The sequence below is a fragment of the Microcaecilia unicolor genome, chromosome 6, assembly GCF_901765095.1.
Source record: "Microcaecilia unicolor chromosome 6, aMicUni1.1, whole genome shotgun sequence".
Classification (NCBI taxonomy): domain Eukaryota; kingdom Metazoa; phylum Chordata; class Amphibia; order Gymnophiona; family Siphonopidae; genus Microcaecilia; species Microcaecilia unicolor.
The window spans coordinates 112,261,162-112,549,519 of record NC_044036.1 but is presented as its reverse complement, the minus strand read 5'-3'; the positions used below and the strand labels follow the sequence as shown (position 1 = coordinate 112,549,519).

At 42.7% G+C, this 288,358-nt stretch overlaps 2 protein-coding genes across 7 annotated transcripts; both read left to right on the top strand.

Annotated features, from left to right (window-relative positions):
• The first annotated feature begins 1,135 nt into the window (after positions 1-1,135).
• On the top strand, positions 1,136-102,265 carry UAP1 (UDP-N-acetylglucosamine pyrophosphorylase 1). 5 transcript variants are annotated; one of them, XR_003942531.1, is made up of 12 exons: positions 1,136-1,344; positions 1,617-1,662; positions 12,836-13,165; positions 24,571-24,775; positions 33,513-33,688; positions 40,564-40,736; positions 50,080-50,273; positions 56,153-56,293; positions 62,008-62,196; positions 67,162-67,212; positions 71,629-71,745; positions 84,387-84,453. XR_003942531.1 is itself a non-coding variant. In XM_030206988.1 (12 exons), the coding sequence occupies exons 3-12, from the start codon at positions 12,886-12,888 to the stop codon at positions 101,803-101,805; spliced, it is 1,569 nt and encodes a 522-aa protein (XP_030062848.1). In that variant the 5' UTR covers positions 1,137-1,344; positions 1,617-1,662; positions 12,836-12,885; the 3' UTR covers positions 101,806-102,265. The 5 variants fall into 5 exon arrangements, 4 of the variants coding, with proteins under 4 accessions (XP_030062848.1, XP_030062849.1, XP_030062850.1 ...); XM_030206988.1 differs by lacking the exon at positions 71,629-71,745 and adding an exon at positions 101,713-102,265 and having other exon boundaries at positions 1,137-1,344; XM_030206989.1 differs by lacking the exon at positions 71,629-71,745 and adding an exon at positions 101,713-102,265 and having other exon boundaries at positions 1,137-1,522.
• A 15,463-nt stretch (positions 102,266-117,728) lies between these two features.
• On the top strand, positions 117,729-286,842 carry DDR2 (discoidin domain receptor tyrosine kinase 2). Of its 2 annotated transcripts, none has more exons than XM_030206964.1 (17): positions 117,729-117,888; positions 203,159-203,295; positions 211,790-211,892; positions 213,005-213,236; positions 221,193-221,340; positions 224,803-224,908; positions 225,245-225,428; positions 226,311-226,554; positions 231,640-231,702; positions 234,533-234,663; positions 239,478-239,691; positions 244,675-244,898; positions 252,140-252,267; positions 263,315-263,509; positions 268,455-268,689; positions 274,540-274,689; positions 283,038-286,842. In XM_030206964.1, the coding sequence occupies exons 2-17, from the start codon at positions 203,214-203,216 to the stop codon at positions 283,173-283,175; spliced, it is 2,577 nt and encodes an 858-aa protein (XP_030062824.1). In that variant the 5' UTR covers positions 117,729-117,888; positions 203,159-203,213; the 3' UTR covers positions 283,176-286,842. The 2 variants fall into 2 exon arrangements, with proteins under 2 accessions (XP_030062824.1, XP_030062825.1); XM_030206965.1 differs by lacking the exon at positions 117,729-117,888 and adding an exon at positions 136,558-136,577.
• The last annotated feature ends 1,516 nt before the right edge of the window (positions 286,843-288,358 follow it).

The window sequence follows — 288,358 nt, the reverse complement described above, 5'->3', positions numbered from 1 at the left end:
AGCAGCGATGCGCCCTGGGTGGCAGCCGACCTAGGATCGCCACTGCCTCCAGGTGGCCACAGGGTTGACCCCAGGCAGGTGATGGGCATTTCGTGCAAGACCTAGTCTTTCTTTTTTGGTGGCAGCACGGTGGGATTGTCAGGCTCTGTGCATGGGCGACAGTCATAAATACATACGTATTGCCATACTGAGACAGACCAAAGGTCCATCAAGCCCAGAATCCTGTTTCGAACAGTGGCCAATCCAGGTCACAAATACTGAAAACCCCTTGTTGGCAGGCACAATCTTCTCCTTGCTTTTGATTTGCTAGGCCCAATTAACTGTACATATCAGTTCCATAAGATTTCTCTTGAGCATAGCTTAGCTATTTTTCTGGGTTGTTGTACTTCTGGATGGGCTGACATTGCAGACTTTGAGGCATATTTTCAAAGCACTTTGGGAGGCTAAGTTCCATAGGTTTCTATGGAACTTTGGGAGGCTAAGTGCTTTGAAAATGAGCCTCTTTAGCACCCAGCTTTAAGCATCGGCCTCCTAGTGCGGCAAGAGCCAAACCAGAAGAAGCGGACACTCAACAACTGGCACGCCACACTGTGTCCCTATTTGGTATCTCTCCCAGTCCCTCTCTATCTGAAATCCAATCCCCAGCCCCAAATACTCATCTCTCCCTGATTCTCAAACTTCCTACATCCCACTTTCATGCATATAAGGTAGACCTTTTATTTAGTTGGCTTGTTATATTCAAAGCAGCTTAATGTCATGCTCTATAACCTATGCTGGCCCCAAGTCTGCCCTTAACGACCCAACCAGCGCAAATTAAAAAAAAAAAAAGGAATAAAATAACTCCCGGTGCATTAACACTTACGGCTTTGGCGTCAAACAGCACCCTGCATCAAGTCCTCGCTTCAATAATTCTGCCTAGCCGCATTGCATTGCACTGCACTGCACTGCACTCTGTCTCAGTCTCTGCCAAGCTGATGCAAACACGAACCACCGGCGCGTGGGTGTGACAACCTCAACGAGTAGCGTAGCGATCTGGCGGCACGTGGAGTGGTAAACTGTCACACGCATGCGCCTGTAGATCAGGTGACCTCTGATGCTGCTGGTGTAGATGTGTCAGTGTACGCTGAGTCTTCTTAAATCTCATCGGTAGAAGCCTCGCTCGCTGTATCAGTCTGGTCAGAAAGCAAGTGCGGCTGCGCTGACTATATCACAGGGAAAACCCCAGCTCTGTTTCCGGCAAGGCGGGGTGTAGAGGACGAGAGAAGTTGTGTGATGTGTGTAGTGTATCCTAGGGGACGGGGCACCGGAGAAGGAAAGCTGTGGGATTGTTAGTGGCGACTTCAGGTATGAGTTTGATCTGGGGGAGGGGGTGTTTGAGGGAGAGGTGCCGTGTCGCGGGTAAGGAGGAGAGTGGAAGATGGACAGATGGTAGATCATGCGGAGGGGAGACCGGTCCCCGAATACGTGTGAGGCGATCGGTGCCCCGATCCCCCGAATGTGTGTGAGGAGGGGTGCTCGGCGTGTGAGAGTGCGAGTACAGTCAAGTGCGTGTGTCAGTCGCCGAATGCGTGTGAATTGGTATCTTTGTATGTAACACTTTTCTCTCTTTTCCTTAGGTACAAACATACAGTGAGCCCTCTGGGGATAGAGAAATGCATTCAGGTAACTTGCCTTAGCTACCAATGAAAAGTATGAACTGAAGTTATATAAACTAGATAGATCGTACTTATGGAACCAAGTGGATTCAGCTGGCAAAGGACAGTGACAGGCATTTTAAGGTGGTGCTTACCTACCTTAGTAACTGGGGATGGCAGGTTGCGTGCGGTCAGTAGCTTGTTCCGCAAGAAAAGCAGTTACTACTATAAGGCATACTTTATCAGCTACAAGCTGGGTACAATTTTTCTTTATTATAGTTTATTTAGAGTTGTCAGGTTTCTGCAAATAATGTAATCCTCTGATCTACTTCTCCTGGCTTAGGGGTACATCTGGGAGTTCAGCACATCAGAAACTTTGTGGGGGCTTTGGGTCCTTTCCAAATGGGAAGGAAATATATTTTAAAGGCCTTTAACTTATAATGCAACTTCAGTATCTTATCAAATCATACATCAATATCAGTGTTGCAAAAGTATTTTTGAAGGGTAAACCATCTGACACTGAACACATCACTCAGTGATATTCATATAGGCAACACAAATCCACAAACTAGAGTCTATAAATTAGTCACTGATTCTTCATCACTGAATGCAGAGAACTTTTCTCTTCTACAGAGCCTCTTTAGAAATCCAGCTAGCTGTTCTGTATCAGTCAGGGTGACCAAATTTTCTTATCAGGAGCTTGATACTTTTGTTTAAAGGTGCAATCTCAAACTCTACATCCTCCTTAGAGAAGTCTCTAGGACACAGACCCTGAGAACCTTTACTGTTATTCCTTTTTGTAGAACCTCCTGTCAACAGTTTCTGTTTAGGTGATTAGTAAGGGGATGGGAGGACTTTTAGGACCCCCATTCCAGCACAAATAGCTCTCATTTCTATAATACAAGAAAATAGTAAATGAAAAGAAAAAAAATGGATAAGAAATATATTTGTTCCACTTGGAAGATTCATGTTTTTTTTCTCTGTAATGTTAGAATTTCTGAAAGGTGCGTATGGAGGGGGAGGGGAGACACACAGTTGGTTAGGGACATAGAGCCTAATTATTTCCTCATCTTATGATTCTGAGGAAAACAGTAGTATGTAAGGTCCTAAATTTATACACAACTGCTTTTGGTGCCTTAATGATCAACAGTGTAATTTGAGTGATCTTTTGCACTATGGAGTAGGAAAATGTCTCTGATTTGGATTTCTCTCCCCTTTGCCTCCAAGCCTGTGTTGGATGTTGTTTTTATGGCAGTTTGTGCCTTGGTTAAATGGTGTTCACATCATTGTTCTCTTTATTGTAAGGTAGTTGAAACACATTTATAGTTAGTGGCCAGTTATAAAGTGTGGGAGGCTAATATGAGCTTTGCACAGTCTTCTATGCTATTAATAGCTGCCCAGGGGGTTTAGCACAAAAAACCTTGCACAAAGACTCGTACAGACATCAGCACACTACTTATATAAAACCAGTGGTAATGAAGGTGTTAGCTGTTTAAACTAGTACAGAGAAGTGTGCAGAAGACCACGCCATGGTTTTCTAACTTTGGGGTTTTAGGGAGTGGTCTAAGGAACTCATCTTTCTGGGGCTAATGTTAATGAGGTTTTATGCTTGTTTCTAGCTTTTCTGTGAGCATAAAGGACCTGTCTTGGCTTTTATTGAAAGGGATGGGTCAATGTGAGAAAAATATCAGGGGGTTGAAGAGCTGAAATAATTGTCATCAAATGCAGGATTAAGGGAACATTGCTATGGCTATGAAATGAGTAAAATGCTTGACTACAGAAATTTAGATGATACCATATAATAGAGTTCCAGACATGCAAATACTTAATGTGCTTGCATGTGCAACACTTCCAGGTATCAATACATTTGTCCAAAACACATAGGGTTGTCTACTAAAGGGCATTAAACTCTAATGCATGTTTAGTGCGCCCAAAATGAACTAACGCAAGATGCATTAAAGCATTCTGTGTTGGTTTTGCCATTGGTGCTCGCAAAGCACGCAGTATTTCAGTATTTTTTGGGAGTGGGCTTGTCATGAGCATGGATGCACTATCGAGTTTGTGCATCCACATTAGTTTTGTGCATCCTAAATAGGAGATGAGGGTTCCCATGTACATTTTTTTTCAGGTATTGCACACTATGCTAACATTGGCGCACGACCTGAAAAGAAAATAGTTGAAAATAGCCTATTTCCTGGTTGCTCTAGAAATGGGCTTAGCATGTGGTAAAGTACCGTGTTAGCACAAATTAAACTCATTTACTAACGCTTTTTAATAGACGTATCCATGTGTGCATATTTTTCCATGGTAACTAGGATACAGTTCTATGCATACTTTTTTTGCATAAACATTTGCATACAGTTTGGTATTAGCATTAGGTGCAAAATATTTTTTATGCATGTGGTAGGAAAGCATGCATTGCATTTCAGTGCATGGCACTAATGACCAGTTTATTGCATTGGTTTCTCAGAATGCAAATTTCCAAGATTTATACTCTGTGGGGTCCTTTTATTGAAGTGTACTAAAGGATTTAGAGCATGCTAAATGCCATGCTAGGAATATAGTGGGCTACATGGCATTTAGTAAAAGGATGCCTGTGTTCAAAAATAAAGAACTGGCTATACAATAATAAAACTTGTCTCACAGATAGGCCTGTGACAGAGCTATAAAATCATGCAACAAATATATATCATGATAAATATTCTTTGTAAGCTTCACATCATAAAGGCACTTTGAAACATCATGTGAACAAACAAAAATGATAAATGTGAACCCTAAGAAAGTTATGCTCAAATGAATTTTTATGCAAAACTATGCCAAATTTAAGTTATTTGTATAGATAGTGCATGTTCAAAATGTCTTTGCATGGAGTGGGTCTTTAGAATGTCCTCTTGACTTTAATACTAGATCTTCAACTTGGTCAATGACATTGGCAGTGTGTGTACGCTTCAGGATTGACTGCTACTGGAAAGTGTTTTGGAATCACTGGTAATATTGATTTTGTGAATAAGTTTCTTCAGTCAAACATGAAACCATTTTTCTTGAGGAAATATAAGATTCATTTTTTCCCATTCCATAACATATACCGTCCGTAACCAAAACAGTTTATAACCAAAATAAAAAAGAAACACAACCAGACAGCATATGTTCAAAATAATAAAAATTATCCTATATACTTTTGAAATTGTGACACTTTCAGCTGTTTATGGAGCTTTAAATAGTTCCTCTATGCTTTAAGTAAGAAAGTGGAGCATTCTACAGACTGGGTATAATATTAGCAGACAAGAAGAAATTGAACATGATTTTGAAATCAGCTGAAGCATGGAAGACAAATAAGAAGGGCCTAAACCGTACAAGATGTTAAAAGTTAAGACATAATAGTTGGCATTCAGATTGAGCGTTTACAAGCAGAGGGAGACTATGAGATTTTGACAGAATTACTTCCTTAATATAAGAAAATAGTACATGTAAAGAAAAAAATGGATAAAGAATATATTGTAAAGTTTATTGTATATTCTACCTTGGAAAATTCATCTTTTATTTTGTTTTTTTTTCCTTTGTAATGTAAGAATTTCTGAAAGTTGTGTTCATGTAGCAAAAAGCTCATGTTGACCAACTGTAAATAATTAGCAAACAGGAAACACCAACACAAAAGTTGTAGAGTAAGAAGTGTGATCGGCCACAGCTGGAACCACATAGTGGAGCCAAATTGCTTCCTTGACAATTTGCCTGTGCTTTGTGGATAAGTTATGATTTGCAAAGAATTTTTACCAATCATATATTTGTTGTATGACCATTTTTTATAGCTCTCGGAGGCCTATTTGTCAGCCAAGTTTTATTATTATTCACCTAGCCGTGTATTTGTTATAGAGGCAAAAGTGTGTGGAAGGGGGAGGGGGCAGTGGCGGAGGGGGGGGGACTCCATCAAAGTATGGTAAAAGATCTACTGCACCTTGATTTCCTGTGAGATTCAGCAACCTTTGTGCCTGGGAGCATTGGAGCGCAAAGCTGCTTGTAACAGCCCCCCCCCCCCCCCCTAGCAGCATCCTCCCTTCCCAATCCCAGCCTCCCACCACCTGAAGCTTCTCGCTATTCCCAAGGCCTCCATCCCCTTGCCAGGGAGTGTCTCGGGGCCCTTACCTGGTGTCCCAGTAGTTGCTGAGGAAGAGCAATCCCCCTTTGCTTCTGTTCAGCTGGTGCTGCATCTAAAATGACACCTCTAGCGATACTCGTTCTACTCTCAGCCCTGTGCACATCATGTCTGGAAGCATTGGGCTGTGGCTTTGTGGCCTGATGCTTCTGGGAAGTAAAATATTTTACCGTGATTTCTGGGCCATAATGCAACTTGTGTATTGTGTAACTCACAGCAGCTTAAAATATTGCTGTGTTAGGGCTCTTTAAGTTGCGTTAAGGGGCAAATAATGCAACTTTTAATGTAGTTTGATGAATTTCCTCTATAGTGTATACTGGATTTTGTCCAGTTGTGGAGAAATTTACCAGTGCTGTTGCTTTTGGTCTGTGGCATTATCTGCTGCATACTTTCTGTAGTATGCTCTTAGTTTCATTATTTAGTATGAGTTGTTTCCCTTAAACCGAAAGTATCTTACCACACCTCAACTCAACCCTATAAAATTTTCCCCATAACAGAATTAAATCACAAATCTTAACAGCTTCATTCCTAACTGACACAAAAACCGTACACATACTATATCACTCTTTCTGTGGAAATATCTAAAAATCTTATCAACTATGCAATTCTAATGAGTTATTGCTTGCTTAAATAACCAAGTCTTAGCCCTCAGAACTGTAAATAGAGGAAGAAGTCAAATTTCACTGGGTAAAGCATGCCACCAACTAGGCCTTAAAACTGAGAAAGCTGCCCCCTCTTACTTTCTAAGTGGGCCTTGATTTGTGGGGTTGCCTCAGGTGACATCCTGGGATATATTTTTCCAGTTTACTAAATTTCCTATGCCTGAAATTTATTTATTTTTGAACATTTATACCCCACTTTTTTCCACATTAAGCAGACTCAAAGTGGCTTACAATGTACAGGAATCAAATACAATCACATGAAATATGGTAAGAGGAGCAGGGTAGGAAAAAAGGGAAAGGAATGTGAGATACTAAAATGGGTTGTGGAAGACCAGATGCTGAGATGGAGCAGAGTGGCTTAAACAGCTCTCTGTAAAATAATCCAACACCCAGGAAGGATCAGACTGTAGGAATCTCGCTGTGATGAAACGCTGGAGCTTGTAATAAGCAACAGTGATAACAGTTGTATTTCCCGCAAATGCCTGATGCAGAGTCTTGAAGCTGAGATGGTGAGGAATGGTGAGAGCAGCCTCCAGCAGGGGGGGATGCACTAAGTTGTCGTTAGAGCCGTTCCGTACCGAATTCCATATCAAATTGGTAGGGAACGGCTATGCATGAAGGAAAGGGAATGCATATGAGCTGCTCATTGCAGTTCACTTGCATTCTCTAATCCTTCGTAAAACCGTCGGATAATCGGCCGGTAGAGCATGCGCAGAGCAGCCAAGCGTTATGCTGGCTGCTCTGCGCATGCCAAGGACGTTAAAAAAAAAAAAAAAAAAAAAACCCAAAACGTCCTTTATGGACGGCCTTGCCCCTTCCCCCCCCCCCCCCCCACTCGAGGTCGCCGCCGCTCCCCCTTCCCCCCTGCATTGAAATCAGAACTTTACGCAGTCCCGGCCTCCCTCCCTTCCTTCCTTCCTTGAAATGACAGCTTCCCCGCCATCCTCCGCCCCTCTGAGGTCGCCGCCACCGCCGCCCCCTCCTTCTGCCACCGGGCCCTCACAGCGCCTCTCACCTCCGTGTGAAGGCGCTGCACCGGCAACAACAGCTGACCACCTCTCCGGACTTCCCTCCTTTCCTCCCTGGCCCGCCCTCGTCTGACGTAAGTAACTTAAGAGAGTGTTTCAACCAACGAATCTTGATAGTAGACACTGAGCAGATGAAATTTGTAAAATTACCTTGTGCTAATCATCGGATTGAAGCAATGGCAGTGATATGATTGTGATAATGAAGAGTGTGACGTATGTTATTTTGGGCTGAATGAGTTATGAAGAGTGAATGACTCTAAGGCATGTATTGTATTTATATTGTAGTTAAGTTAAATGTTTGATATAGTGATTAAGGAATTGCATCTTTTTAAAGTGGCTTCTCTCCTGATCACAGAGAAAAAAATACATGTTTGTGTGTGCTGTATATATATTCACACACCCACTAAACCCCTCCCCCCCAATACACATACCCACAAACTCATGCATTTACATGCAGAGGGGTTGGCAAGAATTCATGAGATTTGCTCTGTCTGCTTTTTCTGCTTGCTTAAATCTGGCTCACTGTAAAACTTGCATTGTGCCAAAGAGAATTTCCCTCTGGCGTTCCTAAGATGTAACATGTTTGGGGCAACTTATCCAGGAATTCGGAAATTCTTTTTGTTCAGGCCTGTGGCACCCAAAACAATGGGCAATATTTCAGTATCTTTCTGCCACATTTTCTCAGTCACTTCTGGTACAGCTTTAAAAAAAATAAATAAATAAATTGCCATCTGCTGGCCAACCAGGAGAAACACATCAGCAAAACAACCAGGAGAAATACATGTTATCAGCAAAACAATACAGTTTGTAGACTCAGAAACCCACTGTTTAGTCACAGTATGTGTCATGACTCTTGGAGCTTAGTAATTAGAAGCCCCAATATCATGGAGCATAACCCTGGCACAGCAATCACCTGAAGTCTCTATTATTTTATGAAGTCTCTTTTATTGAATAAATCACAGATAATTTACTCACAGATAGATGTTCAGGATGCAGAGACTTCTTAATCTGGAGGCTGTGGGAGGTGGAGATCTGAAGAGAGGTAGTTGTATTGCAGGGGGAGGGGAAGGTAGTTGAACAGGTAGAAATAGTCCAAAGCTGGGTGACTGCAATGTGCGATATCTCATTTGGAAGAAGATATTTACAGGGTAAAAAAATCCAGGTTCGTTACAGGGATTTTCAGCAGGACAGAGCTGTCTGGAGCGAGATGGTGTTGGCTCCATGTCCCTGGCTATAATGGAGGAAGAAGCCCCACGTGGCTGAAAGGACAAAGAAGTGGTGGGGCTTCACACAGGGAGGAGCAGATAGAGCCTGCCATGGATAGCAAGGGGTAGTCCTAGAGATAAGAGGGAAAGGTCATACCTGGCTGACCTCTGAGGACAGATAGTAAGACTGAACAGGAAGACAAAAGAGCCAAGCTTGGCAGAGAGAGAGAGAGAGAAGGTCTGAGCAGCCTCACAACCAGTGATAGCAGTTCTTACACAGCCAAACAAGTGTGGTTGCACTGCCTGTGAACTACATTACCCCAGTGCATTGCTCATGTATTTTCCAGTGGGAAACTGCAGCAATGATAGTCCTTGGGGCTGAGAATAACAGTAAAGGCATTACACACATTTTAGGATCACGTTATAAACTAGTGCGAGGCTGTCGGAGGACAGAACAGTATGTATTACACTGCTTTGAGCAGATTGAGCTGATAAGCAACTCAAAACACGTATAAAGGAACATTGCATTTTTTTTCAAGGTTTTATATTTACAATCATGCATAGAGATGATTTTATACCTAGTTCATGGCTGCAGAACCAATATATTTATACTTATTTTCCTCTTACCTCTATCTTCACATGCTGTGCATCTATCTTTAGACTATTTTCTCCCATTGTAAATTCTAGATGTGTTATTAGCACAACTATAATAATACATTGCCCTTCAGCCTTATTCATCCCCCTCCCTATTAATGCCCACACTTCAGTATTATTTAATTTACCGCTCTGTCCCAAATAATGATCTTCTTCCATATACTCCACGAGAAGGCAACCACACATTGAATTTCTCATTTAGCTTTCTTTTTATGAGCTGTGATTTAATTACCTATTTCTAATTTCCCATAGTTAGAATAGCCACCTAGCTGGAGCAGGAGGGAGAGGAGGTAAATTTTATTTTCTCATAGCATGCAGTTTAGTGATATTCAAAAAAGATGTTTTACCAGTTGCTTTTGTTCCCTTTTTCAGTCCTTTTTATTGAAAAGGTAAATGCTTCCTAGAGAGGATCTACCCTCATTCAATTTTGTATTGTGACATTGCCCTCAGATGTGTACCTCTTTACTCTCACCCCCTTCTCTAGCATCTTCCGGTGGTACTTGGAAAGATATGACTTTAATCTAGTTGGCATGAAATACCACCTGTACCTCATGTTGTAACTTTTCTGTGTGTAGTCCACTGGGAAGTTTTATGGAAGCATCTCCTCCCTGTGCTGCTGTTGCTTGTCGCCTTGGCAATATTTAGCTCTCTCCTATTTGTGTTGAACCCACCATGCATTTAGGCCTAAATTCAGTAAATATTTTGAGCTCAAAGAAATAATGCTGTTCTATAAATGGTGCTCAAACTTGGGTACCATTTATAGAATAGCACTTGGCGCTGGGATCCGCACCAGTTTTGGGAATTAGGATTTACACCCACTGAAACCTTATGGATAGGATAGAAAAGTTTAATAAACTTGATTTTTCACTCTTTCAAAAAGTAAAAAAGGGACACTAAATGAAATGATATGGAAATACGTTTAAAACAAATTAGAGGAAATATTTTTTCACTGAAAGAATAGTAAAGCTCTGGAACTCGTTGCTGGAGGATGTGGTAATGGTAGTTAACGTATCTGGGTTTAAAAAAGGTTTGGATACGTTCCTGGAGGTAAAGTCCATAATCTATCTCTTATTGAGATGGACATGGGGGAAGCCACTGCTTGCCCTGGGATTGGTAGCATGGAATGTCTTGGCCACTGTTGGAAACAGGATACTGGGCTAGATGGACCATTGGTCTAACCCAGTATGGTTATTCTTATGTTCTTATGCCTAGCAATTACATGTGACTGTTATAGAATACTGTCAATTATGAACATAATTATCTGCATTTAGGCATGGGAATTTACACCAACCATTGACATGGTTAAATGGTCATTCCTAAAGTTGTGCATATAAATGCAGACTTATGCTAGTATTCTATAATGGCAGTTACCTGCATAGTTGCCATTGTAAAAAATGCTTTTAGTATGTAGGGGCCCTTTTACTAAGCTGCAGTAGGGCTAATACATGGGTAGCGTGTGCCAAATTGACACTACTGCCCAGTAGTACGCTGTTTCCTGTGGTAAAAAAAAAATATTTTTTATTTACTGCGGTTGCATTGCTGGTAGTAATCGCAGCATGGCCAGATTAACATGCGCAGATTACCGCATAAGTAGTGTGTGAACTCGTACCATTAGGTCAGTGGGTGGTGGTAAGTGCTCAGGCAGTCTCGCACGCTACTTTTAATTTTAGCATACGGCCATTTACCGTCGCAGTAAAAAAAGCTCCTTTTCCCAGCTGCAGTTAAAAAAAATGGCCTAGCACACGTCACATTGATGCCTCGAGACTACCACAGGCCACTTTTTACTGCATCTTAGTAAAAAGGCCCCTTAGCCATCTTTGGTGACCTTTATAGAATTACCTCCTTCTTGCACAGGGCTTTCCTATTCTTAACACTGTATTGACAGAAAACAGTCAAGGGAGGGAAGGGTTAGAGGGTGATTGTTCCTGATGTATTAAAGCTAAGCAGTTTGGTCTTGATACAGCAACATTATTTATTTATTTTCATGATTTGATATACGGCCTTAACTGACAAACAGAGCAAAGCTGTTAACAATACAATTAATTAAAAGAGAAAGAGAAGAACTACAATGTGTAATAGAAAAGTAACACAAACAACCAAGAGAGAAGTGTGCTCAAGCACTCTCACTCTCTCAGTGTAATGTAACCCCAGCAGGGAGTGAGTGGCTGACCAGCAATATAAGTTGAACCTACAAGCTTACCAGGCCACTGTCCAACTGAGAACAATGAACATTAATGTCCAGTAGTTTGAGTCATTGTGGGGAAAGATGATTTATCTTAAATGCCATTTTTCTTTTGTGATGTTAATGTCAAATTCAGGATGTCTGCTTACCCGACCCTAGAATCTGCAGTCCTCATTCCTTACTGGGAGGAAATAGACAGTAGCAAGAAGGTAACTGAGAAACTAGTGTGGAACATTCCCCCCTCCCCCCAGATAGAGTGATCTGAGGAAACAAGATAATTAGAAATTGATTTACTACTCTGCTAAAAGTAAGGGAACTATATAAAAGTGTCTCACTGATGGGAGTCTGCCTTGAAAGGGAATATCCACTCATATTTTTTTCTCTGGGAAAGCAATGAGATTTTATTTGGATTTTGCTCACACCTGATTTGACAAGATAAACTAGAGTAGGGGGAAGTTTTATTATAGAAATAGCTCTGGTTACCACTTTAATATTCTCTTTAGAAGCTGAGCACTGATTAGAATATGAATATCTTTGATCAGGAGCGCATGATCTTCATTTGAGATGTTTTGTTTTCTTGTTGCATGTTCAAAAGAAGTGCTTTCTGTTCTTCCTCAATTCTAAAAGCTATTATGTTGATTTGTACAAATAAACAGCAAATTTTAAAAGCCCAGGTGGATTCAAATGCAGCTGCTCAGACCACTTAAGCACTCATAAGTACATAAGTATTGCCACACTCATAAGTACATAAGTATTGCCACACTCATAAGTACATAAGTATTGCCACACTGGGACAGACCAAAGGTCCATCAAGCCCGGCATCCTGTTTCCAACAGTGGCCAATCCAGGTCACAAATACCTGGCAAGATCCCAGAAAACTCAATACATTTTATGCTGCTTATCCCAGAAATAAGCAGTGGATTTTCTCAAGTCAATTTAATAATGGTCTATGGACTTTTCCTTTAGGAAGCTGTCCAGACCCTTTTTAAACCCCGCTAAGCTAACTTCCTTTACCACATTCTCTGGCAACGAATTCCAGAGTTTAATTGCACATTAGAATATGAATCTCTTTGATCAGGAGAGAATGATGTTCTGTTTTTCTTGTTGCATGTTCAAAAGACGTGCTTTCTGTTCTTCCTCAATTCTAAAAACTATTATGTTGATTTGTACAAGTAGCAAATTTTAAAAGCCCAGGTGGATTCATATGCAGCTGCTCAGACCACTTATATTGTCCATGATCAATCTTGGAGCTCTCCTGAAGATCTTGTAATCGGTCAAAGTCCTGTTCGTACTAATGTCTAAATTCTTGCCTTCCTGCAGCTCTTCTGATCTGTGTGTAACTTGTAATCTCTGCCTGACCAGAGCATACCATGAATGTGAGCCAGCTTCATCTGAGGCTCTCTGAGGCTGGACAGAGCCACCTTCTGCAGTACTGGAATGAACTCCAGGAAGAAGAGCAGTTGGCACTGTTCCAGGAGCTCCGGGCCATGGAATTCGAGGAGCTCAACAAGTTCTTCCGGAGAGCCATGGTGGGCTTCAACCACTCTTCCAGTCAGGAAAAGCTGGATGCTCGAATGGAGGCAGTGCCCAGGGAGGTGCTGGGCAGCGTCACCAGGAACAGAGATCAGCTCCAGAGCTGGGAGAATGAAGGTAAGTGTCAAATGTTCTCCACAATCATTGTTTGGGGCAAGTCAACAAAAGGTTACTACAGTCATTAATATTCTCATGAATTTAGTAGTGTGCACATGAAGTGTCAGGCATGTCTTTTATCTTCCACATATAAGTGAACTCTGCCAGGCAGTTTCAACAGCCTTTAATCAGAAGCTTCCTGGATTGCTTCCTGCTTGGACTGCTGGCCTCCACATACACTTTCACTTGCTTGATCTTCCCATGTACACTTTTGAAAAAGGAAATGATAGAGGCTTACAAAGCCATGAGCAGAATGGACAAATAAACTATTTTACCCTTTCCAAAATAGTTACAAGACTGTGGGAGACTCCATGAAACTAACTGGTAGCAGATTTAAAATAAAGTACTTTCTCACCCACTGCACAATTAAGCTGTGCAATATGTTACCAGATAGTTCATGTTTATCTGATATACCACAAATCAGTAATACATCTAAGCAGTTTACAATAGTCAATTAAAAAAATATGTTAGAGTTGGAACTAATAGAAGGGGAGGGAAAGGAAAGAGGTAAGGTGGGTGGTCAGAAGAAAAGAAGTTAGGGTGTACATCTGTATAGATTAGAAACAGAATCTGACACAATTAGGAAAGAGGGTGCAGGGGAGAATTGAGGAAGGCCATGCTGCATCCACAAACAAGCGAACCAAGAAAAAAAGGACACTAAATGGTGTCACTGTTAGATGATAAGAATAGCCATACTGTGTCAGACCAATGGTCCATCTAGCCCAGTATCCTGCTTCCAGCAGTCACCAATCTAGGTCACAAGTACGTGACAAAATCCCAAATAGTAGATACATTCATGCTTCTGATCTCAGGGACAAACAGCGGCTTTCCCATGTCTCTCAATAAGAGACTATGTACTTTCCCTCCAAGAACTTGTCCAAACCTTTTTTTGAACCCAGGTACACTAACCACTGTAACAACATCCTCTGGCAGCGAGTTCCAGAGCTTAACTATTTGTTGAGTGAAAAAAAATATTTCCTCCTGTTCGTTTTAAAAGTAGTACCATGTAACTTTCTTGAGTGTCCTCTAGTCTTTGTACTTTTTTTGAAAGTGTAAAAAATCGATTAATTTTTACCCATTCTACACCACTAAGTTTTTTTTTTTTTTTTTTTTTTGCAGACCTCTATCATATCCCCCCCATCAGCTGTCTCTTTTCTAAGCTGAAGAGTCCTAACCTCTTAAGCTTTTCCTCATATGAGAGTTTCATCCCTTCTTTGAACCATTTCTAATTCCACTATATCTTCTTTTTTAAATATGGCAACCAGAATTGCATGCAGTACTCAAGGTGAGGTCACATCATGGAGCGATAGAGGCATTATAATATTCTTTGTCTTATTTTCTATCCCTTTCCTAATGATTCCTAGTATCCTGTTTGCTTTTTCGGTCGCTGCCACACACTGGGCCGAAGATTTCAGCATATTGTCTATGATGATGCCTAGATCTTTTTCTTGGGTGCTGACTCCTAAGGTGGATCTTAGAAGCAAGTAACTATGATTTGGATTATTCTTCCCAGTGTGCATCACTTTGCACTTGTCCACCTTAAATTTCATCTGCCATTTGGATGCCCAGCCTTCTAACTTCTAAGGCAGTGGTCCCTAAACCTGGTCTCAATACCCTAGTAATTTATTTATTTATTTATTGTAAAAAATGTATAGACCACCTATAAACTACGTGGTTTCTACCTTTCAAAAAGGGTACTATGATAAATGAGAAGAATGATTAAAAAAAAAAGGCGGAAACAGGAAATGAGGGCGGGTCCAGAGGCAGAGCTGAGAGAGAAGGGAAGGCAGGCTGAAGCGCCGTGCCTGCTCGCCTTTCACTGTTGCCGCTGGACCCTGAGGTAAGAACTTTTAAATTCTGGGCGGCACACAGGAAGGCGAGGGGCAGGCGGAGAACTGGGAGAAGAGGGCGGGCAACGCAGGTCGGGCTGCCACTCGGAGGGGAGGGAGGCGTGGGGGTCTGGAACTCCGAGGAGAGGGGGGCATGGAACTCGGAGGGGAGGAGAAGGAGGGAGGGAGGGAGGGGGGCCTGGAACTCGGAGGAGAGGGAGGGAGGGAGGGAGGGGGGCCTGGAACTCAGAGGAGAGAGAGGGGGGCCTGGAACTCGGATGAGAGAGAGAAGAGGGGGCCATGAACTAGGAGTGATGGGGCATGGAAATCGGAGGGGGCCTGGAACTCTGAGGAGAGGGAGGCCTGGAACTTGAAGGGGAGGGAGGGGGGGCCTGGAACTCGGAGGAGGCGGAGGGGGACCTGGAACTTGGAGGAGACAGAGGGGGGCCTGGAACTCGGAGGAGAGATAGGGAGGGAGGGAGACCTGGAACTCAGAGGAGAGGGGAGCCTGGAACTCAGAGGAGAGGGAGAGGGGCCAAGCTGGAACTTGGAGGATAACCTTGCTAGCGCCCTTCATTTGTGTGAGAAACGGGCCTGTTTTACTAGTGCTATATAAGATACGTCTTTGCTACATATTGTTCCGTTAATGTTATTTTGTACTATTTAATGTATTAATACAAAACATAATTAAAAATAATTATTTAAAAGAAAAAAAAGGGAAAGGCAGGAGAGATGTGGGGGTATGGCAGGGCTGATGCTAGGCTACAGAGCGGAGTTGGGGGGGTAGGGAAGGGTAGTGCTGATGGGCTACAGGGAGGGATGAGGGATTAGGGCATATTCTGGGCCATGTTGGGTGGTTAGAGGAAAGTTGTATGCTGATTTTATGTATCTGTGTTCAAAAAAATTTTGTTTTTATTTTACCACTTTGGTCTGCCTTTTTTTTTCCTTATGATTTGTATGCTACAAATTCCACAATAGGTGGAAAAAAATCTTGATGTTGACAGTATGGTTTTGCTTATTTTTATCGGTGGGAATTATTTATTTATAACATTTGTATCCCACATTTCCCCACCTATTTGCAGGCTCAATGTGGCTTACATAGTTCCGTAAGTGGTGATTACCAGTTCCGGATAGGAGAAATACATAGTTGAGGTAGAGGGACAGATTAAGTTAGGTAACAAGAGGAAAGTTCATCCTATGATAAGAACTAAAGGTAATAGGTTAAACTTCATTCATGACAAAAAATGACTTGAACAATTAGGATCATTAGACTGGAAATCAAGATAATTAGCATAAACAATTGAGATATAGAAAATACATGTATAGTTGCGCTTTGTTAATCTGCATTTAGGATAAATTGTTATTGTATGCTTTCTTAAATAAGTTTTCAAAAGTTTATGGAAGGTCACTGTGTCGTGTGTTATTTTTATGGATTTTGGTAATGTATTCCAAATTTGTGTGCATATGTAGGAGAGACTGGATGCATATGTTAATTTATATTTCAGTCCCTTACAGCTTGGGTAGTGGAGATTCAGGAACGTTCTTGATGAGCTGGTAGAGTTCCTGGTTGGCAGGTCGATGAGGTCTGACATATATCTTGGAGCCTCACCGTGTATAATCTTATGAACCAGGGTGCAAACCTTAAAAGAAATATGTTCTTTTAAAGGGAGCCAGTGAAGTTTTTCTCATAAGGGACTGGCACTTTCATATTTCATTTTGTCAAATATGAGTCTGGCTGCCATGTTCTGTGCAGTTTGAAGTTTTCTGATAACTTGTTCTTTGCACCCAGCATAGATGGCATTGCAGTAGTCTAGCTGTCATGATACTAATGATTGCACTAGTCTGCAGAATGCTTCTCTTGGGCAGAAAGGCTTAATTCTTTTGAGTTTCCACATGGAATGAAACATTTTCTTTGTTGTGATTTTCACATGGTTCTCTAATGTAAGGTTGCGATCAATTGTAACTCCTACAATTTTTAAAGTTTCTGAGACGGGGAGAGTACAGCTAGGGATGTTTAACTTAATGGGTTTGTACTTATTGTGTTGTGATGAAAGAATGAGACATTGTGTTTTCTCAGCATTGAGTTTTAATTTAAAAGCATGCGCCCATGAGTTCATTATATGGAAACTGTCGTTTATTGCTTTAGTAATTTCTGTTAGGTGATGTTTAAATGGGATATAAATTGTTACATCATCTGCATAAATGAAAGGATTAAGGCCTTGGTTAGCTAATGTTTTGGCTAATGGCGTCATCATTAAATTGAAAAGGGACGGTGAAAGTGGAGATCCTTGAGGGATTCCACATTCTGATTTCCAAGGTGATGATATTATCGATTTTTATATCACTTGGTATGTTCTAGTTGTTAAGAAACCTTTGATCCAGTTAAGTACGTTTCCTGTTATTCCAAAGTATTTTGATGTGTTTAACATTTGTGAAAAATGTAAATTTATTAACTTGTGTAAATGAATTGTTATTGAAATGAAAGTTTTATATTCTCCATGCATCCTTATTTATTTTTAAATAAAATAAATGACATTTAGGTTCTTTTTTGGTTCTGCCACAGACTGCAATGTTCCATGTGTCACCTACATGAACATAGTCTGTTTGAGTGTGTCCCAACAGAAGAAAAATTGAGAGAGACCAATCTAGATTATGGGGATGGTGGGGGCAAATCTTTAGTAAGAGAGTTGCTTTATAATGCTTCTGCTACCTGCTTTGGTGGAAGTATGTGGTTTATGTTGATGCAGGATAGCTGTTTTGGCACGCTTAGTAAAAGGGCCCCCAAATACATCCTAAGGTATACAACCTGTATTTGTTATCAACCGACTGGGCAATCGCCTTTGACCGGTACTATGTAAGCCACATTGAGCCTGCAAATAGGTGGGAAAATGTGGGGTACAAATGCAACAAATAAAAATAAAATTATTTAGTAGTATCCCAAGAAACACTACTTGCATCTGTATACATAGTGCTCATCCATATTGGCTCTGGGCCCACCCAAAATGTCAAGTCTGGCTATGCCCCTGAGTTATGTGGTAACCTTTGAAATTTTGTAAGTGCTTTGCAAATGAGCCCCATAGTATGCTACATTACAATGTCAACACAATATGCAATAAAACATTTTTAATAGATAGTATAGATAAGTAAGATAGAGTAACAGGACTAAGAAAATAAAGTACTAATTTAAAGAAAGTTGCACATGAATTCAGAAAGGTGCTTGAATATTATTTAGCTAGGATGGGAGTGAATAGACATGTCCTGCTATAGGAGTTGGCTTCCCCCTCATGCAGCTGTGTCCTGGAAAGCATTACATGCCTAAACAAACTTAAGAGGCAGCACCCAACAGGCAAATATAACAGGCTGCCAATTTCTTGTCTACACGTCAGACACGAGTTAGTCCAAGGTTAAATTATAACCCTTGGCCGCAATCTAGATATTCAAGATGGAGAGATGGAGTAGCCAAAATTGTTTTGTTTTTCTCTAGAGTATGAATTGGGAATAAACTAGTATATAAAAACTGAAATACTTTTTCAAAGCAATAATGAGCACTAATTTGCAATAATTTAGAATATATGCGCACAACTCGCTAAGCATATTCTGTAACACAGAATGCCTAAATTCTAATGTGCACAGCCAAAAAGGGGTGTGGTTATGGGCAGGGAAGTAGGCGTTTCGCAGGCGTTCCAAAATTTATGCACACTGTTATAGAATATGTCCCTCTGCATCCAAATCTACGTGCCAGCATTTCCGCCACATTTCCCTTGGTGTAAATGGATGCGCATAGTATTAAACGCTATGATATCAACTAAACATATTCTATATACTACACCTAAATATAGGCGCCACTTACAAAATACGCTTAGGCAGAAATTTATTCCGTGTGGAGTTTTCAGGCGCCATATATAAAATCTGTTCCTAAGAGAGCAATTCTACAAAGAGGGTGCCAACATTTAGTTGCTGAGAATGCTCGTTAAATGTCAGGATTCCGACTGCGCTAAGATAGCACCTTATGCAATGGCTTGTTGTCGGGAGGGGGTGTGGTGTGCATAAATTGTAGAGCACTATAACTTATGTGTGTGTGTATGTTTATCAGTGTAGATCAGCGGTTCCAAAACTGTGCGCCACGGTTCCCTGGTGCGCCGCAGCAAACTCTCAGGGGTGCCGCGGCGCATCACTCCCTACTTTCTCCTGCCGCAGGTCCGGCATCTGCTGCTTCCTGCTTCTTTCCCTGCCTCCACCGCAGTGCTTGCACCTCACATTTTCGGGCATCCGCGATTCACACAGGCACTGCGGGGACTTCCCTCTGCCACTCCTGGCCCTCCCAACAGGAAGTTGCATCAGAGATGGCCGAACGCAGCAGACTGGGAAGACACCGGAGTGCCTGTGTGTATTGCAGATGGCCCGAAAATGTAAGCTGCAAGCACTGCAGTGGCGGGGGAAGGAGAAGGAAGCGGCACCGACCCTAGACCTTCAGGAAGGAAGGTAGGAGCGATGCTAGATTTGGGGAAGGTGTGCTAGTGTGAGAGGAGGTGGCTAAAGGAAAAGGGAGACCTATGTGGTGAGGGGCAGGGATCCTGGACCTGCAGGAAGGAAGGTAAGAGCGATGCTGGATTTGGGGAAGGTGTGCTGGTGTGAGAGGAGGGGGCTGCAGGGAAAGGGAGAGGGAGACCTATGTGGTGGGGGAGGGTATGTGTGGAAACCTATTGGGGGGGGGGGGGTGCTGCAAACTGAAAAGGTTTGGGGACCCCTAATCTAAATGCAGGCATTTACACCATAACTTGGGTAAGTGGTTGCACCCAAATTATGTGTGTACTTTCCTTTATAGGAAAGGCTCCAAATACTACTACTACTACTAATCATTTCTATAGAGCTACTAGACGTTCGTAGCGCTGTACACATTATATGCAGGTACTTTCTCTATCTCTAATGAGCTCACCGTCTAAGTGACTTGCCCAGGGTCACAAGGAGCTGCAGTGGGAAGCAAACCCAGTTCCCTTACCATTAGGCTACTCCTCCACACCCCTTTAGACTTCTAAAGAGGTCATTGTCTAACTGGTCACCTGAGAGGTCAGAAAAGCACCTCTTTATATTATATAGGCACCTATGTATCTTTATAAAATGGTGGCACAAATTGTGCAGAAATCAGGGGCAGCTGCATACGTGTAAGCTTTATACTTGCTGGAGAGCAGGTGTCAGTGTATGCGTGTACTATGTAAAATATAAACACAAATCGTGACTCTACCCCAGAACATGCTTACACTGACCCCCCCCCCCCCCCCCCTGGATTCTATATATGGTGCCTAGGGTGCGCTCCCAAGATGCCTGTGCAAATTAATTGGCTAATAAGCCAATTAATGTCAATCGAGTGCTAACAACCAATTAATTGGCACCCATTAAGATTTGCGCATGCATCTGACTGCACACTATTCTATAAGGCATGGAGCCCAACTCTACTAGCGTGTAATTCAGAACGGAAATTGGGTATGTCAAGGGTTAATGGCAATTATTTATTTATTTAATTATTTATTTTATTGTATTTGTATCCCACATTTTCCCACCTCTTTGCAGGCTCAGTGTGGCTTACAATAAATCATGAGTAGTGGAATACATAGTAAAATAGACATTTAGTATTACATAAGGATCTTGGGTAACATGATAATGATAATGGTTTAACAAGCAAGTATCGTAAGGCAATACTGGATATCCGTGTAGGAGTTCACATTTGTTGATCTTTGTGGTATGCCTTGTTAAAGAGAAAGGTCTTCAATAGTTTGTGGAAGTTAGTTAGTTCATAGATCGTTTTTAAGTTGCGCGGCAGCGCGTTCCAGAATTGTGTGCTCAAGTAGGAGAAGATTGACACGTGTTAGTTTGTATTTTAGACCTTTACAGTTGGGGACGTGAAGATTGAGGAATGTGCAGGATGATTTTTTAGCGTTCCTGGATGGTAAGTCTATCAGGTCTGACATGTAGCCTGGGGCTTCTCCGTGAATGATTTTGTGAACTAGGGTACATATTGTGAACGTGATGCGTTCTTTAAGTGGGAGCCAATGTAGCTTTTCTCAGAGGCTTAGCACTTTCATATTTTGTTTTGCCGAATATGAGTCTAGCTGCAGTGTTACAGAATACTACCTCAGTTCACCTAACCTGGATGCCAATATTTACACTAGCTTTCAGCAGACATAAGTCTGGCGCATGTTCTTCATAGAATTGCACTTAGTGCTGATTTTTTTTTTCTGGCTCTGAATTTTTGAGTGCCATTTATAGAATTCCTCTTATAATATGTGTACTTTTATGCATAGAGTAATTTTATAAAGTAGCATTTATGTGCAAATATATTGGTATATATTTGCAAAAGTTACTTTTTTATTCCCTAAAGAAATAAGGAACTCTGACTAGGGTCAATTTGAATTTTCTAGGCTATAGGTGAGGTGTAATGAGTGCTAAATATTAGCTTTAAGTTTTAGTTCTTGTTCTTTTCTTTCATAAATTGTAATAACAGGAGGTTAGTAGATGGCAGACCGGGACTAATTGGCCGATCCAGTCTGCACCACTAACAGTATATTCTAGCCATAGAAGCTTTAATGCTTGTGGAATATTGTGCCTCCTTTTCGGTTTTTGTCTACCATCATGACCTGATGAGCATGCATGCCTCCTATACCTGCTATACATAGAGCACTTCCTAGCTGTGTTCCTTACTCCTGAGTTATGTAATAATCTAACAGTTAGGAATTTGCAATTTAAACTGGCTGGTTTCCTTTGTATGTACCTTTTTTACCTCCCCCCCCCCCCCCCCCCAGTTTACTAAATCACACCAGTGGTTGCTGTGTACTAATGCTGACACAGCCCATTCACTTTGGGGGAGGGGGTTAGTTTGATATGATGACTGACTGCTCGCAATGCTCAAAGTACAGCTCCATCAAGGAAGTAATACAAAGATATTATGATAGGAATTATTTCTCAATTCCTAGTCAAATAATTCCTAACATTCTATTTGCTCCCCCCACCTTTGAGTGGTGATTCCTAATATGGAACAATCCGAATTCATTGGAAATACTCATAAGACCATATACAGTACAGTATAACAATAAGACTACTGTATTTTTACGCATATAAGGCGCCCATACGTTTAGGTCCAGATTCTGTATATGGCGCAGTAAAAATTGGCACAAAAAGATATACACCTAGGCATATTCTATAAACTACACCTAAAGTTAGGCGCGTCCACGCGATTAAATGCAGTCGTAGGTATTTACACCAAGTAAAACTTGGTGTAAATGTCGGCGACTGTTAGGCGCGGAGTGGGTATATTCTGGATCAGTGCATATAGATTTTAGAAACGATCATTCCACGCCCCCTTTTCAGTTCTGCGTCTTAGAATTTACGTGCAGAACTTTAAAGAATATGCTTAGCAAGTTCTGCAGGTAAATTCTAATTGATGTTAATTAGTGTCCATTGCCTGTGAAGTGGCAGTTATCGGTGCTGATTGGCTTGTTAAGATTAAACTGCATGCAGAAATCTGAATATGACCTGATGTACGTGTACAACTTCGGTTGCACTATATAGAATCTGGGGAATAACGTGCACATGCATATAACGCTCACAAATTGTGAGTCTGTGGTGCGTTATACCAGCTTATTTTTCTAAGACATGATAATTGCGAACTAACACATTTGTTTTTAAGGGCTTTTCTTTTAGCTTCTTACAGGCATTATTACTGCACAAAACCTAAAAAGGAAAAAAAACTTTAAAAAGAAATGTGCTAATTTTGCTATTAGTGCATCTTATTAAAAAATATACTGGTATAGCTTGTCCACACATATAGCATGCAGGGGTGTGCACGTTAATATGCATGAACATCAGCATTAAGCACAGAAAATATCAGAAGATAAAACTACTTGTAAAGATGATTGAAGAGAGGTATATAAAATAATGAGTGGAGTGGAAAAGATAGATATGGAGCGTCTGTTTACGCTTTCCAAAAATACTAGGGGGCATGCGATGAAGTTGGAGTGCAGTAAGTTTAAAACAAATAAGAGAGAATTTTTCTTTACTCAGCGCGTAATTCGACTGTGGAATTCTTTTCCGGAGAATGTGGTTAAGGTGGTTAGCTTAGCAGAGTTTAAGAAAGGTTTGGATGGCTTCCTGAAGGAAAAGGCCATAGAATGTTATTAAAGGGACATAGGGAAAAATTCACTATTCCTGGGACAAGCAGTACAAAATGTTTTGCTCCGTGGATCTTGTCAGGTGATTGTGACCTGGATTGGCCACTGTCAGAGACAGGGTGCTGGGCTAGATGGACCTTTGGTCTGTCCCAGTGTGGCGATGCTTATGTCTTAAATAATACAAAATCCAACAACAGAAGATATTGTTTACCAAAATGTTAAGTATGCTTACATATTCACTTATGGGTCTTTTTACTAAGGTGTGCTAAAAGATGAAGCGTTCGCAGAATGCCGTGTAGCCCGTTGTATAGCTATCGGTAAGGCTGCCAGCTGGATCCAGATTCGCTGGACAGGAGTGGATCCAGTCATGAGTTTACCTCATTGCATGCAGGGATTTGTAGTTCTGATTTTCTCATGGCAGTCCCTAAGGAAAAGAAGTCTACAAATCCCAGTATGCAGTGGGGTAAACCCAGGTCTAGATCAATCCTGTCCTGCAAATCTGGATCCAGTTGGTAGCCTTACCGAAGGGTTGCATGGCAGTTTAAGCACACTAATTTGTTAATGTGTGCTAAATCTGTTAGTGCACCTTAGTAAAAGGACCCCTTAGATAAAAACAAGCTCTTGTGCTGACAGAAATGGAGATTAAGACAGAGTCAGTAATTTACTCTGAATAGATTGGGGGGGGGGGGGGGGGGACGACGACAAAAGACAATAGAACCAGTCCTCTACTATACATTACTCATTCAATTCTTGCTTATAAAAGAAGATACAACCTACAGTTTACAATTCAGGCTAAATTACTGGCATGAACAAACATGAACCACTCCCCTCTTCTGTTCCTGGTCCATTTTATCTTATCCCATGACTTTTTTTTTTTTTTTTTTAATTTCTCCACAGTGGCTTAAGAGACTTTGTCAAATGCTGTCTCAAAACCAAATACATTGTGGTGCTCTTTTCAAAGCACTTAGACTTACAAAGTTCCACAGGTTTCTATGTAACTTTGTAAGTGTAAGTGCTTTGCTATGTATCCTTTGTAACTTTGTAAATTTATGTGCTTTTAAAATGAACCTCTATATCAACTGGCTCACCTTTATCCGCATTCAACACTTTGAAAAAAAGAATAAGGGTAGCAGATTGGTAAAGGCAGGACATCCTCAGCTAAAAACATTTTGACTTTGTCCTGTTAAAACATATTTATTTTATTTAAAAGATATTTCTAACCTTCACTTTCACAGCTTATCTGTGTACATTAATTTTGATTTTCAGACTGGCTTCTTCCATTTTGCCTGGCAGAGAGGCTTTGTAAACAGAGGGGTTAGAATGCTTACCAAAAATTGTTCGTAAAACTCAAGTAACCTACCTGTTTGTCTTTCAGGTTTTTTGCAGATTTCGCAGAATAAGGTAGCTGTTATCCTCCTTGCAGGAGGGCAGGGTACAAGACTGGGTGTTTCCTATCCCAAAGGAATGTACGATGTCGGTCTTCCATCTCACAAAACCCTTTTCCAAATCCAAGCAGAACGTATCTTGAAACTGGAACGCTTAGCTGAAGCCCAGCATGGCAGAAAATGCACCATACCTTGGTAAGACTCATTCCTGTTGAGAGCTTTTTAGGATGAAGGGAGTAAAACCCTGATGCTTTGCTTGAAGCTTGAGAACTATATGGTTTGGGAGAGCCACAGAAGTTGTATTATTTTTTTTTGCCCTGACAATTTGTTCCTGGCCTTTGCTGGGGTCAGTGTGCCTTAGGCTGTCTTTTATAGTGTCTGGGGTTTTCATACATTTTTAAACTGTTTTTCCCACTGTCATGTTTAAACCCCCCCCCCCCCCCCCCATTCATCCTAGTCATCATATAAACAATCTTCACCCTGGGACCACTGACCACAGTTCTCTGACACTTCATGCATTTGCATCCTAGTTTAGTCTTGCTGTTCACATTATGGAGACTTCTCCCTATAGGGATGTGAGCAGTCCTATCTTCGCATCCCCATCATTGACCAGCTCAAAGAGTAGAAACTGAGATCAAGCATCAAACTCTAATCTTGCACATGGCAGAATGCAGCGCTGCTGCCTGGCCAGGCCACTGTAGGACTTAATTTGTGTGTTCACCTAATCCAGAAATAAAGGTGAAATCGATTTATAGGTGATACTTTTGGGGTTTTTTTGGACTAATCTAACATTTTAGGTTTGATTCACCTTCAGAGGTTTGGGCTTCCAGTAGATGAGAACAATGGTTGACATCTGGATTTTTATTTATTTAGATTTTGCTCACACCTTTTTCAGTAGTAGCTCAAGGTGAGTTACATTCAGGTGCACTGGATATTTCTCTGTCCCAGGAGGGACAAAAGTGAATATTATAGTATGTTGCCATTTCAAAATGCATAAAAATGCATTTGATGTGGCCTGAAGAGAGATTTAGAGAGCATAGGTGGTGGTGGTACCTTAGTTAAGTGTTCCATTATTGGGTTCTGTGCTACCTCTAGTGCTTCCCACAAAGGGTTAGTCACCCACCCTAGATAGATGGTTTATTTTCCTCTTTGCAAATCTATTCTAGTTCTGAACACAAGAAAATTGGAAGTCTCTTTACATATGTAACTTCTATTCTTTTTTATGGGAACACATATTTTTTTATTTTCTTGGAAATTGTGAGCTGACTCCTATCCCCTCTTAACATTTGCTGATTTCGTGGCTTTGACACTATCTACTAATCTGGCAGACATCACAATCCAAACATAGTACATATCCAGTTTGTTTGAGTTATTTAGGCCCAGATGCATCAAACAAACGTAACAAAATCTAAATCGTTAAAGTCCTTAACGATTTTGAAAAAACGAAGCATGCACCAAAAAAACAGGTCAAACATGTTCGTTGCGATATCCAGAAGTACAATGTATCACTGAATCGTAATCCCCATCGTAATCGGCCCCTGAATCATGCACAGAGCAGCCAAGCGTTATGCTGGCTGCTCTGCGCATGCCACAAACGTCCAAAAAAAACCACAACACAAACATGTGGCTCCCCACTTCCCCCTGCACTAACCAAAACATTAAAAAAAATCCAAATAGATCGGGAGGGGGCAAAGGCGCTCGTCAGGAGCGTCCTGTATGGGCGCCCTTGCCCCCCCCCCCCCCCCCCCTGAGATTGCCACTGTTCCCCGCTTCAGCCGGTTTTAATAAAAACAAATCTCCAAATTTTCTCATCCCCGGTCCCCCTCCCTTCCTGTGTTTCCTGTCCCTTGCTCCAGGGCTCCACCTCCCGCCATCCTCCGCCTCCGCCCCGTGCCCCGCCCCCTGGGATCGTCGCCGCCGCTCCCACCCTCCACCGGACCCCCCCCCTCCACATTACCGTCCCGTACAGTGCCTCTCACCTGTATGCGAAGGTGCTGCACGGGATAAAACATCTGATCGCCAATTGCTTCTCCGTTCTCCGACGTTGTTCCTGGGCCCGCCCTCCATTGACGTAAGTTACCTACGTAGGTAACTTACGTCAATGGAGGGCGGGCCCAGGAACAACGTCGGAGAACGGAGAAGCAATTGGCAATCAGATGTTTTATCCCGTGCAGCACCTTCGCATACAGGTGAGAGGCACTGTACGGGACGGTAATGTGGAGGGGGGGTCCGGTGGAGGGTGGGAGCGGCGGCGACGATCCCAGGGGGCGGGGCACGGGGGCGGAGGTGGAGGTGGAGCAAGGGACAGGAAACCCAGGAAGGGAGGGGGACCGGGGATGAGAAAATTTGGAGATTTGTTTTTATTAAAACCGGCTGAAGCGGGGAACAGTGGCAATCTCGGGGGGGGGGGGGGGCAAGGGCGCCCATACAGGACGCTCCTGACGAGCGCCTTTGCCCCCTCCCGATCTATTTGGATTTTTTTAATGTTTTGGTTAGTGCAGGGGGAAGTGGGGAACTACCGGTTTGCGTTTTTATATAACTTTTTTTTTTTTTTTTTTACATGCCAGCTTGCATTTTTAAGGTGCAGGAGGGAGCGGGGAGATGACAGCTCAGGCCTGAACGACAGGTCTGAGAGCTCGCTAAATTTGTCACGTTAAATGATTCGTTAGAATCGTCGGTATGGTTAGTGCATAGCGAATTGTCCACATTTCAATGGTAGTTTCTGGTTTGCATTCCGTTTTCGTTATCTGCTAGTGGCTTCAGAAAAACGCCTATAATGCATGCAACGACCGCAAATTTTGTCGTTAGAGGGTCATTAATGGGTCGTTAGAGTTTTGTGCATCTAGGCCTTAGTCAGTGGGGTTATCTGTCTCTTATCAGACTTAGATTAGGATCTAATCATGTTTGAGTATAAATTATGCTAAAGTACAGACCATCCTAGGGGTTCACTAACTTTTTTTTGTTTTCTCTCAGGGCAGCAGAGTCTTCAAATGGGTTAATTTTTACACATACCTCATGCTATTGAGTCTTGTTCCTAAGCCAAGGGATGTTACATGTGATCTCAAGCTCCCAAATTTAGAACCAATTCTCACCTTAATACTTTGGTCCAAAGAGCTTCTTTCTCGAGTTCATAGGATGGGGACAAAATATATCTATACCTATAGGCACAGTAGCATAGCCAGAAAACAGATTTAGGGCGGGCCTAAAGGAAAAATGATGGGCATGAAATGTCCTCTCTGCCCTCTTCCCACCACCACTCCCAAGCTTAAAAAAAATATATACCGTATTTTTTGGACCATAAGACGCACCGGACCATAAGACACACCTAGGTTTTAGAGGAGGGAAATAGGAAAAGAAAATTTTCCTTTTTCCCTCCTCTAAAACCTAGGTGCTCCGGTGCGTCTTGTCCGAGTTCGGGATCGCCCTCCCCTACTCACGTCACGCGATGTTCCCTGGTGGTCTAGTGACGTCGGGGCAGGAAAGAGGGGGCTCTTTCCTGCCCCGACGTCACTAGACCACCAGGGAACATCGCGTGACGTGAGTAGGGGAGGGCGATCCCGAACTCGGGGGGAGGGCAATCCCGAACTCGGACCTCGCTACCTTCGGACTATAAGACGCACCCCCCATTTTCCTCCCAAATTTGGGGGGAAAAAGTGCGTCTTATAGTCCGAAAAATACGGAATTACCTGAGCTGGTGGGGTCCCCAAGCTCCGCTAGCTGAGGACCTCCCCTGATGGTGTCCAGAAATCTCTGTTGCTTGGTTGGGCATTACCTGTGCTCACCTGTGGTTATATGCCATTATTTATTCAGCTTATATCTTAGCAGAGTGTTCTTGGGAGTTCTTTTGTGATCAGACTATTGGCACCCAAAACAATTGTGAATGTTTTTAAAAAAATCTTTCTGCTATGTTTTTGCAGTCTCTGGTTGTGTTTTCTTAGTCCTTGAGGATCTTTTGTCTCTCCCTACACTGTACAAAATAGTTGCTCAGCACTTACACTTCTATTAGTAAAGCCATTCTTGTCTTTCCTGTTTACGGGATGCCCAGTTTTCTTGCATCAGGCTATGTTCAGTTGAAATGGGGATGTCCTAGGTGACCAGAACCCTTTCATTCTCCACAGTTCATAGGGTAGTGATCCCAATGTTTTTTCTGATAGAGCAATCTGTATTTGCACAGTCTTCGGTGGATAAACTGTGCATAATTTTATCCTTATAGACAAGTTGCTGTCTGAGTGGATTATCCCTGGAACTTTGAAAAAGGCTTCTGTTTGTCCTTTGCTGAAGGGTGGTGCACTTGATCCTAAACAAGTTGTGAACTATCATCCTATCTCAACACTGAATTTCTTAACCAAAATTTTGGAAAGGCTTGTTTTGGATCAATTGCACAATTTCCTTGAACTGAATGATTTGCTGGTGGCTGGATTTGATCGAGGTGAAGAACATCTAATGATTTTCTTTAGTATTTCGTGGCCTTTGATACAATTCACCATGAAATTTTACTAAGTAGGTTATATTCATTGGGAATTCAGGGTACAGGTTTAGATCAGTTCAATTCCATTCATTTCTCTCAGAGCATTATTTTCATGTTTGTTTAAGTGAGCAAAACTCAGCTTGGATTCCAGTTACTATGGGTGCGCTGCAAGGGTCCACTCTCTCGGCTATACTAAATATCTATTTGGTCCCAATCTGTCGTGTTCTCTCTAGTCTGAATGTCCAATATCGACTTTTCTCCGAGGACAAGCAGGCCAGTTTATTCTCACTTGTGGGTGATTTATCCATGGCGCCCGATGTGGAACACTTTTCCAGCACACTGTTTTTAAGAGCTCGCAGCAGCGCTCCCACCACGCATACCTTGCCCCCTAGTCCTAGTATTTTTGGAAAGAGTAAACAAGCGATTCACGTCTACCCACTCCACTCCATTCATTATTATATAGACCTCTATCATACCTCCCCATAGCCATCTTTTCTCCAAGCTGAATAACCCTAGCCGCTTTAGCCTTTCCTCACAGGGGAGTCGTTCCATCCCCTTTACCATTTTCATTGCCCTTCTCTGTACCTTTTCTAATTCCACTATATGTTTTTTGAGATGCGGTGACCAGAATTGAACACAATATTTGAGATGTGGTCGCAGCATGGAGCTATACAAGTGCATTATAACGTCCTCATTTTTATTTTCCATTCCTTTCCTAATAATACCTTAAATTGTATTTGCTTTCTTAGCCGCCGCCGCACACTGAGCAGAGGTTTTCAACGTATCATCAACGATGACACCTAGATCCCTTTCCTTGTCGGTGACTCCTAATGTGGAACCTTGAATTGCATAACTATAATTTGGGATCCTCTTTTCCACATGCATCACTTTGCACTTACTTACATTAATCATCACCTGCCATTTAGATTCCCAGTCTCGTAAGGTCCTCTTGTAATTTTTCATAATCCTCTTTTGATTTAACAACTTTGTGTCATCAGCAAATTTAATTACCTCACTAGTTACTCCCATCGCTAAATTATTTATAAATATGCTAAAAAGCAGCAGTCCCAGCACAGACCTTGGGGAACCCCACCATCTTTCTCCATTGAGAATGCTAACTAACAGTATTCTCTGTTTTCTATCTTTTAACCAGTTTTTAATCCACAATAGAACACTACCTCCTATCCCAATGACTCTCTAATTTCCTCTGGAGTCTTTCATGAGGTACTCTGTCAAACGCCTTTTGAAAATCCAGCTACACAATATTGACCGACTCACCTTTATCCACATGTTTGTTCACCCCTTCAAAGAAATGTAATAGATTGGTGAGGCAAGATTTCCCTTCACTAAATCCATGTTGGCTTTGTCTCATTAATCCATGTTTTTGAATATGCTCAGTAATTTTGTTCTTTATAATAGTCTCTACCATTTTGCCTGGCACCGACATCAGGTGGATGCACTTTATACTAAGTTTCATCACAACAGAGTAGTCCTCTGCACACACCCTAAGTTCCTGCCAAAAGTGGTATCGGAGTTCCTTCTGAACCAGTTAATTGTCTTGCCAATATCCTTTCCCCCTACCTCATGCCCATCCTGGCAAGAGTGCCTTGCACACCTTGGACTGCAAGCGAGCATTGGCCTATTACATGGAACGGACTAAGCCCCACAGACAGTCCGCCCAACTGTTTTTTGTTTCTTTTAATCCCAACAGGGTCGCCATCGAGAAACGCACAATCTCTAATTGGCTGGCAGATTTCATTTCTTTCACATATGCCCAAGCTGTGCTGATCCTGGAGGGTCATGCCATGGCTACATCAGTAGCCAACTTGCGGTCAGTCTCTATTGAAGACATTTGCAAGGCTGCAACATGGTCTTTAGTCCATGGATTCAAATCACACTACTGCCTTGAGCAGGATACCTGATGTGACGGTTGGTTTGGGTAGACAGTATTGCAGAATCTGTTTGGGGTCTAGAACTCAATTCCACCCCCTTCCTCTCAAAGCTCATTTTCTTCTGTTCCAGGCTGCACTCTCACATAGTTTGTATATAGTTTCAGATTAATCTTATGTACTTAAATCTATTTTTTTTTATTAAAGTATTAATCAACAGAACAGAATAACAAGCAATGGGAACAACTATACATGAATCAAGCAAAATCAGAGGGGCTTTGTTTCTTATAGCCGCCCTGAAAGACAAAGAGCATCTGTCCCAAAACGAATACTAAAACATATAAAGATTTGGGCTTAACTTTTTTTTAACATGGGACTTTCTTGTGCATTAAGTCCAGATTTTCTGTGGCAATATTTAGGGCTTTTAAAATTTTTTTTTGCAGGTCCTGTGCTAATTTTTCCATTAGCATGTGGGACTTGCAAAAAATTAATGAGGGAGCACTGCCTCTTACATAGGAGGTGCTAAATGCTCCCACGTTAAATCCGCGTTATACAGTTAGTGTGCTAATAAGAACGTGCTTCTACAACTGTTCCCCACCCATGGCATACCCCCTCTTGAATAATCTACAAATTAGCATGTGCTAACAGGCAAATTACCACAAAATGCTTTAATGCATTTTTGTGGTAAGTCTTTTATTGGTGCTCTAAGAGCTCATTCGGGCTTAACCCCCTTTAGTAAAAGGGCCCCTTATCTTCCTTACTGTCTTTAGAAATTACATTGATTGTAACTAATTGGAAAGATAACATTAAATTAGATATCAACATGTGGTAGAATATTTTAGGTCAGGGTCATCGATATGAAACAGCAGAGAAAAGAAATTGTTTCTGTAAATGTTCTCAAAGACGGGGCTCCCCTTGATGCTGATTATAGTACCCTGAACATCTTATTTTTGCAGAGGATTATTTGTGCTTGCATGTCTTTATACAACCTTGGTTTTTTTTCCTTTGCATTTGTTTCTATAAAAAAATATAGAAATAAAAAAAAGTTACTTTTACTATAAAGATAGTTTTATGCATTATACACTGTCTCAACAAAAGGAAGCTCCAGACTTTTTTTGACAAATATTTAGGGCCCTGTTTACTAAGCTGTGCTATAGGTGCGCTAGCATTTTTAGCTTGTGCTAAAAGCACACGCCAACGCTAGCGATACCCATAGGAATATAAGGGTGTCTCTAGCATTTAGCACGCGCTACAAATGCTAGCTCAGCTTAATAAACAGGGCCCTTATGGTCATAAATATAACTGGTGACACCATCATTGTGAAAATTTAACTGTCTAGGATTAATATTATAGCATCATCTTATGGATGGGACCTGATTAGCCAGCTGAGCAGAGTGCTAATTTAAGTATTCATTCTCAGCTGCTAAGATCTGGAACATGAGAATAGCTCCATTTTATTTATTTATTTGTAACATTTGTATCTCACATTTTCCCACCTATTTGCAGGCTTACATAGAACCGTAAGGCGTTCGCCAAGTCCGATAAAGGAACAAATACAATGTAATGTTGAGGTTGAATAAGGTAGACAAATACAGTGTGATGTTAAGGTCAGATAGGTAGGTATGTTTTTCAGGCACATTAGGGGTCGGAGATAGGGGAGGTTATATAATGTCCAGAACGATCTTTGTTTTTGCTGTGTTGATGAGTTGAGGCATTTAAGTTGTTCTGCTTTATAACACTTAATAAAAAAAAATAACTGCAATAAATTTTGTTTTTCTGTGCACTGTTTTTGCGACATGCATAGGGTTCACAATCTGTATGCGCACATGCACAATTTGGAGGGAACACTGGTGGTAATCCCTGTACCATGGCCTCTTGCATGAGCAACAACTTCATGTAGCAAACTCCAGTTACTATTCAGCCTGTTTCCAAAAAGATGGATTTGAAGTGTAAAGTAAACTCCAAATTTCAAATTATCTTTCTTTATATTTCATGATGTACCAGGAAACCAAGTTATCTGCAAGAACTGTGGTTCATCAGTTGTACAAATTTCAAATCATGTACATTTAGGGCAAAGCAGACAAGCTCAGCAGAATTCATTGTCCTCAAATCTACTGTCCTCTGTTTCAAAACTTGTTTTTTTTTTCTATAGCTGTCTTGTTTTGGAGAGGAGTGTTTATCTGGTTTGAAAGAAGTTATGCAGCAAGTTTTGTAAACTGTTTCAGATGTAGTGTTGCAGTTGAGGCTTAGGTCACGGATAATTCAGAGACCCTAACCAAGCTTGAAAATCTGTACAGCTTAGTTACCATTTAGGACTACTGTGTATTTTTCCCCTTCATTAATACATGCAGATAACAAATGTTACTTTGCATCTCTTGGCTAAACATGATAAATAGAACTCAAATCAAGGACAGCAATAAATAAGTTAAGCCAGTGTACCTTAATAGTGGGAGCAAATTCTAGAAAGATAAGTGTGTGCATTTGTGTGCTCAAGTGGTTCATTTTGTGGGCTGACTTCAGCTTTTGAAGAAACTTAAAATGCAATTTCTTGGAGCTTATATTTGTTGTCCTGCAGGTACATCATGACCAGTGGCAGAACTATGGAATCCACAAAAGAGTTTTTCTTGAAGCACAAATACTTCGGTTTGAAGAAGGAGAATGTGTTCTTTTTCCAGCAGGGAATGCTACCAGCAATGAGCTTTGATGGCAAAATCATTCTGGAAGAGAAGGGAAAAATATCCATGGCACCAGGTTTGTGTGTAGACTGGATCGTTGCTTTTCAGTAGTCATATAATCTGTGTCCTGACTCTTGCATCTTGATGTTCCGTCTGCGCACTTCAGCAGCACCTTCTGGTGATGGTCTCTGAGTTAAAGATTGCTCTTTGTAACTTCTAGATCATTCTATAATCATGCGTTTTATTTACAAAGTTCTATTCTGCCTATCCTAAGCAAATTGTAAGAAGACCTAGGCAGGACATGCATGATACATGAAGGGACATTTTCGATATGACATCTAAATCCAACTTTGGACGTTTTGCTGAAAACATCCAGAAATCAAATGGTGAACATGGCCATTTTCAACCTGAAAAACGACTGTCTTATTGTTTTGAAAATGGTCATTTCCTAGACATTTTGTGCTCAGTGCGTTTTTTTTTCTTTTATGAACAATTTTTTTGGGGAAAAAAAAACATCCAAGGGAAAAATGCACAAAAACAAGCCATTGGGATGTATTGGGGGGGGGGGGGGGGCAGCATTTTTAGTAGACTGGCCACACATACATCCCAGCAGAGTGGGGGGTAGGGTACTGCTGTGGACTTTACATAACAGTGAGATGTATATCTGGGACCTTTTATCCCCTTATATTGTATGGGGAGCCCTCCAAAAACCTACTGTACACCACTAAAATAACCCTTATTCCTGCAGGTGTCACCTATATTTTATGCATTCTTGTATCCCACTATTATCCAAAAACAAGTTTCGGTTCAAAGTGGTTTACAGTTTACATTTTGGTAGAGTTACAATAGTGTTGTGAAATGTGGAGAGGGCATCTATAGTTTGTGTGGTTATTCATAGAGTTTTTGAAGAGATATTTGGGTGTAGTATGTTTTTGATGGATTTTGGAGGGCTCACACTTTCCACCACAAGTGTAATAGTTAGAATGGGGTATGGGCCTGGGTCCCTTCTGTACAGTGCACTGCACAGACCACTAGGATACTAAAGAAACCTGCTTGCTGCTTTAATAGGACTGGCCTTAACATCTGACGCTGTCATACAGGCTGGTATGTAATCTTTCACATCGGTGGGAGGGGTCAGCGACTACTGGGAGAGTAAGAGAGGTCATGCCTTAATCCCTCCAGTGGTCATCTGGTCATTTTAGGGCACCGTTTTATAACTTAGTTGTGATTAAAACGGCTCAGACCAAAATGTCCAACTTTTAGCCCTGGATGTTTTTGCTTTGTTCCATTATGGCAGAAAAATGTCCAAGTTGTGGGAACGTCAAATCCCGCCCCCAACATGTCCCCTTGTGATTTGGATGCACTGCAGATGAACTACATAGAAAGTCTTAAAATGTATTTCAAAATTAGCAGTTTGGATATTTTTGCATGAAAAACGTCCATCTGCTGCTTTGTGCTGCTTTTTAAACGTTTTTCTGTTTCAAAAATGAGCCCCAAAATAATTATTTATTTATTTTTGGTACATTTATACCTCACATTTTCCCACTAGAGCGAGCACAATGTGGCTTACAATGTTACAAAGATTACAATATAAGGAGGGTAAGGACACAAAAATCTGAAGGACGGGAAAGAACATAAGGGCAATACACGTTGGCTAAATGGGTATTGGTAATATGAGGAAGGTGAAAACTGAGCGTTAATTGGGGGGATATGCTTTCTCGAACAAAAATGTTTTTAAGGATTTCTTGAATAGCTGGTGGTCGTCAATCACTTTTAGATGCCTTGGTAGGACGTTCCAAGACTTTGGGCTGACGTAGGAGAAAGAAGATGAAAAGAGCAATTTGTATTGAACAGACTTACAGCTTGGGTAATGTAGATTAAGGTAGGATCGAGCAGTCACCAACACATTTCTTGATAGTAGATCTATCAAATCTAGCATGTAGGCAGGGGCTTCCCCATAAAGAAAAATAAGTGGATAAACAAACCAGTCATGGTCGTGTTTCAAACCCTGCTGAAACAGGAGTGCTGTAACCTTCCTCCTGAACAGTAAATCCATTTCCTTACTTTAAAATCTCAAGCCAACCATTAATGGCCACTCTGTCACTATACACAACTTTTATGCTAAAATAATTTCTGCGTAATATACTAATTTTTGCATAATATACTAAAGTATGTTAGCTCTAATGGATATTTGAACCTACACGTTGAGTAATGATTAATAAAGTTATGGTTTGGTATCAGTAACAACAAAAGAATCTGTATTTTGAAAAATAATGCATTTGAGTGAATTTAATGAGACGACTTGTTTAAACACCTTGGTAATGATTCCATTATTCGTTACTACAATATTTACCAATATTTCTCTTGCTGAAGTAAATTTTAACTATAGCTACTGAGGAGCCATTATCCCTGAGGTTCTATATAGGGTGCCCAAAATTGGGTACCTATCCAAGATGTGCGCCCAATTAAATTGGCCAATGAGTCAATTAGAGCCAATAATTGAGTGGTAATTGGCACTATTCTGCACCAATTTGGAATTGGGTGCACATTTTGCTACATTCTATTCTATAATGATGTGGGCTCAAATCCCATAGAGCGTAGCCCGAAAGAGGGCATGGCCATGAGAGGTGCATGGGTAGGTCAGGGGTGATCTTCAAATTTGCATGCAGTGTTATAGAATATCAGGGATGTGTGCCTAGTTTCTGCAGGTGGTAAGTCCTGGAGCCCAAATTTGCACACCGAAATTGCCATACACTGAATCAAGCCCTATTATCTAATTTCACACCAGCTGGCTATAGTGTGAATTACATGCATGTGCAGGTCAGTGTGTATGTTGGGGCAAAAAGTAAACCAACCTTGAACTGGCAGACAGATGGATTGAGAAGCAAACTCATTGAGCCATTTGATGGCTGTATAGAAGAGAAAAAAAGCAAGCAGAATGGTTTTGCTATCTCAAGCTGAGACCTTGAAGATCTACCCTGGCAGCTTGAGGGTTGTGAGCCATTCCGAGGATCCCAGATGTGAAGCTCTGTAACACTGTTTGTAAACATCTGTGTAAACATAACCTGGAATAATATGACTCAGACAGGATGGACTATGAGGACTGCAGATGTGATCTGCCTGAGGTTTCTGAATTGATTACAAAGGACTGAGCTAGCTGCACTCTTATAAATAATGATGGCAGATGAAGACCATATGACCAGTTTGGAGTGGAAGAGTAGCCTAGTGGTTAGTGCAGCTGACTTTGATCCTGGGGAACTGGGTTCAATTCCCACTGCAGCTCCTTGTGACTCTGGGCAAGTCACTTAACTCCCATTGCCCCAGGTACAAATAAGTACCTGTATATACTATCCAGCTTATTTTCGAAAGTGAAAGGCGTCCAAAAAGCGACCAAAATCGGGAGATGGGCATCCTTTTCCCGTGGGTGCCCAAATCGGTATAATCGAAACCCGATTTTTGGCGTCCTCAACTGCAGTCCGTCGCGGAGACGAACAAAGATCACGGGGGCGTGTTGGAGGCGTGATGAAGGCGGAACTGGGACGTGGTTATCAGCAGAGGAGAGATGGGCGTCTTTAGCTGATAATCGAAAAAGCGTTTTTACCGCAATTTTGGGTCACTTTTTTGGACCCTTTTTTTTCCCGAACAAGTCCCAAAAAAGTGCCCCAACTGACCAGATGACCACCGGAGGGAATCAGGGATCACCTGCCCTGACTCCCCCAGTGGTCACTAACCCCTCCCACCAAAAAAACCCACTTTAAAAACTTTTTTTTCCCAGCCTGTATGCCAGCCTCAAATGCCTTACCCACCTCCATGACAGCAGAATGTGTTCTGTCCTCTGACAGCCTTTCCCTGGTTCTGATGTGGGTCTCGGGTGAGTGTGACACCTTTTCTGTTAAGGGCGCTGCAGAGTCACATCAGCAATGCATTGTGGTGGGTGTAGGGTATTGGGCTCCGTGATTCCACTAGCTTGTGTTAAATGCTCACGGTAGTTGGTAGGCTCTAGTCCCATGGTGCTTTTCCCTCTGCTTACTGGGTCAGAGTGTGCCCTGTTTTGTTTCCGGTAGTCCATGAGGTAGTGGCCATTTTTGTAAGCCAGTTTTAGATCCCGTTCATGTGTTAGCCACGTTACAGCACTTAGTTCTTACTTTGAATGTTGCTGAAAGGGCATTGTACACCATTCTGCCAGCTGGGACCTACTGCTAATCTCAGTGCCAGTGAGACTCGTTGCCAGTGGGGCACAACCTCTGATCTGCAGTTAACTGTGAGTAAACGTGCTTATTCAAATAAAGGACGTTTTAAAGAGATTAGTCTTCAGGTGTCAACTGGTGTGCCAAGGTTATACAGCAGCAACAAGTCATGTCTTTGGAGCATTTTTATGAGTGGAGGAGTGACCTAGTGGTTAAGGTGGTGGACTTTGGTCCTGAGGAACTGAGTTCGATTCCTGGCACAGGCAGCTCCTTGTGACTCTGGGCAAGTCACTTAACCCTCCATTGCCTGCCATGAGTGGGAAAGCGCGGGGTACAAATGTAACAAAAAATAAAATAAATTTTTAGTGGGTACTGCAGTGCACTTCAGACAGGCAGACCCAGGCCCATCCACCCCTACCTGTAACACTTGTGGTGGTAAATGGGAGGCCTCTAAAACCCACTGTACCCACATGTAGTTGCCCCCTTCACCCCTAAGAGCTATGGCAGTGTTGTACATTTGTCCCTCCCACGACCAAATGAGCTGGGCGTTTTTATTTTCCATTATCGCAAAAAAAAGAAAAAAAAGCCCATCTCAGAGGGGACCAAATCCATGGCATTTGGTCCGTCCAAACTGTATTTTCGAAACAAAAGATGGACGCCCATTTTTTTCGAAAATACGGTCTGTCCCACCTCTTCACGTACCCGTTTTCGGACATAGACGCCCATGAAGATGGGCGTTCGCGTTCGATTATGCCCCTCCACGTAAACCGCTTTGAATGTAGTTGCAAATACCACAGAAAGGCAGTATATCAAGTCCCATTTCCCTTTCTATCTACAGTAACTATAAGATCTACAATCTCTTCTTCTTCTTCACGGGTCCTATGTGCTTGTCCCATGTTTTCTTGAAATCTGATAACTGTTGTCTCTACCCCCTTTAACTAGGAGACTGTTCTACTTGTCTGTCACCTGTAAAGAAATATTTGCTTAGATTATTCCTGATTCTATCCCCTTTCACCTTCATTCAATGCCCTCTTGTTGTTGAACTTGATTTTGATTGAAAGAGGCTCATCTCTTGTGAATTTATATCTTGGAGGTATTTAGATATTTCTTATCTCATTACTCCGTCTTTTCTTCCAAAGTATACATATTAAGATTAAGTCTTTGCACATATGCTTTATGATAAAGACACTTGACCATTTTTGTAGCTGCCCTCTGAAATGACTCCATCCAGTTTATATCCCACTGAAGATACATTCTCCAGCCTTGAACACAATACTCCAGGTGAGGTCACCAGAGACTTGTATAGAGCCACTATCACCCCCTTTTTTTCTACTGGCCATTCCTCTCACTGTGCATCCAAGTATCCTGACTTTTATTATTGCCTTGTCCACCTGTTTGTACCTGACTATCTTAGGTGACCAATCACCCCCAGGTCCCATTCTTGTGCACAGAAGTATTTCACTCTAAATCAGGAGTTCTCAACCCAGTCCTCAGGACACATCTAGCCAGTGAGATCTTCAGGCTACCCACAATAAATATGCATGAGATAAATTTGCATACGCTACCTTCATTCTGTGCAGCCTTTTAGTCTTATGGGGCAGCCATTCTCATCCTCTTTCACCTATGGGCCTGTTACATTTCCAGCCTCCACCTTTCTTGCCACCACCACTGTTCAGATCTGACTTTTCCCGTTATCCAACTTACCCCATGGTCGAATAGTTTAGATAGTGTATCTAAATGTGGTGTTTTGAAATGTGGGTAAGTATGTTTTTAACTTCTTTGCCCTCATTTCAGCTAACTTCTTGGGTACTAGTATGAAGTTTCCTCTGCTGAGTTCCAGGTAATGAGCTCAGTGACACAATAGCTAAGAATAGATAAGTCACACGTATTGTAACCTAGGGGCTAGTAACTAAGCTGCAGTAAAATATTGTATTTTACAACACCTCAGTTTGCCACAAAAGTCACTAACCTTTAGAAACTTGGTACCGCAGTTTAGTAACTCTGTGTTATATAAACAATTCAACTTGAAATCAACCTTACAAGCTGTTCTGTTCCTGTGGCCCTTTGTTCCCAGGGACCCTATTGGTAGGGGTCAGGCCATAGGGGCTTTGACTGAGGGTCTTAAAGTATCATCGGGAGGGTACAAGGTCTGTTGGGGGGAAGTCTTTTGTTAGGGGGAGAGCAGCACAGAATGGAGGAGCTCTGCTCCCTTTAAAATGGCATCTGGGATCCTCAGACTACATGTTAGCGGCTGAATGCTCTCAGACGGGAGGGGGGAAACACCAGTTCGTTTTTCCCACAAAAAATGCAGCATACGAGTTATGCAAGCTGTGTTGTTTGATTTGCACAATAATGAAGTGCTTTGCATCTCATCACATTATGTAGCTTGTAGTGATTTTAACCAGCATTATGGAAGATGCATAGCTGGGGCTGATCTAACAGCCTTGCTAAAGGTTATGTATTTGCTCTTCCTGAGATATTCTGAACTGTTTTTGCTTAAACTTTGAAATGGATTGTTATTCACGAGGTCAATAAATATTTTTCTGTTGGAAATATTTCTAGGTCTTGAATGCATGCATTGAGCTGTTAATAAAGTGGTCATATTATCACATGATGCAAAAATAACCCTCATTTTACAACTATTAAGATCCGATCTTTTGTTCTATCATCAGAGTGATGTGTGAAAGAGTTTGCAGACCATTCATATGATTCGAATGATCACCTGCACTTTCAGCACAATCTTCTTCCTCACCTCTCCCTACAGATGGCAATGGTGGTCTTTATCGAGCTCTTGGATCCCAACGAGTGGTGAAGGATATGGAGCACAGAGGCATAAAATACATTCACGTATACTGCGTTGATAATGTTTTAGTTAAAGTGGCCGACCCAATGTTTATTGGCTTTTGTGTACAGCAAGGAGCAGATTGCGGAGCCAAGGTAATGTACTTTCTTTATGAATGTGATTTGCAAAAGGAATATATGTTTATGTTGTGCAAAGAATATTTTATTCTTTAAGAAGAAAAATGGATTTAAGTTACAGGCAAAAAGTTCAAAAAAATGCACTTGAGTTGAGGAGGCCTGTGAGTTCTTAAAAGCTCGTATGCTACAAATTTATGGTTAGTCCCTTTAAAGTGCCTCATCCTACAGAGACTCATTTTCTCCAAGACCAATGTGGTTACTGGAATGCTACATTCCTGCATTGTCAACACATGAAATTCCTGCTACAGTGAAGGAAATATCTTTATAAATATCTTTAACTTTTTATTCATATGCATTCAGGAAATTAAAGAATAGAGAAAAAGTGAGAGATTCAAAGAAAAATCTAGACATTCATGAATTTCTTCATTACTTAAGCTGAAGAATATCATCTGCCAGAAATCAGAGTGGTGTCGGACATTTTAGTCAAGGACATTCCATCTGTCTGTGACAATCTAAAGAAATCAAATAAAACAATTTAGGAAGAGTCAGAAGAGAAGCCTATACATTAACAGGAGCATGTTGAATAGACAACATCCAGAAGTCAAATTGTACAGCAGGAGATAACAAAAATCTTTGAGTATTTCCTTGTACTCAGATTGTTGAAGCTGCTTGGACTCAAAAAGCAAATATGACTTACCCCCTAATATTAACCTTTTACAAGGGCATTTTGAGAGAAAACTGGCCTCCCAGGGCAATAGTCCTGGTCCAAAAAATCCCTACACCTCTGCTGGATAGATCTAGATCGACTAGGGGAAAAAAAACCTTATATGTAAGAACCCTTCAAACAGCTCATTAGTAGATCTGAAGTATTATCACAGTATTGCACCTCCAACTCAAAAATGGTGAATATTGTAGCTTCAGTTGCCATCACCTCTTGCAAGGATTTCAGTAATTAAGTCCAAATTTTCTCCTCAACTCCTTCTTCCACTTGTATGTCTCCATCAGCTGGTACATAATAAATCCAGAACATAGACTGAATAGCATCCAAAGATGATATTAAAAAATACTTTCAAGAAATGTTGAAAATATCATCAGGGGGAGATTTGGGAAAGTTCAGAAACATAATGTCGTGATTTTCCAAGAATTTATATAATCCTTATGATGTATCAAGGCAGCATTAACCTCTTTAAACTCCTCCAGCTGCTTACCAGGCTCCCTGAGTTAGGACACATGCTGACCCAGGACCATCTCTTTCTCATTAGTTTTAGCCAAAATTCTGCTAAGCTCCTTTTTAGTAAGGGACGATTCCTAACTTGCTACCCTCTCTACTGTCATTGTAATTGTTTCATTAGTTCATTGTAAGCCGCTTTGAGGCTGCTAAACTGTGGTAAAAAGCGGGGTATAAATGATCTAAATAAATAAATAAGGTTCCGGAGAGACAATGTAAAAACTATTGGAAGTGCCAGTCAGCCATGGCTCTTCAAGAAAGATACAGCCTTCTCTTTTTCCTCAATAGATGAATGGGGTTCCAGCTGACCTTCAGCATTAGCCTTCCCAAAGGTAAACAGATGTACAGGGCCCTGTCCTACGGTCTCTTGAATCAACAGCATCCACCTTGGAGCCTTAATATGACAGTAATTCTGCATTGGGGGGTGGGGGGGCCGGGGCGGACCATACTCGGGGCTTAATGAGGGTGCATCGATGCTTAGATCTTTGGTTACATTTGAAGGGACAGGTGGAGCACATAATGCTGCTTCTTACGGTACTGAAGCACCAAAACCATCCAAGATCATCTGCAGAAGCTTTGGGAAAACCAGGCTACTGCCAAAATTCCCAGCGCGTAAAGAGCTTCAAATGCACTCATCTGACTTGGTCACTATCTTGCTCCTCCGCCTCCAGTTTTTCTGGTCTGACTGGGGCAGCTCACGTTATATAATAAATTGTGTAAGCATTAAAGTTATAGTGCTTTACAAAAGTCTTGACACTTGTATTTTTCCACATTCTGCTATTTAAAAAAATATAATTCATACCACATTAAAGTAGGAGTTTGTTTCGCTGATTTACAACATCCTCTACACTTTCAACATGAGAGAAATATATTAAAAAGCTAATTAAGAATAAGGAACCAAGAAGTCTTGACTTTTATTGGGCCCTCAGCTTTTTTTCTCACTCAGTCACAGATCTCTGTGGTTCCTTTAAAGTAATCTTAGGACTCCCAGTGACCTTCCACATAGTGTTTTTACCCCACAGCTACTGACTTTGGAGGGATGGCCTGACCAAGACAGTGTCTTGGTGCTTCCAAACTGTTTTCACTTTACAGGGATAGACTTGACAATGCTCCAAGGAATATTCTTTAGGAAAGGGAAGCCCCAAAAAATTGTTGGGTTTTTTTTCTTTGTTTATTCATTCAAGAACAAATGTCATTAAGATTATACACTCTTTTTGCAAAGGAGTGCTTTCTTTTTCCGTTGGTGCACAAATGTGCGAACCATTGAAGTGCACACTCTTTAAGAATAGTGCGCCCTGTTTACAGATAGTGCACACTCTTTACGAAGAGTGCACACTCGTATTAGCGGTGACATGTCATTGCAAATGACAGCCCTTCACTATTCATATGCTTTAGGGGAAAGGCTATAAAAACATTTGTCTATTTTGAATAACTTTATCCTAGAGCTCGTTCAGCATACTTAGACTTTGTTCAGATTCATGTCATATCACAAACAGCTTGATTCTTCATCCAGGAGCATTTGAATTGGCTCACCTAGTGTGAATGCACACTGGAGGCCTCTGTTTGACACATGGGTCTTGTTAAGGCAATTTTTGGAAATGGAGCTAATTTTGGGTTTGTTATGAGAGAGAGTGTGTGAAGATTTAATGCAATTAATACATTTTGAATTTTTACTCTTTAACAATGAAAGTTATAGAGGTTGTTGTGTACAGCAGTGAAAGAGACTTCTGTTTTAATGCATTTTGAACATGTACTTTTTAGACAGGAGAATGTGAAATGTAGAAGGATGTGAAAACCTTTGCATGGCACTGTGGGGTCAGTTACTAAGAGGACCACAGGGTCCATTTTTATGCAGTTGGTCCTGCAGCAAATAGCATGTATTAATGGCATTAGTGTGCATTACCATGGGTAAATGACCCCATATGGAAAAAAGTCAGATTACAGGTCAGGATAGGTAGAATGAAATGGATTTTACATTTAACCTGTGGCGTAGCCATGGTTGGGCCCAGGCGAGCAGGCGTCCAACCACTTTGGGTTCAGGTCCATCCAACAGCAGTGCACATCCTCAATGTATCTAGCTGAAGATGTCCTCCAGTGGAACCCCTTAGGCTCTCTGAACACTGCATTTGGTGGTGTTCTCCCAGCTGTCATTGCTGGCACCCTCACACATGATCAGTTCACCAGAATTCAGATGGCCTGGGGATTTTAATAGTGGACATCTCCAGCTGATGGATCTTGGGGATCCCCACAAGCCAAAGTATTGGATTTTTAATGTTGGGGGGGGGGGGGGGATGCAGGAAGAAATGCATGGGCTTGCCCAGTTCATCCCTGGACCCACCGAGAAATTCACTTCTGGCTATTTTGTTGCATTTATGAAGGAAGAGAGGTAGCTTTCAGTCATTCCACAGATTGGGATGTAATTGAGAAAACTCTAATGTGGACCATGGCCTGCTCATTTGCTTAGTGCAGGGAGCTAAGAAGAGGTTACGTGTTTGGGAAAGGTATTAGAGACCTTTGCCTCAGATATAAATGTATTTGAGGTTTCAAAAGGTCAGGTATGACAACATCTCTTTTGTTTACCTTTTCAAAGTTATCACATTCTATAAAGAAACCAAATCTATGTACAGAGTTGCTCATGTTGAAAACAGTCAGAGGTTTGGTTCTGATTGCCTAACAGCTCTCAGCTTATGCAAAAAGGTGAAAAAAACCAAGGACACGTAGCTAGTTTTGACAGTGGAAATGCCTTCCAGTCCCCAAACGTGTAAGCCGATGTAATAAGACTGTTATATTTGCATTCAGTTGTTCATATTTAGGCCAGTATTCAGTGAGGGTTACCCAGAGAGTTCCATGAATATCTGTGGAGGCGGCTGCGGCACTATCCGATTAGTGCTGGGGTAGATTTAGAAGCTGTCCATGCACTGCTGATATTCAATGCTGGTGCCAGATAATGAATAAAATTTCTACAATAACTAATTGGACAAGTGGGACCTAACCACTGTTGCCCCTAATTTGAGCAGGAGTCATCTGCCTACTGTTCTGCCAGTTGGGGGTGCTGTTTCACTATCATATTTCAATAGTGAGGGACAGGCAAGCTCTGCAGGATTCTAGAGAATCTGCCTGTCCCTAACAATTGAAATCACAATATTGAAGCCCCTCCCCCCCCCCCCCCCCCCCACACACACACACATACACACACACTGGCAGCAATGCAGTCGGAGGACTCCTGCTCAGCTTAGAGGGAGCAGTGGTTCTAACTATACCTGGTTAGTTATCGTGGTACCCAAGTGACTTCCAGGGCCCTCTGAAGACTCAGATATTCAGTGCCAGCACTCTGATAAGGACTGGCACTAAATATTGGTCTAAACCCACAGTAGACATAGAAGCGTATTTTCAAAGCACTTAGACTTCCAAAGTTCCATAGGTTTCTATGGAACTTTGGAAGGCTAAGTGCTTTGAAAATGAGCCCCTATCCCCGGATTCTATATAGCATGACTTAAGTTGCATGCGCAAATCCAGTCATATTCTAGATTTGTGCATGCAACTTAATTAAGCCAATCAGCGCCAAAAATTGCCCCTTAACAAGCAATTGTTGACACTGGCATTAATTAGAATTTATGTGCAGAGCTGTCTAAGCGTATTCTATAACATGGTGTGCGTAAATTCTAAGTTGCATTTCTAAAATCTGTGCACGTTATGATGGAATATACCTGGTCCGCGCCTAATTTAGGTGTTGGCATTTACTCCAAGTTTTACTTGGCATAACTGCCCATGACTAAATTTAGTTGTGTGGAAATGGGCGGGTTGTGGGCTTTTCTATAATGTATGCACGTTATGATAGAATATATCCATCCTGCGCTCAATTTAGGTATTGGCATTTATACCAGGCTTTACTTGGCATAACTGCCTGTGACTAAATTCAGTTGCATGGACGGGTGCTTGCTGTATTCTATAAACCGTGGAAATGTAGACATATTCTATAAAGTGCACCTAAAGTTAGGCGCACTTTATAGAACACATCTAGGTGTATTTCATTTCAGTACCAGTTTTTTTTAGTCATGATATGTAGAATCTAGTCCCATGTGTCTTATAAACTCTAACCACTGTGGGCTGAATATTGATCCCATAGATTTTATTTCAGTATTTTTTACTCTAGTGATGTTTGTATATTTAATTACATTGAAAGTAGAGTGTGTTTAAAAAAAAAAAAGTGCATGAAGGGAAGTAAAATGGAAGAAAAGTTAATTTTTTTATTTAACTTCAGTATGTGTTAAGGTGTAAGTGAAGATTGCCTAATGCTGTTCCTTGCATTGGAGGCTCTTTGTCACGTAGGTGAAGGTTTCCTTGTTTGTGCTCACCTCGCCCTCTGGTGGCTAGAACTGGTGGCTGCTATGGACTGTCATATGTTCTAGATTTCAGCCCAATCCGGTCCAGATCTTCCAGGCTGCCAGACTTGCTTTTCTTGTTTGTACCTGAACAGCACCCATAGTTGCCTTGTCATTCCTGCAGCTGACCTTCAATTGCTGATGGGCTTTATTAACCATCTGGAAGCTTCTGGGTTTGCCTTTGCATTGTCTAAGGTCCCTGGTATGTTTGGGTGCTGTTGCACTTCTGCCTAGTCTGGTTTCTTGTATTAGTTTCTTGTTTGTTTCTACTTAGTTTGTGTGTAGTTTAGCTTAGGTTCATTGCTTGTTTCCTGGCCTTGTTTCTTGTTTGTATTTCTGTATTTAGTTTCTGTTTGTCTGTGTTCCTTGTTCAGTGGCTGCTTGCAGCTTTCAGTTCTGTCTCTTGCCTGTCAGTGTTGGTTCCCTGTTTCAGTGGCTGCTTGCAGCTTCCAGTTCCTGCCCTGTCCAGTAAGTCCTGCCAGCCGCCTGCAGCCAGGGGCTCAACTCCTGGGGAAGGGCAGCTAAGTGCAGGTGAAGTCTGGCTGTTCCTGTCAGAGTTCTGCCTTGTCTCTGGTGTGGGGTGGTTTTGCCTGCCACTGCTGCTCCACGGCAGTGGCCCAAAGGATCAAAAACCTAGTTTCTGCCTTGAAAACCTGACACTCTTTGGTTTAGCCCCAAATGACCTGGGACCCTTGAGCCACAGGGACTCTGCTCTGGGATTAGAGAGCCCATGAATTACCCACCCAATTATTTCTTCGTCCCTCTTCTCCCTCCTGCTAATTGGAATCGTTATTCTCATGTTAGATAAGAACAGGGTTTGCTCATATTTTTGATTCATCAGAATCACAGAAAATACTTGAGGTTCACCCTAAATTTAGAGCACTGTCAATGCCAGGTTCTCCCATTCGGCCTTTCTGTAGGTCCAATGGTTTGCGCCAAATATTTCCAAAAAGGTAATACTGGCATTCCATATCTGGACAACTGACTGAGAAAAGCAAGGCCCCTTCAAGAACTTCAGGCTGCATGTTGTCCTGTGCTGCCTACTTGAAAGTGTAGGCCGAGGGATCTAGCATCCAAAGCACTGTTTGCCGAAGGTGCAAGCTTATTCCCAAAGCACTGCTTGCTGAAGGTGCAAGCCGATTCCCAAAGCACTGAAGCACCGCTTGCCGAAAGTGCAAGCCAACTCCAACCCCAGAAGAGGTTGTTCTCCCTCTTGGCTCCCCCCCCCCACCCCCCACCAGAGTGTCCTGTCTCACCACCCTTTTTCTCTCAGGTTGAGGGTGATACAAGCCAAAGGTTCCTTGGGTTACTGGCCAGGAGAAAACCCCCAAGGATCCCAACAGTTTTCCTACTCCCAACCTCTTTCTTTGAAACTCTGTGTCTTTTGTCAGCCCTCAAAGTTTCTCATATAATTCATCCATGCAAATGAGTCCATTCTCTTCCAACTCTCAGCTGTTCAGCTTCAAACCACTTCCCCCTCCCAGGAGTCGTTCTGCTATTCTCCAGAGGGTTAGCCCTGCCCTTGCCATCTCCCCATATAGTCTCCTCTACCTGACTACAACCACCCCATGCAAGGTCCAGGACTCACCCTAAATGTAACAGTGGAGACTAGACCCAAGTGATCTTATGGTAGGAGCTTGAAGATACTGGGGTTTTTTTCTCTGGGAGACCTCATTCCCAGTGACGGGACACACACCCAATCACACTGGACTATGCTAACCTGTCTGAATATTGCAGTCTCTTGAGTTTGTCAACATGCCTTATGAAAAACTAGTCCTGTCCTTCATGAGAAAACTCCTAAGAAAATTAAAAAGTTATAGGCTAGGATGCAGTGTCCTAGTGTGAATTGGTAAATGGCTAAAGTCAAGAGTCCACTCTTTTGCCTGTTCTATTTAATATCTACTTGATTCCAATTTGTTGTGTTCTATCTGAGCATGAGTGTGCAATACCAATCTTGTACTGATGATATTCAGTTTTCCCTCCCCAGTAAAGCGTTCTGTGTGGTTGTGGTCAAGTAAAGCAAATAGAAGGTTAAGAATTATAAGGAAAATAGAGGATATCACAATGCCTCTTTACAAATCATGGTGTGACTATACTTTGAGCATTGTGTGCAGGTCTGATCACTCATATCAAGACAGTGGAACTAGTAAACTATCAATATTCAGACCCAGGTAGAAACATAGAAACATGACGGCAGATAAGAGCCACATGGCTTTGCAGAATACTCTTAGCGAGTAGTGCGCCAAAATTCTAATTAATGCCATTTAGTGCCGATAACTGCTTGTTAACATCCAATTATCAGTGCTGATTAGCTTGCTAACTAATTTATGTGCATTGTTATGGAATACGCTTTGATTTCCACGTGGACATCTGTTTGATTATATAGAATCCAGGGGTTTATGTGTAACTTTTAAAGTAGTTTGTCAATTTGTTCTTATGTATGTTGTGTCTTTGATTATGCCCCTAGGCAGCTATTATCTTCTCAACAGGGTTACTTGACTTTGCTCCTTTTATCAGTTACTTATTTAACGTACACAACTTTCAGACTTTATGTATCTGCCCCTTATTTCTGGACTGGACTATTGTCCACTCTTAGATTTGAAGCTAACTGTAGAAGCTCTAGGAAAGGGCTAAAGAAATACATGGTTCTTTGAGCATGATTTATAATTAAGGTTTTTGGGGACTGTTTTGTACTGTAAATATCTATACTATATTGTGTTTGTTTTATGTTATGACATTACTTCTAATGACTATTTTAAATATGTTTTTTTCCTTGGAGGCTTTATTATGAATAAGAAGTGAATTACACAAAGCTGAAATTGGTCAGGAAAGGAAGCATGGATTGATACAAATATAGGGGCCCTTTTACCAAACAATGGTGAAAGGTGGCCTATGGTGGGCTCGCCATGCGCCGAGGCCACCTTTTTACTGCAATGGATAAAAGTGTTTTTTAGAAAAAGGGGCAGTAAATGGCCATGTGGTAATTAAAAAAAAAATTGCTGTATGGCCACTCACTGCTGGTGCCCTTACCACTTTCTATTTAAGAGCTCTGCTGGTAATTGGGCAGTGTATAGCACTGCCCAGTTATCTTGGGCATGTCCACTCCCCGCCCACTGGTGCTGGGAAATAGAAACTATGGCACGTACCAGGCCCAGAACCACTTCCAGGTTCCTGGGCGAACCCAGCAGTAAGGCCAATTTGTCAGACACAAATCTGGCAGAAGTCCTACTGCTGCGTGATAAAAAGGCCCCATAATATAGTAAACCTAAGCACAAAATATGTGGAATAGGAAAAATCCAAGTAATTTCAAATTTCAGTGTTCTTGCTGTGTTAGGACTATGGTCCAAGATCTGTGATTTGCCTGTGTAGTCAAATAGGAGCAGTTACAACATTACACTCCCTTTTTTCAACAGTGTCACTGGAAGGCATTAAACCAAATGCACTTCATCGGATTGGTTATAATGACTATAGCTTTATTAGCTAGCATACAAAGGAAACTGATTAAGCAGAGCTGCACTTAGATGAACCAGCCTCTGTTGAAAAACCATCTGCATTCCTTTTATGTAATATCTAATTTTGTGCTTTTACTAGGTTTCACTCTTTCTGCCACCGTTCGTCTTTTAATTTGTGTTTTGTTTTCAGATTTGAATATATGTGTGGCCTTTTTTTTTTTTTTTTCTTTAACTTTTGATCAAGTGTACCCTCTTACATAATGGAGTTCTTACCAATCTTTTTGCCTTGGTTCAAACAGGTGGTTGAGAAGACCAACCCCACAGAGCCCGTAGGGGTAGTCTGCAGAGTGGATGGTCTTTACCAGGTGGTTGAATATAGCGAAATCACACTTACAACAGCACAGAGACGAAGTGCAGATGGAAGACTGCTGTTCAACGCAGGCAACATTGCCAATCATTTCTTCACACTGGCATTTCTCAAAGAAGTTGTCATGTACGTAAAGTTTGGGGAGTGTAAGATGAACATGCTGAGTATTGAGACTAGTACTAGATAGGCTAATTTGTGAGGAGAGTACAGCAAGGAAGTAACTTCTGCTTTCCTGTTATGAATGCATGTTGGCCTTGGAAATTTGTAGTGCCATTAACATCATTATTAATAAAATCAGATGGACTGTTGTCTGCCACAGAACTATGCCATCCAGTCCTTGCTGGCCTTTTCTGCACTATTTACCCCTGCTTTGTCCTTTCCCCTTGTAGCTGACATTTCGTTTTCTTTCTAACCCCTCACCAAGTTATGAGTCAGACCTGTCATTTCAGAAGAAATAATGTAGGAAACGGGATGGGAGGGGGGTGCAGGGAGGAGGAGCTCTTTACATTGTATTAAGAACACAATAGCAGCCATTAAAATAAAGGGAGAGCAGGGAGATGCTGAACTACTGTGTGTTGCCCAGGGAAGCAGTATTCTACAGACCTACCTCCTGTGGAGAGGTGGTGGATTCAGTCTTGCAAAGATTCATCACCAGAATGACACCCATAGAAGTCCTGCTTTTTGGTGACTTTAAATTTATTGAATTTGGACTGGAACCCACCTATAGTGACATTCCTGGATATACAGCAAGGGATATTCTTCAGGTAACTAGTGGAAGAGCTCACCTTATTGTAATTTGGCCTCAGCTGCTAATGAAAATGTGTGAGCTTAGAAGAAAAGCACATTAAAGGAGAAAGTATAGTGGACTTGGTACTAGACCACTGATGTAAAGGAAAATTTTAGGATCTATTGATTCAGTATGGAACTGACCTTGACTAAATTATTTTATTTCTTGCATTTATCTGAAGCTAAAATGTATACTACCCTTCTCAAACGTAAAATCAAAATACAATATACAGTACAACAGCCCAAATCCCTTTACCCAAAATAAAATACAAATTCAGAACCCACAGAAGCTCTCAGAAATAGCCACATCTTCTATTCTATTTGCATCTTTTCTATTCCACTAATTATTCCACTAATTTCCCTTAAGGAATCATAGCAGGTAGCAAAAGATCAATACACAATCAGATTTCAGTCATCAAAATATTTCTCAAATAGTAAGGCTTTCAAAAATGTTCTAAACAAGGTTTAGTCTGTAACATCACAAAGTTGGAAAGCAATGGAATTCCATAATTTGACTGCTAGATAACTAAAAGAACTATCAAAAAAGCATTTATAGCGAATCTTAATAACTGCAGGAAGAGCTAAGTTTGAATAATATTTTTGAGTGGACCGACTTAGCAATGGATATGAAATTTAAAAAATATGGTCCATAGGACAACAGCCATAAAAGAAATTTGTGAACCAAACAGGCCACCTTAACAGGGGCGTAGCTATGGGTGCCCAGGCCCACCTAGTTTTGCCTCAGGCCCACCCAGAAGCACAGTCCCTCTTACAGTTCCAACACCTCTGTGTCTTCCAATCGTAACCCTCTCCTATCCCCGCCACAGTGCTTGCACTTTTGTATTGGTGCTGCCTGGCAGCAACTTACAAACGCGGTGCCAATGTCCTGCTCTGGGGTCCTTTCCTCTGCCATGCCGATGCAACTTCCTGTTTACACAGGGCGGGACGCAGCAGAGGGGAGGCCCCAGAGTATGACATTGGCGCTGTGTCTGTGAGTTGCTGCCAGGCAGCGCTGATAGCAAAGTGGCTGCGCTGCCGTGGGAGTGGGAGACTGTGAGGTGCAGGAGCAGGATTTTGCATTTGTGAGTTGCTGCCACTGGCATCACCGATAACATTAAATGCAAGTGCTGTGGGAGATGGGAGAGGGTGAGGAAGACAGTGGGGGTGCTGGCCATGCAAATGGAAGGGGCTGAAGGGAAGGGAGAGGTGCTGGACTTGTGGGGGGGAAAAGAAGACATGCAGGTGCTGGACTTGTTGGGGAGGGGAAGATGAGGAGTTGTTGGCCCTGGGAGGGAAGGGAAGGTGCTGGACTTTCGAGGGGCAGGGGGTTGGAGGGAAGGAAAGGAAGAGAAGTACTGGACTTGCAAGGGAGGAAGTTGGAAGGAAGGGAGAGAGGTTCTGGATTTGCAGGGGGGTTGGAGGGAAGGAGAGAGGTGCTGGATATGCAGGGGGAGTTGGAGGGAAAGGGGATAAGTGCTGGATATGCAGAGAGTTGAAGTGAAGGGGAGAGGTGTTGGACATATAGGGGGCTGGATGAAAGGGAGAGAGGTGCTGTAGGGGGGCTAGAGGGAAGAGAACGGTGCTGGATTGCTGGATATGCAGGGGATGACTGAAGGGAAAGGAGAGAGATGTAGACCTGCAAGGAGGCTGGAGCGAAGGGAGAAAGGTTCTGAACCTATGGGAGTGGGAGGGGTTAGATGGAAGGGAGAGAGATGCTGAACAAGGAGATAAAGGAAGAGGGGGTTAAATGCTGAACCCAGAGTGGGAGAAAGAGCCAGATGCAAGAGGAAGAGAAGCTGGTTAGGGTGGGGTCAGAGTGGAGAGGGAACACATTGGTGTAGAGGAGGGAGAAAGGGGACATACAGAGCTGACGAGTCAGAGAAACTGAATAAAATCTCTATAAACCTGGAAGATGTAATGGTGCAATTTGACAAATTGAAGAGTAGCAAATCGCCAGGATCAGATGGTATTCATTCCATAGTACTGGTAGAATTGAAAAATGAAAGTGCAGAACTATTGTTAGTAATAAGTAATTTATCTTTAAAATCAAGCATGGTACCGGAAGATTGAAGAGTGGCCAATGCAACGCCGACTTTTTTTTTTTTTTTTTTAAAGGTTCCAGAGGTGATTTGGGAAATTATAGACCGGTGAGTCTGATGTCGGTGCTGGGCAAAATGGTAGGGACTATTATAAAGAACAAATACAGAGTATATTCAAAAGCATAGATTAATGAGAAGGGAAATCTTGCCTCACCATTCTAACACATTTCTTTGAAGGGGGGAACAAACTTGGATAAAGGTGAGCCAGTTGATATTGTGTATCTGGATTTTCAAAAGGCATTTGACAAAGTACCTCATGAAAGACTCCAGAGGAAATTGGCGAGTTGTGGGATAGCAGGTAGTGTTCTAGCCAGAAAACAGAGTAGGAGTGAATGATCAGTATTCTCAATGGAGAAGGGTAGATAGTGGGTCTGTGCTGGGACCGCTACTTTTTATCATATTTATAAATGATCTAGAGATGGGAATAACTAGTGAGGTAATAAAATTTGCTGATGACACAAAATTAAGTTGTTAAATCGCAAGAAGATAATGACAAATTTGGAGGACCTTACGCGACTGGGAAACTGAGCATCCAGATGGCAGATGACGTTTAATGTGAGCAAGTGCAAAGTGATACATGTGGGAAAGAGGAATCCAAACTATAGTTATGTGATGCAAGATTCAACATTAGGAGTCACTGACAAGGAAAGGGATCTAAGTTTCATCATTGATGCGTTGAAACCCTCTGCTCAGTGTGCGGCGGCGGCTAAGAATGCAAATAGGTATTAGGAAAGGTATGGAAAACAAAAATGAGGACATTATCATGCCTTTGTATCACTCCATGGTGCGACCACACCTCGAATACTGTGTGCAATTCTGGTCACCATATCTCAAAAAAGATATAGTGGAATTAGAAAAGGTACAGAGAAGGGCGATGAAAATGATAAAAGGGATAAGGACGACTTCTCTATGAAGAAAGGCTAAAGTGGCTAGGGCTCTTCAGCTTTGAGAAAAGAAGGCTGAGGGGAGATATGATAAAAGTCTATAAAATAATGAGTGGAGTGGAATGGGTAGATGTGAATTGATTGTGTACTCTGTTTCCAAAAATACTAGGACTAGGGGGCATGCAATGAAATTACAAAGTAATAAATTTAAAGCAAATCGGAGAAAATATTTCTTCACTCAACGTGTAACTCTGGAATTTGTTGCTAGAGAATGTAGTAAAAGCAGTTAGCAAGGTTTTAAAAAAGTTTGGATAGCTTCCTAAAAGAGAAGTCCATAAGCCATTAATAATATGGACTTGGGGAAAATCCATTCTTTATTTCTAGGATAAGCAGCATAAAATGTAATGTATTGTTTTGGGATCTTAGAAAACAGCAAGGCAACTGATCTACGAAATCCAACGTGGAAAATGAGCAAGCAGATCAGTATATTAGGATAATATACTGATCTGCTTGCTCATTTTCCACCTTGTTTTGGGATCTTGCCAGGTACTTGTAACCTGGATTGGCCACTGTTGGAAACAGGATGCTGGGCTTGATGGTCTTTCCCAGTATGGCAACACTTATGTACTTATATATGTACTTATGCACTTATCTTGGATTATCTGCAGTGAAGGAGTGCAGTTTGTGTGACCAGATAGAAAATTTCAAGTTGCTATCCTGTAGTCTGCAATTTAGTGCCGTCTGAGATCAGGAATGCTTTTATTTTAATGATAGATGATTAGGTTTTTAGATGTGTAACTATCGCGACGATATAATTTTGTTCACTTTTGAGAGTATTATTAAGAGGGCAGTATGACTTCAATTACTTGGAGACTGTTGTAAAATGTTTGTTTTGTGATCCATCTTAAACTGAAAGGCAAAGTGGAATATAAATGCCAAGATTAAACAATAGTTTATGTGAGATTCCTTAGGAAACTAAAGAGTAATGGGATAGGAGACCATACCCTTTTGTGGATTGCAAGCTGGATAGAAGACAGGAATCAAACAAGTACTAAATTGACAGCTATTTACAAGAAAAAAGGTCAGTAATGGAGCACCCCAAGGGTCTGTACTAGCTTATTCATAAGCATTCTGAGATAGGGGTGACAAGTGAGGTGATCAAATTAGCAGATAAACAAGTTTACATACATATTCAAAACCATTAAAATGGCAGAGGATTGCAAGTATTTGCAGAAGAATCAAGTGAGTAAAACTGGGCATCTGTGGCAGACGAAATTTAATATGGACAAATGCCAAGTGATGTATTTAGGGAAAAATAATTCTAACTAAAAATACAAAATGCAGGGTTTTGACGAAGAAATCACCACCCAAGAAAAAGATCTTGGAGTCACTGTGGATAATACATGTGTGCTTTGTCTACTCAAAGAGCAAATAGAATGTTAGGGATTATTCAAAAAGGAATGGAGAATATTATGCTTCTGTGTAGGTCCCTGGTACGATCACCCATTGAGCATTGTGTGCAGTTCTGGTTTCCCATCTCAAAACAATATAATGGATCTGGAAACTATTCAGAGAAGGGCAAAAAACCCAAAAAAGATGAAAAGAACAAGGAGCTGGCCACAATCACTCCGATAGCCAGGCCTCAAAAAGGATCTTGAGGGGTATGAGCTTAGTTTAATTTGGAGTTGTCAGTTTGATTTTATTGGGCTTTCTTCTGGAATGATAAAAATATGATTGTATAGTTTTCTTTCTTTGTTCTTTTCTTCCTCTTCTCTTTATGTGGGAGGTAGAGTGGCCTTAATTTCTTTTGTGCCTCCAGTGATATTGAACATATATTTTGGAATTTTTTTTCTTGAATTTCTTTATTTCTGGTTTATTTAAACTTGAATATGAAAATCAAATTAAAAAAAAAATCTCAAACCTTTTTCTGTGCTTCATTAAAAGAATTGACTATGTAGGTCCTTTCTTGAAATATGACCAAGAAGAGATCTGTGTGCTCTTGCAATATCATTTTCAGCATGTTTAGATTTTTCATTCATGTGTTGTAAATTGTAATAAGTTGTTTTGGATCAATCTTGTAAATTATGTAGGTACTCCATGTTAGTTGTATCTAGAATCTTCCCAGAGATTGCGCAAAGGAGGGAGATACACTGTCTGCCATTCTGAATTTGGAATCCTTTTTTTTTTTTTTTTAACTTTTTCACCTTTCATATCTGTCTTTCTTTTTATTCTTTAGTATTTATGAACCTCAACTGCAGCACCATGTGGCGCAAAAGAAAATTCCATTTGTGGATACCCAGGGGAAACTCATTAAGCCAGACAAACCAAATGGGATTAAAATGGAAAAATTTGTGTTTGACATATTCCAGTTTGCCAAGTATGTTCTCTACTTTTGTTTTCTGTAAACACACATATAGCCTGTAATCTTGTCTTACTAGCGGTGCAGTATGTTAGAGCCATGCTTTTGACATGTGAGGGGCAATTCTACAAACTGTGCGCTCACATTTGTGTTCTTTGTGTGTACAAATGTATAGAATACTAGGATTTATGTGCCTAAGTGTACAGTTACCTGTGAAAGTGCCAGCAGGGTGCCTGTGTACTATTCTGTCGTGGCGCAAGGGTGCGCTTACATGGGCAAGGCTCCCATTCACACATGTACAGAATACTGCAATTTACATTTGCCCCTGTTGCATTTATGCTCCCATAGTTACTGCAGTGTCTATGGCTGGTGTAACTGGGGACACATAAATGTAAAATGCATTGATACTGGGTTACACTAGTATTCTATAACGGAATTTGTTGCTATAGAATAAGCTCTCACAGCGCATCCTTGGGGCTCCAAAATGGATGCGCCCAGTTGTCGAATTGCCCCTTCAGTGCATGGCTTTCTTGTACATGTCTAACAGAGAATTTTAGTTCAATGCAATTAGCAAATAGCATGCAAATTACTGTTCTGTCAGAATAAAACGGTGCATACTGCTGTAGTAATATGAAGCTGTTTGCTTGAGATTGCTGCATTGAAGAGTAAAAATATTGTGTCTCTTCCTATTGGTCACTGTCAAGAATGGAGATATATAAATAAATCCCTCTGCCTTCCTCTAGTTCCTCTCCATTCCTCAACAACGCTCCCCCTCCCCACCAAAAAATTCTTGGTGTTCTAGTGCACACCAGTTTCCCATGCCCCTGTGAAGTGCATTCTGGGATGCACCATGTAGAGTCAGGTGGCCAAATAAGGGCAAGTGACTTGGTGGTTGCAGTAGTGGAGCTGCCTGGAGGTTTCTTGGTGGGATTGAGTGCTTTGGTGGCAGTGCTGTCCAGGGCTGTCATGGAGAGAGTCAGTACCAGTGTCACCTAGGACCAGGTTTTCTGCTCTGTTGAGTATAATCCTAAATTTGTCCCTCCATTTTGCCAAAACTGAATTTTTTTTTTACTTCATATAGTTTGATAATATTTACTGTAGTTTAAAAACAATGCAGCCATGGGTCTCATAAAACAGATATATTTCCACGCCTCTTACTAGAGATGGGCTCTGGTTTGTGACAAAATGTCGTTTGCCGATAATAGTGCATAATCTTTGTAAAGACTGTGTAATATGTGCAAAGACTATCCACTCTTTCACGATTAGTGCACATGTGCATGAACCATAAGGAAAGAGTGTGCACTCTTTAAGAAGAATGCACCCTCTTGTCAACACTAAAAGGGTGCGCACTATGGGCCAGATTCAGTAAATGGCACCAAAATTAGGTGCCGGGATGATTTGTATTAAGCTAGTATTTTGTAAAGGACGCTCTGCTTAGTGCACTTCTAGCACCTAACTTTGGGCATCAGCACTTAAGCCTGCCCAAAGTTGGTGTAAATGCACACGCCCAACTGTGGTAGTTAGGCGCACAAATACCGGTATTCTATAATATTGGGCCTAATTTCTGGGAACGACCCTGACCCATCCATGCCCCTCCCATGGCCACGCACCCTTTGATTGCACATGTTGTAGAATAGCGCGTAGGACAGATCTTCGAGACTCCTGATTCTCAGAGGACAAGCAAGCTCCGTTATTACCACATGTGTGTGACGTCATCCAACAGAGCCCCAGTGCAGACACTGATTCACTAGCATTAGAGAAAATACTAGCAAGAGGTGCCCAGGGCAGAGATGTTGTCTTCTTGGGCTATAAGTCTCCTCCTAATGAAGGGTCCACTGTGCCATTGCACCCTATCCTTAAGACTGCACTGATGAGGAACTGGGAATCTCCCCTCTCAGTATAGGTAGCACCCAAGAAGGTGGATATGCAGTATCATATCCAGAAGGCTTCCGGATTCGAGAGGACCCAGTTGCTTCACCTCTTTGGTAGTAGAATCCGCTCTCAAACAAGCTCTCGGTCTCATGCCTTTGCGCCTCCCTTATCTGGGAGGAAAGCTTTTCAGGCTCGTTGCCCGCATCCATTCTTACCAGCCCTACACAAGCCTTTACTTGGAGTCTCTAGTTAATAGTACACTTAATCTGGTGGATTCTCTCCCTATGGAGCAGGCTGCCGAGATTTGCCAGTTGGCCAATGAGCAGATGGAGTGTTGGCATTATTTGGCCAAGGATGTTTACGAAACTTTTTGATATTGCATCTAGACTCTCTAGAATGGGTGTGGGGATGTGCAGAATATCATGGCTGCATATCTCTGACCTGGAACAGGCAGTTTAGGAGAAATTAGCGGATGTGCCTTCCAAGGGGACAACTTATTTGGAGAAAAAGTAGGTTGCTGACCTCATTAAAAAGCACACTGATATTTTCCACACTCACTCTCTCGGTAACCTCCATCTGCATCTTCTTCAACAAGATGATTTTTGACTTGGTAGAGAAGCAGGTCCTGCTATTCTCAAAGGTGTAGGTACTAGCCTTCCACTCGGACTACTCAGGTGACTCAGGGACTCCATCCCAGGCCTCACCAGCCCCATCCCCAGAAATCCCAGCTGGCTTCCCAGTTGGAGCAGGGCACGGGCTTTTGACTGGCTCCAGCAGAGCATAGGCACGCAAAGTGTATCTGTTCCGGACGACCTACTGGTCAGAGGGAGACTCACTTTTTACGACCACCAATGGCCCCTTATAACCTCTGACCAGTGGGTGCTTCAAATAGTCCATCGCGGGTGCGCTTTAAATTGGCATCAGCGACCTCCAAACTGTCCACCGAGAGCGTCTTACATCAGCTCTCAGCACAAGCAAGTACTTGTACATGAAATCTCCACCCTTCTGCAAACTCGAGCAGTCAAATCCATACCACCAGGGGAGGAGGGGCAGGGATTCTATTCCAGGTACTTTCTTGTGATCAAGAAAATGGGGGGGGGGGAGGGGGATTCCGGCCCACCCTAGACCTAAGGGCCCTGAACAAATTTCTGGTGAAAGAAGAGTTCAGGATGATTTCCCTGGGCACTCTACTTTCTCTCATTCAGGAAAACAATTGGCTATGCTCTCTGGACTTAAGGGATGCCTATACCCACATTTCGATACTTCCCAGTCACAGGAGGTATCTCAGATTTTGAGTGGGGAAATGCCACTTCCAGTATCGTGTTCTGCCATTTGGCCTAGCGTCTGCCTCCAGAGTCACAGCATATCTACGCAGACTGGGGGGGGGGGGGGGGGGGGTGTTGTCTTACGTGAACGATTGGCTGGTCAAGGACACATCTCAGGAGGGGGCAATCGAATCAATGCAATTGACTATTCAGGTGCTAGTGCTACTGGGGTTTGTTTTAAATTATCCCAAGTCCCATCTCCATCCAGTACAATAATTGGAGTACTTAGGAGCCCTGCTAGACACAACGCAGGCTTGGACCTTCCTTCCTCTAGCGAGAGCATATACCTAGATAGCACTTACCTCACAGGTCCGCAGCAGCCAGCAGGTTTCTGCTCGGCAGATGTTGAGACTGATGAGCCACATGGCGTCCACAGTGTGTGTCACTCCCATGGCATGGCTCCATTTGAGAGAGGCCCAGGGGACCTTAGCCTCCCAGTGATCTCAAGCCACGGGGAACCTAACGGATGTCATTCGCATCCCGCCGGAGTTAGCTCACGTCCTTCTCTGGTGGACAATCCAGTCCAATTTAACTCTGGGACTTCAATTCCAAATTCCACTGTATCAAAAAGTGTTGACAACGGATGCATCCAACCTAGGATGGGGCGCTCATTTGGATGGGCTTCATACTCAAGGTCAGTGGTCCGCTCAAGAGGCTCAGCTTCAAAGAAATCTCTTTGAGCTATGGACCATTTGGAGCGTTATAAAGGCTTTCAGAGATTGACTACAAAACCACATTATCCAAATTCAGACAGACACCCAGGTTGAGATGTTTTATGTCAACAAGCATGGGGAGAGGTACGGGATCCTAGCCCTTGTGTCAGGTAGATATGTGACAATGGGCTGTCCTTCATGGGATTAGCCTCCGTGCCATATACCTTCTTGGCAAGAACAACTGCCTGGTGGACAGGCTCAGCAGGGTACTGTAACCGCACAAGTGGTCTGTCAACATGGGTTAGCCTGAAAAATCTTCCAAGAGCGGGGCACCCCCTGAGTGGATCTTTTCACCACTCATCTCAACAACAAGGTCGCTCAGTTCTGCTTCAGGCTCGGATCACATGACAGACTAGTCAGATGCCTTTCTCCTACATTGGGGAAGAGGTCTTCTGTATGAGTTTCCTCCTATACCTTTGAGAGATAAGGCCTTGCTAAAACTCAGGCAAGACTGAGGCACTATGATTGGCTGCGACAGATATGGTTACCTCTTCTTCTGGAGTTGTCTTCAGAAGATCAGTGGAGATTGGACTGTTTTCCAAACCTCATCATGCAAAAAGAGGGTCCCTTCTGCATCCCAACCTCAAATCTCTGGCCCTCGCAGCTTGGATGTTGAGAGCATAGAACTCAAATCCCTTGGATTGCCTGAGGATGTCTCCCATATCTTGCAGGCTTCGAGGAAAAACTCCACTAAGAGGTGTTACCCTTTCAACTCCACCCTCCTAGATCCTGTTTTATTCTGTTCCAGGCTGCACCTACATCTAAAATATATATAGTTTCAGTCTCAGTGTTTCAAGACTCCATTATCCTAGCTTTCTTGTTTTCAGTGAGCATGGTATCTAGGGATTCCCACCTGTGGGAATAACGTGACCTGCTTGTCTTCGGAGAAAGCAAAGGTACTTAACTTTAGCTGGTGTTCTCCAAGGATATCTGACCACTTATTCTCACATACCCTCCCATCTCCCCTAGGAGTTGTTTTTGGTTGTACTCTTTATGCTTTTCACTTGATTGGAGGACCTGAGCTCTAGTGTCAGGTGGGAAGGCTCCAATGCATGCATGGTAGGATGCTGCTAGAACTTTCTCTAGTGCTAGTAAATGAGTGTCCGCACCAGGGCTCCGTCGGATAACATCACCCACATTTCAGAATAAGTGGCCTGCTGTCCTTGGAGAACAGCAGCTACAGTTGTGTCTTTGCTTTACTGCCAATTAATTGTTTGTTAATTCTATTAATTATTAGCACTTAATTGATTAATGCATGGATCTGGGACCAATACCCAAATGTGGGCAACCTATACAGAATGTGGGGGGGGGGGGGTGTATTCACTTTGGAATGAACAAAAATGTGGAAAAAAAACCCCACAAACCTTTTCTGGTTGCTTTCTCTACCTCTTACTACTTTGATAATTAAAAAGAACTCATTGGGACTGTGCGGTATTTATAATGGAAGAAATGTTTGCTGTGTGAGCAGTTCAACACATCTATGTATTTGTTTTAATAGAAGTATAGTTAATACTGAGCAACAGCAAACATGCAATAGCTGACACTAACAATGGGGGGAAAAATAATTAAAGAACTGGCAGAGGTTACTGAGAGTATTACAATTGCATACAGGTAGACCAGAATTTGAACATAAAAATGGCTTAAAGCTAAATGACCCAAAGCATTCATGATCCTTGTTTTCCCCTACTCTGTGCTTCACGTGAACAATATTTCAAGAGAACTGATCCTGCTAATATGAATTTGAATGCCACCTGTGGAAAAATATTTGGCATGTTTGTCTTCAGTGAGATGTTAAATTTTCTGTTTTATCACTTAACACCAGAAAATTTGTAGTATATGAAGTGTTGCGGGAAGAGGAATTTTCACCTCTAAAGAACGCAGACAGCCAGAATGGAAAGGACAACCCTACCACAGCGCGGCATGCACTGATGTCATTGCACCATTGCTGGGTCCTCAATGCTGGTGGCCATTTTATTGATGAGAACGGTACCCACATTCCTGCCATTCCACTGTAAGTTAAGATATGGATTATCTGTGCCACACCTCACCCTTTTTGTCGCATTTCATTTTCATGTTATACTAGGTTCTTGGTTTGTAACAATTATAAAACTAGAGGAAAATACTATTCTTTGGCTTTGTCATACAGCTGGCAGAATATTTGCATTCGGTCCATGGAAAAAAATCAACTGGTAACTGATTTATTATCCCCTCTTTTTTTTTTCTTTTTTTTTTTAACAATTTCTCTTGATTTATCCTTAAATACTAGGCTTTTGGGTTGCTTCTGTATGAACAAGTAGATAAGCTGAGAACTGAATCACTGAGCCATCTACTGGTATTAATTTCAGGAAAAGCAAAATACACAAAGTTCAGGATGTATTCTTTTTGTGATTTGTCATCATCAGAAAAAAAGTAACCGTTGAATTAAACAATAATGAGGAAACTGAAGATGCAGCCAACTAGGTAAAAGGCACATAGGCAGAATGAAATCTATTTAAAAATCTCAGATTAGGAGGGCAATTTTCAAAACTTTTGGGTAAATGAATGTTGACCCATTTAGTCTGTCTCAAAAAGGAGAAGGGAATTTAAGCATGAAGTATACCCATTCTCCTGCTGGCCAAATTCTCAAGAAAAGTTAATTTGCAGGAGCATGGACCTGTAAGCTCATTTGTATCTTGATAATTGCCCCCCCCCCCCCCCCCCCAATATATCCTGTTAATTAAAAGCAATTCCCAAACTGTCTGCATCGGGCCAAAGTCTGTGAATATTTGAAACCCACAGTTTCTTAAGGTAATGCATATACCTGAGACTCACCTGTGGATTTTTTTTAACTTTGTGGGTAGTGATATCGAAGATAACATATGCAGGAGGCCCTATTTACAAAAGGCTCGCTAGTGTTTTTAGCACATGCTAAAAATTAGCGCGCACTATGTAGACGCCCATAGGACTATTATGGGCATCTGCACGGTTAGCGGGCACTAATTTTTATTGTAGGCTAAAAATGCTAGCATGCCTTTGTAAACAGGGCCAGTAGAGCTGAAAATGCTCACAACACATTCCTGAGAACACTTTCCCAAATGTGCCTCAAAATGTGTGCAGTGTTTTGCAGTATGTATACTTTCAGCCACATTGGAGGAAATCTATTTTTAGGCAGCCATTCTCCTTGAGTAAATTACTGTTTACTCAAGTAAACAATTTTGAAAATTGATCACTAAGGTGTTGACTTAGATGGGTCTCTGTACCAGGTGTCCCCAATCTCTCGTTAAAACATTATTTTTTAATGTATGTCTATCCCTTCAAGATCATGTGATGTCCCCTTCTTGAACTTCTCATCCAGTGGGAAACACTACCTTCTGATATTATTTGAAGTCTTAGATGTCTGGATATTTGTATATAGTTGGACGTTTGTCTCTGCTTAGTGCATTTTTAGCTCCCTCAAACTCCTTAGGAATGGATTATAGAGCGAAGCCATGCATTCTCTTGGTTGCTCTTTGAATGTTCTCCATTTTACCAGTGGCCTTTTGTAGATGTAGTGCATATAGCATTCAAGGCATTCTTACTAGGGATCTGTATAGAATGAATATTCCCCTCTTCCTATCTGTCATGCTCGTTTTCATATACCCAATTAGGCTATTAGCTTTATCAGCTGCTGTATGACACAGACTGCCTTGAGAGCAATCCTCGGGTTAGTTTCCTTTTTGATGATTGCTAGTTCTTTCCCCATAAACCCTTGGAGTTCAGAAGCATGTTTTCTGTTTTGTTTTTGGATTGAATTGTAGTTGCCAAACCCTTGACCATTTTTTCTTTATTTTTAAAAGATAGTTTTTATCATGTTGATCTGGATATTGCTACTATGTCCAGGAGATTTAGCAGTACATTTTCCACCTACCTGTGGTGTGTCTAGACAGAAATATTTGGGCTGGTGACAGGGAGGCAAGTTAAGTACTGGGGAAAAGCCAAAGTGACCTCCAGGGATTTCTGTGCATAAAGAACCCCTCTTCCCCCAACTAGTTTCAGCCACCTACTAAAATTATCATCATAATTGATAGTCATTTAGAATCTTAGGTCGTATTGACCAATAGGCAAGTATATTTTCTGTGTGTGTGACCTGTTATGTCATCTTATTGATGGTTATTGTTACCTATTTAGGAGCGTAGTGATAGGATATAAATGACACAAATGAAATTTACCATATTCTTCTTTCTGGGAGTGAAGTATGAATTCTATACAGAATTGGAGAGAATCTCAATATAGAACCTGCACACACTCCACATTTCTTAGCCTTACACCTCACCATACTAACACACACAAAAAAATTTCAAATTATGGGGGGGTCACCTTGGGAGCAACAACACACTCTCCTTCCACTGCCAGACACTTTGAAACGCCAAACTCTCTGGAAAGAGTTATTCAAAACCTACACAGCAAATTAGTATAAAGGAAAAGGGAGTCCTGGGAGCAGAGCTGTAGCAACCCATATAAAAACATAGCATTATAAATATTACACCAGCTCTAAGAGCACCAGTACACCTACTGTTGGAAAAGCTAGGATGAACTACAGATCCCTGCACAAACTATGCGTTATAGCAGAATCTATCATCTCACACATACAGAACAAGGTGGACCGTCACTTAATACATAACGCCAAGCCAAACTACAAAAGTAGAAGAAATGCTCATTTTCTCCAAGCTGATGCATTTCAGCCCCTTTCACACCCCCCCCCCCCCCCCCCCCCCATTTAAAATAATTTTTATTTCCTATTTTTGTTGTCTGGACATTTTTTCTTGTAACCAGGTTGGTTCCAGTCTCTTTTTACTTCTTCTTGTGTCACTTTTCTCCTAAGTTCTTTTGTTTTCTCTTCTCAGGGTCTCTCTCTGTCTCTCATTTCCAGTGTTCTTTCCTTCTTTCTCTATATCTGCCTGGCATTGATCTTATTTTTCATCTTTTTCTTCCATTTTTTTTTAATCTTCTCTGCTTCAACACTCAGGTTTTATCCCTTATTGTCTCCCTCTTTCACCCTTCAGTCCTCAGTCTGTGAGATTACAGCTTTTATCATGAGACTGGTCCTGCAACAGGAGATGTCTCATTAAAGTGCTGCTTCTCCTGCCAGTGGGAGGGGGAAAGACTGAGTCATGGGTAGAGGGATGGGCAAAACTATCCAGGGCAGCAACGCATGATGACGATCAGCCACAAATTTACCACGGGCTCAATCTGATGGCTTAAACTGGGTAGCATAGGGATGGCATTCCATTTTTTTAAAGGTAACTCCTATTGTTAGACAGGCAGCAGACAATATAAATATAAAGGAGGAGGCAAAAACAGTCACGATAATAATAAGCCGAGCTCCAAAAAGTACTTTATATATAAATTTGTTATTGGATGTGTCAGATACACATGTTTCCATCCATCAGGCTAATTCACTTAAGCCTAGCAAAGTAAAGGATGAGCATGTAATCGTCACCAATCCATGGTAAAATTTCCATTTCCCATTTTCTTAATTTTTTAACTTTTTAAAGTTAGAAATTTATTGAAGGGTGGAAGAAGGAGGCAAATGCCACCTTTAAAAAAATATACCCAGCTTTGAAGCTGCAGTACATGAGAACCCATATGGAGAGTACCTTGAAACGGCTACTTGCGAAACATGAATTCATGTCTGTATGATATGTCTCCTGCTATGACGTTACATAAATCTTTCGATGGAAGAATAAGAAGAAATTGAGCTAAGTACTCATTATAAATTATTTTAAAAAGTTTAAAAAATTAAGAAAATGGGAAATGGAAAAATATATGGATTGATGACGCTTACATTCTCATCCTTTACTATGCTAGGCTCAGGTGAATTAGCCTGATGGATGGAAGCATGTGTATCTGACAGATTCAATAACAAATTTATATATAAAGTGTTTTTTGGAGCTGGGTATATTTTTAAAGGTGGCATTTGCCTCCTCCTTCCACCCTTCAATAATTTCTAATTTGTAATCTACTATTATGATGTGACTTAGGCCACCTTTTTTGTATTTCCTGTTTCTCTGGCCCCCTTTTTTTTCTTTGCTTATTCTGTAAACCACTTAGATAATTATATTGGTGGGCGGTATATAAAACAAAAGTGACCAATGACCAGTACCTGTGCCCCTCAATCCCCTTTCAGTCCAGCATTCCTACTCTTTCCTCTTCCCCCCTCCGCCGGTTTAGCAGCACTTTCTCCCTCACTTCCCTTTTCCCAATACTACATTGCCCCTAACTTCTTCCCTCCCTCCGTCTCACCAATTTTCTCCATCCCCCAGTCTGACATCACCCCCTCCTTCTCCTCCCCATCAGTCTAGCATTTCCCTGCAAACCTAATTCCATCCCTTCTGCTGCTACTGCAACCTGCCTCTGCTGTGCCTCCAGGTCGGCAGCAATAAACAAACCACCATCGAGAAGCATCATGGAGCTTTTGAGCTCATGTGCTCACTCTGATGCACACCTGACAGATTAGGAACACATTAGAGGGGGCAGGACCAGCAGGGCCTTCACAAGTGCATAGGCTCAGAGGCTTCCTAGAGCTCTGCAGGAATGTTCATCACTGCTGTGGGCCTTGAGGCATGATAGTAACGGACTGTAATGGTGGCAGACAAGGGGGAGGAGGGGATTTGCCCATGCCCTTTCATCTAATGGACCTCCTACCACTCCTTCATTTTACCACTGGGCAGCTGCACCCCCTTTATGCAAGGGACCATGGCAGCTACCCCTTTTAATCATTGGTAAACGTGGCCCTACTACTCATGGCATCAGGAACATCAAAATGTTTCATAGCACGAGGGCCTGAAATGGTCAACATGATCATTCAGCCTAGTCCTTTGATTTAATGAACCCAATTCATCGCTTCTTACAATATAATAGAGTTTGTTAAAAATGAATGTTATAATCTCATGGGGTTTCTTAAGATATCTGAAGGATGCCTTTTATCTCAATTAATGCGTTCTTTATTCCTACATAGCAAATCTACAAATGGAGATTCAGATGCAGTCACAGATGATGTCAATGACAAGTAAATATCATACGGTTTCATTCCATGCATGGTGACGGGGCTTCTGCTTCCTTAATACTAACAGGGCTTGTAGGACATATGTGGGCAGCTCACGGTGGCGGGTAGTAGTAGTAGTAGTAGTAGTTGCTGGCCCAACTCATAGCTGCAGTTCTGTTGCCACCATGTTTTTATGATTGTGCTCGGTTTGGAAACCTAACCAACTGCTAAATACTAAAATCGGGTGCATGCTGAGAAGTAAAGGCATGCTGTTTTATTAAGTACTGTTCTGTGTATGTATGAGGTGGAAGGGGCAAGGAGACGTAGAGGGAGAAATGAGCTGTGAGCTTTCTAGTTTACAGTACCTTCATGTCATCCTTGTTTGACATACAGTTGAACATATTTTGAGGGCAGTCTCATACGTGGCAGATATGCATTTTCTCCTATTCCCTTTGCCCATTGTCTTGCAGTGTAAAATGATTTTTGACATAAAGAATTTTAGCACTGAGAAAAGTATGCAAAGACCTGATGCCAGCAACTGTGTAAAATGCTACACTTCCTTGCAAATCATCTATTAACTTTTAATGTAAAAAAGTGAGTGTAAAAAGTGAGCTAAAGTTTTAAGTGGTGAATAACTTAGTTTTCCTGTGCTGAATGTTTCCTACTTCACGGTAGGAGATGAAGTAAACCTTAGCATTGAAGTTTTACTTTAGGGTCAAAGGTGAAGAGAAGCTTGAGGGCTGCATGTGATTGTCAGATGTGTACACTCTGCTGCTATCACTGTTGTGTTTTGCATTTGGAGATAAACAGAAAATGGTGATATATTCTATTCCTTATGGAGGTTTTGTGTCTGCAGTTATAGGTAAAAAAAAAAAAGAAGTGCCACAAAGGAGGATTCAGTAGGTTCAGGCACCTCAATTAGACCTCCAAGGAGGACACATGTGTTGTGTGGATGGAATACATATGCCCCTACCTTCCAGAAGCCAATGTTGTGCAGTGAAACGAGCTGAGCTAAAGGACCTCTTAACATAGTATAATATAACAATGATACTTGTATACTTCTACTACCATATAGTTCTAAGCAGTTCACAAATCCAAGAACTACCAAGACATACTCATGGGAATTACAGGAAAAATACAATATAACAAAAATACAATACAGAATAATATCTATAGGTGTTGTTTGAGGTGTTATTTTCTTAAATAACAAAGTCTTGGTTTTCTTCTGAAAATCTGATAGAAATAAAATTGATCGAAGCATACCGAGATCTCTTGCCAGATTTCAGGAACCTGATAGGTAAGCAACATTTCATGCATCTTAAATCTCTTCTGACCTCTAACAGAAGTAAAGGCAAAAGGAGAATTATTAATAGTTCACTTATTTCTGATAAGAGTAACAAATTGAAAATGAGAAGTTAAATATTCTGGACAAGCCCCATCTAAAACCTTAAATAAAAAAACATGAAAACTAGATTAAAACCTTAGCTTCTATAGGGAGCCAGTGTAACCTAATATAATACCCTCAGATACTATCATGTTTGTTTAAAGCAAAGATCAGGCAGACCACAGTGTTCTGTATTGTCTGAAGTCTTTTTAACATTTGGTGCCACCTAAATAAATAAGATTACAATAGTTGAGCTTAGGCAATAATAAACTCTAAACCAACAATCTAAATTGAACTGTTTTGAAACATTTTCTAACAATGTCTCTGTTTTCTTAGTAAAAAGAATGAGCTTTTAACAAGGTAATTTATATGTGGAACCAAAGACGGTGTTTGATCCACATAAACCACTAAGATCTTAATTATTGGAGAAAAAATATTTCTTCTGACCAATAAGAAAAAGATCAGGTTTATTATTCACAAATAAGAACTTTGTCTTTTCAGTATTTAGTTTATGCTTATGTTTCACCATCCAGAAACCAATAAGAGCCAAACACTTTTCTACTATTACAGTCGCCTGATTTAGGATCTGGTAAACAGGGATCATTACAGTAATATCATCCACCTAGATGTAACTAGCAAACCCTTGAGATTCTAGTTCTAAACCTAAACTATACAAAAAGACATTAATTTTGGGGATAACGGAGATAGCTGTGGTACTCTACAGGGATTATGCCAAGATTCTGAAAGAACGTTCTTTTGTTTCACTCTGTTAAGATTTAGAGGAGAGGAAGCCTTTAAACAAACATAAAACTCTACCTCCAGTACCAATATTTTTGACTTTGAACATCAAAATGTCATGGACCTCTAAATCAAATGAACTCGAAAGATTAAATTGTAGTATGAGGGCCACATGATTAGTACTCGGTAGGGATATGACTTTATATGATAATGATCCCATAACTGTCATTGTACTGTGCCTAGCTCGAAACCCTGTCTGGGATTAGTGTAAAATATTATGTTCAGACAAATATTCATTTACTTGACCACAAACAGTGCCTTCTGAGAGTTTAGTAAACATAGATATTGATGCGACCAGCCTGTAGTTAGAAACAAGAGGACTTGGTTCCCTAGAGTTTTTCAATAATGGTGTAATAATTTCTCCTAAATTTTCTGAAAATTGACCTAATAAGATTAAAGATTGAATGCACTCCAACAGTAAAGTTCTGAACATAAGTGGAGATGAAGACATCACATAGGCTGAACAACTATCTAGTTGGCAATATGTTTTAGAATATTTTAAAAATAATTAATTAAAGTCCAGTCTGTAGGTAGAAAATCAACCCAAATCCTATCCTCTAGAATTCTCTCATACTCTACGTTACCAACAATCATGTCAGATAATTCAATCTCATTAGAGAATGTAGTTCTTACACTATGAATTTTAGATTGAAAAAAAATCAATACTGACGTCACATGGTTTGAGCAGATTAACTACGAAATGTTTAATGTCAATTCAAGAAGACCTACCTCATTAAGTTAGTTTGTAATACATATTTTGAGCAACTGATCAGTGATCACCAACTGCATTAACATCAGGCTCTAAAATTAAACACTTCATTATAGGCCCAACATTTCGCATTTTACTATTGAGCATATCTTGTAGTTGCAATGTCATGCTGGCCTAACGCTGTGCCTCTTGATTGTACCCATCATCTAACATAGGAGTGTGGCGATTTTCATACTGAAACTGCTTCTTATATCGTCCCAACACATGTGTGGTGTGCAGGGTATACACAAACTTACATACATCATTGCCAGTTTCTTGTGGGGTATATACTTGGGTGTGGGATATATACACAAAAATACTGTATATGGCGAAAGTAGAGAGTTCCAAAGAACACAAAAATCATCTTTGGCTGATAGCCATCTCCTAGGTAGACAGTAAAATAACAAACATGTAAAAGAAACAGACTGAGAGTGGTCACTTAAATAGCAAGCAAGAATTTCCAAATCAGAATTAATAAAAATCTAAAACATTTACCACAAATGACTAAAAATTAAGGCAACTCTCCTACCTTTTTTTTCTTCTCCCGAGACAGGGAGACTATTTTATAACCTGGTGGACACAAATCATTAATTATAGTATCTTCTGAGGTATTAAACCAAGTTTCTGTTAAAAAGAAACAACCAGGTTGATAATCAACCAATCCCTAATAATATGAGTCTTATTCCAAGCTGAATGAGCATTAATATAATAGCAGGAAATAGAATCACTAATTCATTCAGTTTTGGAGCAACATGGAATGCACTTCAGATTACTCCTATTCTCATTATTTAAGCTCCTCCATTTATAAAACCTGTGTTGATGTTTCTGTTTTATAGGTGTTACCACTTCAGTTTGCCATGGTAAGGCAGTGGTACAGTAAACAAGGGTTCTAGAATGAGGTAAATAATTGAGGTGCTTAGAGCTGACACAAGACATTCACAGTTTGTGGGTGTGCTGTACTTGGTCTAGTCAAGTTCTGAGTACACAGCATTTCATAGTCTCCATATCCTTTCATAAAACTGTGGATGTCCTGGGAAGAATGGAGCAGTCTACTTTATTCCATTAATTTACTAAGATGTTGCCTTCTAGTTTGCCTTCTGCTTCAGGAGTGGTTAAAGATTTATGAATAGATAAATATAACTTCCTCATCCGAGGATAGCATAGGAACAACAGATGGAGTGGGCTTTTATTGCCGACATGTCTAATGTGATGGGAACAGACTGCGTGCATGTGGTTCTTATACCTCCTGAACAACCTGAGGTAGTACACCGAAACAAGCATTTTCTCTACCTGAATGTTCAAGTTGTATGTGATGCCAAATTTAAGATCCTGACTGCAGTCACCAAATTCCCTCATGAAGCCATAATTTCTACAACCTTTCATAGCTGGTGACACAGTAATTTTGCAGAGGACAAATATAGCATTGGATGACAGTTGGGTAAGTAATGTTTTGTTTTGTTTTTTGACTCTATGCCCTGTACCTAGGATCTTATTATATCTTTTCACTCAGAGAATAATCTAACCAGCATCTTAGGCCTAAGAGCATTGAAATCAGAATTCAGGACTGGCATAGAAAACAGCAGCCACTGGCATAATAGAACTGGCTACAGGATCCTCGGTACTGCAGGTACAGAACTCTTGTGTCTGAGAACATTGTTTGTCAACTGGCCCATTAGAAAATATGTATAGAATAGGCACCAGTTCTTTTTTTTCTTTAGGAGATGCAGGCTGCAGCTGTAAGCCGATGGCTTCTCAGCTCAGTTCTAATGCTACCTAGAACAGCAAAGAGGATATTTGACAATACATGCATTTCAACCAGATAAATTATAAATGAAGATTTGGGGCACCAAAAGCCATTTCTGGTGTTTGGACAAGACTGGAGGTGGTCTAATATATACATCAGAGGAGGTGATGGACATTATAGCTGCCTACTGCATGCTTTACAACACAATGCATATTCAGCATCACTCATTCCTTCTTCATGTTACCACAACTAAATGATTCATTGTTTTTTAGGGGACCTCAGTAGCGTTTACTGCCAAAAACATGTTAATATGGCAGTATCAATAACGCAAACTTCGTCATCGGTACACCCGATTACTATAATTTGCATAAACTTTTCTTTCTTATATCTAATAATAAACTTATCTTCAACTTTCAGATCCAGCGGCTCTGCTGCCCGACATGCATGTTTCGTTCAGATAAGAGCTGTCTCAAGGACCTCCCCTGCAAACAAAAGCAAGAAAGCAGGCATTAAATTCTCTCCTTGCTCCCAAAAATCACCCTTAACATCTGCTGAAGCAAAGTTTATGCAAATTATAGTAATCGGGTGTACCGATGACGAAGTTTGCGTTATTGATACTGCCATATTAACATGTTTTTGGTAGTAAATGCTACTGAGGTCCCCTAAAAAACTGAATGAATCATTTAGTTGTGGTAACATGAAGAAGAAGGAATGAGTGATGCTGAATATGTCATTTGAAAGAACATATGAGTAAGAAGCTGGGTCCCAAAAACCAAAAAATTGTTCTTTATCTGTAAGATAGTGGGACTGCTGAAGATTTGTTTTTTGACATAGCCACTGAATAGGTGTTTTACAACACAGTGCAGCATTAAGGTGCCTAAAGAAGAGATGCCTGTTGAGGTACCTACAAGCCACCCCCTGCTTGCTGAGGCTGCTGACACCACAGTTCATAGGATGGCAGTTTGTGAAAGAGCGATGGGGGGGGGGGGGGCGGGGGATGGTTGGCCTGTATGAAGTTGACTTGACTACAGATCTGAAAGGCCTGAATGGGATAATGGTCATTAAAAGCCTCAATGCTTGAGAAGGTTGAGGGATTAAGAAGGAATTAGATCTCAGAGATCAGTACAGGTGGCGGCCTGGAGGGAGGGGGACAACGGGACCTAGGTTTGAGGGGATGATATTAATCATCAGCGGTTTTTGTGGGCTGTGGGGCAGGGAGAGACAGGGGTGCTGTAGTTTAAGGCCTCACAGGCCTGTGTAGGGTAGGATAGAAGGGTTGGAACAAAGGCTAAGAACCAATGTGATAACAGCACTAAGGGTCCCTAGTACTGAAGCTTTGTGTTCTAAATGCCGAGATTCCTAAATTACACCTATGGGCTGGGCTGCATGACACTTAGTACACTCTAATGTCCATTAGAATGCATTAAATGGTGGAAAAAGTTGCACAAAGGACCAGGGTCTTCGTATGCCCAAAGGATCCTCTGAGGGTGAGAAAATAGAAGGGTCAAAAGATGAAGTGGGGGTGTCAGAGGGGGGCGACAGATCCCAGAAGTTGAAAGGGAGTCTGAGATGTATTGGCTGAATCAAGGATATGACAAGAGAAGTAGTCCCTTTTGGTTTGCAGAGAGCCCGATATTGTTGATAGCAAGAGCGGAAGAGGAGAAAGGCGGCAGGAGAGCAATGCTTGTGCCAGGGGCACTCAGCGCTGTGGTGCTGAATTTTGAGAAGTCTGAAGATTGGGAAAATCAGGGGGCCTGATTGGTGCATTTATGGACAAAGGGACAAAGTGGGGTGACACTAGGGCAGATAAAAGAATCTGAATTTGAGGGGACAAGGGATCTGTGCAAGAAAACTGCGAAGGGGAAGGAAGGAGATTGGGAAGTAAGGAAAGATTTTCATCAGTCAGCAGACGCCAGGATAGTGGGGTCAGGGAGTTATGTAAGCCGCATTGAACCTGAACTTTCTTGGGAAAATGCGGGTAGAAATGTTATAATAAACCACTGGAAGCTGAAAGGTAAGACAGGCATGATCAGACCAAGGAAGCCACTGTGAAGAGATAGCGGAAAGACAAAGAGAGGAGAGGGAATGAGAGAAAATCAAGTCCAGAGTGTTGCCTCCATTATGTGTTGGGAAGGTGACATGTCGGATAAGGCCAAGTTGCTTTGCGAGGGAGTGAAAGGACATATAAGTACCTACAGGGAGTAGGTTGAAATTGCCCATGATAAGAAGAGGATCAAAAAGGATGCTGGTTGATTGAGGAAGATGGGGACACATGCAGGAGCACACAAGACACAGTGAAGATGACACAAATAATATGTCTCTTGACAATACTTGATTTACTCCAAATTTATTGTGTGACTTAAAAGACTCAACATGGCCGTGTTTTGGTCAGTCGGCCTGCCTCAGAAATCCTTGCAGTCTCTCAAAGGCATCTCGATAAAAAGGACAGTGTATCTATCAATATAAAACCAGTATAAAAACTGTTGCGAATGAAACCGCTGTGCGAGAACAGTCTCCTTTGACGGGAACTAGAAGAAACTGCCAAAATGTATCTCACGACATTAAAAGAAATGTACTGTACAATCGACCGCCAAGCATCTCCTTGTCTAGAGTGGAGAGAGAGCCAGTAGTGTGTGCATGTGATTGTAAGCTCTTTGAGCAGGGACTGTCTTTCTTCTATGTTTGTGCAGCGCTGCGTATGCCTTGTAGCGCTATAGAAATGCTAAATAGTAGTAGTAGTGCATGTGACACTGTAATATTACCTAGCTCAGCCTGCATTTGGTGCCTTACCCCCCCCCCCCCCCCCCCAATAAGTTGTCCGCATTTCTCTGGTGCAGATATCACCCTCAGGTCCTCTGTCTGTATGGGGACAAGAGGTGAGAGGGAGAAGGAAGTTGAGTGGCAGGTATATGATAGATGTTTCCGAATGCTACACTGTTGTTTGCAGTGGGGCTTTACATAAGAGAGTAACATCATGGGGGTGGTTTCAGTGATCTCATTCCTAGTTAAGGACCTATATGGCAATAGATATTTTACACTCATCCATGAACAGCCAGTCCGAGCCATCAGATTATGTAGAATATGATGTAGCCTAGGGGTTAGAATAGCTGTCTTATTCAGGGATGGTGGGTTCAAGTCGCACCATTGCAGCTATTCACTTCATCCTCCATTGCCAAACGTAGAGAGGGTGGCATAGAAAAGATTGCATTCCTTACAGGGGGTTGTACCTTGACTGATGTTTTCATAAAACTTTATCTGCTAGCTTGCACTGACCTCTCTGTAGTAGGAAGCTTCATTATTGTATTGCTCAATTAACCTGAGCCAGGCCCTCCTGTAGGAGTTGTAGCTCCTTTTTCTGTGGCCAGGTATAATGAAATACCTGGCCAGCTTGATGAGGAAAAGCCTGGCCAGCAGCAGTGGGTCTGCCTGAGAAAAATTGGGCTGCCTCCTGCTGTGGCCATTTTTCACACTGGCCCGCATAGATGACATCATGATGGTTTGCACGCTGATGCTCAGATTCAGCTTGGATCTAGAATTTCACGCTAAAAAGAGTGTGCCATATATAGAATCGTGCATAGCACGATTCTACAAAGGATATGCTCCATAATTTGAATCACACTATGCATGAACATTGGCGTGATTATTACTAAGGCCAGTGATCATGCCATTGTTTGTGCTATGTGCGATTCTATATATGGTGGACTTCATTTGTAGAATCATGCTAAGTGCGTGGATTTTTGGGTGTGGATTTTTAGGCGCTGCTTAAAGAATTTAACCCAAGTGTATTTGTGTAGTGGCTACTCCCATGGCATATTTTATGCACTCTTCTCTATTAGCCCAGAAAGATAATTCACTTTTATGTTCCTCAACTTTATTAGTATACATCTTCCAATTTTGTAGATAAAGTAATCTTCTTGAGGCCATCTTCCTTCAAATCTTTCCCAAACCCTGCCCCTCTTTTGAGATTCCTTAACTATTTCATAAACCATGGTGGAATATTGGTTCATGTTTTTATATCCGTATTTATTTATTACATTTGTATCCCACATTTTCCCGCATAGCAGTAGGCTCAATGTGGCTTACAGGTTCCGGAGAGGAGAGTACCAACTCCAGGAATATATACAGAGTGGAAAAAAGAGTAACAGTAGGTACAAGGAAGCTGAATAAGGTTCAGGAAAACAGAATACAACTCTGGGACGAATATATACCGTGTTTCCCTGAAAATAAGACAATGTCTTATATTACTTTTTGCCCCCAAAATGCGCTAGGACTTATTTTCAGGGGCTGTCTTATTTTTCGGGGAAACATCGAGGTTGGCCCACCCGCCCTCCGTCGCTCCTGGAACTAACCTTAAATGCCTCCTTTCACCTTCGCATCAAGCAGCAGCAGGGCAGGCCACTCCTTCCTTCCGTGTCCCGTCCTCGCCTGACGTAACGTCCGCGAGGGCGGGGCACAGAAGGAAGGAGAGGTCTGCCCTGCTGCTGCTTGCTGCGAAGGTGAAAGGAGGCGTTTAAGGTTAATTCCGGGAGTGACAGAGGGCGGGTGGAGGGGGGCCCGGCGACCTCGGGGGGGGGGGGGGGTGGCCTTGTCCGGCTCTCGGCGGCCCTGCTTTCAAACAAAAATTTGCTAGGTCTTACTTTCGGGGGAGGCCTTATATCTAGCAATTCAGGAAAACCTCTACTAGGTCTTATTTTTGGAGGATGTCTTACTTTCGGGGAAACAGGGTAGTAGCATATAGAGAGAAGTAATCCCAATGAAGCTGATAAGTCTCCAGGGATGGGACTACAGCTTCTAGTAAGCAATACAGAGTAGGATAAGGATAGAAGTACACTTAGTTAAAATGGAGTGGTAAAATGTGTACAGTTTGAAGTAATAGGATTATATGGAAGGGGTATTCATTTCTTAGTTCGATAGATGTGATGCATTGTTCATGAATTAGTTCGGGTCTGCTGGGTAGGCTTTACGGAAGAGGTGAGTCTTGAGGTCTTTTCGGAATTTTAGATAGGTATTCACAGTTCTAATGTTTCTAGGTAATGCGTTCCAGAGCTGGGTGCAAATGTAGGAAAAGCTGGATGCATATATTGATTTGTATTTTAGTCCTTTACAGTTTACGTAATGCAGGTTTAGAAACGTTCTTGATGATTCAATGATCTTTCTAGTTGATAAGTCGATAGGTTGAGTCATGTAGGTTGGGGCCAGACCATGGATTATTTTGTGGACCAGAGTACAAATTTTTAAGGCTATTCGTTCCTTGAATGGTAGCCAGTGCAGTATTTCGCGTAGAGGTTTAGCACTTTCGAATCCTTGTCTTTCCGAAAATTAGTCTAGCTGCCGTGTTCTATGCAGTCTGGAGTTTCCTTAAGATCTGTTCTTTTCATCCCGCATATACAGCATTACAGTAGTCAACATGTGATAGAACCATTGTTTGAATTATGTTACAGAAAGTTTCCCTAGGGAAGAATTGTTTGATCCATTTGAGTTTCCACATTGCATGGAACATAAACATAAAACATTGTACTGTTCTTTGAAAGCAAGACTTTATTTGAAATTAACCGACATGAGGGGAAGTGATCATTAAGATGGGTTATTTTACCATGACTCATGCTATTTTAGCACAGGTCCCATTTTATGCAATGAGACCTAGTTACTAATAACTGGGGTTAACAGTAAAATAACCCACCTTAACAGTAGCCCTTGTTGATAACTTCTCCACATAATGCCGTTAATCCTGATGAGGTTTGCAGAGCTCCCTGTAATTTCTTATACTGTACTGACTAATTATAAAAAGCATGTAAATAAGGCTGTTTTAGCTCGCTTGAGTTGCTACACCAGTAGCAGTTGTCATGTCTTTGTGCCACATTGTACTTTTTTTTTGTTGTTGTTACATTTGTACCCTGTGATTTCCCACTCATGGCAGGCTCAATGCGGCTTACATGGGGCAGTGGAGGGTTAAGTGACTTGCCCAGAGTCACAAGGAAGCTGCCTGTGCCTGAAGTGGGAATCAAACTCAGTTCCTCAGTTCCCCAGGACCAAAGTCCACCACCCTAACCACTAGGCCACTACTTTGTGTTTGCCTAGTAATGACAGACCACATCCTACCAGTTTACAAAATTCTACCAAGTGCTGGTTGCAATACTGTTATGGAAGATATTGGCTTGAGGTCTTTACTAACCTTTTGACTAGAGGTGTCCACTGAGATATAATCTGATCCCAATTCCCAACCGTCAATTCTATTCCATCCCCATCATATTAATACTGTCCCCTCACCATCCCCGGTCAATATTTTTCTGTCACCACGCCAACTACATAGTTTTCTTTTCCATCCTCTCTACCCAACCCACATTTAAAAGATCTTGTAAATTCAAGTAAAACATAAAATGCATCCTATAACTTGTTAAAATTTAACACAAAACAGTAGGCATGACTTTGTTAAATATGCAAGATAAACATGTTACATAATTAACATGGACTGTGAGTAAACAATCCTCTCTGTTCTCCCCCCCCCCCCCCCACACACACACAGCTTCTCCCTTCCCTCACACAGTGTCCTGCCCTCGCAGAAACAGGAAATGCATCATTGCAGAAGGCAGGACACTGTGTGAGGGAAGGGAGAAGCTGTGTTGTCCTCTTCACTGCCGTTGCTGCGCCTGAAAGTAAAAGGGTTAAACACGCGCAAGGGGGGGAGGAAAGGAGAGGAGGGCTGTCGATCAGGGAGCTGAAGGCAGGAAGGAGCAGCTGGACCATCTGAGAGCTGCCTGGCTGCAGCCCTGCGTTTGGGGGGGCAGCAGCCAGGGGAAGGTCACAGTTGGGCCGGGGAGGCTTAGCCTCCCCAAGCCTCTTATACGGGGTGCCTGTGACTGTCCTCCCATCCCTTCCCATCCATGTCCATCAATTCTCCTCTGCTCTGCCCTCCCCTTCCCTTCCCTCGATGTCCTGCGATCCTCTCCTCCTGACATCATTTTGCCTCCAGCGTTCTCTTCCCCCTCGTTCTGCCCTCTGACGTCATTACGTTTTGACGCGAGGGCAGGGCAATGAGTGGGAATGCTGTTACAAACCCAGGCATCCAGACGTAGAATGTTGAAGGTGCAAATTATTATATAGGAAAATAAACCATCTGCAGAGCCAAAGCTCAGTTCCGTTCTACATTCCTCAATCTGTTCATCCTGAAACTGGAAAAGAACGTTCTAATGATGTGCTTGTGGCAGGGCAAAATTCCGTCTCCAAGTCGTCTTGGTTTGACCATTTTGCTGATGGTTTGGTAATTGGCTGCACCTCAACTTTTGGTGTTCACAGTCTGTTCCACCCTTCTTTTTAACAATCTTGTAAGCGATAATACTGAGGATCAACTTCAGTTTTGATGGCTGGAGTCCATGAGAGAGTACGAGATTGAGATTATGACCTTTGCAACCTATCCAGACCTCATCTCAAAATGCTGCTTTCATATTAGCACAATACTTAATAAATGGCCCATTCAATTAGTAGTCAGACTGGTCAAAAAATATATCTCAGCACTTAATTAGGCCAGTCCCCAGTAAATATATATTTTTCTTTATTTTTCTTTAAATGTTGTTCACAGCCTTATTCGCAGTCAGTGTTATCCTATGATATTACTATATTTATTTTTAGAGTGCCTCAGTGATGTGTGTCGTCCACCACCCTTGCAGGCTTTATGTGGCGACCAATATTAACATCAACCTCTTCATTAGCCCTATTTTAGGCTACTTAAACCATACTTTATATTTTATATCGACTCTTTAAGCACTTATCTTATCTGCCGGACTCGGGGGTATCACTGTCCGACACGCATGTTTCGCTTGCAACGGCAAGCTGTCTCAAGGACCTACCCCTACGAAAGAAAAATATTAAATCAAACTCTATCTCTCCTAGATGAATATCCTCACTTCACACCCAAAAGAGACATATTATCCTATAATTTTCATAACTGCTTACCCAGTAGTCTTAGCGCCAGCTCCACCATAGTATTTCTTAGTAAAGATGGCGGCGGCGTGTTTCAGGCTTTTATTTCCACTCTTACTCAATGACGTCAATAGCCCCGCCCCCTCAGAGTCTCCTCCGCTTCCCTTTATTAAATCAAAGACCTCCAATCTAACTCTGCATTTAGGCCTTTAGGTGTAACTGTTTGGAGCCAAAATATAAACCATTGTTCTCTAAAATTTAATATTTTTGTTATAGACCCTCCTTCCCTCCTTTTTTCTATATTTTCCACAATCCTCCATCTCAGATCTTCTATTTTATGCTGTTTCTGCAGCCAATGATCCACCAGAGGGGCTTGCATATTTTGTGTTGTTATTCTAGATTTATGTTCGTTCAATCTAATTTTAATAGGTCTTGTACTCCTACCTATATATATAAGCTCACACGGGCACATGATCGCATATACAACCCCACTACTATTACAATCTGTCATTCTATCGTTTTTTAAAAACCTTATCTTTTGCAGGTGGCATCCATACTTCACCTGTCACTGCCAAATCACACCATTGGCAATGACCACACTTTTTTTGACCTCCTTTAAATGATACCTCTGGGGGAAAGCTCTTAAATTTATTTATACTTAGACGTTCTCCTATAGATTTTCCTTTTGTGTAAGATATCACAGGGAATTCCCCAAAACACGGGTATAGTTGAAGAACATGCCAGTGGTTCTTTATGAACTGTACCGTTCTCTGACTCATCTGATTAAAAGGCAAGACACACGTCAAGCCTACTTCATCCTTCTCATTCCCCTCCTGTAGTAGTAATGGGCGTTGAGCAAACCGTGCTCTGGTGTAAGCTTTCTTCACAGAGGATTTTGGATATCCTCTAGCTAAAAATCTAGATTTTAATGCTTTAGCTTGTTGTTTGAACTCAGATAGCGTAGAGCAAACTCTTCTGACTCTTAGAAATTGGCTTACAGGCAAATTGTATTTCAGATGGTAAGGATGGAAACTACCAAATTGTAGAAAAGTGTTCTTACTTACAGGTTTTCTATAGAGAGTGGAATATAATTTGTCCCTCTCTCTATAGATCCAGAGATCTAAAAATTCTATCGCCTGTTTACTTGCACCCATGGTGAATGTGATGTTCAAGTCTAAAGTATTCAACCAGCTAAGAAATTCATCAAGAGCCGATTTAGAACCAGTCCAAATGAAAAAGACATCATCTAAAAAGCGTTTCCATAATTGTACAAATGTGAAGAATCTCGAGGAGTATATTTTAGCTTCAAGTCTAGCAACATATAGAGTAGCTACTGAGGGAGCTAAAGTTGCTCCCATAGCTACACCTTGTGTCTGAAGGTAAAACTTGTCATTAAACCAGAAATAATTTTTGCAAATCACTAATTCAGCTAATGATAGAATAAACTGGGAAGAAATCCGTTGAGCTGCTGTCCGGGATTCTAATGTCTCCTTAACCACTTGCAAAGCCCCCTCCTGAGGAATCTTCGTGTAGAGTGACACAATGTCAAGGGTAACCAGCCACACGTCCTCAGTCACTGAGTCCACCGATTCCAAATGTCTTAAAAAATGAGAAGAATCTTTTATATATGAGGGCATCTGTAGAACTGATTGTTTCAAAAATGTATCCACAAAAATGGATAACGGTTCCAATATTGATGATCTCGTGGAGACTATAGGTCGTCCCGGTGGAGCAGTCAAACGCTTATGTATCTTTGGAACAAAATATATCTTTGGAGTCTGGGCATCTTCTTCCACTAGGAATCTACCTTCCTTAGATGTTATCATATTTCTTTTTACTGCTTCAGATACCAGATCCTTAATTGTACTTTTAAGCTCTTCCATCGGATCAGTAGTCAATATTCTATATGCTGTATAGTCACTCAATTGTTTGTTAGCTTCCTCCAGATACTGTTCTTTGTTCCACACAACTGTAGCTCCTCCTTTATCCGCCCTTATGATTATAATTTGAGATTCTTTTATCAAACTATCTAATGCTAACCATTGTCTCATAGACAAATTATTCTTCCATCTGGGGGATCCATGGTCCATCTCAGCTCTCTCCACATCTCTTAAAACCAATTCTCTAAAAGTTGACACCACTGGGTTTATAACGCCCGGTGGATACCATTTAGAGGAAGGTTTCACAATGGATATATCAAAAAAAGTCGGGTGATGATGTCTTTGTCATTTGGACTGGTTCTAAATCGGCTCTTGATGAATTTCTTAGCTGGTTGAATACTTTAGACTTGAACATCACATTCACCATGGGTGCAAGTAAACAGGCAATAGAATTTTTAGATCTCTGGATCTATAGAGAGAGGGACAAATTATATTCCACTCTCTATAGAAAACCTGTAAGTAAGAACACTTTTCTACAATTTGGTAGTTTCCATCCTTACCATCTGAAATACAATTTGCCTGTAAGCCAATTTCTAAGAGTCAGAAGAGTTTGCTCTACGCTATCTGAGTTCAAACAACAAGCTAAAGCATTAAAATCTAGATTTTTAGCTAGAGGATATCCAAAATCCTCTGTGAAGAAAGCTTACACCAGAGCACGGTTTGCTCAACGCCCATTACTACTACAGGAGGGGAATGAGAAGGATGAAGTAGGCTTGACATGTGTCTTGCCTTTTAATCAGATGAGTCAGAGAACGGTACAGTTCATAAAGAACCACTGGCATGTTCTTCAACTATACCCGTGTTTTGGGGAATTCCCTGTGATATCTTACACAAAAGGAAAATCTATAGGAGAACGTCTAAGTATAAATAAATTTAAGAGCTTTCCCCCAGAGGTATCATTTAAAGGAGGTCAAAAAAAGTGTGGTCATTGCCAATGGTGTGATTTGGCAGTGACAGGTGAAGTATGGATGCCACCTGCAAAAGATAAGATTTTAAAAAACGATAGAATGACAGATTGTAATAGTAGTGGGGTTGTATATGCGATCATGTGCCCGTGTGAGCTTATATATATAGGTAGGAGTACAAGACCTATTAAAATTAGATTGAACGAACATAAATCTAGAATAACAACACAAAATATGCAAGCCCCTCTGGTGGATCATTGGCTGCAGAAACAGCATAAAATAGAAGATCTGAGATGGAGGATTGTGGAAAATATAGAAAAAAGGAGGGAAGGAGGGTCTATAACAAAAATATTAAATTTTAGAGAACAATGGTTTATATTTTGGCTCCAAACAGTTACACCTAAAGGCCTAAATGCAGAGTTAGATTGGAGGTCTTTGATTTAATAAAGGGAAGCGGAGGAGACTCTGAGGGAGCGGGGCTATTGACGTCATTGAGTAAGAGTGGAAATAAAAGCCTGAAACACGCCGCCGCCATCTTTACTAAGAAATACTATGGTGGAGCTGGCGCTAAGACTACTGGGTAAGCAGTTATGAAAATTATAGGATATGTCTCTTTTGGGTGTGAAGTGAGGATATTCATCTAGGAGAGATAGAGTTTGATTTAATATTTTTCTTTCGTAGGGGTAGGTCCTTGAGACAGCTTGCCGTTGCAAGCGAAACATGCGTGTCGGACAGTGATACCCCCGAGTCCGGCAGATAAGATAAGTGCTTAAAGAGTCAATATAAAATATAAAGTATGGTTTAAGTAGCCTAAAATAGGGCTAATGAAGAGGTTGATGTTAATATTGGTCGCCACATAAAGCCTGCAAGGGTGGTGGACGACACACATCACTGAGGCACTCTAAAAATAAATATAGTAATATCATAGGATAACATTGACTGCGAATAAGGCTGTGAACAACATTTAAAGAAAAATAAAGAAAAATATATATTTACTGGGGACTGGCCTAATTAAGTGCTTTCATATTAGCTGCATTATCAGCCACATAGATGAGACTAATTTAGAGATTATACTCTGCTAAAATGCTTGAAACATATTAATGAATTTTTTCACTAGTTTTCAGTGGTCTCCTTTGTTTTCAAAATTACTGAACACATGAACCAGTTTTCATCAGGGTGAGCTCCTCTTTCAAATATTATTTTAAGCTGAGGTGTTTCCATGTCAAGATGTGCACAGGGACATACTCTGGTCCCCCATCCCTTCCTGTCTCCATTCATTTGATCCGTCCACTCCCTTCCCCGGGTAGTAATGACTTTTTTATCCTCATCCCCAAGAATTTCTGTGGATTTCTGCCAGTTTCCCATTGTCCCCATCCCCACACACACCTCTACTTTTAACTTAAAGTTGATACTGTACTTTTTTTTGCTTGTCTGCCCTCTCTTCATTCCTTCCTTTACTTTGATTAACCTTCTGTTGCAGTTTTCACATCAGCTCCTGAGGTTTCCTTGTGGTCAGTGGATTATCTGCATGTCTGAGTGTTAATAGTAACCTACCTTGTACATAGAGGTTATTTAATGCTGATTATAAACTGTACCTACCAGAAGGGATAGGTAGAAAGGAATTTCGAGAAACTGAAAAGATTTATGTCTTTTTTTTTTTTTTTTTAACTTTGTTATTTAGGAGGATGCAAGTGGTTTTTCATTGGTTTTCAACTATTTTTTGCAGTTTTTTAAACATTAATTTTGTTTGCTTTCTTTATAGTTTGAAGGATGCCCATGACCTGCCCATTCAGTGTGAGATATCACCACTTGTCTCCTATTCTGGAGAAGTAAGTTCTTTATAAACTAAAAACCTTTATTTTTCTTTCCATCCTTCCATGATGCTGACTTTCCATGTTGAATAGTAGGGGCATGAAAGGGTCCTGTGATTCTTCAAGGGAGTTTGTATCAAACTACTGAAAATTCTCAGAATGCTCTTACACCTCATCCAACATCATTTAGTGGCCAGATGTAGGGCGTTTGATTGCAGAATTTTGGAAGGAGCCCTGATAAATGGCTCCAGTCTAGGAACTGCTACTGGGATCCACGAGTTAGAAGGGGATATAAAATGGGCAAACAGTCTCTTAGTAGTTATGCATGGAAGTTTATGGTGCCAAACCGAAACCCCAGTTCTGATTGAACTGTAAGTCCAAAGGAAAAAACTGTTACCTACTACCCAAAAAGCAGAAAAGGAATCCTTCCATTGAACACTCTGCCGTGATATTTTAGTATATCCATGTATTTATAACTTTTGTGAGATGAAGCAAGTGACTAAGAAGGCTTCTTGTTTTGATTTGGTGTATTAATTACTTGATATCCTACTGATGGGAACAATCAGCTCATGGTTTACAATGAGTGAGACTGAATAAATAAAACAGAAAAAATAAAGTCTATATAAAAGAATAAACGGTAGAAAAAGTTACATAAACTAGAATCAGAAAATGAGAAATAAATTCCAAAGTCCTAGGCACTCTGTCCTCCACAGTCAACCCCACCTGATCCCCAGGGCCCATTTTTTTTTTCTTTCAACCCACCCCAACTTCACCCCAACCCACACAAAACCATTTACACAATTTTGTATTGAGCTTTTCCCTTGAAGACAATTCGTATCTAGGTATTGCAGCTCCCAAATAAGGAGCATAGCTGACTTGTATGTCCTTAAATGTTGACTTTAAGAAATGTCTCTGTGACGAAACAGGGGATTTATGTCTGTAACTTTGTATGTAATTGTATGACATATTTGTTCCTTTGGGCCATGTTTCACCACGCTGTGTCAGGGCAAAAGGTCCTTTACAAAGACGCCATTTCATTTAGGTGCCTCCTACTTTTAGAACATCATATTGTAATAGTAGGAGGCATAGGTGGTCGGTGGCCCAACTGTTTGGGGAGGTTAAAAGGGGCGGGGTTAAGGGTGGGGCCAGGAGTGGAGCTTAAATCCATAATTGTCTAACACGCAGAAAAAATAAAGATAAAAGTCACAATTAATACCTTTTATTAAATTTAGATATTAGATATGTATCATATGTCAAAGAATAAAGTGGTTGCTCAAAGCATATTCTAACCACAATCGCTCAGCTGCAAAACACTATGCACAACTTTGTCCAAAAACACACTCAGAACCTTACTGTACCATAAATATTACACTGGGCAGACCTAATACACCAATATACCACCCATACGGAAAATGCAGACCGTCAACAATATGAAACAAGGGATCATATCATCACAATTCTCATGTAGAGCCACAAAACACCCTAATTCATGTTTAATGTGGGATAAAATGCCATAAATAAGTAAATAAATATAAACTTTTAATGTTGAGCACCTGATTCTCAAAGTGGACATATTCCAAACACTATAATGAAAATAAAATGATCTTTTCTACCTTTGTTGTCTGGTGACTTTTTTTGATCATGCTGGCCCAGTATCCATTCTGCTGCTATCTGTCCTCAGTGCAGGTCAGGAAGTCATCCTCCTTAAATATCTCCCTGGCAACCCAGGACACCTCCAGCCAACCCCCCCTGCTTTCCCAGCAGTAAGGTAAACAAACCATAAACTAATTTCTACAACTGCTAGAGGGCTTTCACTGCAGCTCCTGCTGTGAGGATGGAGGTAAATCAATAATTTAATCCCCTCAGAGCAGCTGGACTCCACAGCTGATCCATTCTGCTGCAGCAGGGGGGAGGCTTAGCCTTTCCAAGCCTCTTATACCGGGCGCCTATGGTAGGAGGCACCTAAATGAAATGGTGTCTTTGTAAAGGACCTTTCACCCTAACGCAACGCAGCAAAACATGGCCCATATTGGCATTGATCCGACCTTTAAAAGATAAGTTCTAAAGACTGGTCTTAATGTTTGTATATTTGTTCCCTTGTGCATTTCTCTTGTTTGTCCAGCAGATGGTGACTTTTTTTTTTTTTTTTTTTTTGTAAGACTGTTACAGAATTGACAGTTTTTGCCTGTCTCAGAAAGGAAGGTCATCTTTAGTCTCAGAAAGGGAGGTAATCTTTAGTCTCAGAAAGGGAGCATAGAGGTAAACATCTCTGTCCTGAGACCCTGTTCAAGACTTGTGAGCAGTTAATTTCCTGAAACTCCCCATGTGCTACCCAGGTAGTGACAAAGTGTTTAGACAGTTTTAATATTGATCCTTATTCAGTTATCTGTTATTGCCTATTATTTTCCATCTGTTTTATATGGTTCACTGTTTTAATTTTGTGATAATAAACCTTGTTAGTTATTGGCTCTATTGTCCTGGACTGACTAAGAATCCTGGTGGTTTCTGTGTTGGGACTGTGGGTACTTTCCAGGAACTGTGGGACCCCTGAGAGTGTGTCCCCTGTAACCTAGAAATCACTGGGGAATAACTTCAGAGTGGGAGACTTGCTCAGAGGCAAGTGGGACCCAGTCGGTGGGGTGGAGTACGCTAGTGTAGAGCACAAGCGGCAGGTGCAGCAGACATGAGCAGTGCTGGGCACAGACCCTCTAGGTGGCCGCAAGGTTAATCCTAGGTGGGTGATAGGCGTTTATTGACAGTCTCCCAAGTTCTGGAACTTTTACTAAGTTCATTTTATTAGAAGTGGATGTTAGAGCTATTAATACCAACCACATCAGTCTTCTTTTGACAAAAGTGAACTGTTCTTTGGTCTCTTTAAGATTAGAAGACTGCTTTCTTTTTCTAGTCTTTCCTTTAAAATGTGTCCACAAGTAGCACCAAGTTTATAGCCCCCCCCCCCCCCCCCAACTAAGAAATGGACTGTTTGGTCCCAAGATCTAAAGCCACCACATTGGGGGGGGGGGGGGGGGGGGGGAAGAATTTTGTAAAGGTCCTCAAAATTCTACGCCAAATAAATCGCTGCTGAATGGTATTCTATAACAGGCATTCGGGGATCAGTGGCCTTTATTGAATAGCATGCAGCGCCAGGGTTCGCATTCAACTGTAGATGCAAGGAGTTATACCAACTGAAACATGGTGTAAATACCAGCGAGCAAGTTAGGTGTTGATTCTCCGAGTTCTACAACTGCGTGCATTTTAAGGGAACACCCCTCTCATGGCCACGCCCCTTTGCAGATCCGTGCAGAAACACTCCAGTGTTATTCTATAAATGGATGTGTAAGTGTGTGTTCGTACAGATTTGCCATTTCTGCCCAGTTTCAGCATCATGCATTCGTTAGAACTCTTTTTTTCGCACTGAAAATTTGCCATGGAAGTAGCACCTAATGTTTGGTGACATATATAGAATTCCCTCCCTCCCCATGGTGTATAAAGTGAAAGTTTGGAAGAAGCATGTCTGTGCAGATGACCTATCAATGAAGAATGGAGTGGAGGAGTAGCCTAATGGTTAGTGCAGTGCCCAGGGGATCTGGGTTTGATTTTCACTGCAGCTCCTTGTGACTCTGGGCAAGTCGCCTAAGCCTCCATTGCCCAGATACAAAATAAATACCTGGGTATAATATATAAACTGCTTTGATTGTAACCACAGAAAGGCGATATTGCAAATCTCCTTTCCTTTCCAATTGAAATGCTAACTTTAGAGAGCAAAACACTCAAGATGGTTTAAGAAAGTTTAAGATTATTCTGGTTCTATGCCTTGAACATAGTAGCAAACCAAACTTATGCCTCCTTCACTGCCACCTTTTAAACAGAGGTTTGTGCTGGGTCTTAAACAGAGCATGAATAAATTCTCTAAATTCTAAGGGCCTTCTACTAATTATTTTCTCAGCTTGTGTTTGAGAAACATGTCTTAAAAACAGAATTACCACCAAGAATGTCCGTGAGCCAAATTATTTAAAAACAGTGTAACTGAGAAAATAGTACATGGGCTATTGGAAGCACATTTTGAGGTGAATTCTGTATATGGTGCCAAAAAAATAAGCAATGAAAGTGTTATTCTTTTATAGAATAGTGCTTATGCCTAGGAATCATGCCTAACTGTAGGCGTGGCCATTTGCACCAGCTGAAACATGGTTCAAATACATGTGCCTAAATTAGATGCGTATCCCCCTTATTCCATAACTATGCACGTAGTTTTTAGCAGTGCCCCCATTCTGCCCATGACCCATTTCTGTGCCCCCGTTTTGAACTTGCACATAAACCTTAGGTGTGTATGTTTCAATTCTAATTAGTGCCAATAATTGCTTGTTAAGCCAATTATCAATGCTAATTAGATTATTCAATTAAATTGGGCATGTAAATTGGGCATGTACCCAATTTTTTAGTGAGCCAGGTGTTAATTGGGGAAGTTATCAATATGGACTACTGTTAAGTCAGGTTATTTAACCACATGTCATACTACTTTAGCACATTTTCATTGCATAAAATGGGACCTGTGCTAAAATAGCATGAGTTGTGGTAAAATAACCCGACTTAATGGTAGCGTTCTTCCTTAGTGATTAATTTTATAAACCATTTTCCACATGGAAGAGGGCTTTTGTAACACTGTGTGACCACATATGTACACAAAAATTAAGCACACTATTTGTGTGCGCTTACCTTTTTGTAATCTGTTTGTAGACATGGGTCCTAGGTTAATTGGGCAGGAAGGAGCCTATTTTATAAGGATACATATGCATCTATCTGTCTTTATGAATATACTAGCACCAGTTCTGGAACAGATGTTGCGTCTGCTCAAGAGCAGAATAAATCAGGACTCTGCCCTTGCTCCACCCGAATTTGTGCCCGGTGATGCTTACTGTATAAATATGTGCCGACTTGCACTGCACATACTTTTAAGAAAGGCCTCATTTTTTAAAGAAGCCTTTTCCACTCATTAATAAGTTATGGGCTAGATTCTATATATGGTGCCAAAAAGAAAATCGGTGCTGAAATAAAGCACTATTCTGTAAGTCATGCTTAAGCTAGGCACAGTACGCCCAGGAATCACGCCTAACTGTAGGCATGGCCATTTGCATCAACTGAAACGTGGTGCATATGTAGATGCGTATCCCTGTTATTCTGTAACAACGTTTGTTAATTTTTGGAACACCCGCATTCCACCCATGATCCATCCATTTCCGCAACCCTTTTTCAAATCGCGCGTAAATTTTAGGTGTATAAAGTTCAATTACCTTTAATTAGTGCCAATGATTGCTTGTTAAGCCAATTATTGGCACTAATTAGCTTCAGTTAAATTGCATATGCAAATTGGGCACACGCCCAAATGTGCAGGTGCAGTTTTTGACGACTTTTACAGAATTAGGGGTTTATGTGCAGAAAAGGTTTATAACAAAACCCCAAAGAGTACACACACACATTTATACTGTTTGTTCAGATTAGGTGTAAATTTGTGCATGGTTATGTGTGAACTATTGGGGCTGGCTCTGGAAGCTTGTAGGCTTTTATGAAATAGGTGTAAGGTAGGTATCATCTTAGACATTTCACATAGGCGTCCTCTGGTAACCTGTTCAGCAGATAAGGCAAACCTCTTATCATATGAGTTACCCCAATTTTAATATGAAAAGTTTGCCACGGACTTTATTCAAATTACCCTGTGGGAAGTATGTATTCATTTACACTTGCTCAAAAACAGACAAAGATTTACAGTTTTTATTTCAAATCCTTGTGTACATATTTTTTAATTCCTGCCCCCATTTGGCTGTCTGGTGGATTAGCATGCCCGTTGGAACTGAATCAGAGCCTTTTGTAAACTTATTTGTTTATTGATTAGGATTTATTTTCGCCTTTCTGAAGGAATTCACTCAAGGCGGTGTACGGCAAGAATAAGTCAAACATAAGCAATAAACAATTACAGCAGTAAAAATATTCAAACAATACAAAGCAAGGCATAGTATGCTACATTACAATGTCAGCACATTTTAATAGACTGCATAGGGTGTAAGCAAAGATGGAACATATAGATAGTTAAGACAGAGTAACAGGAGTAATAAAATTAAGATAAACTGCTGGAAAAAAAAAAGAAAAAGTCCAAAACTATATATGGTTCTCCCTGTGTTCTGTGAGATGGGTAGACGCCATGTGAGCCTTGGGATGGAGGTGAGGATGGAGTTTCTATAGGCTGTGAGGTTCATGCTGTTGTTTTTGTTTAGGATTTTACAGTGAATGCTTTTTTGGAAACCGCATCAGATGGATTGGCTTCTGTATTTTCTGTTTATAAGCGCTTTTTAAGTAAATAAGCAAACACATACCTCTGACTAGGTTAGACAAATTTATGTGCATACCTTTTTTAGATGCATATACCTCGATACAATTTTGGAAGAGCCGTTTCTGCATGTAAAAGGCTGTTTTGTCCCAGAAATGTTTAAAATGATTCCCTAAGGGAGAGTTTTACTAAAGATTAGCTTGAGTTATCTGCAGCAGCGCCCACTTTATTCCTATGGGCCCTGCTGCAGATAACTTGAGTTAATCTTTAGTAAAAGACCACCTTAGTGAGTTAAAGATGCTGTTGTAGGAACCACATTCCCTTTTGGCCCTCATAGCAGCGTGTCTTCGGAATAGTACTATTCAGACTTGTACAGAAATAAAATTAACAAATTTAAAAAAATAAAAAAAAAACATGAAAAAAGCAACTATAAGGTGATAACCTTTTTATTGGACTAACTTAGTATATTTAGGCATTGAAAAGCTTTTGTTTGTTGGGATTTATTAGCTACCTTTATGAAGAGATTCACCCAAGGTGCTGTACAGTAGGTACAGTTTAACATAAAAGTTACAATTTTCGTAACAGCATAACAATAGTAAAAATTGCCAAATATAAACATGAATAAAATAAATAAGGTAAACTTGAGCAGTAAATTAAAACCTAATAAGACTACTATGAAATAGTATCAAAAATATACATATTTTACAGCACTGAAATTCAAATAAGGGATATGACATAGTAACCTAGTAAATGACGGCAGATAAAGACCTGTACAGTCCATCCATTCTGCCCAACAAGATAGTCATTTTACATGGTATGTGATACTTTATATGTATACCCGAGTTTGATTTGTCCATACCATTCTCAGGGCACAGACTGTAGAAGTGTGCCCAGCACTCTTCTTGTACTAAGTTCTGAAGCCCCATAAAATTTACTACTACTACTACTACTATTTAGCATTTCTATAGCGCTACAAGGCGTACGCAGCACTGCACAAACATGGAAGAAAGACAGTCCCTGCTCAAAGAGCTTACAATCTAATAGACAAAATAAATAAAGTAAGCAAATCAATTAATGTGTATAGGAAGGAGGAGAGGAGGGTAGGTGGAGGCGAGTGGTTACGAGTCAAAAGCAATGTTAAAGAGGTGGGCTTTCAGTCTAGATTTAAAGGTGGCCAAGGATGGGGCAAGACGTAGGGGCTCAGGAAGTTTATTCCAAGCATAGGGTGCAGCGAGACAGAAGGTGCGAAGTCTGGAGTTGGCAGTAGTGGAGAAGGGAACAGATAAGAAGGATTTATCCATGGAGCGGAGCGCACGGGAAGGGGTGTAGGGAAGGACGAGTGTGGAGAGATACTGGGGAACAGCAGAGTGAGTACATTTATAGGTTAGTAGAAGAAGTTTGAACACTCCAGCCCATCCCTATCTATTCAGTCATGATCAGGGCGTAGACTGTAGAAGTCTGCCCAGCACCAGTTTTGTTTACCAATTACCGGTGTCACCACCTAATCTCCGCTAAGATTCCGCGGATCCATTTCTTCAAAACAGGATTCCTTTGTGTTTATCCCACGAATGTTTGAATTCCATTACCATTTTCATCTCCACCACCTCCCATGGGAGGGCATTCCATGTATCCACCACCCTCTCTGTGAAAAAATATTTCCTGACATTACTCCTGAGTCTGCCCCCCTTCATCCTCAATTCATGTCCTCTAGTTCTACCGCCTTCCCGTCTTCGGAAAAGGTTCATTTGCGGATTAATACCTTTCATATATTTGAACGTCTGTATCATGTCACCCCTGTTTCTCCTTTCTTTCCCCCCCCCCCCCGTCAACTTTATTCGTTTCCGCGACGGAGTGCAGTTGGAAACGCCCAAAATCGGCTTTCGATTATACCGATTTGGGCGTCTTTGCGAGACAAACATCTATCTCCCAATTTAGGTCGCACTATAGGCGTTTTTCTCTTTCGAAAATAAGCTGGATAGTTTGCTGAGCAAAGGAGTGTTCTTAAAATCACAGGTCAGGAATCTTGGGATACTGTTAGACTCATCACTCACCCTGAAACCACATATTCAAACAACCTTTAAAAACTGTCTCTATCACCTGTGATACCATATATTGGTAAGACGAATCTGACTACAGTGGTCCATTCTATGATAACGTCACGACTAGACTACTAGTCAAACCAAAAAGAGTTTGCATCAGCTCTAACTAATTCAGAATGTTGCAGCATGACTGATAGAAGGCTGCAAGTGCCGTGACCACATCACACTCTTCCTGCGAAAGCTACACTGGCTACAAGTACCTACTGGGTCAGAGTGTGCCCTGTTGTGTTTCCTGTTGTAGTCCATGCGGTAGTGGCCATTTTTGTAAGCCAGTTTTAGTTCCCTTTCCTGTGTTAGCCACGCTAGACAACTTAGTTCTTCCCTTGAATGTGGCTGAAAGAGGGCATTGTACAGCATTCTGCCAGCTCTGACCTACTGCTAATCTCAGTACCAGGGAGACTCATTGCCAGTGGGGCACAGCCTCTGATCTGCAGTTAACTGTGAGTAAAGGCGGTTATTCCAATAAAGGACGTTTTCGGAGAGATCAGTCTTCAGGTGTCAACTGATGTGCCAATGTTATATAACAGCAACCAGTCCTAGAGGCCTGCGTGTATGCAGGTCCCTGGAGCACTTTTAGTGGGTACCGCAGTGCACTTCAGCCAGGTGGCCCCAGGCCCATCCCCCCCACCTGTAACACTTGTGCTGGTAAATGGGAGGCCTCCAAAACCCACTGTACCCACATGTAGGTGCCCCCTTCACCCCTAAGAGCTATGGTAGTGTTGTACATTTGTGGGTAGTGGGTTTTGGGGGAGGGGGGTTGGGAGCTCAGCACCCGTGGTAAGGGAGCTATGCATGTGGGAGCTTTTTCTGAAGTCCACCGCACTGACCTAGGGTGCCCAGTTGGTGTCCTGGCATATCAGGGGGGGCCAGTGTACTACGAATCCTGGCCCCTTCCACGACCAAATGGCTTGGATTAGGACGTTTTTGAGCTGGGCGTTTTTAGTTTCCATTATCGCTAAAAAAAAAACAAACGCCCAGCTCAAAAACGTCCATTTTTTCGAAAATTCGGTTCGGCCCGCCCCTTCACGGACCCGTTCTCGGAGATAAACGCCCATGGAGATAGGCGTTTCCGTTCGATTATGCCCCTCTATGACTTCCACAGGCACTTTAAGTGAGTCATGCAAAGCATTTCAATGATAGTCTGAAAGGGAAAGCTGTTGGAGGGTGGGGTGTGCCAGTATTCAGAAGGTGACAGCTGAGAGAGCTTTATGGCCCATAATCAATTAAAAGGTCGAGATATTTGAGTCCTTCTGAGTTCCAAAGTGTCTGATCGTTTTAACTTCATAAGAACATAAGAATTGCCATACTGGGTCAGACCAATGGTTCATCTAGCCCAGTATCCTATTTCCAACAGTGGCCATCCAGGTCACAATCACCTGGCAGAAACCCAATTAGTAGCAATATTCCATGCTACCAATCCCAGGGCAATCAGTTGCTTCACCCATGTACATCTGAATAGCAGACTAGGGACTTTTCCTCTAAGATCTTGTCCAAACCATTTTTAAAACCAGATATGCTAACTTCAAAAGTCTTTCATGCCCAGATTACGCTTTGAGAGTCCTGATCTGTAGCTCACTGATGCTGTGGTCTGGATCAAAAACAGGACCTTGGTCTGTTCAGTGGTGTGGGTATTATATCTGTGCAAATTGATTCTTTAATATTGTCTTTAACATCTGGCCTGCCTTACCAGCAAGAACAAAAATGGAGACAGCCAAGGAGGTGAGGATGTCACTGGAGCTACACTCAGGTTAATAATTTACACGGCCGTGTTTCGGCAAGTGCCTGCATCAGAGGTCCTCAATTCTCTATGAGAATAAGCTTACTGTTTACACAGACACTAGTTCCACACACAATAAGTTGATCCAACAAAGGCTATGCTGCTCCTTTCAGAACAGTATTAAACAGAAAGATTTCACAGGTTCACGTGTTAATTGCAGTTGTCTTTTTCTCATTTTCTACATAGAATAATGTATGCTACATTAGAGGAGGGGCATGAGTGTGGGCGCTTAAGAGAACTTCTGCCTGCTATATTGCAAGGACATGTTAAGCTGCGTAATGAATGAAGATGATGTCTTTAATAAAGTGGAAAAAGCAACAGATGGAAATAAGAAAAAAAATAATCCCAAATATCATGGCACTATGTTCCGTGTTGGGAATCATTATCCAAGAAAAAGATCTGAGTCATTGTGGGTAATATGTTCAAATGTTCATCCTAGTCTGCTGCCACTGCCAAAAAGCAAATAGACTGTAAAGGATAATTCATAAAGGAAAGGAGAACAAAACTGAGAACATCATGCCTCTGTCTAGGTCACTGGCATACCCATGCCTTGAATATTGTGTGCAATTCTGTTTGCCCCAGTCTTAGAAGGTATATAGTGGAACTAGAGCCAGGTGAGAGAAGAGAAATAAAAATGAGGATGTAATATCTCTCAAGAAGGAAGGCTAGTCAGGTTAGAGCCCTTCAGCTTGGAAAAGAGACAACTGAGAAGGGATATGGATCAGGCGACCCTCAGGGGGAGGAATGCTGGCTTCGGCCTAACCCCTGGTAAGCCTTTCCTCGGCTGAGAGGTGCCCAGCTCTACCACCGACTGCCTTTCAGGTGCTGTGGAGGACTAGCAGCTCATCTGCATATCCTTTACAGCCTTCTCTGGGGTGACTCCCAGATCCACTCAGGGCCTCCGCTCTAGGTGCTGCGCGCGGGGCATTTTTTTCTTTACATTTATTTTTCTCCCAGTTATTACTTATGGCTCCAGTACACTTTTTCTTCTTGGTACTGTCCCTTCCTAATCTGTTTCTCCATCTGAAACCATTGTACACTGCAGGAACACATTGTCCACCCTCTGTATTCATCATCTCACCATCTCTTTTTTTTCCTCTTCCTTTTCCTCAGCTCTCAACCTTCAACATTTCCTTCCTTCCATTCATTCATCTCCTTTCTATCTGAGTACATCTCGCCTTCATCGCTGTCGTCATACCTCTCCTACCCTTCTCTGTACTGTCTTGCTCCTTCTTCTGCTCTCCACTGGGGACATTAATCCCAATCCTGATCCTCCACATCAGCTCTCATCCTATTTGTGCAGGTCACACTGTGATATCTCCAATCTAATTTCTGTTCCTCTCCTCTCCCCATCTTCCTTGCCTTTCTCTTGCACTCTGTGGAATGCCCGCTCTGTCTGTAACAAACCTTTCTAAATCCATGACCTCTTTATCTCTCGTACTCTCCATCTGCTTGCCCTAACTGAAACTTGGCTTTACCCTGAAGACTCTGCTTCAGTCGCGGCCCTATGCCATGGAGGTAATCTTTTCTCCCATACTTCTCGCCCAGTTGGCCACAGAGGAGGTGTCGGGCTACTACTTTCACCCTCTTGTAGATTTCAACCTTTGCTACTCGGAGAGGCAGAGGGGCAAATAGACGGATGGAATGGACTTTGAAGGAAGAAAAACAGTGAGACTGAGGTGGAAGAAATCATTTTATCGACCCCCTGATAAGTCCCTTTCTTCCTTTCTCACTGACTTTGATGCCTGGCTTTCCTTCTTTCTTGAACCTTCATCTCCTTCCTTCATTCTTGGGGATTTTAACATTCATGTTAATGATCCCTCTGACTTAATCTTCTCAGTTTCTTGCTTTAACATCTTCTTTCAATCTTCAACTGTGCTCTACTGCCCCCACTCACCAGAATGGCCACTGTCTTGATCTTATCCTCTTCTCAAACTGCTCACTCTCTCCAGTTTCTGTCCCTCAACTCTTCCCCTCTCTGACCATCATCTGATAACTTTCACACTTAAACACCCTCCTCCCCAGTCCCGTCCAATCTTAACCAATACATTTAGGAATCTTCAGGCTATTGACCCTTCTACTGTGTCCTCCAGTGTTTCAAATCTCTTCTGTACCACTATGTTATCCAAGTCTGTCGATGAGGCTGTCTCTTCCTATAGTACTATTCTCTGCTCTGGATACTCTCGCTCCTCCCATTCCCCGTTCTGTAAAACAAACCAAACCCCAGCCTTGGCTGACCTCTAGAATCCGCTACCTACCTTCCGGTGCCCGCTCTGCTGAACGCCTTTGGCTGAAATCCTGTGCCCATGCTGACTTCATAAATTTCAAATTCTTGCTGACCTCCTTCCAGTCTGCTCTTTTATTTGCCAAGCAAGACTATTACATCCAGTTGACAAATTCTCTTGGCTCAAACCCTCGACGTCTCTTTGCCACACTGAACTCTCTCCTCAAAGTGCCTTCACCTCCAACCCCCCCTTCACTTTCCCCCCAGACTCTGGCTGAGTTCTTTCATGATAAGGTTCACAAGATTAAACTTGAATTCTCAACCAGGTCACCTCCACCTTTCCTTCCCTTAGTCCATTCTCTCAACCCTCCAACCCCTGCCTCCTTTTTTTCCTTTTCTGAAATCACTGAAGAGGAAACTACACATCTTATTTCCTCCTCGAAACTAACTACCTGTTCCTCTGATCCTATTCCCACCCATCTACTTAACACTATCTCTCCTACTGTCATCCCTTTTATCTGTCATATTCTCAATCTTTCACTGTCCACTGCGACTGTTCCTGATGCCTTCAAACATGCTGTAGTCAAACCACTCCTTAAAAAAACCTTCATTGGACCCTACCTGATAGTCCAACTATCGCCCCATCTCCCTCCTCCCTTTCCTAGCCAAGATACTTGAACATGCTGTTCACCGCCGTTGCCGTGACTTTCTTTCATCTCAAGCTATTCTTGATCCACTTCAATCTGGCTTTCGCCCCCATCATTCAACTGAAACAGCGCTTGCTAAAGTCTCCAATGACTTGTTCCTGGCCAGATCCAAAGGTCTCTATTCTATCCTGATCCTTCTCGATCTATCTGCTTCTTTTGACACTGTTGATCACAGCCTACTTCTTTGTACGCTGTCCTCACTTGGATTTCAGGGCTCTGTTCTTTCCTGGTTTTCTTCTTATCTCTCCCAGCGTACCTTTAGTGTATACTCTAGTGGATCCTCCTCTACTATCCCACTGTCAGTTGGTGTACCTCAGGGATGTGTCCTGGGACCTCTTCTTTTCTCCAGCTATACGTCTTCCCTTGGTACTCTGATCTCATCTCATGGTTTTCAGTATCATCTTTACGCTGATGACTCCCAGATCTACTCTCCACAACAGAAATCTCAGCCGAAATGCAGGCCAAAGTATCAGCCTGCCTGTCTGACATTGCTGCCTGGATGTCTCGGCGCCATCTGAAACTAAACATGACCAAGACTGAGCTTCTTATCTTTCCCCCTAAACCAACCTCTCCTCCTCCCCCATTCTCTATTTCTGTGGATAACACTCTCATCCTTCCTGTCTTATCAGCTCGTAACCTTGGGGTCATCTTCGACTCTTCCCTCTCCTTCTCTGCACATATTCAGCAGACTGCTAAAACCTGTCGTTTCTTTCTCTATAATATCACCAAAATTCACCCTTTCCTTTCTGAGCACACTACCAGAACCCTCATCTACACTCTTATCACCTCTCGCTTAGATTATTGCAACTTGCTTCTCACAGGTCTCCCACTTAGCCATCTCTCTCCTCTTCAATCTGTTCAAAATTCTGCTGCATGACTAATATTCCGCCAGTGTCGTTATGCTCATATTAGTCCTCTCCTCGTCACTTCACTGGCTTCCTATCCATTTCTGTATATAGTTCAAACTCCTCTTATTGACCTATAAGTGCATTCACTCTGCAGCTTCTCAGTACCTCTCCACTCTCATCTCTCCCTACATTCCTCCTCTGTTCACTGGGTAAATCTCTCTTATCTGCACCCTTCTCCTCCACTGCTAACTCCAGACTCTGTTCCTTTTATCTTGCTGCACCATATGCCTGGAATAAACTTCCTGAGCCGGTACGTCAAGCCCCATCTCTCGCAGTCTTCAAATCTAAGCAAAAAGCTCACCTTTTTGATGCTGCTTTTAACTCCTAACCCTTAGAGGCATATTTTCAAAGCACTTAGCCTTCCAAAGTTCCATAGGTTTCTATGGAACTTTGGAAGGCTAAATGCTTTGAAAATGTGCCTCTTATTCACTTGTTCAGAACCCTTATTTTATCATCCTCACTTTAATATTCCCTTATCTCTTGTTTGTTCTGTCTGTCCTAATTAGATTGTAAGCTCTGTCAAGCAGGGACTGTCTCTTCATGTTCAAGTGTACAGCGCTGCGTACGTCTAGTAGTGCTTTAGAAATGATAAGTAGTAGTAGTATATGGAAAAAGTTGATAAAATTAATGGAGTGGGATGAAACGGTTAGTGGGGACAGTTTAACCTTTCAGTCACTAAAACAAGATGACACACTATGAAACTAACAACCAGAAGATTAAAAACATTGTGTAAAATATTTTTTTTCATGCAGCACACAATTCAGATGTGGAATCTATTGATGGAAGATATGGTCCCAAGGTCATGAATATAGTAGAGTTCAAAAGGGATTTACACAAGTCCTGGTGTGAAACTTCATTAAAAAAATGATTAGCTAGGTAGACTTGTGAAAGCCATTACCTGTCCTTGTAAACACAAAGGAATCCTGTATGGAAGGCAAGGAACCAAACAAGCTTAGCAGTGATTAGATGGCAACACCAGTAATTGAGAAGCAAAGCCAGTGCTGGGCAGACTTCGACTGTCTGTGCCCTGATCATGGCTGGACACATTCAGCTTCAGCAGTTGGAGAACATGGCCAGTGCTGGGCAGGCTTCTATGGTCTGTGCCCTAATCGTGGCTAAACATGCCACTTCCAGGCAGATCTCTATGGTCTGTGCCCCGTTCATATCTAGAGACATTTGGATGAAGCTGGAGTGGGCTTTGATGACAGCTTCAGTAGTTGGAAAATAAGGCTAGTACCGGGCAGACTACGGTTGGTGCCCTAAAATTGGCAAGGACAAATCAAGATCAAGTGTACATATATAGCATCGCATTATACCTTATGTTATGAGTTTATCTTGTTGGACAGACTGGATGGACCATGCAAGTCTTTATCTGCCATCATCTACTCTGTTACTATGTAAGAAATTGATCTAAATTTTGGGATCTGCTGGGTACTTGTAATCCGGACTGGTTATTATCAGACGGGATGCTGGGCTTGAGGACTGCAGTCTGACTCTGCATGGATTTTCCTATGTTCTTATGCTCCAAAATGTAAATATTAATTCTGAGAGTAATTTGAATATAAAAACTTGCCAATCGCTTCTCATTTTGGATAGATAACTTATTTGGATTTATCTTACAGCTTTTCAGTAGTAGCTGAAAGTGAGTTACACATTCAGGTACAGTAGGTATTTTACATAACATAATGGCACTTATATCCCACACAACATTTCTGGTTCAGTGTGGCTTACAATACAAGAAGCTGGGCATACCCAGGACATTACAGCATTATATCTTAAAATCCATTAAAATCCAAGAAACTTTCTAAACAAATGGGTCTTTAACATTTTATCAAATTTACCATATTCTAGCTGTAATCTAATCATACATGGAAGATCATTCTAGTAACTTGCTGCCTGATAGGCAAATGTTGCAGATAAAAAATTCTTATAAACTACCCTCTTAGGATCAAGAAAGTAAAGAATCAGGAACTCTCTTGAAGCAGGATTAGAGTTTCTAGCTGACAAACAAATCGATAATGTGTAACTTGGAGCTAAGCCATGTAATATCAAAAATGAATTTATTTTGAAAATAATATGTGGTTGTTCTCAGTGGCATAGCTACAGGGGGGCCTGGGCTTGGATCTGGGGCCCCTGGCTTGACTGGTGGGGGTCCCCAACCCCCAGCCATCTGAAGCCTTTCTCCAGCGCTGTTCTCTGCGTATTGCCTACCCTGCTTCTTCTCATGTTGCCTGCATGCTCAGTTTTAGTGAAACGCTTAGCATTGTACTCACGTAAATTCTGATTTTTGCTAATTATTGCTTGTTAGCTATTAATGCTTAACAGCTTGTTAACGATCTATGCATGTAATTATAAAATGTGCCTAGATTTATACGTGCTATATAGAATCCCGGGGTTAGCGCATATCCACGCTTAAATGTAAGCGTCTGGAATTAGACCTGCTCATAGTAGGCCTAAATTCAGGTGCCTTTCTTTAGGTGTGATTCTGTACTTACTTGCATACATTTTAGGAATGCCTCAAAAATGCCCTTAACCACACCTCCATATAGTTATGCATGATAGAAATTAGATGCAATTTGGATACATGTGTAACATTATAGGTGCAAGCTCCGATGTGCATCTAACTCCTAATAAGCTCAGTCACCACTAATAATTGGTTGTTACTACCAAGTTATCAGTGCCAATTGGCCCAATATTCAGTTAAGTTATACGTGTAAGTTGGGTGCACACCCAATTTAACGCACGTAACTTTAGGCACCTTATACAGATTTTGGGGGTGAGTATTAATATCGCCTAATAGCAACACATTTGCATGCTTTAAGCTAATATCTGAATTTAAAATCCATACAATCTTCCTGCGTCAACTTCCAGTTCCTTGGTAGGCAATAAAATGATATAGAACATAACTTATCCAGCAGAGCATCATCTTGGACAGTGTAGACCATAATTTCCAAAGAGGGGGACATGTAGCTCAACTGTAAATGGATGTCAAAAAATTATTTATAGGTAGTGGCTATATCACCACCTGTCCCTGGAAGGTTTACAGTCGATTCCCCCCTTATTTTTACAAAGCTATGTGGCTTTGTAAAGGGGGGGGAGGAGTTTGTACCTGAGGCAGTGGAGGGTTAATTGATTTGGGATTTGAACTGGGCTTCCTTGGTTGCCAGCCCAGTGCTCTAACCATTAGGCTACACTCCAACACTCCATTAATAATGTTCTTGTGTATACTTCCTTTCCTAGGGTTTGGAAATACATGTGAAGGGGAAAGAATTTCACACACCTTTAATAATTGACGAGAATGGAGTCCAGGAGCTGGTGAAAAATGGACTATAAATCATTTTGCCATAGAATGAAATATATCAACCTACCACAGCCACCCTCTAGAAGCCACAATCAGTGGCTGGTTTTTAGTATACTGTGAATATATAATGTATACCTTAAAGTTAAAATGTTTTACATATTTAACTGTTTATTTATAATCTTATATAAGTTAATATTTTTAAACCGAAGTTGAATGCTCAAACCAAATACTGAATCTTCAGAAACAAGGGAGAAATTGTGGGGTGCTCTATTGCTATTATATCAATCATCTTGTCATCATTGATGGGATGTGTACATGCTTTTAATATTTCTACATAGCAGTAAAAGCATTGTACATGTTGGTTATGGCATTGGGAAATTATTTAACAATTCATTTATTTTGAATATGTTTTTTTTTAACTTGGGTTTTATTTTGTAGTCCATTTTGTGAATGGGTCTTACTTCAGATATTGTAGATGTTGTATAGCTGGAACTGGAAAATTTGATTAAATAAATATATGTTTATATTTGATGTCTTTACTGTGTGCACTTTTTTTCTTGAACTTCTCACATTACCTCAAATCATCTTGCCTCACAATATTTCAATACCCCTTATATAACAAATCTTGATAAACCTAATTTCCTCTCTCCCTGTCACCCCAAGTAGTCTCCAGTCAAACCCACTCATTCAATCCTCTTCCTACCCCAAATCATATATTCATTAAACTTGAAAATAGAGGTAGATGTAACTAAAATAATGAGAGCTCAAAAACATTGATGCCTCACAAAACACACTTGCAACACAGGCAACAAGCTGAAATGTTTTTCATCTTGGCCCATCAATTTTCCAAATTTTTTCAATTTAACAACAATCTTCTCATTTTGAATCTTCCCACACTGTTCAAAGCACAAAAACATAATGGTCTTATGAGATTGTCATCCTCCCAAGAACTCGGAGAAAAACAGTCCTATAGTGAAATAATCTGCCTTCCAAATCATTTCCAAACACTTATCATGTATGATGCTCTCTCCAAAAAAGTTGCTCCTCAATCAATTCTTTTCCATCTTCACCTCATCTCTATATCATCTTCCCCATTCCCAATCATTTTCTACCTTCCCTTCAGCATCCTCATAGTATTCTTTCCCACACTGTACCCAACCCACATATGAGCAATCTTATAAATTCAACACATATTATTACTAATTGAATTCCAGCCTCTCCTAAGCCTACCTTTTCAAAATTACACTACTAAACACACAAACTACTGATGTTCACCCCAAATGTTGACTGTAAAAAAAAAAATTATTGTAACTGCACCACACTTCAAACTGAACTGTAGACCACTTTGAACCAAAACTTGTTTTTGAATAACAGTGGGATACAAGAATGCATACATAAACACTTTATATTAATCAAATAAGTAAAAAAAAAAACCTAAGCAAACAAGTACCAGTAAGTAAATTATCAGTCTATAATGTTCTTGCTGTTCCACTGAGTTGACACTAGAGGTGTGTATGGGGACATAATCTGGTCCCTAACCCCACTTGTCCCCAGTTACTTTGGATCCTTCCCCATCTCGTCCCTGGTATAAATGTATCTTTTGTCACCAATAACACAGATTCCCGTGGATTTCCTGTGGCCCCAATTCCAGTGCACACCCCTAGTTCAAGATTGTTGATCTGTGTACAAGACCACTGCACATGTAGTATGTAGACAGAGCCCCTTTTCCACGGGCCATTCTAGAAACTGGCTGTGTGTTGAATCACCAGTGCACGTTCTTAAACATTGATACATATTAGTCTACAAGCTATTTCACCACACATATTGCAGGGGGCACTTCTATTGCTATAATGATGTCTGTCACATAGAATGGTAATTTTTTGCAAACAAGATTCTGGATATATGTGCACTTTTTAATAAGCGTGCAGTGATCGCACCCAGGAACCAGAAGTACGATCACATTCATTTAGCATACATCCTATATGCGCAATAGCCCTGTTCATTCTCATACAAAATGAAAGAGCACACAAATCACTAACTTTTTAGTAGCAAAGAAAAATACATGAAAGGAATAAGTACATGTAAACATTCAGATTATGGGGTTCTATTATCAAGGAAAACAAAAATCATGAAAACATTTATATTTATAACCAAAAAGAATGGAAAAAAACCCATAAAATATACATTTGAAAACAACATCTAATTGGGTAAAATTTTCTAATGACACAAAGAAAAGGCAATCACAAACAGAAGGCAAGTTGCTCCAGGCTTGAAGGAAAAACAGCAAATGGGTAACAGTAGAGCATTGTTTTTAGAAGACTTTTAATAAAAACGCTTTTTTTTTTATATCAATTTTTATTGATAACACTTGAACACAATACATCAAATAATTCGAACAATACATAGGAGATGTCATCAAGCTTATAATTTTTCTCCCTCTTCCCCCAACTCCCCCCCCCCCCTCTCTATCCCCACCCTCAACTCTTTCCCACTACTGGTTCTGTTAACAGTTCAATATCTTGCTTCTCGCTACGGGTGTCAGAGTGTCCCAAAACGGGAGCCAGACTTTACAGAACTGGTCTCCTTTTTTTGAGGCTAAGTCTCCCACTTTTTTCTTTTCTAGCATGCAGCATTGCATCATGGCTCCTCGCCACTGCGGTGTTCCAGGTGGGTCCCTCCCAAGCAACCTAATCTGCCTGCAGATAACTGCTCTGTCTCTGTGTTCAGGCTCTTCACCTCCTTTCCTCCCACATTTTTCAAACATAGTGGGTGTGACTTGTTCTTACTGGGCAGTGCCTACCTGCCTGCTGCCTAGTGCCTACCATTCCAGTTTTAAGCCTCTAATCCAGCTCTGCCGTTCTATCTATCACTTAACACCTCAGTCACTACATATATACCCATAACACCTCAGTTACTACTTATGGCCCCTTTACACATTCTCTTCCTTGCCCTGTCCCTTCCTAATCTTTTTCCCCTCCCCCTACCGCTGTCTACCACTGGAACTCACTGCCCACCCATGTCCTCTCCCATCTTGCTCACTACTGCAATACCCTACTCACCCCCGTCCCTCACCACCTCACCATCTCTCCTGTCCCCCTCCTCCTTCCTAGCTCTCAACCTTCAACACTTCCTTCCTGCCATTAACCCATCCCCATTCCTCCTAAGCGCATCCCGTCTTCGTCGCCTTCGTCGCCCTACCTCCCCCACCCTCCTCCGCACTCTCTTGCTCCTCCTCCTGCTATCCGCAGGAGACATCAATCCCAATCCAGGTCCCCCACACCTGTCTTCGTCCTATCCATGCAAACGTTTCCGGGATGTCTCCAATCTCATATCTATTCCCCTCCTCCCCCCCTCTTCCCTCCCCTTCTCATGTGCACTGTGGAATGCCCACTCGGTCTGCAACAAACTTCCCTTCACCCACGATCTCTTCATCTCTCATTCCCTTCACCTGCTTGCCCTAACTGAAACCTGGCTCTCCCCTGACGACTCTGCCTCAGTTGCGGCTCTATGCCATGGAGGCTATCTCTTCTCCCATACTCCCCGCCTAGTTGGCCGTGGAGGAGGCGTCGGGTTACTACTCTCGCCCTCCTGTAGCTTCCAACCCCTCCTCCTACCACAGTCTCACTGCTTCTCATCCTTTGAAGTCCACTCCATCCGTCTATTCTACCCGTTGCCACTCAGAGTGGCAGTCATTTACCGCCCCCCTGATAAATCCCTCCCTTCCTTCCTCACCGACTTCGATGCCTGGCTTTCTGTTTTTCTTGAACCCTCATCTCCATCCCTCATTCTCGGAGACTTCAACATACACGTTGATGACCTGTCCAACTCTCACGCTTCTCAGTTCCTCACTCTAACATCCTCCTTCAACCTCCAGCTTTGTTCCACCACCCCTACTCACCGTGATGGCCATTGCCTTGACCTCGTCCTCTCCTCTTCCGGCTCACCCTCCAATTTCCACACCTCAGCTCTTCCTGTCTCTGATCATCACCTGATCACCTTCACACTTCTTCACCCTCCCCCTCAGCCCCGCCCAACATTAACCACTACTTCCAGGAATCTCCAGATTATTGACCCTCCCACCTTATCATCTAGTATTTCTAATCTCCTCCCCTCCATCATGTCCTCCGAGTCTGTTGACGAGGCTGTCTCCGCTTACAATGCCACTCTCTCCTCTGCTCTGGACACCCTTGCACCATCCACCTCCCGTCCCACAAGGCGTACTAATCCCCAGCCCTGGCTGACCCCTTGCATCCGTTACCTTCGCTCCTGCGCCCGATCTGCTGAACGCCTCTGGAGGAAATCTCGCACCCATTCAGATTTCCTTCACTACAAATTCATGCTATCCTCCTTCCAGTCCTCACTATTCCTTGCCAAACAGGACTATTACACCCAATTGACTAATTCTCTCAGCTCTAACCCTCGTCGTCTCTTCGCCACCCTTAACTCCCTCCTCAAAGTGCCCTCCGCTCCCACCCCCCCGTCACTCTCTCCTCAATCACTGGCTGACTACTTCCGCGACAAGGTGCAAAAGATCAACCTTGAGTTCACTACCAAGCCACCTCCTCCTCTTCACCCTCCAACCCTCTCCCTCAACCAACCAACCCAGACCTCCTTCTCCTCCTTTCCTGATATCTCCGAGGAGGAAACCGCCCGCCTTCTTTCCTCCTCAAAATGCACCACTTGTTCCTCTGATCCCATCCCCACCAACTTACTTAACACCATCTCTCCTACTATCACCCCCTCCATCTGTCATATCCTCAACCTCTCTCTCTCCACTGCAACTGTCCCCGACACCTTCAAGCATGCTGTAGTCACGCCACTCCTCAAAAAACCATCACTAGACCCTACCTGTCCCTCCAACTACCGCCCCATCTCCCTCCTACCCTTCCTCTCCAAGACACTTGAGCGCGCAGTCCACAGCCGCTGCCTTGATTTTCTCTCCTCTCATGCCATCCTTGATCCGCTTCAATCCGGTTTTCGCCCTCTTCACTCGACAGAAACAGCACTTTCTAAAGTCTGTAATGACCTGTTCCTTGCCAAATCCAGAGGCCACTACTCCATCCTCATCCTCCTGGATCTATCCGCCGCTTTTGACACTGTCAATCATGACTTACTTCTTGCCACACTGTCCTCATTTGGGTTCCAGGGCTCTGTCCTCTCCTGGTTCTCCTCCTATCTCTCCCACCGCACCTTCAAAGTTCACTCTCATGGATCTTCCTCCACCCCCATCCCCTTATCTGTTGGTGTTCCCCAGGGATCGGTCCTTGGACCCCTTCTCTTCTCAATCTACACCTCTTCCCTGGGCTCCCTGATCTCATCTCATGGTTTCCAGTATCATCTCTATGCTGATGACACCCAACTGTATCTCTCCACACCAGACATCACCGCGGAGACCCAGGCAAAGGTATCGGCCTGCTTATCCGACATTGCTGCCTGGATGTCCAACCGCCACCTGAAACTGAACATGTCCAAGACCGAGCTTATCGTCTTTCCACCAAAACCCACTTCTCCTCTTCCTCCACTTTCTATCTCAGTTGATAACACCCTCATCCTCCCCGTCTCATCTGCCCGCAACCTCGGAGTCATCTTTGACTCCTCTCTTTCCTTCTCTGCGCATATCCAGCAGATAGCCAAGACCTGTCGCTTCTTCCTCTTTAACATCAGCAAAATTCGCCCTTTCCTCTCTGAACACACCACCCGAACTCTCGTCCACGCTCTCATTACCTCTCGCCTGGACTACTGCAACTTACTCCTCACCGGCCTCCCACTTAGCCATCTATCCCCCCTTCAGTCTGTTCAGAACTCTGCTGCACGTCTCATATTCCGCCAGAACCGATATACTCATATCACCCCTCTCCTCAGGTCACTTCACTGGCTTCCGATCAGATACCGCATTCAATTCAAGCTTCTCCTTCTTACCTACAAATGCACTCAGTCTGCTGCCCCTCACTACCTCTCTACCCTCATCTCCCCTTACGTTCCCGCCCGTAACCTCCGTTCACAGGATAAATCCCTCCTCTCAGTACCCTTCTCCACCACCGCCAACTCCAGGCTCCGCTCATTCTGCCTCGCCTCACCCTATGCTTGGAACAACCTTCCTGAACCCTTACGCCAAGCCCCCTCCCTGCCCATCTTCAAGTCTTTGCTTAAAGCCCACCTCTTCAATGCTGCGTTCGGCACCTAACCCTTACCGTTCAGTGAATCCAGACTGCCCCAATTTGACTGCCCCTATCGGACCGACCGTTCACTTGTCTATTAGATTGTAAGCTCTTTGAGCAGGGACTGTCTCTCTTTGTTAAATTGTACAGCGCTGCGTAACCCTAGTAGCGCTCTAGAAATGTTAAGTAGTAGTAGTAGTAGTAGTCTGGTTGTAGCCACAATTGTAGTATGGTGCGTTTGCCCATCAAGACTACTCTTTTCAAGAACTCTTTAAGTCCCTCTGGTGACTTGCCACGAATCCTATAAACATCAAATAGCTGTCCTGGCGTTGGTTGCCAGTGTATGTTCCACATTTGCGATACTTGTTGTCCCAGTTTTATCCAGAAGGGGGTCACTTTTGAGCAATACCAAAACATATGCCCTAGAGAGGCTCCCACAGTTCCACATTTTGGGCAGTCGTCTGTTGTTCTCAGGGTTGCCTTATAAGCCCTGTGTGGTGATATGTACAGTGTCTCATGATAAATTTGTAGTGCATTTCCTGCCAAGTCACATTCTCTGTCACCCGATATACACCCATTAAGCACAGTTTGATCTGTTCTGGGTCCGGTTTCCACCGCAGCTCCTGATGCCATTGTTGTGACACTTGCGTGTAGTCAAGTGTCCCCTGTAAATCTCTTAGATGATGGTGGAAGTACTTAAGCGGTACTTTTAACTGTGCTTCCAGGCCCAGCATCTCACTCATGGATTCCCATACTTGGTGAGTAAGAGCCAATGCAGGCAATGTTCGTATGTAATGTTTGAGCTGCATATATTGGAAATAGTCTTTCTGTCCAAGTCCCAAGTCCGAATTCTGTGCACAGGGCCTGGAATGTTTTAATGGTCCCTGTCTCAGACACCACCTGAAATAAGTATTTAATACTACAAATCTCCCATTTCCTAAACAAAGCAGATTTCCCCCCCTCTGGGAATGCTAGGTTACCTTTAATGGGTAGTAGTGGAGACACTACAATGTTCCATTTGTTTTTCTTACTCAACCATTTCCATGTTTTCTGCAAAGGGTTCAATAGAAATCTATATGGGCCCAGGTTTGGGAGTTCTTCTGATGGGGCATGTAGCCAGTAAGCAAATCCCATTGGGGCCATCAGCGAGGTTTCCACTTTCGTGCAGGAGAAAAACTCCCTTGAGCGAAACCAGTCCAATAAGTGCCTCAAATTACAGGCGATTGGTTTAAGTTTTAAGTCAAGTAGCCCCAACCCCCCTTTTAGACAAGGTCTCATAAGTTTATGTAATCCAATGCGTGCACGTTTTCCCTGCCACAAGAATGTTGTAAGGGTTTTATGTAGCCACCTCTCCTCTTTATATCCCAATATAGCAGGAATCATCTGGAAAATGTATGTCCATTTGGGAAAAATAAACATGTTATACATGGTTATTCTTCCCCTCAAAGACAGAGGTAGGCCCCGCCATCCCTGCAGAGCTTCTTTTGTATGCCTCTTCAAGGGGTCTATATTCTCTTTGTACAGATTTGTTAAATCCCTCGGTACATTAACCCCTAGGTACTTGAGCGTGCCCACGGCCCATTGAAAGGGGAAAGGGCCCTCCCACTCCTTTTGCACTGTTTCCTGTACTGAAAGGGCCAATGATTTTTGCAAATTTAATTGTAACCCTGAGTAGAACCCAAATTCGTCTATGACTTCTAGTAGGCGTTGGACTGAGGTCTTTGGTTGAGTAAGTGTAAGGAGCATATCGTCAGCGAAGGCCAGTGTTTTTATTAATGTCCCGTGTAGTGTGACTCCTTGTATGTCCGGGTCTAATAGCATTGTGCGCAAGAGTGGCTCTAAGTATAAGAGGAACAATAGAGGGGATAATGGGCATCCCTGCCTGGTGCCGCGCTCCACTCTAAAGGGTTTAGATCTGGTGCCATTTATTAATATTTGGGCTGTGGTATTTTTGTATAGTGTTTTCGTGGCATCTAAAAACCAGCCATCCAAGCCCGTGTGCTCAAGTACCTGAAACATGTAATCCCAGTTAACTTTATCAAACGCTTTGGCTGCATCTAGGCTAACCAATAGGAGAGGATCTCCTGTAGCCTGCCCATACACCACTGCTAAGAGGGCTTTCCGTACCTGTTGAACCGCCTGACGGCCCTTAATAAAAACACTTTTGAACACCATCCACAAAGAAAAGGAAAACAAATCACAATGAATAATTAACAGTAACAACAACAAAAAAAAGAGAACTGATGAAACGTCTGTGATACAGATGTTCAGTTGTAAATGTTGCCTAGCGAAGGTGTCACAGGTATTGTACCCAGTGCTTCACAATTGTCCTGTGAAGAATAACATACATAGCTAGATGTGAGCTGGGAGACAGCTGAAAGTTCAGGGCAGCAATTGGGTATTCTGAAATTACAAAGGCACAACACAGAGGTTTGTGGGGGTGGAGAGACTGCTACTTTACTGGGATGGTGTAAAGGAAGGAGAAGGCAACTGCACCATTTTATATGTATAAAACTTTGCTCAGGCTGCCCCTTGAATAGGGAAGTACATCACAATGTTCAAGTTAAAAGAAAATACAATCAACAGGAAAACATACAGGATTCAGATGTCATCCCTTCAGCCCCCATCCCTGTATGCCAGCTCAAAGGCTATTACGAACTTTTTAAGTCTAGGAAGGTTTGTTTCCTGACATTAAAACTGTAAAGAATTCCAAAGAGTAGGAGCTAGGAATGAGAGAGTGTGAGGACTTGGAGGAACTGAGCGAATAGGATTGCAAAGTCCATGATGGGACGAAAGGAATATGACGATTTGAAAGATAGACTGGTTGAGCAAGCTACAGAGCCTGAAATGCTAGAACAAGAAATTAAATTTGATCCTTGCTAGTAGCCAATGATGGGCAAAAGGCAGTGGGGTTATATGATCATACCTCTGAGCACCTGACAAAAGCTTAATAGGAGTGGCCTAGTGGTTAGGGTGGTGGACTTTGGTCCTGGGGAACTACTACTACTACTTAGCATTTCTATAGCGCTACAAGGGTTACGCAGCGCTGTACAAGTTAAAACATGGGGAAGGACAGTCCCTGCTCAAGAGAGCTTACAATCTAAAGGTAACAAGCTATGTAGTCAGTGTAGGTATCATGAATGGGGAAGGTGGTTAGGCCCCAAAAGCAAGGGAGAAGAGATGGGCTTTGAGTAAGGACTTGAAGATGGGCAGGGAGGGCGCATGGCGTATGGGCTCAGGGAGTCTGTTCCAGGCATAAGGTGATGCGAGGCAGAAGGGGCGGAGTCTGGAGTTAGCGGTGGTGGAGAAGGGTACAGATAGGAGTGATTTGTCCTGAGAGCGGAGGTTACGGGTGGGGACATAGGGGGAGAGGAGGGAAGAGAGATAATGGGGGGCTGCAGATTGAGTGCATTTGAAGGGCATTAGGAGAAGCTTGAACTGTATATGGTAGCGGATTGGGAGCCAGTGAAGCGACTTGAGGAGAGGGGTGATATGAGAGTATCGGTTCACGCGGTAGATAAGACGTGCAGCGGAATTTTGGACAGATTGAAGGGGGGGATAGGTGGCTAAGCGGGAGACCAGCGAACTGAGTTCGATTCCTGGCACAGGCAGCTCCTTGTGACTCTGGGCAAGTCACTTAACCCTCCATGGCCCGCCGCATTGAGCCTGCCATGAGTGGGAAAGCGCGGGGTACAAATGTAACAAAAATAAAAATAGCTGCATTTTGAACAAGATGTAAAGGTTTAATTGAAGATCATTATAAAGAGAATTACAATAATCAATCTTTGAAATCACCAAGAAAATATGGAGGAATTGATAATCAGAACAGTTTAAGCAAGAGAGTCCTATTTAAACAGTGGTGAGTGGGTCATTCCTGATTGTCAGTGGCTCTTAACCACACAGTGTTGTGGAAAATTGATGTGACCACCATTGTGCTTTTCAGTTAATGCTGAGCAGAATCAAGGAGAAGCCAGGAGTTATGCGCACACTGGTGATATTCCGTGCCAGTGCCCATATACTTAACTGGACTGCAGGTATGGCATAGGTATTGGCTGTACCTGCATAACTTCTGGGTACCAACAAATATCTAGATAACTTGGTGCAGATGCTCACATACTTAGCTGGGCATGTAGGACTGCACAAAAGGCAGTCCTGGCCTTGCCTGGTTAGCTATGTAGGTATGGCACTGAATATTTGCTGTACCCACATAAATTCTGGTCCTCACCAAAGGCTCAGATATTCAGTGCTGGTGCCCAGATAGGGCCTGACACTCCATATCAGTGAAAAATTATTTCCCCTCCTCTCTCCCTTTCCCTCCTCAGTTATTTCTCTTTCCCTCTTTCTCTCTTGTGACCTTGTATACTGTACTTTGTACTATTGTTTGTTTTAATAACTATTGTACGCCACATTGAGCCTGCCCGTGGGCAGGAATATTGTGGGATATAAATGCCATAAATAAATAAATATCTGGGTCTACATAATTCAGTGGTGGTCAGTATTCTGAATCTGGGAGCTGTTTGAGAGGTTGAAGAGGAAGCCAAACTTTAATAGATATGTGATGCAAGGAAACAAAAGACACTTGATCGCTGCTGCAGTTCAAGGCAGAAAGGATAGAGTGGGGTCTGATCTGACTCCAATGAGCAGATGTAATAGGGTGTGGCTGTCTAGTGTTACCTGAAGTATTTCAGTATTTCTTTAGTTGGAACCAGGGCTGGGATCGGAATCTCTGGGAGGCCGTAAGCAGTTTCCCAGTCTCACAATTACTCAGTCCATACCAGTGTTGCTGTTCTGAACCAACTGTTTACTGAAATCATGTCTTTTTGGCAAAGCAAACACCATGTGGCAGAGGCAACAAGTATCGAACATATTTACAGTGTGTCTTTGTTTCAGTCCTTCACTAATCTCACTCCTGATGGTAGTAGACTGGGTTTGTTCACTGCAAAGTGTGCAAAGTAATCATTCACATACAGTTCAGGTGGCTGCAGTGCGACTCAGATTCTGAGACTCTGGAGCAGTTTCCTTTTCAAATCAGGGTCGCAAGGATGTTGGCTTACAGGAACACTAGATTTTTTTTTTTAATTTATACTTTTATCAATATAATAAAATATACAATAATCAAACTTGAAGAGACTGGAAATCAACAATTTACAGTATCAAACCAAAATACAAAAAGGGAAAATAAATGCTTATCATTTAGTCCACAATATACTGGAGACAAGAAAGGAAAAATAAACTCAAATGAAATAATAATCAAAGGAGCAGAACTACTACTACTACTATTTAGCATTTCTATAGCGCTACAAGGCGTATGCAGCACTGCACAAACATAGAAGAGAGACAGTCCTTGCTCAAAGAGCTTACAATCTAATAGACAAAAAATAAAGTAAGCAAATCAAATCAATTAATGTGTACAGGAAGGAAGAGAGGAGGGTAGGTGGAGGTGAGTGGTTACGAGTCAAAAGCAATGTTAAAGAGGTGGGCTTTCAGTCTAGATTTAAAGGTGGCCAAGGAAGGGGCAAGACGTAGGGGCTCAGGAAGTTTATTCCAGGCGTAGGGTGCAGCGAGACAGAAGGCGCGAAGTCTGGAGTTGGCAGTAGTGGAGAAGGGAACAGATAAGAAGGATTTATCCATGGAGCGGAGTGCACGGGAAGGGGTGTAGGGAAGGACGAGTGTGGAGAGATACTGGGGAGCAGCAGAGTGAGTACATTTATAGGTTAGTAGAAGAAGTTTGAACAGGATGCAAAAACGTATAGGGAGCCAGTGAAGCGACTTGAGGAGAGGGGTAGTATGAGTAAAGCGACCCTGGCAGAAGATGAGACGGGCAGCAGAAATAAACTGCAATAACCCACAGCCAGATGCATCAGTCCCCAGGCTTTACTTCAAGACCCACTACAACTCCAATTTCTTCTCTGGCCACAATAAATTAAATCAGCTGTTTAGGTTGATGGCAGATAAAGACCTGAATGGTCCATCCAGTCTGCCCGACAGTCACAGTCATTATCAATTCAAGATTTAAATCAACAATGTATGCGATATTATTTACTTGATCATGGTCTTTCTTTGGTGTTTCTGGGACATAGATCATATAAGTCTGCCCAGCTCTGTCCTTATGTTCCAACTGCTGGAGTTGCCATCAAAGCCCACTCCAGCCTATCCAAATCCATCTTGTTATTTGTGGGACAAAGACTGTAAAACTCTACCCGGCACTGTCCTCATGTTCCAAACCACTGGAGTTTGTCGAAGCTTTGTCCAGCCCACCCTAAACCGGATCGTCATATGTGGGACTCAGACCGTAGAAGCCAGCCCAGCACCGGCCTTAGTTGATACAGTCAGAATTGCCGTCTAAGTACCACTTGATGCGCAAACATTTTGTTATTATAAATGTATAAATTAAATTAAGACAGGACAGCCGAGATCAATACACATACATATGTGCAATCTTTGCTCAAAATATATGGATGACAAAATAGCCCCATTAGGTCTCCTTATATACCCTCCCAGCACTGGCAGCATTTTTACCACACTTCCTCGCTTTTAGACATCCATTGGCATGCATTACAGCAATAAATGTCTATTGGACTGGTGCGGTTTACCTGCTTACTTGAGGGTGGGGAGGGCAATGGGTATGAAAGTAAGTCATACTGGCAGCAGAGGCATGAGAGAGACAGTAAACACCCTGATTGAAATTTGTCACCGGCTTTAAATAAGTCTTCTTGATTAATTTTTGCACTTAGTCTCATGAGGAAGCTTATTTATAAGTGAAATGGAGAGCCCTGTTGACGAAAGAATGATGAGTTAAGTGCTTTAGATAAAGATTTACTGTAAGAAGAATATAAAAAGATCAAGAGCATGATATATGACTGACCAAGATGGCGTCAGAAGCGGTCGCGTCTTCTGAGCTCTGAGAGAAAATTTCTTCTTTTCGTTCTTTGTTAAAGTTTTTCTCACCATCTTGATGCCTAAAAGAAAGGGGAAAACCAGGGGAGGTATCTCCTCAACCCCGGGTACTCCCTCTCTGAGACAGGCACAGATTATGGCATTCGTGACCACGATTCACACTATGGACGTTCCGTTAGCTGGAGCGGAGGGGAGCTCCAGCTTGGACAGGGAGATTTTGCTCAGTCCACGAAGTCCAACCAGGAGGTGGGAAGTCGACCAGGAGAGCGACGCGATACACTGTCGGAAGTAACGGTGGTGGTACGCGTGGAGGAGAGTCTTCCTCGGTCTTTGATGCTGCCTCAGCCCAGGAGTCTCTCCTGGGAAACCGACCTCCAGATTACCACCAGGCAAGTAGGTGAAGGAAATCTTGCCTCAGAGAAACAAACAGTTGCGATGCAGGAGGAGGAAACGTGACGACCTGAGACAGCCCTACTTGCACTGGAAAAACCATCAACGGTAACTTTAGACTCTCTGTGGACTGCTATGGAGTCATTGCACAAGGTATGCCTTGCTTTTGTTACCAAAACAAATTCAAACACTGAAAGAATAGACTCTCTTCAATCTCAAATTAGTCTTCAGGAATCTAATATTTAAAAACTTGGGACATCCTTAACCGAAGTAAAGGAAATGGAGACTAAATTTCTTTTAAATTCTGAGATGGTACAATGAAAATTGGAGAATTTAGAAAATGGGGCTAGAGCTCTAAATTTGAGGCTATTGAATTTTCCATCTGTTAAAAGAAATTCTCCATTATTCAGAAGAAGCATTTCCTCCATTGCAAAAGATTTACTCTCTGCCCAATCGAGAAAACAGAGCTCAAATTCAAGATATTTCCTCTGAAAGTTTGGATGTCTCTGCTATTCTCGAATCTTCGCAAGAAATAGTAGACTTTCGGTCTACTTTGTTGGTTTTGTTTGTTTTTCTTCAGGATAATGAGGCAGTTTTACGTCTTTTCTTAAAACAAAAAGCTCCAGTGTCCTTTATGGGAGAAAGGATCCAGATATTTCTGGATGTGTCCAGGGACACAGGAAAGAAGGAAGAAATATTTTTCTATGAGACAAGAGACTCTATCCTTGGGAATTGTTTCAATGAAGATTTCCATGTAAATGTGTTTTACGCTTAGATAATACGATGTATAATTTCTTTGAACCAATTCAGCTACAAGCATTTATAGATGCAAGACTCCCTAAATGTTAACAGAGAAGTTTAAATAGAAGTTGGAAAAAAAATAATAATGTGTAATCATAGCCTCTGATATCCATTTTTTTGTTAATATAGTTTATTACCTTGTTTTTTAAAGCCTTATCCTCTATTAAGGCAATATAGTCAGTCTCCCTCGAATTGTGGACTATTGCAGGACTATGGAATATGATTTGGGGTAATGTTCTTCAAAAATAGTTTTTCCTGATAACTAACGGCATGTTACTTGACAAAGTGCGCTTTGGAAATGTATTGTAAATGAACAAAGAATAAAAAAAGAGCATGATATATAATAGAAATTAAAAAAAACTTTGAAAATTGCAAACAAGGTATTTTGTAAGAAGTTTTTTTTTTGACCAATGATATGATTGGAGTCTGACATATGCTGGCATAAAGTTTTCACAATTCGCTGCCATGCTGGGGACATTTGAGATCTTTTTTTTTTTCCTCCTTATGTAATGTTGCACATGAGTCATCCTAATATTAATATATAGGATTTAAGATATACAAACGTTGTTAGATCTTCAGCTTCTTAGAGTGTGTATGCATTTTGTTTTTTTGCTGGGTTTTTTTTTTTGTGCCTAATGTTGTTTGAGCAGGGGGGGGGGGGGCAATTCAGTATTAGCATATAATACAACATGAGGGGGCGGATGAGATTTGCTCAATAGAGCAGAAGGATGGATGGATGGCTGTATATGTTCTCTTGTGTGGATGCTTTTTGTTTTCCTTTTATATAATGGAATTCCTTGTCCGGTGTTGCTTTTATTTTTTTAACTGTTTAATTTGTAAACCACTGAGATTTGCCATCCCAAACTACGCCTAAGCTATTGACACCTGAAATATTTCTATTACGGAGATAAGGAGGATACTGCATTTATACGTAAGCAGTTAAAAAATATTTCGTGTCATGAATTGGGAAACATGGACTGGACGTCACGCACAACTCTAATGCACGCACATCCTATTACATTGAGCCCTCAGTTAGAGGCTGGACTCGATCAGCAGGAGCCTAAATTCAGAGAAATTACCCGAATCCCATCTAGTGCTTTCCATGAAAGTCCTCCTGGGCATGGCCCACGCATATTACAGCTAGTCCTTCCGGGAACCCTGAAATCATGCGCACAGAATCCATCCAATAGGGCACCTTAAGAAAGCTTTGACTTCCTTTCCTCTGTCTCCACAGCATTCCCGACCTCAGCTAACTTGGGGCGTGAAAGACCTGATTTTGAAGAATTGAACTGGATCCTGCAAGCATAGTAGCTCCCAGGACTTGCCACTAGGCTGCTGGCCCTGCAGCAAATCTGATTTATTTTTAACTGTTTTTTTTTTTTTTTACATGACTTCAAATGTCAAGCATATTACTGCAAATTAAACAAAAGAAAAGTGTGCTCTTAGAAGGGATGATGGCTCTTTAAGGGAGCTTTATGGGCATATACATTTTTTTTCTACTTATGAATGGGTATTTTCCATAAATTATAGCTTGCACTTAGTCCCTGGAGTCTGAAGAAATAACTTTCCAAACAGAACTCAGCTCTGATTGGTATTTCAGGCTAGTATTTTGTTTTTGCCCCTAATTGAAGCCACATGTGCAGGATACTGGATTCTGGGATGTCTGGCAGCAGCCCAGGAATTCTCTGAGTGCCAGGTCTCTAGCCACGGCAGCTTGCATCAGCCTTTAGGTTAGCCACACTAACGGATTACAGAAGTTTCTTATGTATCTTTTTGTTTGATAAAGAGAGAAACACCTATCACTTATAGTTTGCAATCTGTTCACAAACGGATTAAAAGCAACTCTTCAAGTTCAGCGTGGCAAAAAACGTAAGTTCATGTTTTTTTCTTTTGGTATTTGTGTTCTAGAAGCAAAGAAGCTACTTCGCTGCTCTTTTTTTTTTTTAAGCTATGGAGTATTTTCAATTGAAGAGGAAACGAGTGCAAGCACGATATGAAGGTGTAGTGCTTTTGGTTTGATTTGGCAAGGAATACGGAGAGAGAGGTGCCGTTAGGAGCCCGAAACCCACATTAAATCTTTAGGGAGCGAAAGGTAAATAGGGGATTTTTCCATAGTTGTTGGCATGGCAGGCAGGAGCAGCTGCTTGCAGATTCAATGGATCTGAAGTTCTGGGTTTAGGGACTTGCCTGATTCAGAGGAGCAACATTTTTGGAAGAAGGGATTTTAGTCACTGTATTAGGTAAGCTGAGGAATTCGTTTTACTAATCGACGATGATCGGTGAGGCTTTTCATCACAATTTGCTCTTAAATGTTACTTTTTTTTTGTAGTTTCACTTTTCCACTGGTAAAAAGTACTAGACTGGCAGTACTTAGCAATCAAGGCTGGCCAAGGCTAGGTGGTCGCCTAGGGCAGCGAAGATAATTTGTAGTCAAAGCAAAACAATAGGTCCTGACAGCCACACAGACTCAGAGAACCATCAGCACTTACCGGCTTTTTAATTTTCTGTGTGATTATCACGATTGTAGGCTTATTTACCAAAATCTTGGGGGGGGGGGGGCTGCAGGTTAGGGGTCTGAAAGTTAATTTTGTGGGGAAGGGGAAGGCTGAAAGTTCACTTAGGGGGCCTTTTACTAAGGTGTGCTAAAGATTAGTGCACGCTAAATGATAAAATGCCCAGAGGAATCCATTAGTGCCCTTTAGTAAAAGGACCCCTTAAGGTGCCACTACCCTTGCATCACCTCTGTTACCAATGAATATGCACAGAGCAGGGGCAGCACTGAAAGCAGCAGTGCCAGATACACCCCCTCCCCATCCTCCCAACACAAAGACAAATTGGCCTTATTCCTTACCACTGTCTGATACAGTATAGTCCTATAATTCCGTTTATTGTTCCAGTTTAAACCCCATAATGCTTAAGGGATGAAATATGTAGAGATGTTCCTAGATGGCATAGAGGTAGATGGTTGGTCTATAGATTTTACTTATTGTCTAATCTGAACATTTTTATTACACTTAACCAGATTAAGGCTCTAGGCAGATAGCAATAAATGAAAAGAAATTGGGCTATAGTCCCAAGAGAAACGTAATTTGAACTGAAGTACAAAAAACACAGACATCCTAAAAGTTAATTTCTTAATAAATGCTGTTCTAACAAATAAGTTTGCAGGAAGTATAGTAGCAATCAACTGCTCTAAGTGCACAAGGTAACCTATTCCATAAATCAAGGCCTCTGCCTATGATTTGATCTTTGTCTCATAGTAGATTTTCGACACAAAGAATTTGATGGGATAGTTAAATTTCCTAAAATGAGCCCTAAAGATTTGGTTGAGGAATAAACAGAAATTAAGTACACAGATATTCAGGTGCCAGGCCGTGTAAAAATAAATGATAAAAGCTTAAACTAAATTCTTGCTTTTATAGGGAGCCAATGCAATTTTAATAGAAATGGAGTAGCATGATCAGTGGATTTTCTCCCTTCCTCTCCCAAACTGGTTGAACAGCAATATTTTGCACATATACATTACATCTATCTCTATCTCTATTTATATCCAAGATGTGCAATATGCTGCATTATCTATGCATGATGAAACCACAAGCATCCCTACCCCATTAAAAAATCCAGCATCGGCCATCCATCAAGCCTAGCTGATGCAAATAAAAATGTCTTCTGGATCATTTATTAAATTATATGTAACCTTCTACCCAGCACTCTCTTTGCAATTTGGTTTCTGAAAGAAATTCAGCAGTGGAGGCTAGGAAAGGTCCTTCCTATTTACTCAGATAAGTTACTCCTGCACTGAAGCAGGACCTCCACAATACATTCTTATCAAAATTACACTGACCTGCTGAAGTACAGCTTGATTAATCAAAGCTCTCTTACCTGGTCTTCTGGTTTTATCATGGCTACTCAGCAGGAGTTCTGTTTCCTTGGCTCATCACTGGCTTTATAAACAGGCAGGCTTTGCAGGGAAGAATTGACCATGTCATGTCTGCATGAATCAACATTTCCCTTTTCATGCACTCTTTGGCTTCATGGTTTCCTACTAGAATTTTGATTAAGTGGTTTAGTCAAACCACTCCTCATTCAGTTATTTGGAAGGGAATATTTTTTTGTATTTAGGGTGTAGCCATGGGTGGGCCTGGGTGTGTCATGGCCCCTTCCCCCATTTTGGTATCAGATCCAACCAGTGGAGGAGCAGAACCACATAACATCCCATCCAGTTATGTTCTCATTTAACATCCACACTGCCTAGAGCCTACCCATGTTAACTTGTACCCCCCAAATTAGTCTGAGCTACATCACTAGGTCTGTCACCCTTCTCCCTCCTCCAATATAGCATATGCTCCAGAAGATTAACCTTCCCAAGAGAAAAACTGTAGGTCCATCTTTTGAATCTTTTTCGGATTCTAATTAGTATGGGTCCCCAGTACAGGTTTTCCTTAGGTGCAAAAATTAAAATTCCATCTCTATGCTAGGCTTGATCTTTTATCCCAATAAATTTCCCTCTTTTGGCTACTAGACATTGTATTTATTTTCCTCAAAAGCTAGAGTTAATTGTCTTTATTCATAGGTCCCGTTCCATTTGGTTTTTATGCCATGTGATACTGATTCTCTTTGCCCTTCTCAAGACCTCCCAATATCTGTGAGCCCCAATTCTTGCTATTTTGTGGTTTGTTTTTTAACTTCTTGATCCCTTCTTGGAACTTGGTGCATTTCACAACATAAAACCACAATACGTTCAATATAAAACACCACAGTACACTTAAAATAAAATCACCAACCTCCAAAATACAATCATCACCCAACCACACCAAACTAACTAACCAACTACATAAATAAACAAATCTGATTTCCTTCACAGCACCACCAGCCATATAATCTTCCCTTCATCCATCTGCCAGTGTGGGCCTCATCATTCTTTCTCCAAGTTCTCCACATTAACTAGTGTCTTAAGGGCTTATTGGCTATCTGGAAGCATCTAGTCTTGTTTTCCAAATGCCAGTTCAGCTTCTTTCGGTCATTATTAAGCCAGAATGTTTCATCTGCTTCTAAACATTTCACCATTGAGGGAACTAAAATTTTGGGCCTCAGAGGTCTTGTACAAACTGAGAGGCCAGAGACAGCATTGTGTAAATTCCCCAAAAGTTGCTGAAATGTAGGTGTTGGAATGCAGTGTGAATTCTATAATAGAAATTGTGCGCCCAGCTGCTGTTATACAGTATTAGCATACATCCGCATTTATGTGCCTAACTTTAGGCATACAACACAATCTGTCCCAGGCACTTAATTCTGTACATATCCTATAATGGCAGAGAGGGCATTAAAGCAAAATCATGTCTCTCAACTATTTAGTCATGCGCCCAAAATTTATTGTTCTTATAATAATTTCAATGTTTTTTGAAAAGGATCATCAGAATTCCCTGCATCTGTTCTGCTTCAAGAATTTTCATATAGCAGCAGAGTGCAAATCATCATTGATCCATGTTTTTTTCTAAAAAAAAATTGTGAATGGAAAATATGTCACTTGGTTCCAACACTTTTGTAGTCATAGCATTTAGACTTAATCCATCCTTTCTATAGTTATGACAATGATGCACAGTCCAGCAAAATGCTCATAATCCCAATAACTTCTGTAATGTTACTTAACTGGCAGCAGATTTCAATACAGAGAGAACTTCCACTGAATTGGCCAGGTTTTGTGTCGTCATCAGGGAAGAGGTTCATGCAATGCTCTCATTTCCAACAGAATCATAGTTCCCTCATACAGAGAAAATGGCCGCCATCAAAGCATTCCAGTGACAGTCTCACTGGATGAGGGTGGGGTGGTTTAGGTGAGAGACTGTCACTGGAAAGCGTTGATGTTTCACTTATATATACTGTTATTTATCAACATTTGATTATTTCTGATCTGATGAAGAAGGTGTACCTTCTAAAGCTAATAAAAAATGTATTGTCCAGTAAAAAAGTTATCATCTTATTTTCTTTTCTATGTTTTATTTCTATTGATTACCTTTAAAAGTGGAATAACACGGCTACCACGTCTCTCTACTGCTGATGAATAAGAAATCTGAGGATCATATTTCTCCTATTCTGTTTTCTCTCCATTGGCTTCCAGTAGAATCTGTTTAGTTTATCAGAGTTTGTATTTAGATGGACCATTGTGATTGAAAGTATTGTTGCAGCCACAAGAATCAAAAGAGAATTTATGATCTCAGCAATTTTTATTAAGGGTGCCTTCTTGAATTAGACTGCAATGTATATTGCAATGGGCTTTTACAATAGGGTCCCCATTTATGAAATGCATTGCCACTAGAGGTTGGAAAGATTTTACGTTGTGTATAAATAGCAGCTTATAAGCATGCAAATTGCCAACATGTGCAAATAGTACTCTTAGAAAGCCACTGCTTACATGTGACGGTCCACACTGTGTCTAGATAGCAAGGAGGTGTGGTTGTAGTGTAGAGAGGGAGTGGTTTATGTAGGCTAAAAACACTAGTGTATATTCTCCATTTTAAAAGGGCAGTACATGTCTAGATTTTTTTTTTAATGGTGACATCTGCATTTACACCTGTCCCAAGGCACATATAAGTACATGCTGAAAGGCAGGTGTAAAAACTGAGGCCAGTTCTTCCATCTGATTCCCCCCCCCCCCCCCCCACTTCCCCTGGTATCTGATACCATCCCTAGATATTAAAAAAAAAAATCAACCCTCAGCAACATGGGCCTTCCAGCATCTGACTGTCCCCCCAACAAAGAGTTTAACTTATGGCCTCTGGACAGACCCCAGTCTCCTCCTTATCCTCCTACCTGGGTCCCTGGTGTCTAAAGAAAGCAGTAACAATGTCCAGTTGCTCTTGTTCCTCTGTGTTCCAGGTTCAAAATGGCATCTGCAATCCATTGAGGTAATTTCATGGTACTACAACTAAGGCTTAGGTTTCAGGAAGCAGATGAAAACCTGGCTCTTTTTCCAAGCCTTTAATGAAAGAGGCAGGCAAACTAGCTAGTCATACACTCAAGGACTAACATCTGCTGCAGATACTTCAACAGGACATGCGATGAGTTGCATGCACCTTTCTGACTGTACATTAAATTTTTTTCATTAGTCACCCTTATTTATTTCAGTTTTTGCTAATCTATCTTATCTGTCTAAATGTTTCACATGTACTTTGTCCCCTTTGTTGTCTATTAAAATGTTTTAATGTGTGTGTTGACATTGTAAGTAACATACTATGGTATAATGTGTATTTGAATATTTTAGTGTTATAACTGTTCATTGTCTGTGTCCAGATTATATTTGCTGTACACTGCCCTGAGTGAGTGTCTTCAACCAGGTGGAAGCCATTCTGACTCGTTCTCATTATGCCATGTCTCTCAGTATGGTTAGTAATTTTGTTTTCTAGTATAGCTTCAAACCATTTTGCCCAGCACTAACAATAGATTTATGGGTCTATAGCTTCCCAGATCACCACTAGAGCCCTTTTTAAAAATCGACATTGTTAGTCATTCTTTATTCCTCGGATAATGGGGCCGTTTTGAACTAAAGCTTACTAGTTACAGGTTAGCAAGTTCAAATTTTAGCTCTTTCAGAACTTTTGGAATGAATCCCATCTAGTTGTGACAATTTGTTGCTCTTGAACACTGTGATGTGCTGTAGTTTCTATGAATCATCATCATCATCAGATAAGGTTTCTGGTGTAGGCATGACCTCAATGTCCTCCTCAGTAAAGAACTTTTAAAAGTCTCTCTTGACCTACCTTAATTGCTGACTTACCAGTGCTTATGCTCATCTCTATTGCCTTCATTAGAGTATGTTTTCCATTTTCTGAAAGATGCCCTTTTGGTTTTCACTGCCTCTTTCAACACACCATTAAGTCACGCTAGCCAGTGTTTGGCCTTTTTTTGACCTTTTTTTTTTTTTTGTATTTCTTTGTGTATTAAATTTCAAATACAGTTACAAGCACATAACTTGCTACAGAAAAGAAGTTCAGAATACACTTTCATAAAGGAAACACTCATTTAACTATAAGATCAAATTAAACTTCCAAGCTTCACTAGTCCACCATTAAGGGAGAGGGGGAATCCATTACACTACACAAAGGAAAATAGAAAGAGAAAATTGATATTAATACCCATAACAGTATACAATTTTAATGCGATTACTTTAGTAACATAATCATCAGGTACAATAACCATAGCACCTCCAACAGGAGCACCGGTTGACTGAGACTCAAGTTTAGAGGCTACAAAGTTAGTCAAGTGTTGCGATTTCATAAAAGATATCACAAACCCCCTGGTACCTGACTAGATGTTTACATGGATAACGCAGAAAAAAATAAAGCCCCTAACTTCAACACTGTTAGTTTAAGCAAATGGCTTCCTTCTCTTCTGTGTGTTCTTAAGACACATTACTGATACCAAGTCAGCTCGGCTTTTGTGGGGGGAAATCTTGCCTGACCAATTTACTTCAATTCTTTGAAGAAGTAAACAAACATGTGGACAAAGGGGAGCCGGTTGATATTATGTATCTGGATTTTCAAAAGGCATTTGACAAGGTACCTCATGAAAGGCTACAGAGGAAATTGGAGGGTCATGGGATAGGAGGAAATGTCCTATTGTGGATTAAAAACTGGTTGAAGGATAGGAAACAGAGAGTGGGGTTAAATAGGCAGTATTCACAATGGAGAAGGGTAGTTAGTAGGGTTCCTCAGGGGTCTGTGCTAGGACCGGTGCTTTTTAACATATTTATAAATGATTTAGAGATGGGAGTAACTAGCAAGGTAATTAAATTTGCTGATGACACAAAGTTATTCAAAGTCGTTAACTCGCGACAGGATTGGGAAAAATTACAGAAGGACCTTGGGAGACTGGGCGGCTAAATGGCAGATGATGTTTAATGTGAGCAAGTGCAAGGTGATGCATGTGGGAAAAAAGAACCCGAATTATAGCTATGTCATGCAAGGTTCCACATTAGGAGTTACGGACCTAGAAAGGGATCTGGGTGTCATCATCAATAATACACTGAAACCTTCTGCTCAGTGTGCTTCGGCTAGGAAAGCGAATAGAATGTTGGGGTATCATTAGGAAAGGTATGGAAAACAGGTGTGAGGATGTTATAATGCCGTTGTATCGCTCCATTGTGCGACCGCACCTTGAGTACTGTGTTCAATTCTGGTCGCCGCATCTCAAGAAAGATATAGTAGAATTGGAAAAGGTGCAGTGAAGGGTGACTAAAATGATAGCGGGGATGGGACGACTTCCCTATGAAGAAAGACTAAGGAGGCTAGGGCTTTTCAGCTTGGAGAAGAGACAGCTGAGGGGAGACATGATAGAGGTATATAAAATATTGAGTGGAGTGGAACAGGTGGATGTGAAGCGCCTGTTCACGCTTTCCAAAAATACTAGGACTGGGGGGCATGCGATGAAACTACAGTGTAGTAAATTTAAAACAAATCAGAGAAAATCTTTCTTCACCCAATGCATAATTAAACTCTGGAATTCGTTGCCGGAGAACGTGGTGAAGGCGGTTAGCTTAGCAGAGTTTAAAACAGGGCTAGACGGTTTCCTAAAGGACAAGTCCATAAACCACTACTAAATGGACTTGGGAAAAATCCACAATTCCAGGAATAACATGTATAGAATGGTTGTACGTTTGGGAAGCTTGCTAGGTGCCCTTGGCCTGGATTGGTCGCTGTCGTGGACAGGATGCTGGGCTTGATGGACCTTTGGTCTTTTCCCAGTGTGGCATTACTTATGTACTTATCTTGCAAAAGCTGGACTTTGGCTTTCAAGAAAGTAGTTGTTTTTTTTTTTTTTGCACAAAAAAACATTTTAAGAAGCCAGTTCCTGTCTGGGTCCAATACACAAGTCACTAATATAGTAGTCACCACAGGGAGTCTGATCCTTGAAGAAAATCAGTCAAATCCAAACTATCTATTTCCAAAGAAGGCACTTGAACCACACCTTCTTGCTTCTTTGCCTGTGGGAGATAGTAAGCTCTAGAAACAAGCGGAACTGATTCAGTAGGCACCGTAAGTATATTTGTAACAAACTTCTTATACTGCAGGGAATTAATACATTTCAAATTTTTCCTCCTATTCGCATTGTCTAAAGCCTTATGACACACAGTAGCCATATCTTTAACAAGAATTTCTTCTGTGTTGAATATCTTGAACATTTTTCCCATATCTGAGAGATGTGATTTTAAATCTCCTATATCAGCTCAAACAGTGCTTTGGTGTTGCACAACCATCTCCATTTTCTGTAACATGGTTCCCATATGGTCCAGAAGCTCTCCCATACAGTTTCCAGGGCTGAAGGCAGGGATTCCAAAGAGCCAGATGGAGCTGCAGACATAAAGGAAATCAGTCAACCTCCATCATTCTCCAGGCACCAGACACTCCCCTGTGGCCTGTGAAACCTCCAGGACAGAGATCTCAGTCTGCATAGCAACAACTGTGGCCTGGACATGAACCGGAGCCTTCTTCCTTCAGCTTCCAAAGTCTTACTGCAGTTCTCAGCTTTCTCACGGCATAGGCGGGCCTAACCACTCCTCCTGGAAAAGTGAAACTTCCAGCTCTATGGGCTCTGACGACCCTCCTTCCACCATTGATATCTTGGAATAAAAGCTACTACCTCGGCTTGATGGATAGAGCTCTCCATAGGGCTGGATGCTACTGGTGCCAAAACCTCCAAGGATCGCTACTGCACTCCTTTCTGTTTTATTAACCATATAGTATGAAAAAAAACAGGCAAAACTTTTAACGGGTAATAGCGCCAAAGTGGAACCCAATGCTACACGTCTGCCATTTTGGACTCCCTTCCTTTTGAACTTTTTTTGATGTGTGAAATATTTTATCTGGTTTCCTAGACGCGCACCAATACACTCTCTGAACCTCAACTCCCGCGCTTAAACCCTACCTACTGACCAAATTTGTCAGACCTCCCTATTCCCTCGATTATGTTTCCCCCCCTCTCAACTCACCCCTGTTATAATCCACTATTCGATCCCCTAAGAATATCTTGAACTTACTCTGTCTTATATAATTCTTCACAATGTAACCCATAATTGTACTGCAACCAACTGCACTTCCATTTTTACAATGTATTGTAAGCCACACTGAGCCCGCAAATAGGTGGGAAAATGTGGGATACAAATGCAAATAAATAAATAAATAAATGGTCTTTAATAATACTTAGAATGAAAGGCAATGAGAGATAGAAGGTAAATTATCACCTTAACCTTAAGCCTGCAATATGCTGCAATGTCTTAAATGAATATCCATACACCAAATACACACTCAAACTGATATTGGGGAGCCTTAGTGCTAAACACCCCAACATGAAACACAAGTTTCTATTGAAGGGTTACAGCAAATATAATCATTGTCTAACCTCTTTGTAAAGTGGAGAAACAAGCACAAACAGGCATAAAATAAACTCTGTTTTTTTTTAGTCCTATGTCAGTGTTCAAAGCACACTGTGTAATAGTCCAAAATATAAACAAAAAATGCTGCTGAGTGATTTAAATGGTCCGGATATAAATACCAATGAAGCTACACGTATCTTAAAACCTCTTCAGTAAGCCAAATGCTTCTTCCTCTTGGTATGTATAATAAATAGCCTCCTTTTTTAAAACTAAGGAATGGAAAGGATTTTGGAATTAGCTCATACCTTTTCAGGGTGAGTGACATTCATGTACAGTAGGTATTTTTTCTGTCCCTGGAAAGCTCACAATGTAAATTTGTGCTTAAGGTAATGGAGGGTAAGTGCTACAGCAGCTGTCTTTAGCATCTTCCTTCCAGTGATGACCAATTGTAATCACTATTATTATTGTGCTACCAAATTTGTTAGTCTTTCTAATTTGTGTTAGCATTTCACTGACCCTCTCTTTATCCTATCCATGTGGATGGTAGTATAACCCCCACCAGCGTGCTCCTCCCCATCACACTTAGAATTATCTATAAAGATTCAACATTTTGTTTCCTGCAAACATTTTGTTTGACTCTGCGCCATCTCTAAGATATAGTGCTACTTACCCCTACCCCAGTTTGATCCACTCTGTCATTTTGATCTAATTTGTACCCCAGTATAACAGTATCCCATTGGTTGTCCTCTTTTCACTAGGTCTCTGAAATGAAGTGCCATATATTCTAACTCTCTTTGTACTGCTATGGATTTACAGCCTGCTTCACTGACACAGACTGCTCAGTAATTACTTGGATTCTTTTGGATTTGTATTAGATAAATGAAACCTTTATTAGAGGAGCTAAATTCTACATTGATTAAGATATATATTCAATGGTTAAGACATATACAATGATTAGCTATATACATACAATGATTAGCTAAACAATCATTACATCACTGGTCTCTATATCTAAGCAATGCTAAGAGTTCTTAGACCAGAAAAAGAAGCAATAATACATACATGCAACATCACTGGTCCTTATATCATCCAGGCTCTTAACATCAGCTGGGGGGGGGGGGGCCGTTACAGCGAAAGCCAGGAGCTTTTTAGACCAGGAGCGGATCCTCTGCGCAGTGCGTCCACTCACAGATGAGCCCCCACTCTGCTGTAACAAGCCCCCCTTTTTATTAGGCTTAGAGCTCATGTTCAGAGCTACGGAAAATTACAGAATGCTTCTCTGTTTAGGTAAACAAGCCATACTGTGGGAACGTGGTCACATGCTTTCCAAGTCCAGGTGGCCAGTCTGAACCCGAAAACAAGCTCCATCTTTCCCTTCACATAACTAATTAGAGCTTGTCTTACCTTCTGCATTCCAACTTGTTTTTGTATTTACAAGAAAAGTTACTTTGGGTCAAAGACGGAAGATTTCAGAGTTCAATATCGATCAAAGCAGGATTGAATAGCAATCCTTTAAATCTTCCATTACACTCTTCCATCTTATTTGTAAGCTTTTGGTATTTGCATATGGACAATTTAAAGAATGGTTTTTATTTGTATTTACAATCAGTGTAGCGGTTGATAGGTATAATTTGGAATCTGCTCTTTCCTTGTCATCAAGCAGATGAAGCCATTACGTATGGGTTGTGTCCATCAACCAGCAGGGGGAGATAGAGAGCACTCAACTTTTCACAGTGGCTCATGGCCAGCCAGCTCCACTGCCTCTTCAGTATTCTCTATCTCCCCAAGCAGGGTGGCTGCAGCTTCTTCGAGCTCCATCAAAAATCTGCCTGGGGGTGGCTCCTGGCTTGCCAGTTGTTAGCCGGGGTGTTAGAGGCTATAGCAGCTTCACTTTGAAGGCACATAGGTTAGCCCTTTCCCTGCCTTACCCATGCCCCCATGGATGTGGACATATTAGCTTGCTTTTCCCTGTCCTTTCCCACTCAGTGGATGCAGGCACATTGGTTCGCCTTTCCCTGCCTTTCCCACTCATCTGAGCCTCCGGAGTTCTTATTACCTCTGCTTTCCTCACAGCGTTAAAAAAAAAAAAATGGAACAGAGGTTTTCCTTTGATTCTTCTATGGGACCGGAGCTGTGATACTCGGTCCGGTGAGGTAAGAGTGTTTTCTAACTCCTCCGGGGTGGGCCCGTGATCGGAGCGTTTTTGGCGCAAAACCGCCATTTTGAATTTTCCCGCCGTTTTCGGCAATGGCTGCAGAGAATGTAAAGCGCTGTTCCCGGTGTGGCAAGCAGAAATCAGCAGCGGGGCTCTGTAAATCGTGCTGTACATGTGTAAGAGCCGGCCCGAGCATGGTGAGCGATGATTCTTCCCGCTCAGAGCTGGCAGCGGATGCCATTTTGAATTCTCCGCATGGCGCAGCCTCCGTAGAGACGGAGAGCCCTGAGCCTAGGGGGGGGGGACCTCGAATTGAGGCTATTCAGGGAGCGACTAGCCCCGGACGGGATCTGGGTGCCCAGGGCGAGTTTTTCTCCCCTGATTTTGTGTTATTATTGCATAAAGCATACATGCTGAAAAGAGTTCTCCCTCAAGGGTCGTCTGAGGCCCCTTCTATTGTACCCCCCCCCCCCGATGGATTCTGGCCTGGGACTGCCCACTGAAGCTATTTTCCCTGATAATTGGCATAAAGAAAAGTGTAGAAGGGCTAATTCCCCTTCAGATTGTGGTGCACCTCCTTTTCCCCCCCGTGGTCGGGCTGTGAGGATTCGGAGAGTTCTGGCAGGCCCTCGTGGTCTGAGGAGCCAGAGTCAGGTGCAGAATTACCACAGGATCTGGATGATCCCTCCGCGGTGAGGATTTTCCACCATGATGAGCTGCCAGTGCTTATTTCAGATGCCCTACAAGTCCTTTCTATTGAAGAGCCTCCTCTGTGAATCCTAGGATGGCTAGTACCAAAAAGCCTGCTCGAGCCTTTCCTTTGCATGACTCCATCCAAGAGCTTATTTCTGCTCAGTGGGCTGACCCCGAGGGATCTTTGAAAGTGTCCAGGGCTATGAGGCAATTATACCCTCTGTGTGAGGAGCATTTGGCTCGCTTTGCAATGCCTAAAGTAGATGCTCTAGTCACTGCGGTGACAAAGAGAACTACCCTCCCTGTGGAAGGAGGAGTTGCCCTGAAGGATATACAAGACCGTAGGCTGGAAGTAGCACTTAAACGGTCCTTTGAAATTGCAGGTCTTACTGTTTGGGCGTCTGCATGCAGTTGTTATGCTGCTAGAGCCTGCCTGGCGTGGTTGCAACAGACAGTGGAACAGCCCGGAGATGGAGCGGAGCCCTTCTTGGATGTGGCTCCGTGGCTGGAGTCGGCCTTGTCCTTTTTGGCTGATGCTCTTTATGATATTGTCAGAGCTTCTGCTAAACAAATGGCAGTAGCAGTGGCGGCTCGCCGTCTTATTTGGCTACGACATTGGGCAGCGGACATGGCCTCTAAGCAAAGGTTGGTGAAGTTGCCCTTTCAAGGCCTTCTCCTATTTGGTGAGGATTTGGAAAAAAAAAAATTGTTAAAGGCCTGGGAGATCCTAAACCCCAGTGCTTGCCCGAAGATAGGCTGAGGCCTTCCTCCAAGGGCCAGGCGGTCCACTCCTCTTATAGACCTCGCTTCCGTGAAGCTAGAAGGTACCGCCCGGGGCGTTCTGCTGGGTTCACTTCTCGTGCCCGTTTTTCAGCAGAGGAACTCCTTTTGCTCGGACAAGCGTTCCGCAGCCACCGGCTCTAGGCCTGGAGTTCAGGGACGACCCTCTCAATGATGGTGCGCTGGCCCCCTCCTCGCTTCCTGTCATCGGAGGACGTCTTTCCCTCTTTGCTGAGGAGTGGGCCAATACTTCCTCAGATCAGTGGGTTCTGGACCTGATCAGAGATGGCTACAGAATAGAATTCAACGCCCCAGTAAGAGACGTGTTTGTGGAGTCCCGATGCGGTTCTGCCGCCAAACGGGCAGCGGTAGAGGAGACTTTGCAAGGTCTGATTCAGTTAGGGGCCGTGTCCCCGGTACCTCCCGCCGAACACGGCTACGGCCGATACTCCATCTACTTTGTGGTGCCGAGAAAATGTGGGTCTTTTCGCCCTATTCTGGACTTAAAAAGAATTAAACAAGTCCCTGAGAGTGCGGCATTTCCACATGGAAACCCTGTGCTCCGTCATTGCTGCAGTACAGCCAGGAGAGTTTCTCACGTCTCTAGACCTGAAAGAAGCTTACTTGCACATACCAATTTGGCCCCCGCACCAGAAGTTTCTGAGGTTTGCGGTGTTGGGAAAACATTTCCAGTTCCGGGCCTTGCCTTTTGGCCTCGCCACAGTTCCCCGAGCCTTTTCAAAGGTAATGGTGGTAGTAGCTGCTTTGCTCAGGCGAAAAGGTATCAGGGTTCACCCGAACCTAGACGACTGGCTCATCAGAGCAGACTCTGTAACAGAGAGCTATCAAGCTACAGCCAGAGTGGTCTCAGTACTTCAATCTCTAGGCTGGGTCGTCAATATGGCCAAAAGTCACCTGACCCCCTCGCAATCTCTAGAATATTTGGGGGCCAGGTTCGACACAGACTCAGGCTATGTATACCTACCCGAGCTAAGGCGTTGCAAGCTTCAGAATCAGGTCCGTCTGCTCCTGAGGATGCCCTGCCCGCGAGCTTGGGACATTGTCCAGCTGCTGAGATCGATGACAGCCACATTGGAGGTGGTGCCCTGGGCAAGAGCGCACCTGAGACCTCTAAAGTATTCCCTACTTCAAAGATGGTCTCCAGTTTCTCAGGATTATCAATGCAGACTTTCTTGGCTCCCTGCGGCCCAACTCAGCATGGAGTGGTGGCTCTCAGACAGCATGCTGCGGCGAGGAATGCCGCTGGCGCTCCCCGATTGGTGTCTAGTAGTGACAGATGCCAGCCTGAAGGGCTGGGGCGCACATTGCAAGGGGAAGCATGCCCAGGGTCTATGGACACCCGAGGAGTCGGAGTGGTCCATCAACCGCCTGGAGTTGAAAGCGGTGTTTCAGGCGCTTCTGGCCTTTCAAGTGACCCTGGAAGGATTGGTTGTCAGAGTGATGTCGGATAACACGACAGCAGTGGCCTACATAAATCGACAAGGCGGCACTCAGTGCAGAGCACTGGCTGCGCAGGCCGAACAGATTTGCCACTGGGCCGAGCTGCATCTTCAGATTCTGTCGGCAGCTCACATTGCAGGTCAGAGCAAAGTGCAAGCCGATTATCTAAGCAGGCATCAGATCGATCCAGCAGAATGGGAACTAGCAGACGAAGTATTCCTGCAGATATGTGCCAAATGGGGCAAGCCCGTGATGGATCTTATGGCGACAAGTTCAAATGCCAAAGTCCCGTGCTTCTTCAGCAGACGGACAGATCCTCGCTCGGCAGGGTTGGATGCCTTGACTCAGCCCTGGCCTCTGGGCCTACTATATATGTTCCCTCCGTGGCCCTTGATAGGGCACGTGCTCCTGCGGATTCGGCTGCACCCAGGAGAAGTGGTCCTCATCGTCCCGGGTTGGCCCAGGAGGCCTTGGTATACGGACCTCCGACAGATGCTAGTGGAGGCTCCCCTTCCTTTACCTCTGGTACCGAACCTGTTGTCACAGGGCCCGGTAGCCATGGAGGACGCCTGCCGCTTTGGTCTTATGGCATGGTGATTGAGAGGGCGCAATTGAGGGACAAAGGCTATTTAATCACATTCATTTCCACTCTCCTGCAGGCCCGCAAGCATTCCACTTCCGTGGCTTATGCCAGGATTTGGCGCCAGTTTGAGTCTTGGTGTGCTTCAAAAGCGATCACACCCATGCGGGCTCCTGTCTCGCCGATTCTGGACTTTTTGCAGGATGGTGTACAAAAAGGCTTGGCCTATAATTCCCTGCGGGTGCAAGTGGCAGCGTTGGCCTCCCTTTGTGGTAAGGTTGAAGGCGTGTCTTTAGCTGCTCATCCAGATGTGGCACGGTTTCTTAGTGGGGTGCTTCGGCTCCGGCCTTCCGTGCGAGCACCCTGTCCAGCTTGGAACCTGGGGCTAGTTTTGAAGGCCCTGCAGGCTTCTCCTTTTGAGCTGCTTCGGTGAGCATCGGAGAAAGATTTGACACTAAAGGCCGTTTTTCTTGTGGCCATTACTTTGGCGAGACAGGTGTCAGAGCTCCAGGCGCTGTCCTGTAGAGACCCATTTCTGCAATTCTCAGAGTCCGGGGTCACGGTTCGGACCGTGCCTTCCTTCATGCCTAAGGTGGTTTCAGCGTTTCACCTAAACCAGCCTATTTTCTTCCCCTTCTTTGATAAGGAGGAGTTTCCAGAATCTTTTGGGCAGTTGCACCTGTTGGATGTGCGCAGGACTCTGCTGCAGTGTCTGCGAGTTACTATCTCTTTCAGGATCTATGATCATCTGTTTGTTTTGCTATCAGGTCCTCGCAGAGGGTCTCCAGCGTTTAAAGCCACTTTTGCCCGCTGGCTCAAAGAAACTATCTTTTCAGCTTATCTGCTTGCCGGCCGGTCTCCGCCTGTAGCCTTTAAGGCGCATTCTACCAGAGCGATTTCTTCCTCTTGGGCTGAAACTGGAGCACTCTCTTGTCAAGAGATATGCAGTGCAGCAACATGGGCCTCTAAGCTCTCTTTTGCCCGACATTACAGGCTGGATGTGGCTGCTAGGAGGGATGCGCGTTTTGGAGCACAAGTGCTAGCGCGTGGTTTGACCTGTTCCCACCCTATCTAGGGATTGCTTTGTTACATCCCATACGTAATGGCTTCTTCTGCTTGATGACAAGGAAGGGAAAATTAGGTCCTTACCTTGGTAATTTTTTTTCCTTTAGTCATAGCAGATGAAGCCATGAGCCCTCCCTGTATGATTGTCTGTATGCTGTGAATCTGTTTCAGGTTCTGTTCTTGTTTCCTTGGGAGAAAGTTGGAAAACAGTCTTCAGGATTCATGTTCACTTATAGGAGGATGAGTCCATTCCCTCCAGTTTATGTTTTGGAGGATGAGTTTATTCCCTCCAGGAGGTTGTGTGTATCCCCTCCAGTTATAAAATAAGGAGGACGAGTTTATTCCCTCCAGGAGGATGTGTTCATTCCCTCCTTTTGAGTTCATGCCCTTGTTAAGGGGCCATTGTTTGCTGTGAGGAAAGTTCATGTTATTCCCATTGCGGTTTGCCATACTGCTTTGGAAGCTTCAAATACTACTACTACTACTACTATTTAGCATTTCTATAGCGCTACAAGGCGTACGCAGCGCTGCACAAACATAGAAGAAAGACAGTCCCTGCTCAAAGAGCTTACAATCTAATAGACAAAAAATAAATAAAGTAAGCAAGTCAAATCAATTAACGTGAACTGGAAGGAAGAGAGGAGGGTAGGTGGAAGCGAGTGGTTACAAGTGGTTACGAGTCAAAAGCAATGTTAAAGAGGTGGGCTTTCAGTCTAGATTTAAAGGTGGCCAAGGATGGGGCAAGACGTATGGGCTCAGGAAGTTTATTCCAGGCGTAGGGTGCAGCGAGACAGAAGGCGCAAAGTCTGGAGTTGGCAGTAGTGGAGAAGGGAACAGATAAGAAGGATTTATCTATGGAGTGGAGTGCACAGGAAGGGGTGTAGGGAAGGACGAGTGTGGAGAGATATTGGGGAGCAGCAGAGTGAGTACATTTATAGGTTAGTAGAAGAGGCAGTGGAGCCGGCTGGCCATGAGGCACTGTGAAAAGTTGAGTGCTCTCTATCTCCCCCTGCTGGTTGATGGACACAACCCATACGTAATGGCTTCATCTGCTATGACTAAAGGAAAGAAAATTACCAAGGTAAGAACCTAATTTTCCCTTATTTATGTTAATTCGTCTTTGTAAGCATACAGTAATAGCAATTGAATAGCAACTGTAATATAATGTTTCTTATATACTAATCTCTTAATTTGGTTAGAACCCACCCCTCCCTTCCTTTCCCATTCATATTCTGAGGGCATTAAGGAGAACACTGCACAATTGTATAGTTAAAAAAACCCCCAAAAGGGCTCCCAAATAGACAATAACTTTTAAATTAATTTCTTTACAACTCGTAGAGCTGTTAACCTTTCCATATGTAATAAATCATACATAAAATTTCTCCACATTGTAACCGTGGGAGGATCTGGTTATATCCAGATATATAGCATACTTTTTTTTTTTTGGCTATAAGACATTCTTTCTGTACAGAGAGTTCTCTTTCTGCACTCTTCAACTCCAGGTCATCATTAATATCCAGTACACAATCAACTCCAACACACTGTTTGTTTCGAAAGCTGTATAGAAAGCTGTATCAGAATTGAAAGGTTGAAGGCAACTGATAGATTGGAGACCTCCGTGATGCAGCTTTTGAAGCAATCACTGTGCTGGAGTTAATTGCCTCCTGTTACAATTTGAAAACAGTCACTCCACATTATGCACTTGAAGACTACTTAAAATAAGTTTTTGTTCACTTTGCTAATTTGTATATAAATATTTCAAATACGTTACAAATCTTTTTAATGAAAATTTTTTTAAAAATCTTCTGTTGGTCTGATGATGATTTGGGTCATAATATAATGGTTTTAAAATTATTGAACAAATACCAGCTCCCTCTGATGGTCCATGAGAAATCTTTGTGTAGAACTCTTTTTTGAAGATTTAGATATTAGAGGCATTTAAATACATATACATCAGACTGTATGAGCAGGAACCTTGAAATAAACAATGAAGTTATGGTTTCATCTTGGAATTCTTAAATCTAAAGATTCTGGATTCTTTGGCACCTGTATGTTTGATTCATTCCCCTAGCATTCTAGAGAGATTATGTATCAGGTGTAAAAGGCTTGTAGAAAGTCTGATAGTGTATCGAATAACCTATACTAGTGAATAATGTAGAAACAATATAAGTATGCGTTGACTATGCCTTAGAAAACTGTTTATTCCTTAGCGTCTCCAAAGAATTAGTCTATACTTGTGGGTTCTGCCCAGCTACCAGCAGGTGGAGATAGAGAGTAAATTAGAACTTTGCCATATGAGGCTACTGTGCCCTTGGTTCAATTTGGTATCTCTCTTATGTCCAGTAGGTGATAGAACTTTGCTGTGCAGCTTTCTTTCAGGTTCCTGTGGTCAGCTCCTCAATATCTCACTATTCTTATCTTGCCCTACACCCCTCTCTGGGAACTCTCTTCATTGGGTAAGTCTTCTCCATTGCCAACTCCAGACTCCATTCCTTTTATCCAGTATGTCAAGCTCCTGTTTCCTTTCCGAGTTTCATTTTTAGCATATGGGAAAAGGCTTTATATAGTGGCCTTTTGGGTGTAAACCTGGTAGTGCCAGGTGCCTCCTCTTTTTTTTTTTTTTTTGTCTGAATCTGCAGTTTCTCTTTTTAGAGACTATGGGGAATATTGTCTGCCAAAAGATTTTTTTATGTATGTATTTATTTATTAAAAGATATATACTCTGCACTATCACCAAAGTTCTAGTCAGATTACAAAATTATATACACAATAATACAACTCGTACACATTTTATAACATTGCGAACAGACTCATAACAGACATAATTCACTCTAATATATATTATTCTCAGTGCTCTAGTTCTGAAATATATCAATGTGTTGTGCTGCTAATATTGAACAAGTTAGGGTCCATCATAGGCCTCAATAAGTAGTAAAGTTTTAATTTCTTACATTCAGTCAGTCTGAAGCTCTCTCAACCATTTTGGGATTATATTCCAGAACACTGAACCAGCTATAAAGAAGATCTTATTTATATATTCCTCCAATCTAATGACTTGGTATGAAGCCACATCAAACAAGTATTGCTCTCCAGATCTCAATGACAGATGATGCTCGCATATTTGACCCTCACAGACCTTTGGTCTAACACAGTATAGCAGTTCCCCCAACAATAGCTGCAGATCAGAACTAAGACATTTCTCCATGGATGTCAGCATGCACAAAAATATTCTGATTCTCATGTCATCTGAGCAATAGCAACATAAATCTTACTCTTCTACCAAGCAGAAATAATGTGAGATAATACAAAACATGAAAAACATTCTAAATTGACATAAATGTAGCAAACTTGCCATACAATAGTAGCACTAATTCTCTTTATTTAATCAACAAGAACTCTATCTGTGATTAGGCAGCATTACAATTATTACACTAGGCTCTAGACCACTAGTTGCACCTACTGCTGGTAAAACAGAACAAGTGAGACTGGTACAGATTTCTACACATAAACTACATACAAACAGTATATTGTACTTAGTCACATGCATACACAGACAAAATCCCCCAATGGATCACAAATTAGAACTAGAAACATGAAAATTGAACTGGGAACCTCAAGCAATAAAAGCAGAAACACATTTCCTTTTGTACTGAACACAAAAATATCTGTGATGCACATTTCCCAAAACTAACGTATTCCAATTAATAAATTCAAAATAAAACACTTTTTTCTACCTATGTTGTGTGGATGCTTTATTTTTCCAGCATTTTGGGCCCCAGTTTCTCTTTCCAGTGGCTGCTATCCATTTGTCATCTCTTCTCTCTCCTCCTGTCTTGTTCTATTCTCTTACTAAATCTATATAGTAACATAGTAAATGACGGCAGATAAAGACCTGTACGGTCCATCCAGTCTGCCCAACAAGATAAACTCATTTTACATGGTATGTGATACTTTATACCTGAGTTTGATTTGTCCTTGCCGTTCTCAGGCCACAGACCGTAGAAGTCTGCCCAGCATTCAGAAGCTAATTTCGAAACCCCTTAAAATTTACACTCCAGCCCATCCATATCTATTCAGTCACGATCAGGGTAGACCGTAGAAGTCTGCCCAGCACCAATTTTGCTTCCCAATTACCGGCATCACCACTTAATCTCCACTAAGATTTCATGGATCCCTTCCTTCTAAACAAGATTCCTTTGTGTTTATTCCAAGCATGTTTGAATTCCATTACCGTCTTCATCTCCACCACCTCCCGCGGGATGGCAGACTATGAAGGGGGGGGGGGGAGAACAGATTGGAGGGAAAGATTCTAGAATGCATGCGAAGAGGGATGATATGTGTGAGGTTAGCCAAATGCATGTGTCACACGCCTAATGCGCTTGAGTGAGTTGCCATTCTGGAAGCAAGGGGTAGGTCTGGCTTATAGATTTTTTTTTTATTTGAAGGGGTGTGGCTTTGATAGGGAGGGGGCTTTCTTTAGGAATTTTAGCCCCAGATCAGAGCTAGGTGAGTTGGAACAAATTAGTATTGCCAGAGCCTTGAGGGGGGCAGGGAGATGTTTTTATTCATTTGTGCCTTGAGTCTGTGCTGGGGGAGAGGGGTTAGGGTTAGAATATTAGATTAGACACCAGGAATTGAAGTCCCTCAGGATGGCCCAGCAGGTTCTCCCAAGTTGTGCCAGTGGACTTTTTAATTGTAATCTTCCACTATGCAAAATTTGTATTTGGGGGCATTTTGAAAAATAACTGCAGCTCTTGAGCTGTAGGTAACTTTTTTTTTTTTTCCCCCTGAAAACAGGCCCACAGAGTTTTTTTTTCTTTTTGCTCATTTTTTGCAAATCCCTTCATTAAAGAGCTGCTTCGCATGAATTTACATCGCAGTAGCTCATTAATGATAAATTTATATTTTCATACAACGTGTACTTTGCATGACAGTTTTCTACAAGACTAGTCCTACCATTTCTCTAAAGCAATGATTTCTTTGAATAGCATAAAAATGCTGGCAGACGTGCATAACCAATAAAGATGCTGGCATTTTTGTAGCAATATTTGTCATGGGAACCCTCTTTTGTGAAACTTAGAAAATATTTCTTTATAGAAATGCTAGCACATGGAACAATCTCCCAGTGGAGGTAGCAGAGACAAAGGCAGTATCAGAATTCAAGAAAACATAAGACAAGCATTGAAGTTCTCTGGGAGAGAAGGGATTACAGATACTGGACTGTTGACTTGGATGAGCGGACTGGAGAGGTATTTTCTGTAGGCCTGTTCTAAATTTCTGTTTGTTTGTGGTATAAATTCACTCAAGTTCAAAGATCTAGTCGGGATTTATTGTTATTGTTTGGTTTGCAGATTGATTCTAAATCAAGAGTTCTTGGAATAATTTTGGATTCTAGGCTTACTGATGAATATCATATTAATGCCATAGTAAGGAAATTCTTTTTTCATTTGAGAAAACTTTGAGCGATTCAAAATTCTTTAAGCCCTATAGGAATTTGAATAAATTGCACAGACTACATTACTTCCATTACTTGATTATTGTAATTCACTATACTGTAGTGTAAACAAAAAGCAGATGCGTCAGCTACAACTTCTTCAAAATACAGCAGTCTGGCTGATTTTTGGTTTAGGAAAATTTAGTGGTTAGTCCTTTGTTGTGTGATTTACATTGGTGAAGATTGGAATCTCGCATTCAATTTAAGATTATTTGTCAGATTTGTAAGTATATTTACAGTATGAATTCTTTGATAGGAAATTTAATATAATTTCCAGGGTTAAGAGATTATTTGACTCTTTATGTTCCATCTATGAAGAAGATGAGGTTGAAAGCTATCTGGGAACACTCTTGCATTTCAGGACCTGAGAATTTGGAATAGTTTGCCAGTGTTCATGCGATTAATACCTGATTATAGTTTTTTTTTGTAAAACACCAAAATCTTATTTATTGCATTTGTATCCCACATCATGAATAATGGAAATATATAAGAAAATAGACAGTATTGCATAAGGATCTTGGGTAACATGATAATGATAAAGCATGATAGTAGTGTAACAGGTGTATCTGTTCTCATTGTAATATTTCTTTAGTGAATGGATCACTTAAATTAATTGTGGATCATATCTGAATGAGATATTATTCTTGTTGTGAACTGCTTTGAAATTTTGTTGAAAGCAGTATGCAAGACGTGGAATAGAATAGAATTGTATAGTCCTTAAGCATATGAACATTAGAGCAAAAGCTTTCAGATCAAGATGGCTTATATTGTGGGAACTGCTTCCATGAGAATTGAATGGGGAGTTTACCTATGATACGTACAGGTGTAAAAATGTGGTTCTTTAATAGTTTGTAATATTGGTCTGGGTTTTTATTTTGTTGATGGTTCTGTTTATTATTAATGCATGTTCTTAAGTTGATTGTATTATGTGTGTTTTTATTTTAATACTCTTTGTGTGATTTGTTGGTGGATTATAAATTAATGAATTATTTTTCATTCATGTATTTATTACAGTATAGTACAATACAATATTATGCTTATATTTCATTATAACCCATCATTTGGGTCAATGTGCATTGCAATCATAAGGAACTAGACCATCTCTAGGAACTTACAGCTCTGGAAATGGATTTATAATACATCAGATAGTCCACCCCTTTAAAAATGTATAAAAAAAGTAATGTTTTAAGTATTTTATAAAACCATATATAATTTTTTTTTTTTTTTTAACATTTGTACCCCGCGCTTTCCCACTCATGGCAGGCTCAATGCGGCTTACATGGGGCAATGGAGGGTGATTTTAAATCTAACTTTTAGGGTCAGAGTGTTCCAGACAGCAGGAACTTGATAAAAAAAATGGCTTGTGAAAACATCCTTTTAACTGTATACCTTTATAGATGGGTTATGTATGATAAAGTGATCTTAATTTTGTGATAACCAATCCAAAAGGGAAAAAAATAAAGATTTCTGTGCAAATTGGGACCAGGCCATGTATAATTCTGAATAAGAAGGTACATAATTTGAATATTGAATGGGCTTCTATTGGAAGCCAGTGCAACTTTACCAAAAGTGGAGTTATGCAATCAAACATGTTAGCATTGCATATTAACCTAGCCATAGTATTTTTTTTGTTAGGGCCGTTAAACTACATAAGAGCTTATCTGGGCATCATACATATAATGCACTACAATAATCCAGCTAAATGAGTATATAAGATTGTATCATTTGTTTTAAATTATTCAAATACAATGAATTTGTCTCAATTTATGGTAGAGGAGTGTGGTAGCCGTGTTAGTCCACTGTTAAGGTTATCAATAGAAATCAAACAAAATAAAACATGGAAAAGAAAATAAGATGATACCTTTTTTATTGGACATAACTTAATACATTTCTTGATTAGCTTTCGAAGGTTGCCCTTCTTCGTCAGATCGGAAATAAGCAAATGTGCTAGCTGACAGTGTATATAAGTGAGAAACATTCAAGCATTGCTATGACAGTCTGACAGGGTGGGAGGATGGGGGTGGGTAGGAAGTATGCATGGGGACATCAAAGTATACCATTGGTATTCTAACAGGGTGGGTGTGGACAGGTGAGGGGAGGGTGATCAACAGAGACATACAGCTTTATGGTTTATAATGGGCTAGGAACCCCAGGTCCTTGTTAAGTCCTTTCTGTTGGGTGTTAAAATATTCAATCAGGGTTCCCACGCCTGTTGGGCAACATTTTACAAGACCAGGACACTGCACCAGTGACTTCACAGTGAGAATCCTCAAAGGTAACTTTAAAACCATACAAGAACGTAAGACCTTTGAAGTCAGAATGATTGAATATTTTAACACCCAACAGAAAGGACTTAACAAGGACCTGGGGTTCCTAGCCCATTATAAACCATAAAGCTGTATGTCTCTGTTGATCACCCTCCCCTCACCTGTCCACACCCACCCTGTTAGAATACCAATGGTATACTTTGATGTCCCCATGCATACTTCCTACCCACCCCCATCCTCCCACCCTGTCAGACTGTCATAGCAATGCTTGAATGTTTCTCACTTATATACACTGTCAGCTAGCACATTTGCTTATTTCCGATCTGACGAAGAAGGGCAACCTTCGAAAGCTAATCAAGAAATGTATTAAGTTATGTCCAATAAAAAAGGTATCATCTTATTTTCTTTTCCATGTTTTATTTTGTTTGATTTCTATTGATAATCTCAATTTATGGAAAACTTTGTATATAAATAAGTTAATCTGTCCGTCCAGAGTTAAACCTGAATCTAGCGTGACACCTAAAACCTTTAGAGATGATTCCAGAGGAAATTTATTGTCACGCGTTATCAAATGTTTGTTGATGGAAGCATTTGTAGGGGAACCTATCCAGGGAAGTTTTGTCTTGACTAGTTCCTTTTAGCTGAAATTAAACAAAGACCGGTTTTCTACATAAACAAAACACTCCAGTACTGTGGTAATAATGTTATCCACTTTTGTAAGCAGAAGTACCAATAAAGTACCTATTATTTTCTCTATCTATACTTATTGCCTTGGGCCCTCATGATCAAAAGCAAACGCCGGCGCTAGAGGCTGTTAGCGCCATACTAGCACTGGCGTTTGCTACCGCCCCATGATTAGAGCCCTAGAGCGCGTGAAACAACGTGCTCAAGGGCTCTTTGCGTAAGTAGCATGCTAATGCATGCTAAACAGGGCTCAGCGCATTCATCACCAATGATCAGCAGCCAGCATGCCAAAATTTGGGTCGCTGGCCGCGGCAAACCCTACGCCAGCTCTGAGCTGGCGTTAGGGTTTGCAGATCATTGGGGAGGAATGGTGAGCCCTGTCCAGCATGCAGTTGCATGCTGGCAGGCCCCCGTTCCCCCCCCAAAGCAAACCTGTCAACAGGGGGCTGGAAGTCTGGCGGACCTCCGGTCCCCCTGACGATCCCACCCCCAAGTTCAGGGAGGGCTGGAGCTCCGGGGGGTCTCCAGCCCCCCCAGCCCCCCAGAAAATGGTCCCTGGTGGTTTAGTGGCCGCTGGCAAAGCCCCCTCCCAGGGTTCTGGAGGAGCAGTGAGGAACAGTTAAACAGGAAAGACAGTCAGGGATACCAAGCCTAAAGGCCTTAAAGTTGAGACTGGCAATTCTATAAGTAATCCTTTGTTCAACAGGGAGCCAATGATATTGTTTCAGCAAGGGTGAAATATGATCAGAGTGATGAGCACGGCAGAGTAATCTAATAGCCGTGTTTTGGAGCAATTGAAGTTTCTTTAATGTGTGATGGGGTAAACTGGCATAAACAACATTTATTTATTTATTTATTTAGATGTATTTAGATTTTGCTCACACCTTTTTCAGTAGTAGCTCAAGGTGAGTTATATTTAGGTACACTGGATATTTCTCTGTCCCAGGAGGGCTCACAATCTAAGTTTGTACCTGAAGCAATAGAGGGTTAAGTGACTTGCCCAAGATCACAAGGAACAGCAGTGGGATTTGAGCCGGCCACCTCTGGATTTCAAGACACCGGTGCTCTAACCACTAGGCTACTCCACTCCACATTGCAATAGTCAAAACAGGGTGAAAAAAGGATTAATGCATGGAATTGTGGAGTGTCAAAGAGGTGATGAATCGTTTGCAATTGGTGAAAGACTAAAAAACTAAGTTAAGTGTGAGATTTGTGGCAGAAAGGAGAGAGAAATCAAGGATAATACCTGAATAATGAAAGGTAGGTACTTGTATAATGAAAGTGTCAAACAAAGTAATGGGGGATGAATGAGGGAGAGTAGTACAGGAAAACCAGCAGGTGATAGTTTTATACAGATTGAGCTCTAATTGATGGTCTTTTACCAGCTAGCAACTGAATCAAGATAGAGCTGTAATGGAGTGAGTGAGAGAGGGAGGGAGGGAGGGAGGGAGAGGAAGAGGTAATAGGACAGATCAACAGAATGTCATCAGCATAAAGGTAGGCAGAGATTCCAAAGGATTGGATGAGAGCAGCAAGAGGACTCATAAAGAGATTAAAAAGAAGAGGAGAAAGTACAGACCCTTGGGGTACACCACAAAGTAGTTATCTTCAATCAGATGTAGTGTCGGAGGGACTGATCTGAAATGTACGATGAGCTAGAAAAGAAGCGAACCAAGAGTGAACTGCACCAGTGATGCCCAGGGAGGGTAAATGTGAAAGTAAAAGGGAATGGACGACTAGATCAAATGCAGCAGAGAGATCTAAAGAACTACTACTACTACTACTACTATTTAGCATTTCTATAGCGCTACAAGGTATACGCAGCGCTGCACAAACATAGAAGAAAGACAGTCCCTGCTCAAAGAGCTTACAATCTAATAGACAAAAATAAATAAAGTAAGCAAATCAAGTCAATTAATGTGAACGGGAAGGAAGAGAGGAGGGTAGGTGGAGGCGAGTGGTTACGAGTCAAAAGCAATGTTAAAGAGGTGGGCTTTCAGTCTAGATTTAAAGGTGGCCAAGGATGGGGCAAGACGTAGGGGCTCAGGAAGTTTATTCCAGGCGTAGGGTGCAGCGAGACAGAAGGCGCGAAGTCTGGAGTTGGCAGTAGTGGAGAAGGGAACAGATAAGAAGGATTTATCCATGGAGCGGAGTGCACGGGAAGGGGTGTAGGGAAGGACGAGTGTGGAGAGATACTGGGGAGCAGCAGAGTGAATACATTTATAGGTTAGTAGAAGAAGTTTGAATAGGATGCGAAAACGGATAGGGAGCCAGTGAAGGGTCTTGAGGAGAGGGGTAGTATGAGTAAAGCGACCCTGGCGGAAGATGAGATGGGCAGTGCTGCCATGATGAAAACCATTAATTCCAACAAGTTAAAGAGCAATCAATAACCAAATAGAAAGCATTGTTAAAGCATTGTTTTTATGGAAACTTCAGGGATAATAATGAGAGAATGACAACTATTTCCATCCATCTATAGGTCAAATGCCTGCTCGAATAGCCATGTTCTTTATAGCTAGCTTGAATTCTTTGATGGTTGTAACATTGCAGATACATAGTGGTAAATTATTCCATCATGTGGGGGCAGTAATATAGAAGGCATTGTGCCTAGTTGTCTCAAAATGTGTCTGTTTTGGTCCTAGAAGGACCAATCGGTAGTCATTAATGGAGTGTAAAACTCTTGCTGGAGTGTATGGGATTGTAAGACACGCCAGGTAATCTGGGGCATCCAGCTTGAATGCCTTAGAGGTAAGTAACAATAATTTGTACATAATTCTTTGCTTACTAGGTAACCAATGCTTTTCTTTAAACAGTGGGGTAACATGATCAGATTTTATTTGCTTGATATAATAATTTTAGAGCAATAATTTGAATCGATTGCAATTTCTTTAACTGTGAAAGTGGTAGACCTGAATACATGATGTTACTGTAATCAAGTCTAGTAATAATTAAACACAAAATGAGGCTGTAAAATATCTGTCGAAGAGAAGCCTAACTGAACGTAATTGGCGCAATGTGTAAAAACAGCTCTCACATAATTGCAAGATTTGTGTGGCAAATGATAATTTGGAATCTAACCAAACCCCTGGATATTTGAACAAGTCAACTGGAGTAATAATATTTCCAAAAAGTGAAATAGTAACGGATGGCTTAGAAGGATGACCAGTAATCCACGATATTTCTGTTTTTTCTTTGTTAAGCAGCAATCTATGTTCAAATAACAAATCCACAACAGCATCTAAGCAATCTTGGAGAGGACTAATAACGGGAGAGACAGGGTTGATTAGATAAATCATAAGAATGTCAATGGAGGGCTTTTTTTTAATATGGGGCAAATTGTGGCCTGCTTCCAAAGGTCAGGAACTTGGCCAAAAGAGAGACTAAGATTAATCAAAGACAATAAAATGGGCAACAAATCTAACTCCGGTACCTTAAGCCAGGAAGAGGGAAAAGGATCACAAGGGCAGTAGGTAGTTTTCATGGAAGACCTGGTTTTCCTTAAGGAAAAAGAGTTTGAACTTCAAAAGAAGACCAGGTAGAGGAGCCTGTATGTGAATCTGTCAAAGGAGAATCAAGAAATGAAGGTGGTCTACCAGTAGCATAAAGGGACCCGATAGGTGATTTCACTATGGTGTCTATCTTAATAAAGAACATAGAGAAGATTTCGGCTGAAGGCGGTTTGAGCGCAGTATTTGCAGATTTGAGTGTAACAATCTGCTGGTAGGTGGAGAACAGGTCCTCAGAAGGAAGAGAAGATTTAAAGAACTTCATAGTGATGTGAGCTTTCTGTTCCTTTTTTAAGTGAAAATTATAATCACAATGAAGGAGGTGACATTTTAAGAGATTGGATGGGTCTTGGACTTCTTCCAAACGCTTTCAACTTTACAATATTGTTGCTTCAGGAGCAGAAGATTAGGTGAATACCAAGGATTCCTTTTAGTGGAGCTATGATGATGGAAAGACTGAGGAGCAACCTTGTCAAGGCCTCTGACAGAATGGAATGCCGGGGTTTGGTTTGATCATTCAGAGTTTTAGAGGAGAAGTCCAGCGGAACGTGGAAAAGCGATGGAGAGAGAGAAATGACACATCAACTTGAAAAAGAGCTCTAGTCCAGTAGCCTTTGGACACTGGCTGTATTAGAGACCGTGAAGGTAGGAAGAGTTTTAAAAGGATAAGATAGTGATTGGTCCAGGGAAGGGAGGAGGAGGAAAATGTAAGACAATCATGAGAGTCCTTCATAGTAAGTACCAAATCTAAGGTGTGCCCAGCTACGTGGGTCGGAAAGGAGATCCATTGACGCAAGGAGAGATCAGAAAGAAAATCACTGAAGGATTTAGCATGAGGATTATTGGGATTGTCTGCATGAATATTGAAGTCTCCAAAGATAAGTAAATTAGAAAAATGAATAGTGGCTTCTGATAGAGCTTGTCAGCATGTTTCCCAGCCATCTGCAGAAAGAGAGGGAGGACAGTAAAACAGAAGAATATACAGTGGTGTATCTGCATCAGCTTTAACAATCAGAAACTCTGGGTAGCGAAATGGGAAAGAAATTTCAGATACTTTCAGGGCAGTAGAATATATTATTGCCAAACCGCTACCCAGTTTTGAGGACTGAGAGACCGAAGATATGTCATAATGTGGAGGAAGACATACATAGAGATGATTCCTCACCCAACCGTATCCATGTTTCCGTAAGATAGAGGAGGGAAACCTTGATATTCAGTGTAAGCTGGTCGTGGATAAGAGAGGATTTGGAACGTAAAGATTTGCAGTTAATGAGACAATGGAAACATCACTTGACAAGGGTGGAGGCACTTGAAGTGATTGAGATGGTAACTGGACAACCAGAGGAGAAGACCTTTTTCTTATACCAAGAGGGAGTAGGGTGGTAACCCCAAAGTATTGGGATAGGTAGGCAAAGGTGGTTGGAGCCTTGGAAAGCTGTGGTATAGACAAAAAAAAACACCAAGAAAGGAGCAAGAAGCTTACCAGCAACGAGTCTTGTGCGACTGTCATTAGTAGAGTAGAAACAGACAATAATCCAGAAAAAACAGAGCAGAAGGAAAAACCTATCAGCATGCGACCCCAAGTGAGACACACCGAGAATAGAGCCCTTGACATAGTGAAGTAAGAGCTAGTCCAGGAACTGGAAACCTTACAGGGTCACCTGATTGGAATGAGGCAGTCAGGAGGGAGAGTACAGTGTCTTGAAAACAGCAACGGGAGGGGGGGGGCTGTAAATCCTCATCCAGGTCACCAATTGTATACAGCGATTGCAGACACATCTGCTGGAGCTCCTAATCTTCCTTCCCTGGGCATAGGAAAAGAAACACATTAGGAGAAACCTAGAATAGATAATAAGAAGAGAAAATTCTGGGGAAGTCAGTTAACAGCACTGGATACACCATGATATTTAGTTCCTTCTTTCTAACTCTTTGTTTAGCTCGGTGGTTCTCAACCCAGTCCTCGGGAAACACCTAAACGAGTCAGTCAGGTTTTCAGGATAGCCACAATAAATATGCATTAGATAAATTTGCATGTACTGCCTTCATTGTATGAAAATCTATCTTACACATATTTATTGTGGGTATCCTGAAAACCTGACTGGCTAGGTGTGTCCCAAGGATGGAGTTGAGAATCTCTGGTTTAGCTCACTTGATAGACACACCAGAGGTCCAGAGATCCCTGGTGCTTTTCCCTCTTTTAGTAACTAGTTGAATGCACAGTAAAAGACAGGATCAAAGCCTTAGCAAGAACCAGAAGATTAAAAAAGTAAAAAGGAGTCAATATCCACAAATCTTTGCCTGGATAAGTTTGACTGAACATCGTTCCTGTTTAAAGCTAAAGAAATTAGAAGCCCCGTTAGTGGCTCATTGTGAATTGCTGAAACATCAGTTTGGCATGCTGCAATGTATGGTGGTGGAACAATTACATCGCTCCAATCGTAGGGTTGATTTTGTGAGACCATTGCGTCTTAAAGAACAAAAGTGGATTTATTTCTTTAATTCTGTGGAACCACATGGACTTTATGCATAGAATGGTCCACCTTTTTTAGGTTAGACTGTGGAGAATCTAAGTGAGGAGATTCAGCTATACTTCTGGTTTGGGGGTGGAATCACATCTTTAAATTCTGTGTTGGCGTTTTTTGCCAGTTACCCTGTTCATTCTTAGTCACAGTGGTCATAGCACAGGATTTCTACCCCCGACACAGCTTTGGCGAAACGGGGACTCCCTGTCGGGTACTGGGGTCACCAGTGGATGTTGGACAATTGGTTCACTGTTAGTTGCTTGCTGCCAGTTGAAGATATGAAGACTGCATGTGAGATAAATGGATTACAAAGTTTTGGTCAGCTTGAACTGAAATAATTTTGAAAAGAGGAATTCCTTTGATATTATTAATGCCTGTGTTGGTGCATGTGGTTTTTCATTCTGTTGATGATTAAGAGACTTATGTTTTTGCACTATTTGAAGAGTGGAGTTTTTTCTGACCTGTGATGGTATATTAGGTTCTAGCCATTGTGATAGTGGCTTGAGCTGTATTTCTGAAGTCTTTTTCTTTTTTTCTCCACACGTTTTTTCTGTCAATCAGACTGTTACCACATGCCTGTTTATTATTCATTTTTTGAGTTTTAAGTTTGAAGTTAGACAAGATTTGAATATTTCCTACTGCTTTCCAGGTAAAGTTTCAGCTCACTGCACAAACAAAATTTAGCTAGGTGAGAAGAGACTCTGTTGGGGAGTTCCCAGAGCAAGTCAGACTACACAAACAAGTTATCTGGATAAACTTGGGACTGTTATCTCAGTATTTTCAGCAGAAAAGGCAGCTAGATAAGTTCTGCTGGATGTCTGGATAATGTTTTCTGGGTGAATTTATCCAGATAACTTTACTGCTCACCAGCTTGCTGTACATCTTTGCTGCTTTCAATCAAAGGTTAAAACTGACCAACAACAGGCGACTTCCATAGCAGATCAGGAATTTTCCAGGGCCTTTACAAATCAGCTGACATAGGAGCTTTCTTTTCCTTTGCTCATAGAGAGTACTGTTGTTGCTTTTTCTCAGGCTTTAATCCTGTCCTATGCTGTTTGGGTTTTGTTACTGATTTTGGGTGGCACTAATTTTTTTTTCCTTCAGTATTTTACTGAGGAGACAGTTTGTTTAGGAGTATGTGGTTGGGGAAGCAGGAAAGTAAGTGCTGTGGTTTGACTGTAATAACACATAGCCAGGCATTGTCAGGAAGTGGGTGTTTCTTTGGAATTGTTGTTTCTGGTGTCTATGACTATGGATTTGGAAAATTACAAGAATGACAGTGAGATTCAGGCATACTACAGTTTCAGAAACTAAATGTGGGGTGGATAGGATAGGGCAGCTGAGCATATTGAGGTACCAACTCATCACCAGAAAACATCTGTCTTCCAGCTTTCAGGAGGTTTTGGTATCTACAGGGCAGAGCTTCCCAAACTGTGATTTAAGACCATAGGCGTAGTTTGACTGTTTCATTTGGGGGGGGGGGGGGCAAAAAAAAATGGGCGGAGCATATTAGCATATCATTTGCATATATACATATGCAAATGAATATGCTAATATGGAGGAAGGAAATGAAATTTACAGGCAAAATATCACAGATGCACATTTCAAAAAGCTGACACATTTCAATTAATAAATTATGAATAAAATAAACTTTTATTTACCTTTGTTGTCTGATCATGTAGTTTTTCTATTCGCTTTGATCCCAGTGTCTTCTGTTTTATGCAGTGTCTTCTTTCCAGTAGGCTTCCCTCTGCTCCCCACCCTCCCAGTCCCATCCATCTCTTGCTCCTTCCCTCTGCTCCCCACCCCTCCCAGTCCCATCCATCTTCTGTTCCTTCCCTCTGCTCACCATCCCTCCGTCCCATCCATCTCTTGCTCCTTCCCTCTGCTGTGCCTGACCTCTCCAAATCCCATCCATCTCCTGGTCCATCCCTCTGCTCCCCACCCCTCCCAGTCCCATCCATCTCTTGCTCCTTCCCTCTGCTCCCCACCCCTCCCAGTCCCAACCATCTCTTGCTCCTTCCCGCTGCTCCCCACCCCTCCCAGTCCCATCCATCTCCTGCTCCTTCCCTCTGCTCACCTCCTTTCCCAGTCCAATCCAATTCCTGGTCCTTCCCTCTGCTCCCCACCCACCCCTCCCAGTCCCATCCATCTCTTGCTCCTTCCCACCCCTCCCAGTCCCATCCATCTCCTGCTCCTTCCCACTGCTTCCCACCCTCCCAGTCCCATCCATCTCCTGCTCCTTCCCACCCTCCCAGTCCCATCCATCTCCTGCTCCTTCCCACTGCTTCCCACCCTCCCAGTCCCATCCATCTCTTGCTCCTTCCCTCTGCTCCCCACCCCTCCCCCCCGCGCGAGGTCCAAGATGGTGACTCCGTTTACCCCCTCTCTTCCTCCCTCCGGCGCAGGCAGCAGTCTTTTCCAGCGTTCCTGGCAGCTGTAGCGATATACACGCTGCCTTCGGTCTGCCCCGGAAGCCTTCTCTTCAAGTTCCTGTTCCCACCTATGCGGGAACAGGAACTTGAAGAGAAGGCTTCGGGGCAGAGCCAAAGGCAGCGTGTACAACGCTACCGCTGCCAGGAACGCTGGAAGACTGCTGCCTGCGCCGGAGGGAGGGAGGAAGAGAGAGGAGTAGACGGAGACGCTCCTCTCCGTCCGCTTGGCTTCCCTGCCCTCTCTGTCTGCGTCCCGCCGAAAGGAAATGACGTCAGAGGAAGGCGGGACGCAGATAGAGAGGGCAGGGAAGCCAATCGGACGGAGAGGAGCGCGTGCCTGCATGTGTTTTTTTTTTTTTTTTTAACTTTTTTTTTTTTTTTAACTAATGGCGCGGCAGCGCCTCGCGTCGTTTGGGGGGGCACTGCCCCCCCTCGCCCCCCCCAGTCTACGCCTATGTTTAAGACCCCAAATAGGGTCATAAAACCAGCCTTTGGGGTTATGATCTAGGTGAGATCTCCATAGGTATATCATTATTCTGTACCTCCAGGGGGTCACACAGTTTTGTTTTGTTTTTTTGCTGCAATCATGGGATCACAGCCACAAAAAGAATGGGAAGCATGCCATAGGGTGATCTTTCATACCACGTTAATACTCTGTGAGACACGGTCTCATCATATTGTGTGGTAGTCTTCTGAAACTGTATCCTACATGCTGCCATCTGAGTATAGTACCTTTTTTGTTACTGCAAATCATTGGCTGTGTGTGAGGGTGCTGGGTGCGATGCGTGGCAGTGTCTGAGCAGGCATTGTGCATATACTGCAGCATGGGAGAAGGCACTGGGGGAAATATTTCCATGCACAAAAATGTTGTGGTACTCATTACAGTATGTGGGAGAACACTGTATGTCATGTGCTGTGTGGAGTTTTAAATTCATATGCTGCTGGTGTTCTTTGCTTTGTTTCTGATTACCTAGTGCATACTCAGATTAAGAGGGCAATGGTAAGGGCAAAGGAGGGAGACACAGGTATACTTTCAGACTTTTTTAAAAGAGAATTTGTTGACAGTTCCCTGCAGTGTTACATTCTAGATTGTCAAGAACTAGGAACAGGGCTTCTTCTGTGGTTGCCTTTAGAGCAGGGGTTGGCAACCTTGGTCCTTGAAGGGCGCAACTCAGTCGGTTTTTCAGGATGGCCCCAACAAATATACATCTATACTACTAAGAGATCAATTTGTTCTATTCAAACCCAGATACTGAGAAGAATTGCATATTAGCAGTGTATTGGACATTGAATCTTGAACTTGCACTTGAATTGCATTTGGAGAAGGACACTGTATAGTGATAACATCAGGGTACAGAAGTTATATGTATTCATGTTCTCATATAGAATTGCGTTAAGCATAGGGAAATCTGCAATTGTCTAGTTCTCTGTGCCTTCCTATGTTATAGGTTATGTGTTATAGGTGTAGTTTGTATGAACAGAAAGTGTGAGTATGAATGGATAAATGAAGGGTTATGATAGAAAGGTGCTTGTATTCCAGCTATTAGCATATATAGTGGAATGAAGTAGTATATTAATAAAGTGATTTGTAAACATTTAATCATTGAGTAGCAGTCACGTTATTGTAAATACAACAAATATACATGAGATCTTGCATACAATGGAGGCAGTGTATGCAAATAGATCTAATGCATATTCATTAGGGGAATCCTGAAAACCTGACTGGGTTGCGGCCCTTGAGCTTGCCCACCCCTGTAGCATTTGTTTGTAGTGGTCTGGATCAAAATGCTGAGTTTTTGAATTGTAGAAAACAGTTGAAATCCTTATTTGCATGGCCTTGAGGTAAGATAGGTTAAAGTTATGTTATTATGTGGGCTGAACCTAATCATGGATTTTTTAATAAACTTTATGCTGAATTGTGCTGTTGTTTTTATTGATATGGCAAGTCACTTAACCCTCCATTGCCCCATGTAAGCCGCATTGAGCCTGCCATGAGTGGGAAAGCGCAGGGTACAAATGTAACAAAAATAAATAAAAAATTTGAGAAGAACCTTGTTATTTTTTCACTTTTTCTTCATTATGTGCTAAACTGAGGCAAATTGCAACAATCTCATCTTTGATCGGACAGAATAGAAGCATTACATTTTAATTAAGTCAGGTATTGTTAGGCTTTCATAGGATGTTAGTCTCCAACTGACTGTGAATGAGGACATTCAGGTTGGTTTGTTTCTTTTTTTCTTGGCTCTGATGGCTCTGTGCTTCTTAATATGGAATTTTTGCAAAGCTTTTTTGACCTGCTCGCTCCCAAGTTCTTTTAATGATTTTTTTTTTCTTCCAGTGTGGGATTGGGTTGGAGTTTTTATGAACTTTGTCTCTAGGGTTGCCAACAGGATCCAGATTCACCCTACGGGGTTTATCTAGTCCTGGGACCAGATTGCAGGCAGGGACTTCTAGTTTTGCTTTTCTTAGGAAATGCAATGGGGAAATCGGAACTAATGGGGCAGTGATGAAGTAAAGGCCTCTTGGCTCATTATTGATGTGAGATTGTTTCCATACAGAGGCATATTTGAGCCCACCTCCTGTTCAATTAGACATTTTAAGTGTTTATATTTGGGGGGGAGGTAACTTCGTACAATCAAAACCTATAACATTTTAATGTATTTATTTCTTTTGAATTATCAATATTTGAGGAAAAGTTTTTTTTTAATTAATGTGATCAATTATTACACTAAAGAAAATTGTAATATTCAAAGATTTTATAACATCGTTTTTTGGATAGTCTTTGTCAGGTGCAACTATCTTCTGAAGACACTTGCCAAGCGGCAAGGGGGCCATTAAAAGAGGCAAGAACTAGACACCTAGGAGCTAGAGGGGAAACAACTTCAGAGGTCACCAGATAGTTATAGTCCTTCTAACACTGTGGTCCTGAAAGAGAAAACTCTTGCCCCATTTAGCTAGAAGGTAAGCAGGAAGAAGAGGAGGGAAATGTACCTTAACCTGCTATGGCTAGATCAAGACATGGGTTCTAGTGTTCTTAATGGCCAGTGGTGGATCAGGTGTTGGAGTAGAGCAGGTGGTGAATCATTTACTGATTTAAGATTAAGTAGATATCTATGTGTTTGAGATTTTCTCCTAGAGGATGGAGACTGCTGCCAACTAGCTGAAAACCACTTTATTGAAATACTGCTGGTGAGCATTTGACTGTAAAATAAGTCCGAACCACTACATAAACTCTGATTCCAAAAATGAGTATGCTTTTATGTACAGAGAAAAATATTTGAGTCTAGTTGACAAGAAACTTCACTGTAAATTGCATTAACACACCTGAACTGGCATGATGAAAGTAATAACATCTCTTGAAGTACTGCTTCTGGATAGGGCTTAATCAAATTATAAATTAGATTAATAAGGGATCTCTGGGTATCTTAAGCTGTGCTCTGAGTTCCTATTTCCATGAACTGACTGGTCACCTTTTAAGATAGGAAAGCCAGGAAATCTAAAATTATAGGGGTACTGAATACTTAGTTATACTCCATTCAGAAGCGTAATTACTCAGATGCAGAAATCCAGATAGTTTTCAAAAGAGCAGAAATTAAATGGTTGTACTGTATCTTGTCTAGTAGGGGCAGAACAAAAACCCAACAAAAGAATAGACTGGTAAACGGGGACCTTTCATGCTGAGCAATTGATTACCCTTAGCTCTCACTTGTAGAATTATAGTACAGAGGTGAAAGATATTGAGGGGGTGTCCAGACACAAATAAACCATAAACGGGGGCTGAAAGCCTATTTTCAGTGGTACATGCAAACAAATAGGACTTCTTACAATGTTACATAAATTAGGATTCTTATATATGTTACAGATTCTGTTGTGCAACTGCTCTATACAGTACCCCAAAGACACACATGGTCCACATAGTGAGATAATGCTTTTTCTACACTGTCGCCCCCCCCCCCCCCCCCCCCATTTTGGAGCACAGAACTGGGGTATATTGAGATGTCATCAAAGACATACTAGTGGTCTACCATAACTACAGTAACAGGGCATGGACCAATTGCCTATCATCATGATATAATTGATGACCACTTCTGATAAGACTTGCATAAAGATGCACCTGCAAAAGGCACAGGACAGCATTTATCCGGAACACCATGAACGTCATGTCATAAGAAGAAGATTATCACCACCTGCCTGTTGTGCCAGCTGCTCACGTGAAGAGATGACTTGATACCAACAGACTGAAGTTGTATACCTAATATTTAAGTATGTGATCACTCTGGGCTCTTTAGGTGGCTTTTGCTTGTAGTGGGCATGTTTTATTCCATCAGACTTCTATTCATTTTGTCATCCTACATATTTGTATCAGGAACTCTTAAATTATAATCTTTCGTTTCATTTACACTTTTGTTTCATATTTTATGTTTGTAAATAAACCCTTTTCTATTTGCTTTGTGTGCTTCATGTGTCTGATTAGTATAATATGAGTGAATTCTGAATTCTGGGACTTTTATTAGACATGTTTGTTTATCCCTAGACTTAATGTCATTATTACATGTCTAAAGTACACTTTTCAGTGTTATAGTTGCATCCCTACATACCCATATGAACAGGTAGCCAAATGTTCAGATAGAGACATAATGGGGATGTGTCTGTAAAATAAGTGCTAACATTTGCATATCCATTATGTAATAAAAGATTAGAATACTAGCATATATGTGTGCATATGTTACACACCTGTGTTTAAATTACAAAACTCTACCTAAGTGCTATTCTGTAAATATGCATGTATTTTACATTGCACGTATTGTACAGGTAGGTGGAGAACCAGGTAGAGTCTGGGTGGAGCATGGGTAGGAGACACACTTATGTGCTTAACTTATATAATACTATGTTATGCACACATCTCCAGCATTTAGGTACACCTGTTTACGTCATTTATATGGTTGACATAAGTGCTCAAATGTAGAGATGGGAATAACTAGTGAGGTAATTAAACGTGGTGCATGTAGAGAAGTCCCACCTCCAGTCTGGTAGCCCTTGTGCTACCTTGGGGAAGGGAGGTCTCCTAGAAGGAGAGCATCACCCTGGTGAAGTAGGAACTACTCATGTAGCCAGGACCTGCCCACCAAGGGATGTACTGTCCTCTCACACCAAGGATATGTCTCCAAGTGCTGACCGGGAGGGAAAGGTTAGGACAGCTGTTGTAGTTGGTGATTCAATCATTAGGCATATAGATAGCTGGGTGGCTGGTGGACGTGAGGATCGACTGGTGACTTGCCTGCCTAGTGCGAAGGTGACGGACCTCACGCGTCACCTAGATAGGATTTCAGATAGTGCTAGGGAGGAGCCGGCTGTCTTAGTACATGTGGGCACCAATGACATAGGAAAATGTGGGAGAGAGGTTCTGGAAGCCAAATTTAGGCTCCTAGGTAGAAAGCTCAAATCCAGATCCTCTAGGGTAGCATTTTCTGAAATCCTACCTGTTCCACACGCAGGGCCCAAGATACAGGCAGAGCTCTGGACTCTCAATGCGTGGATGAGACGATGGTACAGGGAGGAGGGTTTTAGATTTGTTAGGAACTGGGCAACATTCTGGGGAAGGGGGAGCCTGTTCTGAAAGGATGGGCTCTACCTTAACCACGGTGGGACCAGGCTGCTGGCAGTGGCATTTAAAAAGGAGATAGAGCAGCTTTTAAACTAGAAATGGGGGGAAGGCCGACAGTCGCTCAAAAGCGCATTGTTCAGGATAAGGTATCTTTCAATGATATCACCACGGTCTCAATCAGTGATGGCTGTATACAAACATCTATATACAAGAAACCCACAGACAGATGCAGCTACCTCCACAGCTCCAGCTTCCATACTTCACATACAAAAAGATCCATCATTTACAGCCAAGCCACAAGATACCACCGTATCTGCTCTGACCCAGAGGACAGAGACAGACACCTTAAAAGCCTGACTGCATCCTTCAAACAGGCTACAACCCCAAAATAATCTCCAAGAATATTGCCTCCTCCCTCAAAACACCCAGGGAGAATCTGCTACAGTACAAGGAGAAAAAATCCACAGACAGAATCCCCCTTGTAGTGACATACAATCCAGAGCTGGAAAAACTGAGAAAAATCATAAGAGATCTACAACCTATACTCCAGGAGGATGAATTACTGAAAGAGATATTCCCATCCCCACCAGTACTGGCCTTCCGACAGCCACCCAACTTAAAACACAAGCTAATCAGAAGTAAACTTCCATCACAGACTGAAAAGGAACAGAAGGGCACACATCCCTGTAATTTATCCAGTTGCAAACTATGCCAAAATATTTCACAGGACCCCACAGTTATCCACAAAGGAAAGATATTCAACATAAAGGGATCTTTCACTTGCTCATCTTCCAATGTGGTATATATCATTCAGTGTAAAAAGTGTAACGAAGGATGCTATATTGGAGAAACAGGCCAGATGCTTAAGACAAGATTCAATTTACATAGACATCACATGAACAATACAGCCAGTAGGGCTCCCACCCTGGTGGGACAGCACTTCACAGAACCTGGACACTGTACCAGTGATTTCACAGTGAGAATACTGAAAGGTAACTTTAAAACCATACAAGAACGTAAGACCTTTGAAGTCAGAATGATTGAATATTTTAACACCCAACAGAAAGGACTTAACAAGGATCTGGGGTTCCTAGCCCATTATAAACCATAAAGCTGTATGTCTCTGTTGATCACCCCACCCCTCACCTATCCACACCCATCCTGTTAGAATATCAATGATATGCTTTGATGTCCCCATGCATACCTCCGACCCACCCCCATCCTCCCACCCTGTCAGACTGTCATAGTAATGCTTGAATGTTTTCACTTATATACACTGTCAGCTAGCACATTTGCTTATTTCCGATCTGACGAAGAAGGGCAACCTTCGAAAGCTATTCAAGAAATGTATTAAGTTATGTCCAATAAAAAAGGTATCATCTTATTTTCTTTTCCATGTTTTATTTTGTTTTATTTCTAAAGATATCATCAAAACAGGGAAGATAGGTTATCCTGATAGTGAGGTTGCAAAGAGACCGTAGTAGATCAGGTGTCCTTAAATAAAAATAAGACAAAAGATTGCAAATTAATACTGTCAAGTACTAAGCATCATGTAAACAGGAACAACAAACATACTTTGAAATGTCTATATGCGAATGTCAGGACCCTAAGAATTAAGATGAGAGAGTTAGAATGTATTGCACTAAATGAAAAATTAGATATAATAGGCATCTCTGAGACCTGGTGGAAGGAGGATAACCAGTGGGACACTGTCATACCGGGGTACAAATTATATCATAGTGACAGGGTGGATTGAATTGGTGGAGGGGTAGCATTGTATATTAACGAGAGCCTTGAATCAAATAGATTGAAAATTCTGCAGGAAACAAAACACTTTTTGGAATCACTGTGGGTTGAAATTTCATGTGTCAAGGGGAAAAGGATAGTGATAGGAGTGTACTACTGTCCACCTGGCCAGGATGAATAGACGGATGCAGAAATGTTAAAGGAAATTAGGGATGCAAACAAACTGGGCAACACAATAATAATGGGTGATTTCAATTACCCTGATATTGACTGGGTAAATGTAACATCAGGGCACGCTAGGGAGGTAAAATTCCTTGATGAAATCAAGGACAGCTTTATGGAGCAGCTGGTACATGAGCCGACGAGAGAAGGAAAAATTCTTGACCTAGTCCTTAGTGGAGCGCATGATCTTGTGCGGGTGTTAATGGTGCTGGGGCCTCTTGATAACAGTGATCATAATATGATCGGATTTGATATTAGCTTTGAAGTAAGTATACATAGGAAATCAAATACGTTAGCGTTTAACTTTAAAAAAGGGAGACTATGGTGAAAAAAAAAACTTGTAGGAGCAACTGAGAGGGTCAAAAACACCATCCTGGAAGCCCAGGCCAAATGTATTACGTGTATTAAAAAAGGAGGACAGAAGACCAAAGTGAGGTGAAGGAAGCTATTAGAGCTAAAAGAAAATCCTTCAGAAAATGGAAGAAGAAACCGACTGAAAATAATAAGAAACAGCATAAGGAATGTTAAGCCAAATGCAAAGCGCTGATAAGGAAGGCTAAGAGGGACTTCGAAAAAAAGATTGCGTTGGAGGCAAAAACACATAGTAAAATTTTTTTTTAGGTATATTAAAAGCAGGAAGCCGGCAAAAGAATTGGTTGGACCGCTAGATGACCGAGGAGTAAAAGGGGCGATCAGGGAAGACAAAGCCGTGACGGACAGATTAAATGAATTTTTTGCTTCGGTCTTCACCGAGGAAGATTTGGGTGGGATACCGGTGGCGGAAATGGTATTCGAAGCTGACGATTCGGAGAAACTTAATGAATTCTCTGTAAACCTGGAGGATGTAATGGGGCAGTTCTACAAATTGAAGAGTAGCAAATCTGGACTGGATGGTATTCATCCCAGAGTACTGATAGAACTAAAAAATTAGCTTGCAGAGCTATTGTTAGTAATATGTAATTTATCCTTAAAATCGAGCGTGGTACCGGAAGATTGTAGGGTGGCCAATGTAACGCCGATTTTTTTTTTTAAAGGTTCCAGAGGAGATCCAGGAAATTATAGACAGGTGCGTCTGACGTCGGTGCCGGGCAAAATGGTAGAGACTATTATTAAGAACAAAATTACAGAGCATATTCAAAAGCATGGATTAATGAGACAAAGCCAACATGGATTTAGTGAAGGGAAACCTTGCCTCACCAATCTACTACATTTCTTTGAAGGGGTAAAGGTGAGCTGGTTGATATTGTGTATCTGGATTTTCAGAAGGCATTTGACAAAGTACCTCATGAAAGACTCCAGAGGAAATTGCATGGGATAGGAGGTAGTGTTCTATTGTGGATTAAAAACTGGTTAAAAGATAGAAAACAAGAGAGTAGGGTTAAATGGTCAGTATTCTCAATGGAGAAGGGTAGTTATTGGGGTTCCCCAGTGGTCTGTGCTGGGACCGCTGCTTTTTAACATATTTAAAAATGACCTAGAGATGGGAGAAACTAGTGAGATAATTAAATTTGCTGATGACACAAAATTATTCAAAGTCGTTAAATCGCGGGAGGATTGTGAAAAATTACAAGAGGACCTTACAAGACTGGGAGACTGGGCATCTAAATGGCAGATGACGTTTAATGTGAGCAAGTGCAAAGTGATGCATGTGGGAAAGAGGAACCCAAATTATAGCTACGTCATGCAAGGTTCCATGTTAGGAGTCACGGACCAAGAAAGGGATCTAGGTGTCTTCGTTGATGATACGTTGAAACCTTCTCAGTGTGCTGCTGCGGCTAAGAAAGCAAATGGAATGTTAGGTATTATTAGGAAAAGAATGGAAAACAAAAATGAGGATGTTATAATGCCTTTGTATCGCTCCATGGTGCGACCGCACCTCGAATATTGTGTTCAATTCTGGTTGCCGCATCTCAAAAAAGATATAGTGGAATTAGAAAAGGTGCAGAGAAGGGCGACAAAAATGATAAAGGGGATGGGACGACTTCCCCATGAGGACAGGCTAAAGCGGCTAGGGCTCTTCAGCTTGGAGAAAAGGCGGCTGAGGGGAGATATGATAGAAGTCTATAAAATAATGAGTGGAGTTCAATGGGTAGATGTGAAGCGTCTGTTTACGCTTTCCAAAAATACTAGGACTAGGGGGCATGCGATGAAGCTACAATGTAGTAAATTTAAAACGAATCAGAGAAAAATTTTCTTCACTCAACATATTAAACTCTGGAATTTGTTGCCAGTGAATGTGGTAAAGGCGGTTAGCATAACGGAGTTTTAAAAAAGGTTTGGACGGCTTCCTAAATGAAAAGTCCATGGACTTGGGGAAAATCCACTATTTCTGGGATAAGCAGTATAAAAATGTTTGTACTTTTTGGGATCTTGCCAGGTATTGTGACTTGGATTGGCCACTGTTGGAAACAGGATGCTGGGCTTGATGGACCTTTGGTCTTTCCCAGTATGGCAATAGTTATGTACTTATGTGGGAAAGAGGAACCTGAACTATAGTTACATGATGCAAGGTTCTCCATTAGGAGTCACTGATCAGGAAAAGGATCTAAGTGTCTTCGTTGATGATATGTTGACACCCTCTGCTCAGTGTGTGGTGGCAACTAAGAAAGCAAATACATGTTAGGCATTATTAGGTTAAGGAATGGAAAACAGAAATGAGGATGTTATAATGCCTTTATATTGCTCCATGGTGCAACTGCAACTCAAGTACTTTGTGCAATTCTGGTCACTGCATCTCAAAAAAGATATAGTGGAATTTGAAAAGGTACAGAGAAGGGCGACAAAAATGATAAAGGGGATGAGAATACTTCCCTATGAGGAAAGGCTAAAATGGCTAGGGCTGTTCAGCTTGGAGAAAAGATGGCTGAGGGGAGATATGATAGAGGTCTATAAAATAATGAGTGGAGTGGAATGGGTAGACATATGAATTGCTTGTTTACTTGTTCCAAGAATAGTAGGACTAGGGGGCACGCAATGAAGCTACAAAGTAGTAATTTTAAAACAAATTGGAGAAAATATTTCTTCACTCAACCTGTAATTAATCTCTGGAATTTGTTGCAGTTAGCTTAGCAGGGTTTTAAAAAGGTTTGGCTAATTTCCTAAAAGTGAAGTCTAAGAACCTTGGGGGGAAAATCCACTGCTTATTTCTAGGATAATAGTACATAGTAGATGACGGCAGAAAAAGACCTGCACGGTCCATCCAGTCTGCCCAAGAAGATAAATTCATATGTGATACTTTTTTTATTTGTACTTTCCTCTTCAGTGCACAGACCGTATAAGTCTGGCCAGCCCTATCCCCGCCTCCCAACCACCAACCCCGCCTCCCAACCACCAGCTCTGGCACAGACCGTATAAGTCTGCCCAGCACTATCCCTGCCACCCACCACCGGCTCTGGCACAGACCGTATAAGTCTGCCCAGCACTATCCCCGCCGCCCAACCACCAGCCCCGGCACAGACCATATAAGTCTGCCCAGCACTAGTCTCCCCTCCCAACCACCAGCCCCAGCACAGACCGTATATGTCTGCCCACACTAGCCCCTCCTCCCAACCACCAGCTCTGCCACCCATTCTAGGCTAAGCACCATAAAATGTACTGTACTGTTTGGGATCTTTCCAGGTACTTGTGACCTGGGCTGGCCACTGTTGGAAACTGGATATTGGGCACAATGGACCTTCGGTCTGTCCCAGTATGGCAAATGCGTATGTGCTTATGTATATACCTGGTTATGCCAGTATTCTATAAAGGAATGTAGGTGCCCTCTGGGTGCTTTAATATAGGCACATAGTTATAGAATTACCCCCAGGAGGCATTTAGAGGTCTAATGGAAGGAGAATAGCCAGTGGGACACTGTGATTCCAGATACACATTTTATTAAAATGACAGGGTAGATCAAATTGGTAGAGGGATATACAATCAAGTGGGATAAAATTCCTGCAGCAAGCAAAATGTAAAACCAAATAAAATTTCTAACATAAGAAAAATAGGAGATTTCAAATACTGAAGTACTAACTGAGTAAATGTTTTATTAGGACATGCTTTGGAGAAAAAAAATTTCTAGTTGCTATAAAAGCAATGTTGCTCACCTGCAACAGGTGTTGTCTGAAGGCGGCAGGATTTGAATTTACTGTAAAGTTCTGAGCTTGTGTGGCTCTTTCTGCATGCAGCAGTCTCCTCAGTTGGTTTCAAAGCTCAACAGTGAGACAGCTCTCAAGAAGGCGGAAGGGATTGTGTACCTTATAAATCCTGCTGTCTATGGAAAACAACTCTTATAGGTGAGCAACACTGCTTTTTCCATTGACAAGCATGGTTTGAGTTGGGTATACAAGTAGGTGACTCCCAAGGATAGGGCTGTTTGGCCTTAAATTATTTAATCTGTGGAGCAGTCTGCATTATCAAGTGTGAGAACTGTCAGTTCAGAAGGGCAGATTGGCCAGCACCACGCAAGGACACTGTCTTGTTCTGAAGTCAGTCCAAACAGTAGTGCCCAATAAAAATATGAAGAGAGAACCAGGTAGTTGCCTTGTAGATAGTGTTCAGGGAAGTAGATTTCAGAAAGGCTACCGTTCTTGCAGTAGTTCTTAATCTGATGAGAAGAGACTTTAGATCTGTATACAAAAGGCCAGTTTGCTGCTATAGTGTTTTTGCAACTGGCATACTATTCTTATTTGGATCTAATGAAATGAACAGTTGGGTCAACTTTCTCAAGGGTGCATTTCTTTCCAAATAGCAAGTGAGAGCCTGTTTCCATGAGGTTTTGGACAGAAAGTGTGAAGCATTATTTCTTCATTGAGATAGAAATGTGTAACATCTTTAGGTAGAAACTTGAGATGTATATGACTCTTGTGTTAGAAGTGCTTGAAGTTTACTAATTTCTTCTAGTTGACTTGATAGCTACTAGGAAAAGTACTTTCCAAGTTAGGAATTTTACAGATGCTCTTTCTCCAGGTGTAAAAGGAGATTTCTTAAGTGATTTAAAGGCTAGATTTAAGACCCAGGACATATGAGGCTGCATAGAAGAAACCTTACATAAAGCAGGCTGTTTATGAAACAAGAAACCAGCTGCAACTGTGCAGCTGGAAGGCTACTCACTGGAGAATGGCTCTGGCAGAAGAGGTTTGAAGAACAAGATGATATCAGAGATTTCTTTGTCATCAAGCAGATGAAGCCATTACGTATGGGTTGTGTCCATCAACCATCAGGAGGAGATAGAGAGCACTCAACTTTTCACAGTGCCTCATGGCCAGCTAGCTCCACTGCCTCTTCAGTATTCTCTATCTCCCCAAGCAGGGTGGCTGCAGCTTCTTCGAGCTCCATCAAAAATCTGCCTGGGGGTGGCTCCTGGCTTGCCAGTTGTTAGCCGGGGTGTTAGAGGCTATAGCAGCTTCACTTTGAAGGCACATAAGTCAGCCCTTTCCCTGCCTTACCCATGCCCCCGTGGATGTGGACATATTAGCTTGCTTTTCCCTGTCCTTTCCCACTCAGTGGATGCAGGCACATTGGTTCGCCTTTCCCACTTATCTGAGCCTCCGGAGTGATTTTATTTACCTCTTTTGTCTCTGCTTTCCTCACAGAGTTAAAAAAAAAAAAAAGTTGCGTCGCACTTTAGCGCAAAGATCTTGGAAAATAGGTTTTTCTTGAGATTCTTCTGCAGGACCGGAGCTGTGATACTCGGTCTAGTGAGGTAAGAGTGTTGTCTGACTCCTCCAGGGTGGGCCCGCGATCGGGACGTTTTTGGCGCGAACCGCCATTTTTGAATTTTACCGCCGTTTTTGGCAATGGCTGCGGAGACTGTAAAGCGCTGTTCTAAATGTGGCAAGCGCAAATCAGCAGCGGGGCTCTGTAATTCGTGCTGTACAGACGGTAGAGCCGGCCCGAGCATGGCGAGCGGCGATCTTTCACGCTCTGAGCTGGCAGTGGATGCCATTTTGGATTTTCCACATGGCGCGGCCTCCGTTGCTACGGAGAGCCCTCAATCCGGGGGGGGGGGGTCCTCTGAGTGAGGCTAATAATAGAGCTGATAGCCCTGGGCAGGGATCCGGGCGGTCAGGGAGCGGTTTTCTCCCCTGATTTTGTTTTAATGCTGCATAGGGCATACATGCTTAAAAGAGCTCTTCCACAGGGATCTTCGGACCCTCTGCCTGCCCCCCCGGTGGATCCTGGCCTTTTGGAGTTGGCTTTGCCTGTTTCTTATCCTCCTGATAAACGCAGAAGGGCTAATTCCCCTTCTGAGTGTGGCGCACCCCCCTCTCCCCCCCCCCCCCCCCCCCGTGGTCGGGCTATGAGGATTCTGAGGGGTCTGGCAGAACTTCTTGGGCTGAGGAGCCAGAGTCGGGTGCAGAATTGCTACAGGAGCTTGATGATCCGTCTGCGGTGAGGATTTTCCACCGCGAGGAGCTGCCAGCGCTTATTTCAGATGCCTTACAAGCCCTCTCGATTGAAGATCCTGGGAGTGGCACAGCCTCCTTTGTTAATCCAAGGATGGCTAGTACCAGAAAGCCTGCTCGAGCCTTTCTTTTGCATGACTCCGTCCAAGAGCTTATTTCGGCTCAATGGGCTGACCCCGAGGGACCTTTGAAGGTTGCCAGGGCTATGGGGCAAATATACCCTCTGAGTGAGGAACATTTGGCTCGCTTTGCAATGCCTACAGAAAGAGAACTACCCTCCCTGTTGAAGGAGGTGGTGCCCTGAAGGATATTCAAGACCGCAGGCTTGATTCAGCTCTGAAGCAGTCCTTTGATTTGGCAGGTCTCGCTGTTCGGGCGTCTGCATGCAGTTGTTATGCTGCTAGAGACTGCCTGGCTTGGTTACAGCAGGCAGTGGAACAGCCCGGTGATGGAGCGGAGACCTTATCTGAAGTGGCTCCGCGGATGGAGTCGGCCTTGTCCTTTTTGGCTGACGCCCTTTATGATATGGTCAGAGCTTCGGCTAAACAAATGGCTGCAGCAGTGGCAGCTTGCCGCACGTTTTGGCTACGACATTGGGCGGTGGTCATGGCCTCTAAGCAAAGGTTGGTGAAGTTGCCCTTTCAAGGCCTTCTCCTGTTTGGTGAGGAGCTGGAAAACATTGTTAAAGGCCTGGGGGATTCCAAACCTCAGCGCTTGCCCGAAGATAGGCCGAAGCCTTCCTCTAAGGGTCAGGCGGTCCGCTCCTCTTACAGACCTCGCTTCCTTGAAGCTAGAAGGTACCGCCCGGGGCGTTCTGCTGGGCTCACTTCGCGTGCCCGCTTTCAGCAGAGAAACTCCTTTCGCTTGGACAAACGTTCCGCAGCTGCCGGTTCAAGGCCTGGAGTTCAGGGGCGACCCTCTCAATGATGGTGCGCCGGCCCCCTCCTCGTTTCCTGTCATCGGAGGAAGACTTTCCCTCTTTTTCGAGGAGTGGGCCAAAATCTCCGCAGATCAGTGGGTCTTGGACCTGATCATAGACGGATACCGAATAGAATTCGATGCCCCGGTGAGAGACGTGTTTGTGGAGTCCCGATGCGGTTCGGCCGCCAAACAGGCGGCGGTAGAGGAGACTTTGCACAGTCTGTGTCAGATAGGGGCTGTGACCCCGGTGCCTCCCGCCGAACAAGGTCTAGGCCGCTACTACATTTACTTTGTGGTGCCACGAAAAGGCGGGTCTTTTCGCCCGATCCTGGACTTAAAAGAGCTAAACAAGTCCTTAAGAGTGCGGCATTTTCACATAGAAACCCTGCGCTCCGTCATTGCGGTGGTACAGCCAGGAGAGTTTCTCACGTCTCTGGACCTGAAAGAAGCTTACTTGCATATACCAATTTGGCCCCCACACCAGAAGTTTCTACGGTTTGCGGTGTTGGGAAAGCATTTCCAGTTTTGGGCCTTGCCTTTTGGCCTCACCACAGCTCCCCGAACCTTCTCCAAGGTAATGATGGTAGTAGCTGCCTTTCTCAGGTGAGAGGGTATCCAGGTTCACCTGTACCTAGACAACTGGCTCATCAGAGCAGACTCAGAAAAAGAGAGTCATCTAACTACAGCCAGAGTGGTTTCAGTCCTTCAATCTCTGGGCTGGGTCGTCAATATGGCCAAAAGTTACCTGACCCCCTCACAATCTCTAGAATATTTGGGGGCCAGGTTCGACACAGCCTCGGGCTATGTGTTTCTTCCCGAGCAAAGGCGGTGCAAGCTTCAGAATCAGGTCCGTCTGCTCCTGAGGATGCCTCGCCCGCGAGCTTGGGACATTGTCCAGCTGTTGGGATCGATGACGGCCACCTTGGAAGTGGTGCCATGGGCGAGAGCGCACCTGAGACCGCTACAGTATTCTCTACTTCAATGATGGTCTCCAGTATCTCAGGATTATCAGTGCAGACTTTCTTGGCTCCCTGCGGCCCGCCTCAGTATGGAGTGGTGGCTCTTGGACAGCATGTTGCGGCGGGGAATGCCGCTGGTGCTCCCCGATTGGTGTCTAGTGGTGACGGATGCCAGCCTGAAGGGCTGGGGCGCACATTGCCAGGGGAAGCATGGCCAGGGTCTGTGGATGCCCGACGAGTCGGAGTGGTCTATCAACTGCCTGGAGTTGAAAGCAGTGTTTCTGGCTCTTCTGGCCTTTCAAGTGACCCTGGAAGGATTGGCTGTCCGAGTGATGTCGGACAACACGACAGCAGTGGCCTACATAAATCGACAAGGCGGCACTCAATGCAGAGCTCTAGCTGTGCAGGCCGAACAAATTTGCCACTGGGCCGAGCTGCATCTACAGTCCCTGTCAGCAGCTCACATTGCAGGTCAGAGCAACTTGCAAGCCGGCTATCTAAGCAGGCATCAGATCGATCCAGCGGAGTGGGAACTAGCAGACTATGTATTCCTGCAGATATGTGCCAAATGGGGCAAGCCAGTGATGCATCTTATGGCGACCAGTTCCAATGCCAAAGTCCCGTGCTTCTTCAGCAGATGGAGGGATCCTCGCTCTGCTGGGTTGGATGCCTTGGCTCAACCCTGTCCCCTGGGCTTGCTGTATGTGTTCCCTCCGTGGCCCTTGATAGGGCGAGTGCTCCTGCGGATTCGGCTGCATCCAGGAGAAGTGGTGCTCATCGCCCCGGATTGGCCCAGGAGGCCTTGGTATGCGGACCTCCGACATGCTGCTGGATGCTCCCTTTCCGTTACCTCTGGTTCCGCACCTGTTGTCACAGGGTCCGGTGGCCGTGGAGGACGCCTGCCGCTTTGGTCTTATGGCATGGCGATTGAGAGGGCACAATTGAGAGATAAAGGCTACTCAAATAAGGTAATTTCCACTCTCCTGCAGGCCCTTAAGCGCTCCACTTCCATGGCTTATGCCAGGATTTGGCGCCAGTTTGAAGTCTGGTGTGTTTCAAGAGCGCTTTCTCCGTTGCGGGCTCCTGTGTCGCCGATTCTGGACTTTTTGCAGGATGGTGTACACAAAGGCTTGGCCTATAATTCCCTGCAGGTGCAAGTGGCAGCATTGGCCTCCCTGCGTGGCAAGGTTGAAGGCGTGTCCTTAGCTGCTCATCCAGATGTGGCACGGTTTCTTAGAGGGGTGCTTCGGCTCCGGCCTCCCGTGCGGGCACCTTGTCCAGCTTGGAACCTGCGGTTAGTATTGCAGGCCCTTCAGGGGGCTCCCTTTGAACCGCTTCGGCATGCTTCAGAGAAAGATTTGACACTGAAGGCCGTCTTTTTAGTGGCCATTACCTCGCCGAGACGGGTGTCAGAGCTCCAGGCGCTGTCCTGTAGAGACACTTTTCTGCAATTCTCAGAGTCAGGGGTCACAGTTCGGACCGTGCCTTCCTTCATGCCTAAGGTGGTTTCAGCGTTTCACCTAAACCAGCCTGTTTTTCTTCCCTCCTTTGTTGAGGAGGAGTTTCCAGATTCATTTGGGCAGTTGCACCTTTTGGATGTGCGCAGGACTCTGTTGCAGTATCTGCGAATTACAAATTCTTTCAGGACCTCTGATCATCTTTTTGTGCTGTTGGCAGGTCCTCGCAGAGGGTCTTCAGCGTCTAAAGCCACTATTGCCCGTTTGCTCAAAGAAGCTATCTTTTCAGCATATCTGCTGTCTGGCCGGGCTCCGCCTGAAGCCTTTAAGGCACATTCCACAAGAGTGATTTCCTTTTCCTGGGCGGAAACTGGAGCACTCTCTCTTCATGAGATTTGCAGTGCTGCAACATGGGCTTCTAAGCTCTCTTTCGCCCGACATTACAGGCTGGATGTGGCTGCCAGGAGGGATGCGCGTTTTGGAGCACAGGTGCTAGCGCGTGGTGTGGCTTGTTCCCACCCTATTTAGGGATTGCTTTGTTACATCCCATACGTAATGGCCTCATCTGCTTGATGACAAGGAAGGGAAAATTAGGTTCTTACCATGATAATTTTCTTTCCTTTAGTCATAGCAGATGAAGCCATGAGCCCTCCCTGCATGATTGTCTGTATTGCAGTGATTCTGATTTTAGGTGCTGTTCTTGTTTCCTGAAGTTATATTCCTTCCTTGGGGAGTCAGAAAACAGTCTTCAGGATTCTTGTTACAGTTATAGGAGGATGAGTTCATTCCCTCCAGTTCATGTTTTGGGAGGATGAGTTTATTCCCTCCAGGAGGATGCAAGTATTCCCTCCGTTTATACAAAGTGGAGGACAAGTTTATTCCCTCCAGGAGGATGAGTTCATTCCCTCCTTTTTTGAATTCATGCCCTTGTTAAGGGGCCATCGTTCGCTGTGAGGAAAGTTCGTTATTCCCATTGCGGTTTGCCATACTGCTTTGGAAGCTTCAAATACTGAAGAGGCAGTGGAGCTGGCTGGCCATGAGGAACAGTGAAAAGTTGAGTGCTCTCTATCTCCCCCTGCTGGTTGATGGACACAACCCATACGTAGTGGCTTCATCTGCTATGACTAAAGGAAAGAAAATTATCAAGGTAAGAACCTAATTTTCCCATTCATAGTGGCAAATCATTGGAGGAAGACATTTAGTAGGCTCACAGCCATTAGAAGAGCACCAGACTGAAAATCTTTTTCACTTGAAAGCATAGGTTCATCTAATAGAAGGCTTCCAAGTAGCTATCTAGATGTGCTGAATGGGCTGCAGAACACCAAGATTAGAGGCTAGAAGCTGCTCAGTTTCCAGGATGTCATGGATAAAAGCTTGGGGTCTGAATGAAGAAGTCAGCCCTTCTGTTGAGAGATTACTGCTGAGAATTGGAGTAACTTGCAAGTGGGTAGAACCATGAGTTTCTGAAGGAGAGGGAACTAGTTCTGCAGCTGTCTGTTAGCTGCTTTGAGAATCATTGCTAGAACTTGTGGAGCACCTTCAGTATTAGTGGAATTGAGGGTAAGCGTAAAGAAGCAAAATAAAGTCCATAGAATTCCCAATGCATCTGGGATGAGACATAGTGGGGACCTTGGTGGTGTTATCCACTCATAAAAATGAAGTTATAACAGTTGAGGGTCTGTTGTGTGGAGAAAGCACTCTGCTGAGCTTATTGACCAAATGACTGTGGTCTAGGTATGTAGGTGGTAAGTATCTAGATATGCTTGGCTATTGCACAGTCCCAGATTCTGGCTGTTTTCCAGATGAAGAAAGCCTGAGCTGCCTTGCTTGTTCACATAAAACATTGCTCTTAATTGTCCTTTTGAATTAGGACAGGGAAACTGTGATATAGTGAAGGAACACTTGTAGGGCATAGGAAATTGCTCTGAGTTTCAGTGGTGGGGTTTTTTCATATTTTGGACATAGTCCCGGCAGATGCTGACTTGAAATATGCAACCAAAAGTCTAACCTATCATCAGTAATGACCCTGAGAATTTTGATTGAAGTTAACACTAAGACTTGTACGGTCTGTGCCAGAGCCGGTGGTTGGGAGGCAGGGCTGGTGGTTGGGAGATGAGGATAGTTCTGGGCAGACTTATACGGTCTGTGCCAGAGCCGGTGGTTGGGAGGAGAGGCAGATGGTTGGGAGGCGGGGATAGTGCTGGGCAGACTTATACGGTCTGTGCCCTGAAGAACACAGGTACAAATCAAAGTAGGGTATACACAAAAAGCAGCAAATATGAGTTATCTTGTTGGGCAGACTGGATGGACCATGCAGGTCTTTTTCTGCCGTCATCTACTATGTTACTATGTTATGTTAACACTAAGATTTGACTGCCTGCTACACATAGCATAATAGCAAACAAAGTTGAGAAAGTGGGTACAGAATAATGGAAGAAGGTAGGAAATTTTGATTCCACTGAAACGAAGCTCCTCTGACTGCACTTTCAGGCAAACCAGAGAGATGATGTGAGTAGTGGCAGCTATATGCTTGGGCAAAGTAAGCTGTGGTGGTGAACTTGGGTACTGATCATATGAAGTGAATGTGGGCCATGAGCATTTGGATCCTGTCATCTGGGAGAAATGCATTGGACTGGATGGTGTCCATACAACTCCTATAAAGGAAATTATATTAGTTGGATGATGTGTGGAGTTCTGAAAGTTGATAAGGAATCCCAGAGACTATAAAAAAATGATTAAGGTCTCTGAGATCGAGTATATGACAACAAACTGTCTTTTTTTTTTTTGTTTGTTTGTTTTGAATGAGAAAGTATCTCAAGTAAAATCCTCAATTCTTTTTTGGGATGAGACAAGTTCTATAGCTTCAGCTTGGAAAAGAAGGTAGATTTCCTCCTGCAACATATTGAGGTAGTTGGAAAGAGTTTTTGCTTGGTAGAGCTTGATCCAGGGACACTTGATGAAATCAGAGTCCATATCCCTCCCTGATGATGGAAAGAACCCACATTTGATTGTTTTTCCCAGGAAATACTGACATCTGCCCCTTAGGGCATAATGAATATTTTGTAGAGGCAAAAAGTGAGGAGTATAAGCAAATAGAGGGCTGACACCTTGATTGGCCAGGATTTGCTTGCTTAGGTTGAGCCCTCTCCCTTTGTTTAACTTTAGGGGTACTGTACATTGAGTCTAGTAATAAAATCTCACGTGGTAATGATAACCTCGTCTCTACTGGTTGAATGAAGCACGCCTGGCAGAAGCGGCCGATGTTGAAGAGTGTAGGAATGATCTATAATCACATCCAGTGTTTCTTTCCAAAGAGTGAGTTTCCTATACGAGGAGCATCAGCTGACTTGGAGTGGACATATTCCTGTAAGTTTGAAGCTTGTAGCCATGTAGGTTATCTGGCTATAATTGCAGAAGCAGAGACTCTAGCTGAGATTTTTAAGGCATCATAAGCAGTTCTGATAAGTTGTGTACTACATTTGTCATGCTCCACTAGAATAGAAGCTAGCAGGTTTTGAGCTTGTGTAGAAAGAGCAGATAAGAAAACTTAAACCTCGTGGAACATTGCATGCTTATACAGTTGGTAAACAGCTATTCTCATTTATAGCATAGCTCCTTGAAAACCTTTCTTGGCCAAATGATACATCAATCAAAAGTCCTTTCCAGGGAAAGTATAAGAAAAATCTCTGCATTTGTGGCTTTCTGTGTAGGACTGGGACAACTGAACCATGTTAAAGCCTGGAGATGGTTGGACTTTAAATTTCAAAGCCAACCTTTTTCAAACAGGCTGAATGGAGAGTAGATTCTGCAATATATGGATCTGCTGGTCTTTGAGCATACCATGGACAAGTATGGCTACTCTTGTCTTGGGAGCCTCTACATATTACAGAAGGTCAAAAACATATGATCTTGGTTAAGGGAATTTCCTTAACTATTTTTGTGGCAAACTTTGGATATAAACCCCAAATTCTATGGATGATGCTTAAAATTGTGCATGCCCAATTTGTGCATGCAATTTAATTCAGTAATTAGCCAATTAGCACCAATAATTGTCTTACAGGGTCCTAAGGTCTTCCTGCAATTTTTCATAATCCGCATGTGTTTTGACAACTTTGAATAGTTTTGTGTCATCTGTTTGTTTTTACTAGGGGGTGACCTCTTTAGAACCTTCTGTCTCTTATACTATCCTCTGAAAACTGCAAAGTGTGCTCTATCTTTTTCTTTGCTCTGAACCTGTGATTCCTTGGCTGGGGGCAGGGCTGCTTGAAGCAGTTCTCTGGGGCAGGGTTTAGAGTTAACATACCTAAACAGATAGATACCAGCTGGGACTAAGCACCACATTTAGTTTGCCCACCCACCCTCTCCAACACCCACCCGCCCCTGGGGCAGCTCTTCATTTATAGTCAGTGTCTAATTAAGGTAATAAGCAAGTGCTGCTCCCACTAAGTCCCAATACATCCATTCATCCAAACAGTAATCACACAATAACAGAACACATTATATCAAAATCCTAAAGACACTGTGTCTACCCAACATTCTTAAATTTGTAGCTAGTATTTATATATCGAAATATTCATATATTAATGAGATGGAGTCAGTAGTCCAGCAGTGACAGGGGTGCTACCCAGTCTTTTGCACAGAGTGTTGCATGTATGATTATCTCCCAGTTGGTGTGAAGTCATATGTGTGTGCCCGGTGCAAAGAGCTCCTAGCTCTCAGAGAACAGGTCCGTTCTCTCGAGGCTAGAGTACAAGGCTTGGTAGAGCTGAGGGAGATAGAACAGTACATAGAGGAGACCTACAGGGATGTTATAGAGAGGTCCCACCTCAAGTTGGGTAGCCCCTGTGCTACTTCGGAGGAGAGAGGTCTCCTAGAAGAAGAGCATTGCCCTGGTGAAGTAGGAAGTACTCCTGTAGCCAGGACCTGCCCACCAGAGAATGTATTATTCTCTCGCACTGAGGATATGTCTCCGATTACAGACCACAGGGGAAAAGATAGGACCGCTGTTGTAGTTGGTGACTCAATCATTAGGCATGTAGATAGCTGGGTGGCTGGTGGACGTGAGGATCGCCTGGTGACTTGCCTGCCTGGTGCGAAGGTGGCGGACCTTACGCGGCACCTAGACAAGATTTTAGATAGTGCTGGGGCGGAGCCGGCCATCTTGGTACATGTGGGTACCAACGATGTAGGAAAATGTGGGAGAGACGTTCTGGAAGCTAAATTTTAGGCTTTTAGGAAGGAAGCTCAAAGCCAGATCCTCTAGGGTAGCATTTTCTGAAATACTACCTGTTCCACGCGCAGGGCCCAAGCGACAGGCAGAGATCCGGAGTCTCAACGCGTGGATGAGATGATGGTGTGGGGAGGAGGGTTTTGGATTTGTCAGGAACTGGTTAGCATTCTGGGTAAGGGAGAGCCTATTCCGATCTGATGGGCTTCACCTTAACCAGGGTGGGACCAGGCTGCTGGCGTCAACTTTTAAAAAGAAAATAGAGCAGCTTTTAAACTAGAAACGGGGGGAAGGTCGACAGTCGCTCAAAAGCGCATGGTTCGGGAGAAGGATATCTTTTGAGGATATCACCCAGATAGGGAAAAAAGGGTTACTTGTGAGTAAGGACGACAAAGAAATCAGAGAGGATCAGATGGACTTAAATAAAATTAATAATGACCAGACGGAAGACATATTAATAACGCCATGTATTAAACGTAATAAAAATCAGAACAACAAGCATACATTGAAATGTCTATACGCAAATGCCAGGAGCCTGAGGCATAAGATGGGAGAGCTGGAGTACATTGCACACATTGAAAAACTGGATATTATAGGCATCTCTGAGACCTGGTGGAAGGAAGATAACCAATGGGACACAGTCATACAGGGCTACAAATTATATTGCAGCGATAGGGTGGATAGGATTGGAGGAGGGGTAGCACTGTATGTAAATGAGAACCTTGACTCAGGCTGCAAATATTGCAGGAGACAAAACCCCGATTGGAATCCTTGTGGATTAAAATTCCACGGGAAAAGGGATGGTGATAAGAGTGTACTACCGTCCGCCTGGCCAAGATGAGCAGACGGACGCAGCAATGTCAAGGGAAATTAGGGAAGCGAATAAAAAGAGCAATGTAATATTAATGGGTGACTTCAATTATCCGGATATAGACTGGGTGAATGAAACATCGGTATACGCAAGGGAGGTGAAATTTCTTGATGAAATCAAGGACTGCTTCATAGAACAGCTGGTTCAGGAGCCGACAAGAGAAGGGAAAATACTAGACTTAATCATTAGTGGAGCTCATGATCTGGTTCGGGGTGTAACGGTGCGGGGGCCGCTTGATAACAGTGATCATAATATGATCGGTTTTGATATTGGCTAAGAAGTAAGTGAACTCAGGAAATCAAATACACTAGCGTTTAACTTTAGAAAAGGAGACTACGATAAAATGAGGAGAACGGTGAAAAAAAAGACTGAAGGGAGCGGCTGAAAGGGTAAAAAACTTGAATCAGGCGTGGATGCTGTTCAAAAACACCATCCTAGAAGTACAGGACAAATATATTCTGCGTATTAGAAAAAGAGGAAAAAAGACCAAACGTCAGCCGACGTGGCTAAACGGTAAGGTAAAGGAAGCTATTCGAGCCAAAAAAACAATCCTTAAGAAAATGGAGAAGGGAACCGACTGAAGACAATAAAGTAAAGCATAAGGAATGTCAAGCCAAATGCAAAAAGGAGATAAGGAGGGCTAAGAAGGACTTTGAAAAAAAGTTAGCGTTAGAAGCGAAAACACATAGCAAAAATTTTTTTTAGGTATATTAAAAGCAGAAAGCCGGCTAAAGAATCGGTAGGGCCGCTGGACGACTGTGGTGTTAAAGGGGCGATCAGGGAAGACAAAGCTGTAGCGGAGAAATTAAATGAATTCTTTGCTTCGGTCTTCACCGATGAGGATTTGGGAGGGATACCGGTGCTGGAGAAGGTATTTGAAGCAGACGAGTCAGAAAGACTAAATGATTTCTCTGTAAACTTGGAGGATGTAATGGGGCAGTTCTGCAAACTAAAAAGTAGTAAATCACCGGGACCGGATGGTATTCATCCCAGAGTATTAATAGAGCTGAAAAATGAACTTGTGGAGCTACTGTTAGTAATATGCAATTTATCCCTAAATTCAGGTGTGGTACCGGAAGATTTGGAGGGTGGCCAATGTAACGCCGATTTTTAAAAAGGGTTCCAGAGGAGATCCGAGAAATTATAGACCGGTGAGTCTGACGTCGGTGCTGGGAAAAATGGTGGAGGCTATTATTAAGAATAAAATTACGGAGCACATACAAAAGTATGGGCTACTGAGACAAAGTCAGCATGGATTTAGTGAAGGGAAGTCTTGCCTCACAAATCTACTGCATTTTTTCGAGGGGGTGAACAAACATGTGGACAAAGGGGAGCTGGTGGATATTGTATATCTAGATTTTCAGAAGGCGTTTGACAAAGTGCCTCATGAAAGACTCCAAAGGAAACTGGAGAGTCATGGGATCGGAGGCAATGTATTATTATGGATTAAGAGCTGGTTAAAAGATAGGAAGCAGAGAGTAGGGTTGAATGTAAGAGCTGGTTAAAAGATAGGAAGCAGAGAGTAGGGTTGAATGGTCAGTATTCTCAATGGAGAAGGGTAGTTAGTGGGGTCCCTCAGGGTCTGTGCTGGGACCGCTGCTTTTTAACATATTTATAAATGACCTTGAGATGGGAGTAACTAGTGAGGTAATTAAATTCGCAGATGACACAAAGTTATCCAGGGTCATCTCGTCGCGGGAGGAGTGTGAAAGATTACAAGAGGACCTCGTGAGACTGGGGGATTGGGCGTCCAAATGGCAGATGAAATTCAGCGTTGACAAGTGCAAAGTGATGCACGTGGGAAGGAGGAACCCGAATTACGGCTATGTCATGCAAGGTTCCGCTTTAGGAGTTACAGATCAAGAAAGGGATCTGGGAGTCATCGTGGATAGGATGTTGAAATCTTCCGCTCAATGTGCTGCGGCGGCCAAGAAGGTGAACAGAATGTTGAGTATTATTAGAAAAGGGATGGAAAACAAGCATGAGGATGTTATAATGCCGTTATATTGCTCCATGGTGTGACCGCACCTGGAGTATTGTGTTCAGTTCTGGTCGCCTCATCTCAAAAAAGATATAAAGGAATTGGAGAAGGTGCAGAGAAGGGCGACGAAAAAGATAAAAGGGATGGGACAACTACCTTATGAGGAGAGGTTAAGAAGGCTAGGACTCTTTAGCCTGGAGAAAAGGTGGCTGAGGGGTGATATAATAGAGGTCTACAAAATTTTGAGTGGGGTAGAGCGGACAGATGTGAAGCGTTTGTTTACTCTTTCTAACAATAATAGAACTAGGGGACACAAGATGAAATTAGAATGTGGTAGGTTTAAAACAAATTGGAGAGAGTTTTTCTTTACTCAGCGCGTGGTTAGACTCTGGAACTCATTGCCGGAGAAGGTAGTGACGGCAGCTGGCCTTGCTGAGTTTAAAGGGGGTCTGGACAGATTCCTGAAGGAAAAGTCCATTGATCGTTATTAAATTTTGGGATTTTGCCAGGTTCTTGGGGCCTGGATTGGCCGCTGTCAGAGACTGAGTGCTGGGCTTGATGGACCTTTGGTCTCTTCCCAGCGTGGCAGTGCTTATGTACTTATGTACTAGACTGGGCATCCAAATGGTAGAGGAAATTTAATGTGAACAAATGCAAAGTGATGCACATTGGGAAGAAGAATCTGAATAATAGTTACCTGATTCTAGGGTCTACTTTTGGAGTCAACACTCAAGAAAAAAGATCTAGGTGCCATTGTAGACAATGCCTTGAAATCTTCTGCCCAGTGTGTGGCGGCAGCCAAAAAAGCAAACAGGATGCTAAGAATTATTAGGAAAGGGATGCAAGAATATTATAATGCATTTGTATCGCTCCATGGTGCAACCTTACCTTGAGTATTGTGTTCAATTCTGGTCGCCATATCTCAAAAAAGATATAACAGAATTAGAAAAGGTTCAAAGAAGAGCAACCAAAATGATAAAGGGGATGGAACTCCTCCCATATGAAGAAAGGTCTATAAAAACCTAAGTGGTGTAGAACAGGTAGAAGTGAATTTATTTTTTTTCACTCTTTCAAAAAAGTACAAAGGCCAGGTAACACTCAATGAAATTACAAATAGGAGGAAATTTGTTTTCGCTCAAAAGACTAGTTAAGTTCTGGAACTTCTGGAGGATGTGGTAACAGTGGTTAGCATATCTGGGTTTAAAAAAAGGTTTAGACAAGTTCCTGGAGGAAAAAGTCCATGGTCTGCTATTGAGATGGACATAGGGGAAGCCACTGCTTGCCCCAGGAGTGGTAGCATGGAATGATGCTGCTACTTGGTTTTCTGCCAAGTACTTATGACCTGGATTGGCCACTGTTGGAAGCAGAATACTCAGAATACTGGACTAGATGGACATTGGTCTGACCCAGTGTGGATATTCTTATGGTCTTATGAGTTGTGAAGATGATGAGTGAGAGGAAGGCAGTAAGTACAGAGGACAGAGATGGTGGTAATGGAATATTGATGAAAGAAAGAACGGCATAGGAGGTTGGGAAAGGAGTGAGATGGGACATGGGAGAGCTAGAGGGTGATAGAAGGAGATGAAAAGTTGATAGGTGAAAATTAAAAAGAAGATGAACTGGAAGGTGAGAGAGAGGGTTAAGTTTGAGTGGACAAAGGCAGAAAAGAAAAAAAAGGGAGGAAAGAGCTAAAAGGGAAAGTACCTGTAAATGAAGCAGTAAACTGCTTAGGTCTAAGCGGTATATAAGTGCTTGAATGAATGAATGTGTTTCAGACAGATGTAGTGAGAGAATCGAACAATGACAAATGGACAGCAGCCAATGGAAAGAGAAAGGAGACAGGAAAGCAGAAAAGAGAAACCAGGACTAATGTGATAGAAAAATAAAATATTCAGAAAACAAAGGTAGAAAAAGTGTTTTAATTTAAATTTATTTGCTGAAATATGTTAGGTTTGGGAAATGTGCATTGCAAATGGCTTTGTATTGTGTTCAGAATAAAAAAAGAAATATACATTTCTGGTTTGTACTATTTCACAATGTGCCTGTTATTGGAGAGATTTATGTTGCTACTGCTCAGATGACATGAGAATCAGAATAGATTTTTGTATGGTAACTTCCATGGAGAAATTTCCTAGGTAATCTGCATCTGTTGTTGTGAGGGAGGTTGGATTTTTGTGGAAACTGAGCATATTACATTTAGCTCATAAGAACTGCTATACTGTGTCAGACCGAAGGGTCATATATGCAGTGTGTCACATATCTGAGCATTGTCCATCAGGTGTGTTCCAACTGATTAAAGGTTGAGAACAACTGCCCCAGAGCCTGAGCAGCATTTAGAAAACAAAACATGCTGATCATTTGGACTGTATAACCCAGATGCACTGCTAGCATGATTTAATGACTTTGTGTAGTTTTACATTAGGTGTTTGTCTAAAGTGAATTAAAAATATTACAACAGACGTAGAACCAGTAATCTCTCTCAGATGGGACGTGTGGGGGGGGGGGGGGGGCATGACTGTCATTGCACGGGGGCACAGATCTTTGTCAGTCCTCCCTTGACATCTTATTTCTCAAATGAAGTAAGGCAAACATGGTGAAAAACAGATGGGAGAGCTTTGTTTTGTATTCATTCAGCCGAGCAGAAAAAAAAACCCAAAACTAAGGAGTTGTGGTGACTGCTGCAAACATGCTCAGAATTTTACTGCAAGTTCTGAGCTCTGAGTGAGCAATTCCATCCTGGTGCTGTCAGATGATGTCATCCCACTTATGGGCCTTATTCAATCCTGCTTGTCAACAAAAAACTTCATGCAGCAGCTGGTTCTGTAACGGACAAGAGGAGAAACTACTTTAGATCTTTCCACAGTAGAAAACTGGTCATGATATAAATACCCTTACTTTTTGCAATCAATAATTCTTTGCTATATAGTAAAGAAGTACTAAGGCAATGGATCTGACTGTATACTTTTCAAGTCTTTTCTCCCTTTAAGCTCCCACCAGCATCAGTAATGAAGCTGCACAACTCAATAGCACATGAAAGCTTTCATTTAAAAGGGTTTCAGATTTATGCAACTCACTTTATTTGCAATATGCAAGTTGTGCTGAGAGACACCGCTATTATATATATAAGCAATTCCTTGCATTAAGTAATGTACCAATGTCCAATTTGCTTTCTCTACTGTGCTACTGGTGAGAAGCACAAAGCGATAGTGCATGTTGATATTGCAGCGCCGGCTTGACCAACACTTCCCTAGAATTTCCAGTTCCGATAGTCGATTGCAGAAAGATTCTCCTGCTGCAACTTGAAATCCACGCCATACATTATCTTTTAATTACAAACAGATAATAACTTTTGGCAGAGATCAGAGCAAAGCAGATCTTCTCTTGGCTTGGACTAGCAGGATCAATTGGCTGCCTATACATGTTCATTGCTTTGCCTGCAGTGTTACAAGTTTTAAAGAGGCCACACTCAGTTTGCAGCCTCACAGTATTGGAATGGCATTCTCTAGTGGAAGTTATTTATTTGTTTGTTTGTGAGTGATGTTTATATCCCACATTATCCCAAATAAGTTTGAGTTCAATGTGGCTTAACAATAAATAAATAAATACAAAATAATATTGGAATCTGAAGGTATTATTTTGTTGCACATTTCAGTAGTGGCCAACACTCTATTATAAACTTGATTGGTGACGTGAATAAAACCATTTTTAAAAGACCAGTCCTCTGTTCAGTTGTTCAGTCCCTTGTATTCAGTGTATTGGATTATTGTAATCTATATACGTGTTACTGGATAAACTTTTTTTTGTTTTGGAATCATTACCTTTATTAAACAGAGCTCATCATCCAACAGTGACCGGATGTGCTCAGACTTGTAATCTGAACAATTACCCTATGAAAGAAAGTTTAGGTGTATTATATATTGTCAAATGTACTGGACAAGTTTATGAGGAAACTTTAGGTTATCCAGCACACTGCTGCATAAGTGGTGCTAGGTTGTAAGAAAAGAGAGGGTGTATATCCTTTGCTGGTTTAATTGTGAAGAATGTGTGGTTTAAAATGTTAGTTTCTATACACTAATCATCCAATCTACTTTTACAGATAGAGGCAGCCTGTAGGGGATGCAGGGCCATTTACAGGGGCTCATTTGCATAGAAACAGAGAAAATAACAGCAGAGAAAGACTATATGGCCTATGTAGTCTGCCCATCCATACCAAATAAAGAGTTGTACAATCCCGTCCTCTCCCTCGGGGATCCTCTGTGCTTATCCTATGCCTTTGTGAATTCAGATACAGTCCTTGTCTCTCCCACTGCTTGGAGGCTGTTGCATGCATCTACCACCCTTTCTGTAAAGGAATAGTTTCATAGATTACTCCTGAGTCTTTCACCCATATCACCCTTTCGTCCAGAGCTTCCTTTCAAATGAAAGAGGCCAGCATAAGTCAGAAGAGATGGAAAAGCAGGGTCATGTGCGAAAAAGTTATTTTGGTAAGTCCAGCCCTGCTTACTGAAAAAACAGAACTGTACATTCTCCCATGGTCCTCTATATTCTAGCCAAGGTTGGCTGTTGATTCCAACTACAGTGGTCAACAAGTCTGCTGGCATGGTAGAGCCTTTTCCATTGTAGCTACGGTGCTATGGAATAATATACCATATGAAATTTGCATGAGCTCATTCTTATGGTATTTGAGAAGAAATTGAAGTGTCTTCTGCTTCTGGAAGCCTAGCTGATATACAGTAGTAGATATAATCTTTTCCTGATGGCATTAGCAAATTTTAGTATGGTGTTTAGTCTGCATGATATATATATATTTTTACTGCTGGGGTAAAATGGAAGTATTTCCTGGTTTTTTTGTATTAATGGTCACATGCTAATTTTGCCCAGGTCAGAGAGATGGCTTTTACCAGTTTAGTTCAGTTTGCAGTTTACACCAGCTGGTGTTCATTCGCCCCTGAGGAAGCCAACATGGCTCTGTTGGGTGTGTTTGCAGAAACCTGGGAGCTAAAGTACTGAATAAAAAAACTGCATCTTCTACACAGTCTGCTCTTTTTGTTGATTAACCTATTGGATCCTGCAGACCATTTGCCTTGTTGCTTTCTTGGACATATAAACTCAGGCAATTTTGTAAGTGCCTACTTGATCATATAAAATGCTGTTCTATAAGCTCAATTTGCTTTAAAACCTCCCCCTTTAAAACACATACACAATAGAACATTTAGATAGCAGCATTAGGGGGCGCTTTTACTAAGCTGCGTAAGAGTCAACGCATGCCAAAATGGAATTAGTGCCCAGCTACCACGTGGCTCTTAATGGTAATTTCATTTTTTGCATACATTTGATACACGTGCCCCAAAAAATAATTTTTATTTTCGGACACACGTATTAGGCCAAGTGGCATTTGATGCGTGTAGGTCATTACCGCCCGGTTACTGCGTGAGACTTTACCGCTAGATCAATGGCTGGCTGTAAAGTCTCAGACCCAAAATGGATGCGTGGCAATTTTCATTTTGCTGCACTTCCGTTTTCGGCAAAAATTTTAAAAAGGCATTTTTTTACAGGTGCGCTGAAAAATGATTCTGCGCGCGCCCAAAACACATGTCTACACTACCGCAGGCCATTTTTCAGCGTGGCTTTGTAAAAGGGCCCCTAGGTCTAGTAACAATTAAATAACAAAAGAACAGATGTAGGTAGAACAGCTTAGGGGCATAGCTGCTATGGGGCCACGGGGGCCAGGGCCCCCGTAGATTTGGCCCTGGACCCCCCTGTCAATGACCCTCTCACCCCCCCCTCCTGCCGCCTACCTGCCGTCAACCTGCCGTCGCCGTCTGCTACCTTTGCTGGCAGGGGACCCCACCCCCGCCAGTCGAAGTCTTCTTCGTTTGGTTTCTGAGTCTGTCTGACGTCCTTCACGTACACAATGTGCAGGACGTCAGACTCACAGAAACAGAACGAAGCCTTGTTGCGATCTGCAGGGCTTCATTCTGTTTCTGTGAGTCTGACATCAGACAGACTCAGAAACCAAACAAAGCACGAAGACTTCGGCTGGCGGGGGTTGGGGGTCCCCCGCCAGCAAAGGTAGGCGACGGCGGGCGGGGTCGTCGGCGGGCCACAGTTGTTGGAGGTGGTTCTGGCGGGTGTTGTTGGCAATGGCAGCCGGGGGGGGGGGGGGGGGGGTCATCATCGGCGGCGCCGGGGGGGGGGAGCTAAAATATGCCCCCGCACCTCGTCTCTGGACCCCCCTAACGGCGAAGTCCAGATACGCCCCTGGAACAGCGTGCTTTACAAGGCTTGCTGATTGTGGATTGTCCTGTAAAATGCATATTAAAATCCTGAGAAATACATGGGTATATTGAAGCAAATACAGTGAGTGACTGGTATAACCCGCCCTATATACACAAGAGGGGTCATAAATAATGAGCGAAAAACTGAAAGGATTTCAGTAAAGACTCACCTCGGTCCTTGAGCAGTTCATATAATGTGCCCACATGAGCACGGGCAAAATATATGTGCGCTCACTGACATCACTTAATTTTCCAGTATAACAAAATAAAACTCCAAAAGTGTGAAACTAATAAGTGTCCAAAATAAATATGAAATTCAGAATCAAATTCAGCCCTACTCTGTGTAATTCATCATGTTTCCATAATAAAGATAGTACCAACACCTTCAACAGTGAAATATTTCTTCATAAGGAGTAGTCCCAGATCATTAGAAGCAAAAGTAGGCTGAAATAGTATCTGCAACTTACTCTAAACACTGCTGAATATTCAATGGCGGATGGGTAATACCAGTCACTCTAAGATTTACCTCCCCTTTTGTTACTGTTCGGGATTGTTATTGATTCCTGGCAAATACAGTGGGAACAGGTATGTCTAAAAGGAGCACATTAAAAAAAAAAAAAAAGGAAAGGTACCACTCTGGGTTTTGAGCATGTACGTACCAATTTGACAGCATACAGGTGGAAATATTGACATAAATAATGCATACATACATGCATAAGTGCCAGATTTTACAAGGCCCCATTCCAAAATGGCATTTAAATGTCTGTCTCTCCAGATGTTTAAATTCTGCCACTTAGACATCAGGATGCTTCTAAAATAATGGCCTTATGGTGCTAAAATGGATGCTTCCACCGCAAGTAACCAGCGCATAAATGTCCATTTCTCAATACATTTTTGAATGGACTCTGTCGGCAGAGCCTGTTCTAAAATACTATTCAGAACATGAGACATCCCAACTTTGATGTCTCAATCCTGATTTCCACGTTCTTTACATCCTTTCTAAAATACACCTCTAAACTATTTCAGGTTTTTTTTTCCAGCTGGGTGTAAGTGATCATTCTTTGCATGTGGCAGAATAGCCAAGTTTTAATTTGGTTTCTGAAGTGGAAAATTGTCCAAAGTAGTCTTAGGGGGTCTTTTACTAAGGTGCACTAACGTTTTTAGCAGGCACTAAACGCTAGAGACACCCATAGGAATACATTGGCATCTTTAGCATTTAGCACACACCCGTTTTTAGCACGCGCTAAAAATGCTAGCGCACCTTAGTAAAACACTCCCTTAGTTCTTCTGGGACTGAATTCCAGAGAGTGAATGCAACTGCCGAAGACTTGCTGGCAAGCTTGGAGCTACTCGATCTAATTTGTATGATAGTATACTTAGGGATGTTCCTTAAGAGGGTCTTAGAAGTCTTGAGGAGTATCATGGTCTCAAAAGTTTAATACTGGGGCAACTAGAGCCTGCAAAGAGGTGGGGAAATGTGGGATACAAATGCAATAAATAAATAAATTAAATCTATCTGGGCTGCCTGAAATTTCTTTTTAAAAAATTTGCAGATGTTCGGGCCTGTCGGGGTTGGCTGGATCCCGTGGGGCCGTAGAGTTCTCTGCGTACATGAATTTCTTTGGATCACAGAACCAGAACCCAAGCTCCAACCCAAACTAAATACTCTCAGCTGTATTTTTCTTGGACACCAGCCTGGACAACCACAAAAATATAACTACAAACAAAACAATCTTATCATGTTAGCAACTGTTTATTCTTACAAACTTAACAGCAAAGCAGAAGCTAGTTTCTTAGCAAGAATAAGCAGGGGGAAATTGGATACAAAAGCAAAAGGGAAAAACAGGAAGTGAGGCACTTACTAAGCCTCTGGCTCCCCAGAGGCCCAGGACTGGCAGCACCCAACCTGCTCGTAGTATCTCTGAGTCCTTATGTAGTATCCTTTCAGTTCAGAGTACAAAAAAGCTGATTCTGTAATATGTTATTATCTCATTATTACATGATTGAGAAGGCACATAAAGGATGCATCCTGGGTCCTTATTGACACATCCTCAGTAAAAGAATCCTTATCTCACTCCAGAAAGTCAGGATCTAGTTCTCACAGAGTCCCCACCCTCACAATATGTCTTTTCTTTCCTTTACCTTTAGGCTACAAGAATCATGTCTCTCTTCCTCTGTGTCTATTTCCTTGCTCCCTTCAAACGGTAATTAGTTCTCAACAGATGGAAACCTACTGCATCCAAGAAGTAGTCTCCAAATGGCCTCTTTGAACACACCCTATCGAAAACAGTGAATTGCATGACTCATTGTCTTTCAATTACCTGGCCAGTAGAGGGGAGGAAGGGGGGGTGCTTGCTTGTGTGCTGGGCATCAAATGGTCTTGTTTGTTTTGTAATCCACAGAAGAAAAAACATCTCCACACTTCATTGTCTGTAGATTGTGGATTTTTCTTTATATTAAACATTACCAGAACTGGAGATGCATGGTCTGGGCCTTCATCATTGCACCCCCACCAACACACACAATACAGAAAACAGCAGCCAAATTGATAATTTCAGTGCATATAAATGAGTATGCTACTCCTTGTTAATAAATTTACATTGGCTGCTGGTAGTGGCCCGAATCCAGTTTAAATTATGTTATGATTTTTAACATTTTATATGGCAATGCTCCATTTTATATGTTAGAGCTAATAGGTTTTCCTAATCTTGGTAGGTTGGGGGTATCCATGAACCCTTTTATATTACAATATCCCAGCCCAAAGAATGTTCATCTGAATTTGGTATTTTCTACTACTTTTCCATTCTTAAGAACATAAGCGTTGCCATATTGGGACAGACCGAAAGTCCATCCTGTTTCCAATAGTGGCCAATCCAGGTTACAAGTACCCGGCAAGATCCCAAAACAGCTGCATGTTTTTGAACATCTACCAGTCCAGATAAGAATCATGACTAGTTATTGCTTATTTTAAAAGTTTTTTAAAAACATTTTTGATTAGGACGTTTGTATTATGTTGATCATGGTGTCTGGTATAAGAATTGTGTTTTTTGTAATTCTCCAGGAATTTTCTGATTTTCTTTTTCTTTCTTTTGTTTTTTTTAATCTGTAATCCGCATAGAACTTTGAGGTTATTGCGGACCATAGAAATAAATTGCTTTGTATTGTATAAAATAATAAACGAGGAGGTGAAAAATAAAGTTAGTTTGCATGAGGTATAGACTAGATCATTTGAAAATACAATCTTGGAAGCTCAGACAAAATGTATTCCATATATTATTAAGGATCAAAGAACAATCAATGACTGCCAGCATAGTTAAATGGCGAGGTGAAAGAGGCTGTTAAAGCAGAGCCAAATGAGGAAAAACAGGACAGAGCATAAACCATGGCAAGTTAAAGGACAAGCATTAATGTGATCATATGAAACATATTTGCTTACTGGGTTATACCAAAGGTTCTTCAAGCCCAGTATCCTGTTTCTAACAGTAACCAAACCAGGTCACAGGTACCTGGGAAGATCCCAAAAAGTAACAGCTTCCACTACATCCTTCAGCATCAAATTTAATTATGCACGGAGTGAAACAAATATTTTCTCCAATTTGTTTTAAATGTGTTACTTAGTAATTTAATTGCATGCCTCCTAGTCTTTTTGTACTTTTTGAAAGCGTAAAATACTGATTTGCGTTTGTCTGTTCCATTCCATGCATTATATTATAGAAGCTTTATCATATCTCCCCTTAGTCATCTCTTCTCCAAGCTGAAGAGCCCTAGCCACTTTAGCCTTTCCTCATGGGGACGTTGGCCCATCACCTTTATCATTTTTGTCACCATTCTCTGTACCTTTTCTAATCTTTTTTGAGATGTGTTGACCAGAACTGCACACAATAGTTGAGGTGCAGTCACACTATGGAGTGATACAAAGGCATTATAGCATTCTTATTTTTGTTTTCCATTTCTTTCCTTCTTAATAATTTCTAACATTCTCTTTGCTTTCTTCGCCACCATTCACACTGAGTAGAGGGTTTTAACATATCATCAATGATGACAACTAGATCTTTTTCCTGGGCAGTTACTCCTAATGTGGAACTTTGCACCACTAGCTATAGTGTGGGTTCCTCTTTCCCATATGCATCATTGTACTTACATTAAACATAATCTGCCATTTGGATGCCCAATCTACCCATCTCCCAGTTTTGTAAAGTCCTCTTGCTATTTAACAATTTTGAATAACTTTGTGTCATCAGCAAATTTAATTACCTCACTAGTTATTCCCTTCTCTAGATCATTTATAAATATGTTAAAAAGCAGCGGTCCCAGTACAGACCCCTGGGGAACCTCATTATCTACCCTTCTCCATTAAGAATACTGCCATTTAACTCTACTCTCTTGTTTTTATCTTTTAACCAGTTTTTAATCCACAGTAGGACATTACTTTCTATCTCATGAATTTCTAATTTCCTCAGGAATTTTTCTTGAGGTACTTTGCAAATGCATTTTGAGAAATCCAGATATACAATATCGAGCTCACCTTTATCCACATTTATTTATTTATTTGTTACATTTGTATCACACATTTTCCCAACTATTTGCAGGCTCAATGTGGCTTACATATTGCCGGAGATGCGATTGCAGACTCCGGTGTAAATAAATACATAGAGGCATATTTTCAAAGCACTTTGGGAGGCTAAGTTCCATAGGTTTCTATGGAACTTTGGGAGGCTAAGTGCTTTGAAAATGAGCCTGTTGGTGATGTAGAAATAGATAAAGTGCATGTGGTATTGCCAAGTGGGATAGGATGAAGTTCTTGTGGTGTAGCCAGGACTCTCCATTAGCAAAAACATTATAATAATAGGAAACAAAAATATTCCCAGAGAGTCTCCCAGCTGGACCCTCCTTGGACACCCAAGTACCATCAGAGAAGTGTGGGACCAGCCCAGAGCCCCCCCCCCGAACAGAAAGACATTAATGCACAGCCCAACCACAACCCTCGCCTCAAGAAGTTCTGGACAAAGCAACCCCACCCTACCATTTCCCACCCCCGCCCCCAGACTGCTCCTCCCACCACAATCACTAAGATGACCCACACACATATCCTACACACCTTCTCACCATTCATTCCCTCTCCCCACCACTAACCCTGCCCGTCTTCCACCTCCCGTCGCTCTCCAGCCACTATTCAAATAGCAAAGAAAAAAAGAAACACTGACTGGGGAGCGCGTCCCTTCCCCTGAACTGTTACCCCCGAATACTACCCCTGCTAAACATCAATCAGTTGACAACTATACACATCAGTGCTCTACTGCATGAATAGAGGTTTGTAAATGCACAACATAAGCAAAAGTTGAGAAGTCCAGCAAATCTTCAGCCCACTCGCGTGCCACTCCAAAAAGCCTCTTGCAAATGGCACGCCTGAAAGTTACAACAGGACAACCAACTGATCTCAGCTCTCTCGTCACTGTCTCAAGGTAGCTTATCCACAAATGCGCCTAATTCTTTTGGGACAGAGAAGTAAAGGGTCTTATTATCGTGTTAAAGGCGCTCTTTAGCAGGATAGAGTAAAGCAAAGCGCACCCCCTTATCGAAAAGGTGCTTGCAGTGCTGCCCATCTGTTTTCTCTGATTGGACACTTGAGCAGAATAATCTTGAAAAAGCAATATCTTGTGGCCCTGATACTCCACAGTTTTCTTTCTTTGAAACGCCTGAAGGACTTTGTCCTTCTCTGTGTAGTTAAGGATCCGGGCCAGAACGAGCTGCGGGCGCTGCTCTTCCTCGCGGAGGGCCCCAACTCTGTGCACTCTCTCGGCCCGCAGCAAGTTCTCTGGCAGCTGCAGTTCCAACTGGCCCGGTAGCCCCTTTTCCATGAATTCCCAGAGCTCTTTGCCTTTAACCGATTCGGGCAGCCCAATAATCCTGAGATTGTTGAGCCTGCTGCGATTCTCTTGGTCATCGACCTGCTGCGCAAGCTGCTTACATTGCCCCTCTAGCGCTGCTAATCTCGTGTCCACTATTTCAGCTCTATCCTCCTGACGCGAGATACGGTTTTTGGCCTGCTGCAATCTTGCACCTTGGCCCTCCAGCGCTTCTTTAATGTGATCCATTGAGGCTTGAAGCTTAGAAAGCTTTTCGTCCAGTACCGCAGTTATCTGCTGTGTCAGTTCCTTAATTGCCTCAGCCGGTATGGTTACCTGAGAAGGGCTGGAATGTATCGCCGCCATCTTAAGCTTCTCGTGCTGCGCGCAGTGCTTCCTGGCCCACGGGGTCTTCGAGGGCATAACCACCTTTCAGCTTCGCTGCTGAGCTCTACTTCTTCCCCAAAAGAAGCGTTGTGCCTTATTATAACAGACAGGGTCGAAAGGGAGCTCATCCCGGGCGAGTTATATGATAAAATCAATGCTTTTCAAATGACGGGAGCGCAGCCAAGCTTAGAGATGTCCATTCAGCTCACCCGCATCACATGACCCTTCGGCATTTACTCCTTATAAGCTTTTGTTTCATGTCTATTCAAAGAAATGTAATGAAATGGTGAGGCGAGATTTCCCTTGACTAAATCAATGTTGGCTTTGTCTCATTAATCCATGCCTATGGATATGCTCACTCATTTTATTTTCTTTATAATACTACCATTGTGTCTGGGAACAACATCAGGCTCACCGGTTTATAATTTCCCAGTTCACTTCTGGAACCCATTTTAAAAATTGGCGTTATACTGGTCACCCTCCAATTCTCTGTTACCATGCTGGATTTTATAGATAAATTATATATTTCTAACAATAGTTCTGCAAGTTTACTTTTAATTTCTATCAATATCTGGGATGAATACCATCTGGCCCAGGTGATTTGCTACTCTTCAATTTGTCAAATTGCTCCATTACATCTTCCAGGTTTACAGAGATTTGTTTTAGGTTTTTTTTTACTTATCAGCACTGAATACCATTTCTGGCACTGGAATCTCTCTCCCACATCTTTCTCAGCGAAGACCAAAGCAAAGAATTCATTTAATTTCTCCACTATGGCCTTGTCCTCCTGAGTGTCCCTTCTACCCTTCAGTCATCTAGCTCAGAGTTTCCCAACTCGCGATATGCAAGAAATCCCCAGGGGGTACATGAGGTGCAGCTTCTGGCCAATAAAAAGCTCAATTGCCCCCTCTTTGTTCCTCCTTTCACTGTTGGGTTTCTCTACATTTTGCTCCCTTTCTTCACCCCCATACCTTTTCAAAGCTGTCTTACAGAAGTAGCGAGCAGTGATTCATAACGAGCTACTCATGCCAACATTGGAGCCTTCTTTATGATGTAGGGGCACAGCCAGATCTTGCGGTGGGAGGGGGCCAGACCCCGATATGGGGGTGTCATATTTTAGTCTGCCCCCACCCACTGCCACCGTAAATACCTTGGCTGGCTGAAGCCTTCGTCCAGTGCCGGTCTCCGGTGCCACCATGTTACCTGCCCTGTTCTCTCATCCCCTCACGTCCTGCATGCTCCTTTTACTGACATTGAGTATGCTCAGTTTCACTAAAAGGAGTGTGCCGGATGTGAGGGGAAGAGAGAGTAAGGCAGGCAACGTGGCGGTGCTGGAGACTGGCGCTGGATGAAGGCTTCAGCTGGTGGGGGTTGGGTACCCCCCCCAGCAAAACTAGGGACCCAGGGCAAATTTGGTGGGGCCCAGACCCCCGTGGCCCCACGTAGCTATGCCACACCACTGGTATGATGCAACTTCCTGTTTCCGCATATGTGGGCAGGAAGGACAGACAGAAGGCTCCCATGTCTGCACGGACAGTTTTGTGAATTGCTGCCCATTGCCAGCAATCTCTAAGATGGCTTAAAAAAGGTGTGGGGGAGGAGAGAGGGAGGGATGTCATCACAAATTTAGAGAAGGAGCAAAAGGGAGTGCAGCCGGACTGTGGGAGGGGGAGAAGAAATACAGGACCGATGGTTGGTGGAAGGATGGATAAGGAGAAAAGCTAGACCAATGATGGCTGGGTGGGTGGGTGGGATGAGGTGAGGAGGAGGAGATGGAGAAAAACTGGACCAATTAGCAGATCTGGAGGGAGGGAAGGTGATGGAGAATTGCGGGACCAATGGAAGTGGGGGTAGGAGTAGGGGTGTGCCTGGAGGGAGAAGGAGAAATGCTGGACATGGGTAGATATTTGGGAGGGGGGAGAAGGAGAAAAGCTGGGCTATTGATGGGTGGGCTGAGGTAGGGGTAGGAGAAGGATAAAAGCTGATCTGAGGTGAGGTGATGTAGGGTGGGAGGAGGAGGAGAAGGAAAAAAGCTGGACCAATGGTTGGCTGGTTGGTGGATAGGATAGAGAAGGAGAAAAGTGGACCAGTGTGGGGGAGAGGGGAAGAAGGAGCAGAACTGGACCAGTGGTTGGTTGATGAGGTTAAAGGAGTAAAAGCTGGACCAATGGGTGGGTAGGGGGAAAGAATGAGAAAAGCTAGACCAAATGAGTGGGGTGGGATGGAGAGGGGGAGGAGAAATATTGGACCACTGGGGAGGAAGAGAAATGCTAGATGGGTGGAGATAAGGGGACAAGGGGAGGGAAGAGACAGTAGGATTCTAGGCATGAAGTTAGGGATATGCTGACTAATGAGGGAGAAGAGAAGAATGGGAGAGAGAGGGGGAGAAGATGGAGTGGGGTGAATGGCAGAGATGCTGACTATGAGGGGGAGGAGAAGAAAGGGATAGAGAGGGGGAGCTGACTATGGGGGAAGGACAGAGAAAAAGGGAGAAGTTACATTGTTGGCAAGAAAGGAAAGATGCTGCACTGTTGGGATAGGGAATGAAGAGGGGACAGATACTGTATTGTAAAATTGGATTCTTACAACAAATTATTTTCTTATGCATTATTCTTTATGTATCCTATACTGTTTATTGTAAGCCACATTGAACTCAAACTTGTTTGGGATAAAGTGGGATATAAATAAATGAATAAATGAAAGGCTAGAAATGTTGGGGATGTGGGAGATAGGGAAGACATTTGGCTACTAGAGTAGGGGTGGAAAGAGAGACAATGGGTTGTAAAGGTGGGGATGACAAGTAGGAGAGAGAGAGAGAAGATGCTGAGCTACAAAGGTGGAAGGAGGGGAAATGCTGAACATGGTGGAACCACGTGAGAGAGGCCATGAGAGGTTGTCAAGGAGATGAGTGAGAGGAGTGTGGTGAGTACAGAGTATAAAAATGTGGTAATGGGGGGCGGGAGACAAAAGGGAATAAGAGAATGGGGAAGGAGTGAGATCAGAAATGGGAGAGTTAAGTACTGAGAGGAGGAGATGGAAAGTTGATAGATATGTGAAAAGTAAAAAGAAGGAGAACTGAAGGATGATAAAGGGTGAAATCTGAATGGACAGAAAGGCAGAAAAGAAAGGGAGGAAAGACCTGAAAGGTAAAGATAAATATGTCAGAGACAGCTGTGAGGGAATAGAAGACGAGGAGTGAGGAGACAGGACAAATAGAGAAAGTGAGTGAAAGGTTGGTGGTGACAGGAAAACAGAGGAGAGAAACTCATTGAAGCCAACATGATTTGAAAAATAAAGGGGTCTTTTTACAAAGGCGTGCTGAAAAGTGGCTTGTGGTAGTGTAGGCTTGGGTTTTGGCCACGCACAGAATCATTTTTCAATGTGCCTGTAAAAAAAGCCCTCTTTTTTTTTTCTTCCCCCGGAAATGGACGTGCGGCAAAATCAAAATTGCTGCGCGTCCATTTTGGGTCTCTGACCTCACCACCAGCCATAGACCTAGCAGTAAAGAATTTGGGCATAAGGACCTACGCATGTCAGATGCCACTTGGCGCACATGTGCCACGTGCGTCCGAAAATAAAAATGATTTTTCAGACATGCGTAGCGGACACACGCCAAAAAAGAAATGACCGCAAGAGCCATGTGGTAGTCGAGCCTAAGTCCATTTTGGTGTGTGTTGGGTGCGCATAGGCGCCTATGTGGCCCAAAAGGGGCCCAAAATGTCTAGGCAACTAAGGTAGCCAAAAGTATTTTTATTCTGAATTTATGAACTGGAATATGTTAGTTTTGGGAAATGTTATCGCGGATATCTTAGTATTGTGCTCAGTACAATTTGGTTTTATTTTTCTAGTGTTGTGCTGAATTTTAACTTCTTGGGGGTTACCAGTTCAATTTTTGTTTTCATATTTCTATTTCTAATTTGTGATCTCTGTTTGGTGAACGTCTGTCTGTGCATAGGTGCCAACATTTCAAAATGATTGGGAGTGCCAGACAATACAAATAACCCCTCCCTAGACATAATGAAGGAGCTTGTTCAATATTGGGAGTGCTCACTACCCACTAAACCCACATATCTAGCTCCTATGTGGCTGTGTTTTGCCTGTGACCGAGGTGCAGTTTGTTGTTTGCATGCAATTTGTGTACAGATCTATAGAAAGCCCACTTGTTCTGTTTGACCAGTAGTAGGTGTATTGGTGATTTATGGGTTGATTTTCAAAAGAGATAAACGTCCAAAGAGTGGCATAAATCTGCATTTGGACGTTTTTCTCACAAAATCGTCCAAATTGATATTTTGAAAACCAATTTTTAGTCATTTATGAAGTCCATCAGAAGTGTATTCAAATCACAAAGGGGCGGGATTTGGGCATTCCTAACACTTGGACGTTTTTCAGCCATAATGGAACAGAACAAAACTGTCCAAGACTAGCACTAAGACGTTTTGAGCTAGACCTGTTTTTATAACGAATAAGGCACAGAAAGTGGAGGTAATCAGGGGTGACTTCTCCTTGCTCCCCCAGTGTCACTAACTCCCTTCCCCCCCCCCAAATAAATGTGATTAAAATCTTTACTTGCCAGCCTCTATGCCAACCTTAGATGCTATACTCGGGTCCATTAGAACAGCATTCAGGTGTACAGCGCTGCGTACGTCTAGTAGTGCTACAGAAATGATAAGTAGTAGTAGGTCCCTGGAATAGTATAATGGTGGGTGCAGTGCACTGCAGACTGGTGGACCCAGGCCCATACCTCTCCATACCTGTTACACTTGTGGAGGAAACTGTGAGCCCTCCAAGATTCACAAGAAACCCACTGTACCCACATATAGGTGCTTCCTTCACCGTAAGGGCTATGGTAGTAGTGGTGTACAGTTGGGGGTAGTGGGTTTTGGGGAGGGGGGGGGGCTCAGCAGACAAGATACGGGAGCAATAGTGAGATGTGTACCTGGATGCATTTTATAAAGTCAATTGCAGTGCCCCCTAGGGTGCCCTGTTGCTTTCCTGGGATGTCTGGGGGACCAGTCTACTAAACATGCTGGCTCCTCCTACATCCCAATGGCTTGATTTTGTGCATTTTAGACTTGGACGTTTTTTGTTTGAAAATGGACCAAAAAACAAAAGTCCACAAAATCTTGTTGAAAACAGTATTTTTTCGAAAACAAAAGACTTTTTCTTTTTTGAAAATGACCTTCTTTCCTACTCAGATTTTAGACGGTTTTTTTGCAAAACGTCCAAAGTCGGACTTAGACGTCATATCGAAAATGCCCCTCCACGTAATATATATGTATTTAATAATAGTCACCCACAGTAATACAAATTTGTAACGTTATCAACAAAATCTTGGGCTGATCGATGTTTTTCTCAGCATTTACATGTTTGATACTATAGTGTTCTCCTCAGAAATTTTGGGCAACTGGTGGCCATGAAGGAGTATTGGCCTGCAAGCAAGTGCCTATTTTTACTGAAGTCCTTGCTTCATTTTGCCACTGAAAGTTAGAGTAGCTGGGTTGAGTCAGAGGAATGCTTTAGGAGCCCTTTCACTAAGCTGTGTAACAGTGGCGTTCCTAGGTCGGCTGCCACCCGGGGCGGATCGCCGCTGCAACCCCCCCCCCCCCCCGGGGTGCAGCACGACAACCCCCTGGTGCAATGACCCCCCCCCCCCCCCCCCCCGGGGTGCATTCTTAGCTGCTGGGAGCAGCCGCGCGGCTGTCGGCTCCGCTGGCTCCCTCTGCCCCGGAACAGGAAGTAACCTGTTCCGGGGCAGAGGGAGCAGGGAACCAGTGGAGCCGACTGGCGCGTAGCTGCTCTCTGCACTCCTCCAGCAGCGTGCACTCAGGGCGGACTGCCCCCACCGGCCCCGCCCTAGCTACGCCACTGCTGTGTAAAAATGATAGTCATAAAAATGAACAGTGTACAAAGGTAGAAAAATTAATTTTATTTTCTTTGGTGTGGTTAGAATATGTCAGCTTTTTGGAATGTACATGTGTAAGGGGTGATATCCTATAAAATGTTCAAGCTAGCTGTGGAATATATCAGAGTGTGGGCAGATTGTACAGGTAAATTGATCTTACTATACTGTATATTTTGGTGGCCTTATGAAGTGTGAGGTTGAAAACTGAATAACTAAAAGTACCTGGAACTTGCTAAAAAGTCCAGGAAATGAGAACTATGATTCTAAGGTACTTTGGGGCCCTTTTACTAAGCCGCATAAGCGTCTACGCACACTCAACGTGAGCCAAAATGGACTTACCGGCCGGCTACCACATGGCGCTTGCGGTAATTTCATTTTTGGCGAGCGTCCGATACACGTGGCCAGAAAATAATTTTTATTTTCAGACGCGCGTAGATCATTACCGCGTGAGACTTTACCGCTAGGTCAATGAATTGGTGGTAAGGTCGCAGACCCAAAATGGACACGCGGCAATTTTGATTTTGCTGCTCGTCCATTTTCGGCAAAAATTTTTAAAAGGCCTTTTTTACAGGTTCGCTGAAAAATGGATCGGCTTGCACTCAAAACCTGCGCCTACACTACCGGAAGCCATTTTTCAGCGCACCTTAGTAAAAGAACTCCTTTATTATTTTTCATAGCAGTTAGCAGGTATTTTATTATAGAGCTTATTTTTTTTAATTGTATTTCAAAATATATTCGAAGATAAATATTTTGACAAGCACTTAACTTGGCTGCGGTGTTCTTTGTTGGTTACTTAACTCTTCAATAAGGACTATTGGTGCATCTACATGTACATTTCCAGTGGTTGCACCAGCTATAGAACTGTGGTTTGCAAATGTGGCAAGGGTGTGCATAACTGAAAGTATTCTGCCCCTCCCATGCTGCACCTATATGAACACCTCTTTGCATTTACATGCTGTGCACTTGCACCATTACAAAATATTGCTTAGTCACCCTGCTGTCACCTATGAAAATGAGAGTATTCTGTATATTTATGCGCATAAATGCAGGCACCTAATTACCCGAATTGCCCTTAGCATTGTGACAATTGGTTTCTGGGGAATTCTAGCCTGTTGATTCCCATCCAGCTACCCCATAGTCTCCAATGTCACTACTTCAAGCTTCCATTATCATAAGAAGTTTTATGCTAGGTCAAACCAATGATCTGTCCAACCCAGCACACAGTCTGACAGTGGCCAGTCCAGGTCAATTGGAAGTACCTGGCAGATTCCAACAAGATTGTTCCATATTGCACTGAAGCAGATGTAGAAGACACCTAAGCCCGTCTGACTAATAATTATTTGTGGACTGTTCAAAACCTACTAGGCTTAATAATCATATTTTTCTGGCTACAAATTCAATAGCTTAATTGGCTGTTAATCTTCCCCCACTCCTCTGACATCACTTTTCCTCTTCTTCACCCCTCTGGCATCATCACCTTTGCCCTGGTAACAGCATCATCTGTCATATCCTGTACTCTCATCTCTCTGATATCTCCCCTTTCCTTATTTAATTTTTGGAAAACATTTATATTCTGCCCTGTACCTCCCCACCATCATCACTTTCTCTTTCCTCCCTCTGTTTCCCCAGCATCATCATTTCACTTCCCTTTCCTTTCCCACACCCCAACAGCATCATCACCTTTCATCTCACCTGACATTATCTTTCTTTCCTCTCTCCCCCCACTGCAATCATTATTTCACCTCAAGATCACCTCTGGCCAGCTTATTCACCGTTGTTGTTTCTTCCTCTTCTGCAGGCTTTCCTATTAAGTCTGAATCGTGATACACTATTGTCTTGCAAGATTCGCTGATCCTGTAGAAATCCAGTTTTAGAGGAACACTAGAAGACAGAGTGAGATGCAGGTGATAAAATATCACTCGCTGACATTTTATCACCTGCTTCTCTCAGCAGGAGAATCGTACAGGAAGTGGGAAAAGGAAAGAAGATGATCCCCAACCCTATCTGCTGTCTGCCAGCAGTCCACATATTACACCTGAGATTCTTTCATATTACGCTGATTGGGAGCCTCTTGTGGATTCATTAAGGGGATCTTTTACGAAGCGATGGTAAACCCAACATGAGCTTACTGCTCGCTAATCCGGATCTACCGCAGTAGCCCAGTGGTAGTTCCCACCCTCAGCATGTGCCACTTCCGGCACTAGAAAAATATTTTAATTTTTGTAGCGATGTTGTTACCCCAGCAGTAATTGGGCAGTGCCATGTGCTGCCCGGTTACATGGAACCCTTACCGCCAGGTAGATCTTTCAGCAGCTTTTGATTTAGTCAACCACTTTATTACATCGTCTTCACTCCATAGGTATCACCAATACAGTCTTAGACTGGTTTATCTCCTTTCTCACCGAGTGCACATATACTGTGTTCTTTAAAGGTTCCACATCCAAGACGTTTAAAACAGGAATAGGGGATCCCTCAAGGATCCCTTCTTTCATCAATGCTTTTCAACATCTTTCTTGCTCCTCTTCTAACTCTGGCACAAACTCTAGGACTCACAATGTATGTGTACGCTGACGATATCCAAATTCTCTTTCCCCTGTACTCTTGCTCCTCTCTAGACCTTACCACTCTGAAAATGAATCATAAAGCAAATACATAATACTTGAATATAGTCCACATTAGGAGGGAGATCCAAGACCTAGCAAATTCATAGGAAGTTCAGTGATTCCAGACTGCCCCAATTTGACTGCCCCTATCGGACCGACCGTTCACTTGTCTTAGATTGTAAGCTCTTTGAGCAGGGACTGTCTCTCTTTGTTAAATTGTACAGTGCTGCGTAACCCTAGTAGCGCTCTAGAAATGTTAAGTAGTAGTAAGATGGATACAAAAAAGAAGGAAAAAAGATAAAAAGAGGAGTAAGAGAATTGCCTTCTGATATACCAAAAAGACCTGAAATCCTAGAGAGCTGAGGTTGTGAGAGTTACACCTTTACCTTCAAGAAATGTTTTAACTGAACAGGTTCATAGAAAATATATTGCATATTCTGCTTTTCTGCAAAGCATTTACAAGGAAATCTAAGAAAGTAGCTCCTAAAGAAATCACTGCAGAATACAATTCCAAAAACTTCTTTCTTCTAGACTGTGTCCACCTAGATACATCCGGAAACACCTGCACTTTGTCTCCCAAAAATGACGTATCTACAGTTTTATTATATAATCTCAAGACTGAGTCCCTGTGAGAGCAAAGTAGCTCTTGTTGTTACCTCGGATTCTGAAGATTCCAGAATATCAGAAATATTCAGTTCCACTGGAACATCAGACCCTCTTTTTTTCAGTTGACTTCACATTGAAAAATTTCTGCAAAGCTAGAAACACTGCTTCAAGAAATTTCAGTACAGTTTGCAAAAACCTGTGAGAAAGATCTCTCGCTGGAGTTAATCTAGATTGTGGAAAGTTTAAACATCTCAAATTTAAACTTTTTTGCACATTTTCCAATTTTTCAGTTTTCGTCAGCATAAGTGGCTAACAAGGTTTGAGAAGATTTTAACTGAGAAACAATTTTATCTATCATGTCAAGCCCAGTAGTGCAAGAATTAACCTTGCAATTAAGAATTACTGCAATTAAGTCTTGGAGCTTAGGTGCAGAAGTTGTAGAAATAGTTACAAAGGAGGAGTAAACCTGGTGCAAACTCTCAATAGCTGGCCATAGCGGCACTAGGCTTCGGCTTCACCAGTGGTCTCAGCAGGGCTATCATGTCTTTCCTGAGGTGGTGAGGCAGTGAAGGCATCTGACATCATCTAGGGATGCTACTTGTTCCATCTTGAAAAGTGAGCCGCCTTTGCAGTACAGTTTCAGGCATGCGGTCTTCTAGGAGACGATGAGGAGGTAAACCAAGAACATGGTGATCCCCCAGAAGGACAAAATAATTTTTTACCTACTGAAGTATTATTACCAGCAGGATTGACTGATGTGACTTCCTCACCTCAATCAGATATTGTGCTTAAAGATATATGGATGGTTGTATCTAGGATGGAGACTTGATTGAAGGATGTAGTGCCTAGGCTCTGTTCTTTCACCACTGAATCAGTTCTAACTTCAAGGATCTTGATGCTAAAGTGTCTCAGTTTTCTTCTTCACTTCAAGATGTTGATAATAAGATTGTTTCTTTACAGAACACTAGCACCTCAGCCATTAAGGATAGTCTCAATTTGCACAATAAATTGGAGGCTATGGAAAATTCCCTTTAGAAGTAGGAATTTGAAATTCCTCAGTTTTCCTATTACCCATTTTTTTTATCAGCTGAAATCCTAGTTATCAACTGAAGTCCTTAGTTTGTCAAACCCTGATTGGATTGCTTTGGTGAAACGTTACTATGATTCTAGTAAACATGTGGTTGAAGGTGATCAACCAGATACACTGGCTCCAGCAGGCCCTTCAGTAAGCTAATTTGACAGCATTTCTGGAGGATACCGCTGATGATACTCCTGCCCAGGGCCGCCGGGGAGGGGGGGGGGCAAAATTCCCCAGGCTTCCAAGGGGTTCCCGGCGCTGGGGTCTCTCTCTTGTTGCTGATGGGACCCAGGTGATCGTGTCCCAACAGGAACAGGAGAGAGAAAACTCCAGCGCCAGGCCCCCCCCCCTTGGAGACTGGGGATGACACGGAGGAGCAGACACAGCAGGCTGGTGGGGGTCCTCCCCCCCAGGCTCCATCAGCAGAAGAGATCTTCCTCCAGTGCTGCTCTTCTTCACTCTGCCACATTGCCTGGGCTGCTTTTCCCCTCAGGCCGCTCATGCTCGTTTTTGAAATTGAGCATGCACGATGTTGGAGAAAAAGCAGCCGCAGGGGCAGGCCATGCGGCAGACTGAAGAAGAGCAATGCTGGAGGAAGATCTCTTCTGGCAGGGCCTTGGGATCCCTGCCAGCTAAGGTGTTTACAGTAGCGGCAGGCAGCAGCGATTCTGGGGGGAGGGATGGCAGCAGCGATGATGATCCTATGGGGGGGGGGCAGTGGGGGCGATGATCCTTGGGGGGGGGGGGGGGGGTGCGCTGGCCCTGCCCCAGGCCTGGCTCGGGCTCTTGGTGGCCCTATTCCTGCCAGATCTACTTTGTTGGTCACCTTGAATGAGAGTGATAGATCAACAGTATTAAGATCTTATTTTAAGAAAAGTCTCAATTGCTTTACGGGAAGGCTATTCAAGTCTTCCCAGATATATCACAGAACCCTGAAGCACGTAGGAAGGCTTTTCTGGCTTTAAAGAATAGAGTAGTGGCTTTGGGAGCCACCTTTTTTCTTTGTTTCCCCTGTAAATGTTTGTTGTTGTTTTTTAAATCTTTATTTATAAATTTTAAATTAACAATCATTTAACATGACTGCAATTACAGTACTTAAATTACAGCAAAGAGTAGAAAAAAAATAATAACTGGAGGGATAACCTCACATAGGCAAATAATTTCATTTAGCTAGTCCACAATAAAGTGAGGCAAAACACAAGGAAAAAAAAATCAAAATTAGAAACATTTCAACTTTGTAGCAGGAGAACTACTAAACCCACAATCGAATTTAACAGCATTAGCCTACAGGATCCTTCTGGTTAGAAGGATTCTCATCCTCCTTGGAAACAATAAAGTCTAGTAGTTTCTTCTGATCAGTAAACATATAGTTAACAGAGTCAAAGGAAAGAAAGTGTCTGCAGGGAAATTTCAATAGGAAAGTTCCTTTCAAGGTAAGAGTCCTCTGCTTTAAACCCAAAATCTCACGTCTTCGTCTCAAGCTCGCTCTATGTTTAAATCCGGAAATATTTGTATACTGGCTCCGAGAAACAATGCTTTCATATGTTTGAAATATAAACGGAAAATATTATATCTCTCTGTTTCAATTACAAATGATACCAAAAGAGTAGTACGCTCAGTTATTACTTCAAGGGAGCTTTCAAGAAATTCAGTTAAATTAAGTCCCAGCTGAGATTGTATTAAAGTTCCTTTTCCTGTAATATATTGAGCTCTAGTAATTGGAGGATATGCTTCTTTTGGGATAGCCAAAATTTCATGGAAATATTTCTTTAACATATTGATAGCTGACAACTTGGGAGATTTTGGGAAATTAAGCAGTCTTAAGTTTAATTGTATAGCATTATTATCCAGGTATTCTAATTTCCTGTTAATAATCTCTCTTTCTTTCGTTACTGCCCCTGCAAAAGTTTGTAAAGTTTTTATCTTGCCTTCTAGCTTAAATGTAAATGTTTAATTAAGTTTCAGGAGAAACAATATATTTTCTTTGATTTTTCACAGCTGGAAAGATTTCTACAAGAACACGAGGCTTAGCTGGAGTTAAGATACTTAGGGGCCCTTTTACAGAGCCAGCGGTAAGCCCAACGCGGGCTTACCACTCGCTCTTCCGGGACTACCGCCAGCAGTAGTCCTGCCCTGAGCGCACACCATTTCTGGGGGAAAAAGAAACCCCCCAGAAATGACTTTCACGATGGTAACCCAGTGATAATTGGGCATCAGAGCCCCCTCCCGGTTACTGCCAGGTTAGCGCGGGAGCCCATATTGCCGCATGGCCATGTGCGTCTGGGGGCTTTTTACCCACTGTGGTAAAAAGGGCCCTGGTGCGTGGGAAAAACGGCCCCTGCCGCTAGCGCAGGGCCCTTCTTTCTACAGCTTGGTAAAAGGACCCCTTATTTTGGAGTTCAATTTAGATTTTTAAATCTGAGAATTTGAGAAGTTGTCTTCTTTATTTTTCTTTAATCATGTGTTAATTTAGTGTATAGATTCTTCCCCTCTCGTGATGTGGGCTGTTTTATTGCCTTGACTGTATATATTTTTCATTGTTTAGTATTAGATAATGGTGCTTATTTCTTTTTGATTTCTTGTTGTGTTATTGGGAAATGTATAATTTCTAAATGCAGATAGAAAAAAAATGGCCTGAGGGCATGTAGTAGGAGGCTATTCTTTGAAGGAGCCTAGGTACCCTGGTTCTGTTATAGAATAGTAGCATAAACGTTGGTTAAGCGTGAGAGAGCCTAACTATGGCAGGGACATGCGTAACTTAGAGTATTCTGTAAATTATGTGTGTAAGTGGTAGCCCTGCCTATGCCTCACCCTTACTCTGCCTCTGTGTATGTTCCCCTTGCAAATGTGTTCTATATACATTAAGCAGCTATTTACAGAATAGTGATTAGGCAGAAATTTTGCATTTACGTGCATATTTTTGATTCTAAAAATGCAGAGTCATGCATTTGGGCTACAGAAACCAAGGGAGCGGTACTGTTAGGGGGTGAAGGAGTAGCCTAGTGGTTAGTGCAGTGGACTCTGATCCTGGGGAACTGGGTTCGATTCCCACTGCAGCTCCTTGTGACTCTGGGCAAATCAGTTAACCCTCCATTGCCCCAGATACAACCTGTATATACTATGTAAACCGCTTAGAATGTAGTAAAAAAAAAAACCACAACAATATCAAGTCCCATTCCCTTTCCCCTCATGTGCATTAGAGAGGAGCGAGACTTGGGTGTGATCACATGTGATGAACTTAAGGTGGCTAAACAGGTAGAAAAGGTGACAGCGAAAACCAAAAGGGTATTTGGGTGCATAGGGAGAGGAAAGGCCAGCAGAAACAGGAGGTGATAATGCCCCTGTATAAGTCTCTGGTGAGACCTCATTAAGGATACTGTGTACCTTCTAAAAGTTATAAACAGGATGGAGTTGGTCCAGAGGGCAGGTACTAGTCAGTGGTCTTTATCATAAAGCATACGGAGACAGATCAGACATAAAGATTTCAATATGTATGCCTTGGGAGAAAAGTGAAAGAGGGGAGATAGGCTAGAGACATTTAAATACCTCCATGGCATAAATGCGTAGGTGAGTCTCTTTCAATTCATAGGAAGCTCTGGAAAGAGCAGACATAGGATGAAGGTGAAAGAGGACAGACTCGGGTAATCTGAGTTAATACTTCTTCATTGAAAGGGTGGTGAATTTATTGAACAGCCTACTAGTGGAGATGGAGGAGGCAAGGACTGTATCTGAATTCAGAGCAGGCCTTGGACAAGTACCTTGGATCTCAAAGGGAAAGGAAGAGAGAGTAGATGACATGGATAGGTCCTTTATTTGCCTTCATTTTTCTCTGTTTCTTCATGTGTACATATACTGCACATAAGTCGTTTTTCTGTTTTCTAAACATGTATGTGCATGACACGTGTATATGTGGGCACCTGGGTTATAGAAGTGCCCTTATTGTGGAGGTCATTCATTAAAGTCCAAGACCAGTTTCTAATCAGTTCCTTTAAATGTGTAAGTATATATGATTTAATAGCATAATAATACAAGTTTGTTCACTCTCTTTGTACAGATCTTTTCTTTTTCTGCTCATTTTATCCTGAAGAACTTGGCTCTGTTACTGAAATATGACTTCACATCCCAGGATTCCCTGTCTGCTGTTGCTGCTCCTGATTATCTTAAACTGTGTCAAAAGCCAGGTTAATCCAGGTAAATGCAAACCAGCTCAGCTGGGCTACAGGCGATGAGAGTAATTTTGTAAATGTATGTTTGTGGATAAAGCACAGAAACATCTTGTTAACAAAATTTACTACCCAATATGTAGGTAAACTTACATGTATTTGTAACATGTACTCTGAGTTCAGTTCAGAGTTTGTCATAGTTTCACTTTCCTCTTGATAACTTGCCAGCTTCTCAGAAAAATGCCTTGGTGTCTGTTGCCTGCAGGCTCACACAAGCAAATTAAAAACAAAAAGGGCTGCCGCGCTATGCTAATGAAGCTCTCTTAACCCTGCTCTTGAAGCTGGGTAAGCCAGAGAAGTCCAGCTCCTACCACCCCATATCCCTACATAATGTTGATGTTAAACGCTTTACTTGTATACTTGCTGATAGGCTTTCTGCGTTTTTGCCGACGGCCGTGGGGGGAGGCCAAATGGGATTCGTGACAGGCCGTCAATCAGTTTTCAATGTTTGTAAGGCCCTTTTGGCCTTAGCCTATAGTCAACAGTGAGAGATACCCGTGCTCTTGGTCAGTCTAGATGAGGCCAAGGTGTTTGATCGTGTAAGCTGGCCCTTTTCGTTTTCCACATTAGAGGATTTGGGGATTATTGGGTGGTACTTGCAGGTAGTAAAGGCTCTTTATGCTCCTCCATCTGCTTCCCTATTGGTTAATGGTATATGGATGCAGACTTTTCCCATAGAACTTGGCACATGAGAGGGCTGACCGTTTTCCCCTCTTCTGTTCGTTCTTAAACTTGAACCTTTGCTGTGTACATTACGGGAGGCCCTGAAGGTGCAGGTTCTAGAGGTGGGTGCTATCACATTGAATACCTTGGCTTTTGCGGATAACCTCCTCCTGATCCTTACCTCACTACAGCACTCTTCTGTGAGCAGTTGAGCTGATAGAAGAGTATGGCTTCTTATTGGGCTTTCAGCTTAACTTGGATAAATCATGTGCCCTTCCGTCTCACCCATCGGTTCGGTTGTACTGGACTGGCCCTTTTCCATTATAGTGGGCAATGAATATCATCGAGTATTTGATGATACATATTCCAATTGATCTATATCGATTGTAACCTCTTAATATCAGCCCCCTAATTTCTATCACCAAATCCAGATTGCAGATTTGGCGGACATATCCTCTCTCTCTTCAGGGACGAGTTACCTTATTTAATATGTTATTGGCTCCATCTTGGTTATATGTTTTTAAATGCTACCCTTATATATGAGAGTTATGAAGGAGAAGCAGCTTGCCTCCATGTTACAGCAATATTCATGACAGGGAAAAAGGCCAAGATTACCTTATAGGATTGCAGTTCTATCCAGGGAGAGGGGTGAGGTCTTGGCCTTCTTAATGTAAGGTATTTAAACATCAGTTATGGCATGACATCTCAATGACTGCTTCAGGAGAGCAGACTATTTTAGTGCCCTGGGATTGGACCTGTTGGACAAGATATATTTTAGCTACTACCTTCATGCTAGCTCGCAGGCACTGCCCTTTGTTCCAAGGAATAATGTTCACTTCCAACCATTATGAGCCATGTGGTGATGGCTGTGTTGGTTCCATGGGATCAACTCCTCCATTACTCCACTGTTTCCCATTCATTATAATGAGGAATTTTCTCCAGGAACAGACTCAATATTTTTCACCAGTTGGACTGACAAGGGCAAACACTATCTCTATCAAGTACTGCAGGATGATGGGTCCATTAAGACCTTTGAGGCCTTGAGAACTGAATTTCATTTGTCTTGCAAAGCAATGTTTTCCTACTTGCAACTTCAGCATTATGTCACTGCACTGGACAAGCGTCACTTTACTGGGGAGAAATGAGACTTTGGACACGACGCTGACATTGAATTTGCAGCGGAAGGTTCCATTGACTTTTCATCGCCACCATGTCAGGGATCATGCAGCACCCCCAAACTTTGCAAAGCTGGAGCAAGCATGGTCTGCAGATGTAGGCACAGCAGTGTCTGAAGGTAGTCTGTTGGCTGGAATCAAGGGCTTCTGCTTCCTGACTACTCATGTACTATATTGGGAGCTTTAATATAAAGTCAACATGAGACTCTATTATTTCCCAAAACAGGCATGTGTGAAGAAAATTTGTGCAAATGCTTCTGGTCTTACATGTGGACAAGCAGAGGCCTCTCTAGGGCACTTGTTATGGACCTGCCCACGGATTTGGAACTTCTAGCAGCAGGTCCTGACCTTTATATCCCGCCTTTGGAGCATATCATTGACACCAGACCTGCTCTTTGGCCTGCTTCCCAGAGTTACTCCTTGGCACCGGGGTGCATCTTTGTTCAATGGACAGTTTTGATGATTCTAAAACAGTCATTTTGCATGATTGGCTTGCAAGGGATGTACCCACATTGCAACATTGGCATGCAGCGATGGAGAGGTGCCATATCATTTCTCCAGAAGGCCGTCAATTTCAGGCTACACCTTTTGGTCCACCTTGATACAACTTGATCGCAGTAGGATCCTGCCATGGCTTTGAAGTGGTAGGGCAGATTTTTTAGGTTGGCCTGTCCCTTGGGGGGGGGGGGGGGGGGGGGGCGGGGGGAGGGTTGTGGTGGGGTGGGAAGGCTCTACTGTCAAAAAATGTGAATATGCTCTCTGGTGCCAGACTGTTTGTTAGTTGCTGCTGTATTGTTTGTTTATATGGTATGGAGCACATTCAATAAAAAGATTTAAATATAAAAACAACAAGGGCACTTCTATAACTAAGCACTTGCAGTTATGCGTCATTTGTGTGCCTAAATATACACATTTCACATTTTTCTGGGTCATTCGTCTTTAGTTCAATCCACACATTGTAAACGGGCCCACTGCTCCAGTATGGGAGAAGAAGCTGCCTCCCATGAATAGCCAGAACTTCACAAAACTGCCACCAGGAAATACTTCAAAACATTCCTTTATTTTCCAGATTCATAAACAAAACTTCACTCCAGAGTAGAGACTTGCTTCTCAGGCAGGGCTGTTCTGCCTTGCTTAGTACATCAGCCAATTACACAAAGACTTTGCCCCCTTCCCTGAGGGGAATGCAATAGTCCTTTGGAAATCCCTGCTTTTTTGGTCCCAGTCAGTAGCAAACAAATAGTACTTGTCCCACAAGCAGGATTTCCCCTCAAGACAGTGTTAATCACCAAGCAGCCTTTACTTTCAGGAGGTTCAATACTTTTGGGACTTCCTTCCACCCAAGGTATTTCAGCCTGCTTTAGTTCTTTAGGGACCTGTCTTGCCCAAGGATTTTCAGCCTGCACTGCTCCTCGTCTCCTGAACTGAACCCTTCTTCCCACCAGGCAGCCCTCCTTCATAAACAAGCCTTCCAACTTCAGAGGTTCTCACAATAATCAGGTTTCAAAACAGGTTAGTAATTCCCCCACCACTCAGGGTTTCCCCAAAAGAAAACCAGGCTTCTCTACTTAAGCAGGGTTTAAACCAAAATAAATTCCCAAAACCATGTAGGTTTCCAAACCTTCAGGGGCTGCCTTCCTCAGCTCTCAAGCTCCCATTCCGTTCTGCTTTCTTCCCCTGCTCAGGCTGATTAATTCCCTCTTCCATCCAATCCTCCTCCTGCTTCTCAGCCCACCCCTCCCTATTACAGGTGGGCAGCATGATATACAGATTGCTGGTCCCGGGAACTGGCTCCTTCATTCACCCTCCCTCTTGTGGTCAGAGACGGTATATGGCCAGCTTGCCTATCCCCTGGGATCTCACTGCTAGGACTGGAAATGCATTCTGGGATATGTAGTTCATGGTTCTGCTGCTTCACTCTATACATCGGGGATGTAGCCTTGTCACAACATGTTCATAGATAGAGATTTTTTTTGGTCACTTTTTCTGCTTGTGGACTATTTACCATTTCTTTTGGATTTCTCTTTTCTTAAATATGAATTATATCCATTACCAAATTGTTTCACTCCTTGTTTGATTCACTTATTTTATACTCTCTTTTGGCATTATGCCAATCTGATGCATATTCATGTATTCACATTATCTATTGTTCAATTGCACATTTTCACACACACACATTTGCATTTGACAATATGCTAATTTGATGCACACCCATATATTTATACCATGTGTTGTTTATCTCTGTAATGACTCCTGATGTAGGCATAGGCCGAAACATGGACCATGTTTGGTCCATGCTCCAGCGGAGCCTGTTATTTTCTTTGTTTCACGTGCTGTCTTCAAGCAAATATTACTGTGTCACACAATAAAGACTTATTTTTTTCCATCTGACTTATTGCAGTGGTCATTCCCACTCCTGTGTTTTGTAAGTATGCAGAATCCCAGTACTTTTGTGGATGTGTACACTTACTCGCATTAAGTGGCTGCACATATACTAAAAATGGAATGCTGCAGAGAAGATTAGCATGGCCCCTGCTGCTGCTTCTCAAGAGAAGAGTTGTTTTAGCCCAGTAAGTGGAATTGGTTTTATTGCACCACTGGGTTGTTATATGCTAGCCCCTGCCTCAGCCCTTTAGGAAGGTGAAACATTGCCATGTCGGGCCTATTTTAAATAATGTGGTGAATAAATTATTTTTCTCAACATTGTCATTGGCGATTCGCATCTTTTTTTCTATTCCATGCTGGATCTTTAGAATTGCCTGCCTATTTGTTTTCTTGGCCCTGCGCAAGGATGATGCACACATTAGTGAAGCATTCAGGGCGGGTGTTGTGGAACAGTCTCCCTGTACAGATTAGAAGCTTGAATGATAGCAAAAATTTTAAGAAATGTATTGAAAACACATTTGTTTATGGAAGCTTTCTCATACAGAGTAGCTTGGCTATGTGTACTGATAGGTTATATGAATTGTATTTTGAGGAAGGATTGGCATGAAGTAATGTTTCGGCTATATGTTTGTTTTTATTATGTGATTTATAATGTTATGGTTTATTACAATTATGTATGTTGATTATAAGATTATGTATGTAATTTTGGGATCTGCCTAGTTAATAAGTGGAATATAAATTAGTAAACTGTAAGTGCTATTCAGTAAGGGCACGCACAAGTGGCATGGCACGTAAATGCAAGGGGGATGTTCACATGACTGGACAAGGGAGGGGGATGGGTGGGACTGCAATTTTTGCAAGCAACTTCTAGAACACTGTAGGTTACGTGTCCCTGTACTGCACTAGGTGCGCCAGTGCCGGGTTATTCTAGTATTCTACAAGGGAAACCAGGCCTCCAGATGATGATATAGAATAGGTTCTCACCAGGCAGCATTGGTGTTCCCATTTATAGAGTTGTCCCCAAAGTGTGTTGTGTGTTACTATTTCTGGAGGGGAATGCTGGGATGTAATTTCAGTATAGACGGTTGTATAGAGTGATTGTGGGCTACCTCCTACTCTGTCAGCGTTCTCTTTCCATCTCCTGCCCTCAGTGTCGTGGCAGCAGCTGAACAGTTGAAGTGTTGCCACTGTGTGTGGAACGCAGCAGGAATACCGTGGAACCAGAAGTGCAAAAGATCAGTTCCACAGGGGCTGGAAAGCTGTTACACTTTCTGGTTCCAGGAGGCCTTGGCACCTTTTCTGGTCTCTGTAAATCTTTGTTTTCTGCTTAAGAAAGGGAGTACAAGACAGGGGCTATGGCTGTAAGCACAGAGCTAGAGTGCTTTGTAGACTCTGTGATGCTGAGCTGCTGCAACTGGAGGAAGAGAGGAGGACTCGAGTGAGAGGAGCATGAGGGAGTGGGGACAAGAAGGGACTGTGGTACTCTGAGCAAGTGCAGGCTTGGAGCCCAGGTAAGACAGACCATACAGCGGTTGCAGGTAAAGGCAAATAATATTTATTGAAAGTGTTAGGCTAGTGGTCCTGTTTAATTCACAGGGAGGAAGAAGGCAAACTTAAAGTAAGATCCTTGAATGTGACAATGTCCTCAGGTGGCCTGCTCCTGCAAGGCCACAACATACATTCCTGTCTCTTGGCACAGCAGTACACTCCACTTATCTGTGGCCTGGTTCTCTGGTTACCAGTGCATTTTCTATCATGTACTCTGGTCAAAATACATAGTCTGTGAGGTATTTGAACTTGTCCTACCTGATTGTAATGTAGTAGTTTACACATAGGTGGTCAAGCTGTATGCCGTGGGGCATCGCTGCTTCCTTCTGTGCTTCTCTAACCCAACTCTGGCCCGGCCTTTTATACTTCCTGGCAGCCGTCCTCCTGGTTCCACCCCTCTTGTGTCACTATGTAGATGTAGTATCAAACAATGCCAACACAGTATATAATAGAACATTTTAATAGACTGTGTAGGGTATTTATTTATTTAAAAGATTTCTAGACCACCTATAAACCATCCAATTAAAAATATAAACAATCTGAGGTCACGTGATGCCGAGCTGAAGAGCGGGTGCGTGTGAGGAGTGGATCCTGCTTATACGGGTAAATTCCCCCCCCCCCCCCCCCAGGGCCTGTTTACAGTCTCTCTTCTCGTACAATTGGACAGCGGGAAGTCCCTGAGTTGTTACTCCGATCCACTCAAGTTGCTTACCCCCGAGATGTCTGCCAAAACGTCAAGGAAAGTGTCCGACCATGGTCGAGCCGGAGACAAAATGGCGGAGACTGAACAAACAGGAGGTCCCTTGGTGAGTTCAATATGGGCCACAGAGGTGGCGGCTGAGCTGAATGTTATTCTATGGAAGACTCTATGGACAAAAAATTACGAAAGATAGTAGACAAAATAGACCTGGTGGGCACTCAGGTGGAAACTCTGCATACGGAATTACAAACTTATCAACAGCGATTACCTACAGTAGAAGACAGTCTTCACCAACAGGAAAACGGGACAGCACGAGCTTAGAGCGGTGATAGCAAAGCTTGAAGACAAAATCTAAGATCTTGAAAATTGCTCGAGAAGGAGTAACCTGAGATTTGTGGGCATCCCTGAGTCCATCAGAAAAGTAGATCTGAGGCAGTTCTTGGAAGGCTGGCTCCCGAAAGTTCTAAAGTTATTGCAGCAGGCGGACCCCCTGAGAGTGGAGCGGGCCCACCACTTGGGAGTACTGAAACCACCCAAGACCAGACCATGCGTGGTGATCTTCAAATGATTGAATTATGCTCATAAACATGAAATATTGCGCGCTACAACAGCAGCGATGGACCTACAATACGATAACAACAAAATTCTATGCTTCCAGCATCGGTAGCATCTAAACGTAAGGCTTTCAAAATGTCCGTGCCCTGTTACACAAGAAAAAGGTGCCTTTCACACTACTGTATCTAGCACGATTAAGGATTACAAATGGAGAGAAGCCTCACTTTTTTCAAGACACTGAGGAGGCTTTGCATTATGCCAGGAACACGTTGAATTTAGGAGAAGGATCTGGACCATAAATTGGAGACAGACATTATGTAAAAATTCAAGAACATGGCGGCTTTGTGGTGGAATGAGCACAGAGGGCCTAGACCAACAAATGGAGACACGCAGGAATCATTGGAAGTGCGAAGATGGTTCTTCGAGCTCACACTTTGGACCACTGATAGCTGACAATCCGTGAGACCTTAATGGGGGATTAAGTTTCATTTGATAAGCATTTAGGAGCACAGCGTTGCAAATTTGGGGTTACAGAATACCAGATGGTAGCTCAGTAGCTGAGATACCGCATTATAGTGAAGGTGGGGGTTATCTTATTAAAGTTATGGCAAGGGTGGTCTCAGGGGAAATATGGGGGGAGTACTCACAGTGGCTGGGGCCTGGGCAGGCCATTGTAAGTTGGGAACAAGAGTTCAACTGGGGAATATGAGGAGGGGGCTGGGAATTTGGGAAGAAGGATTGGAGGGGAGGAGGGCTGGAGGGATCGGGGGGGATGTATGGATTTTTGTTTAGTATTAGCTTGTGTGTTTTTAGTATGGTTTAATTTTCTTTATTTCTTGGAATATATTGATTTGGCTTTTCAGTCTCTGCATCGGGGAGAGCGAGGTAACAAGATCTCGGAAGGGGGCTGGTGGCTGGGACAGTCTCCCTTCTATTTTACATGCAGGTGGCCCTTAATAATAATGCAATTTAAGAGAGTGGGATGACTTCTTTAAAAGTCATATCTTGGAATGTGGGAGGGGTGACCTCGCCAATTAAGAGACAAAAAACTTTACAGGCAATAAGTAGACAGCAAGCCGACGTGGCGATGCTCCAGGAAACTCATTTATCCTCAGCAGAACATTAAAAATTTCAGAAATGGTGGGTGGGGGAAGTAGCGGAATCCCCAGCTGAGAATAGGAAAGCAGGGGTACTCATTTTGTTTAGAAAGGGTTTGGACATACAGATACATAAGGTCATACAGGACCAGAGTGGCCGATATGTAGTAGTACTTCTCACCTTGGCAGGACAACAACTTCTACTCTGCAATTTTTATGCCCCAAATGTCTATGCTCATAGAGTCTTCAGGCAATTGTTTTGTTTTTTTTGAAAGTTGACTTCATTGTACTTGGATCTCTCCCTTTCACTTTCTTTTTCTTTTTGTCTTTGTCTTTTAGCTCTTTGCCGATATCCTCTGGGCATGTCAGGAGGCCACATCCCTGATGAGTACATCACAGCTTCTAGTCAGTGGTCTGAATCCACTGCTGCGAAATATGGAAGGTGAGTTAAATGTTCTTCCTAAAAGCAGCACAAGCAGAGGGCAGCTGCAGGAGTACCTGGGCAATCACTATGAGCAGCACCAGATTCTGCAGAAGAAAAAGCTGTTATTCAGTTTATAATCTCTTTACTTTGACAGCTTTGGAATTATAGACCAGGATCAGAAAAATCTCAACCAGTTGGTTATTGAATGAAGGTAATTTTTTCATTCTCATCAGCTATTCTTCCCTATGAGGAAAGGCTAAAGCAACTAGGCCTCTTCAGCTTGGAGAAGAGACAGCTGACAGGGAGATATGATAGAGGTCTGTAAAATACTGAGTGGAGTGGAATAGGTAGAGGTGAATCTCTTGTTTACTCTTTCAAAAAATACTAGGACTAGGGGGCATGCAATAAAGTTACTAAGTACTGTAAATTTAAAAAGAAAATATTTCTTCACTCAACATGTAATTAAACTCTGGAATTCATTGCCAGAGAATGCGGTAAAGGCAGTTAGCTTAGCAGGGTTTAAAAAAGGTTTGGATAATTTCCTAAAAGAAATTCCTTAAACCATTATTAAGATGAACTTGGGAAGATCCACTGCTTATTTCTAGGATAAGCAGCATAAAATCTGTCTTATTCTTATGGAATCTTGCCAGGTATTTGTGACCTAGATTGGCCACCGTTGGAAACAGGATAGTGGGCTTGATGGACCTTCGCTAAGGAATTTAGTGCTAAATTCCTTTCTTAAAGGGCTGAGTTAAATGGTCCCCATGTGACCACTACATTTAGACCAAGACTTGATACACCAATGACTAAAGAGCTTCTCTGTGTCAGAACTGAGAATCTTTTTGCAACATAACAGAGAAACTGAAACAGAAAATACATTTTAAAGGATAACAATGTCTTTATAGTCAGTACTAATCCTCTTGTACACCTAATAACTTTGTACAGTCCAGATTCTGGTTGATAATTTTAGAAAGAGGTAGCTAAAGGAAGCTAGATTATACGACACCTGTTATATACCACTTGTGTATTGTCACCATTCAAGCCAAAATCCTGAATCATAATTTAAACAGTATTATGAGAAATGTACATAAATATTTTCTCATTTATCTTTCCCGCCCCAATTTCATCAGGCTGGATTCAGAAGAAGGAGACGGAGCTTGGTGTCCTGAGATCCCTGTGGAACCTAATGATCTGAAGGAGTTTCTACAGATTGATTTGCGTGGTCTACATTTTATCACATTGGTGGGGACCCAGGGCCGCCACGCAGGGGGCCACGGGAATGAGTTTGCTCAGAAGTTTAAGTTAAAGTACAGTCGTGATGGGACACGCTGGATATCCTGGAAAAACAGACATGGAAAGCAGGTAACTAAACTTCCGTAGCAAAGCGAGGATCCTGAGAGTAGAATATTGACTGTGGAGAATTACATGCAAGTAGACAGGCTGATGGCATGCATAGATGGTTAGAAAATTAAATCCAGATTTCATGAAAGACTCTTCAGAACTCTGAATAGGAGTAATTATATCAACTTTTTCCTGCGTAAAAAGCCTGTTATGAAATTACCAGGGATCCCAAAAAGTTCAGGGGAGGGGCATACACGAGCACCTACCTTATGGCGAGCAGTCTGCTTGCACTACTATACAGTTCAGACAGACTGCTGGCCGTAATGACAGGTCCAGACCTGTCGTAAAATTTTGCACATTAAAAGTAGATTCTCCGTGCACAGAACTGTCTGTGCATTGGTCGGAATGCTCATTTTAATACTAGTGAGCTCCTTGTGATTCATTTGCATAGGGTTTTCGGTGGTTCCTTAATGGCACATGTTGGAGCCACAGAAAGCCCCTTTGTGCATTACTCACTAAGTAATGTTTGCTTTAGACTGGCTACAACCAGTCTATGGCAAACGTTATGGTAAGTTTTGTGCAGCAGGCCCATAGTGTGACATGCAATGTCATTATCCATCTGTGTGCTTGATCAATCTTGCTGTCTGTAGAAAAGATCTGTTATAAGTGAGCAACAATGATTTTAGAGCATTTTTGCTGTTTTATGCATTTTTAAGAAGAATATTAGAAGGTATTCTTTATTGAAGAAGATGTAAGAGATCTACCTGTACCAGAGATGGTTTTCAAGGGTGACGATATGGAGGAACTGAAAGAAATCTCAGTGAACCTGGAAGATATACTGAGCCAAATCGACAAGTTAAAGAGTAGTAAATCACCTGGACCAGATGGTATACACCCCAGGGTACTGAAAGAACTGAAATATGAAATTTCAGATCTGCTGTTAGTTATCAGTAACCTCTTAAAATAATCTGTTGTACCTGAAGATGGCTGGTGGCCAATGTAACGCCAGTTTTTAAAAAGGGATCCAGGGTAATCTGTATGCCCCTAATGCATACAATAAGATCTTTTACAAGCAACTTTTAAAACACCTAACGGGGTTTGATGGGCTTCCAGTATTGGTCGGTGGGGATTTTAATGCAGTGGATGATCCTAGTCTGGATAGGTCCCATGGGGAAAAGAGAGGATCGGGATCGGATTCGCGGGGGATCAGGATACTGAGTGAGGTTTTGGACATGGTGGATATGTGGCAAACTATGCACCCATTGGAACGGGACTATACCCATCTGTCTCGTGCACATGCCACCATGTCCCGTATTGATTACATCTTTATATCCAGAGCCCTGTTCACAAGGATTCAAAATACTGAAATAGGCCCCATAAAAATATCAGATCACGCAATGGTTCTAGCAACTTTGGGGCCCCTAAGGTCTGATACGTGCCAGTTTCAATGGAAATTTCCAACCCGACTATACAAGGATACAACCTTTCTAGACTATATATCACAAAAATATAAGCAGTTCCAGGAAACCAATCAGGAGCATAAGGACACTCCTATTCTGGGACACGGCTAAAGCCGTATTACGGGGGAAGATAATAGCATATACAAGCCATCAAAAAAGAACAAGGGAAAAGGAGATGCAGAGATTGGAAAAAGAAGTAACACGGTTGAGGAGAGCATATGGCCGCAGGCATAGTATACAGTTAAAAGGCCAACTTTTAGAATTGCAACAGACTTTAAATGAAAAGATTCAGCAACAAGCCCAGAAAAATTATGCATATTACAGATATCAATTATATAAATATGCTAACAAAAATAGCAGGATATTAGCAAGATTGTTAAAACACAGACAAGGTCTGTCTAAAATAGCTGCCCTGTATTCCGCTGATGAGACACTAGTGAATGAGGATGCCCAAATTAATAAAGTCATGCTTGAATTTTATAAACACCTATATTTGGAACCGAACCCACCCCCGCTAAATAGTGAGATGTACTTCAGTGGCCAAGACGTAAGGCGAGTGGACCAGAGGAGCTTGGCTAAGTTAAATGCTCCCATTACACTACTACTACTACTACTTAACATTTCTAAAACGCTACTAGGGTTACGCAGCGCTGTACAATTTAACATAGAAGGACAGTCCCTGCTCAACGAGCTTACAATCTAAAAGACAAGTGTACAGACAAAGTGGGGCAGTCAAGATTTCCTAAAGGTTAGGTGCCGAAGGCAGCATTGAAGAGGTGAGCTTACAGAAGGAGAAGTGTCATGGGCAATACAGCAGAGTCCCTTGGGAAAGGCCCCGGGCCCAGATGGTTACAGGGGGGAGTTTTATAAAATGATGAGGGAAGAAGTGGTGCCACCTTTGACAGAAATGTTTAATGTTCTAACACGGGAGCAACAAATGCCGGCATCACTACGCCTGGCGCAGATCATAGTACTACCAAAGCCAGAAAGAGATGTAATGAAACCAGAATCATATAGACCGATTTCTTTGCTCAATTATGAAGCTAAGCTATATGCCAAGGTTTTAGCGAATCGACTCTCTAGGATACTGCCGGATGTAATAGAGGAATCTCAGGTAGGATTTGTACAGGGTAGAAATATTACGAAAAATGTACGAAGGATACTTGCAACATTAGAGGCAGTGTCAAATCAAGACATCCCATCGGTGCTAGTCAGTTTTGATGCCGAGAAGGCTTTTGATAGAGTGGTCTGGGACTTTTTGTTTGGGACACTAGAAGCCTAGTTGAGTCTCCATACTTCAATAAACTTCTTTGTTATTATACATCTTCTCAGTCTTTGGCATCCTTGGTCATCCTCCCACTTTTATTTTAGGTTGTTGTATTCCGTGGGGTGTCTTGAGTTCTCTGTTCTTTGGCGGATTTCTTTTCACAACTATATGTGCTTCCATACTTCAATTAAAACGTGGCTTTTTTCCAGAAATACTATGGAACTTGTAAGACCTTTTAGTTTCCAACTCATATTGTATAGAAATATCAGGTAACATGAAGGACTTTTAATTTCACATAATTTAAACTATCATGGAATCTGAAAGATCTTTCCTAGAACGTATCTATATAACACTATTCAGAATAATTATGGAAAATGAGAGACCAGGATTTATCAATATCAAGTAGAAATTACATGGGATTCTGATCTCTTTTAGAACTTACCCACACTAAGTAGTCCTCAATGGGGTGGTAATTTTCTTTTTTTAGATCTAAGCTCATAATTTGCTGCTTTAATCATAGTGGAATCATGTCTTAGATTACGGTTTCTCACTACAGAATACATTTCTAGAACTTTGCATTTCTATGTCTTGTTTATTATTACTATTTATTTTAAAATGTACAATCCAGAATGTTTAAACATTGATAGTATTAACTACCTTATCTTTGATTATACACATTATAGTGGAATCATGTCCTAAGTCAGGGTCCCTCACTACGGAATAAGTTAGTAGAACTGTGCAACACTATATCTTGTTTTTTATTACTACGTATTTTTAGAATCTAGAATGTTTAAACATTGATTATATTAATCACCTTATCTTTGATTATACACATTACACTGATGTTTAAATGTTGATCTAGAGTTGATTGTACTCAGCCTAGAACTTGACAGTTAAACAGATTATAAATGCCAAAATTAAATTAAATATGTGCATACTTCATTTGCATATATTTACATCTACTCTTGAGCTGCATTTTAGCTACCTTTGTGACAGGTTTTGTGAGGCGGTTTTAGGCAGACACATAGGGTATATCTGCTAAAGTGTGTTAAGCCCTGATGCGTGCTATGTTTGCATAAAAATGCTTACTGCAAAGTGCATTAAAGCGTTCTGCGGTAAGTAACTTGTTTGTGCACACTAAGGGCCAGATTCTACATATGGCACCTAAAAAAAAAATCCACGCAGTAAACATTTCCACCTAAGTGTATTCTAAGTGGCGCCTAGATTTAGGTGCGGTATATAGAATGTGCTTCATTGATATTCCAGTTCCTAAAACTACACATGTCCATTTAGACCAATGAAAATGTGGCATAATGTGGAAGATATAGAGGCATATTTTCAAAGCACTTAGCCTTCCAAAGTTCCATAGGTTTCTATGGAACTTTGATACTGAGCCAAATCGACAAGTTAAAAAGTAGTAGATCACCTGGACCAGATAGTATACACCCCAAGGTACTGTTGTTAAAATCATCTGTAGTACCTGAAGAATGGAGGGTGGCCAACGTAACACCAATTTTTAAAAAGATTTACGCATACTGGGCCATATTCTATAACTATGTTTGTAAATTTGGGAACACCCACGGAACACTCATTTCCTTTCCCATAGCCACTCCCCTTTTGAACTGTGTGCATGAGAACTTAGGCGCAGTTCATTACAGAATATGCTTAGCAAATTGTGTATGTAAATTCTAATTATTGCCAATTAGTGCTCATTATTACTTGTTAAATGATATTAAAAATGCCGATTGGCTTGTTGGCATACTTATAGAATACGCCTGGATTTCTTTGCGGATCTCTAGAATCCGGGGGTAAGTGAGCCGTATTAAATTTTTTGTATATAGTTTCGGGATTTATTTCACTCAGCTGCTTGAGTTAAATAACTGTCCCCTATTTAATCATTCCATTCCTCTCATGATTTTATAGACGTCTATTGTATCCTCTCTCAGTCGTTTCTTTTCCAAACTGAACAGTTCTTATGTGTTTAGACTTTTTCCATAAGGGAGGTGATCAGTGAACATTTTCCAGTTCTGGACTAGGTGGGGTGACTAGAACTGCATACTGTACCCAAGTTTGGTCAAACCATGGGCATATACAGAGTCATAAGAACATTCTCAGTTTTGTTGCCCATTCCTTTTGAATAATCTCTAAAATTGTATTTACTTTCTTTGGAAACCACAGCACAATGGGCTGAACATTTTAATGTATTTTCCACAATGACTGCAATGAGTTTTTTTTAAATTGAGTACTGATTTCCTAAAATGAAACCCAGCATTCTGTGCCTATAATAACCCATCTGTCGCTTATAAGAGCTGAAGGTGAATTTTCTCTATCTTGCCCTTTCAGGGTTAGAACTGCCCCAGAAGCAGCATAGGGGGATAAAGTGTAGGATTGTTCTAGCTGGGTATCCAGGGAAACGGGGCCGGTCTTAGCAATTGTGGGCCCTGTGCAGACCAGTTTGGTGGGGCCCCCTGCCCCCACCTAGCCCCACCCCACCTAACCCTGCCCATTGTTGACAAGATTTATTTTCCACTGAGCATAATTAATGTTGTATGAACGTGGTGGCTAATAGTGTGCTGAACTGGACAATGTTGGCACATTTAGACTGACTGTACAGTTCTGCAGGAAGGAAACCCTTCCCACATTAATCAATACCTTCTCTATGAAATAGCAGTAATAAAAAAAAGGCAAGTGCATTTTTATAATATACCACTGCATTCCACAATGCAAAAGGAGCAAGTTCCCACATACCATCTTTTTCTTTTGATGTAGGCACAGGAAAAAAAGATGTTAAATGCTCCCAGTTTCAACCTAATTAATGGGTATTTTAAAATTGCACTTATAAATAGTAAGTCTGATTAAGTACCTGATTCTCATAATATGATGTCTGTTTTGGTGGCCCTTTACTAGGTGAAAATATCTCTGCACAAATACAGGGAGTCCCTATAGTCAGCCCCTCCAAATGACAAAATGATTTAAAATGTAGAACAAACTAGTACTCTAACCGATGAAACCAATACTTCCTCTGTGTACATCCGTATGTTGCACAAGCCAGCATCTTTGAAAATATAAGTGAGGTCCAATAAAAATGCTATCAACAATAAAAGAACGACAATGTGGATAGAGCAGCTCATAGATTTGCTTGCTTTTTTTGGGTAGGCAGGTGAGGGGTGAGTGGAGAAGAGGGAAAGGGAGACCAACCTCATAGTCTTCAGCGGCCGTCTCAATCTTAACCACCTTTAGCAATAAAATCAGTACGGCCTAAAGCAATGAGACACATAAGCAAACATTATGGCAGGAAAATCAATGTAAATGAATATAAACTAATATTGATTAAATGTAAGTGAAATAGTGATTCATTAGGACAATAGTCCACAAATTCACGCAGTCCCAGGAAGAGTCATGTAATCCCACACTCACATAAACATACTCCACCCACTCAGTCGGTGAAGACATGCTTATGGAGTCCTTTTACTAAGGTGTACTGAAAAATGGCTTGCAGTAGTGTAAGTGCGGGTTTTGGGCAGGTGCCAATCCATTTTTCAGCTTACCTGTAAGAAAAGGCCTTTTTAAAAATTTTTTGTTGAAAAATGGACATGCAGAAAAATCAAAATTGCCACACGTCCATTTTGGGTCTGATACCTTACCGCCAGCCATTGACCTAGTGGTAAAGTCTCGTGCAGTAACCGGGCAGTAATGACCTACACGCGTCAGAAAATAAAAAAATATTTTTTGGGCGCACATAGCGGATGTGCCAAAAATGAAATTACCGCAAGGGCCACACGGTAGCCATGCAGTAACTCCATTTTGGCGCACGTCGGGCGCGTGTAGATGCTTAACACAGCTTAGTAAAAGGGGCCCCTATGTGCAGTTCTACTGGGATGCCTTGTACAGCTTGTCTTTTCTTTGGACTGTATCAAGTGGCATAAGCATGTTTAATTCACTGTGTGATAATTGAAGTGTGGAGAAGCTGAATTGATGTCTTGCCTTTATTTCATCAAGATAACCTTTTGGTAGTGTGGTTCCTTTTCTTAGTTGCAGACATTAGTGGATTTGGGGGGGAGGGGGTCTTTTACTAAGTGGCGTTAAGCCCAACACGGATTCGTTAAGCAGGAAGTACTGCTGGGCCACCGCAGCAGCCACCGGTAGTTACCACTCCTAGCGTGCCCCATTTCTGGCGCTACAAAAATATTTTAATTTTTGTAGTGCTGGTGTTTACCCGGCAGTAAACGGGCAGTGCCGCGCACTGCCTGGTTACTGCCGGGTTAGCGCAGGAGCCCTTACCACCACCTCAGTGGGTGGCAGTAAGTGCACCTCCCTGAAATAGCCACATGACCATTTCTTTAAAAAAAAAGCCTTTTACCCGTAGCGGTAAAGGGGGGGGGGGGGCCTCAGTGCGCATGAAAAACACGTGCTGACGCCAGCGCAGGTCCCCTTTTGCCGAAGCTTAGTAAAGGGACTCCTTGGATTTTAGATTTATTATTCACCTTTTCCAAAGCTGAGCTTAAGGCAAGTTACATATTCAGGCACATGAGCTTTTTCCCTGGCCATATTGGCTTATATCTGAGACAGTGGAGGGTGACGTGTCTTGCCCATGTCCTTACTTGGCAGTTTGACCCCTAGCAGCAGTATTGTAAGAGTACCTCTCAGTTGAGCAAGAATGACTGGAGATTACTTCTACTCTTTTTTCTAGACTACCAGGAAAACGCCTTGTAAGAACTGGGGGAATTGGGAGGGTGAGGGTGACGGACTTTGATTGTGTCAGGGGCATCAGATGTGGGAAGTCTATGGATTGGGTGTGTTAGGGGAATGAAGGGAGCGTTTGATTGTGGTAGGGTTGCTGTGAGTGTTTCAGGGATGGGTGAAAGGGGTACTTGATTCCCCTCCCCCCCAACTGACCCCTTAACAGATGGCAGGCCTGACTTGGGGCCTGCTATCCTGTTGCTGCAGCAACACAAATGGCAGAGCATAGAACACTCTGTTTTTGCATTTTTAAAACATTGGTGCTCCTGTGGGACTAGTTGGGAAATGGACAAGTACTCTTTCATGTTCTTCTATGTATTTTACAAAAGGCTCTGAATTTGGCAGAACCTTTAGTAAAATACAGGGGAAATTGTGCAAGATTCAATTCCTTCTTCAATATCCTTTGCAAAATGGGCCTTTATATTTGTGTGTGCAGTAACTTCCCTGTGATGGAGGGTTCTGTCCTGCACTCTTCACACTTCTAATTGCTCTGTGCTTGCTTCTCTTCAGGTTATTGATGGAAATTTAAATCCTTATGCCACTGTACTGAAGGACCTGGAGCCTCCTATTGTGGCCAGATTCATCCGTTTCATCCCAGTGACTGACCACTCCATAAATGTCTGCCTGAGAGTGGAGCTGTATGGCTGTGTCTGGTTGGGTGAGGACTACATTCCCATAACGTTTCTTCCTCCTCAGCCTCTTTCCTGCCTTCTCCTCTATCTCTTTCACTCTCTTCATATTTCATTTCATTCAGAACTTATATTCTGCTTAGCCATATAGCAAGAAAATAAGTTTGTACATATACAAAAAAAAAGAATATAAAAACAAAATAGATATTAGAACAGACAACACAGAAAACTCAATCTGCAATAGACAAGAAATACAGCAATTTTAGAATTCAAAATTAACTCCAAAGAATGAAACCCTGAAAGCACTTGCTAACCATAACATTGTTGAAATAGCCAAGCTTTGAGATACTTTCTCAACAACTGTTATTAATCTATAGTTCAAATACCAGGGGTCTACTTTCTCTCCTTTGTTGTTTAATATTTGTTACACCTGTTGGGCACATTGCTTCAGTGGAGGCGACAAAAAAACAAACAGTGAACCAAAAGTGCTAAATATGTCCTTTCATCAAAATTGTCACTAGTCACAGACCGTGTTTCGGTTAGATGGCCTGCATCAGGGGTCTGAAGATTAGCTTGTCTATGATGAAATAGAGGCTGAAGCGCCTGGTAATTAAAATCCAGCAAGCTTATTTAAGACATTTGTCACGTCGTTCCAACAATGAGAAATCCAGCAATTCGCAAGCTACAATGCTTTGATCTCGTTCACAAGCTCAGCAGTTGAGCGCATTGTAGCTTGTGCGTTGCTGGATTTCCAGTTGTTGCAACGATGTGACAAATCTCTTAGATAAGCTTGCTGCATTTTAATTACCAGGCACTTTGGGGCTTCAGCATCTATTTCATCATTGACAAGATAATCTCCAGACTCCTGATGCAGGCCATCTAGCTGAAACACAGCTCATGCCGAGTCAAGTGAAGATTTTGATTAAAGAATATTTTTTAGCACTTTTGAATGAACTGTCTGCTTTTTCTCTTGCCTCCACTGTTTCTTTTTCTTTTTGTTTTGTAGAAGATTGTTCTTCTGTTTGCCTTTGGGTATATTGCTTCACTGGTGGGGTTTATTAGGGGTTCATTTTTTAATACAGATGATGCGCAGTTGATTTTTCCATTGGGCCATGACATTGTAAAAGATTTGAATAATATGAATTCAGAACTACGTGCAATTGCAGACTGGTTTTGTACCAATCATCTTGATAACACACACAAGATGGAATTATTTCACATAGGTTGGCCTGTTCTTTTTCTTCCATCACCAGGTATGTGTTTGGATCTGGGTAATTTCCAGTTTTCTTGTGTGTGAGAAATTATTGTACTTTCCTGTTTGTTAACTAAATGTTGTAAGCCACATTGAGCCTGCCAGTGGTGGGAAATTGTGGGGTATAAATGATATAAATAATAATAATAAAATACTCCTGTTGTCTCAGTCTTGAAGGCCCAGTGTTGCTTTTTTGTTCGTGTACTTCCTATGTATGCTGTTTACCCTCTCTGTTGGGTGTCCACCCATTCCACACCCCTTTCTGGCAGCGCACATTAGAATTTATGCGTACCACTTTACAGAATACGCCTAGAAGCTGTGCGTGCAAATTCTAATTAATGCCAATTAGTATCAATAATTGCTTGTTAAGTAGCAATTATTAGTGCTGATTGCCAGAATAAGACTGGATTTGCATGTGCAACTTTGCTTGCGCTATATAGAATCCGGGGGTGAATGTCGGGGGTTAGTTCAGCCTGTGGCGGAATATTACCTCATAGATTTCATAAAATTTATTTTCCTGGGAAACGGAATGGACATAATACTCTAGAGAGAAGATAAAAATATTTTCTGCATCCTGATGATTTGTGACATATTCTTTAATCTTTGGTTTTGAAAATTATTGGAGGAATTCATTTGGATGATTCAGTTTAGTTGATCTATTCCTCTATATCCTTGTTTGAAGATTTAGGTTGCTGCTAGATTGTTTACCATATGTGCTTCAACTACTTCAGAATTCTGCTGCTAGGTTTCTCAATGAATGCTGGCTCCCAAAAACATTTAAGGGCCCTTATTTGAGAAAAACGCGTTAGTCGCCAATTTTATAGCGGGGTCGTAATAGTGATATATTTGAAAGAGTAGCAGTAAATTAACAACATTTTTAAGGGCTTTTAAAAACCTTTAAAAAATACTGTTATAAAGATGAACCAGCTCTGATGTGCTAACTCCTTATTTTTAAAGGATTACATGTAATGATCATTTTGCAATGACAGCCCCTGAATTTAAGGGTTTAAAAATACTACAACCAACAAGGCCTTGGCCGGCCCACCCATTAGGCAAGGCTAGTAGTCACCTAGGGCAACAAAGAGCAGCAACAGTCAAACAAACAAAGCATAACAGTAGATCCTAATAGCCACAAAAACTTACGTAGCCTGTTCCGGGGCAGAGGGAGCAGGGAACCAGCAGAGCCGACAGCCACATGGCGCTTTCTGCACCCCTCCAGTGGCGTACACCTGGGGCGGACCGCCCCCACCGCCCCGCCCTGGGTACGCCACTGAGGATGCCCACTATCTTTGCACTGGCTATAAATAAGGCTGTCCTCTTGGGGGGGGGGGGGGGGGGGGGGGTGGAGGGAAAGTATATTCCTTAGTGTACACTAAAAACATTATACCATTTGATAAAATTGTTATGGTATTGCTGGGTGTGAATGATCCCAGCTACAGTGTTTAAATTAGGTTTAGCAAACAAAAGGATTTGACGTAGAAAAGTTACATGAACTGGCATGGCCTTATCTCCTGTTGCAGCCTGTTATTTGGCAGGCCTTGAATTTGACTTTATCTGGATCATGGCTGAATATCTTTGCTATTCAGATAATTTCATATTGACCCATATGTTCTCATGTTTATTCTGAACCTTTTTCTCTCCAACTTCACATAAGGACCTTTTCACTTGAAATTCCTATTACTATATTAAATTGTTAGCTAAGAAAGAACCAGATCACTCAGAGGTCTTTTTACTAAGATGTGCTGAAAAATGACTTGCGGTAGTGTAGTTTTGGGTGTGCGCTGATCCATTTTTCAGCGAGTCTGTAAAAAAGGCCTTTTTAAAATTTTTGCCAAAAATGGACGTGTGGCAACATCAAAATTGCCGTGCATTCATTTTGGGTCTGCGACCTTACCTCCAGCCATTGACCTAGTGGTAAAGTGTCATGTGGTAACGGGCGGTAATGACTACACGTGTCAAATGCCACTTGGCGCACGGCTGAAAATAAAACTTATTTTTTTGGCCCCGCATATTGGATGTTTGCCAAAAATGAAATTACCGCAAGAGACACGGGGTAGCCGGATGGTAACTCCATTTTGGCACACGGGTGCGCATAGACACGTACGTTGCTTAGTAAAAGGGCCCCTCAGTAAGCCGTGATGGACCATCATGCTGGCCTAACATGTCTAATTTGTACTTTCTTCCCCGCCAGCCTGATGACTTCTCTGGATATTAAAGAGTCTCTGATGTTGTGTTACAGATGGCTTAGTGTCCTACAGTGCTCCTTCTGGTCAGCAGTTCATACTGCCTGGAGGATCAGTCATCTCCCTGAATGATTCCACCTATGATGGGGCTATTGGCTACAGGTACGTTGCTAAAAGAAGCAGAAATGTTTTACAGAAGGGAACCTGTTGTAAGTGTTGGAGCTGATCTTTTCCTATGGTGCAGTCCCATGATGGGTGGGTGCAGTCACTAGTTTGAGCTCAAGAGAAGAGAGTCACAACTGAATTAATCAGGAATGCCTACCATTATCTATAGTTATACCACCAAGCAGTAATTGGACCTACATTATTGCGATACAGAACAAGGGATGTGGCTTCAGCATGAATGCAGATTGTGTATGCAAAAGAAGGGGATCTATTTCATGCTCATTCCTGAAATTAAGCTGACAGCTGCTTTTTCTCTATGCTTTTTCATACTAGCTTGATGGAAGGACTGGGTCAGCTGACTGATGGTGTTGCGGGTCTAGATGATTTCACACAAACAGACAAATACCATGTATGGCCTGGCTATGACTACTTAGGATGGAAGAATGAAAGCTTCACCAATGGCTATGTGGAAATTATGTTTGAATTTGACCGAATAAGGAACTTCACTGCTATGAAGGTCTGGATGCCTGTTTATTTTATGTATAACTGCAGCGATAAGAAGAGAATGGGGTTCACATTTGAATGAATACAGAAAGAGATACTGAGAGAAAAAGAAATATTGGCGACAATCAGCATTTTTTAAATATTGACCTGAATATTCATTGGTGGCCCCTGTTGGCTTACTGGCACTGGATAGTCATGTGTTTGGTAGTGGCTGGAACAGGGGCATAGCTACGTGGGGGCCTGGGCCCCCGTAGATTTGGCCCTGGACCCCCCTGCCGACGACCCTCTCAACTCCCGCCACCAACTCGCCGTTGCCTACCTTTGCTGGCAGGGACCCCAACCCCTGCCAGCCGAGGTCCTCTTCTTCCTTCGTTCTGTTTCTGAGTCTGACGTCCTGCACGTTGTACAGAACGAAGGAAGAAGAGGACCTCGGCTGGTGGTGGTTGGGGTCCCCCGCCAGCAAAAGACGGCGAGGGAGGGTTGGCAGCGGGAGGGGGTCAAAGGTGGCGGGGGGGGGGGGAGAATTTGTAAAACTAGAAAGGCTACATTTGGTTGATTGGTTTTTACTGTTAGTTTCACTACTACAGTGCATATTTGCCAAGCATGAGAGTTTGCACAGGGACCCTAATATTCTGTGGATAAAAGTTGAATGTAATTTAAATGCTTCTTAGGTATTAGGAAACAATGTTTTGAATTTAAATTACTAAACCTTTTCCCTGTGGAGGACACCCCTCCTCCCTCCGGACCTCGCTGTAAAAACCTACTTACTCAAATACTACTACTAACTCCATAGACGAAAGTGCCCTTGATTTGCTTCTTAGAAAGCTGGTAGCATTGAGTGTGCTTGGGAGCTATAGTCTCGCTAACACACACCCCTCCTTTGCCCTTCCTGTAGGTACATTGCAACAACATGTTCACCAGAGGCGTGAAGATTTTCCGAGAGGTTCAGTGCTACTTCCTCTCTGAAAGCAGTGAGTGGGAGCAGAGTTCTGTCTCATCTGTGCTGGTGCTGGATGACGCAAACCCCAGTGCGCGCTTTGTGACAGTTCCACTTCACTACCACATGGCAAGTGCCATCAAGTGCCAGTACTACTTCTCAGACACCTGGATGATGTTCAGTGAGATCACCTTCCAGTCAGGTATGAGCATCAGCAGTGAAAATAAACTTTTTTTTCCCTTTGGTCTTTTAAGAAGTAGCAGTACTCCCAAAATACAATGCATAGTTGAATCATGTAAAGAGAAATTCCATAATCTAGGTGCCCACTTTTACCCGCTCCTTGTTCATGTAAATGTTTAGAATACTAATACTTATATATGCAAGAGTACACTTACCCATGAAAATGCCAGCAGGGTACCTAAGCTCTACACTGTAATAGCACGCCTAACTTACATAGTAAGTAAATTATAAGAGTGGTGTACACAGGGGCGGAGTATGTTCAAATAGCTAAACCTGGAGCGGCTTACTACCAAATAAGAGACTCCAATCTTTATTCCAATTCTTCATTTAATGCAGCTGATGACATTGTCAATAAAACAATCGCTTACAGCTGTGTTGAGCCAGATTATGGATTCTGTACATCAGAGTAAGTCTGTGTCTGTGGTCAACCCCTCTCCCAGGGAGGAGGATCTATCAGAGGCTGGTAGTGTAAAGCACTCACAGGAACAGCAACAGCAACAGGTAGAAGCAACTCTCAACAGATTTAAAAAAAAAAATCACTGTTGATTACTATGTCAGAGTACAGAGTTGCACCGGGACAGAAATCTAATCCGTCCCCACCGCAAGTAATATTCTACATCCCAACTACCGACCCGCCCAGCTCTTGCCGTGCCGCAGTCACCTTGACCCCCCCCCCCAAGAAATCCAGATTCTATAAGCAGCAAACATACTAGTAAAAGTAACAAATCATTTTCTTCCGTACTCTGCTAAGAGGGCAGATGTACAGATCAGCACAGGACCCAAAGCAGTCCAAATTCCAAAACAAGTAAAGTCAGAAACAACACAGTTTATACCTAATTGTTCAACCACCCTTAGGATTCACCTTTGGGTTTAAAAAGCAAAACCATGTGCATATAAGTGCTGGCTAAATGAATTAAAACAAAGCGCAAATGCTCTTAATATATAGGTAACAATAAACTGATGAAATATTCACATAGCAAGCAGCCTGAGGCAACAGATATATTTTCTACTGAACATAAGTAACTTTGTATGAACTTAGTGGCCATCTTTTTCTTTTGATGTAGGCACAGGAAAAAAAAAAGATTTTAAGTGCTCCCAGGTTTCAACCTAATTAATGTTTAATGTGGGATATAAATGTCATAAATAAGTAAATAGATGGATAGAAACTCTGAATGTTGAATGCCTGATTCTCATAACATTGGCACCAAATGAAAATGCACTTAAGTGGCTTCTATAAACTCCACCTAAAGTTAGGCGCAGTTTATAGAATATACCTAAGTGCCCATGCTGTGACTAAAATGTAGTCACGTCTATTTATGCCAACTAAAGCCTGGTGTATACCTTCGCCTAACTTGCATGTAATTTTTAGGAATGCCCATGCTCTTCCCAGGGCCTTTTGAGATCACTTTATAGGATATGCTTAGCAACTTATGTGAGTAAATTCTAATTGCCAATTAGTGCTGCTAATTGCTTGTTAGGTACCAATTAAAATTAAAATTTTTGTTGCATTGTGATTTCATATTTTTATGCTGATATTGTCTTAAAGGTGCTCTCATTACAACTGTGTTTTCAATCTGTGCCAAGTGACTTAATCCAATCAATTTGGTTACACAACCTGGTGAATCCGGTGTCTCTCTTAAAGGTGTGTTTATTAGAATTGTGTTTTGAATCTTCAGTGCAAGAGACTTAATTCAATCAATTTGGTTACATAGCATCTTTTTTTTTAAGTATTTTTATTAAAAGGAAAGGCATACAACATTTCAGCATAACAACCAGCTGTCCAAAACAATATCCTAGACTGCATACCTCTGGAGGAGGGGCAGTTGTATACAGCTGTGTGGTAAAAGAAAAAACAGAACTTAAGTTTACCTTGAGAGCTGTCTGAGCTAAGCTGGAGATTTTCAGACTTGGTTTGATTGTAAACTGATTTTACTGTGTCTTAATATCTTCCTGATAAACTCCTGACTTTACCTCCTTCTTTTCACTTGCATAGGGTCTGACCTCTAAAAGATTCTAATCTGTCTTCATCCTATTGCCTATAACTTAAAATTATTGTTGCATTGTGATTTCATATTTTTATGCTGGTATTGTCTTAAAGGTGCTTTTATGGAACTGTGTTTTGAACTTCTGTGCCAGTGATTTCATATTTTTATGCTGGAATTATCTTAAAGGTGCTCTCATTAGAACTCTGTTTTGAACCTGTGCCAAATGACTTAATCCACTCAATTTGGTTACACAGAATCTGGTGACTCTGGTGAAACTGGTGTCTCTCTCAAAGGTGTGTTTATTAGAATTGTGTTTTGAATCTTCAGTGACAGAGACTTAATCCAATTTGGTTACATAGCATCAGGTGACTTATCGACTACATACCTCTGGAGGAAGGACAATTGTATACAGCTATGTGGTGAAAGAAAAAAAAACAGAACTTAAGTTTACCTTGAGAGCTGTCTGAGCTAAGCTGGGCATTTTCAAATTTGGTTTGATTGTAAACTGATGATACCTGTGTTTTAATATCTTCCTGATAAACTGCTGACTTTACCTCCTATTCTAGCCTATTAAAAAAAAAAAATAGACAGTAGAGCTGTGTGCTGCGTGCCCTCGCTATTTCAATAGCGGAGCGAGGGCCCGACCGGGTGGAAGGTGGGTGGCGACGGCTCCGGGGGGGGGGGGGGGGGGGACGAACTTGGAGGAGGAGCGGCAGCAGCGAACTCGGCGGCGGGGTGGGGGGCCTTTCAACCCCCCCCTCCTATACTAGCCCGTTTTTACGGGCTGAACGGCTAGTTCCTACATGGGAGAAGAGAGAGGAAAGACTACGCAAAACAGTGGAATTCAATAAGTAGCTTGAGTCTTGGTGTAAAGAAAAGGTTTTAGATATATAGGAGCATGGGGTAATACATGGAAAAATAACAGGCTGTACTTTAATGATGTGCTACATCTTTCTGTGACAGGAAAAAGGATCCTTGGGGAGAAATTTAGACAGTATGTTTCTAGACATTTAAACTAGTGGGTGGGGGTGACAAAAGGATACAAGGGAATTCAGAAAGTCATCCCCAGAATAAATATGATGGCAGAGGGAAAGGTCAACTAAATATAGAAAAGCAGCTAAACTCACTAAGCATATAGAAAGCAATGAGCACAAATGCTCGTAGTCTAAGTAAAAAGGTTCAAGACATGCAAGTCCTGATGTTTGACAAAAACTTGGATATTGTTCCTATTACAGAGACGTGGTTCAGTGATTCCCATGACTGGGATGTGACCATATCAGGCTATAATCTTTTTAGGAAGGATAGAAAGGGCCAAAAAGGTAGAGGAGTGGCGCTGTATGTGAGAGAAAATATTAGAGCGACTGAAATGCGGGGAACCTGGGGAAAGGAAGAAGCTTTATGGATCATCCTGGAAATAGAAGATGGAACTTGCATCCATATGGGGGTTATCTACAGACCTCTGGGACAAACGGAGAAGCTAGACAAGGATCTGATAGAATATATTCAAAAGATTGGTATGAGAGGGGAGGTGCTACTGTTGGGAGATTTCAACTTGTCTGATGTGCATTGGAACATCCTGTCTGCAGAATCGGAAACAAGTAGGGAGATTGTGAACATCTGTCAAAGTGAGTTGCTCAGACAAATGGTGATGGAACCCATGAGGGTCAATTCTGGATCTAGTGCTCACGAATGGAGGAAGTGTTTCCAATATCCAGGTGGGTGCCCACCTATGTAATAGTGATCATCGCACCATATGGTTTGATATAAGGGCAAAGACTCAGGAGTAATGTCAGGAAGTATTTTTTCATGGAAAGGGTGGTGGATACATGGAATGCCCTCCTGCGGGAGGTAGTGGAGATGAAAGCGGTAATGGAATTCAAACATGCATAGGATAAACACAAAGAAATCCTGTTAGAAGGAATGGAATCTTAGCGGAGATTGGGAAGCAAAACCAGTGCTGGGCAGACTTCTACGGTCTATGTCCTGATCATGACTGAATAGATATGGATGGACTAGAGTGTAAATTTTAAGGGGCTTCGACGTTAGCTTCAGAACTTTGAGTACAAAACAGTGCTGGACAGACTTCTACGGTCTGTGCCCTGAGAATGCAAGGACAATTCAAACTTGGATATACATATAAAGTATTGCATACCATGTAAAATGAGTTTATCTTCTTGGGCAGACTGGATGGACCATACAGGTCTTTACCTGCCGTCATTTACTGTGTAGTTATCATCGCTGACTGGCTCATGCATGCAAATTGTCCATGAGGCCATATTTGCATGCATAACTTTAGTGTCTTGGCTTGTGGTTAAAAGTGTCACACACATATAGGAAACTATCAGGGATTAGAAAAGGAAGCCACACCATCAGCATTAAATAAACTGCACAATGAGGCACACACAGTAAGTAAGATCCCTTCAAGAAGGTAGACTACCCAGCCCATCCTCTTATCCCATAGCTGTAGCCTAATCCCTTTCCCCCTGTGAACCCAACCCCAACATCCTATGTAGACACATTCAGTCTTGTGGAGAATCTGAACATGTCATGTAGAGTGCTTGTTTAGAATTCAATTTTTTATTCATTTTAAGGCTACCAAAAATGTGCATTCATGGGCCCTTTCTTAGACACGCTTATCCTATTCATTTCTTGAAAATTTCTTCACAGGGCAGGAGCGATCCACTGTTGCTTCTGCTCCGCCAATGTGCTTATTGTAAGTATCATCAGAAGACGCCTCGGCAATAAAGTTTCAAGAAACAAATAGGGTAAGAGGATCTGGGAGAGACAGGGGGTCACGAGGGGCCCAGGAGTGGGTTTATTTATTTATTTTTTTTACAGTTGTGTTGGGAACTAGATATTTATTTTCTTTTGTTTTTCATTAGTTTACCTGATATTTTTTGGGGTGTTTTCTTTTTATTTTAAATAAATGAAAGAAATTAAAATATATTACAAATGATATAAAAATGGGAAAAAATGTCTGTATTCATTTAATTACCTAGGTGGTGTTGGGCAGCTGCCAGACTGACATTTCATTAGCTGTATATCCTTCCATGTCTTCACAGATGCAGCGATGTACAACAATTCAGGAGCACCGGCTGAATCATCTCTTGTTCCCACTACCTATGGTATGTATTAAAACACAGGTGAGCTACTGGGGTAAAAAACCCACTACTCCAGGTTAATTTCAGCCTGTGATGGTCGGCAACTTAAAAATCGCCGACTACCTTTGTCTGAATATTAGGTTCATAGATTGTGTCTGGTGTTATACCAGGATTTTCCATGTCTAAGTCAAATGTATAATCCATACTTATAGGGGCCAAATATCAGTACCTATATTTATTTTATTTATTTATTTTTGTTACATTTGTACCCCACGCTTTTTCCCACTCATGGCAGGCTCAATGCGGCAGGCAATGGAGGGTTAAGTGACTTGGCCAGAGTCACAAGGAGCTGCCTGTGCCGGGAATTGAACTCAGTTCCTCACTTCCCCAGGACCAAAGTCCACCACCCTAACCACTAGGCCACTCCTCCAGCTTTGTCTTTTAACATCCCAACCCCACCCTTCCCACTCTGCATATAGGGGAAGATTCTATATATGGCACCTGAAAAATCAATGCAGTTAAAAAGTATGCCTGGGCATATGCTCTAAGGAACACCTAAATTTTATAGAATGGGCTTAAATTTCCACACAATATATAGAGTACGCTGAGGGTCTCTCCTTGCGACCAAATTTGGTTGCGTTCATTTAGACCACATTTTACTTGGTGTAAATACTGGTATGTAGATTTAGGCGCAGAGGGCCATATTCTATAACAGTGCATGTAAATTTTGGAATGCCCATGAAACGCCCATTTCCCCGCCCAAAGCCACGCCCCTTTTTGGCTGTGTGCATTAGAATTTAGGCACTTAGGGGTATGTTTACTAAGGCGTGTTAGCGTTTTTAACATGCCAATACATTTCTATAGGTGCATCAGTGTTTGATGCATGTTAGTGTTAATGCGCATTAAAAACGTTAACGCCTTTGTAAACACAGGCATTAGCAAGTTTTGTGCATAAATTCTATTTATTGCAAATTAATGCTCATTATTGTTCATTAAGTGCTGTTATCAATGCTGATTAACTTGTTAAACCAATTTAGTTACAAATGCTGTTAGAGAATACGCCTGGATTTTGGCACATAACACTAGGCGTGATGTATAGAATCCGGGGGATAGTGTTAAATGTATAGCTTGAAAATACCTGTAATGCTATACATACAGGAATAAGCAGTAACTGGCACTGCAAGACAAGTACACTGTATAGAATAGCGCACTGTTTCCCAAGTCCGGTCCTGGAGTATCCCTTGCCAGTCAGGTGTTCAGGATACCCACAATGAATATGCATGAAAAAGATTTGCATATAATGGAAGCATTATATGCAAACCCAGTTCATGCATATTCATTGTGGATATCTTGAAAACCTGACTGGCAAGGGGTACTCCAGGACCGGACTTTGGAAACACTGGAATAGCGCATAGAGCCGATTCCTTCACCTACAGTTCAGCGCCATAATTTACGCCAGCTCAAACCTGGTGTAAATGCGAGTGCAAAACTAGTAACATTTTAGAACATAAATGGCATTATTCTAAAAAAAAAAAAACTGCGCACAACGTTTTGGAACACCCATGCTATAGAATAGCATGCAGGAAGATGCGCGCAAATCAAAATTAGTGCAAATTAGGTGCTACTACTACTACTTATCATTTTTATAGCACTACAAGGCATAGGCAGTGCTGTATACCATACACAAAAAGACAGTCCCTGCTCAAAGAGCTCACAATCTAAATAAGACAGGTAGACAGACAGAACAACTAAGAGGTAGGGGGATTAAAGAGGAGGGGATAAAAGGTACAGGGCAAGTGAGTAGTGGTTAGGAGTCAAAAGCAACGTCAAAGAGGTGGTCTTTTAGCCTGGATTTGAACACGGCCAAAGATGGGGCTAGACCTATAGGCTCTGGAAGCCTATTCCAGGCATGAGGTGCAGCGAAATAAAAGGAACGGAGTCTGGAATTAGCAGTAGAGGAGAAGGGGACAGCCAAGAGAGATTTATCTACAGAGTGAAGTATCCGAGGGGGAGCGTAGGGAGAGACAAGATTGGAGAGGTACTGGGGAGGTGCTGCTATTGATTAAGGCCTATTCATTGTTGATAGCTCATTAACCAGTTTAGGGGCCCTTTTACTAAGCTGCGGTAAAAAGTGGCCTGTGGTAGTTTGGACACGTGAAATTGGTGTTCGCGGGGCCATTTTTTACTGTGGCTGGGAAAAAAGGCTTTTTTAAAATAGGGGCAGTAAATGACCGTGGACTAGAATTAAAGGTAATGCGCAGCTATTTACTACCTGTGCCCTTACTGCCACCCTAGCAGTAAGGGCTCATGCGCTACACACGCTGTACTCGTGCAGAGTACGCCAGTGTGGCTACGTTTTCGATTACTGCTGGGAATGCCCCGCGCGGTAGATAATAGAAAAATATTTTCTACCATGGGAAACAGCACACGCCAATTTCGAAATTAATGCTGGGTGGGCATGCTAACCAGGCAGTAGTGTTGATTTGGTATGCGCTACTCGCATAGTAGCCCTACTGCCGCTTTGTAAAAGGGCCCCTTAGATATGCACACATCGTGGGTCCGCGCCTAGGTTTAGACGTTGATCTTTCTGCACCTTATATAGAATCTGGGGGAAGAATGCCTCTGAATTTGAAAATAAAGCAATTATACATTTGGCACGAAGCCAAAAGTATAACTGCATTTTGAATATTGACCTGAGGGAGTCCTGTGTATATGTAAGCCCAGAATCACACAGTTGGACATGCATAAGATACATCTGTGAGTATCAGACTTTTAAGACATGGTATCATCCTATTGTGAATTCAACCAGGGCTTATATTCAGCTTGGTAACCAGATCTCTTCTTTCCATGACAGACCCAACACCTAAAGTGGATGACAGCAACACTCGCATCCTGATTGGCTGCCTGGTGGCAATCATCTTTATCCTGGTTGCTATCATTGTTATTATCCTCTGGCGACAATTCTGGCAAAAAATGCTGGAAAAGGTAAACAAGAGTCACTGGAAAAACAGCAGGGAAAAATGCTCTCCTTGCATCTGTCTGTCTGTCCATGTCCAGGTTGAACCGTAGGGGGAGGGTGGTGTGGTATGGTGCTGCTACAGTATTCTGAAAAGTGTTGCTGTAGGGGTTAAATTACCCACTTCCTATATGCAGATAAAAGTACATGCTCGGTTTCACCGTGAGCATACTTTCAGCCATGCTAAATAGCAGTAGTAGTAGTAGTAAAAGAGTGGGTGGGTTTAGCTCAGGGGAGGAAATTATGCAGAATGATTGGATTTTCAAATCACTGTGCATGCTTTCAGGCGAATAGTTCTTATACTTTAAGTTCAGGTGCAAAGAACACACAACCCATATTTTCAGAGGGAATCACCACAGGGAGTAAATTTTGCAGGAACAACTGGCAACATCAATATTGTCTTTACCACGTGTAAGACATTGTACAGCAAAGCTTCCCAATCGGTGGAGAGGATTCTCCACAGGTAGATCATTATTCTGCAAATTCAAGGGGTCACACAATTTTATTTGGCCACAATCATGGGGTCACAACTACAAAAAGATTGGGAAGCAGTGGTAGACGTGAGGCTAATTTTATAATTGAATGTTCATGTAAATAGCACATACTTTTTATCCTGTGCTGGTATTACCAAATTTTCAAAACAAAAGTATGCCCATGCTTCTGCTTTGAAAATTACTGAAAGGAATTATATGTTTACATTTACACCTGCTTTATGGCATTTCAAAGCTGTTCACGTAAACGTAAAACCATTTCTTAACTCCCCCCCACCCTCGGGACCCTTCGTAGTTTGGCCTGAGTTATGCTTGATCAGAATGTATGAGCATTTCTTTCTGTACATAACAGATACATAGTATTATAGGTACCTATTTCCATGCATAAAACACTGCTTTACTCGTAGAAATGGCTTTAAAAATTATCCATTGCTTGTGCATGTCTTGACACTGGAATATTAGCGCACGATTATGTATTTATATAGCTTTATATACCACAAGGATAGCAAACTTAAATCCCTGGATTCTATATAGCGTGACTTAAATTGCGTTCGTGAATCCAGTTGTATTCTGTATTTGCGTGCACAACTTAATTTAACAAGACAATCTGTGCTAATTGTCAATAAGAAATTGACACTAATTGGCATTAATTAGAATTTACATGCAGTATTGACTAAATGCATTCTGTAATGTGATGCGTGTAATTCTAAGTTGCATAGTTGAGAAGGGGGCATGGAATGGGCGGGTCATGGGCATTTCTAAAATCTATATGTGTTATAGAATACACTCAGTCCACGTGTAATTTAAGCGTCTGCATTTACATCAGATTTTACTTGGCATTACTGCCCATGGCTAAAGTTAGTTGCGTCGATGGGCGCTCGGTGTATTCTATAAACCACGTGGAAATTTAGGCTTATTATATAAAGTATGCCTGAATTAAGGTGTACTTTATAGAATAGCTTAGGCTTTTTTCATTTCAGTGCAGAGTTTTTTAGGCGTGATATATAGAATCTAGCCCAAAGGGGATAATTTTACAAGCAGAAAAAGGCTTTTATAAAATCATGCAGTGTTATAAGTGTGTGTATAAGTACACAACACATTTGTAGGCATTCCCGAGAGCCTAGTTTGGGTGGAGCAGAAGCAAGAGTTGTTATATGTATTTTACGTAAACATCTTTTTTATTGACAGCAATTAAACCAAAGTACAACAAAAAGATGCCATAATTTCAACAATCAACTCTCTTCACAAAGATCCCAATTCACACATTTTGACATTTGGTTCTGTTACAATGCAGCTAACCACCTTTTCCTGTCCCAGTTTGGGAATACCCACAGGCCAATAAAGAAAATAAAGAACACAGGCTCTACTGAAAATACACAAATACACATTCGCTGAGATTCTATATATGGCGCCTTAATCTCTGCAGAAATTGAAGCGTATTCTATAACAATTTAACTAGTAATCAGCACTGTTAAATGGATATTAAGCAATTATCAGCATTAATTGGCGTTAAGATTTACATGCACAACTTGCTAAGTGTATTCTGTAATGTGGTGCATGTAAATTCTAAGTTGTATAGTTGAAAAGGGGGCATGGCCATGGGCAGGGCATGGGCATTTCTAAAATCTATCCACGTTGTTAAAGAATACACCCGCTCTGCGCCTAATGTAGGTGTCCGGATTTACACCAAGTAAAACATGGCATAAATGGCTGCAACTACATTTGGTCCTATGGAGAGGCGATCGATGTTATTCTATATACCGTGTGGAAATTTAAACCTATTCTGTAAAATGTAGGCGTAATTTACAGACTATGCCTAGCATATTTTTTTTCTGCGTGGAATTTTCAGGCATCATATATAGAATCTAGCCCATAGGGCTTTTTATAGAATAGTGCATAGTCCAGTGCTCAACTGAAACCTGGTGTAGATCCTGGCTCTCAACTTAGGTGTGCAGCCCCCAAATTCTAGAACACTGTGCGCATTTCTTTGGAACACCCCTGATTCACCTATGCCCCTCCTATAGTGGCACATGATTTTGGGTTGTGGCAAGAGGATTTGGGCGCAGAACTTTATAAAATCACGCGCAACCAGATCCACACATAAATCTAAATTAGAGCTAATTAACATCAATAATTGACAAAAACCAATTGATTATTAACAGCTGATTCTCATTTGTGTGCAAATCTTAGGATCGCATGCAATTGTGGGCACCATTTATGGAATCCAGGGGATAGGAGGTAAATTCTATAAAGAAGAGGCTAACATTTATATGGCAAATATGCAAGTAATTGACCAGAATACCATCATATCATATACGCTGCATGCTATCCTATAAATACTGCATATATAAGATAGCACATAGCTTACTGGTGGGCATTCCCATGTACAGAATCTGTGCAAATCAACACAAAAAGAGAGGGAAAACAAAGGACAAAATAAAGGCCAACAGCAAAAAAAGTATTAAGAGCCTCCAGGACTGGAATAGCAAGTAGATCTTTGTCAGATCTGACACAAGCTGTGTTTCGGTATCAATGCCTGTGCCAGAGGTCTGTTAGAATAATACAAATGTATGCTGTAATGTACAGTTAAAAGCATAACATGCTTTCATAAATATTATGCAAACATACCATTAAAAAAGGAAGAAACAAATATTTTCCCCTTCTGTACACTGTTCTTTTTTGTATAGGTCACATAAAGAAGTACCATCCCTAGTATTTTCTTTACGTTTTCTATTGTGTCCATTGTTAATTTATATGGCATCTGTTTCTTCTTTTTTAATGGTATGTTTGCAAAATATCTATGAATGCATGCAATGTTTTTATCTGTTTCTACATTACAGCATACATCTATATTATTTTAATAGACCCCTGACACAGGCTCATATGCTGAAACACGGCCCATGTCTACCCGCTGTCCCAGTCCTGGAGGCCCTTGGTGCTTTTTTTGTTGTTGTTCAGAATCTATAGAGCATGGGCAACACTCACACTTATACATAACTTATAGAATACGGTAAGTTATCTCCCAAATTCTATAAATGGTGCCCAAATTTAGATGTGCAGTTGGGCGCATGGTAATAGAATAGGGTCTGTTACACATGTAACCTAATTGGCTAATTAGCACTAAATTGGCAATAATTAGTATCTACACATATAATTGACGTACACTCCTGTTCTATAAAGGGAAAGGGAAATGGGACTTGATATACCACCTTTCTGAGGTTTTTGCAACTATATTCAAAGCGGTTTACATATATTCAGGTACTTATTTTGTACCAGGGGCAATGGAGGGTTAAGTGACTTGCCCAGAGTCACAAGGAGCTGCAGAGGGGAATTGAACCCAGTTCCCCAGGATCAAAGTCCACTGCACTAACCACTAGGCTACTCCTCCACTGCCTAATGTCTATGGTGTGCAACTCCAATGGGAACGTAAACCTGGGAAGGACACAGGCCGGTCAGGGGCATGCCAAGCAGTTAGATGCCATGCTACGGAATACTGTCAGTACATAGGAGCCTTTGTGCAGGTGTTAATGCTCACGCCTAAAGTGAGACACAGAAATGCAGCCTTTAAGCTAGTATTCTATAACAGCAATTCTGCATGGAACTGCTTGCTGTTATAGAATTTGCGCTTAGCGCACACCATCCCAGCACCTAACTTTAGGCAACCTATAGAATTACCCCCATGTGCATATCTTCTGAATCTAGGTGCCAGCATTTACCCCAGTTCTATAGCTGCCATAAGTGCTCATGCCTAACCAGATACATGTGTGTATACCTGGTTATTCGAGTATTATATAATGCTCCAAGTAGGAATCCTTTAAGTGCTTAAATACAGGCACCTTTTTTATAGAATTGCCCTCATAGCATGCACACACACACGCATTTGTTATTTGCTCGCTATGGGGACTAGTGCTGGGTACCTACTGTATAAAGGCACATAGATACCTATATTTCCTTTATAAAAGAAGCATAACATAGGCATTCTTTTGGACTTCTAAATAAACATCCTATAAAATGTATGCAACAATTTTACTCTCTCATTTGAAGTTCTGTTGGTTCTCTCTCTCCTCCTGAGGTGTCATGCCTTTTTATTTCCCACCTTCTGAAGGGGCCTCCTATCTCATTCATTCTGGTGTGTCACAGTCTCATCTTTCTTTCTCTTAACTTGTCACCATCTCCTGGCTCTCTCCTGCTGTAAGAGTCATGGTCTCTTATGTCTATTCTGCTGAAGTGTCATAGTTTCTCCATCAGAAGTGTCACAGTCTCTTGTTTCTCCTGTTCTTCTTGTATTTTAGGCTTCCCGCCGAATGTTGGATGAGGATATAACTATCAGCCTTTCACTGCCAAGTGAATCTAGTGTGTACAATCACAACCAGCGTTCTGCCTCCCCCAGCGAGCAGGAGTCCAACTCCACTTACGACAGAATCTTCCCACTAGGCCCTGACTATCAGGAGCCAACCCACCTTATTCGCAAACTCCCCGAATTTGCTCCGGTGGATGAAGAGGCAGGTGAGAAAAAGACAGGAAGGGTACAGGGCTCCCTACCATCATTAACAAGTTACAGGAAGCACATCACTACTACTACTACTACTACTTAACATTTCTAGAGCGCTACTAGGGTTACACAGCGCTGTACAGTTTAACAAAGAAGGACAGTCCCTGCTTGAAGGAGCTTACAATCTAAAGGATGAAATGTCAAGTTGGGGCAGTCAAGATTTCCTGAATAGAGGTAAAGTGGTTAGGTGCCGAAGGCGACATTGAAGAGGTGGGCTTTGAGCAAGGATTTGAAGATAACTCACCATGAGTTATCTATGGGACAGTTCAAAGCTACAACATCTGGCCAAATTTGGAGAAGTCCTTAAAGATGTTGGATTTTTCAAAAAAGCTTTCATGCTTTTGAAAACTTTATACAAAAATTCTTTATTTCATAAGAAATATTATTCAGATATTACCATATACAAATATTTGTCCATTTTCCAATGCTATCACTTAAGACCAAAAAAAATGTATTAATCTGGACCAGCATCACGTATCTGAAATTGGCCTCAGATTTATTAGTAACAACCAATAGATGTAGTCTAGAGTTAAATCTGTCTACTTTTCACACCATATCTTGTATACTACTATCACCATCCAACCATCTCTTTTCACCCTACATCTTCTATACCAGCATCACATTCTGCTATAAGCTCACTTTTCTTGTCCTGTGAACCAATACACTCAGCCCAACTCCTAGTGCCTGAAGCTAACACTGTGAATGTAGTGACAGTAGAAGGAAAACCCAGTCTTCAGGAGTCACAAGAAGGTCTCCTGCTCATCACATCCACACTGAATAATTTTTAGACACACCTTTATAGTTGATCTGCAAGGCTTCGTTCTGTGAGTCTGACGTCCTGCACGTTGTACATGCAGCACGTCAGAAACAGAAGGAAGCCTTTTGCGAGGAGGACCTCGGCTGGCGGGGGGTTGGGGGTCCCCCGCCAGCAAAGGTAGGCAACGGCGGGTTGGCGGCGGGGGGGGGGGGTCGAGTGGGTCGTCGGCAGGGGGGTCCAGGGCCAAATGTACGGCCCCCCCAGGCCCCATGTAGCTACACCACTGCATGCCCTCCAGGCACCCAATTGCAGGCACCTTCTTATGGAATTGCCCCTTAATATACATTCAGCTGTACACTAGCACTAATGCAGGTTATTATGTCCAAAAAACATTTTTTTCTTGTATGTTGGTTATCCCAGACAACGTTCTTTGTTATGGTTCTTATAGATCATTATTGCATAAATCTTTACTGGTGCATTCAGCTACTCTGAGACTACAGTATGTAGTGCTGGCATCTGGAGGTCACAGAAGCTTGATGAAAGACCAGCAGGAGGCAGCAAAAATAATGCAAGGTCTAGAACATAGTGGGTCCTGCCTTCATGCACAGGTGGACTTCCTGTTCTGTTGAGATCCCTCTCAGTGCCATAATTCTCTTAGCTAGAAGCTGTGATAGGGGGCAAAGGAAGCTGGCAGAGCTCTTCTGTTGGTCATATGGAGTGGATGCAAGGGTTAAGTGCCATGGCAAAAACTAAAATTAGGTGCAGAACAGAGTTAACCCATGGCTCCAGGTCATTTTTTTATGAATTAATTTATTTCTAACAACCAAGGTATCTATGGATTTATAGGTTCAAGTTTTCTATGAGAAACAGGACTAAAGTCCATAAATGTAACAGGACTGGCACAGATTCTCTCATGACCTGGATTTACCTAGAAGTTACCTTTCATTACGTAGTTCCCTGAAAAGCAAAACTAATAATTAATCTAAAACCCTCCATTCATCCTGATGTTAAGGCCATCCAATGATCCACCTTCCATCTTAAACTTCTTAGCATTTATCCTTGGCCCTCATCTTCCCTAGTGTTCATCTCTCTCTGAGTCTCTCCTCCACCCAGCATTCAATACTTCTGACTCTAAATTTCCTTGAGTGTTCATCCTGCAGTGACCCTCATCTATCTCTGATGCTTACCCTGAAACTCACCTTCTCATATCTGATTCTGCCCCCAGTCTTTAATCTCTTCTTAACTTCCTCCTCACCCTCTCTGATCCATCTGCCCTCCTCTCTACTCATGAGGCCCAGATTTAGCACAGGCAGTGTAGGAAACTCCTCCAGTGCCCAATTTTGATAGGCACTGGAGTGTGGTTGCTATTACCATGCTTGGCTTCAGGCCTGATACAGCTGTGTGTTGGATCCCCCTTCAACAGGCAGCAATGAATCTCGCTTAAGTAACATGAGCACTGAGAGGCCCTAAGAGGTCCCGCCCCTTGTATAGGTTTTTATGGTGACAGGAAGAATAGGATGTCCCCACACTGGAGTGTTACTTAACAGAGAAGCATTGTTGGCTGATGGCAGGGGATCTACTACTTACTACTACTTATCATTTCTAAAGCGCTGCTAGAAAGTATAGCATGGAGGTAAGATGGGATCATAAAAGGGATGCTTCAGGCAGAAGTGATGAGGAGGGATGGGGAAAGGGGCACAAACCCCTCTGGTGATTTCAGGAGGGATCCATTGCCCCCCTCCTCCCCTTGCATATGGCGCCCATTACCTAAATCTGGCCCTGCTATTCACTGTTTTCTCCTCCTCTTCTTAGGTCTGTGCTTCGCCTAGAGAGACAACAAGCCATTCAGGTTTTTAGGATTAGCCTAATGCATATGCATGTGATAAATTTGCATAGAATAGATCACCAGAATATGTACATTTATTTCATGCATATTCAGTAAAATCTGGCTAACTAGGAGTGCCTCCAGGAGAGGGCTGCGAAGCACAGCCCTAGGTTCGGGAAGAGAAGGGGCCGCTGCAGTTAGCAGTTCTCCAGTTTGAAAGTGCCAATTGCATGTCTGTTCTTGAACCTGCAGCACACCTGTTCCATTTCTTTGTGCAAAAGGAGAGGGAAAAGGTAGGTAGAGGGCCACGGGCTCCAGAGACGAGAGGGACAATCTTAGGTTAAAGAAGATTTATTGATCAAGGACTGGACACAACGTTGTGCTTCAGCACAAAAGGCCTGCTTCAGGAGTCTAAAAACAAATGTATGATAAATAAATAAACTTGTACAATAAAAAACAAAATTAAGTGATTAAAAGATTTTTTCAAAAATTAAAAAGTACATAAATAAACTTGTACAATGAATACTTGAAAGATTAAAAAAAAAACAAGAAGAAGTATAAATGATTGTTTCACATTGGACATGGAAAACAAATGTGTAAAACATGTACTAGTAAAGACAAATCTGGGTTATATAATCAAATCAAAAAACATGACATAAAACATACTGACCTTCTAAAATAAAATTTCAAAATCTCCAGGGTGAAGCATATCAAGGTGGATCAATAAGATGGTCTATAAAATACCCATGATGAAAATCTCTATATTGTAAGTAGACTTTTGAATTTATCAGGAAAAATATAATCGACAGAAATTATTGGATTATCAACATTTATGAAAAATATGTATATTAACACATGCACAAAGTAGATTCCCTAGACAAGAAAAAACAATTTATGTACAAAATAATTCACCTAAAGGAGAAGATAGAATGTCTTCGGTAAATGATACTTCTAGTGTTTAGAACAAAAAGTTTTTAAACGCAAGACTTAAATCCAAAAGATTATAAATGCAAGACTTTAGTTTAAGGGACATTGTGCCATGGGCAAGTATGTATTACTAATGAGACATATGTCTTGCCTATGCACAGAGTTCCAAAAGATAATGCATATTAAAGGTGAAAAGGGAAAAAGAGAAATACTTAACACTCCAGTGCTAAAAAATGACTGTACAAGCTGCAAATCGGACAAAGTGAAGTCATGCCATGATGGGCGTATTCCTATATGTCTGTGTGAATGAAGATAAGTTTGAAGGAAAATATGTTTAAATGAAAACTTACACCAGTAGCTTCTAACCATGGAAACCATGCTAGTATCTCTTAATATGTGACAGTCCTTTTGTGCATTCCCGTGGGGCCATAGAGTTCTCCGCATCTGCGTATTTCTGTTGGAACACTCTTCTCGGAACCCTGTCCATTTCTTTGTGCAGCAGCTGAGTTACAGTAGGTTTAGTAGATACAAGATAAGCAGGAAAAAAAAGAGGGAAGTCAATCAGCATAGAATTTACCAGAAAGATATGGGAGTTTTAGGGCGCCTGCCATTCCAGTACATTTTGAAATAAATGCAGTACTACACATCTCAGAATAATGTGGGATGAGTGTATTAGCTCTTCATTTGAGCCAGTCCTCTTTAAGATCATATACATATGCAGTCTGAGTGCCATTTCTATTGATAGATTGCAGGGGTTTCTCTTAGGATCCATTTTTGCAGAAATTTCTGGAGGTTTTTTGCCATACAGTTGACATTACTCTGCCACAGTGGCGTAGCCACAGGTGGGCCTGGGTGGGCCAGGGCCCACCCACTTAGGGCTCAGGCCCATTCAACAGTAGCACATGGTAATGAAAAAACTGCTCTCCACAATACTGGCACCTTTGCATGCTCAGTTTTCAGAGCATGCCCGCTGCAGACTACCAAGGTGGAGACTGGAGAGAAGCATTTTCCCACCAGCAGAGATATTTTTTGATGTTGGGGTGGGGGAGAGAACATTTAGTGCCCACCCACTTCTTGCCTAGGCTCACCCAAAATCTGCTGTCTGGCTACGCCCCTACCCTGCCAATGGGTCTGAGTGTCACTGTCTTCTTCAGGTCTAGGAAAAAAAAACACACGACAGAGGTGTAAGTCAATTTTACATTCTGGGAAAGCAGATATTTATAGGATGTAAACTATGTGTCAGGAAAACTATCCTTCAAATTGTAAGTGGCAAAGTTAAAAAGCTAGAAAATTACAGAAAACCCTAATAAAACAAATTTGTAATTTAGTATGACTACATATTGTATACAGCCTGTGGAAAGCCATGAAGAGGTTGTGTATGGCCTGTCCTTTGTACTTAGAACTTTAAAGTTGTCCCTTCTCTCCCAGGCTGCAGTGGTGCCGGAAAGCCCGCATCTACCAGCGTCTCCGATGGAGTCCCTCATTATGCTGAAGCTAATATCGAGAACCTGCAAGGGGTGACGGGCAGCAACACATACTCTGTGCCTGCCATCACCATGGATCTCTTGTCTGGAAAAGATGTGACCGTAGAAGAATTCCCCAGGAATCTTCTAACCTTCAAAGAGAAGCTGGGAGAAGGCCAGTTTGGCGAGGTCAGTGTCCCCTCCAGTTCTATATGGGCTCTCGTACCACTGAACAATATTTACTAGAAGAGGATTTATTGCATTTGGATGTAACAATAATTTGCAGAGCCATCTAAACCTTACTGATGGCAGGAATGATTCATTGATGAGTAGCTCATACTCTGTTTCAAAAGGAAAAGTATGTTCGCTGTTTTAGGTGGAAAATGTACCCATACAAAAATGAGGCGCAGGTGTGTGCAGGTACCTTGTCTTAGGTAATTTCAAAATAGACATGCACATGCTTTGAAAATTAGTGCAGAGTCTGTGGGTAAAATGTGCTGCGGACTTTGCAGCTGTGTGTGCAGTATGAAAATTGCCACAATTTATATTAAAACATCCATCCAATAATGTAAAATATGCAGATACTTTACAAGAACTAGTAAAGAACCCCTTCCTTTAGCTCAGGGGTGTGCTGGTAAAGTTTTAATGGGGGCTCTCTCCAGGCATAGCCAGCCCTGCAATTTTGGGGGCGGGGCCTTGGGTGGACTGGCGGGAGCAATGCATGCCCCTCTCTCCCCCCCCCCTCCTCATACAGGTGCGTAGGCATTCCTTTGCTTGCAGGGATGCCGAGCCCCACCAGCCAATAAGTGGACTGCCACCACTCCCCGCTGCTTGCTTCTTGCTCTGAGCAGCATGCTGGGACTTCTCTCACATGCACGAGAAGTCCCTGCCTGCTGCTCAGAGCTGCAAACAAAGAGCGGGGAGCAGCAACAGGCTGGGCTTAGCATCACCAGCAGCAAAGTAAAAGAGAATTCAGGAGAGAACCCACATTTTGGGAGCCAGCTGTTAAAGCAGCCATGGGGGGAGGGGGGCTACTTTAACAACCGGTTTCCAACATTTTAAAAAACTTAACAAACTGCTCTTGTGAACCTGTGAGAGCCTACTCCAGCACACCACTGCTTTAACTCATCAAAACCATGTTTATCAGCACATAGGATTTATGGGAACTTATGTTTGTATTTTGGAACAAAGAAAATAGACAATCCCCCAATATTCAGCCCACAGTGCTCAGCATTTTTTAAAATGCCAGCTTCTTTAGGTGTTCTTATGTATTGATGTTCAGCACCAGCCATACCTGGTTACCAGCCACTGTTTCCTCTAATCTGAGCGGCAGTCCTCCACATACAGTACTGCCAGTAGGGGGTGATCTTTCACTATCACATTTTTAATAGTGTGGGACAGGCGATCTCTGCAGAACTTTGTCCCTAGTAATTGGAAGCACAATATTGAACCCCCCCCCCACCCCCACCCACCCGCACACCTGGCAGCAATGCAGTTGGTGGACTCCTGCTCAGCTTAGAGGGAACAGTGATACCAGCATTGAACATCTAATATAATAATTTGCTCCTCCAACATTCCAATGTGTGTCACTGGGATTGTAACCACCTGCTGACATCACTCCTCCAACGTTCTCTTCCAACGTTCCATTGTGTGTCACTGGGATTGTAACCACCTGCTGACGTCACTGGTCCAACGTTCTCCATCCCCCCTCCCTCCCAGTTCTATGGGACCCTGGAACTGGGAGGGAGGGACAGAGGGAGGGGGAACCCTGGAAATGGGAGGGAGGGAGGGGGACACTGGAACTCGGAGGGGAGGGAGGGGGCAGGGGAGAGATGCTGCACATGGATGGATGGAGGGGGCAGGACACAGAGGACGTTGCCTGCATATGGATGAATGCAGGGGAGAGAGCATAATGCAGGGGAGGGAGGGGACCCTGAAACTCGGAGAGAGGCAGGGAGGGGACGACCCTGGAACTCGGAGGCAGGGAGGGAGGGGACGACCCTGGAACTCGGAGGCAGGGAGGGGGACAACAACCCTGGAACTCGCAGGGAGGGAGGGAGGGAGCGGGGGACGACCCTGGAACTCAGAGGGAGGGAGGGGGGACCCTGGAACTGGGAGGGAGGGGGGGCCCTGGCACACACTCTCATGCTCACACACACACACTCTCTCTCTCTCTCACAGACACACTCGCACCCAGTCTCACTCTCTCTCTCTGTCACACACACACACTCGCACATTCACTTTTTTTCTCTCACACAGTCACTCTCACACACACTCTCTCAAACATACACACTCCGAGGAAAACCTTGCTAGTGCCCGTTTCATTTGTGTCAGAAATGGGCCTTTTTTACTAGTTTAGACATAAAGTAGCCACTGTCATGTGTCCAAGTATCAGCAATATTCAGATGGTCAGACTGGTACCTGGATTAAGTTAGGATAGCCGTTTTTCTCTCCTAATTTTATACTGATGTTTACCCAGTTAGCACACTGAAGGGCCCTTTTACTAAAGGACGATAACACGTGGTTAGAACATGAGAAAAGGTTTACCATAAAACATGTGAAGTGTGTTGTGCTAATTTCCCTGTTTTTTGTACACTAAGCGCATACTAACTATTTTTTTAAAACAGAGGGGCATGTCAAAGGTGGACAGTGGACATTCCTGTGTTAGCCAGCTAGCATGGGCCTGATATTCAGCCAGTGGGAATCAGCATTGAATGGACGTGGGGAAAATCCACTATTTCTGGGATGGGCGGGACAAATCGTTTGCTCTTTTGGCCACTGTTGGAGACAGGATGCTGGGCTTGATGGACCCTTGGTCTGTCCCAGCATGACGATGCTTATGTACTTATGTACTTGTGACCACCGTTAGGCATTAAACCTGGAAGTTCAGTGCCAAGTCATGTCCGGGCTCCAGCATTGAGTGGGCCTTTTACAGAAGCGTGCTAGCGTTTTTAGCGCGTGCTAAAAATAAGCATGTGTTAAATGCTAGAGACGCCCATATATTTTATTCCTATGGACATCTCTAACGTTTAGCACGTGCTAAAGTGCTACCGCACTTTTGTAAAAAAAAAAAAAACCCCAAAAATCCTGAATTTCCAGGTATAGGGAGCCGGCTAAAACATAGACAGTAAAGGGCTTCTTTTACAAAGCCACACTAGCGATCAGTGGCATAGCAAGGGGGTCAGGAGGGGCGGTCCGCCCCGGGTGTCAGCTCGGGGGGGGGGTGCTCCCTGCCAGCTCCCCCCCCCCCCCGACCCAGTGCCTACCCTCCTCAGCTCCTTCCAACCAGCTCCCGCACCCTACCTTTAAAGAAATTTCGTAAGCCGTGGAGAGGCGAGGCACAGCGCCTTGCACCTGCCTGTAAAAGAAGCGTGGATCGTCATCGGGCCTTCCCTCACGCCGTCTGTCTTGCCCTCCGCTGACACAACTTCCTATTTCCGCAAGAGCGGGACAGACAGCGTGAGGGAACAAGGCCCGATGACGATCCACGCTTCTTTTACAGGGAGGCGCTGCGCCTCGCCTCTCCACAGCTTCCGAAATTTCTTTAAAGGTAGGGTGCGGGAGCTGGTTGGAGGGAGCTGAGGAGAGTAGGCACTGGACTGGGTCTGGGGGTGGTGTCATCGTGCTGCACCCGGGGGGGGGGTGCATTGGCGAACCACCCCGGGTGGCAGCCCTCCTTGCTACACCAGTGCTAGCGATTCCCACGTGGCAAACGAGAAGAAGCCCATTCAATTTCTATGGGCTTCCTCTCATTTGCCACACCAGAATCTCGAAATTCAGCACTTATCTGGCTATTACAATTGCATTTTATGCAGTCCTGTTTATGTGGTTATCTTAACTGGTTAAGTGCCAATTCCACCCCTGGAAAGCCCCGAAATAGCCTGTTTCGGCTTGAGCACTAATTGGGCATTGTTGGTGGAACTTTCCAGTTAAGTGCCACTGAAAATGCCTGGTTAGCCCCAGACAGGATTTGAATATCAGGTCCCACATTCTGATTAGCCTGTGCTAACCAGATAATACAGTGTTAACGCGGGAGTACCTAGTGCTTCCTATGGTAAGTCTCCTTTGTTAACTCCAGCAGGTAGTGTACATGCTAAAATGTGCTGTGTTGAATCTGGGCTTAGCGTACAGGAAAATCCCAATTTAAAACATGCTAAGCCCAGATTCTAGCCTGCTTTAGTGAAAGGGCCCTTTAATATTACTGCTAACTAGGTAACTCCCAGCTCCACCCCCAGACTGGCCCAGCACTGCTTGGATAGCCATGGGGTGGTCACTGGTAATTTTCATTGGTATTATCCAGATAATGCTGCTGAAAATTCATGGCTGGGTCCAGTGAATGCACTTATTGCTTGGGGGAGGGGAGAGGGGGAACCTGGATAAATGTAGATGAATATTGACCTCAATATTAACTTTGATTTACTTGATGAAGATCCATCCTCATATCTTGGTTTAGATCTGGCTTTCTTAAGCCCCACTGCAAAGCATTCTGGGACTTTTCATTTTAGTAAGGATGTACCTAAAATGAACTTTTTTGTTTCATAAATAATTTTAGAAATAAAAGTAAATAAAATAACAAGTCTAAAATATATCTAGTGATACCTGTTTACTGAATATGTATTTGACTAGCTTTCAAGAGCTAAACCCCCTTCCCCAGATAGGACAGAATGAGCAAAAGATGACACTACTAGAATATAAAATCTTTTCAGATTACTTTACTGCTCCAAAAGCTTTTGGTGTGGGATTTGTGGAAACAGTCAAAAATTTGGGAGATTTTTAAATGGTTTTTGTTTGGGTTTTTTTTAACCAAAAAGAGAACAGAAAGTTTTCACAAAAAATAATGCAGAGTTAACAGCCAATGGTAACATGTTTCTACAAATTAAGATGAAAATGCAATACCTTAAAAAAATAAATTTACAAGAACAGAAACTCCCAGAGGCCTGTATTAATAAGATTTGCCCAGCAAATTTCAGGAGGTATCCAAACCAACCTTAAGTTTTGAATTTCTTGCTAGGCAGTTAATTCTGGACAGAATTGGGGGCTGGTAAGGGATGCGGTTACACTTTAACCAGAGAGTGCTCATATTCAGTGTTATCTGTTTAAAGTTATCTGTTTATGTCTGGTCAGGAAACCATCTGTCAAAGATAAGATAATTTATTTGGCTAATTTTAACCAAATATTGTTTTTGATCATATTGACCTGCTTTCTCACTTTTGTTGCTTTTTTTTTTGGCTTTTGTTTTTAGTAAGAATTTTGTCACATGTGTGTGATAAACAAAAAAGCTGTCACACTCGGCATATAGGATTGAGTCAACTTATAAAGAGAGTCATATGGCCAAAACAATAGTGAGATATGATATTTATCCATTCTGTTCAGCATTCTTCTAAGTTACTAAGGAGTCCTTTTACTAAAGCTCATTGCGTGCTAACGGACATTAGCAGACCCTAAATTCTGGGTGTCCTATTCTGTACCTGTGAGCAATGTGACACTTAGCACACGCTAATGTCCATTAACGGGCACTAAGCTTTAGTAAAAGGGCCCCTGAGACTTTTGCTGCAAATCTTGCCCTCCAAAGTAAAATTAATAGGAATGACGATACCAAAGGAAATATCTTAGCAGGTGCTGTTAAGTTGGTAAGTGCTGGCAAACATGTTATTCTGCAGCATTAATCGCATAGGAGGAGATTCTATATATGGTGCCTAAAAAATCAGTGCTGAAATCAATGCCGACTAAGCACATTCTATAATTGCTTAATACGCTTAATTGATATTTCAGCGCCTAAATCTGCGCGCATCCATTTACACCAACTAAAACATGGTATAAATCCCGGCACACAGATTTGGACACACTGGGCCATATTCTATAACTAGGTGCCTAAATTTCAGAATGCCCAAGAAATACCCATTTCCCCGACTATAACTAGAGGAGTGTGGTAGCCGTGTTAGTCCACTCTTAAGGTTATCAATAGAAATCAAACAAAATAAAACATGGAAAAGAAAATAAGATGATACCTTTTTTATTGGACATAACTTAATACATTTCTTGATTAGCTTTCGAAGGTTGCCCTTCTTCGTCAGATCGGAAATAAGCAAATGTGCTAGCTGACAGTGTATATAAGTGAAAACATTCAAGCATTACTATGACAGTCTGACAGGGTTCCTAGCCCATTATAAACTATAAAGCTGTATGTCTCTGTTGATCACCCCACCCCTCACCTATCCACACCCATCCTGTTAGAATATCAATGATATGCTTTGATGTCCCCATGCATACCTCCGACCCACCCCCATCCTCCCACCCTGTCAGACTATCATAGTAATGCTTGAATGTTATCACGTATATACACTGTCAGCTAGCACATTTGCTTATTTCCGATCTGACGAAGAAGGGCAACCTTCGAAAGCTAATCAAGAAATGTATTAAGTTATGTCCAATAAAAAAGGTATCATCTTATTTTCTTTTCCATGTTTTATTTTGTTTGATTTCTATTGATAACCCGACTATAACCACACCACTTTTTGCCTTCGCACGTTAGAAGTTTGGCGCACATCATTGCAGAATACGCTTAGCAAGTTGTGCACCTAAATTCTAATCAGTGCCAATTAGTGCTCATTATTGCTTAAGTGCTGATATCAGCGCTCATTAGCTTGCTAAGACAATTAAGTTACGCATGGTGTTATAGAGTCCGTGCTGATTTCAGCGGCTAAATCTAAGTACACTATATAGAATCCGGGGGATAGTGTCACTGACCGCCTCAGCACCAGAGCTGTGGAGTCGGAAGCAATTTTGGGTAGAGTTGGAGTCGGTAAAAATGTACCAACTCCGCCTCCAGGTTCAAAATAAAAACAACATTAAAATATATGGCAAATGTATCATTTTACTGCTAACTGGATAGCTATCCACATAAAGTTAAGACAGCAAAAATGCTGTCCTAACTTTATGCACTTAGTGGACCTTTAACAAACGCACACCAGCGTTTTTAACCCGCACTAAAAATGAGCGTGCGCTAAAAGCTAGAGACACCCATATATTCCTATGGGCATCTCTAGCATGTATTGCGCAATAATCATCATTAGCGCATGCTAAAAATGCTACTGCACCTTTGTAAAAGACACCCCCCCCCCACACACACACACACAGAGCTATCTGTTTAGCACTTTCAATATCACTGCTAACTGTATGGAATTGCCATTCAACACTGATTCCGGAATATTCAGTGCCTGCCTTATTCAGATGCCAGTGCTGAATATTTGGTCTATTTTTTACCTGTGGTGGCTGGTGTTTAAAAAAAAAAATAAAACACTGATTGATTTGGGCTGATTATCAACCCCATAACTGTCAATCTATTGTAAGAAGATTTTTGCATAACGCTAATTTTGTCCATCTTTCATTGAGCACTGTGCACTAAAAAGACTGCCTTGATCCCTCTCTAGGTTCACCTTTGTGAAGTGGAAGGGATAGAAGAGTTTCTGGGCAATAACTTTGTACTAGACATCGGTATCAATCAACCTGCCTTGGTGGCTGTGAAAATGCTGCGAGCTGATGCCAACAAAACTGCCAGGTCTGTGCCCCAAATTTCATCCCATTTACAAGCAGTGGACAAACTCTCTGCCATGGCTTGTATCAGAAAGGCTAGAGCACCACTCGAAGCGGTGCATAGTTCGTAAGCAGAGATGCTGCCTGGCATGCTGAGATACTGCTTGACATGATACTGGCAGACAGGCCTGATCTGAAGTGTGGAAGAGAGAATGGAGTACCTACCTAACTTGGTACATGGCAGAGAGGCTGCGATTCAACCTGGCGTAACACATGGCAAACAAGCAAGGATACTCACCAACCTGGTATACTGCTCAATGAGGTGCCTGGCAATCAGGTTGAGCCAGTGTTTGTTTTCAGTTAATTTATTTCCAATTGATATTCTGGCTCATCAGTGGATTACAATAGATATTCATTCTCGTCCTATTCCATTATCCCCCTCATTCTATAACAGGCCACTTAAATTTACCTGCATTTTGTGCATTTAACCTGTATAAATGCCACCATTGTGTCTAATCGCTATTCTATAATTATACATTCAAATGACATAGTGTATAATTGTTAAAGGTGGAATTCACAAGGGTGGCATTCACGGGGGCATAGGTAACTGATGTTTACATGGACAGCTTACAGATTATTGTATGTGTTCCTGTCTCATTTAGGTGTGAACATTTATGCGAGCCATGGACCTGTCGTAAACGTTCTCGTCTACATTTTGGCATGCTGATTCTGGGTTTACACTAGTATTCTATAAGGACACTTGAATGCCTAAGGGGCTAATTTTCAAAGCACTTAGACTCACAAAGTTCCAAAGGTTACTATTTATTTATTTATTCATGGCTTGATATACCACCTAAACTGACATGCAGATCAAAGTGGTTTACAAATTCAAAAATTAAAAGCAAGAAAAGAACTGCAGTGTCCAATAGGAAAGCAAATTTAATAACTATTTGGTTATAGGCTCCTGATCTGTTGATACAATAGGAAAGCAAACCATTCATTCAAGAGCACAGTAGAATATAGCAAACTGCTAAGCCTGCATCCTCTTCCTCAAGGCACCAGTGTCCAAATCGAATTGCCTTATTCACTAGAGATGCCTGCCTGAATAACCATGCTTTCAAAATCACCTTGAATGTCTTAATATTGAGTTCACCACGTAATGACAAGGGACATAGAATTCCACAATTGTGGAGCCATAAGGAAGAAGGCGCTGTGATGTGTGCTTTCCATTTGAACCACTATGTAACTTTGTAAGTCTAAGGGGCCGATGCACAAAGCTTACCGGGCTTGCAATGTTTGCTTTAGACCGGTTGTAGCCAGTCTAAAGCAAATGTTATTTAGCGTCTAAAGCAAAAGGGGTTCTATGTCCCTTTTACCGTTCGCCGTAGCAGCTACTGATAACCCTATGCAAATGTATTACAACAAGCTCATTAGTATTAAAATGAGTATTCCGTGCGATGCACAGAAAAGAGCACCTACCTTTAACATGTTAGATTTTCCAGCAGGTCAGGAGTTTCAGAGGGCCCCTCCTCATCTATGCTGGCAACTCCAGGGCTGACCCCCCTGTCCAGTTCCCTTTTCCCTTCAGCCTCTGCTTCCCAATCAGCCCCCACCCTGGTACAGGGATCCCTCCCCTCCTGGTGCTCTGCTGACCTTTATTTCTCCTGGTTCCCTTTGTCCATCGCAAGGATCCCACAATTCGACATGTCCAGTGCCTTCGACATGGTCAATCATGGAATACTATTACATATACTAGAATGCTTTGGAATAGGAGGTACAGTTCTCAAATGGTTCAGAGGATTCCTAACCACAAGATCATACCAAGTAACAACGAACACGGAAATATCAGCCCCATGGACACCTGAATGTGGAGTCCCCCAAGGATCCCCCCTCTCACCAACCCTCTTTAACCTAATGATGATACCTTTAGCCAAATTACTAGCCAATCAAAACCCTTACATATATGCAGACGATGTCACGATTTATTTCTCCGAGGACAAGCAGGCTGCTTGTTCTCACGACTGGGTGACGTCCGCGGCAGCCCCCACCAACCGGAAGAAGCTTCGCGGGCGGTCCGCACGCAGGGCACGCCCACCGCGCATGCGCGGCCGTCTTCCCGCCCGTGCGCGACCGTTCCCGCCAGTCCTTTCTTTTCCGCGCCTGGAGAGAGTCATGCGACTGCCGCTCTCTCTTAGTCAGCCCCGGAAAACCGTCGTGTTCTTCGCGAATTTGTTTAATTTTTTCTTTTGTTTCTGTTGCCGCGCGCTCCAGTTTTCTTTTTCCTAAAAAAAAAAAAAAGAGAGCACGCGCTTTATTTTCCCTCGTTTTCTAGCGAGGGCGTCGCGTTGCGGCCTTGTGGCCGTGCGGTCGATTATTTTTCGAGGTGTGATTTACCGCCACCATCGACAACTTTAACTTCGCCGACGCGATTTTTCCGTCGATGTCCTCGAAGGTCCCGAGTGGATTTAAGAAGTGTGGTCGGTGCGGCCGGCCGATCTCGCAGACCGACACCCACGCTTGGTGCCTCCAGTGCCTCGGGCCGGAGCACAATATCAAGTCGTGTTCTTTGTGTCTTGGTCTCCGGAAACGGACTCAGGTTGCGAGGCAAGATCTGCGGGACCGTCTTTTTGGAACTTGTGCCGGCCCCTCGACGTCGACCTCGACGGCATCGGTATCGACGGCCGGTTCTTCGGTACCGGTATCGAGGCCCGAGAAATCGGCACAGGTCCCGTCGGGCCGCCGGTCCTCCGGTGAGGGTAGGGGTGAGAGGCCGCGTGGGCAATCGGCCCTGGTCACTCCCTCGGCCCATGGCCCTCGGGACCGAACCCTGTCTGACCCGGTTCCTCGAGACCGAGGGGGATCGACCTCCTCCTCCTCCTCCATTCCATCTGGCACCGATGACGGGCACCGCAAGAAATCCAAGAAGCACCGTCATCGGTCGCCTTCGATGCACCCGGCGCTCGGTACCGGCGAGGAGTCGACGCCGAAGCGTCCGCGTCGAGAGGAGAGATCCCCTTCGGTAGTGGAGGTACCGACGCGTCAGGGTCCCAGCACTTCGGTGCAGTCTCCTGGACCCGAGCAGCTTCCGGCACCGACACCTCTACTGGCCCCCCCGCCTTTCCCGGCAGCGGGCCTGGACAAGTGCCTCCGAGCCATCCTTCCGGGGATCCTGGAAGGGCTGATGCGCCAGGCTGTGCCGGCGCCGGGGGTGCTTGCACCCTCGGCACCGTTGACTGTGGCGCCGGCGAGCTCTAGCCCGGTGCCGAGGCCGTCGACACCGCCGCCGCTTGCGGCGCCGGTGGAGTCCCCGTCGATGGAGGGAGCTTCGTCCCTGCCAGCGCGGGAGTCCACCGCTCGACGACACCGAGGCCTCGGTGCCTCGACGTCGAGCCGGGCCCGGTTAAGGACTCAGCTACATGAGCTTATGTCCGATACCGAGGAAGAGGCCTCGTGGGGGGAAGAGGAAGACCCCAGATATTTCTCCTCAGAGGAGTCTGCGGGTCTTCCCTCGGACCCCACGCCTTCACCAGAGAGGAAGCTCTCGCCTCCTGAGAGCCTCTCCTTTGCCTCCTTTGTAAGTGATATGTCTATTTGCATTCCCTTCCCCGTGGTCTCTGTGGATGAGCCGAGGGCTGAGATGCTCGAGGTCCTCGACTATCCATCACCACCTAGAGAGTCCTCCACGGTGCCGTTGCACAATGTCCTCAAAGAGACACTGCTTCGGAACTGGATGAGACCACTATCTAATCCCATCATTCCCAAGAAAGCAGAGTCCCAGTACAGAATCCACTCGGACCCAGAGTTAATGCGGCCCCAATTGCCCCATGACTCGGCGGTCGTGGATTCTGCTCTCAAGAGGGCACGGAGTTCGAGAGATACCGCCTCGGCGCCCCTGGGGCGGGAGTCTCGCAATCTGGACTCGTTTGGGAGGAAGGCCTACCAATCCTCCATGCTCGTGACCCGCATCCAGTCGTACCAGCTCTATACGAGCATCCACATGCGGAACAATGTGAAGCAACTGGCGGACCTGGTCGATAAGCTCCCGCCGGAGCAGTCCAGGCCTTATCAGGAGGTGGTCAGGCAGCTGAAGGCGTGCAGAAAATTCCTGTCCAGGGGTATCTACGACACCTGTGACGTGGCATCTCGTGCTGCGGCCCAAGGTATAGTGATGCGCAGGCTCTCATGGCTGCGTGCCTCTGACCTGGACAACCGCACCCAGCAGAGACTGGCCGACGTCCCTTGCCGGGGGGATAATATTTTTGGTGAGAAGGTTGAGCAGCTGGTGGACCAACTGCATCAGCGGGAAACCGCCCTCGACAAGCTCTCCCACCGGGCGCCTTCAGCATCCACCTCAGCAGGTGGACGTTTTTCCCAGGCCCGGCAGGCTGTGCCCTATTCTTTTGCAAAGCGTAGGTACACCCAGCCGGCCCGAAGGCCTCGTCAGGCACAGGGACAGCCCCAGCGCGCTCGTTCTCGTCAACAGCGTGCGCCTAAGCAGCCCCCTGCGCCTCCACAGCAAAAGCCGGGGACGGGCTTTTGACTGGATCCACGGGAACATAGCCGCCCTCAAAGTGTCCGTACCGGACGATCTGCCGGTCGGAGGGAGGTTAAAATTTTTTCACCAAAGGTGGCCTCTCATAACCTCCGACCAGTGGGTTCTCCAAATAGTGCGGTGCGGATACGCCCTGAATTTGGCCTCCCTGCCACCAAATTGTCCTCCGGGAGCTCAATCCTTCAGCTCCCATCACAAGCAGGTACTTGCAGAGGAACTCTCCGCCATTCTCAGCGCCAATGCGGTCGAGCCCGTACCACCCGGGCAAGAAGGGCAGGGATTCTATTCCTGGTACTTCCTTGTGGAAAAGAAAACAGGGGGGATGCGTCCCATCCTAGACCTGAGAGGACTGAACAAATTCCTGGTCAAAGAAAAGTTCAAGATGCTTTCCTTGGGCACCCTTCTGCCAATGATTCAGAAAAACGATTGGCTATGTTCCCTGGATTTAAAGGACGCATACACTCACATCCCGATACTGCCAGCTCACAGACAGTATCTCAGATTCCGCCTGGGCGCACGGCACTTTCAGTATTGTGTGCTGCCCTTTGGGCTCGCCTCTGCTCCACGAGTGTTTACAAAGTGCCTCGTGGTGGTAGCGGCGTATCTACGCAAGCTGGGAGTGCACGTGTTCCCATATCTCGACGATTGGCTGGTCAAGAGCACCTCGGAGGCAGGAGCCCTCCGGTCTATGCAGTGCACTATTCAACTTCTGGAGCTGCTGGGGTTTGTGATAAATTACCCAAAGTCCCATCTCCAGCCAACACAGTCTCTGGAATTCATAGGAGCTCTGCTGAATACCCAGACGGCTCGGGCCTTCCTTCCCGAAGCGAGGGCCAACAACCTCCTGTCCCTGGCTTTGCAGAGCAGAGCGTCTCAGCAGGTCACAGCTCGGCAGATGTTGAGACTTCTGGGTCATATGGCCTCCACAGTTCATGTGACTCCCATGGCTCGTCTTCACATGAGATCTGCTCAATGGACCCTAGCTTCCCAGTGGTTTCAGGCCACCGGGAATCTAGAAGATGTCATCCGCCTCTCCACCAGCTGCCGCACTTCACTGCTCTGGTGGACCATCCGGACCAATTTGACCCTGGGACGTCCATTCCAAATTCCGCAGCCCAAGAAAGTGCTGACGACGGATGCATCTCGCCTGGGGTGGGGAGCTCATGTCGATGGGCTTCACACCCAGGGTCTGTGGTCCCTCCAGGAAAAGGATCTGCAGATCAACCTCCTGGAGCTCCGAGCGATCTGGAACGCACTGAAGGCTTTCAGAGATCGGCTGTCCTACCAAATTATCCAAATTCGGACAGACAATCAGGTTGCAATGTATTACACCAACAAGCAGGGGGGCACCGGATCTCGCCCCTTGTGTCAGGAAGCCGTCGGGATGTGGCGTTGGGCTTGCCAGTTCGGCATGCTCCTCCAAGCCACATACCTGGCAGGTGTAAACAACAGTCTGGCCGACAGACTGAGCAGAGTCATGCAACCGCACGAGTGGTCGCTTCATTCCAGAGTGGTACGCAAGATCTTCCGAGAGTGGGGCACCCCCTCGGTGGACCTTTTCGCCTCTCAGACCAACCACAAGCTGCCTCTGTTCTGTTCCAGACTACAGGCACACGGCAGGCTAGCGTCGGATGCCTTTCTCCTCCATTGGGGGACCGGCCTCCTGTATGCTTATCCTCCCATACCTTTGGTGAGGAAGACCTTACTGAAGCTCAAGCAAGACCACGGCACCATGATTCTGATAGCGCCCTTTTGGCCCCGTCAGATCTGGTTCCCTCTTCTTCTGGAGTTGTCCTCAGAAGAACCGTGGAGATTGGAGTGTTTTCCGACTCTCATCTCGCAGAACGACGGAGCGTTGCTGCACCCCAACCTTCAGTCCCTGGCTCTCACGGCCTGGATGTTGAGGGCGTAGACTTCACTGCGTTGGGTCTGTCTGAGGGTGTCTCCCGTGTCTTGCTTGCCTCTAGGAAGGATTCCACTAAAGAGTTACTTTTTCAAGTGGAGGAGGTTTGTCGGTTGGTGTGAGAGCAAGGCCCTAGAACCTCGTTCTTGCCCTGCACAGAACCTGCTTGAATACCTTCTGCACTTATCAGAGTCTGGCCTCAAGACCAACTCAGTAAGGAATCACCTTAGTGCGATTAGTGCTTACCATTATCGTGTGGAAGGTAAAGCCATCTCTGGAGAGCCTTTAGTCGTCCGATTCATGAGAGGCTTGCTTTTGTCAAAGCCCCCTATCAAGCCTCCTACAGTGTCATGGGATCTCAACGTCGTCCTCACCCAGCTGATGAAACCTCCTTTTGAGCCACTGAATACCTGCCATCTGAAGTACTTGACCTGGAAGGTCATTTTCTTGGTGGCAGTTACTTCAGCTCGTAGGGTCAGTGAGCTTCAAGCCCTGGTAGCTCATGCTCCATATACCAAATTTCATCACAACAGAGTAGTGCTCCGTACCCACCCAAAGTTCCTGCCGAAGGTGGTGTCGGAGTTTCATCTTAACCAGTCAATTGTCTTGCCAACATTCTTCCCAGGCCGCATACCCGCCCTGCTGAACGTCAGTTGCACACATTGGACTGCAAGAGAGCATTGGCCTTCTACTTGGAGCGGACACAGCCCCACAGACAGTCCGCCCAATTGTTTGTTTCTTTCGACCCTAACAGGCTAGGGGTCGCTGTCGGGAAACGCACCATCTCCAATTGGCTAGCAGATTGCATTTCCTTCACTTACGCCCAGGCTGGGCTGGCTCTTGAGGGTCATGTCACGGCTCATAGTGTTAGAGCCATGGCAGCGTCAGTGGCCCACTTGAAGTCAGCCACTATTGAAGAGATCTGCAAGGCTGCGACGTGGTCATCTGTCCACACATTCACATCACATTACTGCCTCCAGCAGGATACCCAACGCGACAGTCGGTTCGGGCAGTCGGTGCTGCAGAATCTGTTTGGGGTTTAAATCCAACTCCACCCTCCAGGACCCGAATTTATTCTGGTCAGGTTGCACTCTCAGTTAGTTGTTCTTCGTAGGTCAATTTCTGTTATGCCCTCGCCGTTGCGAGGTTCCATTGACCTGGGTTCTTGTTTTGAGTGAGCCTGTGAGCTAGGGATACCCCAGTCGTGAGAACAAGCAGCCTGCTTGTCCTCGGAGAAAGTGAATGATACATACCTGTAGCAGGTGTTCTCCGAGGACAGCAGGCTGATTGTTCTCACCTACCCTCCCTCCTCCCCTTTGGAGTTGCATTTCATCTTTTGCTTGTCATTCAACTGGCGGGAACGGTCGCGCACGGGCAGGAAGACGGCCGCGCATGCGCGGTGGGCGTGCCCTGCGTGCGGACCGCCCGCGAAGCTTCTTCCGGTTGGTGGGGGCTGCCGCGGATGTCACCCAGTCGTGAGAACAATCAGCCTGCTGTCCTCGGAGAACACCTGCTACAGGTATGTATCATTCACTATCCCGTTTAAAACACGATCTAAATGAAATCGCCAACGAGATCAACCAAAGCCTCCAATCATGCACTCCTGGGCGGACGCATTCCAGCTAAAACTTAACGCAGAAAAAAACACAATGTCTTGTACTCACCTCACAACATAATACAAACACCTTCACCACCATAACCACACCATACTGTTCTCTTCCCATCTCACAAAATCTGAAAATTCTCTGAGTTACCATCGATCGAAACCTCACACTCGAGGCCCACGTGAAGAATACGACGAAAAAGATGTTCCACTCCATGTGGAAACTCGAGTAAAACCTTTCTTCCCGAGATACATCTTCCGTACCCTGGTACAGTCAATGGTACTGAGTCATCTGGACTACTGCAACGCACTGTACGCTGGATGTAAAGAACAGAGTATCAAAAAACTCCAAACAGCCCAAAATACTGCTGCCAGACTCATATTCGGAAAAACTAAATATGAAAGTGCCAAACCCCTAAGAGAGAAACTTCACTGGCTCCCACTGAAGGAACGCATCGCGTTCAAGATCTGCACGATTGTACACAAAATCATCCACGCAGACGCCCCAACCTACCTGCTAAACCTCGTGGACCTGCCTCCTAGAAATGCCAAAAGATCATCCCGCAAATGTCTAAATCTACACTTCCCCAGCTGTAAAGGATTAAAATACAAGCTGATGCATGCAACATGAGCACGCAGTTGTGGAATGCATTACCCATTACCTTGAAAACTATTGACGACATAACCAACTTTCGTAAATCTCTGAAGACACATCTCTTCAACAAGGCCTACAAAGAAAACCCTTAACCTTATTAAATCACCTCGCTAACACACCCAGTTATGAAAGTCTACTTTCTATACCTATCCGCCTAAATCTTTTCTTCTTTCCCTCATTTAATAGTTTTACATCACTAACTGTATCTGACATCCTGGAACGACAAAGCCATAACAGTACTCTGTAAGCCACATTGAGCCTGCAAATAGGTGGGAAAATGTGGGATACAAATGCAATAAATAAATAAATGCACGCCTGCAGCTACAGGGGGCACATGGGAAATTACTATTGTCTCTACTTCTGACCATATCCTTCTTTTCCCTTGCAGAATTTCCGTGCATCTCATTTCCATACCATCCCCTTTGTGCATTAGTCACTGTTTGCGAATCAGTAAGTTCACCTGTGACTGTCATATGTAAAGGTGATCTTTGTGCATCGACCAGTAAGTGGTTTGAAAATACTCCTCTAAGTGTCCTTATAGAATAGGCTCACTAGCCACATTATAGAATTAACTTCTATATGACTGTGATAGCGTGGCTTGCGACTGACTGAAGGACCTCACACAAAAGTGGCACACACATGCACAGGTTGCAGGTAGAAAGTGAAAATACTTTTATTTATATACATACAAAGAGAATAATCAGACCTGGTTCCTCACAGGATTGGTACTTCCAATAAAGTCTCTCTCAAACACAGTCCCAGTTCCAGTAGCCTGCCTCTGGCTTGGGTACACTCTTCAAAATACAATAACTTTATCATAACCACATTTCCGATAGCCAAAGGATGATGATTAGCCTACTCTGGCAGTCTTCATACAACCCTGGAATCATATACTTAAGACTTCTTATCACACAGGAATGCAAGGGTCTGAGCTTGGACCACTCCTCTTCCCTGGAACTCCCCTCAGATACTGCAGCCAAACCAGAACTCCTTGGGAGCATCCTTGCTCTGGGCTTCTCCTGGAGACCTCTGCCCTCAGGGCCTCCCTGATGCATTGTGCTCTAGGGCTTTTAACCACCTCCCAGCCTGAGCCTTGTCCAAGGAGGTTTGATTGAGAATAGAAGACGGCATGAGGTCAAATAGTTGAAGCCACTTAGGTTAGTCTGGGTTTCCCCTTCCCTGCGCAGCCATCATTCTGTGTATACTCAAAACAAAGCAAACCTATGATCTTCCACATCCATGTTGTCGTTCTTTATTGCTGGTAACATTTTTTATTTAATCTCACTTATATTTTCAAATATGCCAGTTTGTGTAGCATATGGATGTACACAGAGGAAATATAATAACGGAATAACTTTTCATAGGTAGACTTTAATATACTGTTTCAGAGACTGTGGACTGTTTACTTTCTTAGTAAGTTAACTGCTCTACAATATGACAGACTGGGGCCCTTCTGCCGTTGCTGGTCATCCTTTGAGCATTGAGTTGGTGCTCAATGTAGAGAGTAGGCTAGGGACCCAGGGGCCCTTTTACTAAGCCACGTAGGTGCCAACGCGCACCCAATGCATGCCAAGTTAGAACTACCGCACGGCTGCCACTTGGCCCAGGCAGTAATTTCATTTTTTTACGCGCATCCACTACATGCGCCAGAAAAAAAATATTTATTTTCTGACGTGCAGCACTAACCAGGCGGTAATCAGCATTATACGTGCATTGACGATTACCGCCTGGTTAACGCATGAGACCTTACTGCTAAGTGAATGGGTGGTGGTAAGGTCTCAGGCCCAAAATGGACGCGTGCCAATTTTCATTTTGCCGCCTTTTTTTTACAGGCGCACTGAAAAGTGGATCTGCGTGCATCCAAAGCACGCGCCTACGGTAGTGCAGGTCATTTTTCAGCGCACCTTAGTAAAAAGGACCCTCCTAGTGTTTTATCTATAGGCAAAGTTTTCTGTTCTATTGTTGATTTTTGGCATCTGTGGGGAAAAACTGTATGGGCATATCTATCTTGTAAATCTTTGGGGGAGGGGTGGGGATTGTGAATTTATTTTGTATTGGCTCGATGTTTATTTATTAAATAACATTCATTATGAAAACCAAGAGATGAAAAAAACAAACCCATTTTTAATACATCCAGTCTTTGGAAATATGTATCCAATTTTCTGCTTTCACTTGGATATTGTGCTGTTTTCCTCCATAGATTGGTTATTTTCAATGGAAACACAGGCCTGTTTCTGTATGAATAATACAAAGGTCATGTTATAGTTCTAATACAATGGCTAGCAGCACAGGATCCCAACAGCACAGAGTCTGCATAAAATGAAAATCAGTTTTCCTTTTTCTTTCTTTCATCTTTTAGGAATGACTTTCTAAAGGAGATTAAAATCATGTCTCGATTGAATGACCCAAATATCATCCGGCTACTAGCAGTCTGCATCACAGATGATCCTCTTTGTATGATCACAGAGTATATGGAGAATGGGGACCTTAACCAATTCCTATCTCGCCATGCAGCAGAAGAGGTGATGCAGGCTAGTTACGTTCCTACCATCAGGTATGTAGCTAGAGCTTCTCCTGGCATGGGTAATTGAAAGGGATCTGGAAAACGGGACAGATCTTTGGAGAACTGAAAGGCGATGTCCTTCTCAAAGCTTTAAGTGAATGCCATTAAAACATTGGCTTACCAATTAGTCTGTACTGTGGACCTAATACATGTTGATCTTAAAATGGATCTCTAGTATGTGTTGGCCTGGAGGTAATATGGACTGATGAGAGCAAATGGTGATGTTAATTGTAAAAGTCCAAAGAGAATCCACATACGTGGAGAACTCAGTAGGTCCCACGGAGAAATACAAAAAGGGAAGTGGTAGTGAAAACCAGGCTATCCAAAGACAGGACTGCAGGAGTGGTGAAATGAAGCAAGGTTTATTGAAAAAAACAAACTGACTCGACACAACGTTGTGTTTCGGCCAGATAGCCTATATCAGGAGTCTACAAATTAAAAACATATATATAAGAACATCCAAAACAATATAAACATATATATCCAAAATGATAATAAAATTCAAACATAGACAAAAACAGATACTTTATGAGAATGTGAAAAACTACAATTTGAATTGTTTAATATATTAAATTGCAACACAAAATTCTGAGTATCTGATGGATAAAGCTTCAACTAGAAAAATGAATGTAATGCTACAGAATTGTGTATTTGTGTGATCCATAGGATGACAAATACATCTATATAATCTGTCTCTTTAAGGTCAGATTCTTTGTTTTTATATGTACTATTCAGCACATCATCATCAGACTTCAAGCCTGCTTGTCTCTCAATATTTCAACCCAAACTTATCTTCTAATAATGTCCCAAACCATAGATGTCTTTAGGGCCTATATAGATAACATTTTGTTTTACAAATTCAACCCTCCCCCCCCCCCCCCCCCCCCCATTTACCACCACCACATAAACAAACATGAAAGTAGATTTTAGAAATAATGTAGAAACTGGAATTAACACATCCAGGCTGGGACATCTCAAATTCCGGTAATATTTTAGAAAAGGATCTTCTGAAGTAGAGGCTTCCCTAAAATACATTCAGGAATGGATTTGTATGTGGTGGCAGCACTCATATTGCAATTGTTAACATCTAAATGTTTTATTTATTTATTTTTTACATTTGTATCCCACACTTTCCCACATATTTGTAGGCTCAATGTGGCTTACATAGTACTGGAGAGGCATTTGCCGGCTCTGGTGAGAACAAATACAAAGTGATGTTGTGGTAGGATAAAGTTCTTGTGGCACAGCCACAATTAGGGAATCATACAACAGAAAAGTTGAGTTAATGTCCATTACGTATTTTAGTTTTGTTGTGTCGCAGAGATCAGGCATTTAGGTTGGATCGGCAGGGTGTGCCTTTTTGAATAGGTTAGTTTTTAGTGATTTCCGGAAGTTTAGGTGGTTGTGCGTCGTTTTCAAGGCTTTTGGTAATGTGTTCCACAGTTCTGTGCTTATGTAGGAAAAACTGGATGCGTAAGTTGATTTGTATTTGAAGCCTTTGCAGCTTGGGCAGTGCAGATTTAGATATGTTCGTGTTGATTCTGATGTGTTTCTAGTTGGTAAGTCGATCAAGTCTGTCATGTATCCAGGGGCTTCACCGTAGATAATTTTGTGAACCAGAGTGCAGATTTTGAAGGCAATGCGTTCTTTGATTGGGAGCCAGTGTAGTTTTTCGCGGAGGGGTTTTGCGCTTTCATATCGCGTTTTTCCAAATATAAGCCTAGCTGCCGTGTTCTGAGCGGTCTGAAGCTTCTTTAAGGTCTGTTCCTTGCATCCCGCATAAATCCCGCATGTTGGTAGTTCAAAACATACAGGGGTAAGTATGTATTGTAGAAAAGCATTAGTATACTTATTAGATGTTTCATTGGTATTGTGCTGACATTGTATTATATCTACGTTATTGAATATTCTTTCGTGCTCTCTATTATGACATTGTTTGTATTATACTGACATTTATCATATTTCTGTTAAATGGTCATTATGCAGTGCTATTAAGTGTGTATATTTTTGATACGGTTTCATGTTAGTCCTATTATTATATTTAAATTTGTTTCCAAGTTTACTTCATTTATTATATTTATGTATATATTTGGTCATTTTACTATTGTTATGCTGTTTAACATAAACTGTACCTGCTGTCCACTGCCTTAGGTGAATCCCTTCATAAAGGCGGTTAATAAATTCCAATAAATAAATAAACACATAAATAGCCAATACTTAGATGTGCATGTCGTGACATTTTAGAAATCTGCATGTCATATTTTCCCAATTAGGTACTCGGGGGCCCTTTACTAAGACGCATAGGCGCATATGCGCGTCAAATTAGAACTACTACTCAGCTACCTCATGCCCCAGGTGGTAATTCTAATTTTGATGCACGTCCAAAACGCGCGGCAGAAAATAATTTCTATTTTCTACCGTGTGGTGCTAACCAGGCGGTAATCAGCAGTGTACACGCACTGACGATTACCGCCTGCTTAATTCGTGAGATCTTACCGCAAAGTCAATGGGTGGTGGTAAGGTCTCAGGCCCAAAATGGATGTGGTCTGATTTTTATTTTGCCGCATGTCCATTTTTTGCAAAAAAAAATGCCTTTTTTGTAGGCGCACTGAAAAATGGACCTGTGCGCGTCCAATACATGCGCCTACAGCAGCCAGTGGCGTACCAAGGGGGGGGCGGTGGGGGCGGTTCACCCCGGGTGCACGCCGCTGGGGGGTGCTGCGGTGCGAGCCTACTCTGAGATCGCTGATTTCGCGCGTTCGCTGCAGCTCCCTCTGCTCTGGAACAGGTTACTTCCTGTTCCGGGTCAGAGGGAGCTGCAGCGAACGCGCGAAGTCAGGGAACTCTGAGCAGGCACGTGCTGCGGCACCCCCCCCCCCCCAGCGGCGTGCACCCGGGGGGGGGGTCCGCGCTGCATTGTTGGGGGGGTGCTGCACCCGGGGGGGGGGGCGCCGCCCCGGGTGTCCGCCCCCCTAGGAACGCCACTGACAGCAACGCAGGCTATTTTTTGGCACACCTTACTAAAAGGTCCCCTCTGTCCACAATCATTTAGCACTTGATTTGGGGCTGGGGGATTAAGGGGATGACCTCCCCTGATACTTCCTGGAGAGAGCTGCCCAAAATGAGCATCTTTATAAATCCTAGATGTCCATGGTAGCAGGGTATAAATCTCAGTGTTGATTCCAATAAAAAAAAATCTCAAGATCATAAGCGTGCAATCCCCTTCTGAAATCGAGAATATATGTGTGTATTATGCCTCTGCCTAGTCCTGGCCAAAACAAAAACACACCCCAGAGCACAACCTCTTCCCATATGCACATATTGTAGATATGCACAAGTAAATCCCAGCCTTCTAAAATCAGCTTTTCTGCATTTTTTGAACATAGAAGTATATATTCTAGTAGTTACACGTGCAAACTGCAAATAGGGCTTTTAAAGTAACTGCTATAGGATCTAAGTATTGTTGGCCAGGAACAAATTAGCTGTCACCAGAGAGAGGCTGCATGTGAGGTGTTACAGGGGCATGGTTCAAGTTTAGCTGCTTCCAGCTATTCTTTTTGGAGAGATTTCGTCATGCAAGAGGGCTTTCTAAATGTTAACCATGTACCTTTATTTGATTAACTTCAACCGTGTGTATTCAGTGACACTTTGGTGCCATTGAATATCTAGACAGAATTAGCTAGAGAAAGATACCTGGTTAATTTTGCCAGTTGCTAGGGTGCTGAATATTGACTTGAACCAAATATAAGGCAGATTTAAAAATGCTTGATGGTATTACAGTGCGCTTTGATCTCTCACAGATTTCAAAACCACTAAAATGGTCTGTTTCCCTGCAGAAAATGTAATATATATATATATATATATATATATATTAAAGATGGCAGATAAAAAATGTGAGCCTGGGGTTACTAGACACTACTGTCAGTGGCATAAATTTGAATGAAATTGGATGAAAGGTTCAAAAGTAATAATTGGAAGAGAGGGGATGGAGTCATAGACTCCCATAATCTTATAAAGCCAGTTTGCCAATAGACGACTAGGCTAATCTATGCTTGATTATTCTTTTGAAACAGTGGGTCAATTTTCATTTAAGGATCAACTTACAGCCCACAAGTGATGATATAAGGGTTAGAAATAGACCTTTCCTAATATTCTCTGGGACAGTTTTGCCCCCAAAATATTGTTTTCACTGTAATTGCTCCATAAACTAAGCTCGGCATACAAACACTGCAAGCTGCCCAAAGTGGGGGGGCACAGTTTGGCCCAGCTCCCTGCCCCAACCCCACATACCTTGGCTGGTGGGGGTCCCCAACCCCTGCCAGCTGAAGCCTTTCTCCAGCGCTGTTCTCTGCGCATGCTCAGTTTCACTAAAACCAAGCATGCACACGATGTGAGAGGAAGCAGGGCAGGCAATGCACAGAGAACAGCATTGGAGAAAAGACAAACCAAGGGCTCTGGATCCAATTTGAGGCGGCCCAGGTCTCCCATAGCTACGCCACTGGTATGCACTGTTAATAACATGAGAAACACGTCAAAATTTAGAGGGTTTTCCCTGTTCTGGGAATCACTGTTCTCTCTAAGCTGAGTGGGAGTTCTCCACCTACTGTCCTCCCATGGGGAGTTGTGTTTCACAATCACATTTTAAATAGTGAAGGATAGGCAAGCTCTGCAGGACTCCAGGAAACCTGCCTGTCCCTAGCAAGTGAAAGCACAGTATTGAAGCATCACCCCCCCCCCCCCCCCCCCGGTAGCAATGCAGGTGGAGGACTCCCACTCAGCTTAGAGGGAACAGTATCTGGGATAAAAGTGAGATGGGAAATGTTTGGTTCAAACAGATGCAGATCTCTACTAGCTGTTGTCCTCTTTGTTAGAATTGTATGCTGCCCGCTCTCTGTTACCATCCCAGGATTTGCCTTTCTGTTTCTTGTCTCCTCAGGTTTACAGAGTTGAAATACATTGCCATTCAGATCGCCTCTGGTATGAAGTATCTGTCTTCACTCAATTTTGTGCACCGGGACCTGGCCACACGCAACTGCCTGGTGGGAAAAAATTACACTATCAAAATAGCCGATTTTGGGATGAGCAGGAACCTGTATAGTGGGGATTATTACCGGATCCAGGGCCGTGCAGTGCTACCTATTCGTTGGATGTCCTGGGAGAGCATCTTACTAGTGAGTTCAACAGCTCAGTGTTAGTAAATGTTAGAGGCAGATGGTCCAAGTTTCTGGGAATTACTGGGATACCCTGAACTGTCTCTCTGCTGAGTCTTCTGATCTGTGATGTTGCAGGAACTGCTTTTTGGCTAAAGTTCTAGGTTACCATGGCATTCAAATGTGAGCGTGCTAGATATACTCTTATTGATAAAATTTCCTTCCACCTCTTTGACATTCTTTCTCTCAAAGCCTTCCCATGGTGAGACGGAGAAGAAAGGTATTGAGAAAGAGACTACTGGGAACAGTGGTTGAGAATTGATAGAGACTGCTAGGGTTAGTGGGGTTGGAAGAGAGAGAAAAAGAGACAGATTGCAGAGTACTGGATGGGGGATGAGATTAGGATCACCCATGATTATCCTATCCGAGGCAATATTTCTCACAGCCCCCATCATTTCCTCATCTTTTTCACATCTGTCTCTATGCCTGTAAGTCCCTCTCTCTTATCTAAGGGGTTCTTTTTACTAAGGCACGCTGTCGTTTTTAGTGCGCGCCTAAATGTTAAAGACGCTGATGTATTCCTATGGGCGTCTTTAGCATTTAGCGCGCATCTATTTTTAATGCATGCTAAAAATGCCAGTGCGCCTAAGTAAATGACCCCCTGAGCCTCTTCCCCTCATCTTGTTCTCATCAGTGCAGTTACAAAATCACACTTAGGCAGAGATTTGCCATTTATGCATAAACGTACACACGTACACATATGTGATGGTATTCTAATCACATACATGTGAATGTACCACACAACTTCTGGTGTTCATATTACAGAATTTCTCTATTAAAGACTCGTCTCTGACTTGATTTTCTGACTCAGCATCTTTTTTTTTTCCTCATTCTCTGTCCTTGTCTTTCTTCTTTTTTTTTTTCTCTATTTTACTCTGTCTTTCTTTCTTTCTTTAGCAGTAAATAAAGTAATATCTTTTTGTCCTTCTTTTTCTTCTTCCCTTCTGCTATTTCCTTCTTTCCCCCGTTCCTATTCTTTCTCTCTACTCTCCATTCACCATCCCTTCAACTCTTTTCCCTATGTTATCAGTTTGGTTTATTTCCATCCTGCAATCCAGGGTTATAAATGCCATACTGGGTCAGTCCAAAAATGCAGCATACGCCAACTACTGGGAATGCCCCCCCCCCCACCCCGTGGTAGAAAATGATTTTCTACAGCGGGATTCAGCACACTCCAAACTGAATTACCACTGGGTGCATGTGCTAGCCTAGCAATAGTTCCAATCTGGCGGCTCGCCACTCACACATTTGCTCTCCTGCACCTTAGCTGGTTAAGCTTATAGTGGCCACCACCCCCCCCTTCAATGCTGGTTATTGGAAGGAAACAGCCCAGTATTGAACGTCTGGGCTTCACTCAGACTGCAGAAGTTAGCTTACCTGCTTCCCGCGTACTGAATATTGGCTCTAATGAACTCAGTGAGTTCTAAGGTGATTCTGCAGAATTGGCAATGTCCACATTTAAAGTGACCAATACTTTATTGATTATTTAATTGTTTCGAAATATCCACAAATGGACGATATAACTGTTCCTTTAGATTTTTCCCCCAACTGTATACTACTCGAAGTTGTTTATTTCCATATAATTCCTGCAACCAGATGACTTTGTCGAGTAATTGAAAACACAGGTAATTTTCTTGTCATCTTATGGTAATGCGCGATGTGGAAACAAAAGGAAATTGCAATCTGTGTATAGCGTTCTCTTATAAGTTTTTTTTAAACAATTCAGCAGGGATACCCTTGAGCGCATACTTTCTTTCTTAAATCTCTGGTTTTTCTCCTGTGCTCATCATTAGTGCAGCAGAGCCGACAATAACACAAGAATTGTGAGAACGGTAAACTGGTCTTCAGATGAACTGGGTGACAGTGTTTCTATCAGTGTCCTTATGATATACTGTAGCTGAAAACCTTTTTTCAAACTGTTTGATTTATATTCTGTTGGGTTAAATTTCATCTGCCATTTAGGTGCCCAGTCCCTTAGTCATGCAAATTCCTTTCCCAGTTCCTTATAATTAGCTCATTATCAAACAACATTGAATTATTGTGGTCGTCCCATGTGTTTCTCATCTTCCAGATCATTTGTAATTATGGGACAGAGTCACAAAAATTTCTTAATTGTACTGTACTGCACATTCAGGGGCCCTTTTACTAAAGGGTTGATGAATGGCAACAGGCTTGCTGTGTGCCAATCCAATCCACAGGAGCCCAATGATAGTTCCCACCCCCAGCATGTGCCATTTCCGGCACTACAAAATATTTTCTATTTTTGTAGCGCCTGTGCTTACCTGGCAGTAATTGGGTGACGCTGCGCATTCCCCGGTTACCGTTGGGTTAGCATAGGAGCCCTTACCACCACCTCAATGGGTGGTGGCAAATGCTTCCCCCAGAAATGGCCTTGCAGCAAGAGGTTCACTTACCGAATGGCCATTTCTTTTCCAGAAAAAAAAAGACAGCCTTTTACCAGCTGTGGTAAAGGGGGCCTCGGCGTGCATCAGAAACATGCGCTGATACTAACACAAGCCCCCTTTTACCACAGCTTAGTAAAAGACCCCTTAGTTTGTTAGTGCAGTTTAAATTTGTAGCGTATGCTCACTAGGTGAAGAATTAACACATGTAACCATTATCAAAAATTTGCTTGTGAGCCCTTACTGACACCTGTTTTGTAGGTAGTAAAGGCTCATGCACTTATCCCATACTAATCAGTGAGTGGTAATGTTGCTGAGCTAACTGATTCGCACTGTCATGCCCTTCTCCCCTACCCTGACACAAACCCTCAGAGAATAATTTTTAAAAATATTTAGCGTATGGTTTTCGTACGCACATTGGTCTTTTACCGCCAGACACCTTGGTGCATCCCACAGTAAGTGCTCTTAAGCTGTGGTTTGTGTGCACTGGCACTTACCACAGCTTAGTAAAAGGAGCTCTTAGTGTGTGCAGAAAAAGTCCTATTAAAATGAATGTGCAAAACAGACTGAACCCACCTCTTCCACCTCTCCCTAAAAAGAAGTCAGGAAAAGACCAAATGAACTGAGAATTCAGCCTCTGTACATCCCTACTAATGTGGTTTTTTAAAATTAAGGCATACACTGATTTACTGAGAATGTGATAATACAGGTGAAAGCTGTACAACATGATCAAGATGGAGGCATTTCCCTTGGTTTGTATAACGTAGGGATGGGAACCCAGATAATTATTGTTTTCATTTTGTTTTGTTTTCATTCAGTATAAATGTCGTTAAGAGCACACACTATTTGCACCTAACTTTAAGTAAGAGCGCTTATGCTAGCCAAGGCAGTTAGCTGCGTAACTGCAGGTTTTCTATAACCTGTGCGCACAACTGTCACACGTTCCCCAGAACCCGCCCATGCCCCTCCCATGATCACCCCACCCCCCCCAATGGATTTAGCATGTGCTAATGATTACTGCACACTAAATGCTAAGAAGCCCATAGGTATAAAATAGGCCTCTTAGCGCACCTTAGTAAAAGGACCCCTAAGTTACACGCACAGCTGTCCTTATTCTATAACTTGTATGTGTGACTTTGCACACTAGTTGCAAAGTTGGGCACACAACTTTATAGGTGATATGATAGAAGTCTACAAGATAATGAGCGGATTAGAGCGGACAGATGTGAAGCGTTTGTTTACACTTTCAAACAAAACCAGGGGACACAAGATGAAGCTAGAATACGGTAGATTTAAAACAAATAGGAGAAAGTTTTTCTTTACTCAGCGTGTAGTTAAACTCTGGAACTCGTTGCCGGAGAATGTAGTGACAGAATTTAAAGGGGGATTGGACAGATTCCTGAGGGAAAAGTCCAGTGAACGTTATTACAATTTTTTTTTTTGGGGGGGGGGGGGGGGGGGGGTTGCCGGGTTCTTGAAGCCTGGATTGGCCGCTGTCAGAGACAGGATGCTGGGCTTGATGGACCCTTGGTCTTTTCCCAATATGGCGGTACTTATGTAATTAGGGGGTAAATTAGTGTACACTCTTCCTTGAGAGGGAGCCCATTCATGACCCATCACACGTGTGTGCACTGTCGGGAAAGAGCACGTACTGTGTTCATTTAGGACTAGATTCTCTATATGGCATTTGAAAAATTAGCACTGAAGATATTTCCATCTAGGTGTATTCTGTAAATCGTGCGGTTTATAGAATACGCCTAGCAGCCATGCCTGCACCAAACTCTAGGCGTGTCCATTTACACCACATTTTGGCGCCTAAGTTAGGCTCGGAGTAGGTGTATTCTATAACTGTGCGCATAAATTTTTGGAATGCCCAAGGTCTGCCTGTTCCATTCCCATGGCAATGCCCCCTTCTTGGCAGCGTGCATTAGAATTTAACACACACCACTTTACAGAATATGCCTAGCAAGTTGTGCACATAAATTCTAATTAATGCCAATTAGTATTAATAATTGCTTGTTAGTGGCAGTTGTCGGCACTGATTGGCTTTTTGAGTAATTAAATTGTGCGTGCACATCCAGAATGACAGATTTGCATGCACAATTTCAGTCATACTATATAGAATCTGGGTGATAGAGCCCAGTCTTTAAGAAAAGAAAAGCACGCACTATCACCCAGACTCTATAAACGGCAACTAAAATTGTGCCTGCAACGTAATTGCTTAACGAGCCAATCAGCGCCAATAATTGGCTAACAACCAACTATTGGTGTTAATTGGCATTAATTAGGATTTAGACACAGATCATATTCATAATCTGTGTGTAAATCCTAACGTGCATGAATTTTTGGTGGGTCATTTCAGGGATGTTCCAAAATTTTACATATGTAAATGCAGAATTCAACCGAACTGTGCCTAATTTAGGCACCAACATTTACGCCTGCTTTTAGCAGACATAATTGCTGGCGCTTAAAGTTAGGTGCGGTTTATGCCCAAAGTGCTATTCCATAAAGGAGGTGTAACATTTATAGAATAGTGCTTAGCGCGTACATTTGTCAGTGCTGATTTTTAGATACCACTTACAGAATTTACCCTCTGTGTAAATATTATACACTATTACTAGCGAATGACATACATTTGACATTTTTGATGCTTATTGAAATTACCAAAATTTAAAAAAAATTCACATCTGTCAAACATCAGGTAATAAAACAATGCAGTTAAACAGTACCATTTCTGTCCACGATTAAGAGAAGAAAAAATGGGGGTGGGGGGCGGCAATATGGAGGAAATCAAATTAGAAATAAATATAACTTGCAAAGAAAATAGCAGCTACGCATGCAATTGATTACAGAAAACCCTAAAAGCCTAAGGTGCCATACCCATTTGTAATGGAAACTTATTATGCCAAAAAGCGGATGATTGTTAGGGTCAAAAAATACATATTGAACATTATCAAATCTAATGAAACATTTCACAGGAAATTCCCCCCACCCCCCCCCCCCCCCCCCCCCCCCCCCCCCCCCCCCCCAAAAAAAATATGCGATTTACATTTGAAACTATTTCCCATCCCTATTATGGAAGTATAAAATCTTGAGAGAGCCCAGAAAGGAGACTTTATTTACAGAAGCTGAGAAATACGAGTCCAGGAGGCTAAGGATTGAGGGCACTCCACAAGGAGAGAGCTAACTACTGTCGTCAGATTAATCCTCAGATGTGCTACTGAGTTGATAGTTAACTCACCATAGCTTGTAATTATTATATAGTCAACGTTATTTCCTGGCCAACAGAGAGTGCTATTACTAGAGACTGAAAACTTTTTCTGAGCCAATCAAATCCTATAAAACCTCACACATCTGCAAGTTACTAACCAGAATTTATCCCCACTCTGGGGTCTGCTTCTGCCCACAGGGAAAATTCACTACAGCCAGTGACGTTTGGGCCTATGGTGTGACACTGTGGGAGACCTTCACCTTGTGCAAGGAGCAGCCATATTGCCAGCTGTCTGATGAGCAAGTTATTGAGAATACTGGAGAGTTCTTCAGGGACCAGGGGCGACAGGTAGGTGGACAGGAGGCATGGAGGGGCAAGGACAGAAGGAGAAGGAAAACAGATATGAAAGAAGGGTAAAAGACAAGCAACGGGGAAGTAGAGATGGATTGACACAGATAAATATGTGCTCTGTTGAGCAGAAGCATGACAGGATTGAAAAATGGAATCGGAATATTGGGGAAGCTATGCAAGTATCGATGTCTGCTAATTACTTCTGGGTTTTTTTTCCTTTGACCTGGCAGTTTAAAACTGCTCCTTTGGGTTGCAAACTCAATTAGAACTGGTATTTACTAGGGTATGGAACCATTTGGAGGGGGGGTTCCCATTAAGTTCTACTCATTTTAATTTTCTCTTCCCCCTGTCTAGTAGAGTCACGGCAGTGGCAATCCTTAGGGGTCATTTACTAAGCCACGGTAGCGTTTTTAGCTTGCAGTAGAAATCAGCTGGCATTAAATGTCGAGACTGGGGTCAACATTTAAAAAGAAATATTCAGGTAAGAAACTTCTGCTGATAGGGCCAAACCTAGGGTTACCATATGTCCGGATTTACCCGGACAGGTCCTCTTTGAGGACATGTCCAGGCAACCGGGCAGGTTTTGCCAATCTGCCCATTTGTCCAGATTTCTGGACAAACGGGCAGGCTGGCAGGTGGGCTGTCCTATACTAGCCTCCCGGCCCTCCCCTTACTACTCTACTGCCCTGGTGGTCTAGTGACCTCTTCCCCCTTCGGGATTTTGTCTTATTAATGCGAGCGACGATTCTTCGCGCTCTGACCTGGCAGCGGGCGCTATTTTGAATTTACCATATGGCGCGACCTCCGCTGAGACGGAGAGTCCTGAGCCCGGGGGGAGGCCTCGGAGTGAGGCTGATATGGGTGCCCAGGGTGAGTTTTTCTCCCCTAATTTTGTCTTATTAATGCATAAAGCATACATGCTTAAAAGAGCTCTCCCACAAAGCCCGGCATGGGCCTTTTCTAATGCCCCCCGGTGGATTCTAGCCTGGGTATGCCCTCTGAGGCGTTATTTCCTGATAATTGGCAGAATATGAAGCGCAGAAGGGCTCATTCCCCTTCAGAGAGTGCTGCATCTCCTTCCCCCTCCCCCCCCCGTGGTCGGGCTGCGAGGATTCGGAGGACTCTGGCAGGCCTTCATGGTCTGAGGAGCCAGAGTCTGCTGCAGAAGTGACTCAGGATCTGGACGATCCCTCCGCGGTGAGGATTTTCCACCGTGATGAGCTGCCAGCACTTATTTCTGATGCCCTGCAGGCTCTCTCTATTGAGGACCCTGCCAGTGGCACAGCCTCCTCTGTGACTCCTAGGATGGCTAGTACCAAAAAGCCTGCTCGAGCCTTTCCTTTGCATGACGCCATCCAAGAGCTTATTTCGGCTCAATGGGCTGACCCCGAGGGACCTTTGAAAGTTTCCAGGGCTATGGGGCAATTATACCCTCTGAGTGAGGAGCATATGGCTCGTTTTGCTATACCTAAAGTGGATGCCCTAGTCACAGCTGTGACAAAGAGAACTACCCTCCCTGTTGAAGGAGGTGTTGCCCTGAAGGATATTCAAGACCGTAGACTGGAATCAGCACTTAAACAGTCATTTGAAATTGCAGGTCTCACTATTCGGGCGTCTGCATGCAGTTGTTATGCTGCTAGAGCCTGCCTGGCTTGGTTACAACAGGCAGTGGAACAGCCCGGTGATGGAGCGGAGCCCTTTTCAGATGTGGCTCCGCGGATGGAGTCGGCCTTGTCCTTTCTTGCTGACGCCCTTTATGATATTGTCAGAGCTTCGGCTAAACACATGGCAGTAGCAGTGGCGGCTCGCCGTCTTCTTTGGCTACAGCATTGGGCGGCGGACATGGCCTCCAAGCAAAGGTTGGTGAAGTTGCCCTTTCAAGGCCTTCTCCTGTTTGGTGAGGAGTTGGAGAAAATTGTGAAGGGCCTGGGTGAGGCTAAACCCCAGCGCTTGCCCGAAGATAGGCCTCGGCCTTCCTCTAAGGGTGCGGCGGTCCACTCCTCTTATAGACCTCGCTTCCGTGAAGCTCGAAGGTACCGCCCGGGGCGTTCTGCTGGGTTCACTTCTCGTGCCCGTTTTCAGCAGAGGAACTCCTTTCGCTCGGACAAACGTTCCACAGCCACTGGCTCAAGGCCTGGAGTTCAGGGGCGACCCTCTCAATGATAGTGCGCCGGCCCTCTCCTCGAGTCCTGTCATCGGAGGACGTCTTTCCCTCTTTGCCGAGGAGTGGGCCAACATTTCCTCAGATCAGTGGGTCTTGGACCTGATCAGAGACGGTTACAGAATAGAATTCGACACCCCTGTAAGAGACGTGTTTGTGGAGTCCCGATGCGGTTCTGCCGCCAAACGGACAGCGGTAGAGGAGACTTTACAAGGTCTGATTCAGATAGGGGCCGTGTCCCCGGTACCTCCCGCTGAACACGGCTGCGGCCGCTACTCATCTACTTTGTGGTGCTGCGAAAAGGAGGGTCTTTTCGCCCTATTCTGGACTTAAAAGAATTAAACAAGTCCCTGAGAGTGCGGCATTTTCACATGGAAACCCTGTGCTCCATCATTGCGGTGGTACAGCCAGGAGAGTTTCTCACGTCTCTGGACCTGAAAGAAGCTTACTTGCACATTCCAATTTGGCCCCCGCACCAGAAGTTTCTGAGGTTTGCGGTGATGGGAAAGCATTTCCAGTTCCAGGCCTTGCCTTTTGGCCTCGCCACAGCTCCCCGCACCTTTTCGAAGGTTATGGTGATAGTAGCTGCCTTTCTAAGGCGAGAGGGTATTCGGGTTCACCCGTACCTGGACGACTGGCTCATTCGAGCAAACTCTGCTGCAGAGAGTCAGCATGTAACAGCCAGAGTGGTCTCAGTACTTCAATCTCTGGGCTGGGTCATCAATTTGGCCAAAAGTCACCTGACCCCCTCGCAGTCATTCTAGGGGCCAGGTTCGACACAGCCTCGGGGTATGTGTACCTACCCGAGCAAAGGCGGTGCAAGTTTCAGAATCAGCTCCGTCTGCTCCTGAGGATGCCCCGCCCGCGAGCTTGGGGCATTGTCCAGCTGCTTGGATCGATGACGGCCACCATGGAACTGGTGCCCTGGGCGAGAGCGCACCTGAGACCTCTACAGTATGCTCTACTCCAAAGATGGTCTCCAGTATCTCAAGATTACCAATGCAGACTCTCTTGGCTCCCTGCAGCCCAACTCAGCATGGAGTGGTGGCTCTCAGACAGCATGCTGCGGTGAGGAATGCTGCTGGCGCTCCACGATTGGTGCCTAGTGGTGACAGATGCCAGTCTGAAAGGCTGGGGCGCACATTGCAAGGGGAAGCATGCCCAGGGTCTATGGACACCCGAGGAGTCGGAGTGGTCCATCAACCGCCTAGAGTTGAAAGCGGTGTTTCAGGCGCTTCTGGCCTTTCAAGTGACCCTGGAAGGATTGGCTGTCAGAGTGATGTCGGACAACATGACAGCAATGGCCTACATAAATCGACAAGGCGGCACTCAGTGCAGAGCTCTAGCCGCGCAGGCCGAACAAATTTGCCACTGGGCCGAGCTGCATCTACAGTTTCTGTCGGCAGCTCACATTGCAGGTCAGAGCAACGTGCAAGCCGATTATCTAAGCAGGCATCAGATTGATCCAGCGGAGTGGGAACTTGCAGACGAAGTGTTCCTGCAGATATGTGCCAAGTGGGGCAAGCCCGTGATGGATCTAATGGCGACAAGCTCCAATGCCAAAGTCCCGTGCTTCTTCAGCAGACGGACAGATCCTCGCGCGGCGGAGTTGGATGCCTTGGCTCAACCCTGGCCTCAGGGCCTACTGTATGTGTTCCCTCCGTGGCCCTTGATAGGGCGAGTGCTCCTGCGGATTCGGCTGCATCCAGGAGAAGTGGTTCTCGTCGCCCCGGATTGGCCCAGGAGGCCTTGGTATGCGGACCTCTGACAGATGCTCGTAGAGGATCCCCTTCAGTTACCTCTGGTTCCCAACCTGTTGTCACAGGGTCCGGTGACCATGGAGGATGCCGGCCGATTTGGTCTTATGGCCTGGCGATTGAGAGGGCGCAATTGAGAGGCAGAGGCTATTCCACTAAAGTAATTACCACTCTCCTGCAAGCCCGCAAGTGTTCCACCAGGATTTGGCACCAGTTTGAAGTCTGGTGTGCTTCCAGAGAGATCACACCCCTGCGGGCTCCTGTCTCGCCGATTCTGGACTTTTTGCAGGATGGTGTACTAAAAGGCTTGGCCTATAATTCCCTGCGGGTGCAAGTGGCAGCATTGGCCTCCCTGCGTGGCAAGGTTGAAGGCGTGTCTTTAGCTGCTCATCCAGATGTGACACAGTTTCTTAGAGGGGTGCTTCGGCTCCGTCCTCCCGTGCGTGCACCTTGTCCAGCGTGGAACCTGGGGCTAGTGCTGAAAGCCCTTCAGGGTGCTCCCTTTGAACCACTTCGGCGTGCTTCAGAGAAAGATTTGACACTGAAGGCCGTCTTTTTAGTGGCCATTACTTCGGCGAGACGGGTGTCAGAGCTCCAGGCGCTGTCCTGTAGAGACCCTTTTCTGCAGTTTTCGGAGTCCGGGGTCATAGTTCGGACCGTGCCTTCCTTCTTGCCTAAGGTGGTTTCAGCGTTTCACCTAAACCAACCTATTTTCTTGCCCTCCTTTGTAGAGGAGGAGTTTCCAGACTCTTTTGGGCAATTGCACCTGTTGGACGTGCGCAGGACTCTGCTGCAGTATCTGCGAGTTACTAACTCTATCAGGACCTCTGATCATCTGTTTGTTTTGCTATCAGGTCCTCGCAGAGGGTCTCCAGCGTCTAAAGCCACTATTGCCCGCTGGCTTAAAGAATCTATCTTTTCAGCGTATTTGCTTGCCGGCCGGCTTCCGCCTGATGCCTTTAAGGTGCATTCCACTAGAGGAATTTCCTCTTCTTGGGCTGAAACTGGAGCACTCTCTCTTCAAGAGATTTGTAGTGCAGCAACATGGGCTTTTAAGCTCTCTTTTGCCTGACATTACAGGCTGGATGTGGCTGCCAGGAGGGACGCACATTTTGAGCGCAAGTGCTGGCGCATGGTGTGGCTTGTTCCCACCCTATCTAGGGGTTGCTTTGATACATCCCATCTGTAATGGCTGCATCTGCTTGATGACAAGGAAGGGAAAATTAGGTTCTTACCGTGATAATTTTCTTTCCTTTAGTCATAGCAGATGCAGCCATGATCCCTCCCTGTCTGATGCTATCTGCTGTAAATCTATTTCAGGTTCTGTTTGTGTTTCCTGGAGATTCCGTCCTTGGGAGAAAGTCGGAAAACAGTCTTCAGGATTCTTGTTCAATTAAAGGAGGATGACTTAATTCCCTCCAGTTTCATGTTTTGGAGGATGAGTTTATTCCCTCCGGGAGGATGAGTTTATTCCCTCCAGTTATGTCTCAGTGGAGGATGAGTTTATGCCCTCCGGGAGGATGTTTCATTCCCTCCATTCTGAGTTAATGCCCTTTGTTGTAGGGCCATCATTCGCTGTGAGGAAAGCTTATGTTATTCCCATTGCAGTTTGCCATACTGCTTTGGAAGCTTCAAATACTGAAGAGAGGCAGTGGAGCAAGCTGGTATGAGGCACTGAAAAAAGTGTGCTCTCTATCTCCCTCTGCTGGTTGATGGACACAACCCATCCGTAATGGCTGCCTCTGCTATGACTAAAGGAAAGAAAATTATCACGGTAAGAACCTAATTTTCCCATCTCTCTTCAACTTTCGAGCTAGTTGATCATGATCTCATACTTTTGAACATTTAGCATCTCTGGGTATCATGGGACAAATGGTTTCACTCTTACATTTCTCAATGCACTTTTCAAATCTCTGTTAATACTACACTCTCTAGCACTTATCCTTCTGAATGTGGTGTCCTCCAGGGTTCAATTCTTACCCCTCTTTTGTTGAATCTTTTTGTTTCTCCTCTAAATACTCATTCAGACTTGCAGATGTAGGCCTTATTACTATGTCGATGACATTAAGTCAATGATGTACAGATTGCATACACTTTTAAGTCCGATTCTCCTGATATTTCACAGCTCAGTCTCTGTCTAGAGAAGGTTTCTTCATGTCTATCTGAGAAAAGACTGGCACTTAATGTCTCTAAATGTGAGGCAATTCATTTTCTCAATCTGTTTTGTGTGACCCCCTCCCCATCAGCTCCTTCATTACAGGACTCAGAGCAAGTTAGGATACTAGGTGTGACCTTTGACCATAAATTGACTTTCAAAACACATATAGAGATTCTTCAGTCACTGAACGAGGAAGGAAGTATATCAAAGTACTAGCGAAAAACACATTCTATATTCAACATCACTTATATAGCAAAAATTGGAAGGAAAATCCTCATAAAATGCAGGTTTTAAACTTTTGATAACTTGTCAGCGTCAATCAAAGACAAAAACCTTCCTTCATTTGTTTCATCCACTCTTTTTTATTATTTTTAATTTTTTTTTTAATTTCTTTATAATAAATGAATATTTAGCGTTTATTCAGTATAGAAGGAAAAATGAACTTTTGGTCAAAGAGCCAAAGTGATTTTCAAATGATAAGGTCTGGTCAAAATAAACACCCAAGATCTTCACTGTGGGGGAAAGTATATATTTGACTTGATCCATCAATATATGATCAACCATTAGGTCTGGGTTATTATCAAATAGTAGGAACTTGGTTTTATCAGTATTAAGCTTTAAACAGTATTGTAGCATCCAAGAACTAATCAAGGCAAGACATTTATTAACCAAATTAATAACCTGTGACAAAGAAAAGGGAACTGGAATAATGTCAGCAGCATAACTGTGAACAAAGAAACCTGCTCTTGATAATCTAAACCCAGGGAATGCAGAAAGATATTAAACACAGTGGGTGATAAATGGGAGCCCTGGGGGACACCACAGGGATTACTCTAGGCATCTGACAAAATTCCATTATTCTTAACCCTATAAGAACGAGACAGCAAAAAGCTGAACATTAAGTGTTGGCAATCACAATTGTAAACACTGGCCCCTGAACACTGGAGACCCATGGTGTACCACTGTGTTAATGCAAAAGGCTTTCTTGAGTACATAGCATGGTGCCATGGATTTAATGCTCTACAGACAGGTGGTGTTTAGAATCCAGTTGAAATTTTCTCCTAGACAAATTTACATTTAGTACTGTAGGCAACTGTAAAATCCAAACTCCAACTAAAGCTGCATACTGTACTGACAGCTGTTAAAATGTAATTATTGACTTATTCTAATGTTTTAGATTTCTCTAGAAAAAAAGTAGTTTGTCATTCAGGTGGGTCACATGGCCACGTGTGTCATCAAGTAGAACATGCTAGTTATTTCCAATAAAACTAGCAAGCTGATATTCAAAGGCAGCCAATGAAAAAGTAATAGCTCTGTCCGATCCCCACTCACTTCTGCTCCAGCAGCTACCTCTTCAAAAATAATTCTACTTGACCCCTAGCGTGAGACTACTGCTAGGGATTGAGCAGCACAATTTTTGAAGAGGCAGCCAATGGGGCAGGATCAATTTACAATTGCTCATTCTTCAATCATTGGACTTGGACTTGTTGGAGTGTGTCAGGGTTTGAGGGAGGGCTGAGGCCAGGGCTGGCCCTCAGAACAATTGCTTTAAGAGGTTCAGTTTCTATGCCCTTCATTGGGGAGTCAAAGGAGATCTTTTTGGTCCACTAGCCTTTGGGGTTCATAGTTCCCCCAGAGGAGGTGGCTCTGTGGAAGTGTCCACAGGGAAACCTGCCATTGTGTCACACTGTTAAGTGTGCCCTTTAGAACTTATGCTTCATAGATATCTGTGCATGTGCAAACAGATGCGTATGGATGGAAGACAGATGGATTAATCCTCAAAAATAAGTGTTTTCCTCTCTTTTGAGAAATGAGTCTAAAAAGAGGCTTCCCAACCAGAATGTTTTTCAAGTGTTGCTAATTATCACTTGTTTACCCTTTTTTTATTAGCTAACTTATAGCTAGGGAGTCCCAGTCCTGTAACTAGAGAGCCTGCTTGTTTTCAGAGAAAGCAGTTTCTTACCTGTACAGGTATTCTCTGAAGATAGCAGTTTCCTAGTCACAGAAATCCTTCATCTCTCCTAAGTTGTTTCTTTTCTTGCAATAAGCTTGGCTAGATAGGGAACAAAGACTGTCTGGGAAATTGCAGGAGTAAGAGAAGTCCCGTGTATGAACAGCAAAGACTTCTAGTCTTTACCAGAATGGTCTGGAAAGTTTGTTCTGCTCAGTGCCACATGTGGTCATGTGACTCACTCCTCTGAGTGGTGAACTGCTCTCTTTAAATAACACTTGTTACAGGTATACAACTTTGCTTTCCTTTCTTTTTAAGATTTACCTCCCACAACCTCCAAATTGCCCTGACTATATCTACAAGTTAATGCTGAGTTGCTGGAGACGAGAAGCTAAAGAACGCCTGTCTTTCCATGAGATCCACCTCCTCCTCCAGGAATCAAGTAAACGAAAGTGACATGCTGCTACGTCATCCCAACACTCCTCAACTGGACTCTACAGTGCCTTGCCATGAAGGCTCCCAATGTAAAGCAATTTCAGCTTTTTGGCACAGCTGGATTCTCTACCTGCACAACTACAACTAACTACACTAACTAGCTATAGTAAAAGATGATGTGGCTTAAACTGCTATGGAACTGGAGCCTTAAAGTTTTCCAAGGGACCAAATATTGGTATTTATGGACACAGACTTCATGTGCATATTTCAGAGGGCAAACTTATAAGCGTTTGAAGTGCAATAGAATTTCCAAACATTTTAATAGTGTATCTCAAAACTAAAGTGTGACTTATCTTCTCATGAAGCTCAGTAGCTTAATATTAAGAGACAATTAAAGCCGACATGAATTTATATTTCACCATGCAGCTGTGCCACAGGCTGGTCTCCTACAAAAATATGCATCATGTTAGCATAACAAAAAATCACTTAATTAAAAGCATTTTCTTCTCTGACATTTAACAGCAGAACTGACCAAAACGTTTGCTGTCAAGGTAAAATCCAATATGGCTGCAGCGTTTTCTTCCACAATCTATCCTTTTAAACAGTATAACATGATTTTCAAAGCACCAGTCAGAGAGCTGGACTAGACCAACATCTGTCATACAACCTCTTTGTTAAGCCTATCAAAAACTGGCTGCAGCATGAAAATCTAAAACTGTCCCCTAAAATGTAAATGTCATTAATTATTACCACCCTTCAGGTGGATCAATAACTCGCCAATAAATATCTGAAATCTGATGATTTTCCTGTTCCCAATGCTGCACTAATGAAGCTTCAAAGATGACGTTGGTGTTACAGTCCTTGCAAAAGTGCTAAGCTTGACTATAAGTTAAACCTACTACTACTACTACTAATAGCATTTATATAGCGCTAAGTTTAGAACATCACTGTGAAGACTCAGAACTCATGAACCAAAATCTTCTTTAGTGCAAAATCAAACAAAAGATATGACTTACAGTCTTGAAGTGTTGAACAAGAGTTTCTGCCCAGCAGACTGGCGAGTCTGTTCTCAACTAGCTCACTCTGTAGGCAAAGAGGGGCCAGGAGATCTCAGCATCAAGCTGAGAGTGTAGATGGTATAAATACTTTTAAACTGGTGAAAATTTGATGACGCTACTAAGGTTTTGAAAGGCTCATGCAGTAAGATACAGTGTTAGATACAGTTCATAGAGAAGCATGCTGCAGACAGATTCCCTCTGCTCAAAGGAGAAAGAAGAAGGGGGACTAACTACCCAGCAAGCCTAGAGAGCCACGCTAGCCAATAAGAAGAGTCCCATAAGACCCATAGATCAGGGATGTGTGCTCAGGAAGAGCCTATCATAGAGAACTACAGAATGATAAAGATTTGTAGTCCTATCCTGTTTAAAGACAAAGGGACTGAACCTGGCTATAAGCAATGTCCAATATATACATATAAACAACAAGCAACCTGCCTTCATGCAAATGGGGGCAGAACAGTTGGTCTATCTGACAGGTGCTTTGAAAATCATGTGATATTATTTAAAAGGATGGATTGTGGAAGAAAATACTGTGACCCTTTCGGATAGAACTACGAGATCAAACCTTTTGGTCAGTTCTGCTGTTGAATGTCGGTGAAGAAAAAATGTTTTAAGTAAGTAATTTTTTGTTATGCTAGCATGATATATATATTTTTTTGTAGGAGACCAGCCTATGATACAACCTCATGGTGAAACATGGGTTCATGCTGGCATTAATTGTCTGTTAATATTAAGCAACTGATTTCCGTGAGAAGATTTGTCATACTTTAATTTTGAGATATACTATTAAATGTCCAGAAAATGTATTGCATTTTTTAATGACGAATATGAGTTTACCCAGATGCTAAGATACTGCATTTGGGCTGAACATTTGATTGCTCTGACAGATCCATTATAAAAATTTGAAAACTTGATTGAACAGGGAGGAATTTACTGTGTTTTATAAAGGCAACATAGGCCTCTATGTGCTTTTATAAATTATGCACCCAGGAGCACACGCATTCACATCTACTCTTAAGATGGTGTAAATTTGTGAATATACTCTTTGCATGATATCACATATTTTATAACATTTGTGCCCTCACTTTATCCAAACAACACCTCTAGTGATACCTACACACAGTTAACATAAATTAAGGGCACTCTTTCCCTTTTTATGCATACATGCACATCACTGTATAATGGGGAACTTCTTTCCCCATGTAAATCAGGCTTCACATGTGGAAAAAACTGTATAAAATGACTCTCTCAGCATAGGCTAATCAACATGGCCTTCAGCAAACCAAAGACAAAGTGTATGTGTACAGAACAGAATGTATGGGACTGAGAAGGACTATAAGGTTTAGCACAGTGCTATCGGTGTCTGTTAGGCAATCTGAGGGAGTATTTAGATCAGAGCTTCCCAAACTGTGGGTTGAAACCTCAAATGAAGTCACAAAACCCACATCTGGAGTCGCAACTGGGTGGGACCTCATCGACCCTACCACTGGGGTGGGGTGGTTGCTGGCAGCACTTGCAAGTTTTCTGTAGCCGCATAAATAGGATCACAGCCACAGAAAGATTATTAAACACTGATTTACATGATCACAAAGAGACTGCACTTCAGAGCACTATCATTTACACTACAAGGTACTGTGGACCACTGTACCCTTAACCCACCTATTCACTCACACTACAAGACAATCTAGATCATTACATCTCATGCATGCATTGCGGAAGGTATGCTCCTTTCATTCTGGGTGGAACTTTTTGCTTAAAATCTTTTTTCCTTTGTCCACTCTTCTGTTTCTTTATGTTATATACATACCTACATAGGTCCCTCACCTCCTGTGGAGTATTATGTTCACCTCTGGAAGCTACATCTCCAAAAGGATATAGACAGATTGAAGACAGCCCATATTAGATTTACCAAAATGGTAAAGGGTTGGCATCAAGAATCTGGGGGATGAAACTTGAAGGTCTATCTATGTAAACCCTAGAGATACAATAGAACCGTTCAGACAACTAAAATATATTAGTTGAAATAGAACCCCCCTTTTTCACTGAAAAGGAAGTTCTAGAGCAAGGGATCATAATCTGAAGTTCTGAGGGGTAGATTGAACAGCAACATCAGGAAATATATTTTTCACTGTGCTATGATTTTACTCACTTAAGGGAAACATCCAATGGATCCACCAGACTAAGAGGGTAAGCATAAAGGATATTTAGCTGCAGAAAATTGAAGACATGATAGAAGAATGAAGTAGCATCATATATTTAAAGTACCCTGTTTGGCTGCCAAAATGAATGGTAGGTGAATCATGAAACATAGGCCATTACACAGCCAAACTATTATTGGAGTAGTTTAGATTTTTAAAGAGCTTTTGGTTAAACATAGGAAGGGAGAAGTGTCAACTAAATGCGGTCTTTTGAGAGGTTATCTGTTCAAAATGTTAGAGTACATATGAGGAAAGTGACAAAAACTTTTGTGAGCAGAGAGAAATTACAAGCTGTTATGCCATATGACTGATGGCACGGGTAGGAATAATTAGCAGACTGGGTAGACCAGTTGGTCTTTTTCTGTCATTGTCTAGTGTTACTATATTACCTCTTCACAGAGCTTTTTTTTTGGGGGGGGGAGGGGTACTGAGTACCAGCACTTTTTTCATTGTCTGCTAAAATTGACCCTTGGTCTCCAAGTTTTAATGAAAGAGCTCAGGCTCTACACACCAATTCTGCCTTGTCATGAATTCTGTAACTGGTTGCAGGGGGCCTGGCTATTGTGGGGTGGGTCCCTCAGTGGTCACCCCACCCCTGAAGGGTAGCCTGGCATTTGAGTACCAGCACCTTTTTCACTGTAAAAAAAAAAACACACTGCCTCTTCGTGTCTGTATGTAGTCACGCCATTCAGGGGTGTTACAATACTGAAAGGACAATTTTCCATACCATGTCTAGGCAGGATTTGCAACTTTTCAAGGTATTTTATAAAAGGCTCACCAAACAGAGTCCTTTGTATAATATGCATAAGGATGCTAGAGATACACTTGTAGATACTGGCACAGTCAGGGGGAACAGACATTTTAGTTGCAACTCAACTGTATTGTTTCAAGTTGAATGTTTCAAGTTCCTAATTTGAGAGTTGGGCTCCTAAATTGGACTCTTTGAAAATTTACTTAGGTTGAATACCTAGATTTATGCTTCTAGTTTCATTAGGCTCCTAAATGTAGAAATCTAAAAATTGGGTAGCAGCAGGGGTGGCTATAAGGTTGGGGGGGGGGGGGGAGTGGGAGGGAAGAGAGAGACAGATGATGTATTCTCATAAGAGACAGAAAGTGTCTCTTCTTTATTTCAAACCTAGCATGTAGCAGAGCAAGGAGAAGAACAATACAGTGGCAGGAATGAAGGAATGTGCTCCTACCACCATGTCTTTGATTAAGGGACAGGAAGAAGCAAGGAGTTTATGGTGGGGTCTGGGAAAAGGGGGCTGGTGCTGGGAGAAAGGAGAGGAAGACAGACACTGTTGGGGGGAAGGGAGAAATAAAGGCATATACAACAGAAGACACTAGGGAAAAGGTAAATAAGTATGGGGGAAAGGAAGGGCAGTTCATACTTAGGAAGGGGGGAGAGGAAAGACTGCAGAGACTCAGACTTAGAATCTAAGGGTGAGAGACTAGAAGAAGAAAGACTTAAGATCAACTGGGTATTGAGAATATAAGTGGACCTCAAGGCTTAAATGAGATTACATAAGAATAGCCATACTGGGTCAGACCAGTGGTTCATCTAGCCCAGTATCCTGTTTCCAACAGTGGCCAAGTCAGGTCACAAGTACCTGGCAGAAACCCAAATTGTGATCGAGACTCAAGATTGGGTAGGATAAAGGAATGGAAACTTTGGGATTAGGTGATGAAAGAGTTTGGATAAGAAATCCAGTAGGAATTAGAAGGACAATAGAGACTAGGCAATTACGTAAATGCTATGAAAAGGACGTGAGACTCAATACAGAAAAATGGAGAGTAAAGGAAGTTTGAAGGACCTAGAGGGGTTGACAGGCAGTTGAAAGAGACAGGGTGCTATAGAGAAGGTGAGAGAGAAAAGAAGAAGAAAGGGCTTTGAGGAGGTGAGGGAGGGTAGAAATAGAAGTAAAAGGGGGAATGGGATGCTGGATGG

Bases quoted from the DNA above. Each gene is read 5' to 3' on its own strand.
- DDR2 (XM_030206964.1), top strand. From the start codon at position 203,214: ATGACTTCACATCCCAGGATTCCCTGTCTGCTGTTGCTGCTCCTGATT. The intron at 231,703-234,532 runs GTATGTATTAAA...TTTCCATGACAG, and splicing joins TCTTGTTCCCACTACCTATG to ACCCAACACCTAAAGTGGAT. The intron at 268,690-274,539 runs GTGAGTTCAACA...TTCTGCCCACAG, and splicing joins CCTGGGAGAGCATCTTACTA to GGAAAATTCACTACAGCCAG.
- UAP1 (XM_030206988.1), top strand. From the start codon at position 12,886: ATGAATGTGAGCCAGCTTCATCTGAGGCTCTCTGAGGCTGGACAGAGC. The intron at 33,689-40,563 runs GTTTGTGTGTAG...CTCTCCCTACAG, and splicing joins AAAAATATCCATGGCACCAG to ATGGCAATGGTGGTCTTTAT. The intron at 84,454-101,712 runs GTAAGTTCTTTA...TTCCTTTCCTAG, and splicing joins TTGTCTCCTATTCTGGAGAA to GGTTTGGAAATACATGTGAA.